At 38.2% G+C, this 213,105-nt stretch overlaps 3 protein-coding genes across 7 annotated transcripts; 2 read left to right on the top strand and 1 right to left on the bottom strand.

Annotated features, from left to right (window-relative positions):
- The first annotated feature begins 3,536 nt into the window (after positions 1-3,536).
- AP1G1 (adaptor related protein complex 1 subunit gamma 1) lies at positions 3,537-90,113 on the top strand. Of its 3 annotated transcripts, none has more exons than XM_079117739.1 (23): positions 3,537-4,220; positions 37,168-37,371; positions 47,982-48,106; positions 54,011-54,152; positions 57,069-57,165; positions 58,286-58,362; positions 61,566-61,661; positions 62,127-62,207; positions 62,397-62,495; positions 65,756-65,811; positions 66,961-67,074; positions 69,388-69,528; positions 70,254-70,308; positions 73,121-73,243; positions 73,416-73,505; positions 74,502-74,629; positions 75,482-75,586; positions 76,575-76,716; positions 76,927-77,053; positions 81,499-81,606; positions 81,738-81,898; positions 84,397-84,495; positions 86,196-90,113. In XM_079117739.1, exons 2-23 carry the CDS (start codon positions 37,171-37,173, stop codon positions 86,295-86,297), a joined length of 2,469 nt encoding a protein of 822 aa, XP_078973865.1. In that variant the 5' UTR covers positions 3,537-4,220; positions 37,168-37,170; the 3' UTR covers positions 86,298-90,113. The 3 variants fall into 3 exon arrangements, with proteins under 3 accessions (XP_078973865.1, XP_078973866.1, XP_078973864.1); XM_079117740.1 differs by lacking the exon at positions 3,537-4,220 and adding an exon at positions 4,263-4,888; XM_079117738.1 differs by lacking the exon at positions 3,537-4,220 and having other exon boundaries at positions 37,149-37,371.
- A 4,780-nt stretch (positions 90,114-94,893) lies between these two features.
- PHLPP2 (PH domain and leucine rich repeat protein phosphatase 2) lies at positions 94,894-162,600 on the top strand. 2 transcript variants are annotated; one of them, XM_079117734.1, is made up of 19 exons: positions 94,894-95,093; positions 101,980-102,260; positions 112,220-112,353; positions 122,146-122,336; positions 129,002-129,127; positions 130,437-130,591; positions 133,034-133,180; positions 133,598-133,828; positions 135,146-135,348; positions 139,192-139,252; positions 143,351-143,446; positions 144,960-145,115; positions 148,139-148,339; positions 151,401-151,563; positions 151,930-152,060; positions 152,636-152,746; positions 153,771-153,965; positions 155,772-156,003; positions 157,800-162,600. In XM_079117734.1, exons 1-19 carry the CDS (start codon positions 94,995-94,997, stop codon positions 158,952-158,954), a joined length of 4,068 nt encoding a protein of 1,355 aa, XP_078973860.1. In that variant the 5' UTR covers positions 94,894-94,994; the 3' UTR covers positions 158,955-162,600. The 2 variants fall into 2 exon arrangements, with proteins under 2 accessions (XP_078973860.1, XP_078973861.1); XM_079117735.1 differs by lacking the exon at positions 94,894-95,093 and adding an exon at positions 95,936-96,006.
- Positions 162,601-164,539: 1,939 nt separating this feature from the next.
- Positions 164,540-179,908, bottom strand: MARVELD3 (MARVEL domain containing 3). 2 transcript variants are annotated; one of them, XM_079117741.1, is made up of 3 exons: positions 179,392-179,902; positions 176,749-176,882; positions 164,540-166,445 (listed from the first exon to the last, which is right to left on the bottom strand). In XM_079117741.1, the coding sequence occupies exons 1-3, from the start codon at positions 179,811-179,813 to the stop codon at positions 165,808-165,810; spliced, it is 1,194 nt and encodes a 397-aa protein (XP_078973867.1). In that variant the 5' UTR covers positions 179,814-179,902; the 3' UTR covers positions 164,540-165,807. The 2 variants fall into 2 exon arrangements, with proteins under 2 accessions (XP_078973867.1, XP_078973868.1); XM_079117742.1 differs by lacking the exon at positions 164,540-166,445 and adding an exon at positions 170,950-171,953 and having other exon boundaries at positions 179,392-179,908.
- Between the last annotated feature and the right edge of the window lie 33,197 nt (positions 179,909-213,105).

Raw genomic sequence — 213,105 nt, 5'->3', positions numbered from 1 at the left:
TTTTTTAATTTACCATTTTTTTAAACTCTTAAGTTTCTTCAGTGAGATTATAATTATCTAGACTGTAGTAGTGGTCTCTTCTGTAATGTCTATCACAGCTTCTAGTAAACACAGGACAGTGTGGCATAGTGAAAGGAATCGGGCTGCATAATGATTGATTGATTTTTATATGACCTAGAAGACAAGTCCAGAGTTGGAAAGTCTCCACCCTTCCCTTGGTATTGGGTTTTAACCCAGAGATGCTTTACCAGAGGGCTTAACCCAGGGGTGCTTTACCACTGAGCTATATCCCCGATACTTCTGTAAAATTTTGAGACAGGTCTCAATAAGTTGCTATGGCCTCGCTAAATTGCTGATGCTGGCCTCAAGCTTGTGAGCCTCCTGTCTCAGCCCCTGAATTGTTGGGATTACAGGCCTGAACCATTGTGCCTGGTTCAGATTTGGAAGATCTTGTATGAATCTGGTTTCTTCTGTATGTAAGTGTGACAGATCATTTAATCTCTCTGACCCTCTGTTTCCTTATCTCTAAAATGGAGAACGATAGTATTTCTTTTAAAGACACCTCTGAGCCCTTACTACGGCTAGGTCCTGTTCTAAGAACTAAGTGTATCAGATCATTTAATTATCACACTGGCCCTAAGATGTCAATGCTACTTTTAGTCTCATTTTACAGATGGAGACACTGATGGTCAGATGTGTTCAGAGATGTTAAGCAACTTGCTGCAGGTCATGAAGGAAAGAGGGGAAGGCAGAATTTGAAACCCAGGCAATCTAGTTCCAGAAACCAAGCTCTTCACTACTATGGTTTGATGCTTTTGGGGTTTACAAGCTCATGCTTGTTGAGTAAATTAATCGATGTATGTGAAAATACTTTAGTAAATTTTAAGACACAATGCACTACTGTTATAGTAGGCAGTCAATAAACGCTTTCAATTGTGGGGTGGCATAAACGTTTTTATACTTACATTCTTAACAGTGTTTATGCTTTCTGAAGTGCTTTCATGTATTTGGTCCCTTTTGGATAATAAGCCAATTTAAATCCATTTTGGAATAAGGCAAAACAAATAAATATTGGAAAGCTGAAAAATAGACCGAGAGATGTTAAACATCTTGGTCTAGGTACAACATGAGTTAAACCCAGCCAGACCTAGAATCCAAGTGGTTTGACTTCTCTCCATTGCCTCTCCAATTTTGTTTTTTTTTATAATTATTGTTAAATTGAAGCATGCAAGTTTTCAATAATAAACAAAACCATAAAAATAATGATCCTGTCTCCCAGCCATTTACTTCTTCCTAAAAATTTGTTTGATCCTTTCCGACTATTTCTGTTTAAAAAAAAAATCAGGGGTTGAGGGTGTGGCTCAGTGGTAGAGTACTCTGTAGCATGCTTGAGGCACTGGGTTCAATCCCCAGCACCATAAATAAAATCAAACAAAAAATAAAAACATAATCTCCTTTAGCATTTGGATCTATAAAACTGCATTTTATTTTTTAAAAAATTATTTTATTTATTTTTTTTTTGTGCAGTAGTAAGGATTGAACCCAGAGCCTCAAGGTAGGCAAGTGCTCTTCCACTGAGCTACCATCCCAGCCCTAGATATGCATTTTCTTAAATGAATTTATTTTCAAAATGTAAAAGACTCTTTTTCAAATAAAAGTACAATATGCTCATTGCAAAAATAAAACATAAAATAAAGATCCTCTATAATCCCATCATCCAAAGATAATCATTTTTATATTTTAATTTTGTTTTTCAAATTTTTTCTGTATATATGCACACTTTTCACAAGCTCATTTTAATACTATTGTTTAGAAAACTCTGCTATACCATGATAGTGAAGTTAGAGCTATAAGTTTTTTTTTTAATTGTCAGTCTAATAGTCCCCTTTATGACCGTGTGTAATTTATCTGAAATTAGAGATTATATGTGAGAAGTTGGGGAGTAAGCCTTTCTAAATTTTAATCAAAAACCACAGAAACCAGAGATTCCAGATTAATGATGACTATGCTATAAATTGGGGCAATTGCTTTTAATTTTTGGTTGCAAGGGGGAGGGGGTTAGTAATATAAAGAAAATATAAAAAATACAGGGAGGAGGTTTATGTAGCAGTTTTCTTTTTAATGATCTGCTGTTTGATATGGTACCAAAAAAAGCTCTTTTTTTGGTGGGAGGGCAGGTAGTGGGTCTTAACTACTGAGCTACATCCTCAGTTCTTTTTATTTTTCATTTTGAGACAGGGTCTAAGTTGCTTAGGGCCTCACTAAATGACTGAGACTGGCTTTGAATATGCAATTGTTCTACCTCAGCTTCCTGGGTTGCTGGGATTACAGATGTACACTACTGAGCCTAACAAAGCTCTTCCTGGGTTATCTTTTCTTTTCAGTTTGCAATGGTAAACACTTTATTTTGGTGACCTCTAAGTAATTTTTGTGATGTTACAAATGGAATACTTGCTAACTCTGCTTTGCAACCTCCATTCTTTTATGGAAATCTCAAACTGAATTTGGCATGTGTTTCATGCATAGCTATAGCTCAGAGTAATCCACATTATGCCATCCTTATGATATTCTAGTGTTATTCTATTTACTATCTATGTGATCTAGGGCTATAGTGTACTTAAGTGCAGCAGAGGGATAGGAGGGTCTGAATCTATAAGTATTCTTCTGTCCAATCCATTTGCTCTGGGTTTATTTCACCCTTAGTATTTGTGTTTGGGGTAGAGGTGTGTACAATTTTCTAAATTATAAGATGGCAATCTATAGCAGAAATCCAGTGGGGCAGGGGGACTTTGAGCAAGTCACAGTTTCTCTGAGTCTCGATCACCTTATTTATAAAACTAAATTATTTACTGTCTCAGTAGGTTGTCCAGAGGGTCAAATTAACATTATACATATGAAGGTGCTTTATGAACAATGTGATATCAACATTTATTAATAAAAATGATAAATCCCTTGGCTCCGTTCTTTCCATTCTCTTGGCATGCCCCGGAAGTTCAAGGACATACCCAGTTCAACTTTTGTAAAGTGTTTTGACATCCCTGCATGAAATCGACTGCCTAAAGAAGAACGTGCAACTTCCTGTTTATGATACTCAGATCTTAAACTTGGGATTTGCAGTTAATTTGCTTCTTTTTGGTATCCAGTCTGGTGCTTTAATTAACTATTGGGAGTACTTCGTTGTCAATCCATCTGAAGGATTTTAGTCTAGGTAGGTCATCTTTAAATGCACCAAGATCTCAAGGACCTCTTTATGTTTACATGGAAAAGACCCCTGTCACATGTTAGTAATTATTTATCAAGTCAGGAACTGTCTGGTTAGACTTTCTTTGGCTCAGATCATTACTTTATGGAATCATAGAAAGTTCATTCTGGAAGAATTTCTAGCTATTATTAGTCCAAGTCTTCTCTTTTTACATACTAGAAAATTGAGGGCTTGGAGAGTTTACGGTATTTGTCCAATACGAGGGGCAAGCCTAGGCTTGGAATCCATTCTCCTGCTTCATCGTCTAGTAGGTTTTTTTTTTTTTTTTCCATAAAATTAATTGCCAAGATAGCATAAAACCATAGAATCCAAGATGACATGAAGCATGTTTTTGAAGTTAAAGAGAAGGCTGAGGTCTTAAAGGTGACAGGAAGGACTTTGGGAACCTCTTGTACGAAGATCCACTCAGGCTGGTTAAGCGTTGAGTCCCCACCTGCTTCTCCGCCTAGCTCCTCCCCTTCAGGTGGCACATAGCTTCCTGGTTAGCCCAGCATTCTCCCCGCCGGCCCGCCCGTCGCAAACGGAACCAAAGTGCGTCGGCTCCGGGGTAGTCCGGATCTTTCTTGCTCAGGCTCATCGCAGCGGTGACTCGGCAGCCGCGTCTAGCGTCATCAGTGACAGCCCCGACCCTTGCTACGCTTTGCGTCGCTCTGCCAGGAGCAGTCGCCTCCTCGTTGGCAAATAGTCCTCGGCGGGGTCCGAGTTCTTGGGTAATTTGAGGGGGGAGGCCCGAGAAGTTGCAGTCAGGGGACGCAGAACCGACAAGGAGAGAGAGATAGGGACTGAAGTTATTGCGATAGTGTGCGAAGTTAGTTAAAAACTCCTTCCCTCCTAAGAATCCCTCCGCCTGCAGTAGCGGTGGTGAGGCCGAGGGAGCCGCCATTTTGGATGTTCGGTTCCTGCTGCCACTGCTGCCGCCGCCCCCGAAGCTGCTGGTTTCATTCGAGGTTTCGGGCCGGTGAGTGTCACTCGCGGCGCTAAGAGCGTATTGTTTCTTTTGCCCTGCCGCTGCCGCGGGCGTACGGCCGGAAGCTTCCTGTCAGTCCCAGGGGGTCCGGTCCCAGCCTGTGGGGGGTGAGAAGAGAGGACAGAGGTTGGGCCAGGAGGGGCCGGGAGCGCCAGGGGTTGCTCCGACTTCCTGAGGGCCGACCCCGAGGCCTCAGACCCCGAGGTTCCGCGCGCAGCAGCGTTCCTTGCTGTGGCGTTGCCCGGCCGGGGCAGGCCTCCTTGAACTCATTGACTTTCTCGGGCTGCGATCCTCCCCTGAAAGCTCATTCAGGGAGCCCAGGATTTAGCGGGGCGGGCCCCACCCCCGCGTGTCCTCTCTCAGCCACGTATCAGCGTTCTTGTAGCTGGGACTCGGGTCAGGTCTCCGAACTCTCAGCGTTGCCACACGCCGAGTGAAGCGCTGTCCGCCTGTGCAATGCCGGACGCCGGCTTCGCCTCCCTCTAACCCTTCAACTAACTTCTTCCCCAGTTCTCCGCCTTAAACACACACACACACACAACAAAACAAAAACCCAAACTCACCGGCGACTGCGCTCTTGGCCCTTCTCTCAAACTCTTCGTCCTTCGGACGTCAGTTTCTAATAATTCTCCCGATCTTCCTGGTTGCCTGAAAGTCAGGTTGGTTACGCTGTTAGGTCTCGGGGTCAGAGCCGAGGAACCACTCGCTCGAGTGCACCTCGGCAGAAATGGTTGATGAAGCAGATTACATGGCTTTTTAGGGGAAAGGGGCTGTCAGACGTTTTCTCCTTTGTGGATTTCCTTTCTGTGCCGCACATTAGACCTTTTGGTAGTAGTTGACAGCTTTATATGTTTTTGCGTAGTGTATATCCCTGAGTATGGAAATTGTGAGGAATATTAATCTCACATAAATAAAAGGAGAGTAACTTTTTTGGGTTAGGGTAGGAATTAGTTAATAGACCAGAGAACTGAATGATTTCTTAGTGATCTTAATTTTCAGCTGTAATGATCATGTACAGTAATGATCTTGGCTGGCTGGTTGTAAAAAAAATACACGTATCGACTTCAGGTGTTCGTTTTTCTCGGGGTGGTTAAATTTTTAAAAGAATGTTTTTGTAGGTGTTGATGGACCTTTATTTTATTCATTTATATGCGGTGCTGAGAATCGGACCCACTGCCTCACATACGCTAGGCAAGCGCTCTACCACTGAGCTACAACCCCAGCCCAAGTTTATGATTTTTTTAAAAATTATTTTTATATATATTTTTAGTTGTTGATGGACCTTTATTTTATTCATTTATTTATGTGCAGTGCTGAGAATCGAATCCAGTGCCTCACGCATGCTAAGGCAAGTGCTCTACCACTGAGCCACGACTCCAGCCATCAGGGTGTTTTAAGTACTTCCCTTTCCACGATTCTCCATAGTGCTTGTCAGATTATATACACCTTAACTTTTGGTTTGAAAAATGTGAATCCTCAAGGTACCCATAATCTCATTACTTCTATTCTAGTCTTAAAGTATGTTTGCAATCTGGCATGGTTGAATAAAAAGGATTTCACAATAATCCACTGATTATTTCCTACATTTCAAGTTAGGTGAGTGTGATTGAATCACCTCTATTTCATCTCAGCCTGAGTTTTTACCTCCTCTTAGAGATGACGGTGAAGTGACTATTGCAATTTAAATTTGTAACGTTAAACTGACTTGAATCTTCTAACACTTTGCATTATCCTTACAAGTAATTGAGAGTATAGATAATTCTTTTACAGGTCATAATGATGTTTCAATAGTTGAAGTGTTTTCAGTATAAATATTTAATGTTCTTGGTATCTGTTTTAAGGCAATCCTTCAAATATGTATATTATTATTAGATATTAGTGAGTTCTGCCAGTGTGTTAACTCTAAAACTGGAATTTTCTCCTTTGCTTTAAAGAGCATTCAGATCCCAAGTACTTAAGGACTACTACTCATTTACTATCTCCTTGTAGTACTAGTGAAATGTTCTGAATTACACTTTTCAGACAAGGTATTGGAAGAGCTGTCCAATAGGTGGTTATTTAACTCAGTTCATGTTACAGTATAATGTACTGATATTTAAAGGTCCTTCTTAGGTGCATTGCAGTTTACTTGGAGAAAGTCTTTTTGCCTTTACAGATTACTTGCAAAGTTCTGTTTACTGCACCATTGATTGATCAACTCATATGGATGTCTAACTTTGTTGGGAATTGCCCATTCAATTAAAAAAAGTTGTGTTTAGGAAACTTTCATTCATTTTGTTTTGGGAGCACTTACTTGTTCTTTGATTTCGTCTGTTTTACTGACGGCAGTTGTAGATATGATGGTGAATTTCAGAGAGAAGCTAAAAAGTGCACAAATTGCCAGTGACGCCTTGATGATATTTCATCTTAGTGTTTATTTTTAAAAAGGAGTTTTCAAAATCAGTGGTAGACAAACAAAACCAAACCCCAAGTTTAATGAATCACAAAACTATACAATTTTAACAAGTTGGATATTTTCAAAGGATTATTTTTAATTAAGAAAGTTGAATTGGGAGTCTAAGTATCAAAATGGATTGTCCCAATGCTTAAATGCTTCATTTGCATTTGATGGGGATTTTAAAATTTTGCGTATATAGTAGGACTTGATATCAAGACTTTAAAACTCTTATTTAGATTTAGCTTCAGAAAATCTAAAAATATTAGCTTTCTTCATATAGCAGAGACTTGTTTAACTGTTTTAGGTGCTTGTAATTTAGTTTTTTATTGCTTTATGAATTTTCAGTTCTTGATTTTTGGTTTTCTTTCATCTTTTTATTAAGTTGCTTATGCAGGATAATATTTAAAGCAATTTTAAAATTAAGAGAAATTGTTGATTTACATAACCTCATGTTTCATGGCTTATAAGTTTTGAAAATAATTATCTTTGTTAAAGTGTATTAGGATTTTTCCAGGTACCTTCTTATTTCACTGAAGTCAAAAAAACGGAAAAGAGCTTTCGTTTCTATCTTGAAAATGTAAATTTCTTTTCTTCACTGAAGGAATAACCCAAAACTCTTGATTTGGCATGAGTTCTGGTTACTTGAACAAACCCGTCAAAGTTTGAAGGATCCAGAAGTGGGGGTTGGGGGAATCAACTCAGGCTTGTCAAACTTGTTTAGTCAGCATCAGCTAACACTTTAGTATAAAAGGGCAAAGTTTAGAGTGAGATGATTGAAATGAAAAGTGCTTTTTCAGTAGGTCCTTGGAAGTTTTTCCTTTTTTCTAAGTCTGTTCAGACCATTGGAGAAATAAAATATGTAAGTTATAAATGTTAGTGAAAAAATAGATTTAGAAGAAAAAATTGTAGTATTTTAAAAGATGGGGAAAATACATGTGAGCACTGTACTCTGAATAATTAGAGATCTTAGACAAGTGGTTTTTACTCCCCCCCTTTTTTTGTTGTTATTGTTGTTAACAGCACAATGGTCTCAGTGCAATGTGATAGGCATTTGCTTTGCTAACTCCAGCTTGCCTGTCACACCTTTTTGTACTCCTGTTGTGCTGGGCATCAGTACTGTGCTCAGGCTTTTCAGCTAGTCAGGTTTTGAGGTTAATGTGGGTTCCTGGGAGTAGCAAATTTAAGAAAGATGTGATCTAAGATCTTTGAAACTATGAAATCTCTTTTTGCCCTCTTCATTTTACGATGTTTGGTCAAAATTAAGTGTTATAGAATACATTATGTACATTAATTAGTTATAAGAGCTAATTTTTGTAAATGATTATACAACTGTACAACTAAAAGGAGTTCCATTAGTGCTTTTACAACTCAGGTTAGTGAAGCTATTTACTAAATCTCACTTGAGAAATTGTGCAGTTTCAATATGAAGAAAAAAAAAGAAAGCTATTTTTAAAATTACTTTAAAAAGTTCTGTGTGAAAGATTTGATTCCCTACCTATATTTTGAAAAGTTTGAAAACATTATTATTTTAAAATATCAAAATACTGGTTTGCGATGATTGGTTGGGGAAAAACTAACTGAAAATAATTAGGTACACTGTGTGGAGTTATTTGAATCTTTGTAAATGTTAAACTTTGGTATGATTTTTGAAGGGAAAAAACTATTATAAGAATGATCCCTTGAGGCTGGTTGTGGCTCAGTGGTAGAGCCCTTGCCTCCCGTGTGTGAGGCACTGGGTTCAATTCTCAGCACTATATACGAATAAATAAAGGTCCGTCAACAATAAATAAAAAAATAAAAAATGATCCCTTTTCTCTTAGTACCCAATATATATATGATATGTTTAAGTGCGTATTTTGCTGAGCATGGGGGTGCACACTTATAATTTCATTGACTCAGAAGGCTGACGCAATGAGGATGTAAAGTTCCAGGTCAATCTCAGCAACTTAGTGAGACTCTCTCTCAAAATACAAAGGGGCAGAGATGTGGCTCAGTGGTTAAGTGTTCCTGGTTTCAATCCCAATACCCCTAGGCTCCCCCCGCCCCCCAAAAAAGAACAGTGTGTTTTTTTTCCTCACTAGTAAGAACTTGGACTTTGGATTGTGCTTAGAAACCTTTTCCATAATGAAAGCTTAATACATTGGTGGTGATTATTTAAGAAAGTAGAATGAGGAAGTAGCTTGCACTGATATTGCTGACATTTGATTGTATTATTTTTATTTAACACACTGAGCTTTTTGCTAGTCCTTAACTATTCTTTCATTCCCATTGTTCTTGTTCTGTCTATACCTGGAATACTTTTGTTTTTCTCCACTTACAGAACTCATTCTTCCTTCCTCTCTACCCTCTGGGCATAGGGTGTAGGACTTTTTTTCCCCTAGGCAACCCAGGCAAAGGGGTGGAGCAGTTTTTAGTACTAATTGAATTGTCTCTCTCTTTTTTTAAGCTTCTAAAGAACAAGAACGGTCAAATTTAAGGTATTCCTGTCCACAGCACAGTGCCTGACACTTAGGGATCATTTTGCAGAATAGATGTTATAAGTGAAAATAATGTGAAAAAATTGTTAAGGTACTCTGACTTGGTAATTGGTCAATGTTGGAGTCAAAAGCAGTCAGGGTCAACTGCAGGTCATTTTCTGTGGCTGGTAGAGTTGATGTCAGTGAGCTTGTCTTCAGGTTCAGAAAACAGGAAATCTTTTTTTTTTTGGGGGGGGTATTGATTCTGGCAATTGAACTTAGGGGTACTCAACCGCTGAGCCATATCCCCAGCCCTATTTTGTATTTTCTTTAGAGGTGGTCTTAGTGAGTTGCTTAGCATCTCACTTTTGCTGAGTCTGACTTTGAACCTGAGATCCTTGTGCCTCAGCCTCCTGAGCCACTGGGATTATAGGTGTGCACCACCTTGCCCATCTCAATCTTCTTATTTTTGAGATATCAGGGTATAAATAGACATTAATCTTTTCTATTCGTGATTTGCTTAGTAAAAGCTTCAGGTGGCTTCCAAGAAATCTGTTTTTCCCCATTATCTTTCTTTTGAATATCTATTATGCTGAGGAAACTAGTAGTAAGTTGCAGAATTTACATCTTTTTCTCAACAACGGAGTTTGAGTGATTTGTTACTGATTCCCCTCCTCATGTTTGAATAATATATTTTTATCATTCTGAGATTTAAAACAATTTTTAGTTCATCTTTTATTTACTTTATGGTACCAAGGATTGACCCCAGGAGTGCTTAACCACTGAGACACCTCCCCAGCCCTTTTTTTTGTGTTAAATTTAGAGACAGGGTCTTTCTGAGTTGCTTAAGGCCTTGCTAAATTGCTGAAACTGGCTTTGAACTTGTGCTCTTCCTGCTTCAGCCTCCTGAGCTGCTGGGATTACAGGTATGCGCTGCTGCACCTAGCTTCATCTGTTAAATCTATAAAATGATAATTGTAATTGCTCATTGTATTAAGTAAAAAAACAAAACAAAACACAACAAAACTGAAGATTTTATTTCTTTCAGTCATTTTCATTATTGCTCCTAAACCATTTTACCCAGATTATGGGCATCCTTCAGTGTTTCTCTCCATGATATATTGCTGTATATTCTGTGCTAACATAATGTGCATATATAGGAATGCTTTCTTTTTACAAAAGAGATCAAATTATATTACTCGGGCTGGGGAGATAGCTCAGCTGGTAGAGTGCTTGCCTTGTAAGCACAAGGCCCTGAGTTCCATCCCCAGTACCAAAAAAAAAAAAAAAAAAAAAAATTGTATTACTCTATACCAATCCTTTCTTGATATGTTACTATCAGTAAATATAATTCTACCTTGATTTTTTGAACTGTCCTAGTATGATTTATAGCATGGATGTACTATAATTTGTTTAACTATTTTCCTGTGGACATTTAGATGTTTCCAGATTTTTGTCACTATACATAGTGCTACAGTAGGTATACTTTGCATGTTACCTTATTTGCTGATACTTCATTTCTACAGACTAGAATCTTCAGAGTGGAATTTCAGGATTAACAGAGAAATATATTTTAAATGTATTATTTTCAGATTATTCTCAAAATGGCTTGTCATAATTTCCACCTTCACTAGCAGTGGTTTTTCCATATCATCACATCACTACATGTAAATACAATTTAATTTTTACTAGTCTGCTAGATGACAGATATCTCAGTTTGTCTTAATTTCATTTTTATTGGGGCTAGCTTCTTTCATATGCTGTTGGCCATTTGGATTTCTTTACTGAGAATTGTCTGGTTAGGTCCTTGGTTCATTTCTTTTTTAAGTTGTTTCCCTCTCTCTTTTTTGGCCGTGGGCGGTGTGGCGGGGTGGGATGTACTGGGAGTTAAACTCAGGGACACTTAATCACTGAACGACATTCCCAGTCCTTTTTATTTATTTTTAATTTGAGACAAGTTCTCCCTGAGTTGCTTAGGGCCTCAATAAGTTGCTGAAGCTGTCCTTGAGCTTTCAATCCTCCTGGCTCAGCCTGTCTGTTGCCTGCTCCACCACCACTGACAGTTTTTTCCTTTTATCTCTTTGGAGCACTTATGGAATATTATATGTCATATGGCACTTGTATTACTGTCTTTTTAAATTAGTAATACATGACAGTAGAGCGCATTTTGACACATCATACATAAATGGGGTATAACTGTATTGTCTTTCATTTTTTCTTTTAACCTTGTGTCAGACTTTTTTTTTTTTCCTTTTTTTTTTTTTTTTTTTTTTTTGGTACTGGGGATTGAACTCAGGGGCACTCAACCACTGAGCAACATCCCCAGCTCTATTTTGTATTTTTTATTTAGAGACAGGGTCTCACTGAGTTACTTAGCACCCTGCTTTTGCTAAGACTGGCTTTGAATGTGCAATCCTCCTGCCTCAGCCTCCCGAGCTGCTGGGATTACAGGTGTGTGCCACTGCGTCTGGCATGTCAGATACTTTAAAGTAGTCACATATACCCCTCTCTTCCTTTATGACTTCTGAAACTATGCTACTTAGGAGAGTCTCTTCTATACCAAGAATATACAAATGTTTTCTTATTCTTTTAACTATGTGGTTTTAAAAAATAAAGAGTATATTTATCCATCAGGAGTTAACATTTACATAGCATGACACAAGGAGTCCTATATGACAGCTTTTATAGATAGCCAACTATGCCAGGACTAAATGTTATAGGGCACAACTGAAGAACAGACCGACCACCACTGAGAAGTCCAAATTTGAGAGTCTTTATTAAGCCGGCCGGCTGACTGTCTCACACAAGGCCCCAAAAAATGGCTATTGGGAGAACAGCCCCAACCACAGGGTTGTAGGGATTCTTATACCAAAAATCACATTAATCATAAGTGTCTGTTGCTATGATTCAAAATTACACATTATGAGGTCATCGACAGAGGGGGAAGTGGGTCAAAATGACCCTTACCTAGGTACAAACTAAAGAATGGTTGCTAACATCCACACAATCACTGTTCACATGGTACATTGTTTAGGAGCAGTAGGAATCAAAAGAGAGCAATTCTTTACTACATAGGAGTTGCCATTGTATATTATTAAACATGTCACACCAAGTAACTGACGATGGGCACAGAGGCGGGGTGTTTCCATGGGAGAAACTTATTTCCTACATAACATGGAGTCTCAGAGCAAAATGGAGTCTGTTTAGTCATTTCCCTTAGAGTCTGGCCTATAAAATTCTCATGGAGTCAGATCTGTCAGTCCATCACATAAACAAACCACTCTCCTCAGTGAATTAAATACCACTTTTTTTTTCCACTTACTTTTTTTTTAAATATCTTTATTTATTCTTTTTTAAAAATTTTTTTATTTTTATGTGGTGCTGGGGATTGAACCCAGTGCTTCACGTGTGCAAGGCAAGTGCTCTACCACTGAGCCCCAGCACCAGCCCCATAAATGCCACTTTTTATATGCTATGTTTCCTTGTATGTTTGCTCTTTTTAGTTGTTCTGTTTTTCTCATCTTGTACCATTGTTTTATTGTTTTTAAGTAATTTTAAAATTATTATTTATTCATTTATTTATTTTTGTGACGTTGGGGGTAGAACCCAGGGCCTCTTGAGTGTAAGGCAAGCGTTCTACCACCAGGCTGCATCCCCAGTCCTTGTTTTGATATAATAATAAGTTTGTAGAAAGTTATTTTTTGTTAAGAAAAGCTTCTGTCAGCCAGGCGCTGTGGGCCTGCCTTTAATCTCAGCATTTGGGAGGCTGAGGCTGGATGATTGTAAAAAGTTCAAGGTCAATTTGGGCAACTTCGTGTGAGACCCTGTCTCAAAATAAAAAGGGCTGGGGATGTAGGTGAGTGGTAGAGCACTCCTGGGTTCAGAACTGTAAAAAAACAAAACAAAACAAAAACCCCAAACAACAACAGCAAAACCCAACAACAACAAAACAACAAGAAAAATAAAAAGAAAAAAAAACTGTCACTGTAGTTTTTCTTTTAAAAAAATTGTTTTGTAGTTATAGATGGACAGCATGCCTTTTTTCATTTTTTAAAAATTTTTTAATTATTTTAATTAAAAATCATAAATTTGCATAGGGCAACATTGTTTGATTCATTGTTATTTTTTTCCCCCCCCCCCCCCCGCCTTTTTTCATTTTTATGTGGCGCTAAGGATCGAACCCAGTGCCTTATACATGCTAGGCAATTGCTCTGCCCCAGCCCCTAGTTTTTCATTTTTTGACTATTCTTAAGTATTCGTTCTTGTATCTATATGGATTGAAAATAATTTTTATAGAGTTTTGAAAATCTCAAAGCCCACTGCTTTTGAATTATGCTGTATTTATACATTAATTTTTGGAGACCTGACAGTTGTTAATGATGATAATTTTTCCTTCTTATGGGGTGTCTTCATTTAAGTTTTATTTTAAGTCTTTCAATAAATATTTTATATATTTCATAATTTTCTTTGTATAATTCCTTGATTTTTCTTACTAATTTTTTCTGGTATTTTATTTTGACATCTGTTGTTAATAGAAAAATTTCACCCTTCATTTCTAACTAGTTAATACCAGAAACATGTTTTTTTTGGGGGGGGGGGGGGGAGGGTCCAGGACCTTGAGTGTGCTAGGCAAGTACTATCACTGTATTACATCCCTAATTCTAAAAATGAATATTATACTCTATTTTCTGTGGACAACCTTTCCCCAACTTCTGTGTATCCAGAATTAACAGACTTTAGATTTATGAAGAATATGCTCGGGAAAACTTGTTAGTGTTAAATAACTTTCTGATATTTCTGCTTTTTATCCAATAGAAAAATGCTCTTACACAAGTCTTTTGAGGTGAATTACATTGTTTTATAGTTTATGATTTTGCTTTAATGTTTGCGGATTTTGATAATTTGTTTGAATTTTCAAAGCAGGTTTTATTACTCCAGTTATACATGTTTATTACTTGAAAGATGTCAGAAAACATGCAGAGGTTTAGAAGACATTTGAGTTCTGAAAATCAACTATAATGCACCAATGAAAAAGTGAAAAAAAATCATTTATGTTTACACAGACACAGATAACATTCCTCCACATGTATTAGACCCTTTGGGGTGTGTTTTTACAAAGCTTAAATGTTTTGAGAATTTGATGGCACTTCTTGAATTTAGGTCATCTTTTGTGGTGATGACATTAAATATGTCATTGGAAGACATTGGTTGGAAGAGTGAAAAATTTATTTTTAGTTTATTAGTGTCAAATTAGATTATCTTGTTTGCTTATCATTTTCTTGGTTTCATTGCTTTTTATGCATCTAATACTCTTGGATCATTCAGTAGCATGTTTGCATTTACATGTATCTTATTTTTAAAATCTGTCTTGGTGAATTTTGTTGATGAATAATTAAGCATAGAGGTAATTACTATGGCAATTTAGGGAGAATTGAACTTAAGATCTCTTAGCGGGATGCCAGCTGGCTGCCTATACAGGGTGTGGTGGTATCTCTGTGTGGTCACACATTCCAAAGGCTATCCCTTCATATTGAAGGTCCAGAAATTCCATTCTAGTAGTTCACCTAGGGATGATTCAGACCACTGAAACTCGCTGTTTTGTGAGTCAGAATAGTAGTATTTTAATTCACAAGAAGGCTTCACTTTTGTGTCTACTTTCCATAGCACACAACTGTTCCTTGTATAGAGGTTGAAGTACTGGACATAGTGATGAATAATCAGAAAGTTGTACTGTGAAACTGAAACTAAAGCATATAAAGTTGGTTGATCTTGGGTGGGAGGCATGGAGGAAGGATGGATTGTATAGAGGAAAAAGAGGAGGGGGGAGGGGGTGAGGGGAAGGAAAAATAGCAGAATGAGACTAACATCATTACCCTATGTACATGTATGATTACACAAATGGTGGGACTCTACTTCCTCTACAACCAGAGAAACAACAGTTATACCCCATTTGTGTACAATGAATCAAATAAATTTAAAAAAATATGCAAAAAAAAAAAAGTTGGTTGATCTTGAGTGTTTCATCATTCTAGGCTATGGTGAAACCTGATTTAAGAACTATCCTTGTGCCACAATGGTGTTTACTTCTCCAGTGGCCAAAATATTTATCCCAGATTTAGGCTGTTCAAACAATAATATGCTAACATTGATCTCCCTCTTTCTTGCTCTGTAGACCCTTTCCCTTCTGTTAACACATTTCTTCATACTGAGGAAATAATGTGTGCATTTTCCTCATTTTCCACTCCACTTTTTTAAAAAAAATGTTTTTAGTTGTTGATGGACCTTTATTTTTATTTGTGTATTTATTTATATGTGGTGCTGAGAATTGAACCCAGACTTTTTGTGAACCCCACTCCCACCAAGACAGTGAAGGGAAAAAAAAACAAACCCAAACGTTAGTTTAATGATAACCATTATCTAAAGCATAGTATTTTGTAAGTTGTAAATGTATTAAAGCAAATTAGATATTCATGTGAATAAGTATCTGTCAAAGTTTTTCTGCATGGCTCATTATGTAAAAATACAGGCCATGTGGAGACTGCAGGAAGGAAAACATGGTAACTTCTTTGAAGGATTCTGCCTATCATTAACTTAGGTTATACCTTGAATTTTCTCAGCCATATTTATAAATCCATGACTGAATATTACAGAATAGTCAGCAGCAAAAATTGAGGTCTAATTCCTATAGCTGAGTCCTTTTTCTCATCATTGTTTAGCAAGAAGGACTATTTAATGTTGCAAATTACTTTTTGATTTTGATTTAGAACTGAAATGCTTCAGGTTTAGAGGAACGGTAACCTCACAGCAGCTGGAACTCTTTTTTGGTTTTGTGTTCCTGACTGTTGGCTCTCAGGAGCTGGGAGCTCAGAGCATGTAGAGTTCTGAATTAGACAGTTATCTGGGCCAGGTACAATAGAGCACTTGGGGTAAGTCCTGCCTGCTTTTTGCCATAGCCTTTGGTGAACAACCAGCACACCTTTACTTTGACTTTCTTTAGGTAGAACTCTTTTAGCATTTGGGATTAATAAATACAATGTTTATTGAGTTTCTGCTTTTATAGATAAGGAGGGTACCAAAATGAAAAGACAAGGATTACCCTTGGGGAACTTATATTTGAGTGAGAAAATGAGTATTTCAAAGAAAAATGACAGTCATGATCTGAGAATATTATTGCTCTATGAGGAAAATTTATATTTGTCCTTTTTGTGTAAGAAATTGAACCGAGTGGTGCTTAACGACTGGGCCACATCCCTAGCCCTTTTTTTACATTTTATTTTGAGACAGGGTCTTACTAAATTGCTTGAAGCCTCACTAAGTTGCTGAGGCTGTCTTTGAACTTGGAATCCTCCTGCCTCAGCCTCTGGAGTCACTGGGATCACAGGCATAAGCCACTGTGGAAAATCTTTATCCTAAAGGTATTTGTATACATTTTGGAAAATAGCCATACCTTACATTTTGGGGATAAATTTAGGAGAATTGAAATATATGCAATGAGAGTTTGTTCTGTGTTTTAACTTTTTCTTATTTGTGATTTTGATTACTCTTTGAAAAAAAAAAAGTAATTTCATTTAGTTTAAGCTTTTAAACCTAATTTTATTTTATATAGAAATTTTTCTAAAATGAATTTTTAGTTTTATTTATTTATTTTTTTGGTATCCATTATTAAACCCAGGGGCACTTAACCACTGAGCCACCTCTCCAACCCCCGTTTTTAAAAAAATATTTTATTTAGATGCAGGGTCTTGCTAAATTGCTTAGGGCCTTGCTAAGTTGCTGAGGCTGACTTTGAACTTGCTATCCTCCTGCCCTGGCCTCCAGAGCTGCTAGGATTATAGGCATGGACCACTGTGCCTGGCTCTAAAATGAATTTTACACTTCCTTTTTCCCTTTATAGTCCCCACCCCCCCTTACTGGGAATTGAACCCAGGGGCACCTTACCCCAGAGCTACATCTCCAGGCCTTTTTACTTATTATTTTGAAATAGGGTCTTTGAGTTACTTAGGGCCTTGCTAAATTGCCCAGGCTGTTCTCAAATTGCTATCCTCTTGCTGCAACCTCCCAAGTCACTGGGATTACAGGAGTGCATCACTATGTCCAGTAGTTTCATCATTATTTATCATATAATAGTTAATGAAAGTTGAAATAAGTTTATAATCTCTTTGCCTTAACAAGTCAGACTTTTTAATCTTTTTATGTTCCATTTTTATTCTTATTTAAGTATTTTTACTTTTTTTTTTTTTTTTTTTTTTAGAAATAAGACAAAAAAGGATTACTATTGTTATAAATGTTGTTGTTGTTACTATTATTATTGTAATTATTGTGGTAATGGGGATTGAACCCAGAACCTTACGAATGCTAGGCAAGTATTCTGTGACTGACTGCATCAACACTTTTAATTTAAATTTTGTTTTGATAACAGATTTCATTGCATTGCTGAGGAGTCTCGAACTTGTGATCTTTCTGTATTGGCCTCCTGAGTAATTTGGGATTATTAGGTGTGCGTCACTGCACCTCGCAAAAAAATTTTGGTAAAATGTACAAACCATAATAAAAAATATGGATCAGTTAGACATTGACCATTGAAAATGGTTAGATATAAATGGAGAAATTAACAGAAACACAATACCTTTCTGAGTCTTTGGATCATGTAGTTAAATTATAAAAGCAGAATTGTTTTTTGATACTGGGGATTGAACCCAGGGGCACTTTACCACTGAGCTACATTTCCAGCCCCTATTTATTTATTTATTTAGAGGCAGGGTCACATTGGGTTGCTTAGGGCCTTGCTAAGTTGCTGAGACTAGCCTTGAACTTGCAGTCCATCTGGCTTAGCCTCATGAGCCACTGGGATTACAGGTGTGGGCCACTGTGCCTGGCTTGAACTACACAATTTTTATAAATTGATAATTGTAGATACAATTGTGTATTTGGTTTTTTTCCTTCTGTGTTAAATGTTAAATGTTAATTATATTTTAACAATTTCTTGGTGAATTGAAGTCTTATTCTAAAAAACTACATTATGGGGCCTGGGGTTGTGGCTCCATAGTAGAGTGCTTGCCTGGCATGTGTGAGGCACTGGGTTCAATTCTCAGCACCACATAAAAATAAAATAAAGATATTGTGTAAAGAATACCTACATTATGGTTCTATTTGCAATTTATTGGTGCTCTTAGAACATTAGGAAGAATTGAATGCTTTTGCTAGCATGCTAAATAGACTCAAACTATCTATAATATTTTTATTAGTGCTTTATAGTTATGCACAATGGATGGCTTCATTTTGACATATTCATACATGCATGTTTAGACTGTATTTTTAAAATGCTTGTTTCTGCTATATCGGGTTTTATTTGTTTTTGCTACTTCTTAGCTATTGGGTGACATTTTTAATTATGTAAGTGTCCTTTTAGAAAGCAGTATCTATATTCTGGCCCCACTCTCCTCTCTTCTTTCCTTTCCAGTTTTCTAATTTGTAGTTTCTATTCCAGAACAGGCTATTTGGAATAAAAGAGGTGTTTTAGTGTTCTGATGTGATGATTTCTGTATTGGCTACTTGAGATTTTAGGAATGTGTTTTTGAATTCTTAGCTATGTTCTGTATAGTTGAATCATTACTATATATATATATATATAATGTGTATATATATGTAGTGTGTGTGTGTATATATATATATATATGTAGCATACATAGCTATTCATATGCTATTTTTTAAAAAAATATTTTTGGTTGTGGGGATTGAACCAGGACCTTGAGCATGCTATGAACAATATCACTGATAACCCCAACCTTTCATGGCTTTTTTGTGTTTTGATAAACAAGTAAAAACTTTCCCCAAAAAATCCTCAACCTGTCATCAAAAGCAAGTAGGTGATGTTTTCCAGATTATGTGGTCTACATTCATTTATATGGATTAGATGTATTTGAATTTAATATGAAATATTCAGATATAAACATGGAGAATAATAATAAACATTTTACTTATCCATTATCTGGTATAAGAAATAAAATACCAGTGTTCTGTATCTCATTCTGTCCCTGATCATATTCCCTTCCCTTCTAGATATGCTACTGTGTTTGGTTTTGCCATTAATGTTTTTAGTCCCTTTTGTTCTTTTCTCTAAAGAATATGTTCTTTGGCACTGGGGACGTGGCTCAGTTGGTAGAGTGCTTGCCTTGCATGCATAAGGCCCTGGGTTCAATCCCCAGCATCCCCGCACCAAAAAAAAAAAAAAAAAAAAGAAGAATATTTTTTTTATGTTTTAAACTTTTATAAACAATATTGTATATTTTTTGCAGTTTCTTTTTACTCATGATATCTGAGGATAGTTTAGCCAACATAATGATCAATATCTGTTTAGTGCTTAACTGTGTGTTAGGCGCTGTGTTGGGAATTTTACATGTATTATTGAATTATTATTTTAAAAAATACTTTGGTATTGGGGATTGAACTCCCAGGGGTACTTTACCACTGACTTACACCCCCAGACAATTTTATTTTGAGTTAGGGTCTCTCTAAATTGCTGAAACTGGCCTTGAACCTGATGATCCTCCTGCCTCAATCTCGTGAGTTGCTGGGATTACGCATGTGAGCCATCACACCTGTTTTATTTTTATTGAATTCTTGTAACAATCCTTTGAGATAGATATTCTCCCCATTTGACAGATGAGGAAACAGAAGGTCTGAGAGTTTCAGTCATTCACTGAAGGATATAGAGCTAACAGGTGGTGGAGCTGGGAGTTAAGCCCAGGTGATTTTTACTAAAGGATTAGCATGTTTAACTAGCTGTCAGTTCACATCACTTGTCTCAGTTCTGAGTTTAAAAACAAAATCAACAACACTGAGACTTAGGAGTTTTTTGTACTTCTTTTGGTTTAAAATTTGACTTTACAATACAAGAATCTGTTTGTAAACAGGTGCTGTGGCACCTATAATCCCAGCCACTTGGGAGGCTGAAGCAGAAGGATGGCAAGTTTGAGGCCAGCCTGTGCAATTTGGTGAAACCTTGTCTCTGAAAAATAAAGTGCTGAGGTGTAGTTCAATCATAGAGGGCCCTGTGTCAAGTTCCTAGCACCCTGCACCCCAAAAAAAGTTTATTTGCAGTATTCATTTCTCTCGAGTTGGTATGAATATTCATATTGGTTGCTGCACAAGTATCATTTGATAGTTAAAGTGCTGTCCTAGACACAGTGGACCAGTTATGATATCTACGCGATAATATCCTGTGTTACCTTGATAAAATTAGAAAAAATTTGAATTCTGCCTAAAAGTTTTTTAGATGAGAGATTGCAGATTTGTACTATTCTAGAGAGCTCTTTCTATATGGGATTTTGGAGTTGTTGGGTTGGTCCAAAAAGCACTCAATTTCAAGCACTCAATTTCACAACAGAAAAATGTATCAGTTTGGCTATGACAAAAGTTGACTTATCATAAATTTTTTTTGTCATTGATCAGCAGTTTCTGATTATTTTTATTATATGACTAGAATTGTAAGGCTCTATATTCTTCACTAGACATTTGAGTTCTTAAGTATAAAGGTGATGTCCTTGCCAGTTCTCAGTACCTGGCACTGAGAAGGTGACTCAGCAAACATTTGTTGAATGAGTGTTAGCTTTTTTCACTGTGACCAACATACTGAACATAACTTAGAAAAGATTTATTTTGGTTCATGGTTTCAGAGGTTTCAATCAGTTCATGGTCACATGACTCCAATGCAGAGACATCGTGGTAGAAGGGTGGAAGGGCATGGTGGACAAAAATTGTTCTGTTTATGGCAGCCAGGAATCAGAGAGGGTGGGAAGAGAGAGGGAATGGGAACCAGGACAAAATGTAGTCCCCAAGGGGACATACCCAGTGAACAGCTTAGTCTAACCATGCCCCTCCTGCCTACAGTTTCCACCACCTCCCAGTAATCTTTTTGGATTATTATTCCATCAAATGAATTAATCCATTGTTGAGGGTAGAACCCTCAGTGATCCAGTCATTTCTAAAAGTCTTACCTCGGGACATTGCTGCATTGGGGACCAAATCTTCAACATGAACATGAAATCTTCTACATGATCATTTGGGGAATGTTCCAGATCCAAACTGTAACAGAACAGTTGGCACTTTTTGCCATAATTTGTTTCCTTAGTACTTATTTCATCAATGGGATAGGGGACTAATGGAATTGAACAAGGATGGGAAAGGGAGTTCATGAAACTGACTTTCAATTCCATGTTCTTTATGTTCTCTCTTCTCATTTTGAAGTGGATTTGAATGCTGCTTCTGTTATTCATTTTAATATTGTATTCTTTTCTTAAACTATGTGGTATTTTATGGCATTCTCTAATGGGCCTTAAACTATTTAACTGTTTTTTTTTTTTTTTTTTCCATTTTTCTTTCTTAATGACTGATCCTGCTGCTTTCTGTATTTAAGATTTTTAGATTTGGACTGGGGAATTAGCTCAGTGGTGAAGTGTTTGCCTGGCATGCATGAGATCCTGGGTTCAATCCACAGCACCACCAAAAAAAAAACCAAAAAACAAAAAAACCCCCTCAAATTTAATGACTGTATTTCAATTATATATGGTGTATAATGTGTTTGTTCCTTACTGAAATTTAGTTTATTTTTTTGCTTATACAGATCTGCTTGACAATAATAATAATAATATATGAAAAGACTACATTTCATATATAAAGAATGATACTTAACGTTTTTATGTTGTGATATTTTTAACATTTGTAGAACTGATTATCTGTCAGGCGATGTAACAGATTTAAAGATACTAGATGGCTTGCTCTATGTTGCTGCTGAGAGTGCTAGTTGATGATTAGGATTTTTCTTTTATTGTTTGGTGGAACAATTTCAAGTGGTTTTTTTTTTTATTTAAATGAATTGTCCGTATTTCTGTTACAGAAACTATATCTGAGTAATATTTAGTGTATTTAAGAGCTTGTATTTGAAAGATTTAAGAACTTTGCTTTATCTTTTTCATTTTCCTTGTCATTCAGAATCTTCGTTCAAAATATAGGGCCGTAATCTCTAAGGTTTATTAGTAGAAGAGGACTGGAGAAAGCGGGGTGAAAAGGCTAGCTGAGTAGCCCCAGTTCTATACCCAGTAGTTTTTCCTTCACCTGTAATTCTTATTTGCTGTTACTTCTGATACTTTCTTTTCCCCCTTTTCAGTGCTTTGGTCAAAATGTGGACATGAATTTCTTATTGTTTTCCTTTTCAGGGTTGGAAATGGCTGGAATATTTGCAGAACAGTCTTTTTTACATAGGGTAGATATACACATTCTTGAGATTTACTTTTGCCCTTGCCCACATACTTCAAGTATTAGGTTCCCTTACAGTCTCATTTCATCTGTTCAGAAGTCCAAAAGAGTCAGAGCTTAACAGACAGCTTCTCTGACGTGAGTCTGTCTGAAGACTCAGAAACCAGCTACTCAGGAACTCTTTCTGGACATCTTGATACCTCTGTGGTTCAGATCAGTGGAACCCTTTGAGGTCCTCTGTCTCCCATAGGTCCATCTCTAGTTTATTGGTACAGAAAATGACTTCATTTTTCAGATTAGATCATCTGCAGCCATCTTTTTTTTTAAGGATTTTATTTTTTGGGGGGTGGTGGTAGAGATAGATTCTCGTTATGTTGCCCAACTTCTGGCCATATTCCTACCTCATTTTCCCAAATAGCATGTGCCACCATACCTGACTCTTTTATAGGCCCAACAATATGCCTATATCTTAATATACCCACTACACACAACATTCTTCTCAAGATTTTATAGTAATGCTTCATTTCACTAATGGTTAAAATAGACCTTTAAGCATGTTAAAACAATTAGTAGTAACTCTCATTATCCTAGGTATATATTTTATAACTGATCATATAGATCATAATTATTTAGTTGAAGGAATTTTAATGTTTACTTTTTTTTTTTTTGTATTAAGGATTTAACCAGGGGCACTCTACATTGAACTTCACCCCCAGCTTTTTAAAAAAGTTTTACTTTGAGAAAAGATCTTATTAAGTTGCTGATACTGGCCTTGAATTTGTGATCCTCCTTCCTTAGCCTCCTAAGTTTTTGGGATTATAGGTGTGTGTCCACTGAGCCTGGCTTAATGTTTACTTTTTAAAGGACTTTTAAATTTTTTTTTTAATTTTTTTTTTTATTGTAAACAAATGGGATACATGTTGTTTCTCTGTTTGTACATGGCGTAGAGGCATTCCATTTGTGTAATCATAAATTTACATAGAGTAATGTTGTTTGATTCATTCTGTTATTTTTCCCTTCCCCCACCCCTCCCACCCCTCTTTACCCTCTATACAGTAGTTCCTTCCTCCATACTTGCCCCCCTCCCTAGCCCTAACTCTAACCCTAACACTAACCCTTCCCTCCCCCCCATTATGTGTCATCCTCCACTTATTAGCGATATCATTCGTCCTTTGGCTTTTTGAGATTGGCTTATCTCACTTAGCATGATATTCTCCAATTTCATCCATTTGCCTGCAAATGCCATCATTTTATCATTCTTTATGACTGAGTAATATTCCATTATATATATATACCACAGTTTCTTTATTCACTCATCAATTGAAGGGCATCTAGGTTGGTTCCACAGTCTGGCTATTGTGAATTGAGCAGCTATGAACATTGATGTGGCTGTATGTCTGTAGTATGCTGATTTTAAGTCCTTTGGGTATAGGCCAAGGAGTGGGATAGCTGGGTCAAATGGAGGGTCCATTCCAAGTTTTCTAAGGAATCTCCACATTGCTTTCCAGAGTGGCTGCACTAAGTTGCAGCCCCACCAGCAACGTATGAGTGTACCTTTCTCCCCACATCCTCGCCAACACCTGTTGTTGCTCGTATTCTTGATAATCGCCATTCTAATTGGGGTGAGATGGAATCTTAGGGTGGTTTGATTTGCATTTCTCTTATTACTAGAGATGTTGAGCATTTTTCCATATGTTGTTGATTGCTTGTACATCTTCTTCTGTGAAGTGTCTATTCATTTCCTTAGCCCATTTGTCGACTGGATTATTTGAATTCTTGGAGTAGAGTTTTTTGAGTTTCTTTATAGATTCTGGAGATTAGTGCTCTATCTGAAGTATGATTGGCAAAGATATTCTCCCACTCTGTAGGCTCTTTCTTCGCATTGCTGATAGTTTCCTTTGCTGAGAGAAAGCTTTTTAGTTTGAATCTATCCCAGTGGTTGATTCTAGCTTTTATTTCTTGTGCTATGGGAGTCCTGTTAAGGAAGTCTGATCCTAGACCAACAAGGTGAAGATTTGGACCTACTTTTTCTTCTACAATCTGCAGGGTCTCTGGTCTGATTCCGAGGTCCTTAATCCATTTTGAGTTTAGTTTCGTGCATGGTGAGAGATATGGGTTTAGTTTCATTCTGTTGCATATGGATTTCCAATTCTCCCAGCACCATTTGTTGAAGAGGCTATCTTTTCTCCATTGCATATTTTTGGCCCCTTTGTCTAGTATGAGAAATTGTATTTATTTGGGTTTGTGTCCGTGTCCTCTATTCTATACCATTGATCTACCTTTCTATTTTGGTACCAATACCATGCCGTTTTTGTTACTATTGCTTTGTAGTAGAGTTGAAGATCTGGTATTGAAATACCCCCTGTTTCACTCTTCCTGCTAAGGATTGCTTTAGCTATTCTGGGTTTCTTATTCTTCCAGATGAATTTCATAATTGCTTGCTCTATTTCTGTAAGGTACGTCATTGGGATTTTAATTGGAATTGCATTGAATCTGTATAGCACTTTAGGTAGTATGGCCATTTTGACAATATTAATTCTTCCTATCCAAGAACATGGAAGATCTTTCCATCTTCTAAGGTGTTCTTTAATTTCTTTCTTTAGTGTTCTGTAGTTCTCATGGTAGAGGTCTTTCACCTCTTTTGTGAGATTGATTCCCAAGTATTTTATTTTTTTTGAGGCTATTGTGAATGGGGTAGTTTTCCTAATTTCTATTTCTGAAGATTCACCACTTATGTATAAAAATGCATTGGATTTATGGGCATTGATCTTGTAACCTGCTACTTTACTGAATTCACTTATGAGTTCTAAGAGTTTTCTGGTGGAATTTCCAGGTTCCTCTAAATACATAATCATGTCGTCAGCGAACAGGGATAGTTTGAGTTCTTCTTTTCCAATTTGTATCCCTTTAATTTCTTTGGTTTGTCTAATTGCTCTGGCCAGAGTCTCAAGAACGATGTTGAATAGAAGTGGTGAAAGAGGGCATCTCTACCTTGTTCCAGTTTTTAGGGGGAATGCTTTCAGTTTTTCACCATTTAGAATGATATTAGCCATGGGCTTAGCATAAATGGCCTTTACAATGTTAAGGAATGTTCCCACTATCCCTATTTTTTCTAGTGTTTTGAGCATGAAGGGGTGCTGTATTTTATCAGATGCTTTTTCTGCATCTATTGAAATAATCATGTGATTCTTGACTTTAAGTCTATTAATATGGTGAATTACGTTTATTGATTTCCTGATGTTGAACCAACCTTGCATCCCTGGGATGAAACCCACTTGGTCATGGTGCACTATCTTTTTAATATGTTTTTGTATGCGATTTGCTAAAATTTTGTTGAGAATTTTTGCGTCGATGTTCATTAAGGATATTGGTCTGAAATTTTCTTTCCTTGATGAGTCTCTGTCAGGTTTAGGTATCAGTGTGATATTGGCTTCATAGAATGAGTTTGGGAGGGTTCCCTCCTCTTCTATTTTATGGAATACTTTGAGAAGTATTGGAATGAGCTCTTCTTTAAAGGTTTTGTAGAACTCGGCTGAGAACCCATCTGGTCCTGGACTTTTCTTTGTTGGTAGGCTTTTGATGACTTCTTCTATTTCAGTACTTGAAATTCGTCTATTTAAATTGTTTATGTCCTCCTCGTTCAGTTTAGGCAATTCATATGTCTCTAGAAATCTGTTGATGTCTTCGAAATTTTCTATTTTGTTGGAGTATAGATTTTCAAAATAGCTTATAATTATGTTTTGTATTTCAATCGTGTCTGTTGTGATATTTCCTTGTTCATTCCGAATTTTAGTGATTTGGGTTTTCTCTCGTCTTCTCTTTGTTAGTGTGGCTGAAGGTTTATCAATTTTGTTTATTTTTTCGAAGAACCAAACTATTTATTTTGTCAATTTTTTGTATTGTTTCTTTTGTTTCAATTTCATTGATTTCAGCTCTGAGTTTAACTATTTTCTGTCTTCTACTACTTTTGGTGCTGGTCTGTTCTTCTTTTTCTAGGGCTTTGAGCTGTAAGTGTTAGGTCGTTTATTTGTTGAGTTTTACTTCTTTTATTAAATGCGCTCCATGAAATTAAATTTCCCTCTAAGTACTGCTTTCATAGTGTCCCAGAGATTTGATATGATGTTTCTTTGTTCTCATTTACCTCTAAGAATTTTTTAATTCCTTCCTAATATCTTCTGTTATCCATTCATCATATAATAGCATATTGTTTAATCTCCAGATGTTGGAATAGTTTCTGTGTTTTACTCTTTCATTTATTTCTAACTTCAATCCATTATGATCTGATAGAATACATGGTAGTGTCTCTATCTTCTTGTATTTGCTAACGTTAGCTTTGTGGCATAATATATGGTCTATTTTAGAGAAGGATCCATGTGCTGCTGAGAAGAAAGTGTATTCGTTCTTGGTTGGATGGTATATTCTATAAATGTCCGTTATGTCTAGATTATTGATTGTGTTATTGAGATCTATGGTTTCTTTGTTCAATTTTTGTCTGGAAGATCTGTCCAGTGGTGAGAGAGGCGTGTTAAAATCACCTAGTATTATTGTGTTATGGTCTATTTGGTTTCTGAAATTGAGAAGGATTTGTTTGACATACATGGATGAGCCACTGTTTGGGGCATAGATGTTTATGATTGTTATATCTTGCTGATTTATGCTTCCCTTAAGCAGTATGAAATGACCTTCTTTATCCCTTCTGACTAACTTTAGCTTGAAGTCCACATTATCGGAAATGAGGATGGATACCCCAGCTTTTTTGCTGAGTCCATGTGCATGGTATGTTTTTCCCCATCCTTTCACCTTTAGTCTATGGGTATCTTTTTCTATGAGGTGAGTCTCTTGCAGGCAACATATTGTGGATCTTCTTTTTAATCCAATCTGCCAGTCTATGTCTTTTGATTGATGAATTCAGGCCATTAACATTCAGGGTTATTATAGAGATATGATTTGGTTTCCCGGTCATTTGGTTCATTTTTTAAATTTTATTTATTTATTTGACACGACTTGTTTCCTCCTTTATTTGACAATTCCTTTAGGATAATTTCTCCCTTTGCTGATTTGCTTCTTTGTTTTTCATCTCTTCCTCATGGAATATTTTGCTGAGAATGTTCTGTAATGCTGGCTTTCTTTTTGTAAATTCTTTTAGCTTTTGTTTATCATGGAAGGATTTTATTTCATCGTCAAATTTGAAGGTAAGTTTTGCTGGGTATAAGATTCTTGGTTGGCATCCATTTTCTTTCAGGGCTTGAAAAATGTTGTTCCAGGCCCTTCTAGCTTTTAGGGTCCGGATTGAAAAATCTGCTGATATCCGTATTGGTTTCCCCCTGAATGTAATTTGGTTCTTTTCTCTCACAACCTTTAAAATTCTGTCTTTATTTTGTATGTTAGGTATTTTCATTATAATGTGCCTTGGTGTGGGTGTGTTGTAATTTTGTGTATTTGGAGTCCTATAAGCCTCTTGAACTTGATTTTCCATTTCATTCTTCAGATTTGGGAAATTTTCTGAGAATAATTCATTGAATAAATTGTTCATTCCTTTGGCTTGTTTCTCTAGGCCTTCCTCAATCCCAATAATTCTTAAATTTGGCCTTTTCATGATATCCCATAGTTCTTGTAGATTCTGTTCATGATTTCTTACCATCTTCTCTGTTCAACTTTGTTTTCAAGGTTAAATATTTTGTCTTCAATGTCTGAGGTTCTGTCTTCCAGGTGTTCTATCCTGCTGGATATGCTTTCTATGGAGTTCTTAATTTGGTTTATTGTTTCCTTCATGTCAAGAATTTCTGTTTGGTTTTTTTTCAATATCTCTAACTCTTTATTGAAATGATCTTTTGCTTCCTGTATTTGCTCTTTTAACTGTCGATTGGTGCGATCATTCAATGCTTGCATTTGCTCTTTCATCTCATCGTTTGCTTCTCTGATCATTTTAATTATGTACATTCTGAACTCCTTTTCTGTCATTTCTTCTGCCATGGTGTCATTGGGTTTTATTGATGTAACATCTAGATTGTTTGCAGCATTTTCTTTCCTTGTTTTCTCATATTGTTCAGGTTTCAGTGGACCGCTGAGATATTGCAGATTTCCTCTATTGACTAACAATGTCCCTGAAGATTTCTATATATATCCCCCCTTAGCCTTCAGTAGGCTGAAGTCTTAGAGGAAGTTGATAATGTGGTGCAACACAAGGAAGCTGCCTCTCTAGGAGTGGTGGCCTTCAGGTGGGGTATAATCCCTGCTAGTGGGCAGAGGTGCCTCCACTTGTTAACCAATGGTCATCCAAAGGGGAACTAGGCTGCGGGCTGAGGCAAGGCCTATTTGGGCCTGAGTCTCTGGTTTTACCGTCCTTGTGGGGAAACCTCACCCGGCAGGGAAGACTCACCCGGTGGGGAGGTCTCGCTGGTCAGTTCCTTCCTAGAGGTTTCCCTCAATTTACAGCTACCGGCTGGGCTCGGCTGCCTTCCTCTGCAAATTTCCCAGGGGCCCGGCCCTACCTCCTGGGCCTGGGAGCCTCACCCTTCGCAGATGAATCTCCTTAGGCTGCCCCTCCTCAGAGAATCTGCCCGCAGGTCTGGAACCTTCGCTCCGCCCTAAGCCTGTCTCTGTGCGGCTCTTCCACCAAGAAGCCTCCTAGATCCTGGGACCCTGCTCTGCACCTAATCGCCTGGCTATGCGGTCCTTCCTCTGAGCAGCCACCTGGGGCCCCGTATAATCACTCTGAGTCCCAGAGACCCGCCACACGCCTCTTCCTCCAGACAGCCGCCCAGTATTCCGGTGCGGTCACTAGGAGTCCAAGAAGCTCACTGCGTGCCTCCTCCTCCCACCAACCACCCGTAGCCCTGGGCAATCAATCACTCTGAGTCGAAGTGACCCTCCCCGTTCCTCCTCCTTCTCCAGTTAACCCCCCGGGTGTTCAGGAGCGGTCGCTCTGAGTGGCTCTGAATCCACGTGACCCGCTGCACGGGTCCTCTGGGCAACCGCCTGGAGCTCTGGTGCGGCTACTCAAGACCAAGCGACCCACCACGCTTCCCCTCCAGGCAGCCCCCCTGTGTTCAGGTGCTGTCACTTTAAGTCCAGACAACTCACCACTCGCCTTCTCCTCTGAGCAGCCGCCTAGAGCGCTAATGCAGTCACTGCGAGTCCAAACGCCCCCGCTGCGCTCCTCCTCCTCCTCGCTCCTACTCTTCCGGGCAGGCCCCGGGGTTCAGAAGTGGTCAGAGTCCAAACAGCTCGCCACGCAGCCCCTCCTCTGGCAACCGCCTGCAGCTCTGGTGCAGTCACCCGAATCCAAGCGGCCACGCTCCTCCTCCTCTTCGTCCTCAGGGCAGGCCCCGGGGTTCAGAAGCAGTCGCCCTGAGTCCAAACAGCTCGCCGCAGAGCTTCTCCTCTGGCAACCGCCTGTAGCTCTGGTGCAGTCACTCTGAACCCAAGCGGCCACGTTCCTCCTCCTCCTCCTCAGGGCAGGCCCCGGTGTCCTGAGTCCACACAGCTCTCCTCGCCACTCCTCCCCTGGGCAGCCGCCGGAGCCCCAGTGGTTGCTCCGAGTCCCAGCGCTGTGCCGAGCGGCCTCCTTTACGGCGCTCCCAGCTGTCCGAGTTCACTGCTCCAGCGGGGGGAGGGGCGTCTCGCCGGCAGCTCTACTTCACAAAGTTTCCTGCGTTCCGGGACCACTGTCCCATCCGGGACGCCTTCCCAATGGGTGAGAGTCACACGGCTGCTTTGAGTTGGTCCCAAGTGTCTCAATATCTCCTCTTTTGATTCCTGAGTCCTGGAGCAACATGAAATGCAGCCACCCTCTAGGCCGCCATCTTGAAAACCCTCAGGCTTTTAAGTTTTAATTCTTAAATTAAGATCAGTAAAATTGTTTTTTTTTTCTGGGTATAGTTATGAGTTTGAACAAATGTATATAGATGTATGTATTCACAGTTAGATACTCTGTTCATCATTTCAAAAAAACTTTTTTTCGTGGTCCCTTTTCAGCTACCCTTTTCAGCCAACTGATCATGTTCTTTTTCACATAATTTTGTCTTTTCAAAACTATCATAGAAGCCAGGAAGCACATGACTGTAATCCTAGCTACTTAGAAGGCTGAGGCAGGATGAGTACAGGCCAGTGTGGGCGTAGTCACACGTGTGTCAAAATAAAATAATAGAACTGGGGATGTAGCTCTGTTATAAAGTGTTTTCCTAGCACACTCTAGGACCTGGGTTCAGTCAACAGTACTGGGTGTGGGAGGGAGAATAGCTTACAAATGCAATCATTCAATGATAACCCCCCTTCCACTATCCCCACTGGAGATTGAATTCACTGAGCTGCATCCCCAGCTCTTCTTATTTTTTATTTTGAGACAGGGTCTTGCTGAGTTGTCAAGCCTGGCCTGGAATTTGGGATCCTCCTGCCTCAGCCTCCTGAGTAGCTGGGATTACAGGCAATGGTAACTTTTTTTTTTTTTCTTTGTTTTGTGGTGCTGGGGATTGAACCCAGGGCCTTGTGCTTGCAAGGCAAGCAAAATGGTAACTTTTTAAGACTGTTTTCTTTCAGCATAAGTGGGACTTATGCCATGGTATGCAGTAATAGAATGTTCCTTTTTATTTATGCTATATAATTTCAACAAAGATTTACCACATTTTGTTTTCAGGTCTCAGCAGTTATGAACAGAACTGCTCTAGACAGTTCATGTACAGGTCGTTGTGTGAACATAAAAGTTTTCATTTCTCTAGGATAAATTCCTGGATGTGAGTGATTTAGTTTGTAAGAAACTGCCAAATTTGTCTAGAGTGACAGTACCATTTTGTAACCCACCATCCATGTATGAGAGTTCCATTTGCTCTGCATCCTCCTAATACTTGCTATTTAGCCATTGTAATGGTTATCTAGAAGTATCTTAATGTGATTTTTTTTTTTTGGTACTGGGGATTTGAATTTGGGCATTCAAACACTGAACCACATCCCCAGCCCTATTTTGTATTTTATTTAGAGATAGGGCCTAACTGAGTTGCTTAGTCCTTTGCTTTTGCTGAGGCTGACTTTGAACTCGGGATCCTCCTGCCTCAGCCTCCTCTTATTGTGATGTTAGTTTGCATTTCTTTAGTGCCTCATATACTTGATTATCTTTTCAAATGTGGTTATTTGCCGTCCTTTCTCTCTTCAGTGAAATGTCTGAGTCTTTTGCCTATTCTTAAAAACTGGGTTTGTTTGTTTGAACTGTGTTGCATTTTGAGAGTTCTTTTTATATTCTGGATTCAAGTCCTTGGTCAAATAGGAACTTCGTCCCAATTCTCTTTTTCTTAAGAGTGCAAAAGTTTGTAATTTTGATGAAGTCTTTTCTCTCTTTTTTTTTTTTTCCCCTTTTCTTTTAGATTGTGCCTTTGTTAGAACTCTTTGTCAGACCCTGGGAATTTAGTTTTTCCTGTGTCTTTAAAAAGTTTTATAGTTATATGCTTTCCCTTTGGATTCTGTGATCCATTTAGAGTTAATTATTTGTTTAAGGTTTAGGGTGAGGTTCTTTTTATTGCAAGTGAATGTTCAGTTGTGATGTGCATTCAGATGTTCATAATATTACCTAATTACTGTTTACATTGGTAGTGATATCCTTTTTTTTTTTTTGGGCAGTGCTGGGGCTCGAACCCAGGGCCTTATGCTTGCAAGGCAAGCACTCTACCAACTGAACTATAAGGCCCAGTCCATCCCTTTTATTTCTGATAAATGAGTGTTAAGGTTTAGATGTGAGTGTCCCCCAAAAGCTCACGTGTGAGACCATGCAAGGTTCAGAGGAGAAATGATTGGGATTAACACAATCAGTGAATTAATCCTCTGACAGGAATTAACAGGTAATCAAGGAGGGTGTAGTTGGAGGCGGTGGGAATTGGGGTGTGGCTTTGGGGTATATATTTGTCTCCTGCACCTGGAGGCCTTTCTCTCTGCTTTCTGATCAACATGTGAGCTGTTTCCCTGTGCCATAACTCTTCCGCAGTTTTGTTTACCTCACCTCGAGCCCTGAGGAATGGTGAGACCTTTGAAATCATGAGCCCTCAAATAAACTTTTCTTCCTCTACTGTTGTTCTGACAAAAGCACCTTGGGATTTGTGTTTCTCTTTTTTTACAGTCTTGTCTGGCTAAGGTTTGTCAGTATTGTTGAATTTTCTTTCTTTCTTTCTTTCTTTCTTTCTTTTTTTTTTTTGGTACCAGGGATTGAAGCCAGGGATGCTAAACCACACCCCCCAGTCCTTTTTATTTTTCATTTTCAGATAAGGTTTCACTAAGTTGCTTAGGGTCTTGCTTCATTACTGAGACTGGCCTTGAACTTGGGATCCCTGACTCAGCCTCCTGGGTTGCTGGGATTATGGACAGGCACCATCACTCCTGCCTTGTCAGGTGCATTTTAACAGTTCAGTTATGTTTTTTTGGTGAATTCACTCTTTTATTACATAATGGGAAAATAGAGAAAGAAAGAGAGAGAAGGAAAGGAAAAGAAAGTGATTTACTTTATATTTTTGGGATTACAACTCCATTGGTCAGAGTTTTCTCCCCCAGTTCTTTTAGGTGCCTGCCTGGCTGTCACTTGCCTTTGCTTTGTGTTGTATCCACCACTGTTGTAATTAATATTGAGTAGGAATGGCTGTGGAGGAAAGAGGAAAGGAAAAAACAAAAAGCCCAAAGAGAATTTACTCCATTGGCCTTGGTCTTCCTTTTCCTGTTCCTTGGGCCAACAAGAGTGGGTTTTTCTTAGAGCTTCTTCTCTCTGTATACAATGAGCATGGGTTTGGGGCTGCTTTTGGATCCAGGCTGGTCAAAATTGGAGAAAAAATGATGATCTCTTGGAATTCAGTTAAGTGGGACTTAAAATTGTACTTTCTTTCCTTCAATTGCTGTCATTTATTTACCTTTCAGAGTCCTCAAGTAGTTACGGCATGCGTTTGTTCAGGATTTACAGTTGCATTTAGAGGGGAAGACGCTAATTCCACCTTCACTGGATCCAGAACTTGTTCATTTTTTTTGGTACTGGGGATTGAACTCAGGAGCACTTGACCACTGAGTCACATCCCCAGCCCTTTTCTGTATTTTATTTAGAGACAGGGTCTCACTGAGTTGCTTAGTGCCTTGCTAAGTTGCTGAGGCTGGCTATGAACTCATGTTCTTCATGCCTCAGCCTCCACAGCCTCTGGGATTATGGGCATGCACAGAACTTGTTCAGTTTTGATGGTAGAATGTGTTTTCTAATATGTGCCCAAATTTTACCATATGTGTTAACTTTTATTTTTCATTTTTGCTTATTTTTTTGGGGGATCTGTAAAGATATGAAGTAGGAATTGTAACTGCTAAAGGAAAAGATTAATGCTATTCTCTAAATTAGGAACAGATTAGTGTTAGAGGAAGAGTGCTGATGGGAAATTAAGAGGCAAGTCAGGCCAGTAACTAACTCTGTGACCTTGTACAAGGTAGGTAATAGCTTGGATCCTCAACTTCTTCCATAAACAGCTAGTGTTATGAACTATATTCTTGTGATTGTTTGACTGATAGCTGAGAATTATTTCTATTTTTCTCTCAGGTGGCTTGAACTCCTCTTATGATTCTTTTCCTGTTGGATTATAGTTCTGGGACTAGATTTAAGCTTTTTCTAAGTCCTTTTATTTATTATTATTATTATTATTTTGGTAGAATCATGGGAGTCTTTGTAAAGAAATAGAGAAATGTTATTTTCTAGCAGAGAAAAATTTTTTTTTTTTTTTGAATGGTGGTGCTGGAGATTGAAGCCAGGTGTCTTGCTCATATTAGGCAAGAGCTCTGCTAATGAGCATCACCACCATCTCTTATTTTTTAAATTTGAAACAGGGTTTTGCTAAGTTGCCCAGACTGTCATCAAATTTGCATTCTACCTGTATGTCTGCTGAGTATCTGTGATAACAAGTCATATGTTTTAGTCAGCTTTTTTGCTGCTCTTACTAAAAGACCCAATAAGAACATTTTAGAAGAAGTTGTTTATTTTGGGGCTTAACGGTTTCAGAGGTTCTCAGTCCATAGACAAGCCACCTTATTCCTCAGTTTGTGGTGAGGATGACATCATGACGGAAGAGTGTGGTAGAGGAAGCAGCTCAAGACATCATATCAGGAAGCAGAGAGAGAAAGAGAACTCTGCTCAACAAGCAAAACACATACCTCAAAGGCCTGCCCCCAGTGACCCACCTCTTCCAGCTATATCCTGCCTGCCTTCAGTTACCACTAAGTTAATCTCCATCAATGAATTAGTTCACTGATAGGGTTAAGGTTCTCATAACCCAGTCATTTCTCTGAGCTTTCTTGCATTGTCTCACACTTGGGGGACACTTCACATTCAAACCATGATAGCATGTGACACCATGCTTGGTTTATTTTTCCTTTTTTTGTTACTGGGGATTGAACACAGGTGTGCTGTACCACTGAGCTACATCTCCAGATCACTGTCCCCTGCTTTATTATTTGTTCTGAGATAGAGTCTAATGAGGTTGCCCAAGCTAGCCTAGAACTTGGGATCCTCCTTCCTTACCCTTCTAAGACATTGGATTATTTTTGTGCACCACAGTGCTGGCCATTTTTATTTTCTTAATCAACATTAATGAGGTATAAAATACATACAATAAAATATACTTGTTTAAATGTGAATTTTATTTTAGTGAATTTTGAGAAGTGCATATATGCATCACAGACATTTATGTCACTCCAAAAGATTTCCTTCCATCCCTTTATATCATCCCATCCCTGCCCTAACTCAGGTCATCATTGATCTCTTCTCCATTAGTATAGATCTGATTTGTGCGTTTTAGAGTTTCACATAAACGCAACCATACAGTGTGTACTCTCTTGTGCTTTCTTCTTTTGCTCAGCAGTGTGTTTTTTATTGTGAACTGGTTTATTCTGAGAAGCATTCTATTATATGAACACACCATATCTTTTCACCCATTTGTAGACATTTGACTTATTTCCAGTTCTTGGAAATTATAAAAGAAGCTTCTGTGAACATTCACATATGAGTTTTGGTAAGGATATAATTTCATTACATATAAATTCTTAGGTAAACACTGAGCAGATTTGCTGAATCATATGCTAAATGTATGTTTAACTTCATAAGAAACTATCAAACTGTTCCCAGAGTAGTTGAACCTTTTTTATTCCTGTGAACAACTTCATTAATACTTGGTATGTCTAGTCTTAATTTTAGTCATTCTAATGGTATAGAGTGGTATATCATTATGGTTTTAATTTGCATTTTCCTGCTCACTAATGGTACTAAACATCTTTTCAAGTGCTCATGGTCATTTGTGTATCTTTTTTGGAAAAGTGTTTATTCCAATCTTTTGTCCATTTAAAAATAAGATTGTCCTATTAATATTTTTTTTTTAGTTGTACACAGTCACAATACTTTTATTTATTTTTATGTGGTGTCGAGGATTGAGCCTAGTGCCTCACGCATGCCAGGCAAGTGTTCTACCACTGAGCCATAACCTCAGCCAAGATGGTCTTATTGTTGAGTTGTATAATTTATATTTTCTGAATATAAATCCTTTATCAGAAATGTATTACGATTATGTTTTTTTCTGTGGCTTGCCTTATTTTCGTAATAGTGTCTTTTCAAGAGTGAAAGTTTTAAATTTTTATAAAGTCTAGTTCTTCGAGTTTTCCTTTTGTTTCCTTGTTGTGTGTGAAGTTTAATTAACATTAAGTTCATAAAGATTTTCTCTTTTTCTGATCTCAAAGTTTGTGTATGTGTGTGGGGGGGGGGGGGTGCTGGGGATTGAATCCAGGGCCTTGTGAGGTGAACTCTACCAACTGACCTGTAACCCCAGCCCCTCAAAGATTTTTAGTTTTAACTTTGACATTTAGGTGTCATCCATTTTGAGTTAATTTTTGTGTATTATGTGAGGGTAGGATTGAGGTTTTTACCCCGAATAGATATATAGTACTATTTGTTAAAAGACTACTCTTTCTCATATTGAATAACTTTGACTGCTTTGTTGAAAATCAGTTGAGCATAATTGTGTGGGTCTATTCTTAAACTTTCCATTTTGCTGCATTATTCTTTGTCCTTATGTTTAGTTCTACACTATCTTGGTTACTGTAGCTTTGTAGTAATTCTTGAAATAATGTAGTATGCATTCTCCATGTTTACTTCCCTTCCCCATAATTATTTGACTGTTATGGGTCTATTATTTTAAAACTATTCATGACATTAATAGTCATGTCCTCTAAGGTTGGTCTATTATTTTTTTCCTCATCTTGTTTTCATACTATATTCAGTGTCCTGAGATGATTACTGTTGGACAACTGATTACTGTTTAATCTGACAACTGGGTTCTCTCTCCTGATTTCTCTTTTTTTTTGAGTTGAACTTTCACTGATTATATTCATCTAATACATTGTTGAGGTATGTTGAATTTAACAGCAGTTGATTAGAAAATTTCTCTTTTTCTAAGGTTAGGCATAGGTCATTTCTTATTGCTTTAAGGATTGAGTAAAGATTTGTGTTGACTTAGTCTCTGAGATATTTATATACTAGTGATGGACTTAACATGTTGATATTTCTGTGTCTTATTTTGCTTAAACACTTTAATATTAATTTTTGTTTGTAGCTTTTCCAGAAATTCACTTAGTTGATATCTTCTCTGAAGTTTAGCAAACTTTGTTTCATTTAGCTAAATTAGATTGAGCAAATGTTGAAAATTCATTGAATTTCATTGAAAATCATTTAGAATTTTATATGAGAAGTTGTGTTGGTAGCAAAAAGTGTGAACATCTCTGTTTAATGTCTTTCCAAATCCAGAGGATGCCAGCCCCCATCAGATTGCGGGAGCTGATCCGGACCATCCGGACAGCCCGAACCCAAGCTGAAGAACGAGAAATGATCCAGAAAGAATGTGCTGCAATCCGGTCATCATTTAGAGAAGAAGACAATACATACCGGTGTCGAAATGTGGCAAAATTACTATATATGCACATGCTGGGCTACCCTGCTCACTTTGGACAGGTAGGATGGGCTGGACCATATCTAGCAAGGATACACTTCTTTGAATGACACTATAGCTCAGGGAGTGTCAATCTTTTCCTGGCAGTGAGATACTTTTGGTAGCCTTATAGTTTGTATAAAATCATTTTGGCACCAAGGGTAAGAGTGAAAGAGCTGAGAATTGAGGACTATATCAAGACTTTCTATATCAAGACTTTCTAGTCTTGATATAGTCATCAATTATCCTTTCCAGTGGAAATTGCTCTTTATGTGAATCAGTCTTTTGCTAGCTTACTTAAAAATTGACCAGGATTAACCAGTGATTTGTGATTGCTTTGCCAGAGAACCTGGACTATGAGGGGAATTTAAGAAACATTTGTTAATTGTTTTCTTTTTTTTTTTTTTTTTTGCGGTGCTGGGGTTTGAACCTAGGGCCTTGTGCTTGCAAGGCAAGCACTCTACCAACTGAGCTATGTCCCCAGCCCTGTTAATTGTTTTCTTATTTTCTTTGTGCTTGATATTATATGGAAAACTCAGGACAGATGTTTTTACATTAAAAAAATTAAGTGGTTGCATAGTAGTATCTATTTTGTTCTAATTACCTCATGCCTGGATTGCTACAACTTCTGTGTGGTTCTGCCTGCTGATTCTCCCACATACAAATGCATGTTATTTATTGTATCTGTTCTGGGCTTTGAAGGTGATAGTCTCAGTGATAACAGTTTTTTTCTCTTCATGTTTATATTGTGATAAACATGTCAGATAATGGAATAGTGAGTTTTTTTTTTATGTCTTATTAGTGCTGCTAAATTTTATTTAAGGATTATATGCTATAGTCTCTCATTAGGTAATACTGAAAAATTAAAAGAATGTATGACACTGAGAAGAAGGAGTATAACTACTTCTTTTTCTTTTTCAAAGATAATTTGTATTTAATTATCAGGAAGATGGTCATCAGCTTATCTTCCATTTAGCTTCAGTTGGAGAAGATCTCCTGCCCACATGTTAAAACGAGAAAGTATTGGGATTTAATCTTATTAGACTGGCTTTGGTTAGTGTTATGTTCATCTTAGGGGTTGGTCAGCCTCTTTAGAAATAAATGATTGAGGAGCTGGAGTTGTAGCTCAGCGGTGGAGTACTTGTCTTACATGTGTGAGGTATTGGGTTCAATCCTCAGTGCCACATAAAAAAATAAATAAAATAAAGGTATTGTGTCCATATATAACTTAAAATACTTTAAAAAAAGAAAGAAAAAGAAATGAGAGGCTGGGGTTGTAGCTCAGTGGCAGAGTGCTTGCCTAGCACATGTGAGGCACTGGGTTCCATCCTCAGCACCACATAAAAATAAACAAAATAAAGGTATTGTGTCCATCTACAACTAAGAAAAAAAAATGATGATGTATGGGAGAACATTAGTTCCTGAAAGAAAAATTATGTTGTTAATGTAAGAAGAAAGGAGGATTGGATCAGAGGAAAGGAAGCAGACAAAAAGAACAGCTCTCTCCTATAAATAATATTCACTTACATATTTGATTTTGGACAGAGTGTCTTTCATACCTATCTTGAATTTTTTTTTTTTTTTTGGCAATGCTGGGGATTGAACCTAGGTCATGAAGTTTTTAAAAATGTAATTAATACCCTCTTTGATATAGATTTCATATTTCATTCTTAGTAGTGAAATTAAAGTTTGAGGCTTTAATGTTGCAAGTTACAAGCTTTTACCACATCAGAATTTGACCCAGGTGGTTATCCATATTGTGCATGACATTGTATTATAAACAAATGGTTGCCTATATATTCTTTTTTTATTTTTATCTTTTTGTAGAAACATTTGGTTAGATTTATAGAAATCTGATTTATTAGGAATTGGACTATAAAAATCAAAGATAATCTAGTAGGGGTGTACTTCTTATTCTACTCAGAAACAACCATAGATGAAATAGTACATTTATATTTTCTCTATGGAGTTAAAACTCTTGAATTTTAAATCATAATGTAGGTTTAAGACTTTGGGGGAGATTTCATTTTGTAAAAAATTATATTTTTAAGATTTGTTTCTATAACATGAAATAAAATGTGCTTTCTAGGTCTATGTAGGTGGCATTTTGGGGTATTTTGAAACTTTGATAAAATACTTAATTTTTAGTTGGAAAATTTTCAAGGATGCTGAACTAAAATTTTGTTACAAAAATAAAGATTTTTCTGGGTAGGGATAGGAATCATGTTAGGTCTCTTAGTCTGTTTACTGTTTGAATAAGTTATTGCCCTATTCATGTGAGTAATTTGTTATCCAACCCATCAAGAAATTCTTTTTTTTTTTTTTTTTTTGGTGCTGGGGATCAAACTGAGCTATCTCCCCAGCCCCAAGAATTTCTTTTAGGGCTGGGGATATAGCTCAGTCTGTAGAGTGCTTGCCTCACAAGCTCGAGGCCCTGGGTTCAGTCCCCAGCACTGCGTAGAATTTATTTTATAATATGCCCATAAAATGGTTTGTATCTAGATTCTCTTGCCTGCATGTATGAATAACAATGCCATTTTTGTTTAATTCTGTATTACAGCCACCCTTTAATTGCACTTTATGTGTTAGATGGGCTATTCTTTATGGTAGCAAGTAGCCGTATGTTGCCATTGATCTCTTGAAATGTGGCTAATTCAACTGAAGTGAATATTGAAGGAAAATAAATTTTGAGTACTTGATTCAGTTTTGGAAAACTTTTAACTATGTTTTAAACAACTTGGATATGTGATTATACTTAATTGTAAGTTTTATGAAACCTAAATACAGTTCAAGTATTTTTGATGAAAATATGTACAAATTGAGATGTGCTGTAAGTGTACAAGTACATGCTGTATTTAGAAGCCTTAGTATAAAAAAGTGTAAATCTGATTTTGTGGTGATTATATACTGAAGTGATATTTTAGATCTGTTGGTTAAATAAAATACATTATTAAAACTAATTTCACCTGTTTCTTTTTACTTTTACTGCAGTATCTAGTATGATGCTGTCAATAGGAATAAAATATGAAGCATGTATAAATTTTAAAATTTCTAGTAACTATATTTAAGAAATCTCATTTAAGTTTTATAATAAAACCCAGAGGGTAGGTAACATTCTCATAAATGAGGAAATTGAAATTCAGAGAGTTTAAACTCAGATAGGTAGTAAATATTAGTGAGGGGATTAGAACTAGCCTTGCATTACATTAAAATGCACTCTTTGGGTTTAGTTCAGATCTAGAAATAGCTATTCCTGTTATTATTTATTTTAGCTCTGCCTTGCTGTACAGAAGATTTGAGAGAGTGTAAGGTATTAGTGTCTATTTAAAAAAGAAAAAGAACAGTAGAAGGTTAGGAGATGGGAGTAGAAAGAATTCAAATCATAAGGCCAGTATATTTTCTGGAGCCTAGACAAGAAAAGAGACATTCAGTTATGTGGTTGTTATTATCAGAATTGAAGAGTAAGACTGTTGGAACTAGACTGCATGGATATGAATTCTGACTCTTATTTTACTGTCTGTATGACTTTGAGCAAGATCTTTTAACTTTTCTGGGTCACAGTTTCCTCATCTGTGAAATGGAGACAGTCCTAATGCCTACTTTATAGGGTTGTTTTGAAGTTTAAGAGTTAGTCAGTGTTTGACAGTTAGGTGTTGTACATAAAAAAACCTTTAAATGTTAGCCATTTTATTTTATTTTTTTTTCAAGGACAGCAAACGAAGCTTTTCAAAGCACTGAAATATAAAAGATTTTCTTACAAAGGACTTTTAGGAATCTCTTTGTAATATCAGAGGCAGTATCCTTATAGGGCTGGGTGCTGTATACCTGTAATCCCAGCTGCTCCAGAGGCTGAGGCAGGAGGACTGTGGTTTGAGGCCAGCCTGGGCAATTCATTGAGGCCCTATCTCAAAATAAAAAATAAAAATTATAAAAAAGGGCTGTTCATTTAGTTCAGTAGTAGAGTGCTTGTCTAGCATGCACAAAGTGCTGAGTTCAGTCCCCATTATTGGCTGCGAGTTGAGGAAGGAGATAGTATCCTCAACATTGTTGTAACAGAGGCAATAATAGATTTCTAATAGGATGTGTAATCTTTGATGTGTTTGGTCCAGACACAATCTAGAAATAAAGCTGAACTAGGTAGGTTGTAGGCGTAGAAAATGGGTGACTCAGGGCCTGAATTGTTCTGCACTATGTTTTGTTTGTCTCGCATAGTCTTTAAAATTGTTTTGAATTTGCTAATATATAAAAATTCAAGGAAATTCTCATAGAAATGTGGATTTGTAGTATCTCTTAGAAGAATGGGAAGATTGTCAACACTGGATCCGCATTTCCACATGGCAGTAGTAGGTCGCTTCCAGGTTGTGCAGCACTCTTTTCTTACCAGTTCCAACCTGGCCTGCTGTTCCCTATTTCCAGTGTATAAGAGTCATCCCTTCCATCAGTGTAATATAGCACTCCACTTCTTTAGGTTCTCTGAAACTTTATACAATGTTCTCCATAAAGTTCTTTGTTTAAAAAATTTTTTAGTTGTCAACAAACCTTTATTTTATTTATTTCTTTATATCCAGTGCTGAGGATCAAATCCAGGGCCTCACACATGCCAGACAAGTGCTCAACCATTGAGCCACAACCCCAGCCCCTCTATAAAGTCTTATATATCTGTGGAGAAATTTATTCATAGGTTCTCCAAAGCACTTGTTTCTACTGCCGAGTATTCCTAAAATTTTTAGTGATTATGTTGTAGGTATGTAACAATTCAACTTTTTTTTATATATCTAGAACTTGGTTCTTAGAATCTATAGATTTTATTTTTTCTATTTTTTTAGTACTATTGTTTGTAAGCAATGGCATTTCTCTTTCTTCCTTGTCTATCCTTATGCATTTTTTTTTTTTTTTTTTTTTTTTTTTTTTTTTTTTTTTTTTTTTTGGTGGTGCTGGGGATATGAACCCAGGGCCTCATGCTTGCAAGGCAAGCATTCAACCGACTGAGCTATCTCCCTAGCCCCCTTGTGTATTTTCTTAATTACTTACTACACTGTACAGATAGTATAGTATTGAAAAGAAGCACTGATAGTAGTCATCCTTGTTTTGTTAAAACCTTAAACAAATGCTCTACATATTATAGTTAAATCACACAAAGGAAATTGATGTTGAATTTTATCAAATGCTTTTTTATTATTTGTTGAAATGATCGTGGGTTTTCTCCTTAAAACTTGTTACTGCCCCAGCACCGCAAAAAAAAAAAAAAAACCTGTTACTGTAGTGAATTACATTAATAGATACTAATTGTGTAGTCTTCTTTGTATGTGTGAAATAATTCTTACTTGGCCATGATGGTTTCTTTTCTTTTAGATTGCTATATTTAACTTACTAATATTTTATGTGTTTTCTTACAGTAGTTAAGCCCATTCTATCCCTTAGAAAGACCTAGAAACGATGACCAAGCTGGGGGTGGTGGTGCACACCTGTAATCCCTGCAAATCAGGAGGCTGAGGCAGGGGGATTGCTAATTCAGTGTTAGCCTCAGCAACTTCGCGCTGCCCTAAGCAACTTGGTGAGACCCTGTCTCTAAATAAAATATAAAAAAGGGCTGGAGATGACTCAGTGGCTAAGTGCCTCTGGATTCAATTCTTGTTTACCGCCCCCCGCCCCCCCCCCCCAAAAAAAAAAAAAAGAAAAAAGAAAAGGAAAAAGAATCAATGACCAAACCAGTAGTAATGAGGCACTCTTAAGCCTAGATTGTGTTCTCTAAATACTATACCACTTTAAAAGGGTCAGGGCCCATTAGAACGATGTCAGTTCCCAAAACCAGGGTAGGGAATATATAAAATAAGCGTGAACCATTTGAGATGCCAGAAAGCAAGAAAGATTACAAAGGTAGTGCCAAAATGCCAGAAAGTTTCAGTAGTTACCAGAAGATGCTGTCATGACCCAAAAGGAGGTTTTGGAAAGTCTTTTTTTTTTTTTTTGGTGCTGGCAAGCACTCTACCAACTGAGCTATCTCCCCAGCCCCCAAAAGGAGATATTTGACCATTACTAAGAATAATAATGTGATTAAAATGTACTGAGCAGGTTTTTTTTTTTTTTTTTGTGGTACTAGGAATTGGACCCGGGGTGCTTTGCCACTGAGCTATATCCCTAGCACTTTGTATTTTTTATTTTGAGACCCAGAGTCTCACTAAGTTGCCCCGGTTGGCCTCAAACTTGGGCTCTTCCTGCCTCAGCCTCCCCAATAGCTGGGATTAGAGGTGTGTGCCTCCATGTTTGTCCTTCTTTCTTTCTTTCTTTCTTTTTTTTTTAAAATAGTGCCTGGGCATCAAATCCAGGGCTTCTTGCATGCTGAGCACGTGCTCTACCATTGAGCTACATCTCCAACCCTAAGCAAGTTTATATCCATGAGATCATAATAATATTTAAACAAAAATTTAAAAACTTAATTGATTAGCTTTGAAAGGTATGGTGGAACTCATTTTGAAAACTAATCAACAGAAGGAAAGAAACATTTATCTTTCCTTACCATGTTTCTTTTGAAGGAAGTATTGGTAACTCAGTGGTATAGAGGAGTTGCTTCTTAGAGCAGTAACTCGCCTAATAAAGGAAGCAGTGAAAGAATTAGAATATTATCATTTTGCAACACTAGTCATCATTGGTGCTGCTAACAGCTGAGAGCAATTGTATGGCTCCTAATGAAAGTTTATGCCACCTGTAAAGAGGTGTATATTTACAAATCAAATAAAAGACTGAGAACTGAAAAACCTGCATCCAGTCAAGCCTCCTTAGGTTTTTAACTGGAAGAAATTCTTGTCCGGTATGCAGAGACATGTATAAGAGTGTTTCTTGCAGCATTGTTTGTTTCTTTTCTTTCTTTCTTTTTTGGTACCAGGGATTGAACTCAGGGGCACTTAACCACTGAACCACATCCCCAGCCCTTTTTTGTATTTTATTTAGAGTCAGGGTCTCACTGAGTTGCTTAGGATCTTGCTAAATTGCTGGGACTGGCTTTGAACTGCTAATCCTCCTGTCACACCTCCCAAACCACTGGGATTACAGACATGTGCCCCCACACCTAGCTAACATTGTTTATTAATAGTAAAAAATTGGAAGCCATCTATTTGTCCTAAAAAGAAATAGTTTATATTCACAAGTGGGATACTTGCTCTCTATGTCAAGGAATATAACTGAACTAGAACTTTTTGTATTGATGTGAATAATAAAAAAGTCAAGTGAAAAGAACAGAAATAAACTAATGATAAGTTATGAGCAGTTTAAAACATCCCAAACCGATTGTCTCCACGTGTATACTAAGAACATAAGGCATTAGGCAGTCATGAACAGCAGTTGGGTGATTTGGTTACTTCTGGGATAGAAAGGAAATGGGATTGAGGCACAGTCTGCGAGGAACTTCAATTGAATTTGTAATATTAAAATTTTTTAAGTAAATTGGGTAAAATTTTAAGATTTGATAAGATGGTAGGTGGGTCAGTGGGTGTTATGTGATTCTTGTGTAGAATAGTTCATAAATTTTCTTAAAAAAAAAATGTTATCCAGTGGGAGTGTTAGGTTTGGGGATTTTTTTTTTTTTTTCTTGCCAGAAGAATAAAACAGCAGGCTCTAGTCCACATAGATCTTATGTTGCAAGTCTGTACAGTGGTAAAGCAGTTACAACAAGCTTGTTTTTTTGAAAGTGTGTCTGTATAAACTAGAAAGTTATTTCTGAATATTAAAAATAAAGTATAAGTAACTTTTAAAAAGAACTGACCCGTCACTTGTAGATCTTTCACATCATAAAGATCCATTGTTAAATTTAAAAGCAAATTCAGATGTGCATTTGACCTTGTGTGAAACTTCTAATAGTTAACAGAATGGGTATAGCTCTCCCCACCCTCAACAGAATTAAACATTGATAAAAGGCAGCATTTGTACTTTGGGAAAATTTAACAAGGTTAGAAACCCTTTAAAGTTCTCTTTCTAAAAATTGATTTGAGATTTAAAAAAAATTAGAACATGAAAAGTTATCTAGAAAATAATTCTGAAAATTGAATTGTCAGTCTTTATCTTAAATCTACTCCATTAGAATTTCCTGGGAGTGATATATTTTTCAAACCTCTTTCAGGTGATTTTGACCAGTCTGCTTTGGGAGCCACTTCTAAGGCCCTGTATTTGTTCCGAAAGGGGTTGATAGCTTCAGTCTCTTAGACTTATTGCTAGTGGCTGACTGGCTTGCTTCTGCTGAATAGCATTTTAAAGACACTTCAAGGGCTGAGGAGATAGCTCAGCTGGTAGAGTGCTTGCCTCGCAAGCACAAGGCCCTGAATTCGATCCCCAGTACCGCCAAAAAAAAAAAAAAAAAGATACTTCAAGACTTGCCTGCAAAAAGTTAGTGACTTTTTTTCTTTGAAGGAAAGGCAGGGTGTGGAGGCAAAACTATTAATGTCTGTCCTTCTGTTGTGGTTCAGTTACTTTAGTGATGCAGAAACCTTGTGCCAGGCTTTAAACAGCTTAAAGTTTCTAGGTAGAACCAGGATGAGAGAGGTCCTGCTCCTAACTTAGATTGATTTTTTTCTACTTCATGATGTGTTATGTAAAGAGGTAGGAGCTTTTCTCTGATATTTTCTTTCTTTTCCTGACCTGAATCGGGTGCTCTTCCTAGTTGTTTTCATAGCTTGTGTATAACTGTAATAATATGTGTATTTTATTTCTTATCTATAGCCTTTAAACTGTGTCAGTGAGACTGTTTAACATGTTGGTTGGTACACGGAATATACCAAATTAAAGCAAAATGCCTATACAGAGGTCAAACTAGTGGTAACCTTAGCACCTCAAAACAGCCTCACAATTGGAAGAAAATGTAAAAAATATCCGAGTAGGAAAGAGATCACCAACAGTTCTTTTGGGTGGAAGGTAGGGAAGAGGTGAGAAGGTTGCTATGGAAAAGCAGGTATATTAAGGTAGAAGTTAAGAGTGGTGTTGACAAAGGAGAAATTGATTAAAGAAGAATGTAAGTTAACTGCCAGCAGCCATTGTGGGGAACTGCTTAGATATTAGGAACAAACCTACTTTTCAATAAGCTCCTATAGGGTCCACAAAAATGATAGAATAGCACAATTATTGTTCCTTATGAATGTAAGTTATCCAAAAAAGGCTGATATTTCCCCATTTACTGGAGTGGTATTTTTATAAGATTCTAGTGTTCAATTTTAAAAGTCTTTTCCATAAACTAATAAGACTCAAATGCTTTTTTTTTTTTTTTTTTTTTTGGTTATTTTTTGGAAATTTATGATGTTCAATTTTAGAGTTGAAAACAATTTCCCTAAGTTATTGTTTCTAATTATATTAGTTAATCCTGCAGTTTGTATTTTGACTTTTTTTCCTTGTCCACTATTATTTTTCTTTGGAATAGATAATGATAGTTAATTGATTCAAAGTTTAAGATACAAAAGGATTTATGATGACTATTCTTTCTATTCTTTTCATTCCATCACTTAGTTTCTTTATGAGCAACTGGTGCTATTAGTTTTGTGATACCTTCCAGAAATAATAGGTACATTTACAATTCTGTTATTCTCCCTTGGAGACTTTGATGTACTCATGATAGTGTAGTCAGTCAACTAACTGTTGGTGTTTTTGTAAATACAGATACATCGAAGAGCAGTTTTTAAATAGCTCAAAACAGTTCTATTTGTGGAACTGTTTTACTTCCCTCAATTTCACTTTTGAACTTATTAGATAAATTTGTAATGGAAAGTAGTCTCATATGATCTTAGCTTCCTGTGTACACAAGCCTCCATTGGAGCCTTTTTCCTTAGAATGCATGGTTCTAAAGGGGAGCATAGTTTTTAAAACTCAGCTTGGAGAGTCTGACTTGCTTATGCCCTTGGAAAACCACTGTTCCAGAGGGACTGTTTTGGTCTTTCCTGTTTTGTCAAGATGGAATGATAAAGTATATCAAAGTGATTGTGACTTTCAAGAAAGTCCAAGTTTAACTACAAGGAGTCTTAAGCACTGTGGAGTTATTTCTGACTATGTAAAGAGGAAATGTAGAACATTTTAGGTTAATGTCACAACTGAGTTTTCCTCTTGATTTTTTTTTTTTCTTTTCTATATTTGAATACCAAACCCTCACCTCTCTCATAATACTTTGGTTAAGCTCCAGATGAGGCATTTCCCACATTATATTAAATTTCATTATTGTGTTTCTTCAATTAATTGCACATTCTTGATGTTTTGGATACTGTTGGGCACTTTGATGTATTTCCAGGTATTGAGTGTTTTGATTCTCAAAATAGACCAAACCTTAAATATATGAATTAGGTGTTCATTTAATATAAACTAGGGATTAGATTAGAAATTTGATTTATTAATATAATACTTGACTAGCTTGTATGACTATGTAGAACTAAGTTAAAACACACAGATTATTTATATGCTAGATGCTGTGAGACCTTGACAACATAATGTGTCCCAGAACTTAATACAATTGTTAAGATATCCAAAGGTTTTAAGTCTTAGCCTTTTTTATTAGGCAGCTTGATGATACAGGTTTATACTTCTGTGTCATCTGTGGCTGTGGTTTAAAAGCATTGCAGATGGCACGTTCTTAATTTCATTTTCTTTTCTTTTTCTTTTTTTGCAGTTGGAGTGCCTAAAGCTTATTGCTTCTCAGAAATTTACAGACAAACGCATTGGCTATTTAGGAGCAATGCTGCTACTAGATGAAAGACAAGATGTCCATCTTCTTATGACCAACTGTATCAAAAAGTAAGTCTTACCTTCCTTCCATCTTACAATTGTTTTGCCTTTAATTTTTTTAAGTATTTTTTTTTTTTTAGTTGTAGGCGGACACCTTTATTTTTATTTGTTTTTATGTGGTGCTGAGGATCGAACCCATTGCCTCACATGTGCTAGGCGAGTGCTCTACTGCTGAGCCATAACCCCAGCCTCTACTTTGCCTTTTTTAGGGATTTCTTACAATAAAACATCAAGAGCTTCTATTTACTTATTTTGTATTTAGTTTCCAGAATTTTTTTGAATTGCTCTTGGTTCAGTAGCTTATAATATCTAAAGAGGCTAGTGTAGTAAACAAAAGCAAATGAAGGTATTGTGCATCTTTTATTTGCAATGAAATAAACATTTGGGCTTTTATAGAAAAAGAAAAAGCATTGGTGATATTTGGTCATTCTTTATATTTCTTAGACTTACATGAATAATGAAATTTTGTATTTATTAGAAATTACTAGTATATATTCTGAGTAAATACCTTTTAAAGGTAAAAAGAGACCTTGCTTGCCAGTGGTCTTATCCATCTGAGATCAGTTGCATGGGATTGTATTTAGCCCTGTGAGTTTTTAATGTGTATGCCCCCCACTTTTTTTCTGTACCAGGAATTGAACCCAGGGTACTTAACCACTGAGTCACATCCCCAGCCCATTTTATATAGCATATCTGTAAACGTAACTTTGGGAAGAATTCTGTTTTTTTGTCTATGTAATATTTATTAATAATGAAAATACTAAATTGATTCATTTATTTAACTAAAGTGCATGTGTGCTATTGCAAGCAGTGGAATAGAGAGTGAAGAAAATAGATGGAAGTTCTTGGTGTCATGGAGGGTACATTCTAAATGTTCAGCGTGATTCCTTTATACATTTACTTTAGTTAGCCCTCTAAGAGAGCTTCTTCAATTTTTGTTCTTGCATGCTCTGTTGTCCTTAAAACTCACACTTTCAGTCACATGCTGATAATTTGGCAGTTTTGACTGGCAGTAAGTTCATATTAGAGAGTTAATACCAAACTTATGTGTTGGTTTGCACCTTGGTAAAAATTGAATGAGGCGCACAAGTGAAGAATAAATCTGTGTTTAGGTTTATTAAAGACCAGCCAAGCCCCAAGAAAATTTAATTACTTTTTTCAAATAATTGAGAATTGATCAAGCACTTTATTCCATGGTTTAGATCATTTTGTTCTTTCTTTCTTTTTGGTACTGGGGATTGAACCCAGAGCTGCTTTACAACTGAGCTGCATCCCCAGTCCTTTTTATTTTTTATTTTGAAATAAGAAATCACTAGGTTGCTTAGGGCCTGGAGAAGGTGCTGAGGCTGGCCTTGAACTTGTGATCCTCCTGCCTTAGCCTCCTGAGTTGCTAGGATTACAGATGTGGACCTCCAGGTTTGGCCTGTTATTTCTTTTAGTATGCTAATGAATGTGTTGATTTTAAGTTTTTGGTGAGTTTGTTTGTATTTTAGGGCATCATAGTGTCCCAACAATTTTTATTGCTTAATAATGAATGTTTGCCTCATTATTCATTGACTTAGAAAAACTCAAAGACATTAAAGATCTTGGAATTTAAAAAAGTGACTCTAATACTTTAAGAACTTGGATTATGAAAATATCCTTAAATGTTTAAAAGTGAATACAGAGTCAGTTAAATATTTTAGGGAACTGGGACCCTAAATATTCAGGCTTCATTTTACCAGTAATTTTCATCATAAGTTAATTCAAAATGGTGAAAAGGTGTAAACCTGACCAATTTATACACTTTCTTTTTCTTTCTTCATAGGTAGCAAAGACTAAAACCAATAAAATTTTTTTTTTTTTTTAATTTGTAGGTGGACACTATCTTTATTTTATTGTGTGGTGCTGAGGATTGAACCTAGTGCCTCACGCTGCTAGGCAAGCGCTCTACCACCGAACCATAACCCCACCCCAGCCTAAAACCATTTATTAGTTCATTTAAAAATACTAGTAATGGGGTTTGGGATATAGCTTACTGGTAGAGTGCATGCCTAGTACACCCAAAGCCCTAGGTTTGATCCCTAGAAACAAACCCCCCAAATACTAATAATGAAACCATTTTGTTGTTAATACTATATATATATTTTAATATTTTTTAGTTGTAGATGGACACAATGCCTTTATTCTATTTATTTTTATGTGGTGCTGAGGATCGAACCCAGTGCCTCCCACATGCTAGGTGATTGCATTACTGCTGAGCCACAACACCAGCCCTTGTTAATGATATTTTTTATGACATTATATTAACAAACAGATACTCAGTGTGAAAAGGGCATTATTTTACATTTTTATAATTCTCTTATTGTGTTTTGTAACCTAAAGGAAGACAGTTGGATGCTAATATCTACTTTTGCATTCAGTTTCTTGTCTTATGTTCTATTGATTGAAGTAGGTGAAAAAAATATTGCCTCTCCCAGATAATGTAATTAGGAAAGGGAAGATTAATAGCTTGTCATATAATTATGGACATTGTTTTGAAACTTTGCTGAAACTCCACAAGTAGTAGTTTCTTAAAGGTTATCAGGTACAGTGTGGAATCTGAAACCTGTAGTACTTTGTTAAATTAAAACCCATTGTTCTGGGCTGGGGTTGTGGATCAGCGGTAGAGTGCTTGTCTAGCAGGTGTGAGGCACTGGGTTCGATCCTCAGCACCACATAAAAATAAATAAATAAAATAAAGGTATTGTGTTCATCTATAACTAAAAATATTTTTTTAAAAAACCAGACCATTGTTCTGCCTTGCACTTTGAGTAAATCTTTTAATATTTAATTTTGTAGCATCATGATAGGTCATTTGGTAAACAGTTGTTTCACTAAGCCTGGTGTGGTGGCACACACTGCTAAAGTGTGAAACTTGTAGCAATACAAGTTTTCCAAAATACTAATTTTCACTTTAAAGCTTGTATGTTTATGTGTGTTTATGTGTGTATGTGTATGTATATATTTTTGTTTTTGTTTTGTACTGGTGATTGAACACATGGGGTGCTTTATTACTGAGCTGCATCCCCAGGCCTTTTTAAAATTTTTTATTTTGAGATAGGGTCTTGCTAAATTGGCCAGGCTGGTCTCCATCTTGTGGTCCTTCTGCCTCAGCCTCCTAATTCCCTGTAATTACAGAAGGGATTACAGGCATGTGCCACCAGACCTGGCTCAAAGCTTAGATTTTGTCCTTGGCAACAAACACTGTCAGTGGTTGCTCTTGAAGTAGTAGTCTTATTTGGTTCTTTGTCCAGAAAATGTCTGCCAAATAACCAAATCTAAATAACCATAGTTGCCAGTTATTTGTCAAATAAAAATGTTCATTTTCAAAGTTCATAGTTTGTAGTTCAGCTTGCAGATGAAACATATACCAAGGGATTTTCTCTGAGATTGATGTTTTGCTTCATTGTGCAACAAAGAAATTTATACTTCCCCTTTTGTCACACAGAATATTTTAAAAATGTGCACTTAAGATCGAGATTTAGGAGCTGGGGTTGTGACTCAGTGGTAGAGTGCTTGCCTAGCATGTGTGAGACACTAGGTTTGATTCTCAGCACCACATATAAATAATAAAATAAAGGTCCATCAACATCTAAAAAAAATAAAAGAGTTGAGATTAAAAAAAAAAAAAAGAAAGTTGAGATTTTGGACTGGTTGCAAAGTTTAGTGATAGAATGTTTGCTTAGCATGCCCCAAGTTCCTGAGTTGGATCCCCAGCACTGTAAAACAAAACAAAACAAACAAAAAAAACTAAAAAATCACCAAACAAAAAAGAGTTGAGATTTAATAAAACTAACAATTTTTACCATTTTGATATGGGTAGGGTAGTATTAAATGAAATGGCCTGTTTTCATGTCTTTTTCTTTTTTCTTGTACAAACTCTATGTGGCTTTGAATATGGTGACTACTTGTATAGTTTGGTGCCCCTCCTTTGATTTGTGCTAATGGGTATCATTCCTTTTGCACCATTAGTGCAGATGTCAACATAGTAATAATAGTGTGTTAAGATTATGGAATAATGTGTTAGGCTTATGAAAATAGTTTGGATGGATCACATGGACTTTCTCTGAAACAGTCTTAAGATCTTCCAAAGACCCTTTGAATCATGCTGGGCTAAAAGATACTGACATGCTCTGAAAGTTTGTAGCATAATCCAAAGGATAATTTAGCTTCTGGATAACTAGAATTGATTATACTGTACAGATAAATTTACCAGTTCAAGCTTTTAATACTTTAACTTGCTTTATTCTTTCTTTCTTGGCACTGGTGATTGAACATAGGAGCACTTTACCACTGAGCTGTATTTTCAGCCCCCCTCCTTTTTCTTTTAAAAATATTTTTTAGTTGTAGATGGACACAATACCTTTATTTTAGTTATTTATTTTTATGTGGTGCTGAGGATTGAACCCAGTGCTTCAGGAATGTGAGGTAAGCGTGCCACCAGAGGCCCAGTACCCCACCCCCCTTTTTTGAGATAGGGTCTTACTAAGTTGCTTAGGGCCTTGTCAAGTTGCTGAGGTTGGTCTTGAGCTTGTGATTCTTCTGCCTCAGCCTCACAAGTCATTAGGATCACAGGCATGCACCACTGTGCCCAGCAGTACTTCAACTTTTTTTTTTTTGGTTGTACTGGGTATTGAACCCAGGGCTTGCTTATGTGAGGCAAGCACTCTACCAACTGTGCTATATCCCTAGGCCTGCTTTAGCTTTTTCAAAAGTATACTTTTTGACTGGGTTTGCCAATAATTTTGTACAGTAACATCTTAGTCTGTTTTCCATTGCTATAACAAAATACCCAAGGCTGGCTAATGTATAAAGAAAAGGGGGTTACTTGTATAAAGCTCATAGTTTTATAGTCTGAAAGTCCAAGATAAGGGCAGCTCTATTTGTTTGGTCTCTGGTGAGGACCACATAGCTGACATCACCATGATGGTGGGAACACATACATGGGAGAGGGAGAGAGCCCATGGTGAGACAGGAAGCCAGAGAGGGGGAGAGTCAGTCTTGCTTTTTTATAACAACTTATTCTTATGGAAACTACTAATTTAATCTTCAAGACCAGTGTCTCTCTCTTTTGAGGGCAGTGTTCCCAGTGACTTCTCACTGGGTGGTTCTTCTAAAAACTTTTACCATCTCTCACATCAACATACTGAGGATCAAGTTTCTTAACACATGAACCATTAAGGGACACACTGAAACGGCAGCAAGTAATAAGTGTCTGTATGTGTACCACCAGATACAGTGGCTCACTGTAAATACGTGGCTTAGTTTGTTAAAAGTGGCTTCATTAGCTTATTTTTTATCATGGTACTGATAACTATTGGTTTTTTTTTGAAAGAATAAAATGTAAAAATGATTTAATGTACATAAAAGTTAATACTAAAGCATAAGCTCAAAGGTGTTAGAGGCTAACTTAATTTCTGTTGTGTATGCTCTTATGGTAGAGATTTTTTTGATATTTTTTTAAAGCATTTTGGTTATCATGCATCTTACCTTTTCTTATAGTTAGTAGTAAATCATATTAAACATCTCTTGAAACACACTTTTGTTCCATATTTTTTCGTTGCCAGTTTTTATTTCCATTGGTTTGCTAAAATATCTAATGTGTGTGTCTTTCACATCTATCATATAGATAACATGTTGTCCAATTTCTACTGCTTATGTATTTGGAAACTTTGGGTGTAAATCTGTAGGAGGGACTGTTAGTTAGCTCACTGTACTGCTAATTTGTAATAAAGTTGAATGAAACATTTTCCTTCTAATTATTCCTGTTAGTCATTTTCATTATTGGACAAATCTTGAATTGTTCCACACTAGTTTGCTGAATTGTGAAGCTTTTTCCTGGGAACACCAGGTAAAGTGTGTTTGTTTCTCCCTCCTTCCTTTCTTTTGCAGTGATCTTAATCATAGCACGCAGTTTGTGCAGGGGCTAGCACTTTGTACCCTTGGCTGCATGGGCTCCTCAGAGATGTGCAGAGATCTTGCAGGAGAGGTAGAGAAGCTCCTGAAAACCTCTAATTCTTACTTAAGGAAAAAGGTAACATTTAATGAAACTAATATATGTTTAGATTAGAGGGCAGATTACTGTTTTGAAAGTTCATATGATATAAAGTATTTCTCTCTGTAGTAATTATATTTTAAATGGTTCCATATGAATCTTTTTTTTTTATTATTGTAAACAAATGGGATACATCTTGTTTCCCTGTTTGTACATGGCATAAAGGCATACCATTTGTGTAATTATAAATTTACATAGGGTAATGTTGTTTGATTCATTCTGTTATTTTTTCCCTTCCCCCCACCCTTCCAACCTTTCTTTTCCCTCTATACAGTCCTTCCTTCCTCCATTCTTGCCCCCCTCCCTAACCCTAACTCTAACCCTAACACTAACCCCTCCCACCCCCATTATGTGTCATCATCCACTTATTAGCGATATCATGGAATATTACCATATGAATCTTAATTGCACATTTTTCAAGGAAATTATTTATAAACAAGCAAATGTACTGGATATCCTAGGTGGCATATCTAATCATTTCCTAAGTAATTTAAACAGTATTAAAACAAATTGCTAACAGGCAGATATTTATGAATTAATTTTTTCCCTTTGTGCTGGGGATTGAACCTGGACCTTGTGCATGCTAGGCTAACGTTCTACCACTGAGCCACATCCCCAGCCCATGATTCAACTCTAAACACTATTAGTTAGAGCTCATGTCTTTGAGTGCCTTTATCTATGGAAGGGCAGTTTCCTTGAGGGAATGATGTGGAGCCCACTTTCTAAAATTGGTATATCTGATGGGAATAGAAGACAATTTTTCTTCTTTTCTTAATTTATCTGCTTGATATAAACATTTTGAATTTTTAAATTGTACTTCAATCCTAAAGCTTTTGTAAACAAAATGTATGGAATTTAGAAGTCCATGAAATGAATACCTATCATCATCTGGTTGGCATGTACTGTGCCTCTTTTTTTGCTTTTTCTTTTTTTCCTTTTTTTTTTTTTTTTGTATTGGAGATTTAACCCAGGGTGCTTTACCACTGAGTTACATTCCTAGTCTTTTTTGTTTTTTATTTTTATTGTCTCACTAAGTTGCTTAGGGCCTCACTAAGTTGCTGAGGTGGGCCTTGAACTTGTAATCCTCCTATCTCAGCCTCCCACATTGCTTGGGTTACAGGCATGTGCCACTGCACCTGGCAGTGTGCCTCTTTTTTAATGGTGTGAGAGAAAGGCAATGAAAGGACCAAGCCATTTCAGTGATACACCTTTTTTTTTTTTGCAGGGGGCCCGGGGGAGTGGGTGAGTACCAGGGATTGAACTCAGGGGCACTTGACCCTTTTTGTATTTTAGAGACAGGGTCTCACTGAGTTGCTTGGTTCCTTGCTTTTTCTGAGGCTGGCTTTAAACTCCCGAACCTCCTGAGGTGCTGTGATTATAGGCATTTGCCACCATTCCCAGCTTCAATGATATACCTTTAATGATGGCTGCAAACAAAATTGAATTTTCTTTTCTTTTCTTTTTTTGAGGGGACTTTTGTCTTGGGACAAGTTGAGCAAAAATTAAACAACGATTGCAATTGATTTTAATTCCCTGAGTAAAATAGAACTCCATGAGCCTATACTGATTAAATAAATAAATGAATGCATAAATGAACAGGTACAAATTGAAAAGCTCTTACTTAAAGTGCAATATCATTTAATAAATGTAGAAAGAGTTATGGAATTAAGAGTTTGCCATTTGACAATTACAAAAAAGGAAATGCTTGTGCATTACTGTGCCCTTCTCAGCCATTCTGGGAAGCTATGTAGCAGAGTTTTGTACGTGGTAGGCAGGTGCTCTACCTCTGAGGTGCATCCTCATTCCTCTCTTTTTGAAAGGACAGTTTTGCTGAAAATAACATTCTTGGTGAATAGTCTTTCTTTCAGTACTTTAAACATGTCATTCCACTGTCTTTAGTCCTCTTCAGTTTCTGATGATAAATCAACTATTGAGAATCTTATTGAGAATAACTCCAATGTGATGTCTCTTCTCTTGCTACTTCCAAAATGCAAACAAAGTTCAATTCTTTCTTTAATTTGTAACCCAGTACTTTTTCTTCAAGTATGTTTGAACTCCTGTTGTTTAGGAGGCACATTACTGCATTAAATAAAATATTCCTTAGGAATAGATGCCCCTCCCTAGCAATACAACATTGGGGGAATGAACAGAAATTTTGTTAATCTGTCTAAGCTTTTATGGTATTTGACTCAAATAATAACCGTGATTACTTTTGGGGAATAAACAAAAGTCTTTAAGTGTACCTTTCTTTCTAATAAGACCATTTTTTCTTTAGTGAAGACTAGTTAAATGTATTTCAAATTATTTTCTTTCTTCTTCCCTTCTCCCTTTTTCCTTTATTGTACTGGGGATCAAATTCAGGCTCTTGAACCTGTGTGCTCTCCCACTGAGTTATTCCCCTTTCCCCCTCAGGTGATTTTAATGTTGGTAGGGTGAGTTGTAGTCAGGATAGATACTGTTAAACTCAACAGCAGATTTATAGCATCTACTGTTTATATCTTTCAGTTTCATGATGTATTTATATCTGTTGGTCATCTCCCTCAGAGGAATGGCTATCAGAAATGACTAATTTTTTGCTCCCCCAGAACTCTGCATAAGTTCTGTTTAACTTTTAATAAATTCATATTAACCATGGTCTAATCTAGAAAGTTTTTGCCCACTTGTCTAATAATATATGAATAGAGGAACAGGTGAGCTAGAAGTTCCTCATTAATGGAATAGTATGAACTGGAAAGCTCCAACCAGTTAATAAATAAATAGTAAACTGTAGCTTCTTTCTTCTTTATTTTTCTAGCAGATGAACTAGTTGGTGAAATTCTTTTGTTGTTATTTTATAAGATCAGTTTCCCTGGCTTACCTGAAATAAATTTTGTTGTCCTTTTTTTTTTTTTACAGGCAGCACTGTGTGCTGTTCATGTCATCAGGAAGGTTCCTGAACTTATGGAGATGTTCTTACCAGCAACAAAAAATTTATTGAATGAGAAGAACCATGGTAATGTGATTTGTATGAACTCATGAAGTACTAAGGGAGAAAGGGAAAGAGAAAAAACTTAAGGCTGTGTCTGCCTGTATCTCAGGATGGTGGAAGTTGCCTTGTTACAGTGCTTAGATAATTTCTAGCAAGGTCTTTTCTACTCAGTTATCCTTGTTTTATAACTAGATTGATTCTTCATAGCAGACTTGTCTTTCATTTCTGGTCCTCTCGTAAATTGTTAGTATTCAGTATAATGTACGACTAATTCTACCCTTTGTTTTTATGTGTAAAAACCTTTTGATTTCTTGGCTATTTTATAATAAAAAGTGAAACATTTTTCTTCGTTGTCATGTGGTAGGAGTATGAAATTAGTGAAAAATGTTTTGGTTTACTTCTAACAAGAGTTTGTAATGGATACTCAGATACCTTTATGTAAATCTTATGAGGAATTAAGCATTTTATTCTTCGCATTTTATTCTTATTTTTAAGTCAGTGAAACAAATTCCAAGTAAAGAAAATGTATGTGTCTTAAATTCTAAGAGAAAAAAATGCTACAGTTTATTTCATTTAATTAATTCAGTACTTTGCCCAGATTGCTCAAAATATACTTGTATAGCAAAAAAATATTTCATCACTTATTTATTTCTTAGTGAAAAGTATTGTGAGATTCTTTTTACTGATTTTGGAACAAGCAAATTTACCTTATCATTCATAATTATCTTAGAGTTTTGATATATTTTTTCAGAAAATTTAAAATCTTACCAAGATTTTTGTCTTTTAACCTGTCAGAACTAATAATTTTTTGAGTCAGTATGGAATAGAAGAGATCTAGAACACATTGACTGTGAACATGTCCTTGTGGATATTATTAGGTGGAGAGGTGTATTGTTGTCATTTTGAAATAATTATTTTGGTGACATAATTGTTAAAAATACTCAGATTTGACTGACTCAATAGCTCAGCAGGCTTCTAGTAAGTGTCTCCTTTGTATTCACCACAATGCTTAGATTCTTTAGGGAATTAAAAAATAGAAGTAGCAATTGTCCTTTTGGAATTATCTTCAGGAATCTGAAGTCCTGTTCTACAAAGTTGGGTAATAGAGGCTTACTTTTAGTTTTTCTTTTCTCTCTTCTTTAAGGTGTCCTTCACACATCTGTAGTCCTCCTCACAGAAATGTGTGAGCGAAGCCCAGACATGCTTGCACATTTCAGAAAGGTAGGTGCCATTCTATATGCCTAACCCTTTCTTGATTGGAAAGTGATTTTCCTGAAAAGTACATGATTTTATCACCTCAGATTTTCTTTTGAAAGCAAACTATGGAGCCGAATAAAGGATCTAACTAGCCCTGCTGTGTTATAGGGCTGGAAGCCAGATTTAGGTATATAAGAACTGGCACTAAAATAATGTTTTTCTTTTCTGAAGAGAATTCTTCTCTTGTTGGCAGACATACCAATGTCTCAAGTGTTTTATTTTCTGTTTTCACATTGAGTCAAGAAATGTAACCTGAGGTCACATTATAAGTAGGATTTTCTTTCTTTTTTTTCTTTTTTCTTTTTTTTTTAAGAGAGAGAATTCTCTTTCTTTTTAAGGTGAAAACTGCAAACCAAAATTTGATTTTTTTATTACCTTTAAGACTCCTGTGATGGAAGTCGTAGCTTTTTTTTTTTAAATTATTATTATTATTTTTTAGTTGTAGATAGACACAATACCTTTATTTTATTTGTTTGTTTATTTTTAATCTGGGCTGAGGATTGAACCCTTACATGTGCTAGGCAAGCGCTCTACCACTGAGCTACAATCCCAGCCCTGGAAATCCTAGCTTTCTTAAGTTCCCCACTCTCCCTTCTTTACTAGCATTTTAAAGTAGACAGTTTTGTTTCTCTACTTAACTTGTAGGGAGGAGGACTTGCAGAAAATTTGTTCTCTTTGAGGAGTTACATGAATTTAATTTCTTTTATAGGATGCTGATCCCTCCATGAATGGGACTCATTTTGTATTTTAGATGTAATAGCAGATTTTTTTTTTTTTTTTTTTTTTTGCTTTTTTCCCCTTTTAGATGTTCATGTCTTGATAAAAATTATTGTAAAATAGTATGAGACCCGTATCTGTCCCTAATGCTTGCTTTGTATGTTTTGTTCCTGTTGTCTGTTTGGAATCCTGCTGTATGTTAGAATGAAAAGGTAAGAATTAACACTCTTTTAGATGGTGCATGCTGGCATTAGGTCCTTAGTAGCTTTTGTGTATCCATCCACAAATGTGGCTTTTAAATTATACTAATGCTGAAGCTGTGCTTAATACTGTGGTTTACTTGTTCTAGCATTTTTGGCTAACTCCCTAGTCCAGTTTTCGTCTTGTCATTTAAACTCCTGACTCCAGAGTCAGCCTTGGATTTCAGTTGCAGCCTTTCTTAAATCTCCTCTGCCTTTCCTTGATCTTTACTTGAGAAACTTTGAACAGTTTCCTGGTGGCTTTGGTGATGGCAGTTCCAGATCAGTTGGGAGCCTGGACACAAAACAGTGCTTCTTTTTGAAATAGTTATTTTAGAGTCATGTGTGGGTAACCTCATACTTCATAAAGCTCTGTGAATGCTACCGAGCTTTCAGTTCAGCCTTGGAGCTTTAATTTTCTTCTTACCTGAAAATAATCTTTCCTCGATGTTTGGAATATTAAAAGGATTTAGAGGTAGAGTAGGTGGGCACCAACTGATTTTCATGGCTGCAGCCTTACCCTTTGTCATCTTATTTTGTTTGTCCTGTCATCAGTTTTAGTAACTTGTATTTTTGTCTGAAAATAAATCTGGGTTACAAGAAATTGTATGTTGAACTTTTAGACATTTGTGCTTTCTATCCCAGGGTAATCTTATGCGACATGTTGGCCTTATGTTAATAAAACAATTTAGTAGCCTGAGGAAAAAGGACCTCTCCAAGAACTAAATCAGATTTAAAAAGTAATTAGGGTTATGTATAGTACAAAAAAAAAAAAAAAAAAAAAAAAAAGCAGACCTTTGGGAAGTATGCAAGGTGAGCTGCTTATCTCTACACAAGTTTTCCCACAGTTGACAGATTTAAAGAGGATTTGCTTAGAATTTACACATCTCCATTGCTTAATCTTGTCTTATTCTTAGAGTTGTCCAAATTAGATTTTTGATTAGTTGACCTATGACTCACTAAATTCTAAAGTATTATAGCCAAACATTTAAATTCACAGAGATTGTGTTCTCTTGCATTTAGAAGTGGCCTTGATGTTTTGAGTGTATGCCTTGAGAATATATACTTCTTATTTTAATTTCAACCCTTTTTGAGGCTTGGAGAGTAGGGAGGGAACAGAGTCTAGTTACAATGAGAAAGAAATAAAATTGAGTTATATCAGAATTGGAACTGTTTAGATGGGCTACAAAAAGATGTAGTGTGGTTCGCTTTGGACACTTCACTTAATTTTAGGCCATTAGAGTTGTTTATATAAGTTGAATTTTTAATTGGAGAAGGGGAAGTTGATTGTAGTAAACATTTTAGAGTAGAGTTTTAACAGCAAGTAATTATCAACAGAAATGAAATGTGTGTCAATATTTAAAGCATTCATTAAGTGCAGTATGATAATGACATTGCCTCTTCTATGACTCTAATGGACAAGGGAATTTCTCACCATGAGGAATGAATAGTCTCATTGGTAAGATAAACAAAAAGCCCACAAAGCAGTATGTATAGTTAAGTGCTGATATTAAATTACAACAAAGTTGTGTCATATGAATTAAGAATAGGGAGGGGAAATTATTCATAGCTTTGGTATTTTCTTAAGGTGAAAGGTATATTTTCTTCATGTGTTATTTCCACTTAGTTAATGTTGGTGGCTTTGGTATTCCCTGTTGTTTGTTGCAAGAGGACATAACTAGCCCTATCTTAAGAGGAGAGAAAAGTTTTCTCTATTTGAGGTGGTAAGCTTTAAGACTATAATTTTAATAAGATCACCAGTTATATTTTGGTGTGATAGCATTGTATATGAAAATGTTTGAATGGATAAAAATTGAACATTTTTTTGCCACCCATGTGCATCAAGTTCTACAGAAGTAGAAATACAGTGTGCCCCATAGGCATCTATTTTACTTGAGTCCCCTTGGCTTTGGGATCCATCGTTATTTGTAATATCTTTGCATATTTAACTCTGGAGTAAAAAAGTCTGATTTATCTTGATAAAATACATATTATTTCTTGAGCTTTTGGCCTAAGCACTCCTAAGTTATATTTTTCAAACATGAATATAGTACTATATTGTATTAATAGAATTTCCTGGACTCAGACCCTTGCATCCTTTTTCCGAACCAAAGGACTTGCTTATTAAACAGAAATTCTTAGGTATTCACTGTGTTCACTGTGTTTTTTTTTTTTTTTTTTTTTTTTTTGATGCATGTTTCTCTTCTGCAGCTTGTGCCCCAATTAGTTCGTATTCTAAAGAACCTCATCATGTCCGGATATTCCCCAGAACATGATGTTTCTGGTATCAGTGACCCCTTTTTGCAGGTGAGGTTGAAAAAAACATTTTGAATAAATATCATGTGAATTTAATGTTTTGAATAGGCCATTTTCTTCCCCTTAAATTCATATTGTGTAGAAATTGAATAGTTAATTGATTAAGCTAACTATATTAATGAACAGGGACACAGTTCTTTATTACATTAATAGAATAAAATTACAATTTTAATAGTCTAAATTGTTCATTACTTTGCCACTTGAACTATCAACATAATATATCTCTGCAAGTGGTATGGCATCCTTTAGCTGGGGAGCAATGAAGGATGTGTTGTCTAAGAACTTCATTAGACATAGAGGCACAGAGTTTCTCTAAAAATGGTATTTAAAATTCTTCTGACTTCTTAGTATTTCTGATTGGATCTGACTTCTTTTAAACTATTTGAATTTCATACCAAATAAGATTTCTTTGTGACAGATATAATTTATTGATTCTTGCCATATTTTGCATATTAGGTGCGAATTTTGCGGTTATTAAGAATTTTAGGACGAAATGATGATGATTCAAGTGAAGCTATGAATGATATATTAGCACAGGTGAGTAGACCCAGCTTGAATTGTATGAAAAACTCATTTTCATCTAGCAGGGAGTAGAGTGATCATGATTACTGTATGCAGCAATTTTTGTTTTCTCATTGGTGGCCATAATCATAAATAGCTCATTACCTCTGGATAGTTTTTGGAAGTGTCATTTTCTCACTTATGTACTGTTCTTTGTCTTTTCAGGTTGCCACTAACACAGAGACTAGTAAAAATGTAGGAAATGCTATTCTTTATGAAACGGTTTTGACTATCATGGATATTAAATCAGAGAGTGGACTGCGAGTAAGTGTTAAACAGTTTTTTTTGCCCTAAACATCGTATTTAGATTGGTTGTCTAGGAATTGGATTCCATTTGGAACTAGACTTCAAGAACAGATGATGTAAAAAATGCATAATGCTGTGTTTTTGGTGTGTGAAGTATCATTCCCATTGAAGGATTAATATTGATAATAGTCTGGAAGACTTAGGTATAATTAGTTATTTTGAGATTGAGAAGACGAGGAAACATTTCATAATAAAATTTTACTAGAACCTCAATTTGAGTTGTACTCATTATTTCAAACAACACATGTTTGAATAAATTTGTTTTTATTTTTAAGGAATGGACATACAGAATAAGTAGTACCAAAGGTACACAGGGAAGAAAATGTTTGTCTTGTAGCTTCCATGTGTGTAGTCTGTCAGTTCTTCCAGAGGGAAATGCTGGTAGTAGTTTCTGTTGTATTTTTGAGACATTTTATTCATATTAAAATGTGTCTACACCTGCATTTTTCTTTTCTCCACTTTTCATAAACTATTTCAAATAATTTGAGACTTACAGTTGCAAAAATAGTTCACAGTTCTAATATACACTATATCCTTCACCTAGCTTCCTCTAAGGTTAAGATCTTGCAAAATTATAGCATAATTATCAAGTCTGAAAAACTAATATTAATGCTGTACTACTAATTAAATTATATTTCACTAATTTTTCTGCTGGAATTTATTTTCTATTCCAGGAGTCAGTCCATGAATCCCACATTGCATTTAATTGTCTTTTCTCCTTTGTTTCTTCTAATCTGTACAAGTTTCTTTGTTTTTCTTTCTTTCACGAATTTGACACTTTTGGAAAATACTGATAAGTTACCTTGTAGAATCTTGAATCTTTCTGATATTTTCTTGTAATTTTATAGAATAAGGTAATGCTTTTTTTGGCAAAACTGTTGCAAAAATGTCCTCTTCTCATTTGATTGAATTAGGAAGTACATATGTGAATGTATGTGTGTGTGTGTATACCATATTATATACATACATAATATATAATTATATATTAATATAGAATATATATATATATATATATATATACCTATAATGTGTGTGTGTGTCTAATTACTGTGAGGTTAACCATGATCATTTGGTTTAAGTGGTGAATATCTAGTCATATAACCAAAGCAAATTGGGTTAAGTTCTTTTCCTCTTCCTTTCTTTCAGACAAGATAGTAGCATATCTTGGGTATTGTTCTGTATCTTACTTTGTTCAGCTCATATTATTTTGTAGTTTGTTCTATATTGATGTCTAGAGACCAGTCTCTCTTTTTTTCCCCTTGTGATTTGTTATGTTACCATTTTTAAATGTATAGTTCATTGACATCAATACATTCCTTATTGTGAATTTGTTCCACCATTTTCCTCCAGAACTTATAATTTTCCCAAATTCTGTCTCCATTAAACAATAACTCTGTATTCCATACTACTTCAAGTGCCTGGCATCTACCTTTCTATTTTCTGCTCTGTGAATTTGATTACTCCAGGTACCTCTGAAAAGACACAGAACAAACCAAAAAAATGTTTTTCCTAGCTCCTCTTCTCACATATTCACTCAACACTTAATTTTTGACACCAGATGTGCCTATATAAAAATTATATAGGTATTATGTGATCTATCTAGAATTTCCCACATAAGTGATTCTTCAGCAGACACCACTTGGATGTCCTTCACTTTAATTCGCTTCTGACACTATCACTTGGAGGTAGCATCAGGTCTCACAGAATGAGGGTAAACTCTCAAAAGACTATGTCCCACTTCATATGCCATTTGCAAGTGTGGATGACCTATGCTTTGACCCACCATCTCTAGGTTCTCATATCTCCCCAGTCCAGTTTGGTTAATTTACTAGAGTATCTCAGAACTCAGGTAAACACTTTACTTAGGTATATCAGTTTGTTATAAAGGATATTAAAAAGGCTACAGATGGGAGAGATGTATAAGGCAAGGTGTGGGGGAAGGGCTGGGGGCATCTATGTGTTCCCCAGGTATGATGCTCTTCAGGAAATTCTTATGTGTTTTTCTGTTCAGAAACTCTTAGGAACCCTGTCCTTTTGAGTTTTTACGAAGGCCTCATTACGAAGGCACAATTGATTAAATCAATGGCAGTTGGTGATCAGCATGAACTTCATGCTGAGGTGATCAGCACCTCTCCCATCCCTAGAGCTTGGGCATGGTACTGAATATTCCAGCCTTCCAATATCTGGCAAATCTGCCCTATCTTAACATTATCTAGTAGCCCATTAAAAGTCACTTCACTAGAACTAAAGGTGCAGCCATCACCTAGGAAATTCCAAGGGATTTAGGAGTTCTGTTCTAAGCAATGGGGACAAACACCGAATATATTTCACAATGTCATAGTGGAATCATAATAGTATTTGTCCTTTAGTGTTTTTCTTATTTCATTTAACTTGGTGTCTTCAAAGTTATCCATGCTATACCTTGTGTCTGAATTCATTCTTTTTAATGACTGCATAGGATTCCATTGTATAGCTGCATTAGTAGTATATTTAGCAAACTTGCTATTAATGTACATTTAGGATGTCTCCCATCATTTGTGATATGCTGATAGTGCTGAAATAGACCTTTGTGCATATGTACAGTTGTTTGTCAGATAAATTCCTAGAATTGAGTTTTTAATTTTTCTGGTACTGGTAATAATTGAACCAGAGGTGTACTCTATCACTGAGCTATGTCCCTGGCCCTTTTTATTTTAAGATTGGATCTCCATAAGTTGAGGGGGCTGACTTTGAACTTGAGTTCCTCCTGCCAAAGCCTCTGAGTAACTGGGATTATAGGTGTACATCACTGCACCTGCCTTAGAAACGGAATTGTTGGAGCAGAGGACTTGGGTTTCCCTATTTTTTTTTAAATCTCATTTGTATTTGTTTTTATTTTCATATTAGAATTTGGAAACATTTCATGAAACAGAATAAATGTTTCCTAGATTTTTATAGTTATTGCCAGGTTTTTCTCCAAAGGGGCCATACCAATGATATTTTTCTACTAACAATATTAAAACCTTAAAACTGAATCTTCCAGCAGCTTCTGTTGAAATAGAATATGATTTTGAGAGTTTGCCTTTAGTCCCCCCTTTACCCCCCAGCAGTCTGTAGGTACAAGCTGCCACCTTTAAATAATTTGCACCTATCGGGGACCAAAAAGTGACCTTTAGTATCAGGAAACAATGTAAATATTTCATTTTCCTAGATTTTTAACCTTTGCTATTTATTTTTAGGTTCTAGCCATAAATATCCTGGGTCGTTTCTTATTGAACAATGACAAAAATATTAGGTAAGTCAACTGAAAAATATCTTGTATTGTGGGTATTACAATTGTATTTTCTGGAGTGCCTTTGCTGAAAATTATATAGGTATTATGTGATATATCTAGAATTTCAACTCAGGCTCTTTAGTTTGGTCTTAAAACTATTCTTTTGTAAATAACTTGAGGATTTTCTTTATGGTTTTAATTTTTACTCCTATGCATAAGTCAGTAGTCAGCAAAACTTTTTCTGGAAAGGGCCATATGGTATGTATTTTGAACTTTTTTGGGCTACAGGTTCTCTCTAGCAATTGTGCAGCTCTGTGCCTTAACATGGAATTAATCATAGATAGTATATGAATGGTGAGTATGGTGTATTATATAAGAATTGATTTATAGAAATAGAAAAGAACTGGATTTTTGCAGGTGGGCTATAGTTTGTTGACCCCTGCTCTAAATTAGTAAGAAAAATACATTTCAGATTTGCAAATCTGAAACATCTTTGAGAAATCTAGCTAGTTTTTTTTTTTTTTTTTTTTTAAAGTAGATGAATTGGTCAATATTATCTTTTATTTAGTTATCTTCATAATAAGTTATTGTTTGCTTGCTATTTTTTCCAGTCAGGAAAGATTATTCTTTCTAATCATCCTAAGCAGGAGAAGATACAGAAATAAACATTGTGGCACCCTGCATTATCTTCTTCTAAAAGGATTTTTAAGGACTTGCATCTTAAACTCACATTTTTATTGAGTCAGTTTGGGTACCACCATTATTTGAAAGCAGAGAAAACCCAAATTCTAAAATTAAAATAACTTCCTCCTTCATTTGGGAGGTGAGGCAGCCTTTAAAGGTATATAAAAATGTATATGCTTATTTTGTTTCACTGTTTTGGAACATTTTGAAAGAGTTGAGTTGATTATTTTTAGAAATTTAAATGGACTTGATTATGAACACAAATCTGACTCCAAAACTTTTCCTGGTTGCTGCTATAGATTATGCTATCTTTTTTATGCTTTTAAAATGTTATCTTTATACTCATTAACTCTATCTTTACTTTTAAATATTTTATAGTATGTGCTTTCACTTATCCATTAAGACATTTTTATTGTCATTTAAGCAGAGGAAAATTTTCCAGAATTTTGCATTTTAACTGTTATTCTGCAACTTTGTTTCATCCAGATATGTAGCTCTGACATCTTTGTTGAAGACTGTGCAGACGGATCATAATGCAGTACAGAGGCACAGAAGCACAATTGTGGACTGTCTAAAAGATTTGGATGTCTCAATAAAACGGTAACAAACTGAGACTCTCAGTTCAGTATTTTTGTTAAACAAAGTGAGAGAAACTGATTATTGATAGTTCTATGCCCCTCTACTTATAGTTCTGAGAGAGTGTTGATATTTTATGTATTTAGTCCTTGTGTTCACAAATGAACTCTCTGTAGAGTGAATCCTTTTTTTCTTTTTGGCATTTAGGTCAGTTAAAGAGACCAATAGGAAATTCTTAAGTGCACACTGAAGTTGTCCTTGATTCTTTAATAAGTATAACAGATAAGTTGGGCAAATGTTTATTTAATAGAGGTACTGTGCTTTGTGTGTTGGAGGATGAAAATAAGGAGTGATCCATCGGCTAAGTGTCTTACCACGATGCTGAAACTCAAATTGCTGACAGCACACATTTTTCACAGTATTTATGATCCACCATACTGAAGGCTGCTATATTTCTTACATCTAGGAATGACTGTTAGGCAGCCAGTAGCACTGTCAAAAGGTATAAATCTCTTCTTTCATTGGAGTAGCTCTGCTTGTTTTCCTCTTATAAAACCTAGCTATAGTTAACATTGAAGAACTTTTGGTTATATGTTCAAATATAGAATAAAGTAAATGTAAAACAATCTTTGAAACCATTCAGTTAGCAAAATGTTTGATACTGAGTTCCTTTTGTTTGTACAGATGAGGTTCTAAGTGCTTGGGCAATCTAGAGATAAGACCTAGACTCAATAATACCAACTTTTATGTAATGCTTTGCAAAGGATTTTATTTTTTTGGTGCTGGGGACTGAATGAGGGGTACCTTACCACTGAGCTACATCCCCGACCCTTTTTTTAAATTTCGAGATAGGGCCTTGCTAACTTGCTTAGGTCCTTGATGAATTTCTGAGGCTGGCCTCAAATTTTTAATCCTCTTTCTTCAGCTGTCCAACTCACTGGAATTACAGGCATGTGCCATCATCTCTGGCTTGCATACGATTTTATAAGCAACTTCTCAGTTGGTCCTCAGAGAAAGCCAGTGAGAGAGATTAGACAATTACTTACTACCCCTAGTTAACAGAATAGTTAAAATATAGTCCCAAAGGAGTCAAATGACTTGTCCTGAACCTTAACCTTTGTAAGGGGCAATCCTGCAAATAGATACAAAGCCTTCTGACTCTTTAAACTTTTTTTTTAGATGTTATAGACCTTTATTTTATTCATTTATTTATGCGTGGTGCTGAGACTCAAACCCAGTGCCTCACACATGCTAGGCAAGCGCTTTACCACTGAGCCACATCCCCAGCCCAAGCTTTCTGACTCTTATTTTACTGTTTATCTATAGCTTATTACTGGGCTTTGAATTTTAAAACTAAAACCTTTGTCTCTTTGACAGGATATAGACTAGTAAGGGCTCAGACTCTGGAGCTAGACCTGCCTCTTTCTAAGTGCTGGTTCTACCCTAGTAGTCTGAGTCAGATTATTTTGCCAGTCAATACCTCAGTTGCCTCATATGTAAAATGCAGATAAGGAGTAACTCCTTCATAGGATTATATAGGATTGATTGAATTAATGTATATAAATTACTTAAGCATTATATTAGAGCAAATTATATCTAAGGATTGAGTTTTGTTATTCATCTGAAAGTATTATGCAGTTATCAAATTGCTATTTTTGAAAATCATTTGTGAAGTGTTTAAATTTTTTACCAAATATGAAAACATTCATACAGTATTTGGTATGTTAAACATTTTTATTTTTGCCTTTGTTACTAAATTTGACACGAATTTATAGGCACTTTTATTTACCCTCATAGTATATGCTCTTGTTTCTTCTTTAAGGCTCTCATTTTCCCTTTCAGTTTGTTTTAATTTTCCACATATCTTTTGATGTAAGTGGTGTTACATCATCTTTGTTCAGAAGTAGAGTGTAATAAGAGTAGAATGTGGTGAGTGAATATGTTATATTTTAACGAATAACACAGCGAGGTATTAATATTGGGTAATGATTTTGTTGCCTCTCTTTTTCAGCCTCCTGGGTATTCTAAATTTCAGTTTTATAGACCAGATTGTTGAATCCAAACTGTATTTTTGGTCATTAGTAAACTATTTCTCAGGAATTTTTGAAGAAAAATGTTGAATTAAGATTCAGAATATCAGAACTAAATTTGATTACATAAGAACAACTCTCCTTGGTTATCTTGCTTGTACGATTGGGCTCACAAGATTATGCAAGGACAGTGGCATATGTGTCAGCACTTGATGTTCTGGGAGAGCATACCTGGGACTTTGTTTCATTCCCACTGTAAATATCATGGTTTTTTTTTTTTTTTTTTTTTAATTTTCCCTTCTGCAAGGCGTGCAATGGAATTGAGTTTTGCCCTAGTAAATGGAAATAATATTCGAGGCATGATGAAGGAATTACTTTATTTTCTGGATTCCTGTGAGCCAGAATTTAAGGCAGACTGTGCATCTGGAATCTTTCTTGCTGCAGAAAAGTAAGATTTTTATTTTTACTTTTATTAGTAAAAGGTGGTTGGAACTTTTTGAAAGCATGTTCAAAATATGGGGAAAATGCTATAATCATGTGGTTAAAAAATATAACATTTATTTCAAGCTTCTAGTCTTAAGTTAGCTATAAGAAAACCATTATAGCCAACAGTTAAGCAAGTATGCTAAGACCAAACAAAATCTCACTTTCACAAAATCTTCAACTATAACTATTCTTTAACCTTTCATCTATGAGGTCATTTTTTGAATAGAATGGAAAAGTTATCTGGATTGAAGTTCTCTGTAAAACTTGAAGGAGGAAGTACCTCAGGATTTTAGCCGAATGGGTATTCTTTCTCTTTTTCCACCCTGAATTTAAGGGAACAGGTTCACAGTCCTAGTGTTGTCTGGGTCTGGGAAAAGTTTCTTTACTTTTTTATTCTTTATCCCTCCTACTCTGACTGTATGATTTGTTTTCTGAGAAACTGGGACAAAGTCCCATTTCTCAGCCCAGAAACTCCTATTACAATCTTAAGGGAAACATTTGAGTTTGACTATATTTCATGATTCTTTGAAATAGCAAATGCTGCTAGGTTCAAAGGTAAAGTGTCTCCAAATATAATCACTTAAGCAGGGAACCTAGAAAAGACTGTAGGACAGGATTTTCAGAAGTCACTAAATACAGTATGGTTTACAAGTTTCAGTTTTTTCATCTGTGCCATTGTTTTCTTAGGTATGCACCTTCTAAACGGTGGCATATAGACACAATTATGCGTGTTCTGACAACTGTAAGTAGCTTTTTCATTCATCTTTAATAAGTGCTGGAATGGACTGAGAAATGGGGCAGATAGTCCTTGTTCTCATGGAACTTAGATTCTAGTAGGAGAGATTGGAAATTTATGGGGAAATATATGTAACAATGTTGGGAAGGGATAAATGCTACGGGAAAAAATGCTATAGAAAAATAAAGGCCCAAGTGCACAAAAAAGTATATACAAAACTCTTCTTCTCAATCTTGTTTCTGTAGGCCCAAATTAGAAACAACTAGTAATTCCCAAAGAAGAATTGGTTAATTATGAAACATCAGTAGGAGGCAATGATGCCATTAAAATTATGATTTAGATGTATTTATTTTATGGAATTCTGTCTAGGATATACTAGTTTCTAGTTTGTCTATAGTAGCTGGATGTGGTGATGCATACCTATAATCCCAGCAATTGGGAAGGCTGCAGCAGAGGGATCGCAAGTTCAAAGCCAGCCTTAGCAACTTTGTGAGACTCTAAGCTACTTAACCAAGACCCTCTCAAAAAAAAAAAAAAAGCTTGAGGATGTAGCTTAGTAGTTACGCACCCCTGGGCTCAATCCCTGATACTAAAAAAAAGGAAAACAGAAACAAAAAAGTTCAAAAACTTAAAAAACAAAGAAACAAAAAAACCACACTGGTTTGCCTATCACTAATTATTTTTATAGAAGGTTAAAAGTTAATAAGATATTTTAAATAAACTTGTTTTCTCCATGATAATGAAGAAAAATTATATTCCAACAGAAGACATGATTAATCAGGACACACAGTTTTTGTGAAGCCTACAAGAAAATGAAAATAAGAGCTTCTTAAAGAAAATATTTATGAAGATTTAAAACCTTTTTTTTTTTAAATGTTTTTCTTCTTTTCTTTTTCCAACTGACTTGTTTTCTCTTATTAAGATCATATGGTTTTTCTTTTTTTGCCTGGATTGCATTCATTTTAGAATGTTGAATCAACCTTATATGACTGGAATAAATTTCCCATGATCATGGTATATAATTTATTTTATATGTTGTTGGATTTGATTTGCTAATATTTTGTTGAACATTTTTGTACCTATGTTCCTGAGAGATACTAGTCTACTAGTTTTCTTATAATGTCTTCTTTGACCCGTGTATTATTTAGAAGTGTGTGGTTTTAATCTTTAAGTGTTTGGAAATTTTCCAGGTATTTTTATGCATTACTGATACCTGGTTTATTGCCATTGTGGTCTAAGAACATACTTTATATGATTTCTGTTCTTTAAATTTGTTAACATATGTTTTATGACCTGGAATGTGATTTCTCTTGGTTTCAGTGTGAATTTGGGAAGGTGTTTTCTGCTGATGTTGGATATAGTAGTTTGTAACTGTCAATTAGATCATTTTGACACCTTATCTTACTTTAAAGCACATTACTGCCAGGTGTGGTGGCATACACCTATAATCCCAGCAGCTTGGGAGACTGAGGCAGGAGTAGGAGCCAGCCTAAGCAATTTAGTGTGACACTAAGCAACTTAGCAAAACCCTGTTTCTAAATAAAATACAAAACGGGCTGGGGATGTGGCTCAGTGGTTAAGGGCCTCTGGGTTCAATTCCTGGTACCAAAAAAAAAAAAGCACTTTGCTTTCTTTAGTTAGGGGAAGAATGTATATATCTAGGTTCCATCACAAATTACCTGGTGTTTTTTTTGTTTGTTTGTTTGTTTTTTTTTAGCTTTCGACTTTGTTTTTTGACCATTTGTCTGAATTTCTCCTTTGTGTTTCTTAACTGGAGTGAGTACTCCAGTCACCTTGATTTTTTTTTTTTTTTCTTTTTTCCTTTCCAAAATATGCAATTAGACCTGGTCTCAGTCTTGTAAATCAGCTCTGTTATTCTCTTTAGTAATGGGCCATTGACCAGCGTTGGCTATTATTAGGCATGGGTTCCACTGTTTGTATGTCCTGTGTAGCCTATTTATAATGCTGTAATAAGCCCCAGATACATTTTCCCCATAGGTTAAATAGTTTAATTTGTTCACTGATTGTAGGTACTATCTCAAATTCTAATAGTCAGGAGAACATTAAATAGAGAAAATTAAAAAGGTGGGTGGGCAATGGAGGATGGATAATTAAATACAAAATATCTTCCATTCCTAGGACTATTATTGATTATATAATATTTGTAAATAGTTTATGAAGAACAGTTTGATATTTTAAATAAACTTGTTTTTAAAAACTTAACCTGCTCTTTTGCAGTGTTCAGAGATGCCCCTGTTGCCCAGAGTAACATTTACTTTGCACATATATTCGAACACCAGTGTTGGGAACTTAAAAGAAGGGAGAGTTGGTGTAATTAAGTTCCTAGTGAATGTCTTAAATTTCTGAAATTTTAGGTCTTTCTTGAAATTTTGAACCTTTATGTTTTGCTTTTTAATTTGAAACGAGATGATTTTTTTTTGTTTCGTTTTGTTTTTTTGATTTTTTTAAAATAAAGATTTAACAACATTTTAAAGTAAGGCTTTGGAGTTTAAGCTGCATGTAGACCAGAGAATTGGAATCTGGCTTATTGGAGGGTAGTTTTTTTTTTTTTTTTTTTAATATTTTTAGTTGTAGATGAACACAGTACCTTTATTTTATTTATTTATGTGGTACTGGGGATCGAACCCAGTGTCTCATGTGTGCTAGGCAACCGATGTGCCACTGAGCCACAGCCCCAGCTGTGGACTGTGGAGGGTAGTTTTTAATAGTGGTCTTTTCAGCATTTGGTAAAACTGTTTTAACAACATTTGTTACCACTGCTGTGTGTTTCTAAGGGTAACTCTGAATTTCCTTTTAGGCAGGAAGTTATGTTCGTGATGATGCAGTCCCCAATTTGATCCAGTTAATAACCAATAGTGTGGAGATGCATGCCTACACTGTCCAGCGCTTGTACAAAGCAATTCTTGGTGATTATTCTCAAGTAAGTACTTCATTTGCCATTCTTTCTACTTGGGAAAAATTACACTTTTGTTTTCCTGATATGGCACTGTTACTGACACTCTAGGTATGCTCAGTTTTGACCTTTTGATTAGATGACCAATTTGCACTAAGTGTTTTTGGGAAAATTAAAGTCCTTGACTTTCTTTTGACAGCAACCTTTGGTACAAGTAGCTGCATGGTGTATAGGTGAATATGGTGATCTTCTTGTATCTGGCCAATGTGAAGAGGAAGAGCCTATTCAGGTACCTCTTGTCACTCTGGGTGATTGAGGGGAGAAAACAGGTTTTAATGGGAGTTAATGTTGATTCCTCGAAAAGTTTGTAAAGAAGTATTAATAGAATTGGATTGGGAAACTTGCCATTTTGAAGATGGAACTTACTGGATCATTGTGAGATTTTAAAATCATTTTACTGGGGCTTAGGCTGTAGCTTGGTAGAGAGCATATACAGCCTTGAGTTTAGTTCCTACCACCAAGACCAAAACTTTTGTTTCCATTTTCTTTTACATCAAAGGTCTTTATTTTTTGAAGATTTAATTCAGGGATGCTTTACCACCGAGCTACATCCCCAGCCCTTTTTATTTTTTGAGACAGGGTCTTACTAAGTTGCTTAGGTCCTTGCTAAATTGTTGAGACTGGCCTTGAACTCGTGATCCTCCTATTTTAGCCTCCAGGTTGGCTGGGATTACAGACATGTGACAACACACCTGGCAGAATTGAAAAATTGTGTCAATAGTCTTTAACTCTGTATTTTTCACTAGTCTTCTTCTGCATCTGCCACTTAAAACTATAATATGCCCCAGTGGTCTTTTTCCATACTCTACCTCCCTCTTGCTTGCTTCTGATTGATGGAACAGCTTGACTATTACCCTGGCAAAGTTGTGTTTGAGACTGTTTTTTTTGTTGGCAGAGTGGAGTTGGGTGAGTATTGGAGATTGAACCCAGGGGTGTTTACCACTAAGGTGCATCCCAGATCATTTTATTTTTTATTTTGAAACAGGGTCTCACTAAGTTGCTTAGGGCCTTGCTAAGTTGCTGAGGTTGGCTTCGAACTCATGATTCCCTTGCCTCAGGCATTCGGGTCACTGGGATTGTAGGTAGGTGCACCACACCTACCTAGAAAGGCTTTTTAAATGGTGGGCACCATCCTGTAGCTTGATCATTAGACTTAAGCATTTATTGTTACCATTCATTTTGTGTGGTGTTTTTTTTTTTTTTTTTTTCCCCCCCTAATCTACAGGTAACAGAGGATGAAGTATTGGATATTTTAGAAAGTGTCCTAATCTCTAATATGTCCACCTCTGTAACACGAGGTTATGCCCTCACTGCCATTATGAAGCTTTCTACTCGATTTACCTGTACTGTAAAGTGAGTATTGAGGAAAAGTAGAGTGAATGATTCTTTTGTAATTTAAAAAAAGTTTTATTATATAAAATTTCAAGCATAGATAAAAGCATAAAGAATGGTAAAATGAGTTTGCCTTTATTTATCCCACACCCACAATGATCAATTTTATCTATACTTGGCTCTCTCTTCATTCCCCCATCCTCATTCTCTTTAGAAACTTAAAATTCTTTTTTGCAATTAGATTTGTAATATGTTTTTTCTTTTTTTAAAGTAGAGAACTTACTTATTTCCCTATATAAGGATTTTGACTTACAATATTTTGAAATGTCTAAATGAGAATAAAATCACAAGTATTTGGGTGATTAAATCTTTAAATTCTATTTTTTGCTAATTTGAGTAAAACTTGATTCTTGGATCAGTTTTCCAGCCAAGCATATTTAAAGCAAACTTAGTTCTCATAGACTTTCTGCTTCACTTTTTAATGTAAGAAGAAATGGTATTCTCACAAGAAATGGTAGTTTTGATTTACCAAGAATTTGAGGTTAGCATTTGGATGCTAAAAACTTCAAGTTATTAAAGAAGAGACAGACAGTATGAATTTCTTTTGTGATAAAGTAATAATTGGTACTTTTGTATAGGTTTTATGGTGTGGGATGTTCATCAGCCAAAAAGCTAACATTACAATTAGAATATATAATGGTGAATATCGGTGAATATTGGATGAATAAAGATAAAGATGTTTTGTTTTTGAAAATTTATGTAAATTTAAAAAAGTATTTTGAAAATTTAACCAGAAAACTCTGGTGAATCGCTCTCTCTTCTTGTTCAAGAGTTTTTTGAGTATTTGATATCATCTGTTACTTTATCCCATAGCCGAATTAAGAAAGTGGTTTCCATCTACGGCAGCAGCATTGATGTAGAGCTCCAGCAGAGGGCAGTAGAATATAATGCACTTTTTAAGAAATATGACCATATGAGGTAAGCAAAAGAAAATAAGCAATGCCATGTGCCTCTTAGCATCCTGAATAAGTTGTCACGATAATCCCTAAGGGAGACTTGTTCCTTGTGCAGTAAGCGAGTAGACCTCCCAACTCTGTTTAGTTCTCATTGCTTGGCTTCTTGTTGTTCTGCCCCTACCCTCTAAAGAACTGAATTAACAGTCTTCTTTCATTCTGTTGCAACTTCCCTGTCCTTTTTAGGTATGTAAAGTTGGTAACATTTTCCATTTTATTTGTTTAATTAGTGGGGGTTGTATTGTTTTCAAGAGAAACAATCTCAATCACATCCCATTTCTATTAACATTTTGATGTTTGGCATTTTTTTTTTCTATTACATAGTATCTTTTTTTTTTTTTTTCCTTCTCTTGAACAGTACTGGGGATTGAATACAGGACCTTGTGCATTCTAGATAAGCCTTGTACTCTGAGCTACATCCCCAGTCCTCTTTTAAATTTTATTTTATTTTATTTTTTTGTGGTGCTGGGGATTGAACCCAGGGCCTCGTGCTTGCCAGGCATGCACTCTACCAACTGAGCTATATCTTCAACCCTTAAATTTTATTTTGAAGGAGGGGTTCCCTGAGTTACCCAGGCCAGCCTTGAATTTGCTAACTTCCTGCCTTTGCCTTCTGAGTAGCTAGATTACAGGTGTGAGCCACCATGCCTGGCTATGTCTACCTATTGATTTACCTTTTTTTTCATCCCAGTTTCTCTACCATTGAAATACATGTTTGGCATTTAGGAGAACAGTTAATTTATGCCAAGTTTCTTGCCTGCCCTTCATATATACAGGAATTTAGGTCATGCTTACAATCCACCTTTTATTTATGTGTGTGTGTGTGTGTGTGTGTGTGTGTGTGTATGTATGTGTGTGAAAGGGGAGGAGTCCTCAAAATAGTTAATAGTGATAGTTTTGGGTAGGGAATCTAGGTTAACTGCCTAGAATTTAACCACTTCAGATTCTTCTAGGTCTGCCCTACTTGAAAGAATGCCTGTTATGGAAAAAGTGACCACAAATGGCCCTACTGAGATTGTGCAGACAAATGGAGAGACAGAACCAGCTCCACTAGAGACCAAACCACCACCCTCTGGGCCACAGCCCACCAGCCAGGTAGCCTCATACTTGTTTCTCTGGGGTTCCTGATGATCTAATCATCTCTCGTGACTGATTTTTGTATTTTGTTTTTTGTTTTTTTGCTAATTACTTTCTGTGTGTTTGGATTGGTTGATGATTCCCTTCATTATTAAGGTATTAAAAGTGCCTTGCATTAGATGGAGTTTATAGACAAATAACAAATTGAGGTATTGTTTCCTTGTTTAGGCCAATGATTTATTGGATTTGTTGGGAGGAAATGACATCACACCTGTTATTCCAACTGCACCTACAAGCAAACCAGCTTCTGCTGGTGGAGAACTTCTTGATTTGCTTGGAGACATCACCCTTACAGGTGAGGCCAGATTAGAGCTACTGAAAGCTTGAAATAGTGATAGAGATCTTGTGGAAAAACTACACGGAATACAAACGTTCCAGCATATGAATTAATTGAAGACAGAAGAGCCTGAGTACAAAACAAGAATAGACTCTTTACAATATCTGGGGGGAAAAGCTGCTGTGCTAATCATCAGTGAAGATAATTCATAGAGATTCCTTGAAGATTTAAATTTTGGGAGTGTCAGTTGTCTGTAGTATTTTAAGATAGAAAGGAAGAACTTCCTCTTTCAGGGTTTAAAAGATTATATCCCAAGTCACCTTTACCTTTAGTTGGTGTCTAAAGACATGACATTTTCTGAGTTTCTTTCTGTTCATGGTTAGTTTTTAATAGCTGTGGCCATTTTTGTTGAGACATTAACCTGCTGCTACCTACCTTTCTTCTTCCCTTCCTCTTACCCTTCCTATTATTAAAGCAACTGAAGGAGAAATTGTCCATAATTTTAATTCAAACATAACTTTTCATTTGGGAATATTTTTTTCTTGTCTTTTTTCATAGTGGTAGACATTTGTAATTGATTTGTTCTGTAATAATATTAACCCCTGTGTTTGAGGTTATTATTGTGGTGTATAATTTTTATCCTAAATCGCAGTGTGAAATACAGTTGAAAAGTTAGTGTGTTCTTTAAAGGTAAAATGGGACATTGTAGCGTGTATGACCCAAGTATAACACAGCCATAGGATGTTGAATGGTCAGGTAGGCTCACCATCACAGACTAAATGATTTTTCCTTAATATGTCAGGCTCCCAGAGCTTATGATTTATATCCTTGTCTGAACAAAATTTCAAAATATTTCTTGTCATGTACTTTTAAAAAATTTTTTTCATTATCTTTTTTTGACAATGATAAATATTAAAATTTTTTTTTTTGTATATGTATATAGGGTAAAAATGTCTGTCTCATTCTACTGTCCTTCTCATTCCCACTGGCATACCCCTCCCCTTACTACCCTCTGCACAATCCAAAGTTCCTTCATTCTTCCCTACCCACCCCCACTATGGATCAGCATCGGCTTATTAGAAAAAACATTCGACCTTTGGTTTTTTGGGATTGGGTTATTTCACTTAGCATAAAATTCTCTAGTTCCATCCATTTACCTGCAAATGCCATAATTTCATTCTTTTTAAGGCTGAGTAATATTCCATTGTGTATGTGTACCACATTTTCTTTATCCATTTATCTGTTGAAGGGCACCTAGGTTGGTTCCATAGTTTAGCTATTGTGAATTGAGCTGCTATAAACATTGATGTGGCTGCATTACAGTAGTGTGCTGATTTTAAGTCCGTTGGGTATAAACCAAGAAGTGGTATAGCTGGGTCAAATGGTGGTTCCATTCCAGGTTTTCTTAGGAATCTCCATACTGCTTTCCAAAGTGGTTGCACCAATCTGCAGTCTTACCAACAATGTATGTGTGTATCTTTTCTCCCACATTCTTGCCAACACTTACTGTTGCTTGTGTTCTTGATAATTGCCATTCTGACTGAAGTGAGATGAAATCTTAGTTTTGATTTGCATTTCTCTAATTGCAAGAGATGATGAACATTTTTTCATATGTTTGTTGATCAATCGTACTTCTTCTGTGAAGTGTCTGTTCATTTCCTTACCCCAGTTATTGATTATGTGTTTTTTTTTTGGTGTTAAGTTTTTTGAGTTCTATTTATATCCTGGAGATTAGTGCTCCTATCTGAGGTGCATGTGGTAAGAATTTTTTCCCATTCTATAGGCTCTCTCTTCACATTATTGTTTCCGTTGCTGACAAGCAGCTTTTTAGTTTGAATCCATCCCATTTATTGATTCTTAATTTTACTTCTTGTGCTTCTGGAGTCTTGTTAAGGAAGTCAGGTCTTAAGCTGACGTCATGAAGATTTGGGCTTACTTTTTCTTCTATTAGGAGGAGGGTCTCTGTTCTAGTGCCTAAGTCTTTGATCCACTTTGAGTGGATTTTGTGTAGCATGAGAGATTTAACTCATTTATTGTAGAGTTAATATTTGATTTTGTTTTTGTTTTTTGTTCTTTTTGTAATATTGTGTATAAAAGCAAAATTGTAACATATTAAAAGCCCATGTTTTCTTTTCCTTGTTCATAATGTGTTTTAAATATGTCTTCCTAATTTCTTTACATTTTTGAGGCTAAAATTTTGAATTCTAGATTCTTTAATTCATCTTTATAAGTTATATTCTATTATACAGAAATGTAAAATGATTGGCAGTTTGGAAATAGAGTTAGTATATGTTTTAAGAGGGGGTTTACAACAGTGAGTTTCTGTTGCTCCTCAAAACTAATCACTATACTTTTTACAAGAGACACAAGCTAAAATTTGAGGGAGTTGGGACCCATTTGTTTTGCATAGATCTTACCTAGCCTTGAATTTTCTATAAGAACACATTTCTAAAATTCTTTGGTGGAAGTGGGAATTTGTGGGGAAATTCCTAGGTTAGAATTATTCAACTAGGAGCACTATACGAACATGTCTTTGTATATTTCATTGATAATCTGCTTGGCTGTGTGTTCTGTGGTGCCCTTGTTTTTGCTTCTTGTGCTTGCTTAGCCTCTTGTGCTTGCTTCTACCCTCTTTGCTAATTTTTGGTATGTTGGATTTTTTTCTAGTGTTCTGTAGTATCTTTTTTTTTTGTTTTGTTTTGTTTTGTAAAAGGGATATCCTACCCTGTCTTTATTTCATTGCGTTAAATTGTTTTGTTTTGTTTTTATTTTTTTTGAGTGATAGGAATTTAACCTAGGGCCTTGTACACACTAAACATGTGCTCTGCCACTGAGCCACATCCTCAATTTTTTATAAAATGATATATTTTCAGTTAATTTCATAAGTGATTTGAAGTCTTTTAAATACAAAATGTGTTCTCTATATTTTGCTGAATTTTCTTACGCCTTCTCTTAGAATCTTGATTTGTCTCAGTTCATAGTCAATCTGTGACTTGCCTTCTATTGTATGATCCTTGCTTTGTTCTTATTTAGGAGGATCAGATAAAAGTGGTAGTGTGGCACCCTCTACTTACCCCCCACTCCCACCCTCTCTTCCCAGTGTGCATATGTGGTAAAGTTATATTATGCATTTTTTAACACCTATAAAATTCAGTAAATGCCTTGATTTACCTAGCTTGTAAAATGAAACTAGTATTAAAAGGGTTGATGTTTCTGGTTTGTTTCCCCCTTATTCCCTTTCCTTTTTATTTAAAATTTATTTTCTCTTTTGGTGGTGGTAGGGATTGAATCCAGTTTAGGTCCTTGTGCATGCTAGGCAAGTACTCTATAGCCCTAGTTTCCTCTTGATTCCACAGGTAACTGGTGACTCTCCTAAATCGGCAGGTAAACACATTGGTGTTTACCATTGCCAATTTTTACCTTTTTAGAAATGGTATCTAACTAAAGGTGTTCTTTTTTTGGGTCTTGCATTTTTGCTAAGCATTGTATTTGTGAGAATGATACATTAATAATTCATAAATATATTTTTAGTGAATTCACATTTTCTTGTGTTTATTATTTTATTGTCAGTATGCCACAGTTTAATTATCCATCATGCTGATGGTAGACATTTTGATTATTTATTTTTTTTTACCTGTAGTTCTTGCTAGGAATAGATTTTGTATATGTCTCCTATGTACATATCCAAGAGCTAATCAAAAACATTTCTGAGAAAGGCAGTGGTTCTCATGTGGGGGAGATTTAATGTGTAGAAGCCAGGGTGCTGCTGAATGTCCTATGATGCAGAAGGCAGCAAAGACTTTTCTAGCCTAAAATGTCATTGGTGCAAATGTTGAGGGAGCTTAGTTTAAGAAGATACACTGGTGTTCAGCTCTCCTGTTATCAAACTGTGTGGTTTTCTACTTTAGATGCACCAGCTTATATTCCTTTAGTAGAGCTTAAAAGTCTCCATTGCTCCATGTTTTATTATCAGACATTGGAATTTTCAGTGGTTTGATGGCTGGAAGTAGCATCTCACTGTGGCTTTAAATTCCATTTCCATCATTACTGTTGTAAGATTGAGTGTCTATTTGATAAGATCTCCTTTTTATTCAGGTACCCTCTTCTGTAAATTGCTTGTTCGTGTATGTACCTTAGCATTTTTTAGTTGCGTTGTCTTTTTCTTGCTGATTTGTAGAAGATATGTATAGTTGTGAATACTTAACCCATTCATTTTCTTCTGCTTGTGATCTTTTTCCTTTTTTTTTTTTTCCTTCTTTTTCCCTTATGGTGGTTTTTAATAAATAGAAGTTGGTCAACCCAAAGTATTTGAATTTTCAGTTCTTTTCCTTTTTGGCCTATGCATTTTGCATATTGTTTAGAGAATCCTTATGATCTTAACCTGGAGATCATAATAATTTGTGTTTTCTTGATGAGTTTGTCATGCTTGCTAAAGTTGACTTTTCATTGGAATGTTCCTGTAGGTGCTCCTGCTGCTGCTCCTGCCCCTGCCTCAGTCCCACAGATATCCCAGCCCCCTTTCTTGTTGGATGGCCTTTCATCCCAGCCTCTCTTCAATGACATTGCTGCAGGTATAATTATTTTTGTTATCGTCATCACCTGGAGCACTGAGCAATGAGAGGTGTTTTTCAAGGAGAAGAAGTAATAATTCTTGAAACATTAGGCCAACTATAATAAGGCTGATCTTCCTGTACTTTTGCAGGCATCCCCTCCATCACAGCATACAGTAAGAATGGTTTGAAGATAGAATTCACCTTTGAACGGTCAAACACCAACCCCAGTGTAACTGTGATAACGATACAGGCCTCTAACAGCACAGAGTTAGACATGACGGACTTTGTTTTCCAGGCTGCAGTACCAAAGGTACTTTAATGTCTATGTTCCTTTTTTTCCCTTTGATTGAAGACTAGCTGATTTTTTTTTTTTCTCTTGCATTTGGGTAAAGGATATATTTTAATGTTTAGAAATTAAATTTGTAGATTTAATTTAAATGTTATTGAAACTTATGGTTTATTGTAACATGCCATTAATTTTTTATCTCTTAATATTTGAGAGAAAAATTCCTCCTTAATTAACATCTGCTTTACTATTATATAACAACTATTTTTTTTGTGAATTGAGGGTTTCGTTTGTACCAAATCTTAAAGAGTATGTTCATTTTTTAAGAATTAAGTATTTTGAGTAAAGGAAAGTTTGGAATGAGGGGTGAGCAAAGTTTCTCTATAAAAGACCAGCTAGTGATTATTTTAGGGTATATGTTCTCTGCTGGTACTCAGTTCTGCTGTTACCCTGCAGAAACAACTGTAGACAATATGTGAATGAAAGAGACTGTGTTCCAAGATAAGATTATTTACGAAAACAGGTGTTTGAGTACACTTTGCCAGCTCCTGGTTTAGACTAAACTAACCTCATTTTTGCTGTGACATGGGAAGTATGGCACTGGGGAGTGAAGGTAGAGGTGCTCCACCACTGAGCTGTATTCCCCAGACCTTTTTATTTATTTATTTTTTGAATCAGGGTCCTGCTAAGTTGCCAAGGATGGCCTTTAACTTAGGATCCTCCTACCTCAGCCTCTCAAGTAGCTACAATTACAGGTGTGCCCCACCATACCTGGCATGCAGTTGTTTTAAAAGCAGTAATGTCAAGTTTATTAGAACCACTGATAACTCTAAGAGCCATTCTGTTTGGATTTTATGCTAATTGTATGAAATGAAAGCAAGTTACTTAATCTGTGTGGCAGTTTCTTCATTTGCAAAGGGAGCAATGATAGTGATAGCTTCTTCATAGGGTTGATTTGTGGAATAAAATTTTTTTTATGGTGGGTGCTATTTGAAAGCACTTCTCACGTGTTTAGTGCTTAGTAAATGGTAGCTGCTGCTTTAGGTTGCTGTCCTAGCAAGCCACCTTTGCTACTGAAGCATGGCTATATTCTTGGTGTTGTACTGCATTCTGCATAATGATGCTGTATTTTCATTACATTATAGTACTATACTGTTTTCATTTTTTAGTATATATGAAATTGGGGTACATTTTAAAATTGGTATATTGTCATAGTTTCATGGGCAGCCTCTTGTATTTCTCAGTGTTACACAAAATAATGCTGTGAATTGCAATTGATAGTGTCATAAATTCACTGAAATATAGTAGTAATGAGTAACATTTAAGCATATGTAATTCATCTTGACAGTAGAATTGTGAAAAAGATCCAATATACGAAGTCTGTTCTTTGACACTGAATCTTTAACTGGGCATGGTGATGCATGCCTGTAATCCCAGTGACTCAGGAGGCTGAGGCAGGAGGATTTCAGGTTTGAGACCAATTCCAGCAGCTTAATGAGAAGCTGACTCAAAATAAACAAAGGGGCTAGGGGTGAATCTCACTGGTAGAGTGCCCTTGGGTTCAGCCCCAGTACCTGAAAAAAGGAAAGAGATTGAATCTTTGCTCTTGTAACGTTTGACCTTAGAGAAGACTGTCAGTCTCTCTCTTAGGAAAGGTTTTAAAATACTGGTACATAAAATAGCTACTTTGTATGGTATGCTTTACTTAGCTTGCTCATAGCACTTTCATCTCTCATCCCTGTAAACAAACAAACAAACAAAATCTACCAACACAGCAAATTATGGTGTTTGCCTCATCTGGGTTTTGTTGAATAGGCTAGTTCTGCATGTTCTTTTTCTGTTTCGGTCTTGTGTCCCTAACAGAGCAGCAATCCCGAAGTGTTCTACTTACATATTAACAAGCTGGCTCTTTCAAAACCTTTCCTCCACCTCTCATGTAGGGGGAGGCCTTGATACCTTCCAGATTATGCAGGCTTTAGAAAACAAAAGTATCTGGGGCCTAGATATCCAATTACACTAAAGCATAAAGGCCTATAGTTGGTGACAAGTATGTTGGGTTGCTGTTTTTGGAAAGCTTTTATTAGGTTTCTTTTTTCCCCCTCCATTGGCACCTATTTTTTACTTTCCTAGTTGATCAGTTACTATCAAAATGAAGTTTTCAGAACAAAGAGTTGGTGACCTTTTGAAAAGTATTTGGCTAAAATTCCTTCTGCTCTAAAGGGGAGAATGGCTCATTGCTAGTTTTTATAAATTCTATAAGTACGAACTGAGAATGTAGCTCTGTGGTAGAGCACTTGCTTAAGCATGAATAAGGCCCTGGGTTTGATTCCTGGCACAACCCAAAAACAAAACAAAACAAAAACAATGTGTGACAGTCCACATACTATGAATTGCTGGTATCTGGAAACAAATGGCAAATCTGTTGCTTGATCAATCAGTGGGGTACCTTTTTTTATTTGTTGGTATCTTTGACATAATACTATGTGTAACTTTTTATGAAGAGTGCCCTTTGTTTTCCTTAGACATTCCAGCTGCAGCTTCTGTCTCCTAGCAGCAGCATTGTCCCAGCATTTAATACGGGGACCATCACACAAGTCATCAAAGTTCTGAACCCACAGAAGGTGAGTAACATATTTGAAGCCAGTATCTGAGCAAAGGTATAAGATTACTTCCTGAAATAAACTTTTTGCTTTGTTTTTCTGGGTTTTTCATAGTTAGAGATCTGTGAAAATGTGTGGTCTAACTTCCTTGTTCTTTTGTAGAAAATAAAAGGAGTCCAGAGACCTCAAATGGATTAGTGACATCTTATTAAAATGCAGCTAAAAATTTTCTCTATTTTGAGGATTAAAGGTATAGTTTTGAGGAGAGGGGGAAGCTTAGACATATAAATCTATGCCAAAGTTGAAATCTGAGGTAAGAGCATTTGTTGAACCAAATATCCACATTTACTGCTGTAATTACTAAGTATGGATAGCAAAAGTAGAGGCATAAAATATGAATCAGTCACATGAAAAACAGCTTTAGAAATTAAAATTAAACAATATTTTTACTATATCTTCTCAAAGAAGTAAATTGATTTTACTTAATAGTAATTGACTGATTTTCAGATAGTTCTTGAAAATGGTTCAGAAAGAATTTTTTTACCTTGAAAGATTTCTAGTAGTTACTTATAAAGACCAGCATAATTTTCTCCTCTTGCAACACTTTCCTTTTATGCTGTTTACTGTATTTGGAGCATCTGCCATTAGTACAAGCACAGATTCCTTTGACCATCTGATACATAGAGTAAAATTTTCTTAGTGCATTAATTTTTAAAATATGTCACATAAAGTAAAACATATAAAAGAATTATATTCTCTTAAAACTATTGCTGCTATCTGTGAATTAACTTTATTTTATGCTTTGGGAAAGAATAAAAGCTTATGTTCACAGACAAAGCAACTGTTTATCTGAATGTAGAGCATAAGTGTGTGTTTACCTAATTTTTCCAAAAATTTGGACACAAGTGTTGAGTCTTTTCAAAAAGCACTCAGCAAATGTTACTAGAAAAATGCTCCTGAGTGATTCTGCACTTCTGGCCCACAGTGTGTTTTGGAGATGCACTTTTTCTACTTGAAGGCAGAATGTCTTCTTGGCTTAAAGCTAGATAACTAGGCAGTTTTGGTGACGGCAGTGGTTTGCCTCTGTCTGTTTTTTTTTTTTTTTTTTTTTTTTTTTTTCTGGGGATTGAACCCAACCATTGAGCCACATCCCCAACCCTGTTTTGCATTTTATTTAGAGACAGGGACTCACTGAGTTGCTTAGCGCCTTGCTTTTGCTGAGTCTGGCTTTGAACTCACGGTCCTCCTGCCTCAGTCTCCTGAGTCACTGGGATTATTTACGTTCATGCGCCACAATGCCTGGCCCTGCCAGTATCATTTTAAAGAGATTGCTTTGAAGTAATTTTTTCACCTTTAAGATTAAAAATCTGTTTGTAGGTCTGGGGTTATGGCTCAGTGGTAGAGCACTTGCCTAGCACGCATGAGGCACTAGGTTCATGCTCCTCAGCACCACATTAAAAAACAAACAAAAAGAAAAAGAAAATTGTATTTGTGGAGCTGAGCATGGTGATGCGTGTTTTTAGGCCAGCCTCTTGAGAGGCTGAGACAGGAGGTTTGACTGCTTGAGTTCAGGACTTCAGGGCCAGTCCGAGCAGCATAGTGAGATCTCATTTTTTTTTTTTTTTTTTTTTCTTTTTTAAAAAAGGTCTACTTGTGGACTGGACAGGTTGTGAATATTTTATTTCAGTGTATTAATTTGTGATTCTCTTTCCCTTTCATAGCAACAGCTGCGAATGCGGATCAAGCTCACATATAATCACAAGGGCTCAGCAATGCAAGATCTAGCAGAGGTGAACAACTTTCCCCCTCAGTCCTGGCAATGAGGGTCTGGCACCATTCTCATTCTTACCCCACTCAATCAAAGGAACTCTGAGAAGGAGGTTGTGATTGCTGGCAAGTCCCCCCCAACTGTACCATGGGCATCAGGAGCTGAAGAGAACTGTTGAGGAGGATTTTCCTGAAGTTATTGCTGACCTTGAAGCATTGTTAAAGACTAATGTCCTCTCCTCCACTGTTGAGGCTGGCTGCTTCTGGAGGCTACTTTGCACTCTTCCTTCTCTTCTCCCTTTTCCACACTTCTCCACCCCTCCCACATATGCAGCCAGAATCAACATTCCCTGGGCCCCTGAGGCAATAAGCAGCTGGTCTGGAGGAGAGGACTGGAATTCATGGCAAGAAAACACTCACTGTCTCTGCAGCAAAGAGTGCCCCTTCTTTCTACTGTTTCTCTGTGGACTGGGCAAGGTGGGGTATTTATTCCTCACTAGCTGGGTGACCATCTTCAGGCGCTTTTTACATCTGGCATTTGGAATGGAAATATAACGATGGACATTAGGGAGCCCTGCCTTTTTCTCCTGGTTCCCCCAATGTTTGAAAGAGGCATTAGGCTCCTGGTAGCCTTTTCTGTGCATTGCTGTATACACACAGACAGACACACATGTATGTATGTTTGTTATCAAGAACTGGTCAGACCTTGAGAGGTTATTTGTAAACACTGGACAGATGCAGTTAAAAAAAGAGCTTTTGTTGAGATTTGGCATGAAGGATATGGTGCTCTATTTGTAATAGAAATTTCCAAGGCTCTTCCAGCTCCCCTTTTCTCTCCATTCCTTAGCTGTAGTCATGAATACTCTCCATGATTTTCAAAATTAATTCTGCTTAAAGTGCAAGGTGGACACCACCTAAAAGATGCATTAATAGTTATTAATGACCTATTCCCATCACAAATTTTAAAGTTTCTCCCAAGCCCATCACTTGCCCGTTTGAACTGTGGTAAATGGGTGGAAAGAGGAGTCCCCCAGTTTCAAAGATCAGACTCTTTAACAAAACATCTTTGCCCATGGGATGAGTGAGTGTCAGACTCATCCTAGAGCATAAGGAGTCGTCCATTACTCCAAACCTCCCTTTTTATTTCCTGAGCCTGGCTTGGACCTTGGCATTCCGTTTGAATTCCTTCTTCTAACTGGAACATTTGTGTTGTATCTGTAACACTGGCACTGAAATAAAGACCACACGGTTAAAGAAATCTTTCCTATATTGTACTTCATGGTGTTGGAATGAAGCCTTGTAGCTTCCTTGCCCCCTATGTCAGAGGAATCTTATGGTCACCATAGAGTAGGAATATACTTTCCTAAGTCTGAGAAAATAGTCTCTTGAAAGAGACCAATCTCATGAATATCTGCATTAAAGACTTGAGCTTTTTAAACTAGTAAGAGTGCCGAGTGCTTTTTAGAAAGGACTCTTGCGTTATCAAACTTTCAAATGGAGTTGCTGGAATGAGGTGAAGTGATTCTCCTTCGGTATGTGTTGGATGTACTATGTACATTCAGGTATACAGGCACCATGTCATATACTGCAGAACAAAGAAAAAGTGGGGCCCACCTTGCTTTAAAAATGTTTGCAATTGTTACTGTAATTGTACAGAATGACTACTTTGGCTTCGGTTTTAACCTTTCTTTCCCTTCATTTCACCAAGCCTTTACTTAAAGTCTTCAGTGTCTTGTCAAACCTAGCTCTGTATCAGATGCTAGACTATTCCTAACATTTGACAAACTGGAGTTGAACTAAAGGCTCCAAAAGGGAAAATTTCTGGTTTTACAATTATACAAGAGCAAGATCTGCTAAAACTTATTCCACTGGGTAAATGGTTGACTGAGTCAAGAATAGGATATGATTTCCTGTTTTTGGTAAAATAAGTGTGAACTAGTGCATACTTCTGAAAACTGCTCTGCCTGTGCAATGAAAAATATCCTTTAAAGGTTTCTTCGCAGACTGATTTCATTGGATGGATATTTAATGCTGTGAAACATGATAGGATTAACATACTATTGGTGGATTTCTTGAATAGAATTTGTCTTAACATTCCTCTTTGTGTAGAGGCTTTATTTTCTCCCTTACATTTGTAGCTAACCAGCTCAGGTTTTTTTTTTTTTTTTTTTTTTTTTTGTTTGTTTGTTTGTTTTTTAGTTAAAATGAGTTGATTCTCTGAAGAAATCTGCTCAAGAATATTCTGTAAGACAGTGCTAGCTAACAGAGCTGCAAAGGGTCTACTGTACCTACAAAGCATCTGCTTGGGTGATCAGAGTTTTGAGGTAGAATTTATGATCATCCCTGGCTTTGTCTAAAAGGAATAAAATAATCATGGCCTTAACATAAGGGGTGCTGTGTAGAATATGAATTAATTTTGGACATTGAACCTGAGCACCATACTGAAGGACTAGCAGCCAAGGAACTGCCTAGGATACTGATGGTTGTGAAGACTGTTTCAAATGATCTTGGAAAGCTTCAGTGTGCCTTAGTTTCTAGGATCAGCATTAGTTCTCTTCTCACTTGACTTTGCAGCTAAAAGGAGAAATCTCTTAATTTCTGTAAACACTTTCACATTTCAGTAATTCTTTTCCAGAATATAACCATTCAAGGGGGAGCAAGTAGGATGGATTTTACTTCAGAGCCATTGTGAAGAAAGGGTGATTTCTGTGGCTATTTAATTACCCCAGGGTGATAAGCAGCGGACCCTCACATGCTTACTTCGGCAATTTCACATGCACTTGTACCTCATTATGTCCATCTTTGAGAGTAGTTTGTATTCTGTCCTCCTCCTACCCCCAATAATCTTAAGGGAGAATTCATACAAGTAATCTTAACTGTAGGAAGGGTGCTGTCCCTTTTTGAAGCTTCTCCCACAAATGCTTTGGTGCTGTTACCTTGAGGTGGTTTGGATAGTCTTGGGAGTTTTATGCTGTGTATAGTGATCATCTGTTCATTTTAAGGTCTTTCTCACTTAAAGAAACATTCCTCAATGCAACATTTAAGGGGAGACTATTTCCTCTTGCTAGGTTAAAGGTGTGGTTCGTATCTTTTGTTTGTCCTGCTCATAGATGAAAACAGATTTAAAACTGTCCAGCACTTAATAGTTTGAACATTTCCATCTACTACATGTTCTAGAGGAGTTGGAAGTTAGGGAATACTGCTTTTGAGATTCAACTTCATTATCCTTCTGCATTGGTTATATTTGGGCCATGAGAACTAGGGGAAACAGGGAATTTGAATGTGCATTATTTTTTTCTAGTGAATGTATTTTAACCACTGTGTCCTAAACTGAGAGTTAGTGAGCAAAAAGTGGATGGTTGGGGAGCAGTGATACATGTCTGTGTATTCATGAGTTTGGAAGTTTGAAGGATTGTTGAAGAGCGTTACTCAAAAAGCCCTGAAGTTTAAAACACTTCCGACCACCGTTGGCTGAGGAGGGCGGGGTTGCTGGTAGAACTGGAAGTGTAAAACTTTTTCAAGCAATAGCAGTGAGTGGGTCCCAATGACAAGGTTCCAGGACCTGGAACACTTAAACAGAAGAAAATGCAGAAGCAGCCTGTGCAGTTGCTTCACAAACTTCCACGAGGCCGATTCTGGCTTCAAGAATGGAGCATTGGAGTTTTGTTTTTTTTCAGAACTGCATTTGCGCTTTGTGTTTTTGTTTTTATTTGGAGACTTCATGGGAAAGAGCTTCTGAACTTTTTCCTGTGTGAATTCCCACTGTGTTCCTATAAGCCCCTTTTTCTTTCATAATGTTGTAAGTTACCTTTTCATGAAGCCCCGTCACCTCTTCTTTACTGTAAAAAATATTAAAAGGCTGTTTCCAAGTGGGACAGCTAATGAAGTTCTAATTATTGCAGACATATTTTTGAGATGTAAAAAGAATTTAAAATTAAATGATAAGTCTTAGAGGCGAGTGAGGAATAAAATGGATGTAAACATTTACATGGGATGCATTAGAATTCTGCTGTGTGTATTGTCTTTTGGTTGAACCAAATTATGAACAGTGACTAATAATAAAAAGTCAATACTCAATGATTTAAAATTTGCTTCCTTGCTTCTTATAAGTGAATTAGAAGCCTTGGATGAATTCTTATCAACAGCTTTAAGCTAAACTTAATCTGTTAATGTTCCTTTTATACAGAAATCTCACCTAGAGAGAAATCTGAACAGTTAGAAAACTTGTTAGACAATGAAGAAGTCATAGGAGCAATTGGACATTTTAACTATAATGTGATTACCTCCATTCTTTTCCACATAGTGGGTTTTCAGACAAACCAAAGAAATCATATATAAGGTGAATTGTACATTAAGGGTTGTCATGATCGTGGGATTTCAATTATAAATTGCTTTTTTGTGAATTGTTCAAGTATATCTATGACTGGGAAGACAAAGGCTTGACCAGCCAAAATGAGTTATATTTCAAATTTTTTCTTGTTGGTGGGGGGCAGGTACTAGGGATTGAACCAAGGATGCTTTACCACTAACTATATCCCCAGCCCCTTTTGTATTTTATTTTGAGACAGGGTCTTGCAAAATTGTTGAGACTGGCCTGAAACTTGGATCATCTTGCCTCAGCCTCCCAAGTTGCTGGGATTTTAGATGTGTGCCACTGTGCCCATCCCATCCAATTTAAAAAAAAAAAAAATAATATGAATTTCATCTCGGAGGTTTAAAGCTTTAGGTTTTTTATTACTCTCATGATCCCTGAAAGTTGACTGAGAAAGGGGAGAATGTGACTATTGCTTGATTCAAAAAGGGAAGGGTGTAGGCCTTGGCAGTTATCTGGTTTCTGCAGAAGTGCCCTTTGGCAGAGTTTGATAAGTAACATTTCTATAATCTTGCCTTCTATATGGTTAGTTAGAATTCATTTTTGTTTCTAATATTTTCAGTTGAGACGTTCATTTACATGTAATTAGATGAAAATATAAAAGCTACAGTAGAAAAGTATAGCCAATAAATAGACACCAGACATTTTTTAACAGTACAATGAACAGTGCTCAGATTTCAACTTCAATTCAGAAGGACCAACCAAACTAATTTTAATCACTTTGAGGTTTTTCTATCCTATGATCTCACTCAGTTCAACTGTCCCCACATTTGGTGTTCTGGGAATTGAACCCAGGGCCTTGTGCATGCAAAATACATGCTTTATCACTTAGTTACATCCCTAATACCCCCTAATACCCCCTTTAAATTTAAAAAAAAATCTTTTTTTTTTTTTAACTTTGAGACAGGTTCTTGTTAAATTGCTGAGGCTGGCCTTGGACTTGTGATTCTCCTGCCTTAGCCTTCTGAGTTGCTTATCTATCCTCATATTTGAAAAACAAAAATTTTCAGTGGCCGGAGTTGTAGTTCAGTGGTAGAGTACTTGTCTAGGAGGTCCTGGGTTTGATCCCTAGCAAATTAAAACAAACAACAAACAAAAACAAAAGGAAAAAAAAAATATTCAAGGACAAATTTCTTTCAAACTTTGAATCCAGGTAAATATTGTCTATTTGGGGAACCAAAATTTAAAAATGCCTAAATCTGCTTAATCGGTGGTAAATAAAAACAAAAAACAAAAACAAAAACAAAACCCAAAACCAAACCATGGATTTAGGCCTACAGATGATTTTGTGATCATTGACAGAGTGGGAACTATTAATTATAGATAAGACTTATGAATAAGACATATGTCTCTTTTGGCACTTGTACAAAAATCTGATCGACATGAGCTTTCCTTCTCCAGGTTTCCCACCCATTTTATAGTGAAGATTGGGAAAAGGGGATGCAGGGAATGTGCATAGCTGCCATAGGGAGGATATGGAGAAGAGGATTTCTAATGACTTCTCTGTCTCTTGGCATGATCCAAACACTGATTTTTGTAACGATGAACCTGCATTGACAGCAGATGGGTTTCTGTACCCCCCCTTCAAAAAAAATCCCAGAGGAATTTATTTTTAGGGTTAGTCTCAGCTGCTTACCATTTCCAGAAATCAAAGTTATGTAACCCTTGGCATACATAATGCACATTTCCTTGAACTGGGGGAGAGCATGAATGTGTGACCTTTGAAACAACATATACAATGTTAATGACAGTACATGACTTGAAAATCACTGGTTGTCACTCACTACTGAATTGGACTTTTAACCATGGGAAACTTTAAAAGTAACTGTCATAAATGATCCTCTGGAACTTTTGGGCTAGTGATTTTATCCCTCCCTTTAGTATCCCATTACTAAAGATAACTGTCTACCAGTGCTCTTCACTAGCATGAACTCAAAATTTGGTCCTGGGACAACATCTTTTACTTTCTTGTGATAAATCAGTAAAGAGTGTCCACCTGAGATCTGGAAAAAGTAATGTGTATTACCTCAAGAAACAGGCTTGTAGGAGTATTTATTCTGAAAAAAAATTTTTTTTTTCTTACTACTTGTCTACCCCTGGTTAAGTCTACTTCTGGCTCCATATTGGTGCTTGTCCCATATACACCAGAGTTCCAGTGTTCTTTTCTTTCGGTACTGGGGATTGAACCCAGGGATACTTTACCATTGAACTATATCCCCAGCCCTTTTTTATTTATTTTAAGATAGGGCCTTCCTAAATTGCTAAGGCTGGCCTCCAACTTGTGATCCTCCTACCTCAACCCCTGAGTTGCTGGGGTTACAGGTATGTACCACTGTACTGGGTTACACCAGAGTACTTGCCAGAAAAAATTATCCAATAAATCCGGAAGTGGAAATCCAACGACATTGAGTAGTTTGCTCCATTTCTTTGTCTTTCTCCCTCCCTCTCTCCTTCTCCCACCCCAAACTCCCCTTCCTTCCTTCTTCCTTTTTTTTCTTCTTTTTTAATTGGTTCTGGGGATTGAACCCTGGGTGCTTAACCACTGAACCATATTCCCAGCCCTTTTTATATTTTATTTTGAGACAGGGTCTCACAAGTTTCTTAGAGCTTCATTGAATTGTTGAGACTGGCTTTGAAGTTGGGATCCTCCTGCCTCAGCCTCCTGAGCTGCTGGGATTACAGTCAGTGTGCCTGGCTCTGAGTAGCTTTCTTGAAAATAATTTCAAGGGAGAAATTTGCCACCCAGGTGTCCAATGTAAGAACGTTTTTCCACCTTATACCAGATTTGCATATACATGACTTGAAAAGAAAATAATCAACCGGTTGTCACTACTGAGTTGGACTTTTAATCATGGGGACATTTAAAAGTAAGTATCATAAATGATCCTCTGGAACTTTTGGGCTAGTGACTTTTCCCCTCCCCTCTTAAAAGAGGTACTATCCCATTAATTAAAAAGAGAGACAAAGTCATTTTAATGCATTAATGAGACCAATACATGATTGCTTGGAGATTGAAATTTTGATATATGCAAACTAATTAATTTGAAGGGAGAAAATATTGATTATACTATTACAGAAGAAATAATTTGTGGGGTTAGAACCTTCAAGAATAGAATTTTGTCTTAGCATGTAAAATATCTTCAGTTGCATAAATATCTCAGAGGGGGACACAGGCTGCCCTGTTAGATTTCAAACTCTCTTAAGCCTATAATTAAAATAATCTAGGTTTACATGAGGCAAGCTGAAGCTATGGACAATGAGATACAATTACTCAAAGGTCAAGAAATTCAGGTTTTTGCTGTTTAGTTTCTTACAAGTTGCTTACCTGTGTGAGAGGAATCCCTAAAAATCCATAAGACTAGAAGGCTTGTAGGGAAATTTAGGAGGAATTAATGAGAGTTCTTTTTGGAAAACTGAGTGAATCTTAAATTTTGAATTTCGGAATTATAAAAGCTACAGTGAACTCCGATTATATGTTAGCATTTTGTATACATTACTCAATCTTTATAACTGCTGGGCAGATACTAGTCTCTTTCACAGTTTAAGAATCGAAAGCTTAGATCAAACAATTCTAATAATCCATAGAGCTGAGATTTGGAATCAGGCTGACGACAAATTTGGCCTACTGAACACGAAAATACCGTCACCCCAAGAACAACAACAACAAAATTAACTTTTGGAAGGTTTTTCTGAATTAATCTTGCAAATAATAAAATGACTCACAGACATTACTGCTTGAGGCTAAGAACAGAGTTTCGACAATTTTACTACATGAGAAAAGGGAATTGGAATATGGCTGGGAAGGTGAGGTGACTGTACACGAGGCTGGGTCGAATTTGCCGAAGGTCGTGAGCATCTCCAATTAAGGGAAAGGACCTTGCTAAGGCGAGTATTTTTAACAGTTGGTTCAATGGCTTTTAAAGTGGGGGTGGCAGGCCGGTTTTGGAGTAGAAAGAGGAAATATCTCGGAGAGGGAAGTTCCAAGAGCCACCCTCAGAGAAGGGCTGCATCCTGTCGCAACTGGCAGGTGCAGGGCCCACCTGCCCCTACCTCGGCCGCTATTAGAAGGGCGGGTAGCGGCAAATCCCACTCCCTACGCCCCAGTTCTCCAAATCCACTGTGACGGGCAGCGGAGGCCCACCCTTCAATGATGCCAGGTTCCGCCCGCCCAGCCCTCCGCCGCCCGCCGGCCGGGATGCGGCTCCGCGGCGCCGGGCCAAGCCGCGCCAGCAGCTACGCAGGTCCGGCGGGGCTGCGAAGGGCGGGGCCCGGGGCGGGGCCGCGGGGCCCGGGGGGCGGGGCCGCCGGCTGCTCGCGCGCGCGGCCGAGGCTCCGCGCGCCGTCGCGCCGGCCGGGCGTCCCTGTGCAGCCTCGGCCGCCAATGGGGGAGGTGGAGCCGGGGCCCGCGGGCCCGCTGGAGCCCCCGGAGCCGCCCGAAGCGCCCGCGAACCGCCGGCCGGCCGGGATCCGGGTCCTGAAGGTGAGGAGGCGGGCGAGCGCGCGGCTGGGGAGGAGAGGGAGAGGGTCGAGGCCGCTCCCGCTCCGCCTGGTGCCGGAGGCAGCTGGCGACCCCCGCCCCGCGTCAGCCAGTCGGTTCCGCGGCTCAGCAGCCCCACACCCAGCCTGGGCACTGCTGTCCGGGCCGGGGCCCCCGCGCGGCGCCTCCAGTCGAAGCCTCAGCCGCTTCGGTCCCCACCGCTGCCCATCCCTGGCCGCGCGCCACCCGCCTGGCAGGCCCACGCCTTCGGGCCGCTCGCCGCCGCCGCCCACCGGCTCCTTCGCCTCCCCGCGCCCGCCTCTGCTTCCATCGGCCGCGCCCGGATCCCGGGGGCCGGCTCCGGGGGGCTTTCGAGGGCGGGCCGCTTCTGGAGGGAGCGGGACTGCAAGTACGCAGGGCTCTCCCCGGACACCTGAAGACATCACCCCAGCGGGAGGATGGCGGCGGTGATTGGCCGGGCGCCGCGGGGTGCGCGGGCTGCGCCGGGGGAGCGGGCACGCTCTGCCCTCGGGGCTTACTATCCAAGTTCCGACCCAGTCCGGGCTCCGAGACGCGACGGGGGAGGCGGCCCGCCCCGCCCGGAGGGAGAATCCCGGGAGGAGCTGCTTCCCGGGGACTCGCCGGGCGTGTTGCGGAAGGGAGGAGGGGCTGGGCCGAAGGGGGCATTCCTGCTCGCGGGAGCGGGTTGACAATCCAGGGAGACCGTAATGGGGGGGGGGGGGGGGGGGGCGTTATGCAACAGGCAACTAGCGGGGTGTTTTGCCAGGAATTGGGGGAGTAGAAGGATATGAAAATATGCAGGCAAGGGGTGAGTGGAGCCTTGAAGGTGTTGACAAGAAGTTGAAATCCAGAAGGAATGCATAAGGCCAGGGAGGAACGGTAACGATGTCTAAAGGTAGGGGTTGTGGAGGCTAACTAGGTATTCTCCACTAGCCTTTGAAATAGTTGAAAAATTTTTCTGTAGGTCAGATATGTAAACTAGGAGTCCTTCCAGAGGTGGAATGGAATTCCTCTAAGACTTATCTAGAAGGAGAATCGGCGGGATAAAACTTGCCCAGGGGAGGAAGATCTGATGTTTTTCAAAAATAGTTTGCAAAATGATGAAGATACTTGAGGTTAAAAAATTAGGTTAGGCCACAAATGTTAATTAACGTTGTCGTTGAGCAGTATCTTCTCTTTAAGATCTTTGGTAGGACATCCCAAAGATGAGAACATAAAAAAATAGATCTGATGGACTTAGTGACTCCACGAAGCATCATAAACCAGTTCTCTAACACGTTAGACATTTTTTGTTATCTTCAAGTCTTGTAATATGATGACTTAAATAACTTCAAAATTTACTCAGACTTCTTCATAAACCTTAAACTGATTTATTGAGATTTATTTACCCTCGTTGGAATGTAATTACCCAACGTCTTTTGGATATTTAAAGCTGTAAAGTCACAAAATGTAAATTGTGCATGAACTCAATAAAAACAAAAATTCAACTAGCTTGGGTTATCAGGGAATGGCAGGTCTGAGAAATAGGTAATGCCTTCTGGCCTAAAAGGTAAACAATTTTGGGATTTTTTTGTTGTTGTTGTTGTTGTTTTTAATTTTTTGGTGGTGAGAGAGTGAATTGTGAGAGGAATTGAGAATTAGACTTGATTGAAGACAATTTTCCACTGGTTCCCTGAAGTTCCAATTTGGGAACCATTTGAAAGATTGCAGTGATCTTGATTCTGGTACTGAGTTTCTGTTGTGAGAGGCTGTCTCTAAGGCTTTTGCATCCTTTGCTTTGCTACATCTAATTAACATTGTGATCCTTGCAAGTAAATGGGATAGTCATGGAGAATAGGTGCTGGGTGTTCCACAGACAGACATTCTCTTAAGTAGCAGAGTGGCTGAATTTTTGTCAAGTGAAACTGGAAAAGAATGCATAAGTAAACAGATGACTTTCTGAACTGGAAAGAGAGTCATAATCACTTACATATTTTTCTCTGAAGACCCTTCAGAAAAGAATTCCAGGCTGCAGGTGTAGCTCAGTGGTAGAGCATGTGCTTATTAGCATCTAGCAGCCCTGGGTTCAATTCCCAGCACCAACAAAACAAAACAGAAAAACCTTTTTATTTTTGTAACTCTTTTATACTTACTATCAAATAATGAACATCATTATGATCAAGTAATATAGGTCTTTATAAAAAGCCAGACTAGATCAACTTCCATCTTTATAAGGGGTTTTGGCTTATTTCATTTAAACTGTGCTCCCTGTGACAGATGTGGTATTGCATGCCTGTAGTCTTAGCTACTCAGGAGACTAAAATGGGTGGATCACCCTGGCCCAGGAATTCAAATTCTGTCCAGCCTGAGCAACATAGTGAGACCACATTTCAAAAAACAAACAACAAAACCCTCAAATTGCTGAAGCATAGGATTAGTAAATTTTTCAGTTTTTTTACAAGGTTTTTAAACTTAGTCTGTAGAAGATATGTGTTACAATTAATCTAGTTTGTGAGTGCTATGAGGTTTTTTTTTTTAAAAGAACAGTTTTAAGTTTTTATTAAAATAATATGGGTGTATGGTTTATAAATCAATATCAATTGTTTTTTTTTTTTTTTCTTTTTTCTTTCTTTCTTTTTTTAGAGACATAATTATTTAGGAAAACAGTTACCCATTCAGGGGAGAATGTGGACTGTCTCAAAGAGGAGACTTTTTTTGGGGGGGGGTAAAGTAAGATATATATATATATCTATATATATATCTATATCTATATATATATATATATATATTCAAGGGACATTGTTGCCATCTTGACAGTGAGAAGCTTTGGGGAAAAAATAAGGCATACACATTCAAGGGAGAATGCAGGCCATTTCCACTAGGAGAAACAGCTGATACCAAAACATTTAAAAAAAATTTTTTTTAGTTGTCAGTGAACCTTTATTTTTTTGTATGTGGTGCTGAGAATAGAACCCAGTGCCTCACACATGATAGGCAAGCACTCTACCACTGAGCTACAACCCCAGCCCCCAACACATTTTTAAATGACTGAAATATTTTTCCTTTTCCTATGTCATCTCACCCATATGTTCCAAAATATTCCAGAACATTTATATCTCAGAGATGAGCCTTTATTGTTTTAAAATTTTGAATACAGAAGCATTTCCTATCTTCATGTATTTCACATCCTAATAGAACTTACTGAGAGGGAGAGTTACTTTGCCAGACTTTGTTTTCACCATGGATATTTTAGAGTTAAGGTATGTGGGCGCCTTTGAACTGATTATAGGCCTAATATTCATCTTCTTTTTTAGAGAGTTAAAAATGTAAAAGTGAAGTTGTGGGTTTTCAATTCATGGCTTACTCAAAAAAATTTTTGCTTTCTAAAAGCATTTTAAATCTTTAATGTACTCTATTATGCTTGTTTGTTGTGAGAAGTGATTAGAGTTGTGCTCCCTTTTAGAGAAGTTTGTGATAACAGCTTTTATATAAGAGTAAGGGAGAAGCTGGGTGCTGTGGTGCACACCTGTAATCCCAGCAGCTTGGGAGGCTGAGGCAGAAGGATTGAGAGTTGAGAGCCAGCCTCAGCCAAAGCGAGGCACTAAGCAACTCAGTGAGACCCCTGTCTCTAAATAAAATACAAAGTAGGGCTGGGGATGAGGCTCAGTGGTCACGTGCCCCTGAGTTCAGTCCCTGGTACCTGGAAAAAAAAGTAAGGGAGAAAATTAAGTGTTCTCAATCCAGCCATTCCAGTGGAATGCTCATTCTAAAAGCTGAAGGCGGCAAGAGGACGTTATCATCTGTAGTCCTGGTTGGTAAGAAGTCCTCTCCAGCAGTTACCTGATGCTTTAGGCAGTGGAATAAGACACTCCTGAGAAGGAAGCAGTAGGTAATTCAGCCTTGGCTAGTAATAGTGGAACAGATGTCTAGATTGTTCCTGTAAGACTTTGCATATTCTCCAGTCCTTTTCAGTGCCAATGATCAGATTCAGGAGAATGCTATCTAGTAAAGCTTTAACAGCTGTTTGTCTTCACAGCGTAGAATATATCACATGGGTAGGAGATAAATCCTCTGAGGTAAAGGATGACCAACAACATATATACATATATTTTGATGAGGTAAAGTTCCTTAAGGAATTTAATAGTCAAGGGAATATATAAGCACACTTATGAATGACTAGTAAAAGTTCTTCCAGAAGAAAGATCATGTGTAAACTAATATAATACTTCCTGATGGCTTTCTTGATAATTTTAAATTGTGAAGTTCAGTGGGCTGTTATTTGATTTTAGAAAAAATTTTTTTTTTTTTTTTTTTAAAGAAACCTTTTGGTGATTGTGTGGAGTAGTATCTACTTGGTCTTTCTCTTCGCTTAATGTAGAAAGCAGAGCTATTGTGTAAACGTTACTCTATCATGTAGAGTATGTGACAGGGAGACCATTTAATGTTTCTCAAAGATTAAAAAGTAAGGAATATTAAAAATTAACCAGTAGTTAACCATTCAGTGAATAAAATGAATGAATGGTACAAATGTGATGTCCCTTGTATGTATGAAATAAAAACTTGAAAGCTCAGTATTAATTCTGAAATGTTCAGCTTTGAGAAAATACATTTGATGGAAAAAGAGAGGCCTAGTTCCCACTTGTAGCAGGGATTTGTCCTAATTCCATGAAGTTATAATTGATAATCTTCAGGTTTTGAGTAGTTGTACCCAGATCTCCAAGATCTGCAAAATGATGAGTTTGCTCATATTATCCTAAATTTAAACAGTGGGGTCATTCTCACGCTTGTTTTTCTTTCTTTCCACGTGGGAATGCCTGTTAGCTTTTCCTTCCTCTTTCTTTACCATCTTTAGAAATTTAATTTCAACTCTCAACTATTTAATCTCAGTAAAACTAGCATTTGCTTTATTTATAGGTATTTCTGCTTTTCAATGAACTATACTAGTGAAAGTATTTTATTTACTCCCTTTCACTTTGTAGCTGATACAAAGAAAAGATTGTAGGGTTCTCTACAAAAATGAATAATGTGTTTCAAAGTTTGTTCAGCCTCCTACCAGAGTTAATTGAGCTCAGGTACTGCATATAACTCTGTGGCACTCTGTTAAGATACTATAATAGGCTCAGTGGAGGAGAGGAAATATGGAATAAACAGCAGTATTTTCAAGGTGAAGAAGTTCTGCTGAGAGAGTAGTGTCATTCTTTCAAGGAAGGAGGGGAGAAGAGATGAGTGATTGCGATGTCTGAGTGGAGTTAAAGAATAACGTCACGTGAACAAGTAGAAGGAAGATGTTTCTCAGTCACAGCGTTGTGGAATAGTGTATTTGGGGAGCTGTAAATAGTTGGATATGACTGAAACACAGAGTGAAGGGCAGTGGGAAATGAAACGGGAAGTATGTTGGTTTACTTATCAGTGGAAATTTCTTTTTGATTAAAGCGAGCAGAAATGGTCCATCATAAAAATAGAACAGGCAAATGTTGACTTGGACTTTTGTTATATTGACTGTTTTTGTTTTGAGAGTGACTTCACAATACATATGTGAATTTTACATTCCTAGGTTATCAAATGCCACATTAATTTTTTTGAAACATGTCAGAAATGGAAAGAATATTTGTGCAGTATTGTGCCAATACTGTACTTACTTATTTGGAATATGAAGCAGAGGGTTAGGACCATAAAGAAACTTAAAAATATACATAAATGGACATGTACAGCCAGATGTGATCACACATAACCTGTAATCCCAGTTACTAGGGAGGCTGAGGTAGGAGGATCACTAGTTTGAGGCCAATCTCAACAACTTAGTGAGACCTTGTCTCAAATAAAAGTAAAAAGGGTGGGGCTGTAATCACTAGTAGATTACCCGTGGGTTCAAGCCCAGTACTGCGGGGGGGGGGGGGGGGGGGGGTCCCGGCCCGCAGACTTCAACAGGAACCTGGAGTGGGGAGTGGGGATTGGGAGAGACAAGAGACATGAGAAATGGAGACAAGACAAAAGCCCGATCAAGTCAAAATGTTTATTGCAGTATTTTTTCCAGCAGTGAAGCATTGGAAAAAAAATCGAATGCTGTCAGTAGGACAGTGGATAAATTGCAGTGTATTCGTATAATGAATATTATTTTAATTAATGAACTGGGTATATTAATATACATATATCTCTAAGTCAGTGTTGAACCAAATAAAATTGCAGAGTGAAATATAAGTATGTTAATGTTTAGATAAAGTTTTAAATCAGGTAAGACAATTCTATAAATATTTCCTAGTATTCATATGTGGCAAACATTGAAAATGTATGAAATGATAAGCACTAAATACAGTTGTGTTCCTAGGGAGAGAGAGAGTGGTAGGGGATTGTGGGGTTCCAGGTAACCTCAGTTGTATATGAAGGAAGGAATTATATATATTTTCTTTAGATTGATGATTTGAACTAAATATGGCAAAATGTAAAAAATTTGTGCAAGTTGGTTATTAGGTACATAAGTGTTTTTTTTTTTTTTTTTTTTTTTTTTTTTTTTTTTTGACACTTTACTGAAAATAGAAGAGGACCAGAGAACATCATGGATGGAAGCATGAACAGCTGGCTGAAAAGAAAGTTATTATTCAGGTTAAGAATGGGCATTGCAGAGGCAGAAGCTCCATTAGGAGAAGGGGATGGTTGAGCAGAATTGGTGAATATAAAATAGGTGGGGTGAGGGGCTGGGGTTGTGACTCAGTGGTAGAGCATGTGTGAGGTACTGGGTTCAATCCTCAGCGTCATATAAAAACAAATAAAATAAAGGTATTGTATCATCTACAACTAAAAAATATTTTAAAAAATAGGTGGGGTGAGGGCTAAGCTTGTCTAATTTAGTAAATGTTCTAGCTAATAATTTATTTTTCTTGATATTTTTTAGAGAAATATGAAACGAAATGGGAGCAGAAATTGTTTAAATAGGAGAAGTAGGTTTGGTTCTCGAGAAAGAGACTGGCTGCGAGAAGACGTGAAGAGAGGCTGTGTTTACCTTTATGGAGCAGACACGACCACTGCCATTACAACTGCCACTTCCTCTGCTGCTTCTTCCTCCTCCTCTGACTTACATCTCGTCCTTTGCACAGTAGAGACACCAGCCTCAGAAATTTGTGCTGGAGAGGGAAGAGAAAGTCTTTATTTACAGCTTCATGGAGACCTGGTTAGGTGAGGCCTGAGTTTATCTACTGCAATATAAGTTGCATATTTTTCTGCCTAGAAGTGGACTTCAGGATTTTAATCATGCTGGGACTTATGTTGATCATGGAGTCACTAGACTTGAAAAGAGATTTGTCCCTAGAATGCTGACTTTATGATTCTAGAATTTAGAAACTATCATGAAGAAAAATTGAGTCCTTTTATTTGGAATACACTGTAGGTCAGATATCTAAATTTAAGTAAGTATTTAAAAAGTTAATGATTTTAGCACATACCTGTAATCCCAGAGACTTGGGAGGCTGAGGCAGGAGGATCCCAAGTTTAAGACCAACCTCAGCAACTTAGCTAGCCCCTGTCTCAAAATGAAAAGGGTTGGGAGTATCTCATTGGTAGAGCACCTGTTTAGTACCCAGTAAAGTAACAGAACAAAACAAAAGTTAATTATTTTGGAAATTGTAAATAAAATGAAATTGAAATGTATAAAACAGTATAGAGTGAGAAGTAAGTCCTCCTTTGTTTCTGGTGCCTCAACCACCCAGACCTTTTCATGAAGCTGATTGTTATTGCCCATTTCTTATGCATTCTAGGGATATTCTGTGCAAATATAAGCATATTAGACATGGTCTTAAAATTTAAAAAAAAGAACTGGGGACAGAGCTCAGTGCTGTAGTGCTTAGCATGCTCAAGGCCCTGGGTTCAGTCCCCAATAACACACACACACACACACACAAATTAATTAATATGAACATATACATATAGTCATGCGTGAGTGTCTCTCTGTAGGATAATCTCCTAGAAGTGGTTATTGGGTCAGTGATATAACAATTTATATTTTTGATAGATATTGTCAATATCCTCTTCATAGAGGTTATATTTCCATCCAAAATATAGACGCCTACCCATTTCCCCTTACTTTCTCCAGAATGTTAGTATTAAATTTTATATATATATATAGACACATGTATGAGGACATATCTGCTTGAACATAGAAACAATTGTTGGACCTCAAGCATGCTAGGCAAGCACTCCACCACTAATTACAATTCCAACCCCTTGACTGTTTAAATTAGAAAATCATAAAGTTAGCATTCCAAAGACAATTCTTTTCCAAGGCTATTGGCTTAGATTTTTGCAAAACTGAGGAATTTTGGTATTTCATTGTTTTATGTTTCATTTTTTTAGTGAGTGAAATTGAGCGTATTTCCACAGATTTAAAAGCCATTCATCTCTTAAATTCTTTTTATATAAACATGAAGAAAAAGTCTCATGGTCTTCTATTGTGCGTATGAATTCTTTGAGCTTTTTTTTTTTTTTTTTTTTAAAATCACCTCTAGTTCTTAGAAGTAGACATCAGATAAGAGTTCTTTCTTTAAATGCCTGACCATTGGTTTTCAGTCTTCCCCATTCCCTCTAATAAAGAAATGTCTTGAAACAGAACTCAAAGCTGTGGATTCAGTACTACTAAAAAGTGAGAAAGGAAGCTCCCTTACACCTTGAATGTGGTAATAATAGTAGCACCTCTAGCTGAGCTGAAAATTGATGTCATTTTAAAAGTGTAAACTGAAGTTTACTGTGTATTTCTTTTAGGATTTGGACTAATTCTTGAAAAAGTAGATTAGCATTTAAATGTTTTCCTTGTTCACCAGTTAACTACATTTCCTAAATCCATTTGTTCAAGGAAAGGATCAGACTAAGGGTGATCCTTAGGCTTTTCTAAATCTTAACGCTGTTTCTTATCTAATTTTATCAGGTGGAAAGCCTTGACCTAGATTATAGCTGTTAGTGATTGATTGAGTTCACTTATTTAAGCATATGATTTATTCATTTGTTTTCTAATGTGTATGTATGCAAATATATTAGAAGTGTGGAGAACTCCCTGGAGTTGGTTTGCTACTACTAGCAGAAATATTAGGTATTAGTTGTATAATTAAGAATCCTCATGTGATAATAGTTTACTTACTTATGTAAATCTAAATTGTACCTAAAGTAGATTGTTTAGCTGTTTTTAGCACTGTAGTCTATTTATAATGAAATAACCCTTTGAAGATATAATTATTTGAAAATAATGAAAACACTGTTGAACAGTGCTTTGAAATAATGGATATGCTTTTATTGCTGGAGTAGGAGTTCAAGAACTTATCCAAATAAGAACGATGATTATGATGATGATAGATCTTAGCTGACATTAAGCACTTGCTTGTGCTAGTCAGTGTGCATAGTGCTTTATACACATTTTCTCATGAAATCCTTATGATAATTCCAAGGGGGAGATAGTATCATCCCTTTTAGGTGAGGAAGAGACTTTGAGAAAAGTCCGGTATCCTGCTCAAGGTCAGGCAGGAACGAACAGATGTGTCTGTTGAAATGCCTAACATTCAAGGTAGATGACAGACTTCCTTTCTTCCAGTAATGTTCCTGCAGGAGAGGAGCAGCTGCCGTGGCAGCTCCCTTTACTCAGGTTTACCATTTAATCATGCTTATTTCAAGATCATCTGATCTCTTACTCAGTTGTTAATTGCTTGTGTTCAACCTTATATTATCTAATCAGAGGAGAAGGTACTTTCTTCAGAATAGCCCTTTATAAGACAGCTGACAATCTAAGGGATTATCATAATTAAGAATCTTCTTTTTTTTTTTTTGCTGATTACATAAGTGTAATATGTGTTCATTGAAGAAATCTTGGAAAATCGAAAGGCATAATGAAGGAAAAATATTCAGTGTTTATATAGATTATCTCTTTAAATCTCAACAATTGTGTGAATTAAAAATTATGTCCATTTTATCACTGAGGAAAATGAGGCTTAAGCATTGCACTACAGAATTAGCAACTGGAAATGGTAGAGCTGGGGTTTGAACCCTGGCATTCTGAATTCGAATCTCATTCTCAAAACTTATATTGGGTGACATTTTTTTCCCTAGATCTTTTTTTTGACTACACATCCACTTGTCCCTTCCTCCCTTACTTTCCCTCCCTCCCTCCCTCCCTCCTCCTCTCTTTCTTTCTTTCTTTTGTGGCACAAGGGTTGAACCTAGGGGTGCTCTACCACTGAGCTACATCCCCAGCCCCCTTTTTTTTTTAACTGTAATTTTTTTTATTCATTTAAAAATTTTTGTTCTAATTAGTTCCAACCCTTTTTGTTTTTTTATTTTGAAACAGGGTCTTGCTAAGTTGCTGAGGCTGGCTTCAAACTTGTGATCCTCCTATCTCAGGCTCTGAAGTAGACATATACTTCTTAATAATTACATATTTGGGGTCATACCGTATATTCAATTTTATATCCTACTTCACTTAATATATCATCTTAATTTCACTGTTATTAAAAATTCTTTAGATACTAGTTTTAATAGCCATAGAATATCCCATTTTATGGTTATACTGTAAATTATTTAAAATTGAGAGATAATATGCAATAATGCTGTAGAGGTTCAATTCTAGAATGAGATTGGTTGGATTAAATTCTTCCTTTGACATTACTATATAAATATATAATCTGTGCCTTGGTTTATTTTTCTGTAAACTGGAGGATATTAATATTTACATTGTTGAGTTGTCATGAGGATTAAATTAATTACATTATACAGATTAAATGAATTAATATATACCTGTAAAGTAGTGCTTAAATCATCCATTTAGGAAGCATGTTAAAATAGATTCTGGGGCTGGGGAGATAGCTCAGTCGGTAGAGTGCCTTCCTTGCAAGCACAAGGCTCTGGGTTCGATCACCCAAAAAAAAAAAGAAAAAAAAAAAAGATTCTGATTTAGTAGATGTGGGAGTGGGCCTGAGACTGTATATTTCTAAGTTCCCAAGTGATGTATTATACTTTGAGTAGTAAGAGAGTGAATGATGTCTGGCCACTAATTAGTACTCATTTCTTTCTTTCTCTCTCTCTTTTTTTTTTCTTCCTTTTTTAGTGCTGGTGATTAAACCCAGTGCCTCTCACATGTTTAGCATGTGTTCTGCCACTGAGCTATACCCCTAGCCCCATACTCAATAAATTGCCTATTAGGGTTGCCTATTATCATTTAATTCTTAGTAGTGTTGTGTTGATTAAACCAGTGCCTATAAATCTTTACATTGCTGGTTTTTCTACGTAAAAGTCTAGAAATGGATTATTAGAACTAAAATCTATGTTTTCTCTAAATCATCCTTTATTTCCTCAACTTTTTTTTATAGCCATGTGCTTGTCATTTGAGTATAAGTGAAAGTTACTAACTTAATAGAAGTTTAGCACTTGAAGGAACCTAAGAGTGATACCTACTAGTGAAAATAAGTCTGCCCAACACTAACCCCCCACCCCAATTATGTGGGGGGAAGCAGGGTTTTTTGACTGTCTAACTACTAGGGAGAGTCACTGGCATTTAGAGGGCAAGGGACCAAGAGGCTTAGGGTCTTCACTGTGCAGGATAGCAAAGAATTGTCCTGTCCCCAAAGCCAGGAACTTCCCATTAGGAATTACTGATTCCATTCCCCCCGCCTCCTTTTTTTTTTTTTTTTTTAAACGAGTGTGAAACAGACTCAGAGAGTCCAGGTCGTAAGCGCATTCCTCAGACAGGCTCTCGTGGTAGAGCTGTAGTCGGAATGCCTGTGTCTAGCCGCCCAGTCTATTCCTTACATTATTCTGTGTGGTGCTCTTTTCTATTGAACTGTTCAAGTGATAAATGACACGCTAGTGAAGCATAGTGTAATTGTTGCTTTCTGTCCGAAGAGTTGTAACAAGATCAACAAGATCGTATGTAATAAAATGGATTGCCCTTTGATTCTTAGTCATCAGAATGACTAAGATTTCTAAGTGTTTGATAGCCATCTTTTAAGATAAGCTGAGAACTAATAGGATGTTTATAGCACTCGTGGGATTTGGGATTGAGTTCTAGGTCCCTTTTCTGACATTGACTTGTTGAGTAACTTCTAAGTCAGCAAATTTTGTTGACTGCACAAACACACATCCACACCTTTTGTCTTCCCCTTTTTGCAGTGCTGGGCATCAGACTCATGGCTTTGCACATACTGGTCAAGTGCTGTACCACTGAGCTACATACAACCTCAGCCCTGTTTACCATATTTTGAACTGAACTGATTACCAATAAGGAGGAAAAGGAGTTTTATTGTTTTGTTTCGTGCTTCATTCATCTTTCTGTGCTACTTAAAAACCTTAAAAGAATATATTATCAAAACAAAATTGGAATATAAATAATTTATTTTGAAATAATTTTTTAATATTTTAATACTTCTGAAATCAGCTTGTATTTTACTGTTTATGGTAGGTCACAGTTTAATTGGCAGTGCTTTTTCTTCCTTAATGGTTATTCTGACACCATCTGGTTTACTGCAGTGTACTTCTGACACTGAGCACCAGGATTAGTGCTGACTTCACATATTAAAGGGCATGGTCCTGCTGGGTGTGTTGGTGTACGTCTGTAATCCAACCTACTTAGAAGGTGGAGGCAGGAAGATCACAATTTTGAGTCCAGCCTAGGCAATTTAGCAAGATTCAGTCTCAAAATAAAAAATGAAAAGGGGGATGTAGCTCAGTGATAGAGTACTCCTGGCTTCAGTACCCAGTACTACTAAAAATAAACAAATAAATAGGGGACATGGGTCCTCTCAAAACTGCCCTTACTCCAGCTGCTCTTTGAGGGTCTCCAGGCCACTTCTTTTTCTGAATAATTGTCTACAGATTTGGAAGTTCCTACAACCCCCTTGGGTTCAGTAATTTGGTACAAAGACTTATAAAACTCAGGAAAGTTCCTTATTACAATTACAGTTTTAATATAAAGAATACAAATCAGAATTGGCCAACTGAAGGGTAAAGTCTGGGAGAGTCCCCATTACAGAGCTTCTGTGCCCTGTCCCATTGAATCTGGGTCTGTTACCCGCTGGCACTTCACCAAGCAGGAAGCTAGCTCTACTGAATTTCTACTAAGTTTTCATTGGGGCTTCTTTACAAAGCCATGGTTGATTGAATCATAGTCCATGTGACTGAACTCAATATCCAGCTCCTTGGCTCCCTCACCCAGGTCAAGTCATTGCTAGTCCTCAACCCTCTAATCATGTGACTTTTCTTTTGTGACCAGCCCCCATCCTGAGTCACCTTGTCTCTTAGCATAGACTCTGGGGGTATTTAAGGGACCCTGAACAGCCAGGACGCTGTTCACTCAAGATTTAGAATCTATCTCCAAGGAACCAGGAACAAAGACCAGTCATAATCTTTATTATACAATACGGGTGCATAAAAAATAGTATATCTTTCAAATGATGTTATATTAGATATTATCAAATATGGTAATTTTAAAATAACCTTTTTAGGTTTCATGGTATGATTAAGTTGACATATGAAGTGCTTTGAGCTCTCTTCTGCATAAATTATTTCAGCTGTATAAAATAATGTTTGTCTAAAAGAAGATTGGCTTTGTAATGAAACAGATACAAGTTCAAACCCTGATGTCATTACTTCCTACTTGTGTGACTTTCTGAATCTTGGGACTCTCAACCTCATTTTTCTTATTTGCAAAATAGGCATAGTTTTGTAATATCTTAAATACCTTCAGCATAGCCATAACGTCAAGCATAAGTATCTTTATTGTTACCATTTGAATTTTTTATGGTATTGTTGATTTTAACATTTGGAAGTTTTATCTTTGTAGGTGGAGAGGAATTGAGTTTTAATCTGAATTTGAGGTAGTAATGGTGCAGAGTTTTTTTTGGGTTAGGTCTTTGATACAATGTGTTACTTCTTGTTTTGCATTTTAACAGTTTGTACTTTTGCTTCCCAACATTAACTAGAACTTTGTGTATGTGTACTTTGTGTGTGTGTGTGTGTGTGTGTGTGTGTGTGTGTGTGTGTGTGTGTGTGGTGTTGGGCATTGAACTCAGGGCCTTGCACATGCTAGGCAAGTACTGTACCTGGGATTTACATCCTCAACCCAAATGATACTTAGAATGAAATTTACTCTTCTTTTACACGTATCTTAACTATGAGCACTGTTCAGAATAACAAATACAGAAAAATATTACTGTTGGCTCAGAGAGACAGTCTGCTGTTGATAGCATTGCTGCATCGTGTGGCTGATTTGATGAGAAACTATCTTAGGCACCTGTATTCAGATTTACATGGACTGTAGTAGTATTGCCACTCTAAAGCAGTATTACAAGTAGTTCAACTGCTAAATGTAACTTTTTGTTGCTAGCATTACTCTCTTCTGCATTCTTCTATTTTGCAGTATATAATTTCTCTTTGATTTGTGAGAAATTTAACAAATAGCTAATTACTAGCCTGTTAAACTTTTGGAACTTTGAAACAAAAAATTGAGTTGTAAGCATATTATAGCATTTCCCTCCCCAATACTCTACTCTCTTAAGCACATGAGTTTAATGAGTAAGTGGAATTAGTCTCTCCTTTTACTCGTTCTTGTATTTCTTTAAACATGTTTACTCATTTATGCTAAGTTAATGAGAGCAGATGTGGAGGTCTCCTTTTTTTTTTTTTTTATCATGAGGAAAAATACTTTAAGTGGAAATATATAAAGAGGATTTCCAAAATTTACAGAGCCTTTTTTAGGCCAGGAAATTTGATCATGTAAAATATGTAAATTAGTGTTTCTATTTCTCTAAGTTTTCTATAGAAAAATAGGAAAATTGAAGAGGCAAGAGTTAGCTTGGAAGTATAATTATTTCTTGGTCCTGAGTATGTGATCATTATATGGAATTATAGTATTTAAACACATTGAAGTCTATTCCTGAAATAGTAGGGTTTAGGTGGAATTTGTATTATATTAGGAAGAGGTCTTGGATGTTTCATAGACTCTTTTTCTGTTTTCTCAATAATGGGAATCAAATGCAGAGAGCCTTGCACATGCTAGGCAGGCATTCTGCCACTGAACTATATCGCCAGACCTTTTTTAGTTTGAGACAAGAGTCTTGCTAAATTGTTCAAGTTAATCTTGAACTTGTGTTTCTCCTGCCTCAGCCTTTTGAGTTACCTGGGATATTTTTACTCTATGTTTTACTCAATGTTTTTACTCTAAAAAGTTTATTTTTCACTTCTATTCAACTCAATATTTATTGATCTTTATGGACTATATTCCCCTTTGGTCTTTGGTTCTTTGTAGTAGTTTATTCTGAGTTTATTTCATAGTTTCTGGAACCTAAAAGACTAAAGTGAGTAGCAGATGGTTGTTTTGTTTTTGTCTTTTTTGCACATCAGCTTGATTCTGTTCCTCAGTTACCATTTTGATGCAGTTGTTTACATGCAGCTTTGTAGCTTTCCTGTGTCCTTATATTTTTTAACTGAAGTCTTGTTGCCAATAGCATTTTATAGTTTTTCAACTATAAAAAGATGTACTTTTTATCTTTTTGCCATGATGATAAGTATATAATTTTCTTCCAATCAACATAATTCAGTATAGTTCGAATCCTAAAGTTTTTTAGAACTATAATTGTCAAGTTTTTTAGAATTATAATTGTCATATTATTGTGAACACTTTCTACATGCAAGATATTTTGCTGTACACTTTGTTATGCAGTATGTTGATGTTGTAACTAAATAAACTTAATAATTCTTTGAGTTAGATTTTAATTGTATATTCCCATTTTATTGATTAGCTTTTAGTGAGGATGATTCTGGGGGAGTTATTGGGCTATTCACACCTATGAAGCTGGTGGAAATATATAGCATCCCCAAAGTCTACATCTATAGTTGTGTGTGTAACTTCTATGAAAGCAGTTATGGCCAAGTATTACCTTTTATATGTCATAATTTCTCTGCCTTTAAATTTGACCAGAGATTTTCAAAGCATTCTGCAGGGTCTCAGAGATTCTTTAAAGGGATATGTAAAGTCAAAACTATTTTATAGTAAGATAATAATTTTCTTTTTCATTTGCAGCCCCTCATGGGTATGCTGTGGAACTTTTTAGAGCCTGGGACATGATATCTCAACAGAGTGAAGACAGAAGTAGATTTGAGAATTTAGCTTTCTTGTATGAAACCAGTAGTTAAAGTTACAAAATATAACTTGCTAAACTTATTTATTTATTTATTTCTATTTTTTAATTTTTTTTTTTGGTTTTCAGGGATTATCGAACTCAGGGTCACTCAACCACTGAGCCACATCCCCAGTCCTGTTTTTTGTATTATATTTAGAGACAGGGTCTCACTGAGTTGCTTTGTGCCTTGCTTTTGCTGAGGCTGGCTTTGAATTCTCAATCCTCCTACCTCAGCCTCCTGAGCTGCTAGGTTAACAGGTGTGTACCACTGTGCCCGGCAAACTTTTTTATTTTTGAAAACATATTTTTAAAAATTTAAAAATATTTTTGTTAATGAACTTATTTTAGGGCAAATGAATCAATCTTTGGAAATTCTTAATTTTAATTTCTAATTCATTAAATATCAATGGCTTATGCTGCTTGTAAACAGAAGTTCTTTGGGGTCCTCAAAGAATATAGAGACAGCTGGGCGTGGTGGTATGTGCCTGTAATCCCAGCAACTTGGGAGGCTGCAGCAGGAGGCTCACAAGTTCAAAGCCAGCCTCAGCAACTTAGCAAGGCCCTAAACAACTTAGTAAGACCCTGTCTCAAAATAAAATACGAAAAGGGGAGAGGATGTAATTTAGTGGTTAAGTGTCCCTGGGTTCAATGTTCAATCTCGGGTATTCTTCCAGAGAGAGAGAGAGAAGAGAGGAAAGAGAGAGAGAGAGAGGAGAGAGAGGAAAGAGAGAGAGAGGAAAGAGAGAGAGAGAGGAGAGAGAGGAAAGAGAGGAGAGAGAGAGAGGAGAGAGAGAGGAAAGAGAGAGAGAGGAGAGAGACTCTGACACTAAAAACTTTGAAAACCACTTGTTTAGAGTAGTTATATCCTATGATCCTGAAGGAAATCTTGACCTAGAGATGTAAAAAATGAGTATATAAAAAATTAAAAATTTAAATGAAGCATTTTTATTATTTGCCAAATGTTTTTCTTTTTAATTGTGTGAACAGGAGACTGGAACCCACTGAACGACCTCTTCAGATTGTTTATGAGTACTTATCCAGGCTGGGATTTGAGGATCCTGTGCGCATACAGGAGGAAGCTACAAATCCTGATCTTGGCTGTATGATTCGATTTTATGGTGGTAAGAGTTTATCAGTGGCTTTGTGAATATGTTCATTATTTTTAAGTTGATTATTTGTGCCTCTGCCTTTAGCTTTTAAAAAGTATTCTATCAGAAGCTATTTTTGAATCAGTTAACTAGTGTTAAAGACATCCAAGTTACAAGAAAAACAAAGGGTTAGGGAGTGAGGGAAGATTTTAAAGAATTAGCAAAAGTATCTTCCCTTTTTATTTTTTGTTCTTTTTGTTATTTTGTTTTGCCATCTTACTATTTTTATACCTTTGCCAGAACTGTGATTGGATCATGCTTTTAGTATGAGTTATTTTTTCAAGCTCCTGGTAAAATCTGTGAACTTTTGGATAGCTCAGTATTGTTGAGAAGTACAGTGAATATCATATATGACTTGACATCTGATGAATGTCAAATTTGTTTATGGTGAATTCATGGGTTTTAAATCATGGATTTTTGACTGTTTCTTCTCTTCTGTGCATTCCCTACTTGCCATACTGTTTCTCACATGATCACTTCAACAATAAAGGTAGATTTATTAACATGAGATGTATGTATATATATATAAATTTTTTTTTTTTTTTTTTAAATACTGGAGATTAAACCTAGGGATGCTTATCCACTGAGCCACATCCCCAACCCAGGCTCTTGCTAGGTTGCTTAGGATCTCACTAAGTTACTGAGGCTGGTCTCAAACTTGTGATCCTCCTGTCTCAGCCTCCTGAGTCATTGAGATTACAGGTGTATACCACCTCACTGGCTAAAATGAGATACTTTTATGAATGTATCCAATTCTACATAACCTACTAATACTGCCACTAAGTAAAATTCATTGAGTGCTATGTACCTTTATACTCACAAATTATCTAAAGTACTCATTACAGTCACCCTATGCTGTAGGAACTACTAAACTTTTTACAGATCAGAAAGCTGAAGTAGAGAGTTTAGGTATCTTGCTCAGTGTCATATATCTAGCAGGTGACAGACTCATTTGACACCTAACAGTTTTGAATTAATATGACCCACTTACCAAACAAGCCAGGATAGTTAATTTATTAATGTATGTAATCATGTGCTAAGACTCTCTGCTCTCCCCCTCCTTAGGGAATGACTTATTGATTTTTTTTTTTTTTTTTTTTTTTTGGTACATTATACTTTTTTTCCTTGTTTTTGGTGGTGGGTGTTACTGGGAATTGGACTCAAGAACACTTAATCACCTGCCACATCCCTTTTTATTTTTTTATTTTGACACAGGGTCTTACTAAGTTCCTTTGAATTTTTGATCCTCCTGCCTCAACCTCCTGAGCCGCTGTTACTGGCATGTGCCACTGTACCTGGCTATGTATACTTTTTGACGTAACTCTTAAACAATGTAATAAGTCAGTTTTTATTAAAGATACTTCACAAAAGATTTTATTTATAATTTTTGTCATAGTACTGCTTTATGACATGTAGTTCATTAAAAGTTGGTTTTGTTTTATTGTATTCCTATTAATTTCTGCCTTTGGAAATGACCTGTGCTATGTGGTCTTGTTTTTGTTTTTCTTACTTTTATTCCTGTGTAGTGAGCATTCTGACAAGATTTTTTTCCTTTTCTCATTTACCTTTGGCTGCAACATATTAATATTTGATCTGTTATTTTCCTTTTTACTTTATGGTTAACCATTCTGATCTGCAGCTGTCCTATATAACAGCCTTTGAGAATTAAACCCAAGGAAGAAATGTTTTTTTAAAAAAATTTTTTATAGTTGTAGATGGACAGAATGCCTTTATTTTATTTGTTTATTTTTATGTGGTGCTGAGGATTGAACCCAGTACCTCACTCATGCTAGGCAAGCACTCTACCACTGGGCTACAGCCCCAGCCCCAAGAAATAAGTTTTGAAGTTAATTCTGGAAATAAATCTGTGTTAAGGATTATTATGATTAAAGTCTAAGTAATTTTTGTGTTTCTTAATTCTTAGAGCACTGTAAGGTCTGGGTTTGTTGTTGTTGTTCCTGTTTTTGGCACTGGAGATTAAACGCAGAGGTGCTTTACCACTGAGATACATCCCCAGTCCTTTTTATGTTTTATTTTGAGACAGGGTTTTGCTCAGTTGCTGAGGCTAACCTTGAATTTTCGATCTTCCTGCCTCAGCCTTCTGAGTCTCTGGGATTACAGGTGTGCACACTGCCCCTGGCATAAGGTTTAGCTATTATCATTGGGGGATCTCTGTCTCTCTGTCTCTGTCTCTCCCTCTCTCCTTCTCTCTCTCTCTCCCCATCTCTCCCTGTGTTCCTCTTTCCCTCTCCTTCCTTCTTCCTCCCTCTCCCCCACCTCTATTTATGGTGCTGGAATTTGAACCCAGGGCCTTATGTGTGTCACATAAGTGCTGAACCACATTCCCAGCCTAGCCCAGAATTGTCTGTATAGCAAATACATTACTGTAAGAAGAAAAGTAACATAGTTCATCTGATATAATTTTTATTTCACAAGCATAGTCTACATTTTATTTAGTCGAGGGAAGAGAATATAAAAGGTTCTATTTGGTTTGCTGAGCCTTTTCTGGGTTATTCACAAGAAGTATAAACATTTCTTTTCAAACACGATGGATATCAAAATTAGAGCACAAATTATTTTTTAAGTTCGTTTTACAGGTTATGTTTATACTTTTTGATAATGCTCATGATGTTAGTGTTAAATGTATATCACAGCTATATATTTTCATTGGAATGATAATTGAAATATTGGAGCAATTTTGTTGTTGTTGTTCCATAAAGGAAAAATTTCAGTTAAAACCCAGTAGTTCCTCCCCACCCAACTGGACTTCTTCTGAAATGCCATATTGAAATGATATAATTTTTTTTTCTTTTTTCTTTTTTTTTTTGGTACTGGGGATTGAACCTGAAGGGGTACTTAACCACTGAGCCATATCCCCAGCCCTTTTTTGTTATTTTATTTAGAGATGGCGGTCTTGCTGAGTTCTTCATGGCCTCCCGAAGTTGCTGGCTTTGAACTCAAAATCCTCCTGTCTCAGCCTCCCGAGCTGCTGGGATTATAGACCTGTGCCATTGTGCCTGGCATGATACAATATTTGTCATTAAGTTATATTACTTATCACTTATATAATACAATACTTTGCAGTCCTAAAAAGATTGGGGGTGATTTTTTTCTTTAAAGTGAAATGGAGTAATTTTCAATATCAGTTAAATGGAAAAGAAAGGTACAGAAGAGTATATATAATATGTTACTTATTATCTAACAAAGATAAGAAAATATATATATATATATATACAGACATATATATAGTTCTTGAATTCTTGAGTGATATGAGAGTGAATGAACAAATGAGGGAGAAAGTTCCAGAAGAGGGAAATATAAATAAAATCTTTTGGTAGTTTATGGGGGGAAATGGTGCTAGGTTAAAGTTAAATCCAAGAAAAATCACTAAGACTAATTTGAGGAACACAACCCACTTAATGTCATATAACTTGGTTAAAACAAAAACCAACTTGAAATACTTATATGCTCCTTATCAGTGATTGAACCTGAATTCTTCATTATACATTTTCCTTCTAGAATGAAACTTGAGCCTTAAAACATTAGTGAACTACTCTTTACTCATTGAGATTTCTTTTGCATTTGGGTGTAGTGCTCAACAGTTGACTTTGGTGCCACTAATTTTCTTCCACCTCTTGACAAATTATAACATGACCAGAATCTTAATATACCCTTAAGAGGATATTCCAGTGGTGTCTACAAAAATACTAGTTTGTAGTACTTACATTTGTTAGTGGTTGGGAGTGTTAGGGAACTTTCTATCAACTTAGAGAAGTTAGTATAATTTGAATGGGAAAATTTAGTTCAGAAAAGAGTTTTTTAGCCAGGTGTAGAAGTGGCTAATTAATGCTTGTAATCTCAACAACTTGGGAGGCTAAGGCAGGAGGATTGCAAATTTCAGGCCAACCTGGGCAACTTAGTGAGACCCTGTCTTAAAAAAATAAGTAAATACATAAAAAGTGCTGGGACTGTAGCTCAGTGGTAGAGCACTCCTGGGATCATTCCCCAGTATTGAGGAGAAAAGAAGGTAAGGAAAGTGGTTTTTAAAGTTAATTATTCTTGAAAATTGGCAATATATGCATCTGGTATCCAAACCAAAAGATAGGTAGGTGAGTAGACAAGTGAGTTACACCTTTCTCACCTTTCTCATCTATGGGCTCTGTAAAAAATTGCCTCAAAACTTAGTGATTTAAAATAATAATGAATATTTGTTTTATATTGTCTGTGGACTAGAAACCTAGGAGGAGCTTAGCTGGATGGTTCAGGCTTGGGTCTGATGAGATTATAGCCATCTGAAGGTATGCGTGGGTCTAGAAGATTCACTTTCAGTGTGGCTCACTCATAGGGCTATTACAGACCTCTCAGTCCCTGCCAATTTCTTGTTATGTGGACTTCTTCATAGGGCTGTCTGTTTTCACAGCATGGCAGTTAGCATCCTCCAGTGATGAGACATACACACGTTTACACATACCTACACAACCATGCACACACATGGAGGACTCAGTTTCTTTTTGATAAGTCACTGAGACTTGGACCACTTTTTTTTTTTAAGAAGTGACTTACTAAATACAGCCCCACTGTAGAGAGGGGAAGGGGAATTAGAAACTAACTTTTTTTGCACTGGGGATTGATCCCAGGGACACTTAGCCACTGAGCCACATCCCTAGCCCTATTTTGTATTTGATTTAGAGACAGGGTCTCACTGAATTGCTTAGAACCTTGCTAAGTTGCTGAGGCTGGCTTTGAACTTGAAATCCTCCTGCTGCAGCATCTTGAACCACTGGGATTACAGGCATGTTCCACTGCACCTGGTTAGACTCTAACTTTTGAAGTGAAAGTATTAAAGAATGTGTATGTAGCTTAAAATCATTGCAAAAAGTATTCCTTCCCTTTCACCTGTCTCCTCACCTTTCTCAGTTCATGAATCCAGGAACAAACACAGTTAACCGAAGGAAAGATGTTTTCGAAGTATTCCTTTTGAAGCAAACAGCTTAGGAATCAGCTTTAAATATTTTGTGTGTAGACTGTGAGTCAGCTTAGTTAGAATACAGTGTTAATGAGGCCAAGGTTGTGAGGGCCTAAGTTCAAACTTGTTAATATTGTGTTCTCTGGTTATAAAAAGTACCCAGTATCCCAGGCAGCCTTTAGGCAAATGTGCCTTATCAGCTGGGCTGAAGAGGGAGTTCTGAGGTAGAAGGGAATAGAATGGTGCTCAGTGAAATTCATGATAGAAAGTCACAGAAGTGTTTTACACTGAAGTCGAGTGGGTACCATGATCAATCATGGGTATTAACATAGTGCATTAATCAACCTGCTTATTTGTGTAAAAGGAGTAGTGTGGAGGGTGTGATATGCTATGGAAGTTGTAGTTTTGGGACTGCACAGCTTAGGTAGCATAACTGCGTGCCTGAACATTTTTTTTACCATGTTCTCTGCACACATTGTTTAAAACAGTTTTGTCCAACAAGTATAAAAATAAAGACAGCAGACACAGAAGAACCACATAGTATCTTTCCATTTGTTTAAAGTTCAAAAACAGGTTAATATCAGCTTTTTGTTTAGAGATGTGTGGCAGTACTACTGTCTTTCAGTCCAAATCTATTCTTTCTTTCTTCCTTGGTAACAGAATTGTAGTTGGTATGTTATTACCTACCCGGAATCCACCTCATCCCAGCCTGTCTCCAGTTAGTTGTGCACATGTGACAATATTTTCTTCATGGTAGGGAGTGGAATTGATGGGTGCCACTTCTGTACCTGATCCCTAAAACCTCCCATGAGGGCTGGGGAGATAGCTCAGTTGGTAGAGTGCTTGCCTTGCAAGCACAAGGCCCTGAGTTCGATCCCTAGCACCACAAAAACAAAAACAAAACAAAACAAAACAAAAAAAACCTCCCATGAGTGCTTCTCAGTGTTCTTTTCTGGGGTTAGGATGGCAGTGATTCAAGCAGTATTTGAAATAAAGTTTAAACTGACAGAGCTACCATCAGCTGGAGTTTCTAAATGACAATATTGACTTCTGGTTATTCAGAATACCACCTAGACATAAAAAAATGCCGGTTGTGTTTGAGCCATTATATACTATTTGCCATAGCAGTTTAATACACTGTCATAATATAGGTTGTATATATTTTTGTACAAATGAAAAAAAACAGAGCAAAGAAAGGATTATTATAAAAGTCAGGGGAGTAGCTAATTTGTAGGGTCCAGGGAGGAAGACATTATTCTTATAAGTAGAATTTTTGAGTCATTACATACATACATTTTAAATTTTGACTAAATATTCCTAAATTATACTACAAGACAATGCCAGTATGCACTTTCTGGTGTGCTCATTTGAGAGTACTCATTTCCCTCCACATTTGCCAACAGCAGGGATCATTGTTAAAGTTAATCTTTGCCCCAAATTGCAAAGTATACTATCTCGTGTTAATTTGTATATTTTAAACTTTTTTTGTTAAACATAGGGGTAACATAGAAAAATGTCCTACCATCTGAATGCAGTTATTTTTTTGATTATGTATTTTCTTAGTCTTATTTTATATGCATATTTCACATTTAGAATTATTGTATCCATACATTTTTTCCCCCTTTTAATACACTGTGTTTGCTGAGTATGGTGGTACACACTTATAATTCCAGCTACTTGGGAGGCTGAGGTAGGAGGATTGCCAGTTCCAAGCTGGTCTGTTTCAAAATAAAATAAAGGACTGGGATGTAGTTCAGTGGTAGAGCACTTGTCTAGCATGCATAAGGCCCTGAGGTTCAATCCCCAGCACCACAAAACAAACTAAAAACATTGTGTTTAATTACTTAAGTAAAATATAAATGTAATATCACTATCTGTATATTTTAATTTCTTAAAATCATCTCCCAAAGCCACTAATTGCTTTGTAGATTATTACTATTGATTAGGCATGTATCACTTCAGGATTTCCTAACTCTTTTTCCTATATAATGTACATGTGTAGAAATTCATGGATTTTATTTACGTAGATGGCATCAGTTGGTTTCGGTTCTTTGTGCCTTTTTGACCCTGCCCTATGTCTTAGAAATCTTATCAGCATTTAGGTTTCTCTGTCCATTTCTTTAAGTTACATTGTATTTAATGTAGTGAATATATTATAGACTATGTAACCATATCCTTAAACATAGAAATTTACATTGCTTCCAGTGTTTAGCATTATAGTAAAATATCTTTTGGTGTACCTATTACTTTGGAGTGGATCTCTATACAGGAAATTGTTGGGTCATAAAATATTCATACTTAAAATATTATTAGTTATTGCTGCAGAACACTTTTCTATCTCAGTGTATCAGAGTGCCCCTTTCCCTATAGTATCACCTTTCAGTATTATTATGCTTTTAAGTTTTTGTTATTCTGATGGAGGAAATGATCTCTCTGTTTTCATTTTTGTTTCCACTATTACTTAATGTGGTTAAGAATTTATATTTTCATTGAATATTTTCTGTGCATATTTTCTATGCATATTTGTTTCTTTTTTTAAATTTGAATTAAAGGACTTCAGTATAGCTTCTAAATATACATGTTTTAGATGCTGTATTTGAGACTGAGTTTTCTCCAGCCTATGACTTTTAGTTTCATATACTATTTTTTATTGTGCAGGCATTTAAAATTTTTATTTGGTCATACTTTCCTTGTGCATTTACATTCTGTCACTGTCCTAGGTTATAAACATATTCTATATTTTATTCCAGTACTTTTATGTTATTAAAATTTTGAGATGGGGATATAACTACTTTTTTCTCTATGGATAGCTAGTTTTTTCAACAGATTTGTGGAATTAGCCTGTCTGTTTTTTACTGATTTGAAACATCACCTTTATTAAGTTCCTGTATAGGTAAGGATTCATTTTTGGACTCTATTCTGTTGTATTGATCTATTTGCCTTTTTTTATACCAGTACCAAACTGTTTTAAATAATATACATATATGGTATATTTAACTGGTAGGGAAGTTCCCTATTACTGTTCTCTGGAAAATCAGCGAGATCTCCAGAAATTGGGAAGTCTGTGAAGAAGTAATATTTGTGTTGGATCTTTAAGAATGGGCAGAATTTCAAAAAGCAGATATGAAAAAGGACAGAAGTGGGAGATTAGGAATTTCATTGCATGTTCTGTGAATCATGAATTATTTGAATCCAGATTGTTTTGGGCCATAAGTGCCCTTTCAGTTTAGACTTCATTTGGCAGATGGTAGCAGGAAGTGATGAAATCTAAGTGATCCAAAGGAAGATTAATCTGGTACCAGTGTGGATCATTCAGGTGTGAATTAATAAGAATCTGAATTAGGGAATGGAAAAGAATCATTTGTATGAGAGATTTAGGTGGAATGATCAGCAAGAGTGTTGGTTGTGTGAAAAAGGAAATTGAGGAAGAGAACCCAAAAGTTAAAGCTGACTCTGATTTTGAGCCTGGATGACTTCAGGAGAGAACAGAACTTGAGTTTTAAGACGGTTTTGGTTTGCAGGGATGGTCATGACTTGATTTAGGGATATTTAATTTTAAGTGGTGGTAAACACCCAGTTGGAGGTATCTAGGTGAGAGTTGGAAATGTGGAACTAGTAGGAAATACAGATCTGGGAGAATCAAACTCCCCTAAGAAGGTGGAATTTACACTAGGTGAAAGGGCTGGCTTAGAATTGGAGAAATGACTGTATGAGTCCAGTGTTGACATATAAAGTTTATTGAGTAATATAATTTTGAACCTTTGAAGTAATCTAGCCCATTTCCTCATATTATATATTACACATGGGGAAATACATGGTTAAGTGGGCAAAGTGATGCCTAAACTTACACAATAAGTTGTGTGGGGCTATCTGAAGTGCAACCTGGTTTTCCCAACTCCAGGCTTATTGTTTGCACCACCTGGTTCTTCCTGCAGTTCACCTTATTTCTGTGATTTCTGTGTATGATACTTTTCTGTTTCTGGAACATATGTCTGCCAAGAACTTCATATCTCTTCTGTCCCCATGTGTTGTTTTGGTCACTGTATATCAGTCCTATAAAGACTTCTCATGGGAAAAAGTGCTTAAAAAAAGAGAAGCTCATGCATATACAGGTTGCCTTCTGTGACTGATTGGAACAGTTGATTGAAATATCAACCATAAGATTTTCCTCATGAGGAACAGAAAGTTGGAGGATTGTGTACCGAACTAGAGAACCCCCATAATTCTTATTTTCTTCCTTCTAGGATGAATGATATCACTAGTGGCTGTCATTTATTCCATACTTCTTTTGTGCCTAAAATTATTAGTACCTTACATGATCTTTTTTATAAGAACCTTTTGAAGGTAGGGGATTAATAAAATCCAAACTGATGTAAGATGATAAAATCTAAACTATATAAAAGAATTAAGTAAGACTTAGTGAGATTAGATAGTTCAAAGAAATGACGTGTACCAGGATTTAAACTCAAGTATGTCTCACTCTAAAGTCTATGATCTTAACCTCTCTGCCTTGCTACCATTCTCTGTGTACATTTGAGAGACAGCTCTTTGAATAAGGGTTAACAATGACATCTGAGATAAAGTCTTGTTCGTAGACCAAAATTCACTATATTTCCACTGTGTAAGTTCAGTGATGGGTATTATTTAGGACTGAGATCTTATTTTGTATTATCTAAATTGCTTGGTTACTTGCTTCTAAAAATAGCTTGCTGAATGTTGGCACTTAATTTCTTTTTCCCTTTGAGCAGTATACTACTTCAATGATACTGCTCTATACTGAAGTATTGTTTTCTTTTCAGAGAAACCATGCCAGATGGATCATCTGGATCGAATCCTACTGTCTGGCATCTATAATGTACGCAAGGGAAAGACCCAGCTGCATAAGTGGGCTGAACGCCTAGTTGTTCTCTGTGGAACCTGCCTTATTGTTTCCTCAGTGAAGGATTGTCAAACTGGAAAGATGCACATTTTGCCTCTGGTTGGGGGGAAGGTAAGACTCACAAAGATATATTACTGTTCGTTGATCATTAAGAGAATTAAGGACTGGGGATGTAGCCTGTGGGTGAAGCCCTAGATTCAATTCCCAGCATTGTGAAAGAAAGAGAGAGAGAGAGAGAGAGAGAGAGAGAGAGAGAGAGAGAGAGAGAGAGAGAGAGAGAGAGAGAGGAAAAGATAAATTAAGAAAATGTCACATATGCTTTTCATACTTCTTTTCATCTATTTCAAAAATAGTAAATGTGAGGATTGTTAAAGATTCTATCAGGAAGTGTCTAGGAGGTTCAGAGGTTATCCATTCCTCAAATCCTCCTGCAGAACCATCTGTCAGAGAAGCCCTGCCTCCACTGCTATTTATTAGATGTTGTTGCTTGTAACACTGAGGGTGTACAGGGAATGCTGACATCAGAAGCTGCTCTTGGAAACTAGAAGTAGATGCCACCATCCACCACCAAAAGAGGTCCTTTCTTGTTTTTTCTTTTACCCCATTAGATTAAAATTCAGAGTCTGGGATAGTTATAACCCTCAGTTCAGCAGCCAGAGAGGTATGTTCTTTCTTGCATCTGTTCCAGAGTATTCCCCCTCCCAGGAGAGGAGTTTACTTGCTAGTTAGTGACAGATGACCATAAACATAGCTATTAATTATATGTTAATAGTTACATATAATTTTATTTCTTCTGTTTTGAAATTTGAATGTCATAACCAATTGAATTTAAGAGGACAAAATGATCTTATAAAGTCATACTTTTAAACATTCAGTCTGATCCAAGTACACCGCAATATAGGTAATCAATACATGTATTGGAAAGCTAAATATGTGAGAAGACATAGTTGGGCTTAAAAATGTAGTGTAGAAATGTAAAGTGGTTGGTTGGTTTGAATTTGTGGGCCTGCTGGGTTCTGGGTCTGAAAGGTTGGGGTAGCCCAGAAGTTCAGTGCTGTAAGTACCTAGGTCTAAGAGTTCTCTGCTCATGCTGGGAGTTCTGGGACAAGCTTATAGCTTAAAGCAAGTGGCTGAGTTTGTTTTCTTTGTTTGTGAAAGAAAACTAAAATTGAAAAGTACTGTTAACTACCAGCTAGACCAAGGATTATGTCTAGCTATAGTCCTAAAGAGATAGGAGGACTCAGTTATATGGACTGTGACTAGGAAGTAAACCAAGTCCCTACTGACTCAGTGAAGGAATGTGTATAACTCCATTATTGACCATAAGACAGGAACCCACCACTGGTTCTGGTGGTTCTGGTCTTGGAGACTGAACGACAGTGAGGAAAGTAAGTAAAATTTCTTGAGAGGAAAGAGGCAGGTACAAACAGGTCAGGAATTGGTAAAAAGGAATCAGGAGAGAGAGTGAGAAAGAGGAAGATAAAATGCTAACCTTCCATTTAAAACTCCTACACTCCAAAGTCCAAAAAAAAAATACCTACAAATTTTATGTTAGGGAAGATCTCCACAAATGTAGCAATCAGAAGATACTTCAGGTTGAAATGGTAATAAAGGAACATCCTGAAAAGATTTGAAAGTAAATGTGTATAGAATTTTCTGGGAAATGGGAAAACAAGAAATTCTGAAATAAGAATATGCAGCTATGAAGGAGTCAGTAAAAATATTGGAAATGAAAAGACAGTAAAATTTAAAATGTAAGAGGGTAAACTCCAGATAAGAAATTCAAAAAGAGATTTGATTAATAGTAACATAATTATTCTTCTTTCTCTTTTTTGTTTACCAGTAGAACAGAATTTTATTCAGGCTGGCAGTATGTCCAGGATCAAAAACTGTATCTTCGAGTCTCTTTTTGTAGCTAGGGTTGGCTGATGAGATATAAACAAAAATTTCTAGGTGGGACTTTTGGGAAAGCCCATTAAGATGGGGCAGATATGGATGGTGTGACTCTTTGCCCCCTACCCTGTCTTCCTTTGTAGCACATGTTCTCAGTTTTGGAGATGTGGTGGTTGAGTTGACATGAGCTGGCAAGCGTATGCTGTGTGTGGCTATCTGGAAAGTAGAAGGAGGCTGAGTCCTTGATGGCATTATGGAGCTGCTGTACCAATCCTGGACTGACTTCCTCCCCTTTTTATAAGCCACTGTTTTATCACAGAATGTAATTAACTGATATACTAAGGAATTTCACAAACCAGTCAATCAACAACAACCAAAACCTAAAGAAAGGCTGTGGTATACATGTAATAGAAGTTCCAGAGAAAAGCGCAGAAAGAAGGGAGAAGTGATAGCTGAGAAAATAATGATAGCAAAATTTATTTTTTAATTTTCTTTTTTGTAGTATTGGTTATTGAACCCAGGACGTTTTGCATGCTAGGCAAGTGCTCTACCACTGAGCTATATTCCCTGCCCTTTTTAGTTTGGTTTTGAGACAGGATCTTGCTAAGTTGCCCTGGCTGACCTCAAACTTATAATCCTTCTGTCTCAGCCTCTAGTTGCTGGCAGAGGTGTGTGCTTCTATGCCCAATGTGGTAGCAGATTTTCTCAAAACAATGATAAACTTGAGTGTTCAGATTAAAAGTGTACTGAATACAAGTAAGTTACTTAAAAATAAATCTCTATTTGAACACATTGCACAACATTAGGGATAGGAGCAAATCAAAAGCTTCCAGAGAAAGCTAGGCTTATTACACACTTATAGTCTCAGTTACTTGGGAGACTGAGTGGAAGGATCACTTGAACCCAGGAGTTTAAGGCCATCCTGGACAACATATCAAGACCCTATCTCAAATACAAACAAATTCCAGAAGCTTTCGCTGAGAAAAGGTTGCCTACAACAGAGTGACAGACTGACAAAAGCTATCTTTCAAAAATAGGTACTAGAAGATTATTTGCAAAATTGCTACGAGAAAACAAACATGAATACAGATCTTAGTCTTTTCTTTCTCTTCTTTCTTACTTTTTTATGTTGGTGCTGAGGATTGAACCCAGGACCTTGTGCATGCTAGGCAAGGGTTCTACCACTAAGCAACATCCCTAGCCTCTTGACCTATATCTTATACTCAAATTATGTTACAAGGATCAAGACTATATAGTATATTTTCAGACATACAATTAAGCTGGCATATTGTCACTGGAAGAACTACTAAAAGTTATACTTCCAAACTTTATTCCCCAAGAAAAATAAAAATAAATAAAATAATAATGGAAAGTAAATTCAAAGGAAAGGTTATAAATTATAAGAAACAATGAGTATAGACATTGATAAAATATGGTGGCAAATTTAATTAGATATTGATTAGAAAAAGTTAAAAAATTATATTTATTATATAAAGTCAAACTACCTTGAACAAGATAACAAGATGTGGCAATGTGCTCAATAAATAAAGTGACGCTGCCTTGGAGTAAAATAATAGAAACACCAAATAATTTAAACTTTATTAGAAAAGTTGTCAAACATGAATTTAAAAATTTTAAGAGTAGCCAGGTGCACAGTGGCACATGCCTGTAATCCCAGTGACTTGGGAGGCTGAAGAAGGAGGATCAGAGTTCAAAGCCAGCCTCAGCAAGAGTGGGCCACTAAGCAACTTGGTGAGATCTTGTCTCAATAAAATACAAAATAATTTAAGGATAGTCACTAAAAGGGGAAAAGAGAATATAGAAAACAAACTGTAAAACAAGGCAGAAGGATTTAGGAGAAAGGAGCAAAATAGTGTGGTAAATTGTCACAGTTAATGGAGGAAATAAATCCAAATATGTCAGTAGTCATGTTAATTGTGATTGTCAGGTTATGTTATTTATAATTCTACTGTTTGTTGTTTATAAGAGACATACTTAATGCCCACTCTTTGGAGGTTGAAAATGAAGTGATGAGCAAATATTTACTAGTCAAATAGCAAGCAATAGAAAATTAGTATGGTTATATTTTATATTAATGTCATATGAAGCTTATTTATGAAAGTTTGTATGCAACAAAGGACTTTTATTCAGAATATATAAAAAAAACTTTTGCAATTAAGTAGTAAAAAGAATAACAACCCACTAATGAATGGGCAAAAAAGGTTTGAACAGACCCTTTATCAAAGAAGATATGTTGACAGTAAACACCTGAGAAATATCAATGTCATTAGTCATTAGGGAAATGAACATGAAAATCGCAGTGAGATACTGTATACTGTAGAATGGCTAAAATTAAAAGACGGATGGACTCCAGGTTTGCCAAAGCTGTGAAGCAACTGGAACATTTGTACATCATTGGTGGAAATAAAATTACTTGGGGAAAACAGCTTGTTCCTTTCTTGTAAAATTAAACATAAGTGTTTCAGATGACCCAGCAATTCTGCTCCTGTTATTTGCCCAAGGGAAATGAATGAATGTCCTTATAAAGACTTGTAAGTGAAGTTCATAGCAACTTTACTTAAAATAGCCCCAAATAGAAACAACCCAAGTTGTCATTAGCTGATGAATTGATGGATAAATGTGGTATATCCATACAGTGGAATACTGCTCAGCAGTAAAAAGGAGTGCGCTGCTGACACTCAAGGACAGAGATGAATCTGGAAAACATTATTCTAAGTGGAAAAAGCCAGACACAAAAGTCCATTTATTATATGATTCTATTTATGCGACATTCTGAAAAAGGTTAAAAACTATAGTGAATGAAAATAGATCAGTGATTATAGGGAGGGGATTGGCAAAAGACACAAGGGAAATTTGCGGGGTAAGGGGGTTATACACTTATTTTATAAAAACTCATCAGACAGTTTACTTAGAATCAGTGAATTAAAAAATAAATCAGTGAATTTTATTTTAGGTAAATTACACTTCAATAAAATAGAATTCCCCCCAAAATCTGAGTGAACAAAACATTAATAGGGATAAAGAGACTAATCACAAAATGATGAAAGGAACATTTCACCGTGTATATTTAATAATTTCAAAGTTGTACATATATAACAATATGGTCTCATGTAATACAAAATATAATTATACAGAGATATTGACAACTTGTAATGGGAGATTTATCAGCCTTTCTTACTATTTGGCATTATTTGATTCTATGTACTTTACTGTGTGAAACATCCCATAATAAAGCATTTGAAAGAAAAAGATTATTCTAGAAAATGATCTATTCTTCATTTCAATAAGGATCCTTTGTTTTGACACACTTACTCAATGGCAGTGATTTATTAGTAATGAAAAATGGTTATGTTGTGATTATCACAATTGAATCTTAGGAAAATTATTTAATTTCAGTGAGTCTTTTTAATATGACTGTGTTTTGTTCAGAGTGTTTTGTGTTTCTGCCATTTGGTTCAGTCTTTAGTTGGCATCAGAACCCTAATGATTTACAAGTATAACTTGTAAATTCCCAGCTGATTTGTCAAAATTCAGTAGCTATGGCATATTAAAGTAAGATGCCAATGGTTCTGTAAAGATGTAAATGGTTCTGTAACTATAAAAAAAGTATCCTTATCAAAGCTGTATAGGTTGGGTTATTGGAGATTGGAGAGAGTTTCTTTACGGAGCTGTTTTTGTGCTGTGAATTCCTACCACCACCCCAAGTAGGAATGGGAAGAGGTTCTTGCCTCTTCTCAAGCCTAATGAAAGAGGTGTCAGTGGGACTCAAGAGAGCTTGACAAGGGTCTTCTGCAGTAAGGGGACATAGTTTATTGGTGTCCTGTCTTCTGACTTGGAAGTGTTGAGAACAAGAGATGTGTTACCTAGCTACTGACAGAGCAAAAGCGCAGCGATTTGTGTATTCCTTCAGTTACAGGGGTGGGGGGTGGAAAGAAGAAGCAGGAAAGCTGGGAGCGGAAGAGGGAGAAGAAGACAAAAGAGGAGGAGAGGAAGGTGAGGAGAGTGCACGTGAGAGAACGGGAGCGCACAGCACACAGGCTGTCTCATAGGTGCTTAGACTGATAAAACTGTCACGTCAGTCAAGAAACCCTTCACTCCTTAGCCATTGCTGCTCAATTCCTCCCCCAGCCCTATGCAAATATGAATCACTTTCTGTCTTTATAGATTTACTAATTCTGGACATTGCATATGAATGGAATAAAAAATATATGGTTCTTTGTTCACTTAAGATGTTGTTTTTAAAGGTCATTGGTACTGTAGCATGTATCAATATTTGTCGTGTTTATGACCAAATGATATTCTATTTTATGGATATGACACATTGCGTTTATGTATTAACTGATTGATGGACATTTGGATTGTTTCTACTTTTTGGCTATTGTGAATAATGCTGATATGAATATTCATGTGCAAGTTTCTGTGTGGACATGTTATCAGTTTTCTTGGATATCAGTGTAAAAGTGGAATTACTTGGTCTATAATGACCCTGTGTTTAATATTCAGAGGAATTGCCAGACTGTTTTCCAAAGCAGCTACACCATTTTATGTTCCCACCATTAGTATATGAGAATTCCAGTTTCTCCACATCCTTACCAGTACTTACACCACACATTTTTATCTGTGTTTTTGATTTTAGCCATCCTAGTGGATGTGAACTGGTATCTCATTTTATATTTACCGGGGTGGCTAATGATGTTGATTATCATTTCATGTACTTATTGATTATTTTTAGATCTTCTTTGGAGAAAAATCTGTTCAGATCTTTTTTTCCATTTTAAAAAAAGTTGGGTTTGTTACTACCTTTTGCTTTTTGACTAGGGTACTTTTCAGTGGTTCTGGTTTTCTCTCCTCCTCTTCTTCAGATAGAAGAAGTGAAACGCCGGCAGCACTCCCTTGCATTCAGCTCAGCTGGAGCCCAAGCTCAGACCTATCATGTCAGCTTTGAGACTTTGGCTGAGTACCAGAGATGGCAACGGCAAGCATCTAAGGTGATAAGTCCTTAAACATCCTGATGTGAAGATAAGAATGTAGAAGCCCAATAGAATTGTATTTTGAAACTGATCTTAGGCCACAAACAGCAAATTATAACTCTTAATTTTATTTCTAGGTATTTCTTAGCATATATTGAATAAAATAATGGAATCCCACCAGGTCTTTAACTTATTATTTATGTTTGCTCAGTACAAAAAGGCTGTCAAATGTGTTTTCAAGTGCATTTACCTCTGTACTGTCTCTGCAAGGCAGGCCTTGGAAGCAATTATGACATAACAAGATTTGACCCCAGAAAGAATTGAGACATGATGAGATTTACATGGCTTTCAATCAGTTGTAGTAGTCATGGGTTGATGGAAATACTCCCTAACTTGTAACCCAGTGCTTCTTGGTCTCAACATATTTAGAACAGGCTTGATGAACCACTTCAAATTAGAACTTAATGATGGGACAATGACCTGTAATTCTATCACAAATCATTATTGTTATATGCTGAGCCTTTGAGCATAATTTTTGCCTTTTAAAGATGAAAGATGAACTACTATAAAAGTGTACGGTGATTTCCAAACTCTCTGGTTTGAGAATTTGCAGAAATTTGCATAAGGTATTGTTATAGTACAGTGACATGCCATCAAAACATGAGTGACTTTTCTAGTGATATATTGTTTGTTTGGATTCATTTTCATAATGCATATTTTAGTAGCATTTTATTTCTATAATAAGAAATAAAAACCTTGTTTTGGTTTTATTAAAGTTTTTTGTTATTTTGTATTGATTATAAAATATGCTCTGAGTAGAAGTGGCTTTCATTTAGCATAGCTATTTTATTCTTCTGCCTTTTAAAGAGAAGTTAATGAATGATTTTTGAGCATCTTTGGCATCTTTGGCAGTGTGCTATACTTGGTTATTTAACTTTTTACTCTCCCAACAGATGATGAAACTGCTAGTAAGCAGCAGAATCAGTATGGCTCCAGAGGCCTTTTCACACTGTTTCTCAAAGTTTTGTACAGTTACCTTGAATCATTTTAATGTTACTTCTTGTGTGAAATGCTAACCTTCCATCTTTTTGATTTGTATTTTTTTTAACCCTTTACTTGTAGAGACTTCACAGTTTATTCCTTGTTTTTCAAGCAGCTTATGGTTAGTAAAAGCAAAAATTAACAGATTTTATAAGTGAATAATTGGATCTCGTTACCTTTTTTTCTTTCCTGGTCTTTAGTCAGTACCTTTTGTATAAATACCATTCTGTCCTGTATTAGATGATAGACATCCAGTACTAACTCAGAAGGCTCTTCTCTTATTTAGGTGGTGTCCCAGCGAATCAGTACTGTGGATCTCTCGTGTTATAGCCTTGAGGAGGTTCCTGAACATCTTTTCTACAGTCAAGATATCACCTACCTCAATTTGCGACACAACTTCATGCAATTAGAGAGACCAGGAGGCCTCGACACACTGTACAAGTATGTGGAGAATAGGTTCCAGGTCAATGTGTTAGAACTATATTATAATCAATATCTTAGTGGTCCAAAGCTCTAAGTGAGCATGCTTGTGTTAATCCTTTTTTAATTTCTCATAACAAAATAACTAAAGTTGGATAATGTATAAAGAAAAGAGGCTTAAGTCCAAGATCAGGCAGCTCTGTCTGTGAGGGCCCCTCTGGCTGCATCACATTATGGCAGATGACATCATGGTGGAAGCCCATGTAAGAGGGCCAGACAGGAATTCAGGGGGTCAGGATAGCTCTTTTATGATAATCCATTCTATGTGGAAGCTAACTTACTCCATGAAAATAACATTAATCCCTTCCAAGGGTAGCACCTCTCATGACATAATTACTTCCCACTAGGTCTCACCTCTTAAAGTCTACTACTTCTCAGTTCTACCACACTGGGACCAAGCTTCTAGCATATGAAACTTTGGGGGACAAACCATGTCCAAACCATAGCACTTATCATCATGTGTTTGTGGATACACATACACATATATGTGTACATATATATAATTTTTAAATTTCTACTCCATTTTGAAGAGGAAGCAACATTTTTTCACATAATTCTTCCACCTCTCTCTTCCTCCCCATAAAACAGAAGATAGATGCAAATGTTCTGTTACTGAGGCAACAATGAATTGTCATTGATTTGGATAATCTTTTTATATAAGTTATTGACAATGGTGCATGAGCTGCAACCATGGTAAGTTGAGAGATTCAGTGTATGGAAAGTTTTGAATGAAAAGTGTCAAACTTAATTGACTTCAAGCAGACAGGCCTAATTTCAGGAATTCCCAAAGGAGGATTTTGTCTTTCCTCTATCTGGTATTGCCAGTCTGCTCAGTGATGAAACCTCTCTTAGTATTCTAACAAAGGAGCCATTTCAACTCTACAGGCCTATAACATATATATTTTTCCATCTCTTTTGTTAGAGTATATACCTTCATTCCTACCTTTTACTCATCCAGCTTCATTCTTCCAATGAAAACTGGAGGACTGAAAGCTGAACATGGTGGTGCATATCCCAGCTACTTGACAGTCTGAGGCAGAAGGATCGCTTGAATTTATGAGTTTGAGACCATCTTGGATGACATAGACTCCATCTGAGAAAAAAAAAAAAAAAAAAAAAACAAACCAAAAAACAATAACCTAAACCCAAACAAACAAACAATGGATAACTGTGAATAAATATTCGGTATAAATGATTGTCTGGGGTTTGGTGGGGAAGGGAGAAATTCTGATCAGAAATTCTGAAGGCTGGCTTACTGGTAGAGTCCTTGCCTAGCATGTGCCATGCTGGGTTCAATCCCCAGTACTGCAATTGATAGATAGATATAAATTAATTCTGGAGTCAAGGCACCAAATCAAAGGAATAATCAGCAATCAGGATCATGTCATCTGGAAGTCAAGTTGGGGATATGAATGAAGAGCATTGGAATGAGGTCCCAAGGATTTAGATCAAGAAGTAGGTGATAGGTCTTCATCATAAAGAACACCTCAGGCTTGTCATCTTGTACTCTGTAATAACAAAGTGACACTCCCATGTTCCCAGAGTGACTCCTATGGATCCACTTTATGATGATGCGAACTCTGGGTAAGACAGTCTCAATACTTTAACTTCCACAGACAAAATAGAAGCACTAAAAATTCATGTTGCATATCATACCATATTACAGTAAAATACTTGTCATGTATGTATTTTTAAACTCAACCGGTGCATACATTTCAAGCGACGTTTGAACCAATATAATTTCAGTATTAAAAAAGAAGTTGTTTGTAATGGGATTTGATCTATGTATTTGTTAGCTTTTTTTTTTTTTTTTTTTTGCGGTGCTGGGGATTGAACCCAGGGCCTTGTGCTTGCAAGGCAAGCACTCTACCAACTGAGCTATATCCCTAGCTCTGTTAGCTATTCTTGTATCTATGAGTTGGTTAATTTTTTAAAAGACTTTGGTAGAGTACATGTAGAAATTTAATAACACAAGATTTCAAGCATATCAGGTGTGACTTCATACAATAGAATTGCTCCAGCATGAGCTGTTCTTCAAGAGTTTCTGCCTTTTGTTTTGTAGGCCTGGGAGTAGAACCCAGGGCCCAGCACATGCCAGGCAAGTGCTCTACCGCTGAGCTACGTCCCTTGCCCTAGATTTTCTGCCTTTTATGGAAAAGAGATTCCTGTCACACTAGACCTGGTTTCCTTGATTAGCATGGACTGCACATTAGTCCTTTTAGTATCCTCTGCCCACACACTTGGCATGTAGTGAGTGCTCAGTAAATATTTTTGGAACAAATTCTGGGATGGACATTTAAAACAGATCATTTAAAATAGATCATCAAAGGCCACTGATGTCCCTTGTAAGATATATGACAGATTTATTGAAATGTAGTATGAATTTTTGCCTTTGCTCTTTAGATTTTCTCAACTGAAGGGCCTGAACTTGTCCCATAATAAACTTGGGTTGTTTCCTGTATTGCTGTGTGAGATTTCTACCCTGACTGAGCTCAACCTTTCCTGTAATGGGTTTCACGACCTGCCAAGTGAGATTGGCAGTCTGCTAAAGTAAGTGTCTGACTTTTACTAGATTCTTTTTTTCCCTTGTAAAATAAGGAACTTGTCTGGCATTTTGAGTGAAGGTAGAACTCTTGAGTGCTGGCAGTGAAATAAGTCATGGAGTTATTAGGGTTCTAGTCAGCCGCAGTGTTTAGTGCCAGAGATCTCCGTGACTGTAGCGATCTTCATGACTGAAGTACTAGTCCCAGTACTTCAACCGCAGAAGTCCTAACTCCAATGTCAAAAGTTTCATCTTTGGAAGTAATATCTAAATCAAGTATTAAGTTACTGTATGCTGAGAGTTAGGAGGTTTTATCATTTTTGGATTGATAACAAGTGAAGGACTTAAGTCAGAATTCATAGCTCTAGTTCTGTCCATTTGAATGAAATCTTTCCTGAAGTAGATTGTTTTTTCCCCCTCCGCAGTCTTCAAACCCTCTCTCTCGATGGCAATTTTCTGACTACTTTACCTGAAGAATTGGGAAATCTGCAACAACTTTCCTCCCTTGGAATTTCCTTCAACAACTTTAGTCAAATTCCTGAGGTTTATGAGAAACTCATAATGGTAGATAAAATGGTTATGGCAGGAAATTGCCTAGAAGTCTTGAATTTAGGGGTGCTGAACAGGATGAGCCATATCAAGCATGTGGATTTAAGGTGAGGTCTTTCTTTACCAGAGCTTCTTTATTTTGACTCCAGTGGACCTGTATCTCTTCTCTTTATAAAGACTTTTAAAAAATATTGGGATTTTAGAACACTGTAGAAATAGATATTTTCCAAGTTGTAGTAAAACTTAATTTATCACCCACTAGCAGAGGATTAAGAGTCAAGTAGGTGGACCACGTGATAGGCATCATCAAATTGCTTTTGACAGAGGTGGTTCTGACTTACCCTTCCAGGAATATTTTATGAGAATTTCGGTTCTTTCACATCCTTATCTATATTGAATTTTAATTGTCTTTTTCCTTATTGTCAGTAGAAGGTGGGAAATAGTATTTTGTTTTAATAAGCATTTATTTACTTGGGTGAGCTTGAACATGTTTTTTATATGCATACTTTAGTAGTTTGTAATTTTCTATAAACAACCATTTTTTTCTGTTGAATCATTGAATTTCTTCTTGATAGCATTGTATTATAAATGAAATGTTCAAGGTTTCACTACTAAGAAATTTTTATGAGTTTTATTTTCCAGTTATAATCTTTTCCTAAAGGAACGTGGTAAAAGACACCTGAGTGTTCTATTATTTACAGGGAATCATTAATGTGCCTTGTAAAAATGTAGCAAGAAGAATTATTGAAATACAGAATTACTGAAATACAGAAAATGAGAACAGGCCCATGTGCTTTAAGTTATATACTTGCATAGAAAAGAACTGAGAAGCCCTTTTCTAGAGTTTATCTTTTTTTGGATTATGGAGGACTTTTTTTCCTGTAGTGTTTATTGGTACATTGTAATTATATATAATAGCGGAATTTATTGTTACATATTCATACATGTACACAGTGTAATAATGTAATTTGGTCAGCATGGTTTAGAGTTTGCCTTTGAACCCTTATGTGTGCGTACAGATTATTTTCTTCATTAGTGTCATGTGAGTCTTAGTACTACAGAGCAGACACAGCAACAGGAGGACGGATAGCTGCTTCCTTTCATGACTACTTAGCTACCCACTTGCTGAAAAGCATATTCATCATCTTGTTCTTTGCTTCCACTTAACCTTAGTTGGCATTCGGGTGTGTTGACCTGTTTGTGGATATGGCTTGGTTTTTCCTTCTCTCTATTAAATTTGTATGTGTGTTTGCCAGTCTGGATTGTCTAACTTAGCTGTACCTTGAGCTCTTTGTTTAGAAACCATCTGTGGTTATTTTTGTGGTACCTTGAAAAATGAGACAAATAGTGAAATTCCTAGTTGGTTTAGGAAGGAGAAGGGGACTTTCATATTTCTGATTATTTCCTTATTTTTGAATATTAAGGATGAATTACTTGAAAACCATGGTCATTGAAAATCTGGAGGGAAATAGATACATCACTCACATGGATTTGCGGGACAATCAGCTGACTGACTTGGATCTTAGCTCTTTATGTAGCTTGGAGCAGCTGCATTGTGAGCGGAACCAGCTGAGGGAGCTGACACTTAGTGGCTTCTCCCTTCGAACTCTGTACGCCAGTTCGAACAGTGAGTTCTCTCTCTAACCTCTTGTTTTTTTTCCTTCATCTCTTGTCTGAACTTTCTAAGAACAGTGGTGTCTGTGGTCCTCAGTCACTCTGCAGAATAGAATTTGTAGCTCATGGAAGCTTAGCTTTATCTTTTAACTTTGTGTTCATGAAAAGACATGGCAAGATTCAATAAGGGGACATAATAAGAGGTGTTTTTTTAAAGTAGTGAGTGTGGGTAGGTAGACAAGCATATTCAAAACCGAGTTTGTTAATAGTCTAAACCAGGTTGGCAAACTATTGCCCAGGGGCTAAATTTGACCCATAATCTCTTTTTGTGTAGTCCACAAAGAATGGTTTACCCAGTGGCTCAGGAGGATCATGAGTTCAAAGCCAGCCTTAACAACTTAGGGAGACCCTAAGCAATTCAGTGAGATCCTGTCTCAAAATAAAATACAGAAAAGGGGTTGGGATTGTGACTCAGTGTTTGAGGGCCCCTAGGTTCAATCCCTGGTTTAAAAAAAACAAAAGAATTGTTTAATGATTGGGCTAAAAAAATCAGAACAACAATATTTATGACGTAAAAATTATATGAAATTCAAATTTCTATATTCACAGTTTTATTGGAGCATAACCACATCGATAGATTTACATATTATTCATACATTATTGATTTCATGTTACAGTAGCAGAATTGAGTAGTATTAAGAGAGATTGCTATGGTCTACAAAACCTGAAATATTTACTATTAGACTTTTACAGAAAAAAAATTTGCCAATTTCTGGTTCAGAAGCTTGTGCTGCCTCAGTTTGAGAGTGAGAAGCCCTTTGTTACAATAGGAATTTGCTCCAGGAGTAGTTTCCATTGTGAAGGACTTCCTGTTTGTTGAGGCCATTCTTATGGAGAATTCTTATCACAGAAGTCATAGTTACTTTTTTCTGTGTTTAAAGAAGGAAAAAAAAATTTAATTTCACTAAATGTCAGAAAAATGCAAATTTAAGTAATACGATTTTATACTCATCAAAGGAAAAACAAAAAGATAATGCTCAGTATAACCAAAGATGGGCAGAAGCATCTTCAAAAGCCCTCATTTGCTGCCAGTGAGAGGGTCGACTCTAAAACCTCCTTGGAGGGCAGTGTGACCATGTGAGAAATGGCCAAGGCCCACAAAAGTCATTCCTTGCAGTCATCTGTTTGAAATATATCCCAGAGACACTCACGTGTGCACAAGGAGATGTGTACAGAAAGTCTACCACAGTGTTGTTTGTGTTATACTGAAATAATAGGAATAAAATGGGACTACTAATGGAAAAATGAGTAAATCCATAGTGATGTATTTATACAATAGGATATTGCTCAGCAATGGAAGTAGATACACTAAGGCTTTGTGTATGAATATGAATAAATCTCAGAACCTGTTTTTCTTGTGCTGAGTATTGAACCCAGGGGTGCTTTACTACTGAGCTATATCCCCAGTCCTTTTTTTCATTTTGAGACAGGGTCTTTCCAAGTTGCTGAGGGTCTCACTAAGTTGCAGAAGTTGGCCTCCAACTTGCAATCCTCCTGCCTCAGCCTCTCGAGTCTCTGGGATTAAGGTGTGTGCCACCACCAAAAATCACCTGTACCTTAAGCTTAGCTGTACCTGGCTCTCAGAAACTTTCTTTTTTTTGGGGTACTGGGGTTTGAACTCAGGGACACTTAACCACTAAGCCACATCCCTAGCCCTGTTTTGTATTTTATTTAGAGACAGGGTCTCATTGAGTTACTTAGTGCCTTGCTTTTGCTGAGGCTGGCTTTGAACTCACGATCCTCCCATTTCAGCCTCCTGAGCCACTGGGATTACAGGTGTGCACCACAACACCCAACTCTCAGAAATATTTTTTGAACAAAAAGGAAAGTACATAATTATATGTAACTATTACAGTTATTAAAATCCAAAACACAGAAATACTCCTTAGCTATAAGTATGACATAACAGCATGAAAGAATCCATGGAAACGATAAAAATCATATTCAGGTTGATATTTACCTCTTGGTATGTGTAGTATTTTAATTCTTAAAAGTGAAGCATATTAAAGCAGAAGGTAGATTGTTTGAAAACTAGATGATGGTTGAAAACATGTTCATTATTTTATTGTCTTTGCTTTTCTATATCTGTAGATACAGATATAGGATAAAAGAAAGCTAAAAATTTGTTTTCATTGCCATTTATCATGTTATGGAAGCTTTAAATTGTAGCCTCAGATAATTGCTGAGTCAGAACAGGATCAAATTGATGAGTGTTGACTGCTACATGGTAGTAGGTCCTTGCCATGGAGAGGTTCCTTAATCAGGCCCATCTGTGTGTCATGATATGTCTAGAAGGTCTCCATGCCTGGCCCTGCTGGGAAAGACATTGACACACAGGCAGTTCTTAGTCATGGAGATTCTCTGATAGCAGTATTCCGAACAGGGCTTATTTGAGGTTAGCCGCTCTGTTTAAAGAATCCTTAAATTCTACAACATGGAAGAATTGACATAAGCAATTGCAGTTTAGATGCCTCAAAATAAAGAACCCAGTTTTATTAAAGAAGTCAGCCAGATGATCAATTAATTTTCCTATAAAAGGCACTCAGCTTTACCAGTTACCAGGGATATGCAATTTAACCCCCCAGGTAATGGCATTACACACCTACTAGATTGTTTAGAATAACAGACTGAAAATAAAGTGGCAGCTGATGGGAATGGGAATTACTACAGCCATTTCAGAAAACTATTCAGTAGTTTCTGAACACGTTCTGGGTGCAGTGGCGCACACCTGTAATCCCTGTGGCTTCGGACTGGGAGACAGGAGGATTGTGAGTTCAAAACCAGGTCAAGAACTTAGTGAAGCACTAGGCAACTCAGTGAGACCCTGTCTCTAAATAAAATACAAAATAGGACTGAGGATGTCGCTCAGTGGTTGAGTACCCCTGGGTTCAATTCCTTGTTACCCCCACCCCCCCAAAATAAAACATGCACGAAAAACAAAATTTGAACATGTACAGTGTATCTAACAGTTCCTCTCCTAGGTTCATACTCAACATAAGTGCTTATATTAGTTCATAAATGTATGGACAAAAATATTCATAAAAGCACTATTCATCATTACTTTAAACTGGAAAAGACTTAAATGTCCATCAGCTCTTAAGTGGGTAAATAAATTGTAGTATATTTACACATAAGAACTCCAGGCTTCAGGCTGAATTATAATCTTATGCTTCAGTATGAACAAATCTCACAAGATTAAACAAATCTTTAATGTGGAGTGAACAAAACCAGATGAGAACTTAGGCATACTATATGCATTTGCTTATGTAAGCAAGCAAAGGCCTTCTGTGGTATTTGGAATCAGGATGATTAATGCTGTCTTGGATGGGCAGTGAGTGGATCCTTCTGGGAGCTGGTAACATCTTTTCTTAATCTGGGTATTGGTTTCACTGGTGTGTTCTGTTTGTGAAAATTCACTGATTTATACACTTAGTATTATTTTGTATTTATGTTATACTTCAATTGAAGATTAGATGTTGCCAGCAAAAATTCAGTTATTAATTTTTTTCAAGTTAAAACACTAGTTACTGTTAACATTTAACAACTACCAGATCTCATATAAATTCAGTGCTTTACACATGGTCCTTTAATTAGTTGTTAAAGACTTGTTTTTCAGAGCAAATTGGGATCAAGCAGTTAGCCAAAGTGAACTTCCTAGTAGTTTTTTCTTTAGTCATCTCAGCAGAAGACATGAGTTTGTTTTTTCAGTGATTTCACTAAGCTCCTTTTCCTGTGTTTACTTGAATTTGCTTTCTTTTTCAGAGATCATCACTAACACCTGTTTGATTTCTGATAGGACTGACGGCAGTGAATGTCTACCCGGTGCCCAGTCTCCTCACTTCCCTGGAGCTCTCCCGGTGAGTGTCTCATGAGGGTGGGAGGATGTTTGATCCTTAATAGTTGAGAGAGGTGTGGATTCTCTGGCAGTTTTGAAGTACAAGAAATCTAAATATATTGAAATGTGTGGACAACCTGGAGAAAGGCAAAAGGTTGAGTTAGAGGAGAAAATCTAAAGACCATAGTGTATGAAGTCAAAGCGAGGACCCTCTTGGGGTTCCTGTGAATTATTCCTCCTGAAAGACTGGGTAGAGGAGGAAATCGAACAAATGCAGGCCGTTGTCTTCATGGTAGTGATTTCCTTTTTGTCAACTAGAATCAGATAATTCTTGATTTTTATTTTCCATTTTTTTGTTGGTGCCTAATGGTAGGATTTGTTGTTACATATTACATTGCATATGTACCCAATATAATGTGACTGATATCATTCCCTAGCATTTCCCCTTTCTTTCCCACCGCCCTCCCCCCGATGTTGACTCTACTGAACTTCCTTTGATTTTCATGAGACTCCCCCACTCTTATACACTCCTTTCTTTAACTTTTTCCTCTTAAGCTTCCACATAGGAGATATAGCATATAACCCTTGGCTTATTTCTCTTAACATAATGTTCTCAAGTTCCATCCATTTTCCTGCAAATGACATAATTTCATTCTTTATGACAGTAATTCTTGATATTTATACCTGAAAAACCTTTAAAATTCTTTTTTTTTTTTTTTCCTATTCTTGTTACTCATCTTGGCCTGATTTTTGGAGAGGACTTTGGGGAGGACTAATCACGACTTCATTACTTATGCTGGTGGTCAGCAGTAAACATAAATGAGGTTCACTGTCTTCTTTTATTCATTCGTTTTTAACACTGCTTTAGGAATTCAGGTCTTGGTTGAGTTCACAGTCTAGTGGAGAGATCAATAGACAAGCAGTGACAGGGGCAGCATCAAAATGCTTTGATGCTTGAAGATGCTTCAAGAAGGCTTGAAGCAGGTCTAGGGCAAGTGGGCATGGTCCTTTATGGTCAGGGCTGTTGCAAAGATTAAACGAGATAATAGATGTAAAATACAAAGTATCAGACCAAGATTCTTTTTGTTATTACTTTATTATCATCATCATCATCAAGCTGTTATTTTAGATTTTATCCATTTCTTTCTGTCATATCTTCCTAACAAAATTCCATGTGAGCTGGGCATGGTAGTACACGCCTGTAATTCCAGCTACTTAGGAGGCTGAGGCAGGAGGATTACATGTTCAAGACCAACTTAGTGAGGCCTTGTCTCAAAATAAGAAAATTTAAAAAGGGCTGAGGATTTAGCTCAGTGTTAGATACCTTGCCTAATATGTACAGGGCTCTTGGTTCTGACCCTGGTACTGTAAAAAAAACAAAAATAAAAAAAATAAATTCCAACATTGAATCATTTCTAGTATTTTATCTGTTCCATTGAACTTGATTACTGTTGAAGAAAAACATCCAGATGGACACCCTGCAAATTCACAGTTTTCAACCTCAGCTGAACTTATTGGTCTTTCTCTCTCATCTCCTTCCAGTGTCTTGGCATTGGTTCCAAATTGCTTACTTCATATCATCTCCTCCATGCTAGAGCTTAACTTCCTACTTGATTGAGAAAATAGAGGCCATCATGGGTGATTCCACTTGGCTTCCTGTCACCTAGCTTGACCTTCATGTCAACACATCCATCCTCAGCTTTCCACTGCTCAAGGCCAGTCCAGCTGTCTGCACCTCTGACCTTGTCTACTTCCATTGCTCTGTACTTGCTCTATTAGTTGTTGTCCTCCTCCTGTCTTATGTATGTGTTCAGTGTTTTCCTTTTTCTCAGTCTGTGTACACATTTATCTCTCTTAGTAAACAAAAAAGTTAATTTACCTCACAACCCCTCTAACTACTATCTATGCACTCTCATCCCCTTATGCAAATTTCTCAAGAATTATTTGCATTTGTTGGTTCAGTTTCTTTAGTGTCCATTTTCTATCCCACTAGCAGTTCACTTTAGACTTTTTTTTGGGTGTTGGGGATCGAACTCAGGGCCTTGTGCTTACAAGGCAAGCACTCTACTGACTGAGCTGTCTCCCCAGCCCCTAGACTTTGTTCTACGGAACTTTTTGTGTTGACCCTTGCTGTCTTTTCTTCAAACATACTGTTTTCTTGGTTAGCTAATACAGTCTGTGTTTTTTCATGTCACATTAGCTGCTGGTTCTCTCTCTTTTGCGTATTCCTCTCCCTCAGCTAGCCCTTTAAAGGTCAGTTACTCCCACGGTTCTATCTTGGGCCCTCTGTACTTGTCATTGAAAATGATCTCATTTACTTCAATAATTTCAGCTGCACTCAAGTGTCAGTGTTGCTCAGATTTCCAGCCTATGTTCTCTTTTCTCAGTCTCAGACCCATGTGTTCAATTCTATGCAGGATATTTTGATTTGTACATTCCCAGACACATCAGACATGTGCAAAATTAAACTCATTGTCCACCCCTTTACCTGCCTTAGCTTGTTTGTCATGTGTATTTTTCAGATTTTGGCATTATCTACTTCCCTTATCATTTGGGCCAGAAGCCTGAGAATAATTTTTAATTCTTCCCTCTACTTTTCTCTCCACAGCTAATCCATCTCCATTCATTTTAATTTTTGCCTCCCAAATATTTCTGTAATTCTCTCTCCTCACTTTTGTTGCTCCTTCAGGCTTGTATCATTTGTTGTCTGGAATTCTGATTATTTTTTCTTTTATCAATAGAACCACATCAACCAGGCTCCATGATGATCTAGTTGAAGTGCAAAGCTGACATTGTCTTTTCACTTCTTGGTAAAACCTTCAGCGATCTTGTACTTGCAGGATCAAGTCACAACCATCCCGACATGGTTTGGACCTGGTTGCAGCCTGGATTTCCTGCTTTCTGCCTCTCACCACTTACTGTTCCAGGATCACCAAACTGCTTGTTATTCCCTTCATGTACCACACCATTTCTTTCCTTGTCTCTGTACTCTGGCTCATGTTGGCACCCTTGCTTGGAATGCCCTCCTCACATAAGGTCACGATACAACATTCCTCAAATACTAACCCAGCTGTCATATTTCCTGGAGAGCATGTTGTGGTCTATTTCAGGCAAAGTGTTCCCTTTACTAAGCTGTCATAGCATATCTGTGTTTCTCTTATGTAGCACTTAGCTTCATCCTGCCTCATTGTATCAACGTATTAATTGATAGAGACCTTGAGGCCCAAAGATACTAGGTTGCATCTGAAAACAAAACTTTCACTAAGCATCTGCTCTGTTACATATGTGAGTTGAAACTCTTCTCCCAATAGTTACTTCTTTAAAAAGTAACTAGTGCCTCCCCATTTTTATTCATTGTGTTCATTTTCCTGAGAATTTGTGTCTTTTTCCCCCCTCATTACCTGTGGAATTCTTACTCATCTGTGAAGGTTTTAAAATTCCATTTCCATTAAATCTCTCTGCATTTCTCCCTCATTGCATCCTACTACATGTGTGATTTCCTACTGTTAAAAGCTGCTTTACCCTTTTTAAACATGTAGCAGAATTGATCCAGTATTATTTGGTATATTCAGGTGCTTGTCTCTCCCCACTCTTCCAATTTAACATCATTCTCCAGAGTGCTTACTGTATTCCAGGTAATATACCAGGAGATGCCTTGGAGATAGTGTCCCTTCCCTAAAGGGCTTGTAGACTGGTTAACAGATGCATTGAAGTCCAGTGAGACGAGTTCCACTTGTGTATTAGTCAGTTTTCTGTAGTTGTGACAAAATACCTGAGATTAAAAAAGGAGGAAAGGTTTATCTTTGCTCAGGGTTTCAGTTTGTGGTTGCTTGGCCCTATACAGGCAGAACATCCTGGTAGCAGTGCCTGGTGGAAGAAGTTGCTCAACTCATAGGAACCAGAAAGCAAAGAGAGAGGGAGGAAGGGGCCACGGTCTCAGTATCCCCCTCAAGGGCTTACCCCCAATGACATAACTTTCTTCCACTAGGCCCTACCTCATAAGAATTTCAGCACCTCCCAGTGGTGCTGTAGGGTGGCAACCAATCTTCAGCACATTTAAACCATAACACCTAATCATCTTAAATGATTCCATTTTTATTTATTTGTTTGTTTGTTGTAGAAACCTGCTAGAATGTGTTCCTGACTGGGCCTGTGAAGCAAAGAAGTTAGAAATACTAGATGTGAGCTATAATCTTCTCACAGAAGTTCCTATGCGGTATGTGTGCATGAGTACACACACACACACATGCACATATCGGGGGGGGGGGGGACAGGGAGAGAGAGAGAGAGAGAGAGAGAGAGAGAGAGTGTGTGTGTGTGTGTGTGTGTGTATTTAATTATTTCCCTAGACTTGGGTTTCTTTCATTAGTTCAGTTGACTGTGAGGTGACGTGATGTGCAATGAGGAATATAGTGATGGCTAATGTAAATGATACGAAACTTAAAGGATTATGTGGCATGTATACTGATAACTGTGATCAAGTGTACCAAGATTTGCTGGCATGTGTTGGTGATATGATAGTATTAGTTAATTTTATAGGATGAGTTATTATGAACTGAGAAATGTGCTAAGAACTTCACTTTTATGATCTTACCTAATCCTTCATAAACCTTATTATATAGGTACTGTCATTCTCATAAATAAGGAAACTAAGGAGTAGTTAGGTAACTCATCTGAGGTGACACGTAACCAGGAAACAATGAGAGCTGGCATTTGAGTGTAGTTATTTACTGCAGAGTCTCTGCTCTTTTTTTTTTTTTTTTTTTCCTTAAGTACCAGGGATTGAACTCAGGGGCACTCAACTACTGAGCTACATCCCAGCCCTAGTTTGTATTTATTTAGAGACAGGGTCTCACTGAGTTACTTAGTGTCTCGCTTTTGCTGAGGCTGACTTCAAACTTGAGATCCTCCTGCCTCAGCCTCCTGAGCCATTGGGATTACAGGCATGCGTCACAGTGCTGGGCAAGTCTCTGCTCTTCATCACAAATCTGTATAAATTGTTTTAGAAATTCAGAAGAACTTTGAATAATTAGAGAATGTCTTATGGAGAATGTGGCATTTAAGTTGACCTTTACCAGGTGGTGGGATTTCTCTATGTGGAAAGGAAAGAGTGGTGCTTGGCAGAGTGTTGGGGGCAGTACTATGTTTTCAAAAGCACTGAGATGTAACATGTGCTTGCAGGGTCTTAAGTTAAACTAGAAACTTTGTAGCTTAATAGGTCTGAACACAACTTCTAGAATTAGACCATAGTTCAAATCCAGACTGTAGTGTTTAATATTCAATGTGAGGTCTTTGGCAAAGCAAAGTCACTTAATTCTGAATTTCATTGTTAAATAGCCTAGCACATTTAGCACTTTAATGGCCTTTATAGTAAAGACATTTTATTATGAATTTATTACATTGTTTTTAACATTAATAAATATACTGAATTTGTCAATATTAATAAATGCTATCTAGGCCTTCTGTCTGGAATTAGAATCTAAATGTATTCATTCTAGAAATTGTTTTAGTTTAGATCTCCTCTCTGTTGCTTGTCTTTCTGAATTCACCATTTCTCAGAATGACCTTAGTGACTTCCTTCTAGGTGGTGGGTAATGCTCAGGCACTTGTTGGTCTTTATACAGTCTAGAAACTGTGTTTCTAATAGTTGTTCAACTTTAGTTAAAGTGCCTAGGACATACTTAGAAAGAAAGATATAAATTTTTGTTTCTTTGTACTGTCCCCCTTAGAATTCTGAGTAGCTTGAGTCTTAGGAAACTGATGGTGGGACACAATCATGTCCATAGCCTGCCGGTGCTGGTGGAGCACATCCCCCTGGAGGTGCTGGATATCCAACATAATGTTCTCACCAGGCTGCCGGATACCCTCTTCTCCAAGGCCTTAAAGTGAGTACCAGAGCATTTGTGAAGAGCAGAATCATTGACAGAATGCATTGCATTGATTTGTCACTGGAGTGATCTTTGGAACTGTATTTATCTGATAGTCTAACTATGAGTGGAGACTTGGTTGCAGTTTTTATGAAAGAAAATAGACAGTGTTTCATGTGGTAGTAATCTTTAACTGAGTTGAAATAACCATTAAACACAAGTTTTTGTGTTGTAGACAGTTTCAGATAGGTTGGGATGGTTCAGGTTTTCATCGCAGAAAATGAATACAGTTATGACATTTAGAGAGATTGTGGGACTGGGGTCCTAGCATGTGTGAGGCACTGGGTTCAATCCTCAGCACCACATATAAATAAATAAATAAAGGTATTGTGTCCATCTACAACTAAAAATATTTAAAGAGAAATTGCAACATTTAGATATAGCTTCTTTGAGCAATTTTCAGCTTTTGCATTGGGAAGGAAAGGACATAGCACTAAATTAAACTTAATTCTGACTTTACCAAACCATCTTTGAATTGCATCCATTATTTGCACAACTTTTTTGGCTACCCCTTTTGAAGAAAACTATGCATTTAAAGATAAAATTCTTTCAAAAGTTGTCATTTGCCATCTCTTTGTAAATTAACAAATAGATGGTATGTCTTCCTATTTTAAGATCTGTAATCAGGTTTACCTACTGTGTAAAGAACCTTTAAATGAAAACCAGTTTTTTTTGGTCACTGTTGTGGCCTTTTTTTTTTTTTTTTTATGGTTTTGGGGATTAAACCCAGGGTCTCACTCATGCTAGTCAAGTGCTCTACCATTGAACTACACCACCAGCCCAAGAAAACTAGGTTTTATTCATTTTTATTTGTTCTCTTTAGATATACTTGACAGTAAAGTATATTTTGACATATTATACCTACATGGAGTATAACTATTCTAATTAGTATTTCATTCTTGTGATTGTACTTGACGTGGAGTTTCACTGGTGGTGTATTCATATATGAACGTACGAAAGTTATGTCCAGTTCATTCTACTATCTTTCCTATATCCACCCCCCGCTTCCCTTTCTCCCTTTTTGTCTAATCCACTGAACTTCTCTTCTTCCCTCCCTCTGTGTGTCAGCATCCACATATCAGAGAGAATATTCAGCCTTTGATTTTTGGGAATTGGCTTATTTCATTTAGCATGATAGTCTCCAGATCTATCCATTTACCAGCAAAAGTCATAAAGTCATTCTTTTTTATGACTGAGTAATGTTCCTCTGTGTGTGTGTGTGTGTGTATCTCATTTCCTTCCTTCCTTCCTTCTTTCTTTTGGCAGAGGTGGGTGGCCAGGGATTGAACTTGGGGCACTCGAGCACTGAACCACATCGCCAGTCCTATTTTGTATTTCATTTAGAGACAGGGTCTCACTGAATTGCTTTCAAACTTCTGATCTTTCTGCCTCAGCCTCCCAAGTTGCTGGGATTACAAGCATGCACCACTGTGTCCAGCTTATCACGTTTTCTTTATCCATTTATCTGGTGAAGAACACCTAGGTTAGCTCCATAACTAAAACTAGTTTTTAATGGTAGTTCTTCCATAATATGGAGAACACATATTGTGGAGAACACAATACTGTCATTAATTTAGACAAATGCAGAAAACAGATAAATAGTATTAATGTAACACAGGGCTACATGAAGCATACAGAAAGCATTTAGGCACGGTGTGGTGGTTAAGATTACATTTGTAATCTTAGTTACTTCGGAGGCTGAAGCAGAAGTTTGAGGTTAGCCTGAGCAACTTGGTGAGACTTGTCTGAAAAAATAAAAAGGTGGGATGTAGCTCAGTGGTAGAGTACTTGCCTAGCCCTTTGCCCGTGCCAAAACAAAACAACAAACCATGTATCCCACAAGTTTCTTATTTTCTGTTTAGTAACTTATATATCCCTTAATGTATAATGTACTTGGTTGTTTCTCAGAATAAAATCTTTGGAAATTCTAAAAAAATGTTTGAACGAAATTTTGCTTTGGAAAAGTTTGTGTGGAGATTTGATGCAGTGGTTAGTTAACAAGTATTTGTTAGCAATATGTGACCCTGCATTTAGTTAGGCAGTCTGAATAAAATTTTTACAATCTTAGAATCTGTAGTAAGGAAGTTCCTTAGCCATAGGACATTGTCAATTTATTTTATACTAACTCTGCACAGAACAATTTGGGGATAAAGACGTAGCAGACACGTACATTAAAGCTAATTAGGGACGTGGATCATACAACATGAAGAAGGTTTAAGAACACACAAGTTTAATAATATTGACTTTTTTTTATTGAGAATGCTCTATGCATAGTAGACACCATCCTAGGAAAAATTTTGTCATATCATGTTTTACCTACAGATTAAATTGAATTATACTCAGTGTTGGCAAAAGTATGAGCACACTGGCATTCTTGCATTCTTCTTGTTTGAGTGCAATTTGGTATAGCGTTTCTGGAGCTCAGTTTAGTAATGTGTTAAAAAAATCTGAAATATATATCCTTTGATTCCATAAATTCTGTTTCTAGAAATGTAGCCTAAAGAAATAACTAGGTAAGGACCCAAAGGTCTATTACAGAAATGCAAACAGCCTACATGTCCATTATTATGAGATTATTATGGGATTGGCTAAATAAACAATGATGTTGTTAAAGCCAGACAATTTTTTTCTTCATAATTTAGATATCTATGAACATGGAACACAATAATGTCCTTTCAGTGGATATACAGGTGGTAAAAGATGAAGCTAGATGAGAGTTAGGCTACTGCAGAAACCTGGGAAAATAGTCACACCATATTTTTTCCTTTGTCCTTAGTTGAGTAAAAGGAACTTTGGATTGGATAGATTCAATTAGAGAAAAATACCTGGAGAAAGTGTTGTGTTTTTTGTTTGTTTGTTTGTTGTTTTTTGGTAAGTTTGGGAATTTAGAATGGCAGCATTGCTTACTGAGAGGGCATGATGGTTTCTATAGAAGGTGGCACCAAACACAAAGGAAGTGATGACTGTGTGTGTTCTGTCAGTCTCAGATACTTGAATGCATCTGCAAATAGTCTGGAGTCTTTACCTTCTGCCTGTGCTGGGGAGGAGAGTCTGAGTGTGCTGCAGCTGCTTTACCTGACCAGCAACCTCCTCACAGATCAGTGCATACCTGTCCTCGTGGGGCATCCACACCTGCGAATCTTGCATCTCGCAAACAACCAGCTACAGAGCTTTCCTGCAAGGTGAATAAATGCAAACTATGATGCTTTTAAATCGTAACAATAATTCTGCATTTCATAGCTTTCTAACTGTGACACTTCTTTATAAATTAAGTGATGTACTGATTCTGTGATTTCACTAGTCTCAAGGGAAAATCCCATCTTAATAGTTTGGATCCTGTTATTAAATACCAGTAACAAGAGAAATTTTGATTAACATGTGTTTTAATTTTTAGTTCTAATCATTTAATAATTGTCTGAGACTGTTTAATCTAGAAAAGTACAACCTTATGAAATAAGTTCTGAAGATAATTTTTTCTTTTCTGTTGTTAACACTGTATTACAAATATTGTGGTCTGTTTATTATATGCATATATATGTATATATAAGATGCCTGCTGTATGCCAGATACAAGGTAGTAGTTGGTCCTCAGGAATCTATAGTCATATTGGGGAAATAGACAAGTATCTGGGCAATTGCTATACAGTGAGACAAATGCAAGGTATTAAACTTGGGTGCAGGTTGCCAGCTCTACCACACAGAGCCTGGGGTGGCATGAGGCCTAGAAAGAGAGGAATAGTAGTTAGCCAGACTTCTCTATGAGAAGAAAAGAGAGATGGTTAAGGCTGTCAGAGTTTTAGACAGCGTTGAGATACAAATATCTTTCAAAATACACTTGATAAAAAAATTTTTACACCAGAAAAATCCATCTATATCATAAAATTAGTAATTAAAAAATGTTTTTATAAGTAAGAACATGGGGAAATGACATGATACAATTTGAATGAAATATATTTCATGTAAAATTATATAATGTTTGATATAATTTGAATGAAAATTATAGTTTTTGATTCTAATTTTGCAGATTTTCTTGGAAACCTGATAAACTCAGAAAAAAATGAGTTTAATTATTTAAAAAATTAAAGGTTCTGGAACATTTACGAAATGAGATAGAGCTTAAGAAGACTAAACAATAGTATTAACTTAGTTACTTCCTTGAAAGAGTTCAAACAGTGAATGTAGGGGATGGGGCTATGGCTCAGTGGTAGAGCCCTTGCCTGGCATGTGTGAGGCCCTGGGTTCAATCCTTAGAACTACATAAAAATAAATAAAATAAAGGTATTGTATCCATCTACAACAACAACAACAACAACAAAAAAGTGAATGTAAAATCTTAATTTTAGGATGTGGTACATCTCTTAAAGTCTTATCAAATTAAGTAATCTCAAATACGATAATATAAAGTAAAAGTTATAGACCACTGACAGAATATATTCATTTATGAAACTAATGGGTAATACCAGGTTTTCTGTTCTGAAACCAATGACTCATTCAATTTGATGACTCTCTCTTATTGTTGGAGGGATCAAAAGCAGGCTGATATAAAACTGAAAACATGTCAAAGAAAATGAAAATAAAGTTAGTAGTAAAGATGAGAAATAGCAGGAGATCACATGAAATTAGAGTGATGCAATTATAAAACTAAATGGAATTTAGGAGCCAAGTATTAAGGAACATGCTGGTTTTATATTGAGTAACAATTCTCTGTCAGGTCATTTCCTAAGCAATATTAAAATTCAGGCATAATTCAAATCTTGTTTCTTTTGGGTAATTTTCAGAATCTAGCACAGTTGTAGGTCTTTGGTAAGAAACTAATGAAGATATGGATGCTGCATTTCTGTTTACAAGTTAGAAAAATCCAGACAGGATTTTCATAAGGAAAAAAAGCATGAGAATTGGACATGGGAACATGTTTAAAATATATTAAGTTAAAAAAGTTATAAGTCAAGCATGGTGGTGCACACCTGTAATCCCATCTACCGAGCATGCAGGATTATAAGTTTAAGGCCAGCCGAGGCAACTTAGCAAGACCCTGACTCAAAACTAAAAAAATAAAAAAGGGCTGGGGTTGTAACTCAGTGGTGAAGCACCCCTGAATTCAATCCCTAGTACTACACACACACACACACACACACACACACACACACACGTTATAAAACAATTTATCTTTGATATAACATCATTTTTAAAATTTGAAAAATATAGCTTTATACTTTAAGAATACCTTTTACCATAATGTCATCAGAATTACCTCTGATTGTGGGATGAAGGTTGGTTTTTTTTTTTTTTCTATTCATCTCCATTTTCCCATTTATTTCAGTGATTATGTGTTATTACTATAATAAGAAAGAAAATTTTCTTAGTTTTTAAAAAGTATTTGAATTTTTTAACAATAGAAATTATTTGTGATATATGTGAAAGGACATAAAATTAATGTAAAACAAATACTCATTTGAGAAATTTGGTAGGAAATTCAACAAAATTTTAATGGTAATTCTTCCAGATTGCTAGCATTATTGATAATTAATTTTCTTTTATTTTCCAAACTTTTTCTCCATGTTAGAGCATTTGTTCTTTTTATATTTTTTTAAACCAATAAATTAGAAAAAAAAAAACCAGAGCTATTTGTAATATTCTAGATAAGGATGTTAGTCTGAGGAGCACTTTGAGACACTTGCATCACAGTCCTGAGCATTGCAGTGTGTGTATAATAACCTGATAAATGTTTAGTGGAGATGAATTATGTTTTGAACAGGTAACTAGAAATTTAAACCTGAAGAAATCTTGCTGATGATTTAGTACAGTTTCTTCATTTTATAGTTAAGGCTGTTGAGGTCTGCTTAATGTTACCATACTTAGTGGTTAGCTACTAATATAGCTAGTTAGTGGCGAAGTAAGGACCAGAACTAATCTCTCAACAATAGGCCAGTGCTTTTTCAGCTCCTTCTTGCAATCAGATAACAGGAAGACATCCATGTCCAGCAGCTGTCAGAAAAGCAAGGGCACTGTTAGCCCTCAAAACACACTAAGTGGTAGATCAGGTGCAAATATAGCAGGGCTGATCATGTTGGAGAGCCTATGCTTGGCTGGTGTCCATTTGTTTCCTTGCACTAGTCCTCTGAGGTCCAGTCCTTTGAAGTACACCAAGCTGGCCTTCTATACCCAGTGACTGCTGTAAAATAGCACTTACTTGGCAACTGCTGATTTTTGGTGCAATGTGGTATTTTTTTAATTTCTTTTTCAGCAAACTAAATAAACTGGAGCAATTGGAAGAACTGAACTTAAGTGGCAACAAGCTTAAAACCATTCCTACAACCATTGCCAACTGCAAAAGGCTGCACACCCTTGTTGCACACTCCAACAACATCAGCATTTTCCCAGAAATATTGCAGTTACCTCAGATTCAGGTACTTTTCTGTGCAGGAAGGAAGTCTTTATGGGGGAAATAGCAGGAGTGTGAATGAGATGCCTTTTTTTTGAGGGGTGGATGCTGGGAATGGAACCTACCTAACACATGCCAGGCAAGTGCTCAGCCACTGAGCCACATCCCCAGTCCAGAGATGCTTCTCTTATAAGGAAGAAGAAAGGAGTGTGAATGAGATTGTTCTAAGGAAGAAATAATGTTCCAGCATGCTCAGATTGAAATCTAAGTATGCTTAATTCATTCTTGGGAAGAAATTAAGTTACCCTTTGAGAATATAGTAGGAGATTGAGTGTTGGGAGTAAAGAAGTAAACTAGAATTTATTTTATTTTGATTTCTGTTTCTTCTCAGTTTGTAGACCTAAGTTGCAACGACTTGACAGAAATTCTAATTCCAGAGGCTCTGCCTGCTACATTACAAGACCTTGACCTAACTGGAAACACAAATCTGGTTCTGGAACACAAGACACTGGACATGTTTAGGTGGGAAAAAAAATCTGAAATTAAATCCACATGTGTCTGGAGGCCCACCAACCATCTGTGGATTTTCTTTAGGACTGTGGAATCTCAAATTAATTAAAGGAATAGAATGAATTAGGCCAAAGACCTTAGGTTCTCTTCTTTAATTCTTTGATTAGCTATAAATGGATGTTCTGTCTTGTCAGTCTATTTATGTACAACTCAGACCCATGTGGAATATTTTTACATGGAAGGCACAGATATTTTAGGTGGCACAGGTCACATTACAACATCTGGGAGACAATACAAGTTTATTCATTGTACCAAGGCTTAATTATATTATAATACTTAAAAAAAGTAGACGGTTGGCTGAAACTTAGAAGTCCCATTAATTGTAATGATATCTGCCCCTGTTTCTTCCTCCTATCCCTTTCCTTTTTCCTGCATCTGAACCAGGGGTTCATCATACTACTTTCATTCAGCCTGTCTGGAAATGCACCTTAGTCTGTCAAGAGATTACTTTATAAAACATGTTATTATTGGGATAGTTTTTATAAAATGTAATAGGTAATATGGTATAATCTTCCTTCCTTCTATAGCCATATCACAACCCTGAAAATTGACCAGAAACCATTGCCAACCACAGATTCTACAGTTACATCTACCTTCTGGAGCCATGGACTGGCTGAGATGGCAGGACAGAGAAATAAGTGAGTATGTTGGCTACGGAGACTGAGAAAGAAAAAAGGCAGCCTGTGGCATCTGGGGACTGATCTGATGCTCACAACTGGGCCACCTAGCTTTGTTGTGCATAAATAAATCATAGTGTATCAACATCAGATAAGAGTCCTGAAACTCTGATAAAGTAAACAAAAACAAAATGAATGTGCAGTCCACAGAATATTCAGCACTCCCTCACAGCTTTCTTTTCATGCTAATTTCCCTTCTCTATTGATAAGATTTATTGAGGGACTCAACTCTGTAATAGCGCTGATTTTGGACAGCCTACGAGCTGATGTGATCCTCCACTTCTCAAACTCTTCCCAAAATGACCCATCCAAAGCCCACATCCTATACTAGGTTCTTTCCAGCACCCTCTTCCCTGTATACCCCAGGGTTCCACAGTGTGCATTCTTCCTTCCTTCAAGGAATACTAAACCCAACTTCAACCATAGGTATGCTGTGGTGACTTTTGAATTGACAGATAACATGGATGAAGCTAGTCTCTAACACTTCTATAAGAACACATCTCACCTTGCCAGTTTTGCAGGGCTATATGGACTGCCTGTGAATGGGACTAAATTTTATCTTTCCTTAGGACATCAGCTCTTTCAAATGCTGCTTACTTATCTGGGGACATTTTTCATGTATAGATTTAAGATTTACCACATTCTTTTCTACCTTCAATTGATAATTATTTTCTATTCATTTATTTATTTACTTTTGTTCCTGGGGTTTGAATTCAGAGGTGCTTTTTACCACTGAGCTACTTCCCCAGCCCTTTTATTTTTTATTTTGAGACAGAGTCTTGCTAAGTTGCTTAGGGCCTTGCTAAGTTGCCCAGGCTGGCCTTGAACTTCAGTTCTCCCGCTTCAGCCTCCTGAGTTGGCTTAGATTACAGTTGTGCATCACTGTGCTCACCTAATAATTAGTCTTTAAAAGAATGCTCTCTGAGGAATAATTGTTTACCAGCAGCTTTCTTTGATGATTATATTTTTTATCTTTCCACTTTAGGCTGTGTGTGTCTGCCCTGGCTATGGATAACTTTGCAGAAGGGGTGGGCGCTGTATATGGCATGTTTGATGGGGACCGAAATGAGGAGCTCCCACGCCTGCTGCAGTGTACGATGGCAGATGTACTTTTGGAAGAGGTACAGCAGTCAACAAATGATACAGTTTTCATGACCAACACTTTTTTGGTATCTCACAGGTAAGCAGGTGGGTTGAATAATCCCTAACTCAGCTCTGCTTCTGAGAATAAATCTAAGTCAGAAGGTGAGGATCTAAATTATGGGTGCTGGATCAAGGAGAAACCTGCTCCTTCCATGATTATGCTCTCAGTATCAGCAGGGATTGTGGGGACCTTGGCATGTCATAGAACCTGTGGAGTCATGCCTTCTCTGTTGAGCCCAAAGGCTGCTGAGGACTTGGGAAGCCCAGAAATTATGTACAGAAAATTGTGTTTTTATAGATGTATTTGTACATTTTGGGAGGGGGATGACAGTAAGATTTTGTGATCCTCCAAAGAGCCAGTGGCCTACAAAAGGTTAACAAACACTGGTCAGATTCATGTGTTTAGAATAATTTTTCCTGGTGGTTTACCAACTAAATTTCTCATTAAAGTCCAAACCACTGAGCCAGGTGTAGTGGTGCACTCCTATAATCCTAGCAGTTTGGGAGGTTGAGGCAGGAGGAGTCCAAGTTCAAAGCCAGTCTCAGCAATTTAGCAAGACTCTAAGCAACTTAGTGAGACCCTGTCTCAAAACAAAAAATAAAAAGGGCTAGGGATGTGACTCAGTGGTTTAGTACCCCTGGGTTCATTTCCCCAGTGTCCCTTCCCCCTGCAAAAAAATCTAAGTCACTCAAGGGCAAAACCCCCAGCTACTGGAAACCTTGGTAGGTAATGGAGTGTCTTGCACATCTGGTGGGCTGCATAAAGGATATGAACAATTAAGAAATTGTAAACTTGTATACTCAAGGCTGAAGTGGAACAGTCTAGAGCTTGTGCCAGTTTTCACTGTCATTGTTACACAAAGCATGGTGTTGGGAAAGGAGTCCACTTTTCAGTAAAATTGAGCTGGATACTTGGCAGAATGAAGGGGTTGGGAAAGGGAACTCAATTTAAGAAGCACCTTCCAAGAACCAGGCACTGGACCAGGCAGTTTTCATCTTCTTTTTTTAATTTTTTTGTTCTGTATGGGGGATTGAACCCAAGGATGCTTTGCCACTGAACTAAATCCCAGTCCTTTTTATTTTTTAGTTTGAGACAGGGTCTCACTAACTTGCTGAGTCTCACTAAGTTGCTGAGGCTGACCTTGAACTTGGTATCATCCTGCCTCAGCCTTCCAAGTTACTGAGATTACAGGCCTGTGCCACTGTTCCCAGCTTCATCCTACATCTAGTTATCAAAACAAACATATTTTATCAGAGAAATTTCTTAGAGAAATAACTTGATGATGATATATAGCCAGTATATGGCAGAACTGGAATTTGAAACTAGATTTTTCTGATAGTATCTGCTGTCTGTTAGTATGGGTCCTAAGTGCAGGCAGTTCTCAGTGTGTTTCCAGGGCATTTCTAACAAGTTTCTGTTGATGCTTAGGATACCTACCCTGGAAACACACTGAAAGGGAAAGTCTGAAATATGTAGCCCTTTGCCCACTGAATCAGAAACTCCAAGACTAGGTCCAGCAATCTGAGCTCTAACAATTATCAGACTCTCCAGATGATTCTGATATGTTGAAGTTTGAAGTTCCCTGAATTAGGAAGTCTCTGATCAGACACTCAAGCAGCAGAGAAAGATGCACCTCCACTGCCCTTCCCTCTACCCTTTTGAAAAATCTCTTTTCCCATCAGCTGAGAGTGGAAGGCAGTATCACCCAGAGCAAGAGTCTGCCTTCAGGTGGATGGGGTGAGGCTGCTTCATGATCCCATAGCAGAAAAATGAGGGAAGGATGGGGGTGAAGGACCGCCACTTTTAGCCATTGTATTCTCCTTTTTCTTTCTTTTTAAACAGGAAATTAGGGATGGCTGGCCAGAAGCTGGGGTCCTCTGCTCTCCTGTGCTACGTCCGCCCTGACACTGCTGATCCAACAAGTAGTTTTAGTTTGACTGTGGCTAATGTTGGCACATGTCAAGCAGTCCTGTGCCGAGGTGGGAAGCCAGTGCCCCTTTCTAAAGTCTTCAGCCTGGAACAGGACCTGGAGGAGGCACAAAGGGTGAAGGATCAAAAAGCCATCATAACAGAGGTGCATCTCGCTTTCTGCCAATCACTTTTGCTCCCCAATTCTAGTGAAGAATGCTTTGAATGGAGGCAGTGAAGGTCCAGTTTCTTCCTATGATACCTTGTAAATTGTATCCAATCTAGATAGATGTTTGTTTCATATGGTTTCAGCAAGAGCACTAGAAGAAAATCTGAGCAGTTAGTGACTAGTAGAAAGAAGCAAAATTAATTAGAAATGAAAAGTCCTAATTTACAGTCCTTTAAATGAATAGCTAACAAATAAAATGAATGTTGTATCCCATTTAGTTCCCAACTCATCTGCTTTGCTATTCCAAACAAAAAAGACTTCTGGGGGTTTTTTTGGTACCAGGGATTGAGCCCAGGGGTGCTTAACCATCGAGCTACATCCCCAGCCCCCCTCTTCTAACAATTTTTTAATTTTTGACACTGGGACTCACTGAGTTGCTTAGGGTGTCACTAAGTTGCTGGGGCTTACCTTGAAATTGTGATCCTCCTGCCTCAGCCTTTTAATTCTCTGGGATTATAGGTGTGTACCACCATGTCTGGCACTACTTAATTTTTTTTTTTAATGGATTGTACTTTTGGTGTTAGATCTAAAACCTCATTGACAAACTCTAGATCACTTATATTTTCTTCTGTGTTGTCTTCTAGATGTTTTATAAAAGTTTTGATTTTTACATTTATGTTTTGATTTGTTGTGAGTTAATTTTTCTGAAAATTGTAAGCTCTGTGTCTAGATCTTTTTTTTTTTTTTTTTTTTTGCATGTGTTGGTGCCATTTATTAAAAAGATTATGCTTTCTCCACTGTATTGCCTTTGCTCCTGTGTCAGAGATCAGTTGGCTGTGTTTGTGTGGGCTCTACCACTGAGCTGCATTCCTAGCCTCTTCCCCACCCCATTTTATTTCAGACAGGGTCACTAAGCTGCCAAAGTTGGCCATGAATGTTAGAGCCTCCTGTTTCAGCCTCCCAAGTATCTGGGGTTACAGGTGTACACCACTGTACCCAGTTATTTTTGTGTTATTTTAACCATGAATAATTTTTGTCTATTATTTGCCAAGTTCTGTTCCTTTAGAGTTTTATTTAATATTATCAATAGCTCCCATTTTATTTTCATTTTATAGATGAAGAAAATAGTTTAGAGTTTGTGGCAAATTCTGGTAAATAAAAGCCAGAGAGTGACTGCAAGTGTTAATTTATTGATGATTTCAGAGTTTTTGTTTGTTTTTTTATTAAAGAGAAATCAATAAAATAAATTTCCAGCATATGAAATTTCTAACCTACAACCAGGGTGATTCCATTTCTTCTAAGTTTAGAATGATAGGGGTTCTAATTTAATCTGCTGTTCATTCTTGGTGTAGCCCCTAAAGAGTAGGTAAATTATGCTACATATTTCAGACTTTCCCTTTAGGCCATATAACCATAGAGGTCATTTAGTGCTTTAGCTACCAAGAGTCTTATCCATGGGAAGTCTTTTCAGTTCCAACTATGTCTTTAAGTGAGAAATTAATCGTGGTGACACATCTGAATTTTGGCCTAAGAGTACTAGGGATGGAGAATTAAAGACACTTCTGCTTATTATTTTTCTAACATGTTCCTCTTAGCATGTCTTTTATGTTAGAACAGATATCTTTTAAGATGAGTGGTTCCTTGAATTCACTTAAAATTATACTGATCCTAGGACAAATCATATAATAACATATAAATTCTGTTTTTAGACTCCTGATTTTCTTTTGGAGAGATAAAATGTTGCATGTTTTGTTGCTTTTTTTTCTCAAAATTTTCGTTCTGCTCATCTTTAGGATAACAAAGTGAATGGGGTAACTTGTTGTACCCGGATGCTGGGCTGTACATACCTCTACCCTTGGATCCTCCCCAAGCCCCATATATCTTCCACACCACTTACTATTCAAGACGAATTGCTGATACTGGGAAACAGAGCATTGTGGGAACACTTGTCATATACAGAAGCTATCAATGCAGTACGTCACGTACAAGATCCATTAACAGCTGCTAAAAAACTATGCACGTTAGCACAGAGCTATGGCTGTCAGGATAATGTGGGGGCGATGGTGGTTTATTTGAACATCGGTGAGGAAGGCTGCACTTGTGAAATGAATGGACTCACCCTCCCAGGACCTGTGGGATTTGCTTCCACCAGCACCATCAAAGATGCTCCCAAACCAACCACTCCTTCCTCCAGTAGTGGCATTGCCTCTGAGTTTAGCAGTGAGATGTCCACCTCGGAGGTGAGCAGTGAAGTGGGCTCCACTGCTTCTGATGAACATAACACTGTGGGCCTGGAGGCTGGTTTGCTTCCACGGCCAGAGAGGCGCTGCAGCCTCCACCCAACACCCACCTCTGGGGTGTTTCAGCGCCAGCCTTCTTGTGCAACCTTCTCTAGTAATCAGTCTGACAATGGCCTTGACAGTGATGATGACCAACCTGTCGAAGGGGTCATAACCAATGGCAGCAAGGTAGAAGTAGAAGTAGATATCCACTGCTGCCGAGGGAGAGACCTTGAGAGCTCTCCTACTCTTATGGAGAATTCTTCTACCCCGTGTCCTGAGGAACATGCTAGAGGGTTGTTTTTTGGGATCCGAAGACAGAACAGTGTAAATAGTGGCATACTTCTGCCAGTGAGCAGAGACAAAATGGAGTTACAGAAGTCTCCTTCCACTTCCTGTCTCTATGGCAAAAAGCTCTCCAATGGCTCCATTGTGCCCCTAGAAGACAGCCTGAACCTCATTGAAGTGGCCACAGAAGCACCCAAGAGGAAAACTGGCTATTTTGCTGCCCCCACTCAGCTGGAGCCAGATGATCAGTTTGTTGTACCTCGTGACCTGGAAGAAGAAGTGAAGGAGCAAATGAAGCAGCATCAGGAAAGCAGGCCTGAGCCTGAGCCCAATGAAGAGGATCGGACCGAGCCCCCGGAGGAGTTTGACACAGCGCTGTGATCCTGCCACTGTAGTGGGCACAGTGCAAGAGAGGGCTTTTGTGGTGTTAGGGAGGGGACCCTTCCAGAGGCATTTTGCCTCTGTGTTTCTAACCAGAGACGTTTGGGATAAAACTCAGAGCCAAAAAAGGTGAGAGCTATCCGGGTCTGACCCTGGATGAGCCAGTACCACCATCAGTGTTAAGTTTCGCATTTAACCTGCATTGGAATTCCCAGAGTTACTGGGCGAAAGCAGAAGTTGTTCTCTGTCAGTCCTACCACCTGCCATTAACCCTTTCTCTCCTAGGATCATTTTGAGAATTTGCCTGCCTGGGCAGGAAAGGGACTATTTCTGTGGAGGAAATAACTGAAGGTTGATTCCCTTTACTAATTGCTGCTGATGGATCTCTGTGACAGAGAAATCACCTTATCTTTCAGACTAACTAATGGGGTGTGATGTGACTAGTCACATGGCTTTTCATTCTTCTCTACGAGAATATAGCCTATCAAAATGATGTTTATTGGAGATGTAGAACCAATCAAACAGATAATTTATGTATGTAATGTAATGAGAGCACTTTTCATTGACTGTGAACTTTTTATTTTTGAATCTGCACTCGAGCCAATCTTCTTAGAGGCAGCCCAACACCTTTGTCCATAGGCAGAGAGATAATTGGGTGTTGGAGCCTTCCTTGAGGGTACTTGGAAAGCCCTGAATTAAGCTGTTTGATGTCAAAGTGTGAAATCTCCTGAGGAACTTGGGGTAGAGGGACCTTCTTTTGTGGGTGAAGATGGGGAAGGAGCCAAAACTAAGACTACTTTTCCCAAGAGAGTTACTCCTTGACAGATGTCACACCCACTCGGAATGTGATTTGAGCAGATCACAAGGTAGGCACTTGGGGACTGGCCTCTTTTCCCTACCATGTGGTCGAGTTGGCAGCCAGCCTCCTCACAAGCAGGGCTAAGGCCAGCATTGCTGGTGTCCAGGAATCTTGAATTAGAGCAGATGATTCCCAAACAGATGGAGGCCATGTGAGAACAGATGAGTGGATGGAGCTCACAGGTTAGACATGTTCCTTTTTTCTCTAGAGCAACAAATGGTTTTCTAGAATGTTGGAAGTGAGTTGTCAAACCTTGCTCTAAAGGCTTGACAGTGTATCTCTCTGAAAACTGCTAACTTACTTTATGTGGTTTCAGGGTACTGGACTCAATACCTGTATGCGACTCGAGAAATTCCTAAGCTTATAGAAAACTTGATTTTCTTTCTTTCTTTCTTTTTTTTTGGCACATTCCACATAACTCTAGCAAAATGCAGTTCCTTCTGAATTTTGTTGCTTTTTCCATTAGAAGATTATCTTAAGCAAACTAATTCCTACTTATAGCCCTACAAAATTTTGGCATTGCTTGATTTTTGCCCAATGGGAAATGTGCTTTGAAGATTTGAAACATTTCACAGTTTAAAAAGAAAAAAAGAGTGGAACCATTTTTAATTTGTTTCAACAGAAACAAAATGTTAAATATATTGTTGAAAGTATGTTTATTCCTTTGTGGGTTCTTTTTTGTTTTTGGAAGGGGGTGGGAGTTTTTGTCCAAAGTAATAGTCAAAAACCAGTCTCTTCATCCTCTCAGAGGCCCCGTACCCATGTACATGTGTCAAAGGGGTACATTCTTGGGGGATTCTGTATACCCCATTGGCTGCCTAATGTTCAACCCCTCAAGAATTTGAGCTTGAGTCCCCAAATCATCAGGAACACTTGACTTCCCTTCTGTCAAACTACTGGTCAACTACTGAAAAAAGTTTAGAACTCAGGTCTTTGATTTGAAGTGGGGAACATGGTGGCTCATACAGAGTTTAGGTGCTGTTAGAAAGATGGGTACAATAGTATGTTGCCACCTTATTTTTATATGGGAATGAAAAAAAAAAAAAAAGAAAAATCCAAGATGTTAGTGATGGGTGATGTAAAACATCTTCCTACTCAGACAGCAGAACCTTTGGGTTCTGAATAGAATAGTGAGTGATGTTGTCTAAAAATTAAAGTTATTTTGGGAAAATACCACTTTAGTAGTATAGTCTTATAAAATTGTCCTTTATCTGTGAATACTTTTCTTCTCTTTGTTTCTTGTCCTGCTTATTGGAACCACCTCAAAACCCAGGTCCACACTGATTCCCAAAAGTAAATGTGTTTACTTTTTGGTCAGCAAAACTCTGAAATTCCACGTGTACTTTGATGTGGTAGTTATTTTCAGGTACCATTAGGTCTTTGAAAACCTCTAATATAGTATATACCAAAACTAATTTTTTTTTTCCAATTTCTTTTCATTATGTCCTTCTGCAGTTGTTCTGTATTGAAATAGAAGGTTAAAAGGCCATAGTTTATTACCAAAAATACATACCCCATTTGACCTATGAGGTAATTGACAGATGTTGTGTTACCTGAGTAGGCTGTCAATGAAAACCAGCAATCTGTCTGCAGCTGAGTGTCATCTTCCAAATACCTTAACTCAGAGGGTATGTTCCCCAGGTGGGCAGAGTACAAGTGATTTCTAGCATGGAAATCCTGATCTCTGCTTGATTCTTGGGTCTCTGCATGTACCTCCCACTTAACAGAGTTTAAGATAATTTCTGGGTTGGGGGGGGGGAACCAACCTCCTGGTTATGGGTGCAGTTCAGGAGTCCCATGGAGAAAGGAAAATACATGTGGCTTGTCAGCCAAGTATCCTTATTTTTATCCAAATGATTGGAAATATATCTGAAATTTTCAATGTTGGTATGACATGAAGCTCTAGTGCTACCATAGAGTCAAGTCATTGAATTACCATTCCTGACACAAGCGAGGGCTTTATAATACTACTGTAGAGTGTATATGTGCAATAAGTTGGTGAACCCATTTTCCTGGTACAGAAGAGCCAACATAAGTAGTGTGGCATCACTGGGTGCTATCACAATTGCTTGTAGCGAGTGCTATTTTCCAGGAGATGGAGCCAGTTAGGTTTGGCTGATCTACTATCAAATGATGCTCTTCTTTCCATGTAGACCTTCAGCAAAAGCAGGTACTTGGAAGCCACAGGCTCACTTTCTTTTATCTATTCAATAATTATTAATGAAGAGACCTCCATAAGGGAGCACTTGGCTGTTAATGATAATGTATCGATTACTAAAGAATTAGTCTCCAAGCCATCTGGTGATGTCCACAGCATCACTGTAGAACTGTCTTGTCACTTTTTACTTCTCTCTGGGTGGAGACTTCCAGACTCCCCAATCATGGACACAAGTTATTCTTTCTTTCCAGTCAGTGACTTTGCCCCTTGGTTGGGTAAGCACTTCCTAGACTGAGAAAAGCGGCTACAGTCAAACCTGCTCTGTTTTCCTCATTTGGTGATTAATCAGCATAAACTCCTTGTATTCTAAATCTCATGCACCTCTCCCAGATGCTGTAGGGTTTCCCTCATGTTGCCACTGGATGTCAGTCAGACAGTGGGCTCACATCTTATGGTTTTGTGCAATCATCGTCATATTGTAGTCCTAAGACTCATTATAGTGTATTTTTGATATTTTTGAAATGTGTTAAATTTTTTAATTCAATAATATGAGCCAGAGCATGTTGCAGCAAATCTATTGTTTGTAAAAAATAACAATAACAATAATAAATAAAATAAAATGGAATATCTTTTTCATGCCTTTGTTTTAAAATGGAATGCTTGTTTTTTTACAAATATTTTAGCATGAAGCTAGAATTTTCTCTCCTAATTTTATTATAGAATTAGGTTCTTAACTAAAAGTACCTTTAGGATTTTTCTGTTCTTTCTTGCTTCAGGGGAAGATAAGCAAGAACAAACACATGAAGCCACATTCCATTAAGGCTGTGACTTAAGGCAAACTATTCTTGATCACCTTTTATATTAGCTTTGTATCACTAACAAAATATTGGACACAGGCTACTTATGAAGAAGAGGTTTATTAAGTTCAGAGTTTGGGAGGCTCAGGGGCATGGTGCTGGCATTGGCTCAGGTCTCAGCTGTGTCTTGTGGTGGAAAGCAATGGCAGAAGCATGTTTGGGAGCCAGTGATTACATCTCACACCAAGGAGCAGAGAGAGCGGGTGGGACCAAACTCAGGCTTTTATAATGCTCCTCTCAGAACTACCGGAGGATCCCAGGAGAACCATTTTCGGAGGGTATGCCCCCAGCAACCTAAGGTCCTCCCACGAGGTCCCACCTCCCATTAGCACCACCCTGTGGATCAAGACTTCAATCACAGTGGACTCCTGGGGACACTCCAACCACACCCAAACCATAGCACCATTTCAGGTGAAATAGCAATAAAGATTTTTAGTTTAAGAAACATTTTATTCTGACTTGGTTCATATGTTTAAAGTAATTCCAAAGATGGGGAGCAGTCAATATTTACATGAAGATTATTAGCTGATCAGAAGAAACTCAGCTGTAAACCATCTACAGCGCCTCTTAAGGAATCACAGAGTGGGTGGTGATAGGCTGAGTGGAGAGCGGGCCATCGTATGTTCCATGATGCCATGACTTCAGGGTAGAACTACGGTCCAGTGGTGTTGGCTTACAACATGCTTCATCTACTTAGAACCTATAGATGGGTGCTCTCCTTGCCCCCACGGTTGTCTCCTGACTTCCAAGCAAGATCAGCTGCTGCGCTCCAAACAAAAACCATGTTAAAGTCATTTTTCAGGTTTCTTCTTCATCTAGAGAATGAACATTTTAAAAACTTGGCTTGACAACTGTTGCCTCGACACCTTCAGCATGCCAGTTACTACACCACTGTCTACTTTAATACCATAGTTCCGTGAGATACGCTTCCCTGGTCCAGGGTGGCAGAAACAAATTTCTCTGGGTATGTTCTCTACTTCATACAACATTCCCTGGGGCACTGCAGGCAAAAACATGTTAGTCACTCATCACACATTCCCGTGTGTGATTCAGTAGGTCTGAGGTCTGAGTTTTATCTGTTCCTTGAAAGTTGTGTGATTTAGGTAAGTTACTCATCTTCTTAAGGCTTGTGTACTCTTGTATGCTCTCTTTCTCTCTCTCTCTCTCTCTCTCTCTCTTTGTGCTGGGAATTAAACAGGGCCTCATGCATGCTAGGCAAGCACTCTGCCACTGAACTGCATCCCCACCCAGTTATTTCTCATTTGCTAAGAAACTAGTATCTGCCATCAGTTGTGAACTTAAATAAGAGGACCCAAAGGGCTTCTTCAGCATAGTGATGTACTTGGCCCATAGCATTCAATGAAATGTTAATTAGTGGGTAAAACACTGGCCCTCTGGAACCTTGTTATAACAAATCTTGACCTTGACAAATGGTGAATAAGTGCTAAAGCCTTGAACCTTATAAAACTATGGACATGTGCTAGTATTGTTAAAGTCCCGGATGGACTCCTATCGGTGAAGAGAGCTACATCTCAGGAGCAGTACCCCAGCTGGGCCTGGGCACAAAGCTGAAGTCAGGTAGGCCAAAGTTCCCATTTTATTTAGCAAAAGAACCAGCATGGGCAAAGATCATTCAACAGGGATATGACTGGTGAGAATAAATGCTAGGTGAGACCAGTGTGAATGTGGGTTATCCTCTTAGGAGTGGGTGTTTGATTTTTGCTGTTAAAATCTCTGCCACTCAGAGAAACTCGTGTAGAGTCTAGTTACTGCCCCAGGTTGAGGGTGATAAGAAGCACCTTTCTGTGGCATAGTGGACTTTTTTCCAACTGAGCAATAGAGATTTCCAGTTGATTATTTTCCTCCAAGCATTGTTTTCCCATTTCTGTATGAATTTTACTTTTGACTTTTTTGTCTTGGATAGGCTCCATAAGAATTAGTTGTGGAAAAGCAAGAGGATATAAAAAAGGCTTAGGTAAAGAGAATGAATACTTCCGGTTGCATCTGACACAAATGGATACCTTTAAGACTAACTGTAAAGCACAAGAACAGGTATAACACTTCAGATGATAATTACTAAAAGAACTTTTAAGATTCCATGTCAGAGATCTGTTATGTTATGAAGATGGTCCAGGGGACTGAGGGTCACTGTCTACCTTGGAAGACCTGCAAGTGGGAATGCAGAAGTGAAAAGTTCTTCAGTAAGCCTTTGGAGCCTAGTAAAATTAACTGCTTTATCTTTGAAATTAGTTGAATGACATATTTAAGAAGTTGGTGAGTTTTCTCACTATTTGGAAACTTCATGGAAAGGCATGTCACAAAGTAGAAACCATCTTGGAATAGCTGGTAGGAAACATTTTCCCTGGGCCCTGAGGCAGGAGTCCTGAGGAGGATCACGCTTGCTAAAAGCATCTCTTTCCCAGGAACCCAACTCCCATCTCTTAAAGAAGAAGGCTGCGTGGCAGCATGCAGGTGCAGGGGACACTGGTGGCACGCTTAACAGCAGAATTCCTCCCCTCATGGGGGACAGAATGTAGTTACCCATTTAGGATTTACTCACACCATAGCTTTAAAGTCATTCCCTGGGACCAAGCAAGGATTGCTTATTCCTTTTGGTGACTCAAGGTAGAACAGGTAAGATTTTTGACTGTAACACCCGATATGCTACCCTCTGATGTGTTGTTCTCAACTTTTGGAAGTTCTCTGGCTAGTTAGTTATTTTCGCTATTAACATGGTGAGAGCACCCCCATAAGGGGATACCCTGACTTCTGATGTTGCTTTTTTGACTACAGATTTTTCAAGTGATCATCAGGTCTCCCTTTACAACAGAAAAATGAGACAATTAACTCTGCATTGGTACCAAAAGGAGCACTTATAAAATTGAGCATGTGACAACCAGTTTGCTGTGGTTGTGAAAGACTTATCTCTTGAGAGAGGCAATGGGGTTGGGTTGACATTTACTTTATAGAAGGTTCCCCTTAGAGCGTCCCAGACCACAGGTATTCTGGTGCATCTCTGCCATTTCTCTGATATTCTTGGCTGTCTTTGTAGAGCTTCTGTTTCCGGTAGCTCCGCAGGGCCAGTACCACGCTGGCACTGTACATAATCACCAGAAGACAAGCAAAGGTGGCTGCTGCTCCATCCGTGCCTGCCAGCTGGCAGTTCATCCAGGTGAGACCCTTGCGGGCATAGAGCCTCTCTCTTGCTTTGCAAGTGTCCGTGGAGTTGATCTGCAAAGCTATGTGGAGGTAAATGCCAATGCCTACGCAGCAGCCCACTGCTGCCAGGAGGCTGAAGGCGGCCTCCACGAGGAGCCACTTCCCAGGCAGTTTTGTTAGGCTCTTGGCTCCTTGGAGTAAAACGCTCATGGTGAGGACACCCAGCCCCAGAGAAACAGCCACACCGCCATATATCAGAGGCGCCCGCAGCACTGTGTACTGCTGGTCCAGCTGCCGCACCTGCTCCAGCTCAGTGCCTTCAAATGGTGAGTAGTAGTTGTTCCCGAAGCCACTGCCACTGGCAAAGCTGGCGCTGAATCCGGCAAGGACAAAGTAGGAGGCCACGATACACATGAGAACCATCCCGTTCAAAATCACCTCCACTATCTGTACCACACCTACAGAAGAGAGAGTCGGGGTAAACACTGACATTACTCACCAGGCCAGACTAGCAGGATCTGCTGACCTGATTTTAAGAACATGGTCAGATGCCACGTTAACGGTCTTGAATTGCATGTGGTAGGTAACTGTTTTTAATATATGTTTGAAATATCAGAATGCCACTTTGAGAAGTTTTAGGCAGTTTCTTAAAAACACTCCACACACATTACCATGTAACCCTACGACTGGTAATGAGATTGAGAGATTTATCCTAACGAAATGAAAACCTGTGTCCACCCAAGAACATGTACATGTGTGTTCACAGTAGGTTTATTCTTAATAGCCCAATACTGGGAACAACCCAAATGTCCTTCAGTGGCTGAATGATCATGCAGGTACACCTATGCCACAGAGCACACTAATCAGCAGTAAGAAGGAATGACCTGTTGATGCAGACACTAACATGGATGACTCTCAAGGGAATAATGATGAGTGAAAAAAGGCAGGCACCAAGTTCCATACTGAGTGACTCCATTTACGTAACAGTCTTTGAAGGAGAGAGTTATAAAGATGGAAGCTGTTGGGGGACAGGGAAGAATGGTGGGGAGGAGGAGGAAGGGAATGGGTATGGCTATAAAGGGGCAGCACCAGGGACATCTGTGGTGATGGAGCAGTTCTGGACGGTGGTGGTGGTGACACAAACCTCCACATGTGAAAAAACTGCATAGAATAGACACATTCATACACACAAACGAGAGCCTGTAAAACTGGCGACACCTAAACGAGCTCTGTTGATTGTCACTTACCTAGAATGATACCGCCCAAAGTTAGGCAAGAGGTTACCCTTGGGGAAAGCCAGGTTAAGGGCACGCAGGATTTCTCTACCATTTTTGTGACTTCTTGTGAATATATCACATTGAAAGAGTTTGTTTTGCATTGTTTTGTTTTTGTTTTGTGGGATCTGGGATGGAACCAAGGCCTTTTGCCTGCTAGGCAAGCACTCTACCACTGAGCTGCATCTCCAGCCCAACATGAAAAGTTAAAAGAAAAAAACGACATAAGCATTAGCTGGGCGCAGTGGCACAGGCCTGTAATCCCAGTGGCTTGGGAGGCTGAGCCAGGAGGATCTCAAGTTCAAAACTACCCTCAGCAAATTAGTGAGACTGTCTCAAAAATTAAAAAATAAAAAAAGGGCTAGAGATGTGTCTCAGTGGTTGAGCACCCCTGGATTCAATCCTGAGTACCAAAACAAAGAACAACAAAAACAAACAACTTATGCATAAACTGAGAAAGTTCATTCATGTCTCTGTATGCTCTTCTCTATCCTCAACCACTTAAGTTTCCAAGACAATTGTCCAGTGTTCCTTTATACAAATAAAAGCATAGGCAAATCTGCATTTCATCCCTTCTCTGTTTTTTTTTTTTTTTTCACAAAAGTGTACCGTAGACATAGTTTTGTATTTGCATTTTGTGTTTACTATACCCTATCATCCAGATCAGTCTCCACAGAGTGGCCACATTCTTTGTGCATGGCCTCCAACTCCATTTCATGGAGTTGAACAGAACCAGGATCCTGATGTATCCTTGGACTATTCACCTGGAGATGTAGAGCAGGGACAGTGTTCTTTTAAGTTTAAGGAACCCACAGATGCTGCAAGGCAGTGAGAGCCAAGAGGTGAACAGGGACTGAATATCTTCTTGCCCGAGCTCAGCTTTCATTCGGTACCAACAGAGGCCCCAGGCCCCAGGTACTTCTGGGAGAATGTCTCTCAGCATCCCCTGGGGATTCAGAGACGAGAAGGAAGAGAAGTGCAAATGGACCTAGAGTGGAACTCCAGGTTCAAGTCCCCACAGTTTCCTGCCTTGTGATCTTGCCATGCCATTCAGTCTTTCTAAGCCCTGGACGCTTTATCTGACAAATGAAGATAAGGTTGCCAGTCTTATCCCCCAGGGCTGTGGTGAGGACCATGCAGTTGTCTCTCCATACCCGTCAGTTCTGCACCTACAGATTCAACCAAGGATTGAAAATATTTGAAAAATTACACAAATGGTATGCCTTTACGCCATGTACAAACAGAGAAACAACATGTATCCCATTTGTTTACAATAAAAAAAAAGTAAAAAAAAAATAAAAAAGAAAATATTTGAAAAAAATTTAACTGTACAGAACATGTAGAGACTTTTTTCTGTCAGTATTTCTTGAACAATACAGCAAAAATGATCATTTCCATGGATTGTTTGGGGATTGCAATTAATCTAGAGATGATTTAAAGTATAAGAGGGTGTGCATAGATTAGCTGCAAATACTATGCCATTTTACATAAGGGACTGGTATATCCTTAGATTTTGGTGTTCACAGGGGATCCTGGAACCAGCCCTACTGTGCATACCAAGGGATGATTGTCTCTGAAATACTTTGAAAATCACAGAAGGTTATACAACTTATGTTTCTAAAATGTAAATTGGAAAGAGGCTTAAGAAACGGGTCAAATTTATGAAAAGTGTTGTTTTCCAGAAATTAGGATAACCATCAATAACATTAGGCGGTACAGTGATGTCTATAATCTGGGCAGTTAAAGGACATAGGCGGCAGTGGGCTTGCTGATCCTATCTCCTGTGGGCCCACACAAATTCCTGGAGGGCCAAGAGACACAGCAATCATGGGCTCTGACTTGAGAAGCTGCATTCTTCTAATTTAAAACTCCAAGTAACATCAGACCCAAACGGCCCACTCTTTACCCAGGCTCTCTCTGTACTGGCCGTGCTCTCTACAGCACAGTGAAGAAAAATCCATCCAGATGTCATTCTGATTTGTTGGGGGTAGCTATATGCTGTGCCCAATGCCTTTCTCTGCCCTGGTTTTCCTTCTGCATGTATGTATTGTACCCTTGGAAGGAAAGAAGAGTGTGCTACTAACAAGATACAGGAAATGTGACCATTTCCCTTCTGGGACAAATTCTGCCAAAACAGTGGAGTCCTGATCCATGTAGCACACATCTGCTGTGCTGAAATGGAATAAATTTAGATCTTGTCAATCACCCTACTGACTGCAACAACTGAGAGGGATAGCAGTTACCTTCTGGGTCTAATGATATTGGGCCTGTTGAAGGAATATGGTCATGGAGTACTTACTATTCCCAGAACGGGCCAGGCCTGAGCTGGCTTAGCTATCAATATCAAACAGGCTCAAGTATTTTCACGAATACTGTTAGTGCAGAAAGAGACACATGCACCAGGGAAATATGATAGGGGTGACTACCAGAGATAGCTGTCACTTATATCCAAGTTGGGATGGGACAAGTGTCCAGAAAGACAGCAGAGAACTCTGTAGAAATGGAGACTCAAAAACTCACAGATTTTTGCTATAAATAGCAACTTTCTGGGTGAGGCTGTTTTTGTGGCTGGCCATTTAATACCCCTTAATTATACATCTACATCTGTCTTTGCACTATAACTTTAATCCTAAGAAAAAACCAAAAACTGAGGAGAGCAAATCTAATTTTTTAGTTCTTTATTTTTCTAAAATAAAATGAATACATGTTCAGTCATGTATAAAATGAAAAATTAAAAATATCCCCTTCTCTCCACAAAACTGTTAATACTTTCTCATGTATTATTCAAGAAATTTTGTAATCATACACAAGCATGCACAAGCACTTCCTTTTCTAAACTCAGACTCATCTTCTTTTTTTTTTTTTTTTTTTTTTTTTTTTTTTTTTTTTGCATATTAAGCAGGTTTTATTTAAAGCAATAATACAGACTTCTCCCGGCAGGGAGAAGGGGGCCATGGCTGATGTTCAAAAGTCCCAGACTCATCTTCTAAATGCAATAAACTGTCCTTATTTAAGGGAATGATGTAAACATATTGTAAAAAGAACCATTGCTTCCAATTAAAATTTTTCTTTGGTTTTTTTTTTTTTTTTTTTTTTTGATTCACATAAAGCAAAGAACGTACTTGTACCAAGAGTATATGTTCCATAAGTCATTATTCAGTGTGCAGTAAAAAAACATGAAGTTGTCTGGCCAGAAGTGAAATTCTTCTGTTGGGAAGGATTTTACATTCTTTTCTTCTGGATGGATCCTGAATTCCAGACCTCGGGTTTAATTCTTCATACAATGGTACATTTACCAGAGGTACAAAACACTTATTGAGCTTTCAAGCCACTGTTAGGGGCTTACAGAATAGCTTCTTTGCAACCCAGTGAGTTAATCTGACTCCTCTTTGCTCAGCCCATGCCCACCCCTGACTTAAATTTTACAGGGGTAGCTCTTCTGGAAGCCCTGCCCCATTTCCCTGATGAACTGTGGCAGTAGAAGGACTCCTGGGCTACCTGCTGAAGACAGCTGTGTCCAGAGCAGTTCAGGCTGAAGCTATTTTGTGTCTCTATGGCTTCTCATGAACTCTGAAGATAAGGGGCTTCCAATTCATTCGATTATTTTCCTTTATTTAATCAAGAAACATCTCTCTCTCTCTCTCTCTTTCTCTCTCTCTCTGTCTGTACTGGGGATTAAACCAGCTATGTCCTTGGTCCTTTTTATTTAATTTTTTTGAGACAGGGTCTCACTAAGTTGTGAGACTGGCTCTGAATTTGTGATCCTCCTGCCTCCAGAGTTGTTGGGATTACAGTGTGTGCCACAATGTACCACATGCCTTTCCCCTGTGAGTCCTGGGTTCCAGTTTTGTTTGTTTTTGATGTGATTTTGGTTACTCCCTCAATGACAGAGGAGTCCAGAAACCAAAGTTGGTTGTGCCAGAGAATGCTGCTCCGTGCAACGGGGAGCTAAGCCTACCTCTACCGAAGTTGGCTTGTTACTTTTGAAGTTCTGGCAAGTTCTACAACAAAGAATTCTCACAAAAGATGGTAGTTCAGAGTAATTTCCCTCATTTACATTTGGCAGAATGTTTTAAAAAGCCTAAAACTCCAACATTTCTGCAGGTTTTTCTTTCAGCTTCTTGACTTTTCGGTAACCCTTGATGGCCAGAACAGCTCCCACGGCAAAGACCCCAATACCCAGGGCTGCAAAGACCCCAGCTCCTATATCTCCACCATGGAAACTGCAGCTGAAGCCACTGTACCCTTTGCTTTGGTACAGTGCTTCCCTCTCTTTACACACAGGAGAGCCATAGGCAGCGGAGAGGGAGTGGAAGAAGAAATACAAGGCTGGGACGTATGCTCCAGCAATGAGCATGTCCAGCAGGCCTTCCGCCACCAGCCACAGCGGACAGTGCCATGGGACACGCAGGACACCCGCAGCAATGACCAGGCAGGAGAAGGCCATGAGGGTTCCACTATAGGCCATTGTCGCGGTGACCATGGGCAGCTTGAGCTGGTAGAACTGGACATCCAACTGCTGGGCTTTCTCCCCATCAGGACCCTCAAAACCACTGTACGCCCCTCCGTACTGATAATAGTAAATGCCCCCCAGGCTGGTGATGCCCGTGTATCCCCCTGTGGAACTGTAAGATACAGAGCTGCAGGCCAGGATCAGCAAGTTCAGCAGAACCTCCAGCATCTGACAGCAGGCTGCAAAGAAAGGGTGCGTTACCATTTTAAGAGATGCTACTCTGCACCTGGAGGATTTTCCACCTCCAGGCTCCTCTTCCCCAAGGAAGCTCAGACCCCAGGCTCTTTATTCTGCCCCCTAGGCAACCTACGCTATATAACTTAGGATTAGGTGGTGGCAGGGAACCACATTCCCCAGAAATGGTGTTGGACGTACTTTGCATTGAAAAGAGTAACTCGGCCAAGAGCAAAGCAACCTGCCTGGGAGAGGTCAAAAGGATGGGAGAGACGTCATGCCCACTAGAAAGAAAGGCGTCCTGCAAGAAGGGCAAGAACGTTCCATACCACCAGCACCCTACACACTGAAAAAGGTCATCTCTTTATATGTGTTTTATGGTCCCTTCAATTTGAAAGGGGTTTCTCCAAGTTTGAAGAAAATCATAGCATTTAAAAATATGCAATGAAGTTTTTTTAAAAACGCATGGAAGTTATACATCAAAATGTTGACTTGGGCTCAGCAGTAAAAAAATGTTGACCCTGATTTCCACTTAATAGAAATAGAAAAGATTAAGTTCATTCCAGGATGCTTACTAGAGTAAAGAAATTATTCCTAGACTTCAACTCAATAAATAAGTCTTAAAGTTTAATTTCATTTTTAGTTTCCCTAAAGAGTAATTATCTGGGCTGGAATATTTCCAGAGCTTGATCCTTCAGGACCCATGGTTTCTTTATCTTGGACCACGGAAGCTGTCTACTCTCCTTAAAATCAACTTTATTGAGATACAACTTACACACAATAAAATGTTGCACATTCAGTGCACTGGCTTGATGAGTTTTGACAGGTGTGACCATGATCAAGATATAGAGCACATGAATTTCCCTAGGAATGTTTTGTTCCTCGGGAACCCTTCCTTTCCTCCCCAGGCAGCCTCTGATCTGCTTCCTCTGATTAGAAGTTAGTTTTATCTTAAATGTTATGTACATGGAATCATACAGTAAGGTACTTTCATGAACTTTGGCTTCTTTTGCTCAGCACAACAGAAAGTGGGTACTTCTGAGCTGGCACTGTATGCTCTGGGATCAGCCCAGCAGCCTCTCTCTGCCTGCGAGGTAGTCAGATGTTCTGCCTCCTTTCGGCGGGCTTATATCCTGTGTGGCATTGACACACTCTTTTAATTGAAATCATGCTCTCTCAAATACCATCTTTCACTCTAACGTTCTGCCCAAATGCAAAATAGCATGATTCTTTTAATTATAAAACTTATTGCAAAAAATGAAATGTAGATAAGAGAAATATATTATGTAAAACTGGTCTACAATTCAACCAATAAAATAACCACTGTGGACATTATGTACTATATATCTTAAATTTTTTATTATATACATGTGGACATATATATGTTTACATATATGTATACACACACACATATAGTGAGTATATATAGTGAGTATGTGTGTGTGTATGTATGGTACTAGGGAGTGAACCCAGGGCCTCCTGAGCACGCTAGGCAAGCACTCCCCCATTGAGCTACCTCCCCAGGCTTTTCTATTTTATTTGCTTATTTATTTATTTAGGTACTGGGAATTGAACCCAGGGGCATTTAACCACTGAGTCACATCCCCAGCCCTTTTTAATGTTTTATTTAGAGATAGGGTCTTGCTGAGTTGCTTAGGGCCTCACTAAGTTGCTGAGACTGGCTTTGAACTTGCAATCCTCCTGCCTCAGCCTCCAGAGCCGCTGGGATTACAGTTGTGTGCCACTGCACCTAGCCTTTTTAATTTTTTATTTGGAGATGGGATTTCACTAAGTTGCTGAAGATAGCCTTGAACTTGCAATCCTTTGGGATTATAGGTATATGCCATAGTGCCTGGTAAACTATTTTCTGGGCTCTTCTACTATATGTTCATAAATTTTATTGTTTATTTGCTTTTTTTCTATCTACTATTATATGACCTATTTTTTTCATGTAAGAATATAGTGTGAATATTTTTCTATCTCAGTAAATAAAAATCTACTTTATAACTTTGAAGGACATGTAGATTGCCACAATTAAATCGTTCCAATGTAAGAGACATTTAGGCTTTCCCAACGTATTGCTGTATGAGAGAATTTCTTAATAAATGTCAGAAAGACAAGAACCCCCACCAAGCCCTTTATTCCTCTTTTAAACTTTTGTGTAATCACAAAAGAATCACCAGGGCTGTGGAAATAGCCAATGGCACCCTTAAAATAAAACCCAGAGGCTTCCAAACTTTCCTTGAGGTAGACAGCCCTCTCAGGCTCCAGGGATATGGTTCTGAGCCAGCACTTTTCTGCCTCCTAAGAACTAGGGGTTCAGCTGGCAGGGTGGAGTGGGCCTATAATTCCAGGGACTTGGGAGGTTGAGGCAGGAGGATCGCAAGTTATTGAGGCCCTGTCTCAAACGAAAGGGGTCAGGGATGTAGCTCAGTGTGGTAGGGTACCCTGGGTTCAGTCCCCAATACTGCAAAAAAGACAAAACTGGAAAAACAAAACCCCAGCAGTTCACCTTGGGTCATTCCTTCCTTGGACTCTGGCCAGGGCATTCAGCTGTGTTAATCAGTTAGCACTCTTAAAGTGAGCTCAGTTTGAAATCTTGACCTAATCTCAGTGCAGACAGGTTCTGCGTAGGGTGTTAAATAAGCCTTATGATAAGGGGGTCTGCAGGAGCTCCTGGTGGTGCAGCCAGCAAGCCCAACACACACAAAGAGGCATAAATTGGAAAAAGACCACAGTTTTCTACCCTGAACCTTTTCAGGGCCATCACAACTAAATGCCACTGTCCTTCCCCTCCTGCCCAGGATGGACTGTGCTGGCAACTCCTCCAGCTCAGGTTCCCAGTCAGGAAATTGTTTCTCAAGACTGAGTGAGAAATCAGCCCTTCTGACTACATAAATTACAACATTTTGGAAGAAAATTAACTTTTTTTGAGACAAGGTCTCACTAAGCTGCCCAGGCTGTTGTTGAACTTGTGGGCTCAAATGATCTTCCTGCATAGCCTCTCAAGTAGCTGGGACTACAGATGGGTGCCATCAGGGCCTGGCTGAAGGCAAAATTTTGCAGTTAAGGCTAGAAGCTGAATGCAAACACCATGATTTGAGCACAAGGGTCTAAGGCGAGCGGGAAAGAACAAAAGGAAAGGAGAAGTTGCTCCAGGTGTAAACTAGCCAGGAAATGCATCTTCCTGCCAGGCAACTCTTTACCTGTCCCTCTCAATAATAAAGGAGCACAGTGTGCCTGCACACGGTTCCCTGGTGGCCTGATATGTGCACATGACATCTGTATTTGCCTTCGGTCTGATCTTTTTTGTTGGCTGCTAAAGCTTTTAGTATCTGAGAATTCTTGCTTGTGAAGGTAAATTTGGGGCCTGCCTTTCTGTTGGTCTCCTGGTTCCATGGAGCTTTCTAAGGTGGATCATAGCCCAGATTTTAGCCCAGGCTCCCCAGAAAGATAAGGAAGGCTACAATTGTCTCCAATTTTTGCAAGTTTGTTGGGGTGGGGGCACGACTTCACTGATAAGGAAGTCACAGAGGATCTACTCTAAGTTGGGTCTAAAGATCCTCAGCTGACCTTTATCCAGGCATGTATTTCCTGCTGGAGACAAGTTCCTGGTGCACAATGGTTGTCTCACTCAACACAATGCCTTATTGTGTATTTCTATGGGTCTCTGCACATTCAGAGTTCCTTTCAAGCCCTCATTTGTTGGCTTCTGAGTGCTGAACCGTTCTTTCGCTACCTTGACTTAGAAACCCAACCTCCAGGCTCAAAGCCAAGTAACCAGAAGCAATGAAGCCTAAAACCACAGCGCCTGTTTCAGTGGGAAGCCCTAAGCCCTGCCCTCTCCTCTTGGTAAATCAATCACAGAAGAAAAAATTTTCTCTAGGGTGAAACCTGTTAACCACTCTCTGACTTTTTTTCTGTTATTTATATTATCAAGGAAAGAAGAAGCTAAGCAAGTAAACGACTTGAGGACTTAGGGTCAGGCTCTAAATTTCAATTCCAGCTCCTTCATGTAGGAGCTGTGTGACTGGATGACTTATTGCATCTCTCTGAGCCTCAGGAGTTGTTTAAGAGACTTAAAGGCAAGGAGGTTGCACCAACATATGGAAACTAAGGTAATGAATGATCCCTACGCTGGGATTGCCTAGAGCTCTTTCATCAAAGTTCCTTATAATCCTATAATCATGTACATCTCCGTAATCACTGTAAGATACATTTTCAGTTAGGAGCTCCATGATCTCTCCCCCTAGGCGGGGCTGTTTTCTCCTTTATTCATATGTAGCCTAGGAAGATTGCTCACAGATTCCACATGCCATTAGGGCTCACCCTGATGAACCAGATTTTCTTCATTGCTGGCAGGGCCAGGACCCATACTAATATGAGAACCCTGGGAGCTGACGCTTAATATTATCTCAGTGTTTTTCAGAGTTCAGGTACACAATAAGTAGGTTTTTTGGTTTTTGCTTCCAATAAAACAGAAAATACCAGTGTGTTTGCTACGTAGTAGGGTAAGTAGAGTTTTCATGACATTTTTGTTTGTGTTTCTCTGCACAGGGCAGATTTACATGAGTGCTATGGGTATTCTTAAAAATCACTTTATCTCTCTGGTATCTGGTTTCTTGTCTGGAGAATGATAGCTCATAAAATAATTTCTTTCTTTTTTTTTTTTTTTTTTTTTGAAAGCAAGAACCTCAGACAGGTATGGAAGTGAAAATTCTGGAACCCAACAGGGGAATCGGCCCCCACCTCCCCAGCACTTGCAACAGCAAACAGCCCCCCGACTCCGCGGAGGCTCACCTCTCCCGGTGCACAGATATCTGCATTTGTGGCATTCCAGGAGCCCCTCCGCCTCTGACTGGTAATATTCCACTTCCTCTAGTCCTGGCCTGGGGTGGGAGGGCACATATCTCCCTGAAGTGGTTTCGCTGTAACTGAAAATCACATACAGCCGTTAGGAATAGGCCTCCCACTCAAGGGCTCAGTCGGTGTTAGAACTCTTGACTCTTCGCAATGGGCCTGGACATTCCAGAACATGCAGAACAGAAACAAGCTTTGCCACAGTATTTCAGACTCCAGAGGCTTCTCAGGTTTAGCGACACCACCAAACATCCAAACGGGTGACCCAACGCCGCAGCTAACCCCACGACTGATCCTGTAATCAATACACCTGAGTGCTGCCTTTGATGCTGGTTCACCTCCCTGTGGAAGTTGCCTGTGGGAGTTGAGGGTCTCAGTTCAGCAGGGACCAGGTCTCTCAGAACTGGTGTGTATTCACAAGACTCTGGAGTCCAGGATGGCATTCCGTCTGTGGTTACTATGGAAATTCTCCAGGAAGATGGGAGCTACAAACGACTTTTGAGATCTTCCTATCATCTCTTCCTCTGCCAGTCCTGCCGCTGTTTTCTTCTTTCTCCCACCTTTCTGGGCTCTAAGATTCAATGGAAAGCTGCATTCTACTTGCTGGGTTCCAGGGATCTTTCTAGAACACAGAACTTATCTTAGGTTTGAGATACTTAAAAATTTAGTATCACACAGTAGGCCCTTGCTTATTTCTAAACACTTATAACCTCAAGCTCACAGACGGCCACAGTGAAACTGACCTTCGCCCCCAAAGATGACGTGTTCTCCTGTGCCTCTGGGTCACTGCAGACACTCTTCCTCTGCTTGGAACACCTTCCACCTTCCTCCCCCAGTCTTCCCCTTCTTATTCCTTCTCTAGATCTCAGCTTGCGGTCCTTTCCTCTGGAAAACCTGCCTTATCCTGGACAGGAGCCCAGCTCTGTTCCTTCCAAATCCAAGTTTCTCCTGCAGCCCATTTCACACTGTGCTGCACCTGACCTGCTTACCTGCCATTCTCCTATAGCAGGCTGTGAACACGGAGAGGGTCAGTCTCTTAGCCTTGCCCTGCCATCCTATCCATTGAATAAATGCTTAAGTGAAGAATAGACAGGAATAAATTGCTCCTTGGTTTCAAACCTCCAACTGGTGGTGAGCAAATGAAGCAAAAAACAAAAGTATTTCCTTTACTCTCTGCTGGGCGGTGGGGTGGGGGGAACTGGGGCTCTGGTTTATAAGGAAACAAAAATGCAGCTCTCAATTTTCCTCATCATGCAGTTGCTGTACAATGTGGCTTTAGTCAAGGAAACAATAGCTAGTGCCAATGACTATATCTGGGTGTAACCTTTGTCATATTAGTTGGTTTTAGATAATGTAACATAAACTCAGGATAGTACCTTTACAGCTGTGCGGACATAACTACTGAGAGACTGGGCTCAGTCTTTGAGTGCCACAGTGGAGGCCAGGTGTCAAAAAGCTGGAGGCAGGACCCATGTGTCTCCTCCTTGAAGCAGGCAGGGGCAATATCCTATCTTTTCAGTCCACAGCACCAGGGGCAACATTTGCACATTCAGTAACATTTGTGAACTTGGTTGGAATGTTAGTTCCCTAGGAGGACACGTGGAGATGAGGGGTGGCCTGGTCTTTCCATCTCCACTCTCTCCTGGCTCAGGATCTTCCAGAACATCATGATGCTTCCTTCTACAGGAGCTAATGGGAATTCCTTATATTCAAGATAGGGATAGCAAAGTCTGTTCACTCAGGAAGGTGGGGTCTCAAACAATGTGAGATTTGAAAGAGGATGACTTAGATGATCTCACCAAGAAGGGGAAAACAAATCTATGTCCTTCGGTGGGAGAAGTTTGGGTAGATTTAGTTCCTTGGTTAAAAGTGTAGCTTCTCCCACCTGCTTTTGAACTGCACTAGCCTTGAAGGGGTAACATTTGAATCATTAACTCTTCATGGAGCCGACTCTATTTGGTCCTGGATACCAGGCACCAGGACTTTGGAAGTTGGAGAGGTGCTGCATGGTGGCTCACGACTGTAAGCCCAGAAACTCAGGAGGCTGAGGTGGGAGGGTCGCAAGTTTGAGGCTAGTATCAGGAACTCAGCGAGGCCTTGTCTCAAAAATTAAAAAAAAGAGGGGGGGGGTCGGGCTGCGGATGTGGCTCAGTGGTAAAGCACCCCTGGGTTCACGCCCCAGTATGAACAGGAAGAGGAAGAAGAATTAGAGGAGGAAGGGGAGGAAGGAGAAGAAAGAGGAGAGGAAGAAGAGTCAGGATCTGAAGTCCTAAGGGGCAGTCCTGAGATAACGCAGGGGACGGGGTCAGCGAGCAGCTTCAGGGGAACCCCACCCACCTGGCTTTTCCTGTCCTGGGGCCTTCTTCCTCTTTACCTGGTCCCCCAGCCCTGCCACCGCCAGGAGGGGCGGTTTCTGTTTTATCTGGGTTGGGTGGGGGCACCGTAAGATTTTTTTCTCCCCAGGGTCACTTCCGAGGGCACGAAAGAGAGAAATGGCATTTCCTCTTTTAAACGGGCTTCCCAGGAGGCCTGGGCTGGTCTTGGCCGCGCTCGCAGGGCCCGTGTCCCCGGCAGCCCCCTCACCTTTGCGGTGCGCGGCGCCCGGAGTTCTCCTTCCTCGTTGCGGGCGGCTCCGGGGTTTCCCAGGGCGCGGGCCAAGGGGGTGGGGCTGCGTCCCAGGTCGGTCCCCGAGCGGCGTCCCAGGTCGGTCCCGGGGCTGCGTCCCGCGTCCGGCTTTGGCGGGACTTTTCCCGAGTTCTCTGCTCACCTGCGCGACGGCCCGCGTCCCTGTGCCTGTCCTGGCGGGGGTCTCGGTCCCTCCCCCTGTCCCGATCCCCTCTCCGGTCCCCGTCCCTCCGCGCGTCCCCGTTTCTTTCCCGGCGCCGGTCCCCGGCTCTGTCCCGCGGTCGCTCGGGGTGGCGGTCTCGGTCCGGGCGGGGACGCCGGTCCGGGTCCCGTTCTCTCGGCCGGACCCGGGGCTCCCGAGTCCCCAGCGTATCTTCCATGCCTCGGTTCCGTGTCCCCGCCCGAGAGCGACAAGTTTCCCGGGCAGGTGGCCAAACCCAGCGGCCGGGAGCACGGCAGCTCACCTGTGCGCACGCGCACTGCCCTGCCGGCCCGGGGCGCTCACCTGCGCGCGGGGAGGATGTTCTCGCCACGCGGACTTTCCATCTCCGAAGTATTTTTTCATCCAATTTTTAAAAAATACAAAAACGTCATGCAGTGAAAAGAAGTGCAAACTGTATCCTGGCCATACTGCTACTTGTCTGAAGGTGACAGCAGTGGCTAAGTTTGTCCTGCTGCTAATGTACCCCCAAAGGCCTGTTGAGACCACCAGAAATACCTTTTCTCCAGTTACTTCTCAAAAGAAGTAGAAATGGTCAATGATTACATGAGAAAATGTTCAATATTTTAGCCATCAAGGAACTACTTTGTGATTTCATTTCACCTCAGTCAGAATGGCTTTCATCTAAGAATATGAAAAACAAAACAACAACAACAAAACAATCGGAGAGGATGCAGGGATAAAAAGGACCCTTATACGTCTTTTATTTTTGGGAACATAGATTAGTACACTAGTAAAACAGTACAGAGGGTCCTCAGAAAGCTAAAAATAGAACTTCCCCAAGACCTAGCTAGACCACTCCTGGTTATATACTCAAAGGAATTACAGTCAGCATACCCGTGCTTATTTGCAGCACAATTCATGTTGTGGAATCAGCCTAGGTGCCCAGCAACAGATGTATAGATAAAGAAATCGTGGTGTATACATCTTCACAAGGGAATGTTAGTCAGACAGAATGAAATCATGTGATTTGTAGGAAAATGGGTGGGGGCGGAAATCATAATGTTAAGCAAGATAAGCCAGACAGAAAGACAAGCGTTTCATTTTCCTTCCTATGTGAAATGTAGAGGCGATGGGGGAGATGACAGGAAAGAAGCCAGGAGACGGAGAAGTGGAAGCGGATCAGGGAGAGAGGGAAAGACAGAGTGTTGGGAGAGGCTTTAATCAAATATTGTTAGTTGCTTGTTTGAATATGCCACAATGAAACCCGTTATTTTGTATAATAAAAAAAACTTAAATTGTTAAATAAAATATTCCAATAATAAGCAATAAACAAAGCAACAATGACAAAAAGGAAAGAAATATCTTTTATTTCGACATAAAACAGCTCTGAAATTCTAAGCTCAGTATTCCCTTGTCATGACATAAATGCTCTCCCAAGTCCAATTCCAAGGAAAATTGGTTTAATGAATGGCTCAAAATTCCTTGAAATTTAACAATTGACTGCCCCTGGTGTCTGGCTCCTACGCACTGGCTACATTCCACTCACACCTGTTATTTATTTATTTAGCACTTCAACACTGAGCAACATCTCCAGCCCTTTTCTCTTTTTATTTTGACACATTTTATTTTGACAATTTGCTAAATTGAAGCTGGCCTTGAACTTGCGATCCTCCTGCCTCAGCCTCCCAAGTCTCAGGGATTCCAGGTGATTTTTGATATTACTCAGATCCAGTCTGAGGTAGGAACACCACACAAAGGCACTCAGGATTGGCAGAACCACAGAGGAGGGAGCTAGCGCCTTAATGACACCATGAACCACCTGGTCAAACTGCCTGAAGTCAGATAACGTCCAGCCTTTTTAGTTATGTGAGCTGGTTTCATGGGTAACACTGAGTCTATATTATACCACTAAAGTGTTTTTCAACGGAGACAGGAGAATTTGTCCTTTTATAGTGTCAGTCATTGCCTAAGGTCTTTCCTTCATGAATATTGGGAATGTAGCCTGTCTATGGCCCCTGGACTACTAAAATAAAATATTTCAGACTGGGTAATTTACAAATAACAAAATTTCTTTTCCTCCCTCCCGCCTTTCATTCCCTTTCTTTTGTGTGTCTGTGTGTCTGTGTTACTAGGGATTGAACCCAGGAGTGTTCTACCACGGAGCTGCATCCCTAGCCCTTTTATTTTTTAAATTTTGAGACAGGGTCTGGCTAACTTGCTGAAGCTACCTTGAACTTGCAATCTTCCTGCTTTAATGTCCTGAGTGACTGGGATTATAGGTGTGCATCACCACACCCAGCAACAAAATTTACTTCTTATGATCTTGGGAGGCTGGAAAGTTCAAGATCAAGGTGCCAGCAGCATATTTAGTGTCTGGTAAGGGCTTTGTTCCTCTTAGCTTACTTCTTTCTCTTTCTTTTTAAAACTTTTCTCTCTCTTTTTAATCATATTTTAATCTTATTTTAAGTTGTATATATTCATGGAGTACTGTGTGATAATACATGCATAAAATGCAATCAGGATAATTAACATTTCCATTATTTCTTCGTGTCTGGAGTCTACAAACTCCTCTCTTCTAGTTCTTTCTACAGGATCTGGTAGGTTGTCGTGGACTCCAGTTTCCCTACTGTGCTGTAGGATGCTAGAAGTTATTCTGACCTAACTGAATGTTGGCACCCTCTCCAATTGTCTTCTATCTCTGCCTCCTTAACCTTCCAACCTCTTATAATCTATTCTGCTCTTGCCTTTGAGATCAACTTTATTCTCACTCACGTAGGAGTCAACATGTGGTATTTATCTTTCTGTGTCTGGCTTATTTCACTTAACATACTGTCCTCCAGTTCCATCTCCTAGAAGCTGCCTTCCCTGGTCCTTCCACAGCAAAAGGGCAAGGCAGTCACCTCTGACCTCTTTTGTAGGGGCACTGATCCCATTCACGAGGGTGGAGCCTCATGACTTAATCACTCCCCAAAGACCCCATCTCTTAATATGAACACATTGGATATTAATTTCAACATAAAAATTTTGGGGGACACCAACATCCAGATCATAGCATTTCACCCCCACAATTCATGTCTTTTGCACAAGCAAATTACATCCACTCTGTCTCAATAGTCCCCAAGTTCTTGTTCCAGCACAAATTCAAAAGTCTAAAGTCAAAATCCATTTAAATCAGATATAGATGAGACTCAAAGGTGTGTACCTCGCAGAGTAAGTTCCAAGAGGGTGGGAACATACTTTGCTCCCTAAGAAATCCCCAGGGTCTAGAACACAAATGGCACACGTGATACCTGTTCAGTGAAGGAATGAATGATGTTGTTGACTAAATGGGAGGAGCCATGCAGACGCCCTGCCTCCCAGAAGCTGGCTGTCTTGAACATCCCTAGGACTTTGTTCTCAGGGCTCTTGGTCCTTTACCTTTTGCCTTCTCTCCCCTTTTCATTCATGCCAGCCATTGCTAGGACCTTTGCCCCAAGATCTTGGGGATGAGATCTCTGAGTCATTTATAAATTCTCCCCCAATGTGCACTCAGTCAGGATTTGTTGAGTGGATATATGGACAGATTGATTGATCCTATGGGTGCTTTACCACTGAGCTACATCCTCAGCCTTTTTTTTAAAAAATTGAGACAGGGTCTCACTAAATTGCTGAGGCTGGCCTTGAACTTGAGATTCTCCTGAGTCTCTGGGTTTACAGGCATGTGCCACTGGGCCCAGCTGCCTGTGTTTCTCTTAAGAAGGCTTCATGGAGCAGGGAGGACCCAAACGTGTCTTTGCAGGAGACTGGGAAGATTACAAAATTGGAGGAAAGCCTTTTAAAGGTCCAGTTTTGCCTTAACTTCTCCATAAATCCTCTGTGGCAGGCAACATTTTCTTAAAAAGTCCTCAACATTATTTCCAGGAACAGTCCAAGAAATTTGCTGCTGCTTCATCAAGACAGGTAGTCGAATATGGCCTAATCAATACTACTGTTATGTATTGTTATAATGCACCAATTTAAAAAAGTGGTTAACTTGATATCCCCATCCTATGAGTCTGGACAGGTCTTTGTGGCTTCATGGACAAATAGGATCAGGACTCCACATAATTTGTGAGGCAAAGTGAAAAGGCAGGGCACCCATCCAGATATTCTTAAGAATTTCAAGGTGGCAATAGCAAGGTGTTAAACAAGAAGGAAACCCTTTTAAAACAGGAGGCCCTGCGTGGCTACACAAGTCTCGTCCTCATGAAGGTGGCCCAACAGAGTGCAGCAGAATGTACTGGATGATTTCTGAGGTTCCTCATAAAAGTTGGTACAGTTTCTGCCTGACTCTCTCTGAGGATGCTCCTCCATGGAACCCAGCCATGCTGGTATAAGGAATCCCAAGTGAAGTGAAAAAACCACACTCCTGTAGTTGTTCTGGCCGATAGCTCCAGCCAAGGTTATAACAGTTTTTAGAGAATGATTCTGTGTATTCAGGAAGATCACAGGTGCTCTTTATTTTCCACAGCATCATGCAAGGGTATTAAAAATAAAACCTAATACGTGTAAGTATTGATGAAATATCAACCACACAAGAGAGAAAGGAACAAGAAAGAACGTTGAGAGAGTCCAGTGAAAATCCCATGGGTTTATTTTATTTTGGTTTAGCTTATGCTATTTTATTTGTAGAACAGAAGGTTATGAGCCAAATCCCTGATCTCTCTTCTGCCTTAATTAAAAGTGGAATACTTTTGGCCATTCCACTCTTCTTCAGGAATCCATGGCAGATATTATGCATATGGTGGGAGAGCACAACAAGGGCAGGAGTTCTTTCCTGAGAAAGTCTCTTGAGTAAATGCAACCAAAGCAGAGTATAAGTGCCAGGTGGCCAGAGTAGGGAAAAGGAAAGTACTTGCCATTTGCATGTTAAAGATAATTTTCCAAAAATAAGAAAAATGAGCTGGGTGCAGTGGTATAGACCTATAATCCCAGCAACTCAGGAGGCTGAAGCAGGAGGGTCACAAGTTTGAGGCCAGTCTCAGACACTTAAGGAAATCCTGTTCTAAAAAAATAAAAAGGACTGGGGATAAAAATCTCAGTGGTACCCTGGGTTCAATCCTCAGCAACAATGACAACAACCAGAGAGAGAGAGAGAGAGAGATAGAGAGAAAGAGAGAGAGAGAGAGAGAGAGAGAGAGAGAGAGAGAGAGAGAGAGAGAGAGAAAGAGAAAGAAAGAGAAACCTATTATTCAGCTCAATACTCACTGAGGGAGTCAGGCAGATATTACAGCAAAGTCACAAAGAATCTGAAGAAGAGACCCACTTATAGGTCAGGTGTAATGAAATGAATGTATGATTGGAAACAAAACTGATTTTTTTTCCAAAGAGGGAAAGGAAAATCAATTCAGCCTCTACAAGCCAGAATATGATTTGCATATATAGAAATAAGAAGTTTTTTGTATTGCCTTCCATCATCTACAATTTACAGAACTGGAAAACATCTCAAAGACAATGAGATGGAATGGACCTACCATTTGACCCAGCTATCCCACTCCTCGGCCTATACCCAAAGGACTTAAAATCAGCACACTACAGAGATACAGCCACATCAATGTTCATAGCGGCTCAATTCACAATAGCCAGACTATGGAACCAACCTAGATGCCCTTCAATTGATGAATGGATAAAGAAACTGTGGTATATATATACAATGGAATATTACTCAGCTATAAAGAATAATAAAATTATGGCATTTGCAAGCAAATGGATGAAATTGGAGAATATCATGCTAATTGAGTTAAGCCAATCTCAAAAATCCAAAAGAGGAATGATCTCACTGATAAGCGGATGATGACCTTAATGGGGGGTGGGAGGGGGACAAGAATGGAGGAAGGAGGGACTATATAGAGGGAAAAGAGAGGTGGGAGGGGTGGGGGGGAGGAAAAAAATAACGAAATGAATCAAACATCATTACTCTATGTAAATATATGAATATGCAAATGGTATGCTGTTACTCCATGTACAAACTGAAACAACATGTATCCCATTTGTTTACAATAAAAATATAAATTTTTAAAAAAGCATATGATTATCAAAGATACTTCAAGCCTTCTCCCATATCTTCCCACTTTGCCTCCTCCTTATTTTCATGCTTTCTTCCTTGTTCTCTGTCACCTTCTGACATTAAAAAAAAAAAAAAGACAATGAGAGACTAGAGTCAGAAAACTTGGAGGTCTTCTAGACAATGCATACTTTCCCCCTGAAGTTCCAACCTAAAGGCATTGGCTTTCCTTCAGCTAGAAAAATAAGATGCTAAGTGTCTAAGAGCTCAAGTGTTGCTTGAGGTTAGTCCTGCGGTGAAGTAATGTGCATGAGTGGTTCTAATTGAGTCCATTTGGAGTGAAGCCAACATATCTGTACTTTGAATAGTTTCATTAGGAATTCTATTCAAGAACCAGTAAGTATGTTTATATAAGTGTCTCAGTCTTTTTGTGTTACAACAAAATACTAGAAGCTGGGTACTTTATAAAGAAAAGAGGGTTATTCTGTCCACCAGAGGCTTGAGAACACACTGCCAGCATCTGCTAGGCTCTGGGGAGAGTCTCATGGAGGATGGCATTACAATGGTTGGAGTGCATGTGGAAGGGATCACAGGGTGACACAGGAGGCAAGAGTCCAGGGAGGGGCCAGGCTTGCTCTTTTTATAAAGACCTGCTTTCATGGGAACTTAGACACTTCTACCAGACCTGTATTCTTGAGGGTAGAGCCTCATGACCTTCCTCTAGGTCGCGCCTCTTAAACCCTGCCACTCTGGGGACCATACTTGCAACATGTGAACATTGGGGGACAAACCAAATCATAGCAATAAGTTAGCATTCAATTTTGTCCTAAAGGAGAGCCTAACATAAGAAGAATTAAACACTAAGTAATTGCTTTTTAGAAAATGAGCATTTGGGGGCAGAGAGTTTACCAATTTGATTCTTTGAGTAGTTTCACTCAGCCATTCTCTGGGGGACACAGTCCTTCATTCATAGGGACAGAGGGAAGTCCTTGCATATTACCATGTGATCTTCTGACTCTCTTCTCCTCCCAGAACACCTTGAACTTACTGCCAGACCCCAGAAACAACCTCTGGTGGCAGAAAGGACTTAAGGTTAGGTCAGTTCCCCTGCAGGGGCCCAGGCAGGGAGAGAGAGCTGGCCAGCAGGGAGCAGTGCAGGCCAGGTTGGGACAGCTCGGCTTGCAGGCAGGAGGCCCCAGGGTCACACCCTGCCTCCCTTCTCAGCCTGAGCATTTCCTCATTACAGGTGTGACAGAAAGCTTGGAGTTCAAGTTAGTTCAAAATTTTCTGAACCTCACATACTATATACGTGAGCTTGGGAAGTCACTTTACTCTCAGTGTCCAGGGTCCTCATTTGCAAAACAGGAATAATTATACCCCCCTCATAGGATTAAACAAGCAAGTGTGTGTATAAAGCTCAGAGCGGTGCCTGGCACATGTGAATACTATGAATGCATTTGCTATTATTCTTGCCATTTCACTGTCATTGTGCTCAATGGGTATAATTATGATAAGATGAGAAATAAGACAGTCCTGCCCTCAAGAGCTCACAGTGTCAGGAGAGAGGTAAAACTGAGCAAAATGAGCAAAAACTGCCTAGTAGAAGAAAAAGAATGCATGTGGTGTGTGGATAGGGTATGGAGACAGAAGTAACCAAAAGCAGCTTCAGGAAGAGGAACTGACTAAGGAGCACTTTTAGGGATGAGTAAGACAGAGAGACCTGGGACCTGGGGAGTCAAGCAGGAAAGAACATTCCAAATGAAGAGCGCAGCAGACAGAAAGCAGGTAGGTTTGGAACTTTTATGTTCAAATCATTCCATTTGGACCACAGCAGTGGGAGGAAGGAAGAAGGGGAGAGAAAGAGACTGAAGAGGCAGGCAGAGGCCAGATCATCAGAAGCCTGGAAAGTCTGGGTTTGCACTTGGACTTATTATTGACGGTCTGTGATCTCCAAGCAAGTGCACACACTCTCCATTGTGGTACAGGAGAAGAGTCTTAGAACTTCTAACTCAATCTATGACTGCTATCTTTTGGGGAATTTCTTTTTCTGAATCTGAATTATAGTATAAATGGTCTGCTAGTACAGTGACTCATAGACACAATGTGTAACCAAATGCTTGCATATTGGGGCACATTCCAGATTTGAGACTACAGGCTGTGTGGAGCCACCAGACTTTGAATCAGTTACATGTGTTATAGAAGTAACAATCCAGAATGTTCTGGAGGGATAGCAGGCCCCAGTCAAGAGTTTGGAATTGTGGATGGAGAGAAAGTAGACTTGAGAGATCTTAAGGAAAGTAATTACTTATGTGAGAAGGTGCAAGTGATCAGCAGTATCAAATATTCCAGAGCAATGAGTTACTGGATGTCCAATACTCAGACTACTCAATGAATGTCAGATACTGGGAACTAGGCAATTTTTATTACAGAGGAGCTAAGTGAGTTCAACACTGGAAGGGGTCAGTTGTGTCTGGAGGTTGTCAGTGACCTTGGCTAGATCAATTTTGGAAAATTGCTAGGAAGGAAGGGCCATTGCCAGGAAGAATGGAGCATGGAGGAAGGTTATTTTTCTGGAATGAAGAGACTTCAGCATAACTACAGGCTTGAGGTGAAGAGGATAAATAAAGGGGCTGAAAATCAGAAACCTCTTCTTTCTTGTCAAAGCATTCATTTAGAACTGTTGAAAGAAGGATTTTTCTACAAGCATGTAGTGAGCAGGTGTCAGAGATTTATAGCTCCTTATTGGGGGCAGAGCAGTATGGTAAATGGCTCAAAGGCATCTGGGAGACCCCAAGTATTTATGGGCAAGGAAAAGCTATGTGCTAACATGGCCAAGGCAGTTTCAAAACTGACTGACATCTTGCAGGTAGCCTGGCCAATTGCTGCCTCTTTTGCCCAGAGAGAGCCAAATGAGGGGAATTTGGGAGTTGGAACCTTGGGAAACAGGGTGTCCTGAAGTCCCTGTGAAGTCCTTAGGAAATAGGAAGTCCTGAAGTCCTTGGGGAATAGAAGTCCTTGAGGAGGACTTCTCTCTGCCCTTGACTGATGTCAAGTTAGAGATTAGATTTTTGCTCTGGAATGTTGAGGTAGATTGGTTGAGAAAGATGAATCCACAGGTATCAGTGAATTGATGTATTTGGGCAGATCTGAGGTCATTTGATCAAATCAATTCTCTTATTATTTGACCCATAATTTAAAGTTACTGTAATGATGATGTAGTGGTGTCAATTGCTGATTACCCCCAAACTTAGAGGCTTTAAAAAACAATAATTATTTATTAGTCTCATAGTTTTTGTGTGTATTAGTTTCACATTGCTGCTGTAACAAATTACAGTAGGTATGACTTAAACATTATCTTAAGAGTTTTGGAGAAATCTGAAATGGGTTTATGGGCTAGAATCAAGCATGTTTCCTCTGGAGGTTCCAGGGAGAATTCATTGTTTGCTTTTTCCAACTTCTGGGGACTTAGAGGGAGGCTGCATTCCTTGTTTGTTTCTCTGTGAGGCAGTCTTTGCTGCTTATCAATCCCCTGCTGTTTACCTCATTTGTCCACTGTGATCTCCTGCAGTCTACCAGCATATCAACTACTTTTTGAGTGCAGATTGCTCACTGACTGGCGCCTACCATCCACCATTTGCCTGCCTCTTGCCTGCCCATTGCCTGCCTTTCACCTACCCATCACCCACAGCCCGAGGTCCACCTGCTGATCATCTGCCAGTAGCCAGCAGACTGACCGCAGACCGCCAGTGGATTGCCAGCTGCCTGCAGTTGGCTGGAAGTCCACTGTCACAGTACTTACAGGTTTTGTTACACATGGCTGCCGCCATTTTGAGACAACAACCAGGACCTGTAGGACCCCTGGCCAAATTGACCGAGCCCTGTCTCTAGGACCCCTCAGCCCAACTGACCTCACCCAACTTCTGAAGGCTGTCTCATCATTCTGACCTCTGCTCTGCCACCCATCAACACCTCTCAGACTTTTGTCTCCATCTTCCATCTTTTAAGGATCCTTGTAATAACATGTGGGCATATCCAGATAATCCAGGATAGCATTCCTATCTTAAGATCCTTGACCATATCTGCAAAGTTGCATAACATATTCACACTCTCCAGGGAGTAGGGCATGGACAAATTTTGGGAGATGTTATTCTATTTACCACCCTGTGGATCAGAAATGCAGGAGTGATTTGACTGGAGTGTTTGTGTGTCTCCCTCGAGGTTGCAGCCAAGAGGTTGGCTGGGGCCGCAAATGCCTAGGTTTTAGGACTTAAAAATGTGCTCCAAAGGCAACACACTTGCACACATAATGACATGGTAGCTGGCTTTTCTTGGATCAAGAGATCCAAGAGGTCAAGGTGAAAGCTTTAAAGTGTCTTTGATCTTTGTCTGGGAAGCCACGTGCCGTCACTTCTATAGTAGTCTATTAGTCACAAAAGTCAGTCCTTACTGAATGTTGGGAGGAGCACATAGAGACCCTGGAATCCTTGGGACCATATTGGAGACTGGCTGTCCCAAATGGTAAGATCATTCTTTCTGATGAATGGCATCCTTATGAACTTTTCCAAATTGCAAAGACCTTTTCAAAGCATTTTATGTTTTCAAGAATGTCCATTAAAGGGGCTCTGGTTGTGACTTAGTGGTGTGGCACTTGCCTAGCCACATGTGAGGCACTGGGTTCGATTCTCAGCACCACATAAAAATAAATAAATAAATAAAACAAAGGTATTGCATTTATCTACAACTAAAAAAAAATTTTTTTTAAATGACCATAAAAGCATGCATATATGTGCGCGTGCATAAGCCTGATTCTACCACCCATTAACCATGTAACCTTAAGAAAATAACTTAAATTTGCTTTGCCTTGATTTCCTTATCAGAAAAATGAGGATAATTTAACACTACATGGGGGTGTTGTGGGGATTAAATTGGTTAACATATGGCAAAACATCTAAAACACTGCCTGACTTGGACAAGGAAGAGTTTGCTATTATTATTATTTTTCTTAATATTATATTGCAAAATACCATTATGGGTTGACTTGTATTTTCCCTCAAAAAAGGATATGTTGAAGTCCTAATGCCCCTTATCTTAGAATGTGGAGATAGAGTCAAGTCGAAATGTTGTCAGGAGGGTGGGACCTAATCCAATCCAACTGGGGTTCTTATGAAAAGGAGAAATTTAGGCACACAGACACGCATGGAAGATGACGTAAAGAAGACACGGGGAGAAGACAGCCCTTGATAAGCCAAAGAGAAAGGTTTGGAACAGCTCCTGCTTTCACAGCTCTGAGAAGGAACCAACTCTTATCCTCAGACTTCTCTTCTCCAGAACCATGAAATGATTCTGGTTAAGCTGCCAAGTCTGTGGTACCTTGTTACAGCAGCTCTAACAAATAGACACTTTCCTGTGATGGTAGATAGCCTTTAGGCTTGTGATTACAGTGGGTGCGTACACCTCTGAATTGATGTCATCACAGTCGACATGACTGTTCCCCACTGTGGATATATGAGATGTTTTATTTTTTTTAAATTTTATTGTAAACAAATGGGATACATGTTGTTTCTCTGTTTGTACATGGCGTAAAGGCATACCATTTGTGTAATCATAAATTTACATAGAGTAATGTTGTTTGATTCATTCTGTTATTTTTTCCCTTCCCCCCACCCCTCCCACCCCTCTTTACCCTCTATACAGTACTTCCTTCCTCCATACTTGCCCCCCTCCCTAACCCTAACTCTAACCCTAACACTAACCCTTCCCTCCCCCCCATTATGTGTCATCCTCCACTTATTAGTGATATCATTTGTCCTTTGGCTTTTTGAGATTGGCTTATCTCACTTAGCATGATATTCTCCAATTTCATCCATTTGCCTGCAAATGCCATAATTTTATCATTCTTTATGGTGGCGTAATATTCCATTGTATATATATACCACAGTTTCTTTATCCACTCATCAATTGAAGGGCATCTAGGTTGGTTCCACAGTCTGGCTATTGTGAATTGAGCAGCTATGAACATTGATGTGGCTGTGTCTCTGTAGTATGCTGATTTTAAGTCCTTTGGGTATAGGCCAAGGAGTGGGATAGCTGGGTCAAATGGCGGGTCCATTCCAAGCTTTCTAAGGAATCTCCACACTGCCTTCCAGAGTGGCTGCACTAATTTGCAGCCCCACCAGCAACGTATGAGTGTACCTTTCTCCCCACATCCTCGCCAACACCTGTTGTTGCTCGTATTCTTGATAATCGCCATTCTAATTGGGGTGAGATGGAATCTTAGGGTGGTTTTGATTTGCATTTCTCTTATTACTAGAGATGTTGAACATTTTTCCATATGTTTGTTGATTGCTTGTAGATCTTCTTCTGTGAAGTGTCTATTCATTTCCTTAGCCCATTTGTCGACTGGATTATTTGAATTCTTGGAGTAAAGTTTTTTGAGTTCTTTATAGATTCTGGAGATTAGTGCTCTATCTGAAGTATGATTGGCAAAGATATTCTCCCACTCTGTAGGCTCTTTCTTCGCATTGCTGATAGTTTCCTTTGCTGAGAGAAAGCTTTTTAGTTTGAATCTATCCCAGTGGTTGATTCTAGCTTTTATTTCTTGTGCTATGGGAGTCCTGTTAAGGAAGTCTGATCCTAGACCAACAAGGTGAAGATTTGGACCTACTTTTTCTTCTATAATCTGCAGGGTCTCTGGTCTGATTCCAAGGTCCTTAATCCATTTTGAGTTTAGTTTCGTGCATGGTGAGAGATATGGGTTTAGTTTCATTCTGTTGCATATGGATTTCCAATTCTCCCAGCACCATTTGTTGAAGAGGCTATCTTTTCTCCATTGCATATTTTTGGCCCCTTTGTCTAGTATGAGAAAATTGTATTTATTTGGGTTTGTGTCCGTGTCCTCTATTCTGTACCATTGATCTACCTTTCTATTTTGGTACCAATACCATGCCGTTTTGTTACTATTGCTTTGTAGTAGAGTTGAAGATCTGGTATTGCAATACCCCCTGTTTCACTCTTCCTGCTAAGGATTGCTTTAGCTATTCTGGGTTTCTTATTCTTCCAGATGAATTTCATAATTGCTTGCTCTATTTCTGTAAGGTACATCATTGGGATTTTAATTGGAATTGCATTGAATTTGTATAGCACTTTAGGTAGTATGGCCATTTTGACAATATTAATTCTTCCTATCCAAGAACCTGGAAGATCTTTCCATCTTCTAAGGTGTTCTTTAATTTCTTTCTTTAGTGTTGTATAGTTCTCATTGTAGAGGTCTTTCACCTCTTTTGTGAGATTGATTCCCAAGTATTTTATTTTTTTCGAGGCTATTGTGAATGGGGTAGTTTTCCTAATTTCTCTTTCTGAAGATTCATCACTTATGTATAAAAATGCGTTGGATTTATGGGCATTGATCTTGTAACCTGCTACTTTACTGAATTCACTTATGAGTTCTAAGAGTTTTCTGGTGGAATTTCCAGGTTCCTCTAAATATATAATCATGTCATCAGCGAACAGGGATAGTTTGGGTTCTTCTTTCCCAATTCGTATCCCTTTAATCTCTTTGGTTTGTCTAATTGCTCTGGCCAGAGTCTCAAGAAGGATGTTGAATAGACGTGGTGAAAGAGGGCATCCCTGCCTTGTTCCAGTTTTAGGGGGAATGCTTTCAGTTTTTCACCATTTAGAATGATATTAGCCATGGGCTTAGCATAAATGGCCTTTACAATGTTAAGGAATGTTCCCACTATCCCTATTTTTTCTAGTGTTTTGAGCATGAAGGGGTGCTGTATTTTATCAAATGCTTTTCTGCATCTATTGAAATAATCATGTGATTCTTGACTTTAAGTCTATTGATATGGTGAATTACATTTATTGATTTCCTGATGTTGAACCAACCTTGCATCCCTGGATAATCGCCATTCTAATTGGGGTGAGATGGAATCTTAGGGTGGTTTTGATTTGCATTTCTCTTATTACTAGAGATGTTGAACATTTTTCCATATGTTTGTTGATTGCTTGTAGATCTTCTTCTGTGAAGTGTCTATTCATTTCCTTGGCCCATTTGTCAACTGGATTATTTGAATTCTTGGAGTAGAGTTTTTTGAGTTCTTTATAGACCAATATCCTTAATGAACATCAACGCAAAAATTCTCAACAAAATTTTAGCAAATCGCATACAAAAACATATTCAAAAGATAGTGCACCATGATCAAGTGGGTTTCATCCCAGGGATGCAAGGTTGGTTCAACATCAGGAAATCAATAAATGTAATTCACCATATCAATAGACTTAAAGTCAAGAATCACATGATTATTTCAATAGATGCAGAAAAAGCATTTGATAAAATACAGCACCCCTTCATGCTCAAAACACTAGAAAAAATAGGGATAGTGGGAACATTCCTTAACATTGTAAAGGCCATTTATGCTAAGCCCATGGCTAATATCATTCTAAATGGTGAAAAACTGAAAGCATTCCCCCTAAAAACTGGAACAAGGCAGGGATGCCCTCTTTCACCACGTCTATTCAACATCCTTCTTGAGACTCTGGCCAGAGCAATTAGACAAACCAAAGAGATTAAAGGGATACGAATTGGGAAAGAAGAACTCAAACTATCCCTGTTCGCTGATGACATGATTATATATTTAGAGGAACCTGGAAATTCCACCAGAAAACTCTTAGAACTCATAAGTGAATTCAGTAAAGTAGCAGGTTACAAGATCAATGCCCATAAATCCAACGCATTTTTATACATAAGTGATGAATCTTCAGAAAGAGAAATTAGGAAAACTACCCCATTCACAATAGCCTCGAAAAAAATAAAATACTTGGGAATCAATCTCACAAAAGAGGTGAAAGACCTCTACAATGAGAACTATACAACACTAAAGAAAGAAATTAAAGAACACCTTAGAAGATGGAAAGATCTTCCAGGTTCTTGGATAGGAAGAATTAATATTGTCAAAATGGCCATACTACCTAAAGTGCTATACAAATTCAATGCAATTCCAATTAAAATCCCAATGACGTACCTTACAGAAATAGAGCAAGCAATTATGAAATTCATCTGGAAGAATAAGAAACCCAGAATAGCTAAAGCAATCCTTAGCAGGAAGAGTGAAACAGGGGGTATTGCAATACCAGATCTTCAACTCTACTACAAAGCAATAGTAACAAAAACGGCATGGTATTGGTACCAAAATAGAAAGGTAGATCAATGGTACAGAATAGAGGACACGGACACAAACCCAAATAAATACAATTTTCTCATACTAGACAAAGGTGCCAAAAATATGCAATGGAGAAAAGATAGCCTCTTCAACAAATGGTGCTGGGAGAATTGGAAATCCATATGCAACAGAATGAAACTAAACCCATATCTCTCACCATGCACGAAACTAAACTCAAAATGGATTAAGGACCTCGGAATCAGATCAGAGACTCTGCAGATTATAGAAGAAAAAGTAGGTCCAGATCTTCAACATGTCGGCTTAGGACCAGACTTCCTTAACAGGACTCCCATAGCACAAGAAATAAAAGCAAGAATCAATAACTGGGATAGATTCAAACTAAAAAGCTTTCTCTCAGCAAAGGAAACTATCAGCAATGTGAAGACAGAGCCTACAGAGTGGGAGAATATCTTTGCCAATCATACTTCAGATAGAGCATTAATCTCCAGAATCTATAAAGAACTCAAAAAGCTCTACTCCAAGAATTCAAATTTTTTTTAATGTTTTAACATTGGACCTAACATAGAAATAAGCACAGCATTGGCCCTCCATATTTGTGGGTCCACATTTGCAGAACCAACCATGGATTGAAAATATGAAAAATAACTTCTTTTCCCCTCGTCATTATTCCCTAAATAATATAGTACAATAACTATTTACATAACATTTACATTGTATTAAGTATTATAAATAATTTAGAGGTGATTTAAATTATAAGGGGGACGTGCATAGGTTATATGGAAATACCAGATCATTTTATATAAGAAACTTGAGCACCCACAGACTTTGGTATCCACAGAAGTCCTGGACCCAATCTCCTTTGATACTGAGGGACAATTATATTAGAAATAGCAACAGCAGCCAGTGATATGCTGGAGATGGCTGCACGGTTCCTGAGAACCCAACTCTGCATTCAGTGATGTCACATTGGCAACTTGTGAAATCAATCGTGGTGGGAGTACTGACACCAAGAAAACTGGAAACTCAGTGTCTGCCCACCTGGAGAGCCCGTGGCTGAACATTCAGGAGCACATGACTCATTCCAGCCCATGTGTTATTTACAAGAGATTGTTACGTGCTGGGCTCTTGCTCTGCTCTTTACTGAATCACCTTAAGTGTTACTGAGAAAACTGTGTAGTAGGGAAAATTATTATCTTTGTTTTTCAGGTTAGGAAATGGAAATTAGTTCACTTGTCCAAGATCACACAATAGGCATAAAAGGCAGATAATAAATTCAAAACCTGGACCTTTCTAATATTGAAGTCCATGGTTTTGACCACCATAGGTAACAGAGTCCCCCGGGAACCCTTTTACCACCTTATCTCCTTAGGACAAATTCTCAGGCATGGGCTTTCTGGATCCAAGAACATGGTCCTTTTTGTGTCTCAATGTCTAGTCACTTTTTTTTTTTTTTTTTCTAGTACTGGAGATTGAACTCGGGGCACTCGACCACTGAGCCACTTCCCCAGCCCTATTTTGTATTCTATTTCAAGACAGGGTCTCACTGAGTTGCTGAGCACTGCACTCTTGCTGAGGCTGGCTTTGAACTCATGATATTCCTGCCTCAGCCTCCCGGGCTGCTAGAATTACAGGTGTGTGCCATCCACAGTCCCTGACTGTCTTGTCACTTTGATTTCCCAAATGAAGGGAATTCTGGTGGCCTGTTTCTGAAACATGTCCATGACAAACTCAAGTCCTGTGTAATTATTCGGCCGTATTCCTGGCCTCTTAAGGATCTCATGCGCTTCACAGCACCCTCCAGTGTCATGGGGTTTTACTGTCGCACCCAATGACGATGTCCAGAGAGCACCAGCAGTTCTCTAAACGCAAAACATAAAAACAGCCTGAAACAGGTTCCTCCAGCCTTTTCCTCTCAGTGAACATCCAGCAGGTTGCCTTGGGAGGTGACTCAGAGCAAATCCACAGTAGTGCCAGGGAACAGCATCCGCACCAACTGATCTGTGTGGGCCAGGGAGGCTTTTACACACTGACGTCAGCGGTATGCCCTGTGCTGTTCTCAGCCCCGCCTTGACCAGTCGTACCCTGGTGTTGGTAATTCTCAACTTAGGTTTCGCAATGTCCCAGAGGAGGTAATGAAATGCAAGAGGCAGGCTTGAACCAAGGAAGGTGCAACTGACTCCTGGTGCCAGCTTCCAGGAAAACCGAGGCACAGACCAAGCGGGCTTGCATGAACCTCCAGACCTCTCTGACCAGCCTGGTGTCCTTCTTTGGGGCACATTTTCCCCAATGGAGTGCCATTTCCACCCCCACATCCCTTCTCAAAAATAAAGCAAAACAACGGCCCAAAGCAAATTTTTGGCATAGAAAGGACAGATGATTTATTACTATTAGCATCATCTCTCCTTCCCAGTAGGACTGCCACAGGACATAGCTGTTTGCACAGCTATATCAGTGCCTGGCATAGAGGAAGTACTCATAAATATGTGTTGAACAAAGAAACGAACTTACTCATCTTTTAAATCTATCATTATTATTTTGGATTATCAGTGGTCTTATACTAGAAACTTAAGAAAATAGAAAAAAGTATAGAGAATAAATTAAAATCACCTATAAAAGTAACCACCCATAAACCTACCACCCCTCATTCCAAATAGTGTTGATATTATTTTCAGTAACTTTGACTTCCAGTTCTCTAGGTTTGCTGTTGTGAAAGTGCTTTAAGATAGTGCCAGGGTGAATATAAAAAAATAATAGTTTTTGATTTCCTAGAAATAATCCTTTGGTTTATCCCTCTATGTTCTGTCCTGCAACCCTCCTGGTGCCCAGTGACCATCTGCTCTTGCTTACCTCCTTGTCGGAGGGTGTAGTGTTATCTTAGATATGGTGAAATTTGATTTGGTGAAACCAAATCAGCCTTTAAAAGCAAATCTGTGTTTGGCAGTTCCTCTGGGTTTGGGATGGGGGAAAGGAGGTAATGGTGGTGTCACAACATCAAATAAACAAGCCTGGTGCATTGGGTGTTGCAACTTCAAAAAGACTGAGAAGGATCCCAGGGCTCATGCAGTGGTCCAATGACACATAGTTTATCAGCGAACAAGACCCAGGGACCCTGTTTCTTCTGCACTGAGCCTCTTTACACTGTAGTCCTCCCAAAAGTCTGTCCTACTGTTTTTGCTGCTGTAACAGAATATCCGATTCTGGGTAATATACAAAAGAGATTTATGTGGATCATCGTTCTGTGGTTGACAAGGCAGCCCCCCCCCAAAAGTAAACAACCATTGGTAGAAGGGGCCAAGTATGTGAGGTGACCTGGATTGATAACCACTGGTTCTCCTGAGAACGAGTTCAATCTGTGAGAATGATGGCGGTCCTCTCTGAGGTGGTGGCCCATGGCCTAAGTACCTTCCACTAGACCCCAACTCTTGGAGGTTCTACCACCTCAACACCACCACACTGAGGCCAAGCTTTAGTACAGGAACTTTTATAGGACATACCTAAACCATATCTAAAAACCATAGCAATGTCTCTTTTGGGTTTTAAAAAGTTTTTTTTTTTTTTTTTTTAACAGCCAAGAGCCTAACTTAAAACAATATTTTAAGTCTTTTCACAGCAATGCTATTTCGAGAACAGCAGGACTAGAAGAGAAGCTTTAACATCATTTGTAGAAGCCCCCTTCCTTTTCTCAAGGTCAACAGAATGAGACAGGAAAACAAATTCTCCAACATATCTTTCCATTTTGTCACATCAACACAGATGTTTGCGCCTCATTATGGGTTAGACTGTGTTTCCTCAAGTTATTATGTTGGAGTCTTAATTCTCTGTACCTCAGAATGTGACCTTATTTGGAAATAGGGTCATGGCAGTTGTAATTCGTTAAGATAAGGTCCTACTGGTTTGCCCCCTAACCCAATATGACTGATGTCCTTATTAAATGGGAAATCTGGACACAGACACACTCACTCACCCAGGGTAAGCTCTATGTTAAGAAGGCAGCAGTAAAGGTAATACACGTATTAGCAAAGGAACATCAGAAAACCACCAGGAACTCGGAAAGACACATGGAACAGATTCTTCCTCTCTGTCCTCAGAAGGAACTAACCCTGCCAATATCTTGATCTTGGGCTTCTAGCCTCCAGAGCTATGAGACAATATATTTATGTTGTTTAAGTTAGCCAGTTTTGGGTACTTCTGTTACGGCAACTATAGGACACTGAAACCCTCCCTCTTATATGATCCTGATAACCCACAGAATCTTGGTAAATTAGTAATCTTGGTATTTGAGGTCTATTTGGTCATTCTAATTTCCATTCCCCCATTTTGGAAAGTGGTAGTACTCAGGTAAAGCTGAGGTTTTCTGCGCATATTGTCAGTAGTATGGTATTATTATAATTATGACTATTCAGATGAAGGTGAAATATGAACATGTGATATTATAACATTGGTATGGATAGCATTCCATCAGACTACCTCTATGCAAATTATATTCATATATTCAAAGGATCTTAAAATATATCTGTGTTTATATGTGTATACATGCACAAACATTTTATCTACATGTATAGACAAAGGAAAAGATGAGTGATTTTTGTGTGATGAAAAGAGTTAATTTTTATTTATACTAAGTCCTTTTTTCATAAAAATTTCCTTTAGGACATATATTCTAAACATTTTTTTCAATAGTGTTAGGTTTAGAACTTTATTTTTATACATATTCTGATATTAATACTGAATTGTCATAAAGTACTGTGTATTGTTTAATGTACCTCAGGTACGAGTCATGGAAGATTGATTGTGGCATTCTTATTGAGGCTATTCTCACTCCATCACCCAGATCTGTTGGCTAAACATTCCACCAGAGTGAGTCAAGTTCTACAAACATCAGATCCCCTGCTGAAGTGGGGCTAATGAGGTTTGGAGCAGAGCATGAGGAAAACCCCATGCCTCAGAGTGCGATAAAAAACAGTAATGATCATTGGCAAACAAAGAGGAAGGCCAATGTCATAGCTATCCTGAGTACTGGGGCAAGCAACAGAGCAACAGAGTAGTTCAGATTTAACTGGGAGATCAGGAAACGAGGCAGTCACAGTACATCTTGAGGAGCTCCCATCTGTTGCTGGTCATCTTAGAAGGAGTATGAGAAATTACCTAAATGTTCCTTGCAGAATGCAAAGTTTGTTGCCTATTATAGAAGAGACATGAGAAGGCCTGTGTTTTGGTTTGGATGTGAGCTGAGCCTCAAAGGTTCACTTGTGAGACAATGCAAGAATGTTTGGAGGAGAAATGATTCGGTTATAGTCTTAACATAATCAGTAAATCGATCCCTGATGGCATTAACTGAGTGGTAAGTGGAGGCAGGTGGAGTGTGGCTGGAGGAAGTGGTTCATCAGGGGTGTGACTATGGGGTATATATTTTGTACCTGGAGAGTGGAGTTTTTTTTCCTCTCTCTGCTTCCTGATCATCATGTGAGCCACTTCCCTCTGCCACACACTCCACCATGATGTTCAGCCTCACCTCGAGCCTCAAGGAATAGAGCCTGTTATCTATGGATGGAGACCTCTGAAACCATGAGCCCATGAATAAATATTTTCTCCTCTACAATTGTGCTGGTCAAGTCCTTTAGTCACAGCAGCAAAAAAGCTGACTAAAGCAGCTGGGAGAAAGTGAGTTGGGTCAAATTTATAAACCACATGAATTTGAATGTGTTTCCCCAGTTCAAACAGAAGTTCATTGGTAAGGGGTGGAAACCTCACTGGTGCAAGATGTTTGAGAGCAACTTCAGACCGATCATTAATGGAACGTGAAGCTGTGATGATCTAGAAATAATCCATAGGAAACCAGAGTTAAAGAAAAAAATTGACATAGATTTTAGTGGCGGACTCTGCAGGGTAGGCACACTGTACATAATTAGTTCAACCAAGTCACTAAACAAACAAAAAACAATAAAAATAATAGGAGAAAAAGAATTAGGAGTTGCTACAATATATTGCCTAAAATTTCCACTTTACAACAAGAATTTACAAGGCATGCATATAAATAGATATGTGTGCTCCATAAACATAAATAAATTCAGTTAATGGAAATAATCTCTGAGAGGCATGGATGTTGGACTCAGCAAACAGAGGCTTTTGAAACTGAGGCTTTTGAAAGTTTTCTTTGAGAAACTATTTTAAGTATGTTAAAAAACAAAACCTAAAGGAAACCATGCTTAAAGAATTAAAGGAAAATATGGTAATAATGATTGTGATGGTTAATTTTTTCTGTCAATTTGACTGGGTTGTTAAATAAATATTACAATCAAAAAGCATCCAGATTGTCAAAATGGGTGAAGAACAAGATCCAATTTTATGTCACCCATGAGAAAAAATTTAGATACAAAGACACAAATGGGTTGAAAATAAAAGGATGGGAAAATATATATTCAAAGAGTAACTGTACAGTAGTTAAAGTGGCTATACTAATGTCAGGTGAAATACATTTTAAGACAAAAGTATTACTCGAGTCTAAGATGGACATTTCATAACTATAAAACTTCAATTCATTAGGAAGATATAACAAATATAAACATATGCAACCTAACAACAGAATCTCAATATACAAGAAGTACTTTTAGAATTGAAAGAGGAAATAGATGTCAATGATAGATATATGGATGAGGAAGATGGAGGGGATAAGTATGACTTTAGGTATCTGATTTGAATAACCTAATGGGTGGTGGGGTAGGCAGACTTCAAGATGGCCCACAATAATGTTTTCTTCCTAATATTAATCCCCTATGATTTTCCCTCCTTTATTGAATAGGGCTGATCTATGTAGCCCACAGACTTTTAAGGAAATGAGAGAGGATATCTTCTGAGGAGAGGTCAAAAAGACTATGCATTACTGCCTTACTTTGGGATTACTCACTTTTGGGGATCCCAGCTGCCACATTGTGAGGATGCACAAGCATCCCTTTGGGGATCAACATGGGAATGACTTAAGTCTGCCAGCAGCTAAGAAATCAAAACTTCCTTGCGAGTGAACTACCTTCTTATTTATTTGCTTTATTGTGAGTGAACCACCTTGGAAGTGTGGATCCTCCAGCCCTGGGCAAGCCTCAGGGGACTGTAATCCTAGATGAAATCTTGCCTACAACCTTGTGAGAGACTCTGTCACAGCTACCCAACTAAGCTACTCCTGAATTCCTGAACCTAAAGAAACTGTGAGTGAAAATAAATGTGTATTGTTGTTTTAAATCTTCAAGTTTTGAGGCCATTTGTTTTGCAGCAGTAGACACATAATCCAAATGTAATATTATTCACCAAGTAAGTGAATCCCAGGGAAGAAACATGTTTTAAGGAAAAGGAGAATGAATGTGGTTTTGGACATTGTGACAAAGACTAATAGGATGCTCTTCTTCTGTCCATGAATTACTTTTCTCAGTCCTTTTGTATGTCCCATGGTAGGGACGTATAATTCATTTTGCCAGTAAAGAATAAGAGGAGCTTGGTGTGGTGGTGCATGCCTGTAATTCCAGTGGTTTGAGAGACTGAGAGACAGGAGGATTGTGAGTTCAAAACCAGCCTCAGCAACTTAGCAAGACCCTAAGCAACTCAGAAAGACCCTGTCTCTAAATAAAATATAAAAAGGGCAGGAGTATGGTTCAGTGTTAAGCACCCCTGGGTTCAATCTGCTATATTAAAAAAAAAAAAAAAAAAAAGGAAATGTTATGTGTCACTTCCAGTTTGAGATTAAGAATGGTTGTTCTAGCTAGGTAACAATATTTGTGCCTATAACCCCAGCTACTCAGGAGGCTGAGGCAGGAGGATTTCTTGAGAACATAACTTCAAGACCAGCCTGGGAAACATGGTAAGACCCTGTCTCAGATAAAAATGCTTGTTCTTCTCTGTATTCACTCTCTGCCTTTGCTCCCCAAGACTGGGGCATCTTGGAGGCTATGTGTTAAAAGTGGAAAAATTGCAGCATGAAAGGATCCTGGATCCCTGAATCAGTGCTTGGAAGAAAATTTCCCAGGAGAACTCCCAAGTGCCAGCACCAGCTTTTAACTCTGTGTGATTAAAAATTGGACATTAATTGCATTAAGCCATCGAGACTGGACTGTTGTTACATTGACTAGTACTCATTGGGATGGCCAGTAGGGACAGGCTAAGTAAAGTGGATTTTGAGTTATCAGTAATGAAGGAGGCAGTTGTAAGTAGAGGATGCACAGGAGAAGCTGAAGAAGGAGGCCAAGTGTCTTTAGAGGTCCCCAAGCTCTTGGAAACTTCCATTCTTAGCTATTATGTTACCAAGGTACATCTGACATATATATCAGCACACCCAATAAATAACTTAAGTTGTACATATTTTGAATTTTGGCTACTCTTTTTCAGTCCATGGTTTTGTTGCTGAGGCCTTTTTTGGGGGGGACAGGATACCGGGGATTAAACTCATGGGCACTTGACCATTGAGCCACATATGCCGTTCTTTTTGTATTTTATTTAGAGACAGAGTCTCACTGAGTTGCTTAGCACCTCGCTTTTGCTGAGGTTGGCTTTGAACTTGTGATCCTCCTGCCTCAGTCCCTTGAGCTGCTGAGATTACAGGCATGCTTTTAAGAAACTTGAGAGTGATTGTACCATTTATTATTAAACACCCAGGTCAAAACTGCTCATGACAAAGGCAATGAGTTCTTGAAGCCTTTCTTTCTTTCTTTCTTTCTTTCTTTCTTTCTTTCTTTCTTTCTTTCTTTCTTTCTTTCTTTCTTTCTTTCGTTCTTTCTTTCTTTCTTTCTCTCTCTCTCTTTCTTTCTTTCAAATAACTTTTATTTGTTCATTTATTTTCATTGTTTTTTTTATAGTGATAAATATTTTTTAAAAATTCTTTTCATACATGTATATAGGGCAATAATGTCTGTCTCACAATCTACCATCCTTCCCATCCCCACACACTCCCTCCCTCCCCTCACTCCCCTCTGTACAATCCAAAGTTCCTTCATTCTTTCCTACCCACCCCCCACTCTGGATCAGTGTCCGCTTATCAGAGAAATTCGGCCTTTTGTTTTTTGGGATTGGCCTATTTCACATAGCATGATACTCTCCAGCTCCATCCATTTACCTGAAAATGCCATAATTTAATTTTTCTTTAAGGCTGAGTAATATTCCATTGTGTGTATGTACCACATATTCTTTATCCATTCATCTGTTGAAGGGCATCTAGGTTGGTTCCATAGTTTTGCTATTGTGAATTGAGCTGCTATAAACATTGATGTGGCTGTGTCACTGTAGTATGCTGATTTTAAGTCTTTTGGATATACACCAAGGAGTGGGATGGCTGGGTCAAATGGTGGTTCCATTCCAAGCTTTCTGAGGAATCTCCACACTGCTTTCCAGAGTGGTTGTGTCAATCTGTAGTTCCACCAGCTGTGTTCTTCTGTGAAGTATCTGTTCAATTTCTTAGTACATTTATTGGTTGGGTCATTTGTTTTTTGGTGTTGAGGTTTTTGTGTTCTTTATATATCTTGGAGATGAGTGCTCTATCTGAGGTGTGTGGGGTGATGATTTTTTTCCTATTCTGTAATCTCTCTTGTAGGTTTCTTTCTGATTGTGTGTTAGTAGTTAGGATGGATCTGGAGCCAGACTACCTGGTTTGAACTCCAATTCGCTCTGTGATCAATTTGTGTACTTGAGCATGATATTTAATCTTTCTGGACCTAATTTTTCTCTAGCAAAATAGAAATGAATGTGAGCTTGATAATAGAACTGACCTCATAGGGTGGTTATAAAAATGGAATGATTTAATATATGCAATGCACCTAGAATTTGGACTGGCATGCAAGTTCTGCGTGTTATCTATGATTTTTATTTTCCTTGTGTGACTTTAATTATGAACGTCCTGTATTTTACATAGGAGAGGAATGCACAAGCATGAAAACTGCATTTTTCATTATATTGGTTTACTGCAATTACTGCTTATTTCTCAATCATACAAAGTCAAAAGCAGGTGTATTCAAGAGAAGGAAAAATCCTAACAGAGAGTGACAGTTGAAATTTGGAGCTCTGCTATGCTGGAATTTTCTTCTGACACTCCCCACACAGACCCAAGTCATGGTCCCCAGTCAGGAGTTGACTGCAATGCCAACAAACTAAAATATGAAAGCTTGTCCAAACTGTCATTCTTATCAGTTAGGATGTATATTTTGGTTGGATTATTTGGCACTTGCAAATCAATATTGCAACATTATTACATATTTGTTTTTTGATTTTTAAAAATGTGACATGTGAACTTGCTTGTGTTTTAACCCCCTCCTGGAAATAAACACTTACCTCTTGGTTAAATTGGATTGTTTAAGTACTGTCTTGTATATGGCACTGTTTAACATTTTCTAAAGCAAGTTAAATAAACTTGTTGCCTGGCCTCAGAGATGCACAAACATGAAAAGAAACATACTCACTTTCCTAGAGTCTACACATTGGCAAATGCACCAGCCAAGAACACATTGATCAAATACTTACAAGACTCATAAGCATTATAGTGAATATTTTTTATGGTTAATTAATTGTGTGCTAGGGCTCACTGACAGGCAGATAGAGTCTACATGGTAGTTAAATCAATAGAGCAGCAAAACCCAGCAACTCTTTTCAGTAAATTTTTTGGTCACTGGTAGATTTATAATAGGTGAACTTTCTTGAGAAAACAATAATATATGTATGTGTGTGTAAATACAACCACTGTTTTATGTCATTGTTTTTTTTTTTTTTTTTTTGGTGGTGCTGAGGATTGAACCCAGGGCCTTGTCCTTGCAAAACAAATACTCTACCAACTGAGCTATATACCTAGACCTGTTTTATGTAGTTTTAAGGAAAGGAGACGAGTTCCTGGGAGACCCCAGAACAGCTATGTTTGCATTTCTTGTAGTTATTGGTTATTGCTGACATCAGGCAGTATTCCATTATCATCTCCACATACTCTGTATACAGAAAACTTTGCAAAATCCATCTCCTGCCACTCTATTTTTTTTTTTTTTTTTGTGGGGGGGAGGTACCAGGCACTTGACCACTGAGCCACATTCCCAGCTTTATTTTGTATTTTTATTTAAAGACAGGGTCTCACTGAGTTGCTTAGCACCCTGCTTTTGCTAAAACTGACTTTGAACTCACAATTCTCCTGCCTCAGCCTCCCGAGCTGCTGAGATTACAGGAGTGCACCACTCTTTGGGTTTTTTCCCCTCTGCATCCCTGGCGACCCCTGGTTCTTCCCCATCTCATTTACCAGGATTTAACCTTGCCTCAGCTGCCTGATTCTCCCTGGGCAGGGACAGGTGGTGGGGAATCGATCCATCCCTATGGCACATGCAATAAAGTGCAACACTGAAGTCATCAAGCTGGACATTTCTCAATGTTTGCTCTGGCAGAGAGAAGGAGCTAGAGCTGATCTCTTGTTTCAGGGAACTGAAAACCATTTTGCAAAGACGGGAATGAATGAACCCATCCTCAGGTCTGGAGGGCAGGAAGTTTGCCAGGCGGCAAGTCCCGCCTTCCTTTGCTTGTTCCCCTTGGCAAATCGAGTTGCCTCCTTCAAGTCTCAGGCCAAGGGTGGATGAAGCCTCTGCTCTTCCTTCACACTCACCCTGCACTTCCTACAGACCTCCAGGGGTCGATCATGGGTCTACTGGCCTCTCACCTCTGTGCTGGGGGCACCCGTCTCGCCTCTCTTTCCCCATCACCTAGCATAGTGCTAGTCACATCCAGGACACCCAGTGAATGTCAACAAAACAAATCCAACAGGGGAGGTTGGCTCTGCCTTCCCTTTGCCTCTTGATGTTTATCAACCAGAAAACTGAATAGTGCAAATAACTGGTGGTTGATAGTGTCGCTTTGGTCATAAAAGTTAATGATTTTTGTTGCTGTATTGATTTCTTAAACATCACTTAAGGAGACACAGGAGAGCATGCTTCAGTGGCTATGAGGCAGCATAGCCACTAAAGGACATAGGCTTCCTTGGGCTGAGTTTTGACTCTGTCGTTTAATAGCTATGTGACCTCGGTCATGTTCCTTAACCTTTCTGTTCCTGGGTTTCTCCATTTGCCAAACACAGCCTATAATAGTCCCGGCATCATGGCGTTGTGAGAATTAAAGAAAGTAACATATATAATGTGTTTAGAATTTACAAAAGCAACAAGAGTATAGAGATGCTCAGTCAATATTTATTGATGAAAAAATTACCATTGTTTCTAAATTCTCGATTAATTGTTAAAGATGATACTATTTTTTCTTCTTCTTTCAGTTGTTTAGTTTTATTTCTAGGCTAGGTATTGAAAAGTATCGCCCTCTGGGTCATTGCTAATTTATAATAGATTCCCATTCTCATAAAATATGTAGTACAGTTCAAAGAGTTAGTACCAGTGAAGTGCTTTGAATGGTGCCAGACACAGGTGCTGAAGAAATATAATTAGTATTTTATTACCATTCACTTGTTCATTCAGCCAGTTTTTAAGCACCTGTTGTATGTTAGGCCCCAAGGATGTATCATGGGACAAAACAAAAATTCTGCCTTCATGGACTCAACATTCTAAGGGGACAAATAGATAATAAATAGAATATAGGTAAAAAGTACACTATATTTTATTAATTTTAGTGCATTTTTTGCATGTTAATGTCTCAGAATTGGAATGCATCTTAAAACTGGTAGCACCTTACCATTATTTTTCTTTGGTATGGAAAAATGACAATACCATGTCACCCAATGGCATGTTGGACTTGATGTAATATGACAGCTTGTTAGATGTGATCAGTGGTATGGAAAAATAAAGCAGGAAAAAGGATGGAAACTTGGGGAGACTTGTAACTTAAATATGGCAGATCCCCAAGTCTTTCTCATCCACCTACCTTAGAAATCAAGGACCCACAATTATGAAACAAAATCATAATTTGAAAACTTTAAAAATTTACTAGTGCTAAATGTAATGTGGGATCCTGAATGGGCTCCTAAAGCAGAAAAAAGTCACTTTTTTTTTTTTTCAGGACACATGCTTTATTTTGCTTCTTTTGGCAGGTGACTTTTTTTATTCATTCTTTTTTTTTAAAGTGAAGGTTATAATTACCAACAGTAAAGTTCACTATTTTTAACGTACAGGTCTGCCATTTTGGTCATGTGTATGGTCACATAGCCAGCTTATGATCACCAGCTCCTCACCTTCCAGATGTACCCCAGACCTCTTGGGCATCAACACTCTTCTTTCCCAGCTCACGGATGATCTGTTCTCTCCTCCTGAAATCTCCTTCTGCAGAATATCCTTAAATGATGTCATTCCATCTGCAGTCTTTGAGTGGCTTCTTTCACTTAGCCTAATGCATTTGAGACTCGCCTGTGTTGCTCTCTGTGTTGGTAGTTCCTTCCTCTTTATTGTTGAGTAGACCCCCCCTTGTCCACAGGGGATATGTTCCAAGATGCCTGAGACCTCAGGACTGGACCTTTATATGTGTTTCCTATACATGCATACCTATGATAAAGTTCAACTTGTAAATTAGGAACAGGAAGAGATTAATAATGATAATCACAGAATAGATTAACTTCATATCAAAATACCATAATAAAATTATATGAATGTGGTTTCTTTCATAATATCTCCTTATTTATCTTTTTTTCTTTGTTGTTACTGGGAATTGAACCGAGGGGCGCTTAACCACTGAGCCACATCCCTATCCCTTTTTATTTTTTATTTATTTATTTATTTATTTATTTATTTATTTTTGCAGTGCTGGGGATGGAACCCAGGGCCTTGTGCTTGTAAGGCAAGCACTCTACCAACTGAGCTATCTCCCCAACCTTATTTTTTATTTTGGCACAGGGTCTTCATAGGTCGTAGAGACTGGCCTCAAATTTCCCATTTTCCTACGTCAGCTTCCCAAGTAACTGAACTTCACCCAGCTCAGAAAGGATTCTCGATGTCTCTTTTAGGGATGATCACTGTAAAAGTCAGAGTTTTTGATTCTCTTTGCTTTAGGTAAGGAAGGAAAAGGGATTATGGCAAGTCAAATGAAGGAAGGGGAATAGTTTATCAGTACGCAATGACTGGGAGGAGAAAGCAGAGCCACCCTGCCACGGATGTAGGAGGGTATGGAGATGGGAATTCTGTGCTCCCCGCTTTTTCTCCAACCCTCCTGCAGATGACTTCTCACCTTAGAGACACGTGGAATTGCACTGTGTGGACACCTAGCCCTTGGATGACCACTGACACTCCCCAGGTCTGGGTTTCAGAATGTGGGCCCAGAACTCAGGCAGGAGCAGGAGCAGGGAAGGTGGCTACCTCTGCCTGGAAGGGAAAAGCCCAGCCGCAGCAGCTGGGGTCCTGCAGCAGGAACCAGTCAACTGAGATGACCTGCTCCCAGCCTGCGCCTGCTCAATTCACCCTTGTTACTCCTGCCTCAGAGAGTCCCACTATCCCACAGTCAACGCCGCAGAAATAACTTCTAGAACAAGAGTAGGATATTAAAAATTCATTCATTAAAAGCTTTAAAACTCCTGAGAGAACCCATCAGAATCCTCCCACCTTACCACTGAAACCATGGTTCCCTGAAATCGTCACCCTGAGGGACCCTCAGAAAAGGGCCACAGAAATGGCTGGATTTGAAGGCCCTTGGGATGTGAAGGAGCAGGCTGTGTGCCAACCCTTTGTGGGGCAGAGTCCCAGTTCTGTGCAGACTCAACCAGAAGACAGTCTCTTACTTCCCATCTGCATTTCTGTTTGGTGTCACTGGTCTGAACCCAGCTGCTGCAGAGCAGGGTGACCCTGCTGACCTCCTGCCAGAAGCACATGCCTTTTATGGGTTTTGTTTTAATTTCAGACACATTCACCCACCCCTGATGTTGAAAGGCATTCATAGAGGGCAAGTTGGCCCTGGAGACCATTCTGAGGCCATGAGATGAACATTTCTGTGTTAAAACACTAGCCATGGTTCCTCTTCTTGTAGTCAGACTGAAGCACCTCCTCTCTGACATCATCCCCTACCATACTCCACCGTTCCCTCCATCCTACTAGCTGACTATGCAGTGAACATTCCTAGTGCAGTTCCAGCGGAAGGCAAGACTTGCTGTTTCTCTGCGTGGATGCTGTCTTCCCAGTCATCCATACAATTCGTCTCCACTCTTCATTCCCACCTCCGTTAACCACCACTTCCTGGGGCGGGGGCATACTAATGGTCAAACCCCACATACCACCTCTTCCAATCCCACACCTGGCTTTCTTTTCATGAATGCTTTGCCTCTTCCTAACATGTTTCTTCCCCCAAGGGAACATCAATTCCATGAAGGCAGGGGGTTGATTTGCTTCCTTCACTTAGAACAGAGCCTGACCCAGAAACACTTGTCAAATGAGTCTGTTAAGGGCTGGGGATGTATCTCAGTTGGTAGAGTGCTTGCCTCACAAGCACGAGGCCCTGGGTTCAATCCCCAGCACCGCAAAGAAGGACTGGGGATGTGGCTCAGTGGCAGAGCACTTACAGGTGCAAAGCCCTGGGTTTAATCCCCAGTACCACAAAAAAGAAAGAGAAAAATGAGCCTGTTGATGATAATGGATGGCAGAACGCTTGTTGTAGAAGAGCTTTGAGTGACAAGTAGGCACACAGGTCCACCTTCCCAAGTTTGACTTGGTTCAAACCTGAATCCTCTTATCCTGGCTCCTGGTGTTTCATCCTCTGAAAGTTCTCCCCTTGCAATCTGTGTGTACTCTGTGATCCACTTTTCAAACCTCATTGCGTCTCGCCTTTGTTTTGCTCACCGTCCTGTGGGAACTCAGTGTTCCAGACTTGGGTAATTTTCTGTGGTTTGGCCCCCATCGATGGTCCTCTTCCCTTTGTAGATCCCAGTGTGAATCTGGATAAAGGTTGCTGGGTTACATCATTTCTGGCATTTGTTTCCAGGAAGAATAGGCCTTGAAGCCTCATTGCTGGAGGGCAGTGGCAAAACCTTTAATCTTTGGAACATTCTATGCTTCTTGGTGCACAGCATTTTTCAGAACTGCAGACCAGGTGATCAACTCAAGACTGTGTAGCACAGAAGCTGGCTCAGCACCTGCCTTGTGTGGAAGGCGGACCCCATATAACTACTTAGGGCTGGGGATGCTCAAGTGTGTGCTGTGGTACCACCAGATATTCTGTCCCTTGCAAAGTCCTGTCCTGTAGCTCAGAGCCCTTACTGCAGGAGGAAATTTAGGCCTCAAGACAAAGCCTAATGGGATTTCTAAGCCCACAGACCCAAAAAGCATCAGCAAGGGAAGAGAAAGTTTTCATATTTCATGTCATTAATATTTAAACCATCCTCTTAGTTGACAGCTCAGAAGTCAGGCTTGATGGGAAGATAGTCTCCATCTCTTTCTTTGGGTTATATAACATATCTCTAACCTCTCCTTATTTGCAGAGCTGGTTAAACCTTTATAAGAGGACCCAGACTCTATTTTGGTAAGAACATCAATAAAATATTTTCAGAAAAACAATAAAATGCAAGGGTGGACCAACTGCAGGATATTTGAGGATGCTTAAAAAACTGATTTGCTTAGCTCAGAAAAGAAAATAAAACATGACGCTTTTTCAAGAGTATGAATAATTCAGTTTGCATTCAGAATGACCTATTCTGTTACATCTTCTCTTGAAAGTGGCTTGTGGAACACGTGACTGAGGTCCTGTTTTAGGTAGGGTAGAGAGAGATCCATGCATGCAGGATGGCTTTTCAAGATTATTCCAACCCCGTTTACCCAGGATTCTGTGATCCAGGTTAGAAGTTAGAAGTGGGATTTTGGTTGCTAGACATCTTTGGTTGTGGTCTATGGCATCTCAGCAGGAAACAGATGGAACAGGCAAAGAAGGAAATCAGAGAGAGTGTACTAAAGGGACTGCATGCAAAGGTATTCTGGTATAAAATTATTTATTCATGATCTCCTGTGGTTCTGAGACTTGACTGGGAATAGTTGAGTTGATCTCGCTTGTGATTTCTTATGCAGCCATGGTCATCTTGATCCAGCATCCTCTGAAGGCTCTGATGTCCTGGACATCCCAGATGGCTTCCTCACTTTCCTACCTGGCACCTCAGTGTTTCTCTCTGTGTCCTCTCTTTCCAGAAGAGTAAACTGGACTTTTTACATGGAAATTCAGGATCCCCAGAGGAGGAAGCAGAAGCCAGTAGGTCAACTGACCTGTGTTCAAAACTGTTACAATGCCACTTCCTCCAACTTCCATTGCATCTCTTGAATGCTGAGAGCTGGAGTGGGATGGAGATCCAGTAATCTGGAAATGAAGGAACATCAAGTTCCAGTGGAAGAAAAGTGGATGAGTTGATAGGCATGGTTTACATGGTTATGCAAAGCACAAAGCAAACAGGATGGTGTTATTTGCTAAGTTCCATGAGAAAGGTGGCCAGGAGGCACCTCAGTCAGCAAACAGATGAAGATTCTATTTCGTTTTTGACCTTTAGATCTCTGTTGGAGAGTGAATAGCCACAACTTCAAAAACTCAGATCTTCTTTCCAAACTCTGCAGCCCCTTCCAACCAAGCGGAAAACACCAGACAAATGCAAACTGAGGAACGGTCTACATCAAATCTGCCAAGCTCATGAAAAACAAGGAAAGCCTGAGAAACTGTCTCCAAACAGAGGATACCGAGGAGACATGACCATGACTAAATTCCTGGTACAGGAGACGGATGCTGGTGGAAAGGCTAGTGAAATATGAGCAAAGTGTAGAGTTTTGTTCCTTTTAATGGATCAGTGTTTGTTTCTTAGTTGTGACTAAGAGTGTACCAGGGTACTGTGACATCAAAAATAGGGAGCCACTGGGTGAGGGAAATGTGGGGACTGGGTACTACGTTTGCAACTTTTCTATACATCTAAAACTATTCTAAAATAAAAATTATGATAATAAAAAAGCTCATCAGGCTTATCTTTCTGTTCCAACAGTGAGCAAGAGAGAGAATATTACATGAGATCATGTAGATGATGAATATGACTCAAATCACAAGGTTCTCTATAAATGGAAGGCATTATAAATTGTAAAACTCCAACCTACCTCCTTATCCCATCTAAATTTCAGACTCCACCTTCTATAAATATGGAAGGACTTTGGTTTCTCTTCTCTTACCAGTGCACCTCTGGTTTATGTGCTATTCGATAAAGAAGTTTGGAGCATGGCTTACATAAAAACACTGTGCCAGGAGAGTATAAAGAACTCCCCCCATTGTTGCAGGCCACTAGGCAGTAAAAGTATATACATTCCTTTGTACCCAATAACTGAGTGATACTGATGAGGAGATACTATGTAACTAATGAGCAACAATAAAAG

Source organism: Sciurus vulgaris (assembly GCF_902686455.1).
Source record: "Sciurus vulgaris genome assembly, chromosome: 17".
Classification (NCBI taxonomy): Eukaryota; Metazoa; Chordata; class Mammalia; order Rodentia; family Sciuridae; genus Sciurus; species Sciurus vulgaris.
This window is presented reverse-complemented; position numbering and strand designations above follow the sequence as displayed.

Bases quoted from the DNA above. Each gene is read 5' to 3' on its own strand.
- AP1G1 (XM_079117738.1), top strand. From the start codon at position 37,150: ATGTCTTTCCAAATCCAGAGGATGCCAGCCCCCATCAGATTGCGGGAG. The intron at 37,372-47,981 runs GTAGGATGGGCT...CTTTTTTTGCAG, and splicing joins ACCCTGCTCACTTTGGACAG to TTGGAGTGCCTAAAGCTTAT. The intron at 69,529-70,253 runs GTAAGATTTTTA...TTGTTTTCTTAG, and splicing joins ATCTTTCTTGCTGCAGAAAA to GTATGCACCTTCTAAACGGT.
- PHLPP2 (XM_079117734.1), top strand. From the start codon at position 94,995: ATGGGGGAGGTGGAGCCGGGGCCCGCGGGCCCGCTGGAGCCCCCGGAG. The intron at 129,128-130,436 runs GTGATAAGTCCT...TCTCTTATTTAG, and splicing joins GGCAACGGCAAGCATCTAAG to GTGGTGTCCCAGCGAATCAG. The intron at 151,564-151,929 runs GTACTTTTCTGT...GTTTCTTCTCAG, and splicing joins TGCAGTTACCTCAGATTCAG to TTTGTAGACCTAAGTTGCAA.
- MARVELD3 (XM_079117741.1), bottom strand. From the start codon at position 179,813: ATGGAAGATACGCTGGGGACTCGGGAGCCCCGGGTCCGGCCGAGAGAA. The intron at 176,883-179,391 runs GTGAGGGGGCTG...TGTGATTTTCAG, and splicing joins GGGCGCCGCGCACCGCAAAG to TTACAGCGAAACCACTTCAG. The intron at 166,446-176,748 runs GTGAGCCTCCGC...TCTCTTCTGTAG, and splicing joins ATATCTGTGCACCGGGAGAG to GTGTGGTACAGATAGTGGAG.